Source organism: Stegodyphus dumicola, chromosome 2 (genome assembly GCF_044657685.1).
Source record: "Stegodyphus dumicola isolate Sdum_Otavi_A_Nest chromosome 2, ASM4465768v1".
In the NCBI taxonomy this organism is placed as follows: domain Eukaryota; kingdom Metazoa; phylum Arthropoda; class Arachnida; order Araneae; family Eresidae; genus Stegodyphus; species Stegodyphus dumicola.
In genome coordinates, this window is record NC_140769.1 from 253835971 (window position 1) to 254052165 (window position 216195).

General features: G+C 31.8%; 4 protein-coding genes across 12 annotated transcripts; 1 reads left to right on the forward strand and 3 right to left on the reverse strand.

Annotated features, from left to right (window-relative positions):
• Positions 1–13523: 13523 nt before the first annotated feature.
• LOC118186508 (uncharacterized) lies at positions 13524–15968 on the reverse strand. The gene is made up of 2 exons (XM_035356613.2): positions 15713–15968; positions 13524–13917 (listed from the first exon to the last, which is right to left on the reverse strand). The coding sequence occupies exons 1-2, from the start codon at positions 15781–15783 to the stop codon at positions 13536–13538; spliced, it is 453 nt and encodes a 150-aa protein (XP_035212504.1). The 5' UTR covers positions 15784–15968; the 3' UTR covers positions 13524–13535.
• A 13395-nt stretch (positions 15969–29363) lies between these two features.
• LOC146998946 (E3 SUMO-protein ligase ZBED1-like) lies at positions 29364–31037 on the reverse strand. The gene is made up of 2 exons (XM_085810276.1): positions 29992–31037; positions 29364–29910 (listed from the first exon to the last, which is right to left on the reverse strand). Exons 1-2 carry the CDS (start codon positions 31035–31037, stop codon positions 29364–29366), a joined length of 1593 nt encoding a protein of 530 aa, XP_085666402.1.
• A 30311-nt stretch (positions 31038–61348) lies between these two features.
• pasha (microprocessor complex subunit partner of drosha) lies at positions 61349–154660 on the forward strand. Of its 9 annotated transcripts, none has more exons than XM_085812049.1 (20): positions 61349–61576; positions 67683–67775; positions 73554–74076; positions 102704–102921; positions 105635–105777; positions 105895–106000; positions 111640–111708; positions 111796–111865; positions 117099–117159; positions 120085–120166; positions 120422–120523; positions 123468–123566; positions 125559–125644; positions 128673–128759; positions 130700–130800; positions 130914–131013; positions 132151–132207; positions 137332–137415; positions 145828–145938; positions 153170–154660. In XM_085812049.1, the coding sequence occupies exons 3-20, from the start codon at positions 73679–73681 to the stop codon at positions 153257–153259; spliced, it is 2064 nt and encodes a 687-aa protein (XP_085668175.1). In that variant the 5' UTR covers positions 61349–61576; positions 67683–67775; positions 73554–73678; the 3' UTR covers positions 153260–154660. The 9 variants fall into 9 exon arrangements, with proteins under 9 accessions (XP_085668175.1, XP_085668178.1, XP_085668179.1 ...); XM_085812050.1 differs by lacking the exon at positions 61349–61576 and adding an exon at positions 61874–61987; XM_085812051.1 differs by lacking the exon at positions 61349–61576 and adding an exon at positions 61885–61992.
• Positions 154661–157583: 2923 nt separating this feature from the next.
• LOC118183454 (uncharacterized) lies at positions 157584–201148 on the reverse strand. Its single transcript, XM_035352998.2, has 6 exons — positions 201085–201148; positions 191734–191795; positions 189876–189943; positions 179043–179303; positions 165114–165155; positions 157584–158040 (listed from the first exon to the last, which is right to left on the reverse strand). The coding sequence occupies exons 2-6, from the start codon at positions 191777–191779 to the stop codon at positions 157771–157773; spliced, it is 687 nt and encodes a 228-aa protein (XP_035208889.1). The 5' UTR covers positions 191780–191795; positions 201085–201148; the 3' UTR covers positions 157584–157770.
• Positions 201149–216195: the final 15047 nt, after the last annotated feature.

Genomic DNA, 216195 nt, shown 5'->3' on the forward strand with positions numbered 1-216195 from the left:
CTTTTTAAAAATAATGCCACAGTAAACATTTTTCTAATATAGATAAAAAATGTTCCATCCCGTGATAAAACACGTCAGATTGAATTCATACAGTTTCTTGTCTAATATTTATTTTTAATTCCAGTATGGATTACTATTTATTAGGGCCAACCCTGTTCTTTTGAAATCCCCAAATAAAAAAGTTACATGCAGAAAAGTCTGCGGGTCTTGCAGGCCATGAGATGCACCATGTTTGGATATGAATCCATCCAGGAAGAGTTTGCTTTAAAGTAGCACATGAGTAGTATGATATATAACCTCATCCTGCTGGAAAAAATTAATTTCCAGAAACATAGGGAATGTTGCATCAAAAATGTTTTGACCATGTGTGTGTAGGGAGGGGTCTGCATTACCAATTGTAGAATTTCCTTTAGCATTTTGGAAAAAATATGGCCCAATAATACCAGATAATGGAAGTGCACACACCATACCATAATGTTTGGACTGTGTAATGGCTTTTCAATCATTCCAGTATCAGCTAAAGTCATACAGTCACCATTTATATAAAACGATTTAACACAAAAAGTATGCTATACCAGATCACTGCTTCATGTTTAACAAATAGCAAACAATAATACAAAACGTCCATGCCCCCTCATAAGCATAAAATGAACTAATGGACTTTTAAAATTTCCCACTAGTCACTAGTGGACCCTATATTTCTAGAATACATTTACCATGTTATTAGACAAAATTTTGAACCATTAGTTCTTAGAAAGAGCAGACAACTACAAATTTTTCTTACAATAAGTCCACTACATTATCATAACTTTCTAATTTTTCAAAACACATATTTAAAATCATCTTGAATATGAAGAAAGTAAGAGATATTCTTTTAAAGAACATTTGATTTTTGATATCAATAACTGAAAAGAAGGTATAAATTATTTTAATAATATCAATATTTCCCAATTATATGCAATATTTTCAATTATATTTTACATATTTTCTGTATGTCAAAGTTTTAAATCATAGTAACAAACATGTAACATTTTAATTATTATTAAATAGGAAAGTTATGAATGGTTATTTCAAAAATAATGTTTTGGAGCTCATGTTTTCATAATTTTTTTAATATAATGCCAAATGAAGCTTTCTGTTGCTATTACAGAACAATACATTTTCTAAACAATTTTTTTAAATAGCATAATTTTCCATAATTGCATTCACATTTGTGTATTATGAATTCAATATGAAATATGATTATTTAATTTTAAGATGTTCATAAATAAATTCTAATATATATCATTTTCAGTTAGTGTTAAGAATAATAATCTCTCTAAAAATTCATAAATATTTAAACCATACATTAAATTCTACCAAGCATACAGAAAAAAATATTTATTTATCCTTATTACAGTATTCTGTTATGGCACTTTAAAGTTCAAAGCAACAGATCTTTATTTCTTCTCAAACCATTCGGTAGTAAATTTATTTTGAAACAATTAAATATTTAATGTATTTTTAAAAAAGTCTGAAATCTAAGCATATAACTAAACTAAGGATATAATCTAAGCATATAAGCTTAACTGATAGGAAATTACATAATGCATGCAAAGAATAGTATATCCAATACTGAATATATATTGATTGTAAAAAGAGTGATTTTAATGGTTATATTATTAAAAAAAATGGTCATACTGGCTGGTTAATAGATTATGATATGGCATGTACATGTTACATGGAAAGAATACCTTCATGGAGAACTTTTGAAGCAAAATTATATTGTATCCACATTACACATGAGAAATGCCAAAGGTCAGAAAATAAGTCATGCAGATGTAGTGCAGGATTTACGTATAAGGTTACACAAACTATGGCTTAAGGTTCCCACTTTCTTGGGAGCACTCCAAAAAGCTCTCTAGACATTCTAAAATCATATGTGGCACTGACATATAATATCTGGAGTTATAAAGAGCCCCATATCTCAAATACCTTAGGGCTTTATCAAGTCTAAATCCGGCCCTGTGCAGATGTAATCAGAGCACTAAATAAGAATAGGTATGAGCTACGATGTTCACCAATTGGATCATAAAGTTAGATGAGCGGTTCTTACTAGAAAAGCATAAAGTTGAAATGATAATTGATAATTCTCCTGCTCACCTGAACGTTGTATTGAAAGCTATAAAGCTTATCTTTTTGCCTTTGAATATAAGTGTCTTGCAGCCTTGTGATTAAGGGATTATATCATTGATACAGATTCCGATGATGAAAATGAATTGCATAATGCAGCTCCTGTCCCCACGTCATCCTAGAGTCTGATCAGGTGTGATGAAAGCCAATTGTTTAATCTCCACAACTATAGAAATGTTGATATATCGATGTTAATTGCTCATATGATCAACATTAAATGTTGATATATACATTAGCATTGAAACGTTGATACATCCATGTTAATTAATCACATATCAAAAGCGCAACTGAACAGCTTTCAACCTGTATTTAAAATAGTGTCACGCGTGCAAATTGTTGTGCAGTATATCAATAAATTCATACACAGTCTGTTTGTAATATCATGGTAGAAATGAGCTATAGCATTTCATATACAAATTTAGGAGTTCAGAAGGTAAAAGAATATTTAAATTTAATCTAATGAACACTGTTTTTGATTATCTCATCAGTGGGTGGGTATTTGAGTGGCATAAGCAGCATACAGGTAAAAATTCAGTTTGCTAGACTAAAATTAGACAAGTGAGTGCAGTTTAACATTGGGATTCATTAGCATATACCCTAGTATCAACAAGCAAAATCCCAAGAATTATTGATTGAGCAATGCGATAGAGAAGTACATATTTGATGATATGGTGGTTGTTACAATTAACCCGTAACTGAGGAGGTGCGGTCTCAGATACCGCTACAGGTGTTGTTCCTATCACCCCTACTCTATATTTAGTCTGATTGAGTATATTCTCCTGCTAGCTTCTCCATTTGTGATCTTGATATATTTCTCTCATTAGCTAACATTTTTTGCACCAGCTTCATTGTGAAATTCTAGTCCTTTGTCTGAGAGCGGTATGTCAGATTGCACCTTCCTCTCAGTGTTATGATTTCTGTGCCAGGTGGAAACATGGCTCTGTAACTTGGTCTAAGAAATATCATATATCCTTCTGATTCGCATTATGCAGAAGAGCTGCAAAGAATTCTTGATAAAGTAGGAAGTGAATTTAGCGACGAAGATGAATGCCAAGAAGATTTTGCAAATGAAAGTTCGCATTCCCACAATATCAGAACTTTCTGAACCTAACAATAAATCACTGAACCAGAGACTGAAGCCATTTCATCTACAAAATATTATTATGGGAGAAACCGCCTGCTTCAAGTGGTCATCTATTGAACCTCAATGAAATATGAGAACTCCCATGTATAATATGTTTCATCTTCCAGGATTAAGAGCATATGGAAAATTGGGTGAAAATACGGATCCTAAAAGTGATTGTGAACTCCTTTTCACAAATGAAATAATAGAAAAAAGGAAAAACTGAAACCTTTGTGGAACTACTCTGATATGCGCCCTCAAGTCGCCAAACTTCGCGCCAAATATTTTTGGCGAGAAACTTCACGCTGCCATATTAATATCTAAATTTTTTGTCTACATTTCGAACTTTTAGCTTAAAATGTCTCCAAAAACTACGTTTTCAACATACAATTTAGCTAAAAATCCGAAACAAAAACAAAAAATTTAGATAGCAAAAACGTAAAATTTCTAACCAAAAATATTTGACAAGAATCCATGTACACAGCGACATGTTTTAACTTAAAAAAACATCTACGAATGGCACAATGTAGGCAACGAACGAATCTACAAACTATGCACACCTCGCTTTAATAAATTAACATAACAACAATAAATTTCCAAGAATACCATGTACACAGCATCCTGTTTAAACTTAAAAAAAATTCTACGAATTGCCCAATTAAGGCAAGGAAGGAATCTACGCACTTCTCGCTTTAATAAAATAACATAACAACAATAAATTTCAAATAATACCATGTACACAGCGTTCTGTTTCAGCTTTAAAAAACATCTACGAATTGTACAGTCTAGACACTAAACAACAAAATAAACTAAAATAAATTTCAAACAATTTAAAAAAACAACAATAACGACAGAAATTCATACTAAAGAACCAATGAACATAACATTCTACAAAATAAGAACAAAGATAAAATAAAATGCACTTACCATGAATTAATGCGTTTTCGAATAGCAGAAATATAAATTTCATACCGCCTTTAACATGCCGCCACGTAATCACTATTGTATTTACATGACAGCCAGACACACTATCCAGAAAATTTATACTTCGTTCACAAATAAATAAAATCACAAATCCCTACTTCTATCATGCACTGCCATTAAAAATAATATCCCAGACCCTCTTTCCACACTTTCAAATACCTACTACCCCTCAACAGGATAGCCACAATGATATTTCCTTTTGCCGAACTTCAATTCAACAACTACCATTTTATCTTTCCCTCCCATCTTCTCAGACACAGAGGCGAATCAACGAGCTCCAGGGCAAGATTTTTCAACGTCAACAGGGTTGCTATAGAACACGCAATCGTGCCAAAATCCAGCGCAGAACACATATCGCCACATTTGATGAAATTAGGGCATATATTAGAGTTGTACCACCTTCGTATTTATGCGTAAGTTGTAAAATGCCAGTTTGTTTGGTATGTACACAAAAATTATGTCACGAATATGCACAGGAATATGCTGAGTAAATTGATATTTTTTGCAAGAACACAATGATATTACTGATAGTTAAGGTATTGTCATTTTTGTATGTTTCATACAATATTTATATTTTTCATCTGAATATATCTATCATATGTAAATTAATGGAAAATAATAATTATTCATAAAAATAATAGTTATTTTGGTTTGTTTTGCATAATTTACATTTGCAAGTAGTTTTTCGTAAAAAAAGTTCATGTTGCAGAAAAGACATTCCTTTTGTTGATTGATTTCTTTGTAATTTTTTTTTTTTTCTGTTTGAAGATAAGTATTTATAGAATATATTGGTAAAACAAAATTTTAATATTTGAAATAAAACTTATTTAAATCATAATAAGACGCAGTCTCTCTGACCGCACGTCCCCGGTTACGTCCCAATATTTGACCTCCCCTGTTAAGGGTTAAGAAATGTTTCAGAAGATGTAGATAACCCTAATATTTTACTAACAGATAGATTGTGGAATGATCTTTCAGAATTGGAAACTCTTCTTTCAACACCTTATATAGCCACAAAAAAGCTACAATCTAAAGAATTGACAGGAGGCGAGAATGTTAGAAGATGTACATAACCCTAATGTTTCACTAACAGAAAGAAATGCTCTTGCAGAATTGGAAACTGTTCTTTCTACACTATATATAGCCACAAAAAAGCTACAATCCGAAGAATTCACAGGAGGCGTCAATGGAAGAATGTGATGTGTGTTCTTTCTGAAACGGAGGATTTATTGCAGAAGGAATCATTTCTTAAATGAAGAATAAAGAAACTAGTTTGCTAGACAATAAGATCTTGCTGGGTTCAATATATATATAGATCGAAAATGCCGAATTTTGTTGGATGATGAACAAATTCAAAAATGCAAATAAAGCCAAATGTGAACTTTCATTAAGAATGAAATTATTCTCAGAACAACTGGAGTATTCAAATCAGGACAGTCAAACTGTAGACATTGCAACTGAGTCTCTATCATCCTCTTCCACTGATGAATTAGATTTTGGGAAATATTTGGTTAATATTGAAAAGGCTAAGGCAAATCGAATGAAAATATAGAACCAAGAGCCTTTATATATAAAAATGAAAAATTTAGATATAAAAATGAAAAATACAAACAAGATTTATACACAGCCTTTGAAGAAATAGAGAAATATGATTGCTCTTGCAGGACTTGTAAAAGACTTTTAGTACTTATAAAAATCTACCCTGAAGTAGCTCCCACAGTAACAGCTCTTCCTCCTACTCAAGTCAGTGTGGAAAGACTCTTCTCAGTTCTGAAGTTTATCAAATCAGATCTGTGTTCCTCTAACAAAGAAGATCTTGCTGAAGTTATACTGTTTCTTAGAAACTACTAATGCCAGTTTTTCCATTTCATAATAAATGCTAATTAATATAAAAAATTTGCTATGTATCAGCTTTTTTCTATAGCATCTATTACTTCTTTTAAATTAAAAAAATTAAGCTGTAACCATGTGTATATGTTTACATATATATGAGAGAGTCAGAGTCTTTAAAATTCCAGAAGTCTGTCATTTTCCCTACCGACTCTACAGCCCTGATATTTGTTTAGCATTTTCGTTATTGGCAAAAACTAGTGAACAAGCTTATTAGTCTTTTACACATCTTCATGATGTTCATTTCTATTACAATGATGCATTTCACTGGGGTAAACTCTTACATGCTTCTTTAAGAACGGCTAGTTGCCTGTAATTAAACAAGTCTGTCACATTCAAATGGTTCTTTTAATTGTGTACTTCAATTTTCTGGGCATTGGTAAAATGAACTGGAAGGATCTGTTCAAAAGTCTGCATATCTTTATTAACAACCTTGGAAACTTTATGGCAGAAGCGCAGAAGCATCCCAAATCAGACATGAAAATATAGTCTAATATGTCACTGAATCTTTATTAGTATGTCTGGTTGCTGTTGTGAGGTCAAACGATGAACGAATAATCAGGTATTGTGATGCTCCATAAGTCCTGGCGTTAAGTGAAAATTTTGCTTGAAAATTAAAATGTTTTGGCAACGTGTTTTATATTGTTTGATAGAAAATTACATGCTCTACAAAATAGTGTGTTTAATTTTTTTATGCTGATCTATTTTATGCTCTTTTGATGTCATTAAGTTGAAGTGTCAAGTCGACAAAAAACAGCATTTTCGACACCCACCTGCTTTTTCCATTGAATCAAGGTGCCAAAGCCATAGAATAAGCAACGCCTCTCAGGATGGTTCAAAATTGGTTTAGGCTATTCAAAGATGGTTATTTCTACCATCAAGGCATTGAACAACTTGTTGAACATTTGAGAAGAAATTGTGAAGATCAATACAGACTACATTATTGATTGATTTGTTGTTCACTTCTTGTTTATTTTTGTGAAAACATTAAAAAGAGCCAGAACTCATAGGCCAACACAATACTATGCAATCTACCACTTTTAGTTAATTATTTATTTTTTAGATTGCACTAAAATGGTGATTGTTTTAATTTCTTTTCCAATTGAATTTAAAAATAGCATTTTAGTGGTTTCATCTAAAATAAATAACTAAAAACGGTAGATCGCGTACTACATGATTACCAATGAACCACTACATTATTAATATTTACTATCCTGGGAAACATTTAATACAAGGATGTCAAATTCGTGGGCCGCATGCGGCACACAACAAAAAATTTTGCAGCCCGGCCAATATATCGGCAAATAATAATATATAATAATAAAATAACATATCGACGAAGAAAAAAATGAAATGCTTACTGCTAAGTAATTAACGATAATTTATTCAGTGTTGTTAGATTCCTCACAGCGAGCTGACACACACACTACTTAAATTACAAATGCGTGTGAGTAGCTTGCGTTCAGCTACCTTCGGCTTTTGGGGGACATGTGCATTCAGAACTTGTACGCATCCCCCGATAGCCGAATGTGGCCGAACTCATGGTCTCAGTTTTCCAATCATAGTTTTGTACGATGCACTTTGCTTTATTATTAATTATTACTTAATTCATATTGTTACAGATTTCATAGTTATTTATTTAGTTAATTTTTTTATTTAGAATTGTAATTAGATTTGCTTCATGTTGCTTTAGCAACGTAGACGAATTTTGAAAAGACAGCTGTGTTGGAAGGTTAAAAATAGAACAGCGCGTGCATTTAATACCTAATAAATAAATATCTCGTAATTGCTGTTGCTATCCACAAAAATCCAGATATTTACAGATGTTTCCAGTATATTCGAGAAATTAATTATAAAGCTTATAAAAGCCGAGAACAAACAACTCATCTCAGTAGTAGCTGTAGTTCTAGCGAACTGTTTGTTTACTTAATGCTGTGATTGATTTGTAGCGATTTCACTGTGAGATAGAATTAGTTTCTCTATTTTGAATTGATTTTTGCTAAACGTTTGACATTTTGTGATATTGTTAGAATATTTTTGAAGAAATATTTCAGCATTTTGATTTATCTCTTGTGGAAAGAATACATTTTTATTAACTTTATAACGTTAACCGTGTTTATTCCAGCCCTTTGTATTCAGTATGTCTATATCAAAACCAAGTGGTAGTAAAATTAAACGAAAAATCGCTGATGAACATAGAATATTCAAAGTAAAATGGGAATTAGAATATTTTTGCTGTGAAATAAAAAATAAAATAATCTGCTTTATATGTAATAATACTATTAATGTACCAAAGTTATATAATATTAAACGTCATTACGAATAACACAAATCGAAATATAACAATTACGAAGGATTAATGAGAGAAGAAAAGTTGAAAGAGCTCAAGTTAGGAGTGAAAAAGCAACAGACCATGGTTAGTAAAGTATTGCAAGAAAGTGAAGCGGCAGTACATGCAAGCTACGTCTTGTCTGAGTTGATAGCTAAACATTCGAAGCTTTTTACTGACGGTGATTTCATCAAGGAATGCCTAATGAAAGCTGGAGAAATTGTTTGTCCTGGAAATGTGAAGGCTTTTCAATCAATTTCATTGTCTCGAAATACAGTTGTGGAAAGAGTTACTGATTTAGCCGCGAATTTAAGTGATCAGATCAAAGCAAAATCATCTAGTTTCGAAAGTTTCTCCATTGCCTGTGACGAGAGCACGGACTAATTAGTGGCAAAGCTCAATTAGCAGTGTTTCTTCGTTCTTGTGACAAGAATTTTAACATTTTTGAGGAATTACTGGAACTAATACCGATGCCTGGTACTACCACAGGGGAAGATATGTTTACTTGTGTTTTTGGACTTCTGCAGAAATACAATCTACCTTTGGCAAAATTAAATTCTGTAGCTACAGATGGCGCTCCATCAATGACTGAGAAAAACAAGGGCTTCGTAGCATTACTAAGAAAAAAAACTTCGTGAAATTCACGGTTCAAACATTCATCATATTCATTGTATTATACATCAAGAAGTTCTATGCACGAAAGTAATAAATATGGAGAATGTTTTGTCATATATAAAAAAAGTTATAAATTTAAAATCTTATGATTCTTATGATTTATAACTTTTTAAAAAAAGTTATAAATCATAAGATCTCGAGGTTTTAAATCAGCGTCAATTCACTGCTTTCTTAAGTGAGTTAGATAGTGAATATTCGGGTTTGTCCTACTATACCGAGGTACGTTGGTTATCTTGCTCCAAGATTCTCAAACAATTCTGGGATTTGAAAGAAGAAATATGTCAGTTTTTAAAAGCGAAAAATCAAGATGTAAGTTTGTTTTACGATCCAATGTGGATACAAGATTTATCTTTCTTGGTTGATATAACCAAGCACTTAACGATTTAAATTTATTTTTACAAGGAAAAGATCATATCATTACGAACATGTTTGACATAATTAAAGCATTCAAATGTCAACTAGTTCTTTGGGAAAAACAACTTAAAAATGAAGATTTGACGAACTTCCCGACGTGCAGCATGAACAAATCAAGTTTAGATGATACTTGTTTGTATCAAAAATATGCAGAAAAAATTGCAAATTTAACAACTGAATTTGAAACGAGGTTTAATGATTTTAGTTCCCTCGACGACAAAATTTTTTTTTTTTTTTTTTTTTTTTTTTGTTTTGTTTTTTGTTTTCTTTGATTTTCTCAATAAGTATTGACTCGGTACCCAGCCATATGCAAATGGAGGTGTACAAGATTCAATGCAACTCAAATTTGAAAGGAAAATTCATTGAAGTGGGTGTGCCTGAATTTTACAAATATTTACCAGCCAGGTTTGAAAATACTCGAAAATTCGCATATAAAATTATTTCCATGTTTGGTAGTACTTATCGGTGCGAACAGTTATTTTCAGTCATGAAAGGTAATAAGTCTCCTATTAGAAACCGTATTAATGATGCTCACCTTGGGTCAGCGTTGAAAGTTATCACTGCAAACAAAATTTCTCCCGAAATAGGAAAGATAACAGCAGAGAATAGATGTCGGTTGATCTTTGGATTATGGTAACTTGGCGATTTTTTGGCAAAAATTTGGCGACCAACTCTGCTACAGCAACCTTCTATTTTTTTTTTCGCCGCCATTTTGTCTTCACGAAGTAAAGACATGTTTCTTTTCTTTTTATTTACTAACACTTTTTCCAACAATCTACTAGCCGAATTACACTTATGCTAGACATTTTATGTAACAAAACTGCTTAATCATGAAAAATATTAACTGCAAAATTGGGAAAAAGTGTACAATCGCAAACTCCTTGCGTGTTTTTCAGAATAGCACATATGCATAAACCATTTACACGTCGACTTATTTTTACTTAAAAAAACATCCCAGAATTGCACAAAAATGGCATTGCACACACTCTTAACTTTATCCATCTACACTGCTATTTTCTCATAAATTACAAAAATTTGCACGAAAATGCAAAAAAATTCTGTGAATCTTTAAACTCGGTAAAAAGCACATATATGAAATTACCTGATCATGAAAAAGTATATATCCTTTCCAAGGATGAACATTTCCATGTATAAAATAAATAAAATATCCAAAAACTTTTACCTCTAAATTATCTATTATATTATAAACGTCACCAACGAATTCATACCGCAAGCATTACAAATACTTAGTATCAAATATTTAAATTATTTCCATCAGCGTTTACTTCAACTTAAACGTATACCAATTTCCTACAAACATAAAATTCAGAAAATAACTATCATTTAATTAAAATATCACTAAACCATGTACACGTCGACTTATTTTTACTTAAAAAAACATCCCAGAATTGCACAAAAATGGCATTGCGCACACTCTTGACTATATCCATGTACACTGCTTTTTTCTCATAAATTTGAAAAATTTCACGAAAATGCATGAAAATTTTGTGAATCTTTAAATCCGGTAAAAAGAACATATATGAAATTACCTGATCGCGAAAAAGTATATAACCTTTCCAAAGATGAACATTTCACCTATAAAATAAATAAAATATTCAAAAACTTTTACCTCTAAATTATCTATTATATTATAAACGTCACCAACGAATTCATACCTCAAACATTACAAATGGTTACAAATACTTAGTGTCAAATATTTAAATTATTTCCATGCACGTTTACTTCCACTGAAACGTATACCAAATTCCTACAAACATATAATTCACAAAATAACTATCATTTAATTAAAATATAATTAAATTCAAAAACACTACTTAAAATATAAAAATCATTGCTAATAACAAATTTCCAATAATACCATATTATTTTATTTACTCCTTACATTTAGAACAATGCATAAAAATAATATCCTCAAATAATTAAAAATACTAACTTACCTAATCTTCTTCAGAATCTTGATTATGTGTCCGATAAACTTTTCTTATTTCCTCCACTAAATAAAAAGCAAGCGTATGTGCGCCTGTTTCAGGATCTTTAAAATCATACTTATAGTTCACAGCAAGGTACCAGGTAAAATAAATAAATAAAACATCTTTACTTCTATCTCACACAACCTTAAAAAAACACTTATTACTACCCCTTTCAATCCCATTAAATACCCATTTCGAATTCACTTTAGTTAGGGCCATGGGATCCAAAAATTAATGAACACTGTTTCACACAACACAGAATAAAGCTAAATACAGTCAAAAGTCGTTAATCTGGACTCGGGACTTCGGCCATTCCGGATTATAGATCATCAGTTTAAATCTCGTAAAATGGCATGCAGAAATTCTAAAATTAAAAATATGAAACCCTAATTTATGAAATAAAGAACAATTACGATCTAAAGGGTATCAAAATTTACAAAAAAAAAAAAAAAAAAAAAAAAAAAAGTTTCATATTTATTTGTTAGTACTTTTAGTACTTTACTCTATATTAATGCTGCAAGTTTCTTCCCTGCCTTTTTTTTTTTTTTTTTTTTTTATTTTCTCAAAAAAAAAAAATTAGTTAATAATTATTAAACATTTCTCTCAATGTAAGTTGTTTAAGTTGCTTCATTTTATGCGATAATACTTTCTCTTTAATTCTGTAAAAAGACATAATTTCTTGTTCAGTTACAAAGTTCCGTTAATTGCTGTGCCGAGAATACCGACTAACTTGTCAATCGAAATTTTTTCGTTTTCACTAACCTCTCTGTCACATTCTTCATGTCTTTATCCATTTTTTGCAGCAATTCCACTTTTTGTTTGTTGGACATCGAAACGTACTTTCGTTTTGTAGATCCTTTGGAAGTTCCAGCATCGGAAATTCTATTTGACATAATCGAAAGTTCAAGTTTACTTTTATAAAATTGATCTTACAGTCTGCAAAAAATAATAAGCGGGATCCAATTCGAAGATTAAGGAACAACGCAATCATTAACATTAACTGAAATAGATAATTAGATAATTTTAGCTTACACCGTCTGTTATACATTAGACGCGCAGGCGAAAACGTATTCTGCACATGCATATGCGCAGTAGTCAAGGTCTTACGCGCACGCGAAAAACGCCTGTGCGCATGTGCCAACGCGGCGCATGCGCAGAAAGTTTTTAGCTTTGAGGTCCGGATTATAGATCATTCCGGATTATGGGTGTTCAAATTAACGACTTTTGACTGTACAAAATTTCCAGATTTTTTCCCGATTTCCCCCCTTTTCCAATTAAAGAACTGTAATTCGTCCATTAATGTCACATGACATATCTCATGATCTCTCATTTCCCTCACACAAAATAATGCGTAATCGGAACTGAGTACTTCTCACATTATAACCATATAAGTTTTAGAAAAGCATGTCATTTTGACATGCTTTTCTAAGTCCTAGGTAGTAACCTTTATTGCCTCCAAAATGTCACATATAAGTTTTAGAAAAGCATGTCATTTTGACATGCTTTTCTAAGTCCTAGGTAGTAACCTTTATTGCCTCCAAAATGTCGCCAAACTACCAGTTACCATATTCCAAAGATCAGCCGAGATGTCAAGTATCAGGACGTAAACATTAAATTTTTCTTGTTCTTTTCTATATAAATATATATATATATTTATTATTGTATTATTTGAAATAAATCTACGTTTCTATGAATATTGATTTTTTTTTTTTTTTTTTTTTTTTTTTTTTTTTTGTAGCCCACCTAAAGTTAAACCTTGTTTGTTTGGCCCAAGTGTACCTATGAGTTTGACATTCCTGATTTAATACCTTTTATTCTTTAATTCATTTTTATTTATATGTAAACTTACGTACATATTTTAAACTTTGACATATAATGCTAAAATATAATCATCAGAGAAAGAACAGTAATTTGACAAATTACAACAATTGAACAGAACAAATAATGGAGAGAAAAGTTACTTTTTTAATTTATTATAAATTTTCATATATTTGTTTGGAGGTACAAGGTCATCTTTCAAACCACATCGTTTTCTTTTTTGTTTATTATCTATAGTTTCATCATTTTCAGAATCATTAATTATAGTTGTATTATGGTGACGAAAGCGGCATTTATCACCAAGTTTGCACTTGCCTTTGAAAAATTTGAAGCAAACTTTTGTAGTCTGACTGAACTCTGGCTCTTTTACAGTTGTCATTTTGACATGCTTTTCTAAAATAGCTTGTTCATAGTTTGCAGCTTCTCTGTATGGATTTGTAAACACAGAAGTTGAAATATTAGGTCCATTTTGGTCAAGCATCTCCGTTGCTGATGCCAAAGGAACAACATGAGTTTCTTTACTGTTGAAAGAATACAAATTATAAATTTCAAGTTTATTGCAAAATTCATATTAAATGAAATTCATTTAAAAATGATTAAGATAAATACTTGCAGTTACTGGATTTTTTTTTCCCATTAATTACAATAAATAACCATAATTTTTTTCTGTTATATTTAGTTTGACCCTAATGAGCACATAAATATGTGCAAGAAATAAGATAACAATTTCTTAGTTTATTTAAATCAAAAAGTTACAGTTTTAGGTCACAAAAAAGAAATACACAAAAGAAACATACCCCCCCCCAAACAGAATATGCATTAAAAAATGTGAAATCAATTATCTGTATCATGAAACTGTAATATGTCCAAGAAAATAAGCGAAAAGCAAGCTTGATTCTAATAATATGCCAATCTGCAAACTTTAGTGAATGCTGGGAAATTTCTTTCTTGCAGTTTCAATTTATTCAAAACTCTAATAAATATATCTAACACTAGTCTTACAAATTATTTGAATTGAATGGTTTCTGTTTTGCACTTGAGATTAAAAATAAACTTGCATGTAAATATATACCATGTGCAAATACCATCAGTATTTGTAACATGATAAGTGAAATTTTAAAAAATTAATTGCTGATTTTGACAATATCAGTACCAGTATTTAACTTTTATCTGGTGCTAGGATGACTTAATAATTGATTGGCATAATTTATTTTCTGATTATACTTAAAAATAAATTATTTTGCGATATCCATCAATCAAGCAAAATTAAATTATGACTTTAGATAAATTAGACTTATGATACAAATTATTTGTAAGTTTTATTTGAAAAAATTTCCATCTCAACATTTCAGACCTTAAATCTGATGAAATTTAAATTTTGCGTGCATTTCATTTTTGTACATGTTGTGCAATATTTAACTATATATTAATATGCAGATATTATAGGCAACTTTTGAATACATGTAATTCTAACTTGCATTCATAAATATATTTTTTTTAATTTTGGTTTCCAGCAGCATATTCTATATGAAAACTCAAGATATGCCTTTGCCCTACATGATATATATATCATTAAAATAATTTTTAGAAACTCTTAGTAGCTAAAAATCAGATCGTTGTTTTAAGTTATGAAAATATTTCTTTTAAATTTAATGATCATATTTTGTGCATCTTAACAAATTATATGTTTATCTTTAAACTAATCACCATATGTATATTACTAAAATTACAAAACAGAAGCTTCAAAAACAGCACCTGGAGAATATAAAAACTAGTTAGATGGAATTTTAATTCAGAATATGGTTGTAAAATTTACCCCTTTATTGCTGACAATTAAAGATTTTTTTATGCATTTTAGTTTTAAAACTGTTTTCATTTACCTTAAATATTCATTGATACTACTGTTTTAGATGTTAATTTCGCCAAAATAAAACACTTTGAAATATTTATTGCCCTTATATAACAAGTTTAATCATATGGTGAACTAGATTAAACAGTTCGTAGATGTTTTCATGCATCTCGGAAGATTACAAATCATATTTAATACACAAAATATTTTTGTGATAAAATTATAACATTATTTGTTCACCTAAGATAAAAAACGCATCTTCATGTACTTCAAGAATAATCACTGGTGACATAATGATTAGAAAAAATTATTTGGTGTATTTATGGGTACATGCATTTTCTATTAGACTTTCAAAGTCCATTTATTTGATTCAGAAGTCAAACAACAAAAGTCTGTTTTGTAATTATTCGGCGTGTTATTGTGTCTCCATTTATTTGTTAGTTGGAAGCAAAATTTATAACCCTTACCCAGACTTTAAACAAGCTTCATCTTCTTCCTCACTAGTGGATTCGTAATCCGCAACAAGAGATTTGGACATACTACTCACAGTACATAATTTTAAATTTCTAACATGCTTACGAGCACCTGACGATCAGTTTTTTGTTTACAAATAATGATCTCGGTTAAAGCTCCGCGATAACGATTATTAAAATGATATATCGTATTTCCATTTCAGAACAAAAAAAATCCAGATATCTGACAAATTTCTGAACATTCTCTATATATGTTATCCTAAGGAGAGGAGCATTATGTTATCCGTATGGCTAAAAAATAGAACTAAATCAAAAATTTATATTGTAAGACGTTCTGTTACCTTTGTTAAATAAAATTTGATTACGCCAAAGAAATTGGTACCCAAGAAGCACTTTAAAAAGATCTCAATTATCAAATTTTGAATTAATATAGCATACAAGTTAATATTTCTGGCTTCAAAATATCCAGTATTAACAAAAGTTTCCCGCCACCGCACAGTTCTCGCTGGCGAGTTACTTCATATTTTGTCAAACAATTTTTGGCAATTGAAAGAAGGAGACTTGATTTAGAACAGGATGTTGTGAAATCTGCCCAAAAATATCGTTATCATTAAGTATAAAATGTAGTATGAAATGAAACTATCACGCTACCAGATTAGAACCATCATTTACTTTTACTCGTCAGTTTTGTTGCAAAAATTCAGCTAAAGAATTTCACCAAATCATTTGCACAACTTTAGGTACTAATGTTGTATCATTTGACACACTGTGAAGGTTTGGTACGAAAGTTCTAAAAAAAGGACTATGACATTCAAGAAGCAGAGCGCTCTGCCAGGCCGGCTGATGTTGATGAAGTACGCCTGCGAGAACTTTTGGAAAAGGATCAGTATGCAACCACTCGAGAGCTTGTTAAGGAATTAGACCTTAGCCCCATGTCCATTAGTCGCATTATGCATTTCAGAAACTTCACTTACAAGTTCAATTGCCGGGTTTTGTACGAACTGAATAAAACAGATAAGGAGAGACGTGTTCCGGTTGGCACTAGGCTGCTCGAATATCAACGCAAGGACAAAATTTTGCACCGGATCGTAACTTGTGATGAAAAGTGGATTTACTTCAGCAACACGGGCCGAAAAGAGAGTTGGTTTGCGCCCGGCAGCGACGTAGAGCCAATTTGATTAACAAAGAGATCATGTTTTGTATCTGGTGGGATTGCCGTAGTATCATGCACAAATCTGGAAAAAAGTAAAACCCTGGACAGTAACAGCGAGGCGCTAGTCCGTGTTGAAACTGCTATCAAGGATAAACGTTAAACTGAGTTCCGGCGCGAAAAGGTAATGTTCCACCAATATAATGCAAGACCCAAGGAGGTTAGAATAGAAGGAGGGAGGGTTCGCAGTTTCCTCCACTATCGGGAAATGAAACTCCACCGAACAAGCGGCGTCCATGTTTGTAACTTCAAAACATTGTACGAGTATTACGGCAATGAAGCATATGTGTTTTTAAGCTGCTCCGTGCATGTATTTTCCACTAAAAATATTTAACATTTATAATGAAATATTTCGCTATTGTGATTTTTTTGTTTTAAAGTTATAAAGATAATATCCTTTGATGATACGTACAGAAAATCATTAAGAAATAGTTCGAAATCTAAATGCATGTGCATAACATTAAAGCCTTTAAAAATAATGTTTCTGCATATTTCAAGAATTTTTTTAGGTTTTATTAGCAACCTGTTGGATGTACTTTCCAATTTTTTCTTTAAGAAGTGATATTTCTGATTTATTCACAATAGTGTAATTTATTAAAGAATCATTTAAAATATTTTAACCTGAAATTAATAGCAGATCTAAAAAAATAGTCACAGGTTGCATTTTTTTAAAAATGAAAGTTTTAAATAGATTCTTTTCACAACCAACAACCTTATAATAACAAGAAAATAAATATTAATAAAATAAAACAGATTTCTGTGAATTCAGTTTATGCGCGTTTCATATTTATGAATCTCAAAGAATTCTGTAAATCAGCATTGAATTAAGCTGAATTACAGAAGTATACCTATACCTATATTTTTGGATACATCTTTCCACACGTTCCAGTTGTGTAAATATTTTACTTACTTTTATCGCTATACTGCCCACAAATTTGTAAATTTATGCAAAAAAATTTTAACAACAGAAAACTTAATTTATCTTGATCAAATGTATAAATTATATTCCTAACAGTTCACAAAAGTTAAAAATGAATAATAATTAATACATAAAGAAAAGCATTACTTTATTTAATACCTTTACAATTCATAAAAATAGTAACAATTGGTGTCTTACTTTTCATGAAAATCAACAAACGAATTACCTAAAACGTTCAAATTATACAGTTTAATCCTAGCATACATCATTGTATGTTAAGGAAGAAAGATGCAGCTGTAAAGAGAAACATTAAAATGTATTTAACATATTTTGATTATTACTAAGTCCTTTTTTTCACATCTGGAAAAAAAACAACATTACATTGTGATATTTTTTACCATAGTTATCAAATTACACATATATATATATAAAAAAAAAATTTTAAAAATCAATACTTACACGTGAAAAATAATCCCAGGAATCTCTTTCGACAATCTGTTTGTGCATCCATATACAACACAAGCTGACATGCTTCAAAAAAAAAAAGGAAAAAATATTGCAATTACAGACTTCCTTGCACAAGTCACAGCGATAACAGGAATATGGCCGCCAAGCTTCACCGTTTGAGTTGAACCTTCCCTCCTTCTATTCTAACCTCCTTGGCAAGACCACATGCGTCTACATTTACGGTTTGGACTCTGCACAAACTCGAATGCGATCGTTTGCCACACCCACCATATAAACTCCGACATTGCATCTTCGGATTTCTACCTTTTCTCACACCCATGGAGTATAATGACCACCTTTCTTACTGGTGTTATATTCCATTCCTCACAGGGTGTCCGAAATGAGGTTAATCTATTTTTGGATTTGCGGCCACCAAGTTTCTGACCCGAAGACTTTGAAAATCTTCCAAAACGTTGGCATAGAATCATAGATTTGGGTGATGATTACTACCTTCACTAGAAGTACAGCTTTCAATTTTTTTTTTTTTTAAGAACATTAAGAACATTGTTCTGTAAAAAAACTTTCGCTATAGCCAGATATATACGTGTAATCAATGTAACATTCGTGTGAATTTACAGCATCAGAAAACGTCATTGGTAATTTTATTAGATTAGCGTAAGGCTACTATAAAGGTAATCTCTAGTGGCTCTAGATTAGCGCAGACCCCAACACGTCTGTCCTTATCTGTTTGAGTCAGCTGTCTTTTGCAGCCAGGAATAAATCACTATTCGGAACGTCGGGGTTTTCAACTGGCATCTCAAAACTCTAGTGATTATCCGGCTATTACATTTGGCTATTATACGCCATTTTGCGTAGATTTTTATCAATTAACAGGAAATCGAATGAGAGAATAACATTTTCCACTTTATGTATAAGTAATACTCTTGACTTACAGCCATATGATAACTGCTTTAAATACTGAAAATGAAAAGCTTGTTATTTTGACTGTATTCATTGCGAACAATTAAAAATGTACATTAAAAACTCAAATTTTTTCCGTGAATAATCACGTACAGTTTCCGGGTTATCCCAGCGCAGACGAGTCGTTTTCCAAATACACTGGTGTGCAAAAATTAAGGACGAAGTCGAAAAATTAGCATATCAGCTGAACGAAGAGGCAGAGCGGACAGAAAGACCAATCAGGAGATTAAGTAAGGTGATACGGTAGCACATGCGCAGATATGTAGGTAGACGTAATGGGGGAGTGTCTGAGTAGCATAAAGCATGTTGTCGGTGTAAGATCAGTATTTCTGGCAAAGAGATTGCACACCGTATAGCAGTTAAGATCACACCGAGTTGCTGCCTCAGCGAGAAATGGCGAATAATCAATCTGTTAGACGACATCTGGATGCTTTTACCCGAGGTCGAATCATTGGGAAGTTGGAGGAAGGCCGCAGTGTGACAAGTGTGGCTGCAGAGTTCGGAATTGCTCACAGCATCGTTTCACGACTTTGGAGACAATTTCAAACTACAGGAACAGCTATCCGGGGGTTTAGTAGTGGTCGTCCACGAGGAACCACACCCGCAGATGACCGGTATATTGCCTTACAGGCCAGAAGAAACAGGCGGCAGACAGCGGGAGAAATCGCTAGACACATGACACAGGCGACTGGACGACCGATATCGCGTTTTACCGTGACCAGAAGACTGCACGGTGGTGATCTGTTTGCACGACGCCCTGTATGGTGCCTCTAACGCCTGCCCATCGGAGAAGGCGTTCTCTGTGGTGCCGGGAACACCGGAATTGGAGAGACAATGAATGGGGACGAGTACTCTTTACAGATGAGAGCAGATTCAGTCTGAGTAGCGATTCTCATCGCATATTCATCTGGAGAGAGCGGGGAAGCCGCAATCATCCCTCGAACATCATTGAAAGGGAAAGGTATGGAGGTGGCGGTGTTCTCGTTTGGGGAGGCATTATGCTTGGTAGTCGTACAGACCTTCACATCTTCGACGCAGGTTCAGTCAACGCGACCCGTTATTGTAACGAGATTCTTCTTCCATATGTGCGTCTTTTTAGAGGCGCTATGGGTCCGCAGTTCCTTTTCATGGACGACAATGCACCATGTCATCGCACAGTAGCTGCCGAACAGCTCTTAGAGAGTGAGGATATTGAACGTATGGATTGGCCGGCACGATCTCCGGATCTCAATCCCATCGAGCATGTATGGGATTTTTTAGGCAGACGCTTGGCAGCTCGTACCTTACCACCAGTAACGATTCCGGAGCTTCGATTGGCGCAGCAAGACGAATGGGCAGTAATGCCTCAACAACTCATTGACACCCTCATTCTCAGCATGGGCAGACGCTGTGAAACCTGCCTAGCAGTCAGGGGAGATCATATCCCCTATTAAAGACCGGATGTTTCTTGCTGGACACCCATCTCAGGGATGTTTCGGCCTTCAGTCGCATTCGCTCCATGCTACTTTTTCAATAAAGCTTCTTTTTATCCCTCTGATTTCTCTTTTTAGTAAGTGTTGCTTACATTACTTATGTCCTTACGTATTGGGGATCTTACAGTATTAAATGTGTTGATTTGGAAAGCTTTTGTACAAAGTTATATTGAAAAAAACCGTCTCGTCCTTAATTTTTGCACACCAGTGTATTGCGATAGCATTTGTAAGAATAAAGTAATCATAAATGCTGTTGCAATAAAATGAAAACATAACTGTATAATATTACAGAATTAATTCTAGAATGGCTACTATATGGAAGGCTATCAAATACTGCATTTTAAAGTTAATAATAGAAGCATATTTATATCGTAGTTACATAGGAACTGAATAATACGAGATTATAGTATAGTTATATAAGAATATCTGAAATAATATTTTCCCAAGCATACACATAAATTTTCAATACTTGGTTTTCAAAGTAGAAAAAGTTTTAAAATTAATCCAAACTGTCAAAACTAGCTAGTTATCTGATACATATGTAGACTATATGAGCATGAATGTGATATATTAATAAATATATGAAATCGGTTCCAAAAGTAATTGCCCTGTGTTTGTGTTAGAAATGCACATTACTTTAGCAATATAACAGAACCAAACTAGCAACCAGTTACCAAACAAATACAAACACATCTAATCCCACTTTTCCCCATATATTTTCCTTTACTCCCTAGCTCCTATTCCTCATATGATATTAACTTCTTTTGGCAGAATGAAATGTCGCTCGTATCCTTACAAGTTGGCGCAACTAAGGCTGTTCTCCGCAGAATATACCGGACTTAATTTTTAAAGGAATTCCTGAAATTAAAGCTGAAAGTCTTGACTCGTTTTTTTTTTTTTTTTACCATCCTTTTTTGGCGCTGAGAACAAATAACGCATGCGTAGTTAATTCAAAAATTTTTTCTCGTGTTGTCTGTGTTTTGAGACGCTAGTAGTGCTGTAGAAGTAACGAGAAATTGTGTACCCGTATGTATTCGTTACTCGGTGAACCAGTACTCGTTACTATCGTATCGTTACTCGTTACTTTCGGTAAAATCCATCGGTATCCGTATCCTGAGCCTATTTTATCGGTCTACGGCCCTAAAAAGGGCCTTGAAACGTCGCATCGCATTGAATCACGTGAGCTTTTCTACCCCGCGGGAACTGGGTAGTGCTGCGATAGGGAGTTTTGCGTCACATTTTTGAGTAGAAATAATTCACTTTATTTTGGCTATTATTTTTTGGTGCACTGGATATGATTCATTATTAAATTTTCTATTGCTGTCAGGGCTTAGTTTTTAAAGTTAGAAGCGCCTACGGAAGGCCGTCAGGAAATTAGGAAAAAATAAAGAAAGAAAGGAAATAAATATGACAATAATAACATTAATTAGTAATTAAAATAATAAATTAAAAAACTTCATAATTAAAATAATAAAAAATAGTGATTAAAATAATGAATAATTAAAGTAACATAATAATTAGCAACTGAAATATAAAATACTTATAAGTAAAATTTAATAAAAATATAAAGACAAATAAAAATTTAAATAATTCTTAAACTTATGATGAATAGTTAAATAATAAAGTAAAATACCAGACCTTGTCTTATTGGCTTAGTACCGTTTCGTCCTTTCTCATTTCATCCAGAGCTCGAAAAAGTGTCATTTCGTTCGCTGCCTTCCCCCACCAATTCCTTCTTTCTCGTTTTATCCGCTGTTTGAAAAATAAGTGTTTACTTTACGATAAGACGAACGTCTGTTTACTTCAATTAAAATGGTTTAGAAGAGATGACTGTTTCTACTTCGACTTAGCTTTTGATTTCTGATACTATTTAATATTTTATGCAGACAAATTATGCTGAGCAGAATAATGAATTTCCGACGTGTTCAAAAGGTGTGTATCTGAATATAATAGGCCCACCAGCGGCCGAGCCGTAAAGACGCTAACACTGGTAGTTCGGTTCGAGGTTCGAATCCCTCGAATGGGCTGGCTGCATGGGCGTTTTCATGGTTTTCCCCATGTGTAACGTGTATACGAGCCAGTTTCCCTTAGATTCCTCCACGAAGGCATCCCTCCCTTTAGGCAGATAGCCCTCGTGTGTTTAGCCATAATTGAATAATCCAATCCAATCCAATCTGAATATAATAACATTTTTGTTATATAGTATCCATATTTTTAATTTCACACATTTCTAAAGCAACAGAACCACGGTATCACTATTTTGGCACACACACCAAAAACATGTTTAATTAATATTAAAGTTACATTCTTTATTAAAAGTAATGGGTCCTCTTTAAATGCAACCATTCATGCTTTTAGAGCATCTTACATGTGGTGGTCTTAAAAATGTGATGTTCACTACCAATGTTTGTTTATGTTCTCAAAAATAGAGATTCCTTAGAAAGTGACCTCTTAGAGATGTCGTTTAAATAGATGATTTGCAATAATTATTTTCTAATAGATAATGGAATTAATGTAATTTTAAAAAAATGAGCGATTTATGGCTCTAATTTTTCTTTCGCAATTAGCTGTTATGCGAGTTTAATCCTTTTTTTATACTTTTTATTATACATAACTGAAATATTTAATTTGAGACAGGCACACACACACGTAATAATAATAAATCCTACATATACAATAAACAAACACAAAAAATATTCTCTATTAAATTTTTATTTCAGCACAGCAGATTTAAATTATTTGGAAATTAATATGATATCTCTTTTTGAAAAAATCTCTACATATAATAAAAGAAAGTGTCTGTGTGTGTGTCTTTCGTTCGCGCTGCGCATAAGCTAATAGACCCACGGCTACGAAATTTGGCACATAGTAAGTGCATCTAGTTAAGAGCCAGTGCACCTCGAAGCAGTTTTTTCGAAATTAGAATTCGAATTTATTTTATTTTATGTTTTGTGACGAAATCGCGTCATTTTGAGACATAATGGGCTATAGGAAAGCGAGATTTTACTCTACACACTCCATTTTCACATCGTCATGAAACGTAGGCACTTAGCTATTTTACGAACTTAAAATAAATTCGTCTTTCAATAAATCGATTCAGTACGAATTTATTTAACAAAGGGAGCTTAACACCATTTCAACCGGATTTTTTTATAAAAAGGTTTTTTTTTTTTTTTTTTTCCTTTAAATGTACAGTTTATTTTTCTTTGATTTTTGGAAACATTAAACTTTCATCCTTGCAACTGCTTTTGCAAAAGAATTTTGGAAAAATAATAATATATTGTATTTTTAAAAATTTTTTTAAATGAAGCTTCCGAGTACACTTCTCAGATCTTTAAAAATGTGATTTTGGCAACAATTTTCCTGTCTTATTGTTGTTGATAGATTTTTGATGAAATCGCATCATTTTAAATTGTTTCATTTTTTTTAGAAATATGGGTTTGGCAACAATTTTTCATCGTATTTTTTATGGTATTTCATCGTTTTTAAGAGATTGGCATATTTCATTGTCATTTATATATATATATAATACATTTTTATTTTGCCCTGCAGAGTAAAATTCCGCGCGGATTTTTTTTTTTTTGTTTGTTTGTTTGTTTTTGTTTTTTTCATGTTATTTTTTGTTTATTTCATTGTTTGTAAGATATTGAAACGTTCCTCATGATTTTTTCCCTTCAACGAAAAGTTGAATAATTTTTTATTAGGATAATTAATATTTTTATTAAGGGATATAGCTTATTTCATTGTAATTTTTTTCTCTTGAAAATATAAGATAAAATATCATTAATTATACTTTGATTTTCAGAATTTTTTGTTTTTTGTATTCTTTTATGTTATATATTGCTCATTTCACAGTTTTTAAGATATTGAAAAGTTTTGAGTGATTTTTTTAGGAAATAAAGTTCTTAACCTCCTTTATACCATTTGAGTTCTTAAGATTTTGCAAAGGGAAGTTGGTTAATTTATTTATTAGGATAATTAATATTTGTATTAAAGGATATTGTTTATTTCTTTGTAATTTTGTTATACGTAGTAACTTTTTTTTATGAAGTTGTTCTGCAGAGTAAAATTCTACGCGGTTTTTAAATTTAACATTTGGTGTTCCCTTCAGCCATTTTTCCGGTACATTTAAAAGCCAGACGAAGGTTGCCAGCGAAGCTCCTAGTTAAAAATGAAAATTATTTTCTTCGAAATCTTTTCTCAACTTATATCCTTTCATACGTTGTTATAATAATAATTCATGTGCACACAATAAAGTTCGTTCGAATACAAAAAATTGTTTTTGATTACATTTTTATTTCGGCACAACAGATGTAAACGGTTAAAAAACGCAGTTCCTTTTTCAGAATATTTTTTTCAGCATAAATCATCTACTTTTTTCTTGTATGTGTGAGGGCCAATAAGGGCCCGAGCGATAAAGTCGCTGAACACTGGTAGTTTTGTGCGGGGCTCGAATCTCGGTGGACGGACTGGCTGCATGAACGTTTTCGTAGTTTTTTCCATGTGTAACGTGTATGCGAGCCAGTTTCCCTTAGAAAGTCCCTCCACGAAGGCACCCCTCCTCTTAAGACAGCTCTAGTGTGCTCTAGTGTGCTCCTCTTAAGACAGCTCTAGTGTAACAAACCAAACCAACTAGTATGTGTGTGCGCGCCGAACGCACATATGATGACTTTTTTTCAAGTGTTTTTAAGTTTAACAACAGTTTACACTGAGCAGCGAATTACTAAAAATTTTCTTAAATGAATAAAACTGTGCTTATTGCATTATGAAATAGTACTGATTGACAAATTTTGAGCTTTCTGTTATCCCTAAAAAAAGGTAACACAAATATTTTCTTACCTTTTAAACATTTCTTTTTTTCTTGATTCCTACTTCATTTGTATATTTGCAAATGTGTGTATCGATGTTTGGTACATAGTTGACATTTGCTATGTAATGTTCCCTATGTCAAGAAATGTGCCTCTCAAGAACGACTTTTTGAAAGGGGGGTTGAATTGGGGGAAAGTCCCCCGTCCGTGAGTAGGGGTATTGATGAGGGGGTGTTGAAAAGCAGTGGGCGAAATGGGAAATAAATTGTCAGTAGGGGTGTCTAAAGAGGGGATGAGGGATAGCAGCGAATAAACCGGTACGATTTTAATCACAGGAGGAAACCGGGAAATCTTCGTCTTAATTGGGGATGTGGATGAAATTACAATTTCGCAAGAACTAAAGCTCAGCCGAGCATTTGCTAAATTTAGGCTCTGAATGAGCAAATAATATAATGACTCAAAGGATGATAGAAACAAAGACCATGATTTTTACGGCATACCAATGAAGAAAGGAAAACAATCAAAGCTCCACTAATGAGAATATAGAGAATGCTGGAAATAGTACTAGTGTGTGGATGGAAATTTGGTTACGTAGTCCTTTCGTCCAATTCTCCCCCATTGTCCTAATCTCAGCCCATGTGCTAGATGGAGAGAGAGAGATGGAGGATTTTTTTTAACTCTATCTAAGTCTTCATTACTTCTGTTTTCTTATCTTTAACTTACTCTGATATCTACAGTTAGTAAACTATTTTTTTAAATGAGTTTCATTATTGTTAAAATACCTTGTTTAGATTCTTGTATTTTTTATTATTATCTTTTAATTTTAAATCAGTTATTGCTTAATTTACATATTTTGATGATTTATTTACATACGTAAGCGATTTTAGATCATAAGCGTTGATAAGAAACACAACAATTCTTACAATAAATAAGAATAGTAACATCCTTTTCATATATAAAATTTCCACATACATATAAAACAAAGTTAACTTTTATGCAATAACGAGGCATTATTTGTTTTTCATTCCCATATTCTCTCTATTCAATGTCAAACGCGATTACTGCAGAGTAATATTTCGAGAATGGTTATTATAGATACTTTTTGAGCTGGGGGAGAATTGAACTATTTGATTAGTGCAATGTAACATTTCCTGAATACCGAAAATTAGTCACTCACTGGGGAAAAAAATTACTAGACGAATATTATTTTGATTAAAGCCCTAAATAATAAGTTAGTATGCTAAAAATTTCTTTTCGTCTGCCTACAACATTTAAAGCAGAAATAGCTTAAAATTCCTTGCATCGAAAAAATTTGCATATTTTCATGCAAAGTAACTTAAGTAAAAGACTCGCAACTCGAGATTTTCCATATGTATAACGGGAAGATTATTCTCTTTCCGGTAAACAGCATTCTACGAATACAAATCTTCTGCTAGGCTGATAGTTTTCATGTATCCTGCAATTAATCAAAATTCAATCTTCCTCAAAGGTAGACACTCCAGTCAAAACTATTTTGCGCTAGTTCCCAATCAGATCCGCATTCTTCTTCTCAATTTATTTACTGTTATATCTTTATTCTTGAAATAAACGTAAGAAAACTTTGTCTGTTCAGGTAGTCATATCTAGAACGAGGTCGATCGTGAGCTACTAGTACATCATCACAACACTCTTAATAGCTCACATATAAATATTTTTTAAGGTAATATAAAAAATAATATAATAATGAATACATGATTATATACTAAATTCAAATCATAACTCGAAAGTCGTGAGATAAACACAGCAGTTATATGAATACAGAGTCGGCATTGCGCGACTCTCTACTCTACCAGCGTTCTTCTGTCCACTTGATATCTTTGCTTTGGTCTATACAGCCGAAGATTAATTTATTTGCGGCAGTAGTTAGAATTTTGGTCTAGCTTGTTAGCTAATTAATTTAGACTTATTTGTTATTTACTTAAGTTCTGATTTTGCGTTATTAGCACATTGTGTGCGGATGAACTTGTGAGGCCAAGTAGGCGAGCTTTGTTAAATTCTTCTTGTAAGTGAAAGGTTGATTTATGGCTTGGCAAGATATACCTGCATGCAATGAGTTAAACTACCAGTGCTCTACAGTATTATCCATTCAACTGCTGATGAACACTAATTATGATAAATGGTAACAATTTGTCGGAGTCTGAAAGCTGTTTGTCTGTTTTATAGAACGATTTCCATTTTACTTTGCAGCAATATCTTTGGATAAAGTTACGATTACATGATGTATCATCATTGGTATTTTTTCATTTCAAAACTGATTTGGCAGTTGCATTTTCTTTCCTTTAGAAGAATTATTCATAGTAGTAGAATAACTATATAAATATGATTCTTTATAATTGCTTTTTTTCAAGCAGATTTAATAAACTATCATCATTCAATTCATTATACTATCTACTTTATCACAAATAGGTGCGTATTTGAGAATAACTATGCACTTAGTTACATAATTAACATTAATTTACTGCTTTACAATGGTTACACTAATGTTATGTTTTCAGAATATATAATGTGTTAAATGGTCTAAAGTCTATTTTGCTTGGTTTAAGGTTGCTTTCTAAGAACCATTATAAAATTTAATTAATTTGTTAATAAATTGAGTGTGAAATATTAAATTAATACAAAACTACTTATTTGTACATAAGAAACAAATACTTGAAATATTCTTACTTCAGGTTGTATTTTGTGATTATACATATGACACCGTGTGCAAAATATAATATCTCTGCTGAAAATTTCTAAGAACAAACATAGAATACTATTATGAAAGTTGGTAAAGATAACATATGAAACCTTTATTCTCCTAAAAAGTACAGCAACAAATTTTTTAATAGAATGCTATATTATTTTACACACTGTAAATTTAGAAATAATTATATATAATGTTTAAAATATATAAAGAACATACATGACAGGCAATGTAATCATAGATTGGTTGTTATATAAAATAGTTAATGTGCATGTTACCTTGCTTATTTTAAATTTTATAAAATTATTTAAAAAAATCTTTCGCGGAGCCGGATTGATAGTCCTGAAAAAACATGCAATGAACATTTTTGTTTTGTTTTATTTTTTGAGATACAACACCGTAAACAACATACACTAATTTATTTACAAATGCATTTCTTTCTTTTGATCTCCAGAATTTTATTACCCATTTCACATGAGTATTCTACAGATTTTTTATTCACTTCGGTATCTTTTCTGAGAATAAAATCTAGAAAATTATTACAGAAAATTATACATTATTAAGTCATTTATTTCTAAATAAAAATGATAATATCAACTCAGATACATAAAGAGGCATTTGAGTGAGAGACGAATAAAAACCAACCCCTTAACTTGTTGATATAAAAAACTGCTCACCAAGAGTAGTCTCCGGCAGTGTCTTATTCTGACTGGGTCAGTTTCTTCAATTACCGGTTGGTTTTAGCAAACTTTGTACATATAAATATTACATATTATACATATTTTACACATTTCTGTATTTTGAACTATTCTTGTTTTGTTATTCTTATTCAGATCCCTTTTTATTTTGGCCTATTGATAAATCAATGATTATGATTATAATATGATATGTAAAGCATTATGTTTGTTCAGGTCGACCATAACAATTCCTAACATTGTTTTAAATGACATTCGATTCGACAACATTAGGAAAATTATATATGGACATTAAAAATTAAAAAAACTATGAAACATTTTATGCACATTTTAAAAAACTTACAAAAATAATTAAATTAAGCATTACAGAAAGAACAATTTCATATTATTTTTAGCGAAGTAATCTTTTGTTCATGTTTAAAAATAAAACTTTTTCCATTCGTTTTGGTTGAATGGAACAACGTTTTTCACTTTGTATTTGCCCCGATTTCGAAAACGTTCTTTCGGATGGTCCCGAGGTAGCCATGATCGATAAATATTTCTCTGCTAAAATTGAAAGTTCGGGGTAGAGTAATGCCCGCGCCTGCCACCATTTTAATGGGCACTCATTCCTAGAAAGAATGCGTTCCTCAAAATATTGCCTCATAGTGACGATGCTGGATACAGTTGAGTTTGAGACGGAGTTTGATGTCACTCTTGCATCAAAGTCTTTCCATATTGAGTCCTCGTTAGTGTCAGTGAATATTGCTGGCGTGACTTTATTTGATTGCACTGTCTGCTGTTTGTCAACATTAAAATATTTTTCAAGTTCAGTTTTCAGCAGAGTTTTAGCACACTCATAATTTGATTCATCAGCTAGTCTGAATGCCAACTTCTTAACCCGCAGGTCTAATAGTGCTGCTTTAGATAATATTGGGTTTCTATAACAATTTTTGAACCTGTATTTGAATTCTGTTATTATTTTATTAGATAGATTTTTTCCAATTTCTGTATTAATATTTAAATTTAAATTTTCAAACATGCTAATTACACTTTCAGTCGCAGCTAAGACCATTGAAACAGTAACCTTATTTTCAGACGACATTTCTTCGGTTAGCTGCTTAAATGGTCTTAAAATTTTATTTACATCTGGAAGAGCCTGCCAGTCACTTTCTGACAGATTTGCAACTGGATTGTGTAGGAGTCCAAGGGCCGCTTCTAGAGGCTCCTGAAGGATACACATTCTTTCTAGCATATCCAGGGTGCTGTTCCATCTGGTCACTATGTCCATTTTTAATTTAAGAGGCTGCTTTTGCACCTCAGCAAATTTTTTCGTTGCCAACGGACTTCTGTGAAAATGCTCCACGATGGTTTTTATTTTTTTTATGAGGCAATCTAGTTCAGCGCCCTGAAGTCCCGCACGCACAATTAAATTAAGCGTATGCGCGACACAAGGCAAATGTTCAAAATTGGCCAACCGTATGGCTGCTTTCATATTTGCTGCATTGTCTGTTACGCAGACAAATATTTTATTTTGTAAATTCCAATGGGACAGCAAGTTACATAATTCCTTCTTTATATATTCGGCTGTATGTCGCTCATGACATTCAAAACAGCCCAATAGTGCATACTTCAGCTCCCAATTTAATATATAATGGGCAGTAACGGCCTGATGTGAAGTCGCTGCTCGCGAAGTCCAAGCATCGGTCGTAATTGATACAAAGTTTGCACTCTGCAATTCTTCTTTTAATCTGCTTTGGACTTCAAGGTACTGAGCGTCCAGGAAGGTATTACTAAATGTGTACCTTGAAGGTAATTTGTAACCAGGTTCTAAATAATTAATTAGCTCTTTAAATCCAGTATCTTCAACGACAGAAAAAGGCTGTAGGTCTTTGACTATCATATTAAAAATTAAGTCATTTATTTTTTTTTCCCGTACTACACTTACGGGGCGTTTAAGGAAAGTACTCAGCGTCGTTTGTTTTAAATTTGTTTGAGATATCAGTTCTATTGAATGATTAATATGTTCAGTACTTGCTGCTGATGTTGATGACACAGGAACTTCTTGAATTATTGTATCCGACATGGAGCATAGAATGACGTTTTCGTAAGTTGACCTGTGTTTTTTTATGAGGTGTTTTTTTAAATTTGTTGTTGAGCCACCTTTTACTGAATATAGCGAGTGGCAAATATCACATTTTGCCTTCTCATCGGTAGCCTGTGTAAAAAAACCTCCATAGCCGACTTCTCTTCCTATCCATTATAGATTGCACTGTAACATAAAATAATAAAAGCTCGTTAAAAATGTTAGTGAAAAATAAGTATCAAATATAAATAATAAATGCAGTCTATATAAGTTGAAATCAGTAAAATCTCATTCAGTCAGTCTTAAAATAAATTACTTATATTTGCATAATGAAACTCAGAATCGTAAGAAGTGAACGTGCGCCAAGCTATATATTGGCTAGAGACTGAAGGTCGTAAGATCGATCCTCAATTTGACTACCTGTATCTTGTATAGGCCTTACACCTACCTTGTACTTGAGCCAACGGTCTCCATCACTCAATATTTTCTCTTTCAGATACTGTATTAAATTATGTTCCTATTATTATTGCTAAAATAGGTAAGCCTGATGATATTTAGGCCTGATAACGAGTCTATGTAAGTTATTTTTTTAACACTTCGATTTGAAATGTCTGTGAAGATTATTAATTTAATCTTCGTTATACTTAAGCAAAATTTTTTTGAATAGTATTATTATTTATATTTTTAATTACGATTGTATATACTTTCTAACATCCCTTCAAGTAGCTATTAAAATTTTATTCAAAAATAGTCTATTTGATAATTACTGTTTAACTTAAATTAAAATCTTAAAATCTAGAATATTTCCTTACGTTGATACCGATATTTAATGACAACAGTATTACACTTAAGGAAATACATCTTATTGGCTGGTACTGCGTGAGTCAGTAATGAAAATATGAATAAGCATCTAATTTCTTCCATGTAATCTTTAAAGTAATTTTTAAGAGCAATAATATTACTAAACTAATCTTAATTTTCATTTTACACAATAGTTTTGGTTCTAGACACAACACAATAAAAACTTTAACATATAACGTAACAAATTACTTTTATATGCCATCAGAAATTCATAAACCCTAATTTTTATTGATTACACACGATATTGATCCTTAAGCGTTTGTTTATATTTTACTTTCCTTTCAGCCATCATAAACTTCTCATTAGTTCAAAAACCGCTCTATTTTCTTTGTCCATAAAATTTTCGTTACCTTGAGAAAACATATAATGACGTTTTCATTAACTAAGCACAGTTCAGGACAATAAACAAAGGCCCCATTCAGATTCCACTCACTGATAAGGAGAGTTCCCCCCCCCCCCGCAGTGCAAAACCCATCTAGGTAAGAAAGGAAGGAACTCTGCACTACAAGTGAAGCACTGCTCCGAGGCTTCTTTCTCCAGATCGGGGGGGGGTGTTTACATTCAGAAGCTTCCTTGACAGCGCTTTGATAGTATTTCGACACACGACAGTTCCATACAAATCAAAAAACGGAACACTTTCGCATAAAATAAACATTCATTGTGTGATGGATAATAGCAATTTGTACAGTTTAATGACATTTAAGCAAAAATCACATCTTGGTTATTTTTCGATAACTAACAACAGCGATTTTGATTATAAATTTGTTTTATAAAATTGTAAGCTGTTGAAGTACAAAAATATAGATTTTTAGCAAAAATGTTCTTCTTAAAGAATGTGTGTGTGCGATTATGGCAAAGCCTCGAGGGCTATCTGCCTAAGGGAAGGAATGCCTTCGTGGAGGACTTTCTAAGGGAAACTGGCTCGTATACACGTTACGCATGGGGAAAACCACGAAAACACCCATGCAGCCAGCCCATTCGCGGGATTCGAGCCTCGGACCGAACTACCACTGTTCAGCGACTTTTCTGCTCGTCCGCTGGTGGGCCTGCTTAAAGAATGAAAAATACCTTACGTTACCTTTAAAACTGTATACGCTTTCTGATACCCTTGATAGAGTATTCGCTGCTTTTATTTTACGCTCCAAACGCCAAATTTTTTTAAATAAAATAAACTTTTTTGTTATTCACATATCATTATAACGTGTACTTTTTAAAAATTTTTAGAGAACAGGCTTTATAGTTGCTCATTTTGAACTCATCATTTTATTTTTATATAATTGAAAAATAATCACTTTGGGTTTCGAAGAAAATCTGATCTTTGAGTGGGTATTAAAAATAACGCATGTAATTTTCATTCAAATTATATCTATACATATTTCTTATGTAAAAATTTCGGGTTTATGCTAAATTATTGTCAATTACTTTACTCGAAAAATATAGTGAATGCACAGAAGATTTATAGATGCCGGAAATGAAAAATATGAAATATGTATGGGTATTTATGCAAATGCTTGCAAAATGCATGTATCTGCCTTTAACAAAATATGTTTCTCTTCTGTTAAATACCAATAATTGCCGTCCTTGAAACTAAATTTCATCCATTCCTAACTGGAAGCTAACAGTTTGTTCACAGTAAAGTGTTGATAAATGACGAATTGTCAGTAAAGACGGCACGCGAAAGCTGCTTGTTTGCAGGACTAAATAGCTTAATAATTTGATAAGCTGTAAAAATTTAAACAGAACTATTGGCGTAGTATAGTCTGTTATTTTTTATTACGGTTTAACGAATCTAGCAATAATATTATATTATGCATTCCGTTATTATTTAATCTATCCGTAATAGGAAATATAATTTTCTAAACATTAACGGTTTATCATCAGTTAATTTATAAAACGATAGGTATTTTATAGTGTCATTTTTTTTACATTTTAACGGTTTATCATTAGGTGGTTTTTTTTTTTTTTTTTTTTTTTTTTTTTTTAGTCCAAAGGGATTTCAGTCCCGAAGGACTATTGCTTTCGTTTTGGCATTTTGCGTCGGACTCATAAACGTCGGTTCACTTTTCAAACTGTTGCCACAAAATGTTAGAGTCCTGCATTATATTTGAAGAAATTAAATAATGAAAATTCTGCATAAATGTATGTATATTTCTCGTATTGTGATAAAACAACGGTACATAGAGTCATCGAATTTTGAATAACGTAATCCTCCAACGAATATGAGCATGTGGAAGACAAATTTGAAATTTGAAATTTGTTTTACGATCGATTTCCTATTTTTTAAAACTTTGACGAATTTTTGATTAACAAACTCAAGGATTTCAAAGCGAGCAATGGCAACGTTATATATAAAAAAAAAATACTTTTATCTCCAGCTCGCGAGACTGTGTATATCGGAAATTCTAAAGATATGCTTAATTTAACATTATTTTGCGATATTGCTCTTGAACTGAATTTTATGGTTTAAGTGCAAAGAAAATGATATTTAATAAATAAAGGTAACACTCAAAACGTTAAAAAAACGCCCCTTTGGACGTAATTTAAAATCTGAAAAATTTCAGATTTTTTTTTTTTTTTAATATTTATCTATTATTATATTATATCAGTATTCATTACTAAGTGTTTATTTTACTAATAAAAGTGAACATATTATAGGAGAAGATGAAAACTGCTCAGGAATCTACAGGATGAAAGTCTTAGTAAAACTAAATGGTTAACTGGAATTCTATCAGATTGTAGAGACCTTAGGTTATTTTTCTTTTTTTTTTTTTTTTAAGTCCAAAGAGACTTTGATCCTGGAGGACTATTCTTTTCGTTTTGCAATTTTGCGTTGAATCGCTATAAACGGCGAATCACTTTTCAAACTGTTGCCACCCAATGTTAGAGTCCTGCATTATATTTGAAGAAATTAAATAATGAAAAATCTGCATAAATATATGCATATTTCTCGCATTGTGATAAAACAACGGTACATAGAGCCATCGAATTTTGAATGACGTAATCCTCCTGCGAATATGGGCATCTGGAAGCCCAAATTTGAAATTTGTTTTATTATCTATTTCATATTTTGTAAAACTTTAACGAATTTTTGATTAACAAACTCAACGATTTAAAAGCGAGGAATGGCAACACTATACGAAAAAAGAATTATCTCCAGCGCGCGGAACTGTGTATCGGAAATTCTTCTAAAGATATGCTCTTTTTTAAATTCTTTTGCGACATTGCTATTTAAATGAATTTTATGGTTTAAGTGCAAAGAACATGATATTTAATAAATAAAGGTAGCACACAAAACGTTAAAAAAAAGTCCCCTTTGGACGTAGTTTAAAACCTGAAACCTTTAAGATTTTTTTTTTTTTTTTGTGTTTGTTATTAAGTTTTTTTTTTTTTTTTTTTTTTTTTTTTTTTTTTTTTTAAATATGAATGATGGTCTCTCAGCCGACTTCGACTTGACCAGAAGCAGTTGTCACTTTATTATGCAGTCACCTAATAGGTGGGCCACCTTCGCCTACTCTGAAGGGACGGACAATTAGAACTATGCATTCCCCTGGATTCGAACCCAAGACGTAAGGTATCGCAATTGGCTCCCCCAATCACTACACCGTCTGGGCGGCATTTATCCTTAGTTAGTTTATAGAATATGATATTCTATACTAATTAATATAGTTATTTTAAAATAATTAGCTAAACCGGCTTGGCTAGTCCCCCCCCCCCCGCCAAATATTTATTTATTTGAGGAAATAACTTAATTATACGCTTTAACGGTAACATATATTTTACACTATATTTATTTTATATTAAAATTTTTCCTATATATAAATAAATACGGGCATACACGCAATCGAATCGGCTTAATGTACTTTCATTTATACAATAATGCACTTCAGAATGTGAACAGTGAACTTTCTTCTGGTGATTATCTTCCTATGATGATCAGTATTTCTGAGAACTTGGACATCGGTGCTGAGAGCTATTTCTCTAATTCGCAAAAGCCCAAAATCTTATAAACCTGTGGCCATCTTAGAAAGGGTTTACTGTACTTTCTGTCTCTAACTGTGGGAATTTATTGGTATGAAAAAATTTCTTGTAGTAGAATATAATCCATTCATGCAAGCCCTGTTATAAGAATAATTTAATAAAAGAAGCAAAATTATCATTTTATTCAAAATTGCATTTTTCGACCAAGGTAGTAAGGAGTTCTATCGGTTAAATGTTGCTATTTTCGATTTTTAACTTGCTAATTTAACATTTATTTATTTATTTATTTTTAGCCCAAAGGGGCGTTAGTCCCAAAGGGCTATTAGTCTCAAAACGAGATTTTGCGTGGTTTCACTTTCTGCGTTGATTCATTTTTCAAACTGTTGCTACAAAATATTATTGCCATGCATTATTTTTAAAGAAACTAAATAATGAAGATTCTGCATAAATGCATGAATGTTTCCGCATTTTCAAAAAACAACAGTACCTAGAGCCATCCAATTTTGAATAACGTAGTACTCCAACCAAACATTGAGCACTTGAAATTCCGAATTTGGAATTTGTTTTATTAGCTATTCCCAATTCTGTAAAACTTTAACGAATTTTTTAATTAACAAACTCATCGATTTAAAAGCGTGCAACGGGAACACTGTACAAAAAAAGAAATGTATCTCCAGCGCCCGAAACTGTGTATCGGAAATTCTTAAATTTTGCGCTTTTTAAATATTTTGTGATATTGCTGTGGAATTGAATTTTATGGTAAAGTGCGAAGAACATTATATTTAATAAGTAAAGGTACCACACAAAACGTTAAAAAAAATCCTTTTGGGCGCAATATGAAATATGAAAGCTTTCAGATTTTCCTTTAAATAATGAAAAATCTGCATAAATGTATGTATATTTCTCGCATTGTGATAAAGCAACGGTACATAGAGCCATCGAATTTTGAATGACGTAATCCTCCTACGAATATGGGCATGTGGAAGACCAAATTTGAAATTTGGAATTTGATTTATTATCGATTTTATATTTTGCAAAACTTTAACGAATTTTTGAGTAACAAACTCAGCGATTTAAAAGGGAGCAATGGCAACACTCTACGGCTGGGAAAAACCTTTTTGTCTCCATCGCGCGGAACTGTGTATCGGAAATTCTAAAGATATGCTGCGGCATTGCTATTGAATTGAATTTTATGGTTTAAGTGCAAAAAACATGATATTTAATAAATAAAGGTAACACACAAAACATTAAAAACACGCCCTTTGGACGTAATTGAAAATCTGAAAACTCAGATATTTTTTTTTCCCCAGTGGCGTGGTAAAATGAATCATTAAAAACGAAGCTGAGCTTCTTAATTACATTTTGCAGCTTTAGAATGATACCGCTAATTTGATTATCCAGAACTCGAAGTATTGAATAAATTTGAGTTAAATAAAATTCAAAATTAATGCGAAAGAATTTGTTTTAGCAAATTTCGTGAGATAGATTATGTTCTGCTGTTCTGTAATTTTTAATTAGGACCGTAAAAGAAATGTTTCTTGACGAAGAGGTTAAAACTGTTGAAAACAGTCAATTTCCTATTTATGAGAAAATATTATAACTTTGGAGATTAAAAAGTACATATAAATATTATAGTTCTCATTTTTCATGTTTAAATAATTAGTAAGAAATATGGATTCTAACGCAGCAGTTGTAGTGTATTCTAAATGAACTATTTATAACATTGTTATCAATGAAGCAACAATCGTATAATTAAAAAAAATGAATGCAAAATTCTATCATTATTGTTTTGAGCTCAAGTTCTATGTTTCAAGAGCTTTCAAGTCTGAATTAATTACTTTTCAGACTTAAAATTGCAGTATAACTTTTGTATTTAAAATTTTGTTAGCAGTTTCTTAGCAGTTCTAAAACAAATATCATGCAGAATTTTAGCAGTATTAGAAAAGGACTCAAAAAGAGCTGACAAGGAAACTTCCTATCTTTTGGCTTTTTTAATTGTTTAAGTGTATGGAGTCAAAATTAAAGCTACTAACCAGTTTTTAAGGTTGTTATTAATTAAAACATCTGTAATTTTTAATAAGCATCATGTTTATGAGGAAATGGCAATTCAGATAATAAGTATTATCTGAATTATCGTTTCCTAGTCATTCCTAGTATCACCAGGGCCGGTGCCAGAGCATACGCAATCGGCGCGGCCGCACCGGGCGGCAGAATTGAGAGAACGCAAAATTTTTAGAACTTTGGAAAGAGCTGGGCGGCAGAATTTTGAAGTTCTAAAGCAGGCACCGTGCGGCAAAACGTCTAGCGCAGGCCTTGAGCATCATTCCAAGTCTTAGTAAATCAGCTTAGAAACTTAGTAAATCGGAACTTACTAAAATAGTCGATTTGTATAATTCCGCTAAGAGCGAGTATTGCTTAACTTAAAACAGTATAAAACTTGTTCTTTTCCTGCAGTGATAATTTTTAAAGTATAAATGAATTATTTTGTACACTTAAATAGAATTGGTGCTCGTTGATTGAACACGTTAACTTATTTTGTTATTACACATTGTACTGTAATTAATTTAAACTTTTGTTACCATCAATGCTTAAGTTAACTATAATGTTACTGTACTGAAATTAATTGCTTTTTCGTAGTCTGTTGTTGCATCTGCACTGCATTGTTAATATAATTAAATAATTTATTGTGCCTTTCTTTCTTAAATGAAATCTAATTCCATTGCATTATATTTTTTCTACGTGAATTCCTTTGCATTTCAAAAGCCTTATATTTTATTTCTTTTTGTAATAGACAGAGTTTTATGGATTTTTTATGGTAAGCCTGACTGGCTCTAAATCTCAGCGTGTGATGAATTTTGTAAGAAAAATGCTACTTTAAAAACAGGCAAAACTTAAACGAGAAAGGTCTGAGTTTAGTAGTAAAATTGTATGCATTTCAAAGAAATATAGAGTAACTGTTGTAATATAGAGTACATAAAGTTATTGGATTCTACACTTTAACTAGTAATTTTATAGAATAACGATTTCCTAATCGTTAAAGAATTAGAAAAGATGGCACGGGAAAGCCGCTAACTAATGTAGCAATAATATTATATGTTCTGTTTTTCTTTATTATTTATAAATTATTCTATTCGTAATATGAAATATATTTTTGGAGAGAATTTCCCTCTTACCATTAGTTAATTTATCAAATAACGAACTTATTTTAATCTCAAATTGTTTATTTTTCACTTTACCGGTCTATCATTTGTTAGTTATAGTATAACTAATTAAAGTGTGAAATTATTTATCAATTACATACTTTAACCGATTGGCTAGTTATTTCATTAAAAATCAATGAAACAACTGAATTATACGCTTTAAGGGTAACATATATTTGTAAAGTTGCATCATTGATAACGTCCACTGGTAAGACAAGATTCATGATGCGAAACTTAGTTGAAAATATACTAGTCCTATCTATTTTCATGGTTTAAAATTTTAGCCATTTATGGTGGAATATTTTCAATTATAATGTATTCTTGGCAGTTATTAATTATGAATGAAATAAATCCTAATAAGCAGATTTCGTAGCATTGCCCGCTTTTGTATTTGAATACAAATACGAAAGTGTTTCATTAGGCAAATATTTGATTAAAGGTATAATTTACAACTAAGTGAGAACCCATGAATCAAAAGTAATGTTATACAATGTCGCTTCTCAGAAATTATAAGTAGAACACAATGATTTCTGAAAAATCAATCAAATTTCAAGTTATTCTGAAAATGTTTTCTACAACAAAATTTACTTGACAGAGCCATCGCATAAATGCTGCTTATTATTATTAAATCGTCATTTTGAGGAACTGGATTAGAATTTCATACTTCTTTTCATCAGTGGCATTTTGTTGTTCACCTTATGTCATTTGGTGAACCGTACACAACTGTCCAGAAGTAATTTAGTCAGGTATTTTTTTTAAATGTTAATATGCAAAATATAGAATTAATACTAAATATGCATAAATTTTAGACTTGAGCCTTCTTGACGTGCTTTCGTGGTGTAGTGGTCTGCACGCTGGGCGCGTATTCCAGAGATCCGCGGTTCGATTCCCGGAGAGGGGGTTGCTCATTTTTCAAGTCTCCCGCTTCCATAAAATATCGAATGTCTCTGCAATCTAAGTGAAGAAATATTCGACATAACAGACATTTAACTTTTTCTTATAATATAAATTTTGGGTGGGAACAGTTTTACATTGAGCTGAAAATAAGTTTATGTATTCTGCAGTAAAAATTTACATTCATTCAATTAATTATTTATGTGTACTGAAAATTGTTTTTTCATTTTATGTAAAATTTATTTGGCGAAATTGAATTTAGAAATTTTCTGCATTGGCTATAATTTTCTTCCTTCTGCAGAGATTGATATGTAAACGAGACATATTTTGTCGAATGCCGTTACAGCACTGCTGTATCCTTTTGTGTGAATATATTCAAAAATTTTAAATGCTATTACGTAAATTACAGCATTATATGTTACATGAAGGGGATTAAATTGAATCCAAATTCAAAATATTTACATGTCTTTTCACTCATATTTCTAACAATTTTATTTTCATAGGGAAAGTTACCAAACACTGATGATATAATAACATTCACAGTAATTTGTGTTCTATATTCTTAAGCAGAATACATAATGCAGCTCATCAGCGCTCCAGCGGTCGCCAGGGCCGTAGCTAGAAGGGGGCAAGGGGGGCATCTGTCCCTGGGCGCAGAATCCAAGGGGCGCCAAACTGATGTTACGACATTGTAGAATTAAATGTTTTCCATCCTCGGCAAGCAGTAAGGGGCGCGAAATCTTCAGTTGTCCCTGGGCGCTGAAAACCCTAGCTACGACTCTGGCGGTCGCTTAACACTGATAGTTCGACAGGGGCTCAAATCCCAGTAAACAAGCTGGTTGCAAGATAATTTAGTTATTTCTTCATGTGTAAGGTAAATACAATCAAGTTTCCCTTTCTCATACTTCGTTAACTCCTTCACGAAGGCATGCCTTCTCTTAGACAGACAGTTCCCGTGCTTTGCCATGATTAAAATAACCACCAAAGAAGAAATGAGGAGAAAATACAGTAGGTACTAGCTATTCAAGGGATAGAACAATTATTAATAGATGTAGAAGAGCATTTTTGAAATCATTTCTTGAGTACAAATTCCGGGGAGTTCTAAATCACCGAGAGTTCTTAAATGTTAAATAACTTCAGTGCCTTTAATTGAGTCTGAAAATTGGATTGATGGAGTTGAATTTTTTGAATTTTAAAATTAGCAATTTGCTAGAAAAGACGAATTTTCTGCTCAAGTGCTTGCAACAATATTGAAAATTCTAAATTTGCGAATCTATGGGCGACGTAGATCATTAATTACATCAAATGCTTCTAATAATTCTTCTAATAACTATTTTAAAGTTTAAGGACAGGTTGCGGAGACTGTAAATAATCTAAAGATATTTAGAAATACAACAAGATTTGACAGTTGAGGAAAATTGAAAAATACACTAATTATCATAAAAGATGAACTGAAAATAATTATAATGTAAGAAAGAAAAATTTTCTCCTTTATTTTTGTTTATTTTCACAATTTAAAAAAAATGATATAAATCTAAAATTTGGTTACTTAGGGAAATTGCTATAAATTAAGCATAAAACAAATCAGTGCGAGAATGGTTTTGCATACGAACTGCGACTGCAACACATTTCAACCAGTTTTAACCAACCCATGCAGCCAGCCTATTTGACGGTTTTCGAAATTTGGATCGAACTACCAGTGTTCTGCGCCGGCTTATTCACGTATGCATCCACAGGATACTTCATAAACGTTAGAAATGCAGAAAATCTCAAAAACACACATGTAGTCAGCCCGTTCGCCGTTATTCGAAAGTTGGACCGAACTACCAGTTTTCAGCATCTGCGATGGCTGCGCCCGCTATATTCACATATTCATCCAGAAGATACTCCATACACGATACACTTGCGTAAAATCACGAAAACACCCATGCTGCCAGCCCGCTCGCCGGGATTCGAAAGTTGGTCCGAACTACCAGTGTTCAGTGCTTTTGCGCTGGCTGCGCGCGCTTTATTAACGTATGCGTCCCCAATATCATGCATACACGATACACGTGTGGAAAAGCACGAAAACATCCATGCAGGCAGTCCATGGGCCTGGATTCGAAAGTTGGACCGAACTACCAGTGTTCAGCGACTCAGCCGCTAATGGGCTATTGTACGAAATATAATCACGAATATTTTCTGGTTTATTATTCCAAGAGTAGATCGCCGGGATCGAACTACCAGTGTTCTGCGGTTTTGCGCGCGCTGCGCCCGCTTTATTCACATATGCATCCTGAAGACGCTGCATACACGATACACATGCGGAAAATCACGAAAACATCCATGCAATCATCCCGCTCACCGGGATTCGAAAGTTGGACCGAATTACCAGTGTTCTGCGGATTTGGGTGGGCTGCGCCCGCTTTATTCACGTATGCGACCAGAATATACTGCATACGCGATACATATGCCTAAAATTACAAAACCACCCATGCAGCCAGCCCATTCGCGGGTATACAAAAGTTAGACCGAACTACCAGTGTTCAGCGGGCTGCGCCCGCTTTATTCACCTAGGAATCCAGAAAATACTGCATGCACTATACACATGCGGAATATCCCCAAAACATCCATGCAGCCAGGCCGTTCACCGGGATTTGAAAGTTGGACCGAACTACCGGTTTACATCGATTTTACCTGAACTGATCCCGCTTTATTTTGGTATGAAGGCATAAGATACTGCATACACGTTACACATGCGTAAAATCAAGAATATACCCCTCCAGCCAGCCCGCCGTCCGGGATTCGAAAGTTGGACCGAACTACCATTTTTCAGCGGTTTTGCGCGTGCTGTGCCCGCTTTATTCAGGTATGCATGCAGAAGATAGTGCATAAACGATACACATGCGTAAAATGAAGAAAACACCCATGGATTCAGCCCGTTCGCCGGGATCGAAAGTTGAACCGAACTACCAGTGTTCATCGGTTTTGCGCGTGCTGCGACCGCTTTATTCACATATGCATCCAGAAGTCACTGCATAGACGATACACATGCAGAAAATCACGAAAACACCCATGCATTCAGCCCGCTCGCAGGGGCTTCGAAAGTTGGACCCAACTACCAGTGTTCAGCGGTTTTGCGCGGACTGCGCCCGCTATATTCAGGTATGCATCCAAAAGATACTGCATACATTATGCATATGTGGAAAATCACGAAAACACTCATGCAGCCAGCCCGCTCGCCGGGATTCGAAAGTTGGACCGAACTACCAGTGTTCAGCGGTTTAGCGCCCGCTTTATTCACGTATGCAAGCAGAAGATACTGCATACGCGTTACACAGACAGAAAATAACGAAAACACCCATACAGCCAGACCGTTCGCCGGGAATCGAAAGTTTGACCGAACTACCAGTGTTCCGTGACTTTACCGCTCAGCCGCTAATGTGCCGTTGTATAAAGTGCAATCTCGAAAATTTTCGCATTTATTATTCAAACAGTAGATTCGTTATTAAAATTCCTATATTTTTTATAAACTTCAATATAATCACACACAAAATTGTATCAATATATATATTAATGCAATTAATAATTCATAATTATTTATAATAAGAAAAGTTTCCATATACCATCTCCAAGCAACATATATTCAATTTAAAACCCTGAACGGAACTACCAGTGTTCAGTGACTTTACCACTCAGCCGCTAATGGGCCGTTGTAGAAAGTGTAATCGCGAAAATTTTCGGGTTTGTTTATTAAAACACTATATTCGTTATTAAAATTCCTTTACTTTTTATAACTTCAACAGAATCACACACAATACTATATTAATGCAATTAATAATTCGTAATTATTTCTAATAAGAAAAGTTTCCATATATCGCGTGGTTATAGGATCCATTTTAATTAGATTTTAAAATTTTAGTAAAATAAAAAATCTGAAAGGTTTCAGATTTTGAATTACGTCCAAAGGGGCCTTTTTTTTAACATTTTGTGTGTTACCTTTATTTATTAAATATCATATTCTTCGCAAACCATAAAATTCATGTCAAGAGCAGTATCGCAAAATAATTTTAAATTGCACATTTTTAGAATTTCCGATTCACAGTCTCACGCGCTGGAGATAAAAATGTTTCTTCTGTACAACGTTGCCATGGCTCGCTTTGAAATTCTTGAGTTTGTTAATCAAAAATTCGTTACAAAATATAAAATCGATAATAAAACAAATTCCAAATTTGGGCTTCCAGTTGCCCATATTCGCAGTAGGATTACGTCATTCAAAACTCGATGGCTCTAGGTACCGTTGTTTTATCACAATATTTGGTGGCAACAGTTTGAAAAGTGAAACGGACTTTCAGAGTGATTCGACGCAAAATCGCAAAATGAAAACAATACTCCCTCAGGGACTAATAATTTTGAAATAAACCTCTTAATTTTAATAACTGTGGTATTCTTGTTTTCAAACTTAAGTGCAAAATTAAACAATTGTTTCCTGTGCAGATACGTTACTTTTAATTAAAATCAATGAGAAAAAAAATTATGCGAAAATTAATTAGCTAAAAAATTTAGTACTATTCTTATCGCAAACCGTAACTTGAAATTGCATCTACAACTGTTTCTTATACCAAAGCTGAGGATGAATTCGTTTTCTGTTGTGCGTCAATAAATGTTTCACTAAACCGCAGCTTAAGGCTATAACTACATGCGGTGCCAGGAGAGTAATTACTAAAGACCTGACAATGACCGACGCTGGACAACCCGCCTTCCCCCCTGGCTTCCATCGCGAAAGCTTTCTTCTCTAAACAACCCAAACAAACAATTTTTAACCTTAAAGAAGAAACCATGGAGGTAGGCTCCATGGAAGAAACAAGCAGCCAACACATCTTCTTGCTTCTACTCGCACATGTTTCCGGTCATCCGAAGTTACAGTTGTTGAGATAAAACTTTTATCACCCAGCTTGGCGATCTTTCTAAACATGCCTTATATTTCCCATTGCAAACGAAGGGGGACATTTTTTCCGTTCCTTATTTTCCGGGGACATTCTTTCCGTTTCCCTTTTTTCCGGGTGACATTTTTTCCTACAACCCTCTATAACATACTCAGAAGAGAAAAAGGATCTTTTATTCCCAATTTAATGGTTTAATTTTTACTGGCGTCTCCAGCTCAAGCCCTTCCTTTGTCGGCCTTTCTTGTGGAGGAATCCACAACACTGAGGATAAACCTTGAAGCCAAAAGCGTGATATAACAGATCTTTTCCTCTTCTGAATTTAACAGGGTGGGTGAGGATAATTGAGATCATAGTATTCTATTATGATATATACTTTCTGAAACTTTCTTTCTATTCATTAGATAATAATACTAATAAATAATATTTTTTCATGTTGATTTTGCATTATCCACATGTTTTATTTTCATTCTCAAATACCCTTGCTCACTTGACATTTTTATTTCGATGTTTAGAAACATTTCATAGTTTATTTCATAGTTCTAGACTTTTATTTTATGTTTTAAAAACTTTATTGGAATTATATTAAATTGGGACAGCAAATATTATTGAATTTTGAGGAGGAAACTGATAAGTGATGATAGTTTCTTATGAAAGAGACTAAAGTGATGATTCTAATGTGATTCATATCTTGCAAGTTTGGGGAAAAATATTAGCCCAAAAATGCTGTTAGTCTCGAAACATTAATTTTGCATTGTTTCACTTTTCATTCGAAAACCCCCAAGATATTATTCTGTCATATTTAATCTGTTACTAACTAACAAAGATCTGATGCAAACACCACACACGGCATCCTTGTAGAGCCTTTTAAATTGCACACATTTTTTGCTGCACTTCATTTAAACGTTTTTCATTGAATTAATCTAATATAATAACTGATCTCACAAGGCAAGTTAAAAATGACATCAAAAGCTCCAAATCTTGAAATTAAATAACATGGTCAATTTTTGCCGCACGGAAGTCCACTTTGACCACTCCCGAATTCATTTAAATGATTTTTTTTGGTGTGTGTGTGTGTGTGTGTGTGTGTGACATGTGAACGTACGAACGTAATAAAGATTCTTTCTTCCAAAATGGTTGTTAGATGAATTGAAAAAGAATTTTTTTCATGACGTCTGTACGTACGTATTCATGTATGCATAACTTAGAAACTATTAGTCGTAGAACGTTGAAATTTTGTATATAGGATTATTATAACATCTAGACGTGCACCTCCTTTTTTTATTGCAATCAATAATACCAAACGTACACACACACACACAGAGTCGTAGCTAGGGTTTTCAGCGCCCAGGGACAACTGAAGATTTCGCGCCCCCTTCTGCTTGCAAGGATGGAAAACGTTTAATTCTAAAATGTCGTAACATCAGTTTGGCGCCCCTTTGATTCTGCACCCGGTGACAGATGCCCCCTTGCCCCTCTTTAGCTACGCCCCTGCACACACACACACACACACACACACACACACACACACACACACACACATATATAATGAAAGTAGAAAGATAACATGAACTATATATATATTCTCCCCTCCCTGACCTGGCTTTTATTTTCGCAATCGTTGGTCGTAGTCATACATTCCCAATTACAGAAGTGCTTTAACTCATGAAAATATTCATGATTTGCAATGTCAAATTAAAATAAAATAAATTCTGAGCAGATAACGAAATCTATCTTTTAATGCTGTCTCCCTATTCATATATTTATATTTGGGAAAATTTTATACTCGTTATGACAAAAAAAAAAAAAAAAAAAAAAAAAAAAGTTTGACTTCCATACGACAAAAATTGATCGGCATATTTTATTTAAAAATTTGCAGTTTTTGATGTAATTTTCAGCTTGCCTTGAGGGTCTGGTGAATTAATTAGAATAACTCGAGGAAGCAAGTTTAAATACGGTGCAATAAAAATGCAGAAGTATGTTAAATGACAAAAATATTCATATTTTGTCAATGTCAAATTTTAAAAAGAATTAATTTTGGACAAATTATGAAATCTAACTTTTAATGTTGTCTTCTGGTTCCTATATTTATATCTGCCAAAGTTTATACTCATTATGAAAAAATAAAAATACAAGAAGTTTGAGTTCCGTAGGACAAAGATTGGCCGAGAAATTTAATTTCAAAATTTGCAATCTTTGATGCCATTTGTAACTTGCCTTCGGGTATCGCTTAATTAAGTTAGAATAATTCGAGGAAATAAGTTTAAATGAAGTGCAGCAAAAATAAGCATAATTTAAATAGTCGTAGAAGGAAGTCGTGGTATCCATATCAAATATTCACTTTTCATAATGACCATAAAACTTTCCCAAATACAATACAGAAACTGGGAGACTGCATTAAAGATTAGATTTTGTTATTTGTCCGTTATTCGTTGTTTTGGTCGCTGCCTCCCCCCATTTCTTTCATCAGAACCGCTAATGACGAAAATGTGAATTTTCCCCGATTTACCCCCTTTCCAAAAACTCTTTGTTGAGACAAGGAATGCTATATGATAAATGTCAAATTGCTTTTTACACTTAACAATATGATCGATAAACACATTTGCACATGTATAGGTTAAGTACGAATTAATAAAGAACGTAAAAGAAATTTAGAAATTTAGAAAAGGTAGGAAAATTTTTATGTTACTTTATTAGAGATAATAGTGAAGCACTAAGTATTTCAATCGGTGTTATTTCATAATATTATGAGTATAGCTTCATTCATTTAAGAAATGGCCCACCAGCGTTCGAGCGGTAAAATCGCTGAACACTGGCATTTCCGACCTGAGTTCGATCTCAGGCGAAAGGGCTGGCTTCATGGGCGTTTTCGTGGTTTTTTCCACGTACCTGCTTACAAGCCAGCTTACCACGAACCATACGAGCCGGCTTTCCTTAGAAAGTTCTCTACGAAGGCATTTTTCCTTTTAGGCATATAGTGCCAGTGTGTTTTGTCATAATCAACTAAACCAAATCATTTAAGAAATATATCAGTTGATCACTGCTCAGTGTACATTTGCTGTTTGCTTACAAAACACTTTGTAAAGACATTTCCATTATTTTGCTAATAATTCTGGAAGGCTCATAAAATCCGAAATTATTTTACACTAGCTAACAGAGAACTTAAGACTTAAGTCTGCTTAATGCAACAAAAATTTGCTTAACTTGCTTTCATGTCTCTGGGAAACTTAAGTATATGCAGAAATAAATATTAAAATCTATCACGCATATTTGTAAGGATGTAAAGCATACTGTTTTGGTTCACGATAATGATAAATATGCATCATGTTACGACAGTTTTAAAAGATTACAAATAACTATACATATGCTAGACTTCTAACAAAATTTCTGTTACAATATGAATACGCATTTATTATTATATGAGCCGATAAATTCAGTATTCGTTATTTTTAGATTCTAGGTATACGACAATTTTTTTTTTTTTTTAAATTTTCGTCTTGTTTTTAAAAATTAATTCACTTCCTTTTCTTCAATTTATTATAAAGGAATAGGAGTTTAAAGTTTGATTTATATATAATATAATATAAATTCATCATTCATTAATAATATTATGTATAACAGAAAAATTATTATTAATGTTTCAAAATTTAATTTTTTAAATGATTTGTCTTACATTTGTTGTTTATTTGTTGAATGCGTAACTAAATATTTCAATTGTACACAATAAAGATTATACAGAAAACAATTCAGCTAGCATAACAGCTAATTGCGAAAGAAAAATTAGAGTCTTATTGCTCTTAATTCTTAGTACAAGCAGCCATTTTTAAATTGACGTTAAAATAAATTAATTCTATTATCTATTAGAAAATAATTATACTCTATCATTTATTGACGACTTCTAAGAGGTCGCTTTCTGAAAGAGACCCGTATTTCTTGAGAACGTAAACATACTTTGATAATTGAACATCGCTTTTTTAAGATGGCAGAGCAAATGCACGGAGCTCCCAAATCATTCTAAAAGCATAGACGGTCACGTTTAAAAAGGCTGACTACTTCTAATAAAGCATGTATATTAATGTTCATTATACATTTGTCACAATTTTACTTTCTTTCAAAACAGCGATACTATGGTTCAGTTGCTTTAGAAATATGTGAAACTAATAAAATGGGCCCTATCTTTTAAAAATCTAATTATATTCAGATACACACCTTTTGAACATGTTTGAAATCCATTATTCTAATCAGAATACTTTGTCTACAGAAAATATTGAATCAATATTAGAAATCAAAAGCTAAGATTAAAGTAGTAAGAATCATATCGTCTAACCCATTTTAATTGAAGTAAACAGGTGCTTGCTTTACCGTAAAGTGAACACATGTTTTTCAAACAGCGAATGAAACGAAAAAAGAGCCCAGCAGCGCTCGAGCGGTAAAGCCGCTGAACACTAATAGTTCGGTCCAGGGTTCAATTTCCGGTTAACGGCTGGCTGCACGGGCGTTTTCGTGGTTTTCCGCATGTGTAATTTGCATATGAGCCAGTTTCCTTTAAAAAGTCCTCCACGAAGGCATCCCTCTCCGTAGGCAATAGCCCTAGTATGCTTTGCCGTAACCAAATAAACCCAAACCGAAAACAAAAGGGAATTGGTGGTGGAAGGCAGCGACGAAACATCGTTTTAGAAGAATTGTACACAATAAAGATTATACAGAAAACAATTCAGCTAGCATAACAGCTAATTGCGAAAGAAAAATTAGAGTCTTATTGCTCTTAATTCTTAGTACAAGCAGCCATTTTTAAATTGACGTTAAAATAAATTAATTCTATTATCTATTAGAAAATAATTATACTCTATCATTTATTGACGACTTCTAATAACATAACCAAATTTTTATCCATACTGTGGTAAACAGTACATTATATGCTGATCAAAAGCCTAAATTTGGCTAATGCTCGGCTTAGTTCTTAAATTGCAATTTCAGCTACAGCCCCCAAACAAGACGATGTCTGGTATTTTATTTCATTACTTAGTTATTCATCATTAATTTAAAAATTAATTAAATTTTCTTTGTCTTTAAATTTTTATTTGTCTTTAAATTTTTATTGAATTATAATAATAATAATTTAATATTCTAGTTGCTAATTATTTTATTATTGTAATAGTTATTTTATTTATTTATTTATTCATCTTTACTGATGGCCTTCCATAGAGCTCCAACACTTCTAATTTTAAAAAATAAGTCCTGACTGCAACCAACGATTGCGGTTTTTATTTTCGCCTTACTTGGCTTTTATTTTATTATATATATATATATATATATATATATATATATATATATATATATATATATATATATATATAATATGTACTTTACATTTAATTATAGCCCACCAGCGGCCGAGCGGTAAAGTCGCTGAACACTGGTAGTTCGGTCCGAGGTTCGAATCCCGCGAACGGGCTGGCTGCATGGGTATTTTCGTGGTTTTCCCCATGTGTAACGTGTATACGAGCCAGTTTCCCTCAGAAAGTCCTCCACGAAGGCATCCCTCCCTTTAGGCAGATAGCCCTAGTGTGCTTTGCCATAATTAAAATACACCACACATTTAATTATAAGGACATATATATATATGTACTTTACATTTAATTATAATTTATTTAATATATATATATATACATATTTACGTTTGGTAGTATTACCGATTGCAATAAAAAGGAATGTGCACATTTAGATGTTATAACGGTCCCATATACAAAATTTCAACGTTCTACAACTAATCGTTTTTGAGTTATGCGAAATGCATACATAGGTACTTACACATCACGAAAAAATCCCTTTCAGGTATCAACTTAGAGTAAATGGGATTACATTTAACAATCCGTTTTTGGAGGGAAAAAAAAAAAAAGAGTCCTTCATTGTGTTCGTACGTACAGACGTCGCCCAAAAAAATAATTCACATGGATTCCGTAATAGTCAAAAATGGATATTTCCGTTGAAATATGATACCCAAAAGTTTCCTGGATTACAATACTTACTTCCTTTTTATTTCGTACAAGGAAGTAAAGAACCTATATTAACCTACATATTCTTATATAAACAATACCTCAGTACAGTATATAAATATTTCAAATCAATAAAATCTCACCATGATACGCTCAAGAAAAAAAAAATCAATAATCATCTAAATTTTCAAATTACAAACATAATATGCACTATAAATCTTAATGTAAAAAGAAATACAAAATAACGCTTCACGCTATCAAAATTGCTCATCTTTTTAAATATCAACTAAATAATATTTCAACTAAAACACATAATGTAAACAAGAGTTTTCCCGATGCCCAAAAGAATTCAAAATTATCAATGAAAAATACGAGCGCATTGTGACGCAACTGTATCATTCGTATTCGAACAGCAACCGCATCATTCGTATTCGCACGATAACTGCATCATTCGTACTCGAATAAACCGCATCGTACGACAGATGCGAGTAACGAAATGGATTTGTGAGTACCGAATCGGACTAGCGTCTACGGAGAGAAGGCAACTTTTGGGATCATGATCTGATCCTCCCGTGCGCATCTCAATTTGCGCATATATTTCCCCTCTCTTCGTGAAAATCTGTTTATTTACGTGTAGTACCGTGTTGCTCGGAAATTTGTCCCATGTGTTCAGAGTGCATGCATTTGTATTATGTATTTGTATTAAATCTGCATTACGCATCTGTATATGATTTACAGTTGAATGAATAAATAATAAATCGGTGTTTGTTTCAAAAAAGTAATTTATGTTTGGAGATAAAAAAATAAAATTTTTGCTACTGCAATATGCTAGTTTAATTCTTAGCAGGTAGGACTATGACAGAGAGTGCCTATTATTTGTTCCAGAAATTTCTTTATTGCAGTTATATGCTAAGCGTATGCGTTAAGGGGTATTAAACCGCTTATTTATGACACATATGAGCACATTCTGATGCATCAGCACATAGCTGAGCTTGTGGCACCTGAACAATGAATTGAACTATTGACATTTCATCATCTGTACAAAAGCAATGAAGTGCACTGTTTTTCATATATGCTGCCTATACTGTTAAATCAGTAAGTCGTGCATGTGAGACAAATGCATTAAATTGCTATTGCGATGGTGTGAAAACATGAATATTAATGTGACTTTTGAAAAAATACTTTAAACGTTCATTTTCATCATGTTTTTCTCTATACATTTACAATGTCAAGCTATGTTGGTAACTTACCTAGGTATTTGTAATAATATATCATTTTGAAAAAAGTATATTATATGTCAAGGACCAGGTTGACAAAGAACTGAAAAGAATTCTTTCTGTAGCTGCCAATGAATCGACTATCTGTGCAACAGCTGGAGAACAAAGTTCTCAGAATTATTAATGCTCTGTGTTTTGTCTTAAAACATACATCGACCTTGATTTACAAATTAAAATTAATAAACTAAGAGGCTTAAATAGAAGTATCTAATTTTACAAGAACTGTATGAACCATAGCTGCAGTTTGCTTAATAACTCAGATGTCTGCGATTTTATAATTGAGCAGCCTTTAAATGGCTAAGGAGTATATAACATAACATTAAGCAATAAACTACAGTTAGCAAATTTTCAAAATTTTTATTGCTAGTTGTAAAGTTTATAATAAAGATGTTAGTGATGACCAATCCAGGTAGAATGTTAACTATAACTACTTACATTACTTCAATCTTGCATGTATTTTTACTTACTGTTGCCAGAGGGGTTGTTTTTTTGTTTAGATCCAGAGCTTTGATAATGTTTGCATACATGACAGTTCCACACAAATCGAAAAGTGAGGACACTTTCGCATAAAAGAAACATTCATTGCTGAATGGATAATAGCAATTTATATAGTTATCTAAAAATCATATCTTGGTTATTTTTCGATAACTTGTAACAGTGATATTTATTATAAATTTGTTTTATAAAATTCTAAGTTACTGGACAACAAAAATATAGATTTTAGCAAAATGTTTATCTTATGTATAAAGAATGAAAAATAACTTAAGTTGCTTTTAAAATGTGAAAATATCGCAAAAATATAACAATCTTTAAACCTCAGTTTCCTTACAGTTGAGTAATATAAGCATGAAAATTTGTATAATTTATATATTTTTAATTATTTGTAATAATTATGTATTTGTGAGTTTAGATCAATTAGTTGTTTTAACTGTTTTAAAAAATGAAGCAATATTATGCAGAGAAAGGCAGTGAAGATTGTGATCCAATGACAATGAGATTAATGTTTAAATACGAAATGAAAATTTGTTATTTATTATATTATCAGAGGACTATTAAACTGGGCATAATTGCTATTGGAGGTATTGAATGCTTTGCCAAAATATGCTTACTAGAAAATAAGTTGATAATCAATGTGACGAAACGCATGTTTTAAGTGAAAAGTTTGAAACTTGATGGCTAAGTGTAAATATAAAATTATGGATGTTTAAATACTTGTAATTAGGCACATAGATGAGGTCAAGCTTTTTAAATAAGGTAATGCATGCAAGAACTATATGCCTAAAGAAAGAGGTGCCTTCGTGGAGGAATTTCGAAGCAAAACTGACTTTTGAGTGCATATTAAAAATAATGCATCTAATTTCCATTTATTTTATACAAATTTCTTATGTAAAAAATTCTGCTATATGCTAAGTGATTGTTAATTACTTTAGTCGAAAAATATAGTGAATATACAGAAATTAAAGATTTGTGCATTCCATAAATAAAAAGTATTAAATATATGAGTATGCATATCCTTGTGAAAAGCATGTATTTGCCTCTAGGAAAATGCATAAATATTTATTAAATTATTTATAAATGTATTTGGAAATGAAGGATTTATTCATTCGTAAATTCCTGTAAATGTTATTGTGAAGAAATCTGGTTATTAAATAGTATCTAAATATATAATAATAACCTTACCATTTAATTGTAAACATAAATTGAAATTCTGTTGATGAATATATTTATAAAATTTTTTAAGCAAGAATTGTTCGTACTGGAAAGCAATCTGATAAAAAGTGCTGTAAAGCATAGTTTACGAGATGTGTACTTAATTTTATTTATCAAATGCCTGGCCATTGACCATTAGGTCATTAGGCAAAAAACACTCAAATATTTTTTACAATACAGTCCAAACTCTTAAGTGCAGAGCACATGTCCAGATGAGCAGCATCCATGACTTGTCCAGAATCACATAAAGCACATCAAGGTGAGGCAGTCAGATGTGTACTTAAGGAATTAGTAAAGAAGAATTTTTAGAATATGTATTGTTCAAATTAAGGATATAAAAATTTATAATAAGTATTAAAAGAATTACTTCCTTACATTTTATAATAAATCAGTTACAAGTTTTAAATAACATTAAAAAAACATTTTTAATCGCTTTCAAAAATACTCATAAGAAGTTAAGTACATGGAAATCAGCAGCAATATTTAATGTATTTCACTCTTGAAATGCAAGCTCTAATTTGAAATGAACCGAACAGAGCATTAATTATAAAGTGGCTTTTTATTTAAAGGATGCCTAAAGCTAAAAGAATAATTTTCTATTTGAGAATAATTATCTATTATTATATTTGAGAATAATTTTCTATTTATTATTTCTATTAAGTATAGGAAGAAGCTCTGTAAATTGGAAAGGAATATTGTGTAATTTTGATATTAATAATATAATAAACTTTGATCTTAATTTTTGTAATCATTAACCAAATAAAATCAAATTACCTTAAAATTTCTTTCTGATGTAATTAAAAAAAACTTGTGAAAATATTTTATTCAAATTACATTCAAAGTATATAATTTAATTCTGTTCAGAATTAAACCTTGTTTAAAAACATTTTCTTTCTACATACTTACAACTCTAAAGTATTATAAAAAAAGAAATTTACAGTATAATTACAAAATGTTTACCTCTGATCATGTCAAAACCTATTGATTTTAATAATTAAACAAAATTCTCCATCTATTATTTTTCCCTAACTGGGCCATATATTTTTCTCAGTATTTTTCTCTCAAAGATTAGAAGTTTTTCTTTATCTGTTTTTGTTAATGGCTAGCATTCACTGTCATACAATATAATAACGTCTAATAAAAGTTGAATAAAGGTTTATTTTTGTCTTGAAGTTTAATAATTTAGACACTAATAAATTCTTTAAACCATCAAAACATCTATTAGCTCTAAATAATGCATTGAGAATTTCAATTTTTATATTGCTATCGAGAGATGATAGTACCAAGATACATAAACCGAGAAATGCCGTCAAAAGTATTAGCTCTAAATAATGTATTGAGAATTTCAAGTTTTATATTGTTATCGAGAGATGATAGTACTGAGATATATAAACTGAGAAAAAATGAAAGTATAAGAATTTATTCGCAGTGGGAGAAGATTATGTACTCTTCTAATTACTGCCATAAATTTTTTTAACATTCATAAAACCGTCTGGTCCTGCGCCCTGTTTTTATTAAGACTTTCAATAGCTTTCTACACGTCACATAAGGATGGTGCATCAGGTTTCTGAGTTTGATCATTTTCAACAACATTCAACTCGACAGAGCAAACAGCACGTTATAAACAGCACCTTATAAACGTTTTTCTACTGGAGTTGATGTATTTGGTAAATGGATAGCACATCCTACCATTTTAAAAGTATTTCTGATTTCTGAAGCTGATATCAAGATGTAACATAATATAGCTAGTATAATAAAGATGTACCATAAATGTATATGTAAATAACTTAGGTAATATATTTGGATATCAAAAACTTCAACTATGATATATGATAAATATTATATGTAAGTTTAAGCACATTTATTCCCATGAAATGTAGTTCATATAAAAATATTTTATGTAATAAAGAACTGTCATCCAGCTTATGCCTGTATAATTTTGCATTACATAGCATATTTATTATCACAGGGGCCAGATCTTGCAAGCATTCAAGCCTGCACCTCCTATTCACTAACACTAACCTCTCTGAAAATGAAACTAAATCCAAGATGTCAGACATAGGCAGTGGACTTTTTTTTAAACCAAGGGCATCTTTGTCGCTTGCCTCATCATTTAGGAACATGAGCATAGGCCGCAGTAATGTCAGGGGCGTAGCTAGAGGGGGGCATCTGTTCCCGGGCGCCAAATTGATGTTACGACATTTTAGAATTAAATGTTTTCCATCCTTGGCAAGCAGTAGGGGGCGCGAAACCTTCAGTTGTCCCTGGACGCTGAAAACCTAGCTACGACTCTGAGTAATGTTATTTTTATTTTTCCAGGCAAGAGGTGACCTCTTTCAATGTGAATTATTTTTGAAAACCATGGACACTGCTTTCAAATTTCACATATTGGTACAAAAAAGTACAGTACTTCATTCTTATATTATGGCTAATTCATTAGCTGGGTAAAGTTTGTTAGACAACAGAAATATAATACAAATATTTTCCACACTGAAGTCTTCAAATTATTAATCCAATATTTTTTTTTTAAATCCCATTGTCCTAAATTTTAGATTTATAGCTTCAAAAATGCAATTATTTTGATATTGCTGGTTGCAAGGGTTTAAAGCTTTACTGTTGAGTTGGTCAGGATGGAAATTGATGTTCTTTTTACAAGAATCTTGTAAAATTTCACAAATCGGTAGCAGATTTCTTATAGACAAATATAATACTATTGATTTAATTTGAGCTTCATGTTCTTTTCCACAAGAATAACATGACACAGTATCCAGAGGCAACTGATCTTTGTTATAATTAATGATAACATATCATGATTAGTAATTTGTTATCTGAAATTCTGCAAGTTTTGTAGGGGTGGACGATCCTTCTTCAGGAGGATTTATAATATTTGCAGGCACATGTAGCATCTTCATGAGGTCAGAAATTTGGCATCATGAACCATATAAGAGATAGACTAACCCAGTGGGCGGAGCGTGCGTCTCTTACATGTCTGCAAGAAAGAGAAGGAACGATCTGACTTACTTTAACACTGAAACCTATGGGGTTTGCATCACATAACTGTTTTTAATTATTAAATGTGATACGTTGTATAAGTGATGAGATTATGAAAGTCACAGTTTTTGCAAATAAGATTTAATATAGCTTATTAAAGCACTTTTTATTGCATTTTGCACATTTTTTCATACGTAATTCTTGTACAAACTTTACTTTGGTAAAACGATAAAAATTCTAAATGCAAAACTTATTTCTGTGTACAAATAAAGTAAAATTAAATAATATTGATAGCACATGATGCTTTGAAACAAATAAGGTAAAATTAAACAAGATCTGATAGTTTTTGATTTTATGAGTATTTCAGGTAGTAGTTTTTAAAATTATTATAGCATAACAAGACGATCATTTATTTGATTATATGATCATTAATTATTAACATTACAAGATGATTATTTATTTTAGTACTTCATAAAATTCGGAGCATAAACTTTTCTAAGTGTAACAAGGGGGAAAAAAAAGATAAACTCGGATTTTATTTTATATTACGTCCAAAGGAGCGTTTTTGTAATGTTTTATGTGTTGTAGAGACATTAGGTATATTTTTCGTAGCAGGAAAAATGAAAAATAGCAACCGCCTTCGCCAGGAATCGAACTACGGACCTCTGGAATACCGGCCCAGCGTGCAGAATCATGAAGGCATGCTAAGAAAGTGGGAGAAATACCTTATAGTATTACCTTTATTTATTAAATATCATGTTCTTCGCAAGTAAACCACATAAAATTCAATTCAAGAGCAATATCTCAAAATATTTGAAAATGGCATATCTTTAGAATTTCCACGCTGGAGATAAAAATGTTATTTTCTGTGCAGGGTTGCTATTGCTGTCTTTGAACTAGTTGAGTTTGCTAATAAAAACTTTGTTAAAGTTACAAAATATGAAATGGATTAAAACCAATTCGAAATTAGACCAGGTGCTTATGTTTGGGCAGACGATTTCGTTATTCAAAATTTGATGGCTCTAAATTCTGTCGTTTTTTCACTGTGCAAGAAACATACATGCATTCATGCAGATTCTTCGTTATTTAATTTCTTTAAATATAATACAGAGCGATAATATTTGGTGGCCACAGTTTGCAAAGTGAAACGGACATTTATAGTGAAACAAAGCAAAATGCCGTTTCAAAGCTAATAGCCTTTCTGAGCTGCTGCCCTTTTGGGCTAATAAAAGAAATTCACAATAAATAAGAAAACTTATGCAGAACTAGAAATAAATTTAAAAAAATAATCACTATAATATACTAGCACAAGTTAATTATTGCAGTTAAATACAATTTTTAACATTAGAATAAATGCATAAAAATTATTAAAATGTTTATCACTATGATGTATTATGAAATATTATTGAAACAAAACTCCTTTGTAGAATAGCATGCTATAATATTCACCTATAATTTTAAAAAAGCACTACAATTAAGAATTTTAAACAAAAACTTTCAAAAATCCATTTTTTTGTATTGTAGTATTTTTTCTTATTTACACCAATAAAAAAGCATAAAAATTGTAAGAGAAAATTGTTTGTTTGAATTTTTCTATTAGTTCAGATTTAAAATATTATTTTTTAAAAGAAGCAGATACAAATTTCCCATGTTGCTGTATATTCATATAATGAGAAATAAAGTAAAATTATTATATTTTGGAATCGTAAATTTCTGAAAATATATTCATGTCTATAAATCTGAATTACTTCTTAACCAGGCAAGCCATAAGCAAATGGTACATAAAATATGATACATTATTTAAGTAACTGGTTTTATTTCATTTCACTGATGAGATTACTTATGAAAATTTTAAAAGATACGTGAATTTACTACAGAAGTATAAGCTATCTACTAAACATAATACTAAACATAATAATTAAAATCAATATATATATATTAATATATTGATTTTAATTATGACATTATGTTGTTAATAATTAATATGTTGTTAATATGTCACTAAAATATTATAGCCATTATAATTCAGGAGGACCTACAACTGTAATTTTTAAATGTTGAAAATATGGAATTTTTTTTTTCACTTTTATATTAATAAGCACTTTTTCTTAAATTTCAAAATATTTATATAAAGCAAAAAGCAGCAGAACACATACATGTAAAACTAGAATATTTGTTAGAACATTTACAGAAATTTTGTCATTTCTTATTTTCATATCTTGGATATTGAATTAGGCCTAATGCAGTATCCTGAGCTTCTACCGCTGTCAGCTTTGGAACATAAGTTGCTTTCCTTTTTCTCTTCGTTGAAAACAATCTTCTTTGAGTGTCAATATTTTTATTTGAAGGTATATTTTTTGGCATATCAGATGGATTTTTATTTAAACGTATTGCACCTAATTTTGCTTTTAATGATATAATATTTTTTTGAAGCAATTCATATTCTTCTGATGAAGAAAGCAAGGCAATTAGCATTGCATATTCTTTTTGCAGATTATCTTTAAGTTTCGATGGTGATACACATGATTGTTTATTTTTTTTAAATCCTTCAAGCAAAATATCAGATTCTTCATAAGCTAAATCAATTTGAAAAGAATGCTCATGATTATTATCTTCATTTGATTCTGGAAGTTTACTTTTATTTTTTAAACAAACTGAATGAATATGCTTACACATATTCCTGCGGATTGCAGAATCAACACAACTGCAAGTATATCTATGAATACAAGCATTGCATTCTTTGCATAATAGCGGACAGTCGCATTCTTTTGTTATGCACAGGGAAAGCCCTGACGCAAATCATCCAGTACGAGCAGTGTGATTAGTTCAAATCCATAACTGTTCAACCCATGGGTGCCATCTATACATATACAGTCTGCTACAAACTTCTGTAGTAAGTGCCTCTGGGAGTCATTCATTATAATTAATGCAAAATCATCATTTTTAAACTCGGGATAATTTTCTAAAATTTTATTTTGAGGCTTGTAAAATAGAATACAGTTGATGTCCTCGCTCGCCATTTCATTCACCCAGGCTTCTACACTTACACAATCATTTTTATGCCTTACAGCATTTGATTGCAGATTATAAGAATTTTCAATGTTCCATAAGTCTTTCTTTGTCAAAAGATGCAACCTCTCAAGCCCTGTATCAGATAAAGAATCCCGAATTTCATCTAAAATTGCGTCGAAAGGGACTTTTCCAGCAATTTTAGTTGCTAATAATTGTCGTTCTGATTTTGAAAGAGGCAGATGACCTATATCATTTTTGTGACCTACGTGGGTTTTTCTGATATAAGCAGTGCACTTTCCATTATTAAATTGGCTTACTTTTATAGAGGCTGGGCAATAAGAGTTTATTTTATTACTCCCTTGTATTTTTAAATGTCGCATACCTTGCGCTTTAGATATATAATGTCCTGAACGATGGCATCCAAAATAAATATACTTTACGTGCAATTGGTCATGCTCCTTTGTAAATTTAACAAATTTAGATTTTGTTTCTCTTTCAAAACTCTCCTTCCACAGCATGAAATCCTCAAACGTAGAGAATTCTCTTTCTTCTTTTTCCATGGGTATTTCATGTTCCATTTGTAAGTGTAGAGTAAAATTTTTCAAAGAAAAATTTTCATTACATAATGGGCATTTATATAAGTTTTTACGCCGAATGCTTAAGGGCAGCGAATGCACTCTCCGCTTGTGAAACAGCAAATTTTTGTTATTATTAAATTGACGAGTACATAAACTGCATTTGAATGTAAGAACTTTCTTTTTAAGCATTGTTTGTTGTGGCATATGGAATTTTATTCGGTGACGTTTGAGATTGCTGCTATTAGCGAAACATTTTTTGCAATCAGGGCAGTTAAAGTTTTTTGAACTTATTGTGGATTTTGTAGCCAATATATTTGAAATCGAATTACCATTAAAAATCTCATGCTTTTTATAATCTGAACTCGATCCTTCTGCAGCAGAAATGTGTTCTTTATTGCAATGTATGTTCTTCAAATGACGCTTCAAATTGCTGGCATTTGAAAAACACTTTTTGCATACGGAACAGCTGAAAGATTTTGAAATTGTTTTCTGAAAGATGTTATCGCTCGTATTCAAAGCGGAACTGTGAATTTCAGATGCAATGTCTAGTTGATCATGGGTACCATCATCTAGCTCGTTTAAACTGGTATTACATTTTCTAATATTCTGAATCAATTGATCAGAATATTCCGAAGTATTTGGCCCTGAAAAGGGCCTTTTATTTAAAAATTCTTCACTCATTATAAATACGTGAAAGAGATATAATAAGGATAAAGCGCACGAAATCAAATAACAGGAATTATAAACAAATTTCAGCGTCAGAGAAAAACGTCATATGATGCGCAAAAGTGAATGCGCATAAGAAATGAGGATCAGATCACGATCCCAAAAGTTGCCTTCTCTCCGTAGACGCTAGTCCGAATCGGTACTTCGAGTCAACCGATGTACCCGTTACTCAGTAACGAATACATGCGGTTTGCTCCAGCTCTAGACGCTAGTGGTTTTGCGGAGTACTGCATTGAAGTATTTGTGGTTAGGTTTTGATTGTTAAGCGATCGAGTAGCGTAGTAATGCTTTATAAAATATAGTTTAATTGAATAATTTTTATTTTTATCTTAATTATATGAATTTTATGCAAGAATTTGCAGAAGCTATTTTGGGAAAATTATTGCAGATCGTAGTAAGTTTTAATTTTAAAAGTGCGTTTGAAAATTCACGTTTGAAACGGTAGAATATCGGAATATATGTGTTATCCAGTAAGGTTTAGAGTATAAATTAAATTTATCTTATATACTTGCAATATTGAATTGAATGATTAAATTCGAGAAATGGTTAATTAAATCCAAATTGTTAACCCTTAGCATCTTCTTCTGTAAAGGTTATTAATGAAATATTTTTTTAAAATTATTTTTATTATTGCTGTCAGCGAATACGTAAAAAAAAATGGAATCTGAAAACGTCCTTTGAAAGCGTCTTTACTTGGTATTCTAAACTTTACTTTGAACGTAGTCGTTTATTCCATGATTTGGATTACCTGCAAATTCCCCGCGCCGTTTTTTAGCTAATTTCAATAGTTCATCTGCTTGTTCTCGTAATGTATATATATCTATATCTACATTAGTATTTGTATGAATATATATAATATACACAAACTCGCACAGATTTATATATATAGTATTTGCTTTCAAGTGATTGACTGCATTCCATTGTATATTTGAAGCCGTATACTTATTGTCTAATGCATAGCTCTAACGTAATTTTTAGCTACATTAATTATATCCAAAGAAATGTATATATTTTAGTACTTAGAAAAGTAATGCAGATAATCAATCCTATTGAAAACAAGATTTTGGTCAAAAAAATATTAAAAATAATTTTATATTTATTTAAAATGCTTTGAACATTGATTTAATAGAAATGGTTTATATGTGTGTTTCCTTCAGTTATTGTTTTACTTTAAGTAAATTTTACACAAGTGCATCGAACATCAGTAATAAAAATATCTATGCAAATAATGAAATTTATATTCAAAGTGCGTATTTTGTATACTGTCTGAGATTTCAGTGATTATCTATGATATTACTAGGATAACATTTCAAGTTGTGGAACATTATTTAAGCATCAAAGTGCCTTTCAAAATTTCGGTAATAAAGAAAATAAACTGCATTATTTTAATAACCCTCAAATCCCACAAGAAAAGTATAGAATAAAAGGTTGCTGTGTTAAAAATTGATTTTCTTAGAATGGTATGTTATTTTTTGGTTTATTATCATATAAGCCTTGATTATGAAAATTATATATCAGGTTTAAGAGAGAAGTATATACTTTTAGAATAAAATTTACAGTAAAGATAATCACAATTACAATAGATTTTTAGCCCATTTTCAAATGTTCTGAAAGAATGTGCCCAATGTTGTTTTTCCATCTTGTAAAAAGACTTTTGTCTATTTCTGCGATTTTATTGGCTCCATTGATTTTAATTCTTTTACGAGACATTAAACTATTTGCACATATCTCTTTCAAGTAGTTATTTCAATCTATTGTCATATTATGGCTCATTTTTAATTGAAGTTCGCAAAATTCAGTTGACGTGGATTCTTGACACTACAGATAGATAAAATGAACGACATTGAGGAAAGCGAGACATGAGCCTTCAAACCATGTGTTGGTTCTCAATCCTTTTTTTCACAGTTAGAACGTACGTAACAACGCCATATAGGAGCTTTTTTTGAGTCAAAAGTTAACTGCATCGGATGATTTTGAGTACAAAGTCTGTTGCTAAGAATTATTTCTTTATCCTGAAAGAATCTTATGGCAGCCTCTTCATTATTAGGTAACTGCTAAATTGTGTAATCTATCATATTAAAAAAAATGGCAAAAAAATATAATAAACCAGTGACAATATTTCAAACGAAAACTAGAAATCTTGAGCCACGATATTTTAAACATTAATAAAAAATATTCAAAATAACGAGCGGCGATATTTCAAATGAAAACTATAATTCTCGAGCCATGATATTTCAAATGTTAAATTCTAGCTAAGATTTTTGACGTGGTTGTTGTCATATTTTTAACTGATGCCGTTGTAATGGAATTGTACTCAATTAACTCATAATTATATTAACATGTGATTTTAATAAACATGTATGCTACTCATAAATTGTATTATTTTACTATATTATTCTGTAATACAGAAAAATAAAACAATATTTCAAGAAATTTATGTATATCTCGGCAAGACGGTATCAATACATAGCTTGAGAACGTCTAACCGAGACTCACTTTAAAAGGAATTTTAAAAAGATTATTTTTAATGATTATTAGTTTTTAATTTTATTAGTAAAATAATTTTAATTTTATTAGTAAATAAAATTATAAGGACCATTTTATGAGCTCATTGTAATTAATAAATTTTGTATAAAATTTGGTACTTTACCGTTTTGCTGGCACAAATCTCGCAAAGCAGACAACATACAGTATACACATAAAAAATGTTAACAAACGTTAGTTCTAAGAATTTTTTATTTTGAAGGCATAAACATTTTAATATCATTTAAAATTTTGTAAAAAGCTAATAAATAAAGACAATTTGTAAAATAATTTAAGAATTTACTGTGCTTTCATTGTTCACATCCTGTTAATAATTTAAGAATCCTGTTAATAATTTAAGACACATCACATCCTGTTAATAATTTAAGAATTACTGTGCAATAATGTAATATTAATTTATAATGTGCAATAATGTAATACTACAATAATTTAATAATTAATACTACAATAATTTAAGAATAATATGAATTAATATTATTTATATATATAATTTAAGATATATTCTATATAATTTAAGATATATAATTTAAGATATGTAATTTATTCTATATAATTTAAGATATATTCTATATAATTCTATATAATTTAAGAATAATGTAATACTACAATAATTTAAGAATTACTGTGCAATAATGTACTGTGTAATAATGTAAGAATCACATCCTGTTAATAATTTAAGAATTTACTGTGCTTTCATTGTTCATATCCTGTTTTCATTGTTCACATCCTGTTATTATCCTTCATTTGTAATTAATTTAAGAATTTACTGTGCTTTCATTGTTCACATCCTGGTTCGCCGATTCGTATAATGTGACTCCAAGTGATCTCGTATCATGTAAACTACGCTATAGAAACCTAATTCTCTCAGTCATTATCTATATTAATTTCAAGTTAAATCTTAATTTGGAATACAAGTTTAAATGCAAGGATTATTTCAATTCGTACGAATAGCTTACTCAGAAATTATGTAAAACCGCAGTGCTTTACTTCACTAGTGCTTTCTCATTGAAATTGATGAATTTAACCCTTGATTTTGCCTTTCCTTTATTTTTGGGTGAGCGGTGTGATTGCACTCTAATTAACTTAAGGAACTACTCTGATATGCGCCCTCAAGTCGCCAAATTTTGCGTCAAATATTTTTGACGAGAAACTTCACGCTGCCATATTACTATCTAAATTTTTGTCTACATTTCGAACTTTTAGCCTAAAATGTCTCCAAAAACGCGGTTTTCACACATGCAAAAACTACGTTTTGAACACACAATTTAGCTAAAAATCCGAAACAAAAACAAAAAATTTAGATAGCAAAAACGTAAAGTTTCTAACCAAAAATATTTGACAAGAATCCATGTACACAGCGACATGTTTTAACTTAAAAAAAAATCTACAAATGGCACAATGTAGGCAACGAACGAATCTACAAACTACGCACACCTCGCTTTAATAAATTAACATAACAACAATAAATTTCCAAGAATACCATGTACACAGCATCCTGTTTAAACTTAAAAAAAAATTCTACGAATTGCACAATTTAGGCAAGGAAGGAATCTACGATCTACGCACTCCACGCTTTAATAAAATAACGTAACAACAATAAATTTCAAATAATACCATGTACACAGCATTCTGTTTCAACTTTAAAAAACATCTACGAATTGCACAATCTAGACACTAAACAACAAAATAAACAAATAAATTTCAAACAATTAAAAAAAACAACAATAACGACAGAAATTCATACTAAAGAACCAATGAACATAACATTCTACAAAATAAGAACAAGGATAAAATAAAATGCACTTACCATGAATTAATGCGTTTTCGAATAGCAGAAATATAAATTTTATACCGCTTTTAACATGCCGCCACGTAATCAGTATCGTATTTACATGACAGCCAGACACACTATCCAGAAAATTTATACTATGGTTCACAAATAAATAAAATCACAAATCCCTACTTCTATCATGCACTGCCATTAAAAATAATCTCCCAGATACCCACTACCCCTCAACAGGATAGCCACAATGATATTTCCTTTTGCCGAACTTCAATTCAACTACTACCATTTTATTTTTCCCTCCCATCTTCTCAGACACAGAGGCGAATCAACGAGCTCCAGCGAAAGATTTTTCAACATCAACAGGGTTGCCATAGAACACGCAGTCGGGCCAAAAACCAGTGCAGAACACATATCGCCACATTCGGTGAAATTAGGGCGTATATTAGAGTTGTACCTAACTTAATTACCACGAATGGTCTTGGAGCATAAAATTGAACTATCTTGTAAAAATTCTATGTAATTGTATGCCAGTATTGAAAGAAACAATCAATCTGATAAGAAATGGTTGCGACTTGTTTTGAAAATGAGGCATAAAAGGTTGCCAGTGAAGATATTCCGTTTGGCATCAATTGTACCATTGTTGGCGACTTTATCGTTTGCGCCGGCAAAACGGAAAAATACCAAATATTTTTTGAATGATTTTGCGACTGAACTACTTGTACTTTTATGCTCAAAGTCCTATGTGATGTCACTTAATCTTTAAAGAGTATGCTAGTGCCCACTAATAGCTAAATTCAATTATTGTAAGTTTCTCAACCATGACACATTTTTTTTTCAAAAACAATTTGAACAGCGAAATACGAGTTGAAATTCTGAGGAGTTAACCTTTCTAAAATTAGCTTTTATTTTTATTTAGGGTATAGCTTAGTCTTCAGTCTTGTACTTCAGTGGCTTCTGTTACCATGAGAGAGGCCATTTATGAAATTCTTACTTTGTGTTTGATTTATATGCATTTTTTTCGAATACATTAAATTTTGTCTGTTTAAGTCAAGATCCATCATCATATTGTTTACTCAATTTGTTAAAATTAATCATTTCAAAATTTTGAAAAAGTTACTTTTAGAAAGTTAAACTTTGTAAATTTAAAAACAATTTTTGAACATATATTTTTCTTTTGAAATGTCTTCCCCTTTTCATATTACTAAATCATATTTATAAAAATTTTGTAACAGTTTTAGGCGACAGAAGAATTTTGGAAAAGTTTTGAAACTTTGGGAAACTTCTGTATTATGTTTCATCTGAAAATTGTGATCATATTAATTTATAGAAAACCTCCAATATATATTGCATATTAAATGTGTACATTTGAATATAGTTTTAAATATATCTATATGAATTTCATAATACCGTGCTTTTTTTAGTAATAAAACTGGTCTTGCATATTCTAATGTGTATATTATAGGAAATAATTGTGGTAAGTAATTTCTGATAGGTAAAGGGTCTTGTAGTTTAGATTAGAACTGTTTTTGTTTTGAAAAATTTTCTTTCTCTGCAAATCCTGATTAGATTGTGTACCAAATGCATGCATTTCCCATATAATGTTAAGATATCTTCATAATTATCTTTAAACCTGTTTTGATTGGATTTAACATTAATTGTAAATTTTTATTATGTGTTGTAGTATTCAAAAGTTCCCGGACTGAGTATATAATGTAAAAAGTTTGTGCAGTAGTGCAGCTACGAGAACGTTTTGTGTTACCCCTTTTCTAAAAGTGGTTTGTCCCAACTCATGTGGTCGAAAGTGTTAAGACAGTTGCAGGGTTGTTGATTTCAATCTTTAGATGAAGGCAAATGTGCATCGCTGGCTGAATTAAAGGACATGGCCAAAAATGGTTTCCAGACATGCTTCGATGAACTTAACAGATGCTGGCAAAAGTGTGTTGTTGCACAAGGATCTTATTTCAAAGGAGGATGTGTTTTTGCAATTTAATTCATAATATTTTTCATGTTATAGACTCAGTCTGGGAACTTTTGAATTCTACCTCGTATATCCATTAAAGTATAACATATATTAATCAAAATTTTTGTAATTTATGTTTTTTCTGAACATTTAAATTATACATATATAAAAACTTTGTAACAAAATTAATTTATACATTTTGTTTTTTAGATTAAAAGCTGAGATTCTAAATATCAAGGGTAATTCTGTTGTTTCCCTGTTCATTTCATGCTGGATTAAAAGTTCAGATTCTAAATATCAAGGGTAATCCAGTTGTTTAGCAGTTCATTTCATGCTAGTTTTGATTTTATTTAGACCATTGTTTAATTTCTTGATTTATACAGTTTTTCTAAATATGTTATTTCATTCAGTAATCTGTGTTATCAGAAAACTTATCTTCATCAGAATATTTTCTTCAGTATAACCCATTCCTCATTTGGGGTTACATAAAAAATGCCGAAAGAACTGTACGATCCACAGTTTACACGAGGACAGTACGCCACAGTCGGTGCAACAGAAAAATACCTTATTGGACATATCAATGGGAGTACTTGTATATCTTTCCAGACAATAACGTTCAGAACATTTCGCTTCATGCGCACGCTGTGTGGAATGGCGTTAAGCTGCCATTGAACTCGTATTTAAAAGGCTACATCGTGTAGCTACCGATATTCTTCACATGGTGATCACGTATTCTGTTCATGAATGTCGCAACATGTATTTTATGTACGGTGAATGTAATAGAAATGCCTTATGAACTGCTAAGAGGTATGCTCGTCGATATCCGTCACACTATCCTCCCAATGCCAAAGTCATCCACAGACTGCAAAATACAGAAAGCATCTGCCCGAGAGACAGTTGCCACAATTTTGGAAGACTGCAGAGCGCCCTGTTGGTAACACAAAATAATGCTGCGGCGGGTAGAAGAAATGTCCAAGGTATGCACGCACGCTCTAGCCAATGTGCTGAATATGAGTAAAAGTACTGTGCATAGGCTCTTACGGTCAGAGGAGCTATACCCATTTCGGTACGAAAACATGAAGTTCTAAAACTGGATGACTTTCAGACTTACGTGGACTTTTCGAATGGCTCTTGCAGCAACATAACACGGATAACGGTTTCATTGCAGATACTCTTATGGACTGATGAAGCATGTTTCACTAGTGATGGAGTATTCAATTATCACAACAGCCATATGTGGTCCCTGGTTCATGCGCATGTAATCCAAGCTACAAAAACATCAGGAACTTTGGTTGGTCTGTAAATGTGATCGGCGGCATATCAGGGATTGCCTGCTTAGACCATGTTTGTTGCCTGAACGGCTCTCAGGACAGTCTTACTTGGTATTTCTCCATGATGTCTTAACCAAATTCCTTGATGACGTACCCTTAGCGACAATACACATCCTTTGATTCTAGCATGATGGGGCTGTGGTGCATTTATGTGCTTTTGTACACGATTGGCTGGATATGGCATACAACACACGCTGGATCACACGTGGGGGGTCTGGTTCTGTGGCTGCCACAATCACTATATATCACACTGCTGGAATTTTTTCCTATGGGGCCATCTCAAGGAATTGGATGACGTAGTGACTACACAAACGGACATAGTTGCTCATCTGCATTTTCCTTGTAATTCAGTGGACATCAGGCTTCTGCGACATGTGCACTCATCCATTCCACGGCGCGTTCAAGCCTGCCTCGATGTGCATGGCGGGCACTTTGAACATCTGCCTTTATAAATACAGCTGTTGATGTGTCAAACTGGGTTCGTACGGTCCTTAAGTTTTTTGGAACCGATTTTTGGTCCTTAAAAGTCCTTAATTTTAGCCCAAATCAGCAGAAGGTCCTTAATTTTAATCATCTGAAATTTTTGTCTGTTTTTACGACTGCCATTTTGAGTGTGAATTAGCATTTTGGAGGAATACTTTTGGCGATTCACCGACATATATGGCTATCTTTTGAATGGTTTCATTTGTTTCTATTTCTAATATAAATGATGGGATACTCGAGTTTCTAAGCAAGAAGTGAAACATAAGTATTTCAAAATTCATTTTTTTGTAATAGAGCTCTTAAAGAATTTTCGCTTTTGGGAATGTGAATTCTTTTATCTTACTTATAAATTTGGAGATTTTAAGGTCAGTTTCTATAGAAAATTTTTTATTTTGAAATCTGAGAATTTTTCGACGATTTTTTTTAAAACATTAATAAATTTCATTAAAATAATGGTAATATATTGGAATTATATTTAAAAAATAACATTAAAATAAAACATTTTTATTTTTCGCTGTAATATTATAAAGTTTCGTTTTGGCAACTTATTATACAATATTTTGAATCTGAAAAATAAACAAGGTAATTTGCTATAAAGCATAATTTACGAAACAGCTCTTAGCAAAAGCAAAATTTGCTATGTAATTAATTAAAAATGTCGTCTTTTTAATTTTTTCATAGCGTTTCCCCCCATGTAATTGTCTCGGAATATTAAAAATTCTCAGAATATGCATCAGTTTTCTCTATAAAATTAATTTTACACTTTTTCCCTCCTTTCTTTTTTTTTTTTTTTCAAAATATTTCTGGCTTTTTGCTGTTACAGAATTGGGATAATTTTTCTTCAGTATTTTTGACAATGCAGCTTGGAAAGTTTAGAAGGATTTGAAGGCAAGATTTATAGACCCATGATTCTAGAAGATTCGAGAAATATGTGATAAAATGAAAAATGTCTCCATAGTATCAACGCGTAATAGATGTATTTTATAGAAAGTTTGCGATGAATTTCTCACTTTTTGGAGAACATCTGGAAGAACAATGAAGACATAATATTTGAATGTTTTTATTCCTGACATTAGAATCTTTTTCTTAACATATTTATCTTCCTTTTATTTTCTCTACTTTTCACTAGACACAAGCATGGAAAATATTAAAAATGCATCTAATCTTATCACTTGGGCAGGCATTATAGAAAGGGATTTTTTTTATTAATAAAGAAATTGAAAACTTAAAATTTAAAAGTAATATGTCTTAATGCATCACACACAGAGCACACTAGGCATTTTCCCATCTGATGCAATCTCTGTGGATCCTAAGTTCGACTGCATAGTGACTTATAAGGATTATGTTAATTTTATTAACAGTTACAGTTTGATTTAATTTTGAATTAAGGAATTACATTTTGAATTAAGGAAATCGATGTAAACTAGCCAAAATGTTTGGGAAGGTTTCAAATTAAAATGACGGATAAATATTTTGTTGAGTGTTGTTGTTTGAGAATCAGTATCATAAATTACATGTAATTTAATCTGTGAAATTTTATTAGATTTTGATTTTAATAGGGCTTTTTAAACAAATATTGCTAAAAAATAAAATTTAATAGATAACATGTAAATCCATAATGACTAAGGTTATCTATTTACCTAATTTAATTATTTATAACTAACTGCTTACCCTTAAAAATTATCCCTACATATTAAAGCAAGTTATTGTCTTTCATTACTCACTGTGGTCACAAGATAAAACACAAAGATGTAGAAATTCAAGTAAAACTTATTCTTTTCATCTAGAGACACTTAAAATAATACATAACAACTTATCACCTCTGGTGCTTTAATGGCTTACTGGAACCTGAAAGTATATTAACTGGGTTACAACCCCTAGAACTCTACACAAAGCTATGACACTAATTGCATGAAACAGAGCCTGACTAACTTTTAACACTTGCGTAACCGTGCCTACATCTGGCCTTTCAAGTTTGTTCTAATCAGCAGGCCTCTCTCTCAGCAGCGGTGATAACATTCAGTCTTTTGGTTATGAATCATGCTGATTATGATCTTACTTGTCATTTTAATCTATGCTGTTTGACATAAAATCTACCTGCTATTTACTAAACCTCTAGACGCGCGGTTCTCAACCTTTTGACTATGAAAACCTTTAGTATCACCGCTACAAAGTACTAGTACCAGAACCACTCTTGAACAAAGCTCAGATCGCATAAATTTACTAGTGTTAGAGAAAAAACTCAATCAGGATGTTGGGGTTTTAATTTTTGAAATAAGTATTTAAAAGTACTTTGCTTCTTTGGGTAGTACCTATTTTTTTCTTACGTACCACCGATTGAGAACCTCTGCTCCAGACTGACCAAGTATGTGACAAAATGAGGCATAAAAAAAATCAACATAAAGCTAACTACAGTCAAAAGTCGTTAATCCGGACTCGTCGGGACTTCGGCAATTCCGGATTATAGATCATCAGTTTAAATCTCTTAAGATTTCACGCAGAGATTCTAAAATTAAAAATATGAAACCGTAATTTATGAAATAAAGAACAATTATGATCTAAAGGGTATCAGAATTTACAAAAAAAAAAGCTTAATATTTATTTGTTTACTTTATTAAACATTTCTTTCAATGTAAGTTGTTTAAGTTGCTTCGTTTTATGTGATAATACTTTCTCTTTAATTCTATAAACAGACATAATTTCCTGTTCAGATACAAAGTTCCGCTGTTAATTGCTGTGCCGAGAATACCGACTAACTTGTCAATCGAAATTTTTTCGTTTTCACTAACCTCTCTGTCACATTCTTCATGTCTTTATCCATTTTTTGCAGCAATTCCACTTTTTGTTTGATGGACATCGAAACATACTTTCGTTTTGTACGATCCTTTGGGAGCTCCAGAATCGGAAATTCTATTTGACATAATCGAAAGTTCAAGTTTACTTTATAGTATTGCTCTTACAGTCTGCAAAAAATAATAAGCCGGATCCAATTCGAAAATTAAGGAACAACGCAATCATCAACATTAACTGAAATAGATAATTTTAGCTTATACCGTCCCTTATACATAAAACATGCACGCGAAAACGTATTCTGCACTTGCGCACACGCATATGCGCAGACGTAAAAGGTCTTATGCTCACGCACAAACACCTATGCGCATGTGTCAACACGGCGCATGCGCAGAAAGTTTTTAGCTTTGAGGTCCGGATTATAGATCATTCCGGATTATGGGTGTCCGAATTAACGACTTTTGACTCTATTAGTAAAATGTAAATGTCACTTATCTTCTTTCAAATATGTCCAACCTATTATAAGTGTAAAATATTTAAGGCTATTTGAAAACTGCATGAAGCTTATTTTATTCTCAAACTTATTAATAATTATGTTAATTAATTCATGTTTAGCAATAATGCATACTACTTAGGGATCTATTTTATTTTTAGGATGGTATTACAAAAGTGAAATTCAGGCATAGAATAATATTTTTAATTGAATTTGTTCAGTTCCCGTTTGTCCATAGGTCCGTAATTTTTTAATTAATGGTCTTTAAAAGTCCTTAAAAGTACTCAATTTTCGTGTGCAGAAATGTGTACGAACCCTGTCAAAGTTTGTTTTTGTTGCAACAGCTGTGATGTGATTTTCTTGTAAAGTATGGGATGGTACAGGTACAGCTCTTCTCTTTTTGTGGACTCCCAACGAGGAATCTGGCTGTACAAAGTGTAGGCACTAGTTATGGGACATCCTACAAAATTTCAAAATGATCTTAGCATTCTGCAAGTGATTTTATTGTTCTTCTTATTTTTTCAGGTATGCAAAATATAGTAGGAACTTGAGAAAATTCTTACAGACTCATTCATTTTTTTTTAAAAAAAAATTATATATTTATTTACATAAAATCTTAGAATATTTACAGAACCTGGATGTATTGTGAAGGAAAACTTTAAAATCCAGGACAACTAAGCATTTTACATTCTGTGTTTTGATGTTTTAATCTTGTTTATTGCTTAACTTTCTTTTTCAAGCTGTGTATTTTACATGAATTTTTTTTTTTTTTTTTTTTGTTAACAATTAATGTATTGCAGTATCATGTAGGAAAAGATTTTGACACATTTTGAAAGCTGTTTCCTTAAAATGTTTATAATGGGATTAATTTTTTAAGAGATTTTAAAATAATTATCACAGTTCTTAAATTGTGAGCAGTCATGTGTCCATTGCTAATGTTCTTTTGAAGACAGAGCATCATATTAAATTTGCTCTCTCTTTTAGGGCATTTAGCTTTGTTCCATGAATTTTCAAGAAATGTCAGACTAGAAGACTAATTCTGTATTTTTATTGGAACTTTAGTCTTTTATGAAAAGTGCTTATAGTTTCCTTTTAATCATTTTGCATCAATGGCGACAAGCAAAGAGTTTTCCCCAGATACTCGTCAGTCTTTGAAACAAAGAGAAGCGAGGTTGCAAGTAATTGATTCATTTGCTATGGAAGATGGCAGTACAAATTCTGTAGCCATTGAACCACCCCTGGTCATGCAATCGTCCAATCTACCCTCTGATGATGGGTTGGACATTAGGCATGGTGGAGGTGGCATAGAGACAACTAAAGTAAAGGATGACATTGAGCCCCCTGAGAAAAAACAAAAGTTTGAGGAGGAGGATTTTAATCATTTATATGACACCAGCAGAGACAGCTGTACAGAAAATTATAAAGCTAATGGAAGTCCTGGGTATAGATCTGATGAGCTATTGAAGAATGATGGTTCACCATATATGAAAACTGAATCACAAAATAAGTAAGTATCAGTTTTTTATTTTTCTTACATATTTAAAACTTCTGGTATTGTTTGTAAATAAAAATGAACACTTTGGATACTTAAAATATAGTAGAAAAACTTAACTATGATTTCAAAGTAAATTAAATGGAAATTTATCCCCCCCCATTCTCTGTTAAATTTTAATATTTTTATAAGATCATTTTTATGGATCTTAGAACCTCCATCAACAATTTTTAAATTGGGCAGCGTACATATAGTTGCTACATTATACAAATTGTAACATATATGAAACACCTCATAGGCTAATAATGTAAAAATACAAAGTAAACTTTAATACGTTTGAATGTTTATTTAAAAGCTAATGTGATTTGTGACTTAGGACAAACTTTTTACTGTTTTTGATGATAACTTTTTTAATTACTGTAATAAATACTGTAGTAAATCATCAAGTTAGTTGATTTCTTTACAGGAATCTGAACAAGTGGGCAAAACTTTAGGGGCTGATGGAAGGGAGATAGCTATACGAGCGATATTCATCATAGAATGTATGATTAAAACCCAGATTGCGAGCCGCTAGATAAATAAAGGGTATGAAAAGCGCCGGTCCTCGCACCCAAAGCCATTTTCTATCGTGGATTGCGAAGAGATTGGCTGGTTATGCAAACTCCAAAATTTCCAGGGTGATGGATTAGTCAAGGTGGTCTCATAACTTGGCCACTAAGATCACCAAATCTCTTGTGTTTGGACGTTTTCCTCTGTTGTCATATGAAAAACCTAATCTAAAAATGTTCCATTGAAACCAGTATGAATCTAGTCGCCAAAATCGCCATTGTTGCCAGCGATATTTGAGAAATGCCGATTTCTTCACAAATATACATAAATCCTATCCTGCAGTTGTGAAACCTGCATTATAGCTGGCGAAAGGGCTTTTTGAGCAATTTCTATGAGCATTTTCTGTTAATAAAATGTTTTCTCAAGCATTTCCTCATTCTTGTGTTAATTTTTTTTTTTTAATGTGACAGTGGAAAACTACCCTTCAACTTTTCACCGCTTGCGTTCTGACCATACATTCTATGATAAATATTGCTCATATAGCTGCCTTCTATCACCCCCCTAAAATTTTGCCTATTTGTTCAGATTCACCCTGTGTAAGCTCTTTGCATATTTCATTTTATAATAAAATTATTCACAAAGATATGTTAGTGCCAAAAATGAAACCAGCTTTTATACACATTTTTTTCCAGTCTTCTATTTTTTGATACTAACTATCCAGCATACTTCTCTTCCCCCCCTTAAAAAATCAAAATATGTAGTTTAAAAACTACATATTTTGATATACTCAAGGATTTTGCCAAATGATGTTGCATAATTGTATCCCAGTGCAGTTAATTTTTTAATAATTCCTTTTTGCATACATTCCGTTGATTTTCTATAAGTAACAGACATTTCTTACATCTTGAAATCTGATCTTAAATTTCCTGAATCAGGCAGCTAAATAATGCAATATTGCTAACAGTTTGAGTAGTTTTTTGAAGATATCTGAATATCATCTTGTTTAGTTTTTATAATAGTTTTAAAATTATGCATTTGCTTTTGTAGTTCTTTGGTCTAAATATTTAGTTTATTTTCAGAGCAAAGCCTTTCCATCTGTGAAATAATTTTATTTTTACTCAGTAAACCATGATTGAGATTATTAAGTTTTTCTATGATGTTGTGCAGAAAGTATAAAAAGGTACCATCACTCAACACTTTTATATTCCACATACACTCTATTGTTGCCAAAATTAAAATAAAGAAAAGTGTAAAGAATAACAGAAAAATGATCCAGTAATTTTCCTCTGCATAACCATTGTTATGAAGCATGTAAAAGAATGTCACTATGATTACTGTTAATTTCTAAATTAAAAAAAATTTCTGTGTTGCAGTTCTTGGGTATGTATAAAATTTATCATATGTATTAATTTTCAATACATGTTTGGATCAAGCATAGCTGCTAAGTTTTCTTGGTAAATGATGATGTGAAATGATTAGAGATTTGTTAAATTGCATATTTTGTGTTAAGAAGGAAGTAAATTCAAGCTTTAAAGGGCAAGCTAAAATATATACAGTAAAGCCTTGTTAACACGAATCTCAAGGGACTGAAAAATCAACTGTGTCTGTTGCGACTGAAATGTTATCTCTGGAATTATTTTTTTTTACATATTAACTATATATAGTATACAGGTATATAATAATGCAATATATTATGTATATCATCATAGAGTTTTAAAAAATGCACCCACTGATCATCATCCTCACAACTAAGGTGAAAGGAAAAGCTTCCGTAAAACTAGTGGTCAATTCAGAAGTTGCAGCAAAATGTTCTACAGTGTCCAAGGCATGTAATGCTGCTTGGCGGCTGGGTGGAATGATGTTGTCCTTCTCAATTTCTTCTGAAGATATTTGTTGCATCTTGTACGCAACTGCTTCTACATCCGATTCCAGTGGAACACAACAGCAATGTCGTCGTCTGCACTAACAGGCTCCAAAACTCGCCATTGATGCAATGATCACGATAGTTGAGCAGTGTCACTCATGCTGGCTATGTTTTAAAGAATACAGTGTATTCGGTGAGGTTCTCAATTAATCGGGTGGAAAATTTCTGAACGTAATCCTAGCAGAGAAGCAACGAGGAAAAAATCTAAAAAAAAACTTTGGAATTTTGTATTAAATTATACGACTGAAAAAGTTCTTAATTCATGCTAATCAATAAAACTTCCTATAAGATTTATGTCAATCCCGAGATGGAAATTTTGTTCATGTTAACTGAATGTTCGCCATAAGCGAGTTTGTATTTGGGGGGCATGTATTGTACTACATTTTAAAATCTAAAATTCGATCAAAAATATGTTTTGCAACAATTTCAATATGCCTAACATAGGTAGAATTTGAAAGTTGCATGTTTTAAATTATTGAATTAGAATGATTGGTTTTTGGATTTTAATTTTAAATTTATTAAATAACAAATTGGAAGAATTCTTTTGCAGTTTTCACATAAATGAAAAATGGTTTCATGCATTTACCAAGTTTACAGCAAATTTTATATAGTGCTGTAAAACATTTTGTGAAATAATGAACATTATATTTTGTTATTGCAAATATTTCTTGAAAAAAAGTTGAATTTTTACTCACTGTTAAGGATTCATATACATGAAAAGTGTCATAAAATGATTTATGTTTTGTAATACAATTTTTCTCTTTTTTTTACTGACAGTACTCAGAGTCATCTGTAGCTTGATCTATCAGCCGGAATGCCACAAAATTTGGTAGGGGAACTAATGAAGACATTGGAAAAAGATTCCATGGATTAAAAAAAAAATAAGTTCCATAAGTTGTCGATTGTGAAAAATGTGGCGCTGTTCTAATCTTGAATTGAAAATTTGCATGGAATGCATGTAAAATTTTCAATATTTCAATTATTATTTCAATAAAAATACAAGTGCTCAGTTATGTAAATGACAGCAACTTCTGTAATTCATTTTGTAAAGATGGTGGAAAGAACCGAAGGACATTTTGAATGTTATCCGAGTTCAACGTGCTTCTTGCTTTACCTCAGTGTGAGTTGCTTGTGAAGTTGTTTAATTTTCAACTGAACACAACCTGCTCTCTTTTGTGAGTTTAGAAGTCATAACAACCTTTACAAAGGCCTTCCGTCAATTAATGCATTGAAAGGCATGATTCAAATGTTTGAAGAAACAGTATCTTTAATAGTTTGGTTTGGTAGAGGGTGGAAATCAGTATCAGAATAGTTACTGATATTGCGACTGCAATAGTTGATGGCACCCATGGGATAAATACTGGTAGCAGCAGTATCTGAGAAATAGTACGATTGGTTTAAATTGGTACTGTTCTGTTATCAGAACTGAATTCAGAAATGTATGAACATGTGTTTGTATGTAATGTGTATATGTATACACACACATACATTTGCACTTACATATATGCATGCATACATGAACAAATACATACATTCTTTTCTGAACCCGATCCTGATAATGAAGAGTACCTTAAAATCTTTCAGCGGCATGGCAAATCTTGCAAAAAATTTTTTCCATGTACCCATACAAGACAACCCTCATGGCAGGAATTAAAACTCATTGATTATGATAAATGGGTGACATTGTCTCTGACATTTCTTGCTGGGATGGAGGTTCATGAAGCTTGAGATGTTGCCCGTTTACACCTAAGTGGAACTATTAACACTCGTAATTCTTGAATTTAGTCATACAAACAACCGCATGTAGCTAAAAAAAACTGCTGCATTCACCAGAGGTCACTGTGTTTAGTCCACTTCATCACTGGACCACTCTTTTTTAAGAACATTGCTCTAACTGGACCACAGACACAATATGTATCGCAATATGTTGACACTAGTTTTGTGATTTCATGACTTTAGCAGAGGCAGTTGCTGGATCAGGTAACTGTTGCAGAATGGAGCACCTCTGCACATTGGTCTATCCATACAAGCGTCTGTTGTGCATCACTTTGCAGAAGAAAAAGTCGTAAGTCTTTTTTTTCCACTTGCATGGCCATCTCACTTCTCTGATCTAACTTAATGTGACTTTTACCTTTGGGATTATATAAAGTTCTAGCTTGATGGGGGTTCCGACCTCAATGACCTTAAAGGACAACATATCACAGGGTGTTGAGGTTGAGGATTTCTGGTGCTATGTTACATTTGCCTATTGAGAATGTTGTGACAAGGATGTGTGATCTGTTAGAAAATGATCGCATAGTAAGAAGACTACACCCTTGCTGACAAATCTCTTTTATTGAATAAAAGGCTATGGTACACTGAAAGATAATCTCTATAACACTTTGGGCTGTTCATTTACTGCATTAAAGCAGTGTTGCAATAAAATTTGTTCTTTGTTATTGATTTGTATAGTTCTCAGCTTTGTACACTAAAACCAAGCCACATTTTCGTTTATCAACAACTTTTGGAACTAATGTTTTTACCCAACTTTTTTGCCATGTCATCATTCGCTGCTCTACTAAATTTGGTTGCATTCCAGCAGATAGCTCGAGCTTCAGATGACTGTAAATAGTGTCAGTTTTAAGATAAATACCCTGTATCCAATCCCTGTATGCCAATCAATGTTATATATGTATATAAAATTATTTTTATAAAAACTTGTTAACCTCTGCTTCCTTTTCTTTCCTGCAACAAAAAAATACAAACATAAATAAAAAGTAATTTCTTAAAATTAAATAATAAACTTAATATAAAATAAACTTTAAAAAATGTTTAGCAATGAAAAATTAAAAAAAAAAAAATATTTCAACATATATCATTTTAATAGTTTATTTTTTTTATACCTGAATTTTTCTTTTTTTCTTTTTTTTTTTAACTTTTATTTTCTTACTTAATTTTAAGAAGTTATTGTGCCTTTTGTATGTTTATTTTTTTGTTGTTTGAGAAGGAAGTTAACGTTTTTTATATAAAAATAATACATACTTTTTCATTGTATGGCCATCATGAAAAACATAAGATATTTTTTATTAGAACAATATTAATACATTATAAATGAAATAAAATTTAAATTTCAACATGGGCCATGAATTTAGAGATGTCTTGCAACATTTTAGAAGAAATTTTTTGGTACTAATCCGTTTTGAGGACCGTAAAAAATCGCCAAACTATTGATGCCAGTGCTGCCAAAAATAATTGTGGCAACCCTAACACAAAAAAGGAAGTATCCTAGGAAATAACTATCTAAAGATTATTGTTTTAATTTATATAACTAGTATTTCAATGGCGTCTTAAGAAATATAGAACTATCTAAACTTACCCAATTTGAAATCAGCGTGTACGCTAGATTTAGCGAGCTGTTAAATGGGAGCGTTTGCTAGATTTGGCGCTTTTGCGCATATATTTTCACTGCAATTTTTTACGGTCCTCAAAATGGAATAGTACCTTTTTTTTTTTTTTTTATATATATATATATATATATATATATATATATATATAATTGTCACCACATAAACTCTTATGTGTATGTTTCAGGGTGGCATGAGGTACCATGTCGGCATTTAATTATGTCATTTTACACTGCCCCACATTCTTTCAACTGTTAGCCTATGACATCCAATGTTTCAGTATATGACCGGAAAAAATTGTACTACCATCTGCGACACTTTTTTCAATCTTGCCAAGTAAAATTTTAGCTTAGCAATCCGAAACAGCTACAAGAAAACATTTTATTTTTCTACATATGTCTTCAAAACCCCACTGTTAAGGAAGAGCACTTTCAACATTACTCTTTCTTCTTGTAAAAGCTTTTGTCAGCCTCTACTGTTCTGTTATTTCCATGAATTTTAACTTCAGGTCTGAATAACAAGGCATAAGTGCAAACCTTCTGTATATAATTGTTCTAGCTGATGACTGTAATTTTTAATTGCATATTACAAAACTGAAGAGGTCAGTTCATGGCCCCAACAGTAGATAAATTTTACAGCTGTAAGGAAATTTAAGCACGATCCTTCAAACTAAGTGTGTTCTGGCTCTTATTTTTTCCCATCAAGCTCTAAGGTTGAAATGCCATTTTGGTATATTGTAATTGGTAAAACACAATATCATTTCATGATTATTTTTACAAAATCTTTGTCTTTCTTTATCCTATAGTAATTTCAGTGCTTCCTCCTCATCTTCAGGTAAATCCCAGATTGTGAAATCCATTTTCTATTTCTTTTTTTTCCCTATAAAAATGCTTTTAGTCATATAATCATATAATATATATGAAGACAAATACAGTCAAAAGTCGTTAATTCGGACACCCATAATCTGGAATGATCTATAATCCGGACCTCAAAGCTAAAATCTTTCTGCGCATGCGCCGCGTTGACACATGCGCATAGGTGTTTACGCGTGCGCGTAAGACCTTTACAACTGCGCATATGCGTGTGCGCAAACGCAGAATACGTTTTCGCGTGCGCGTTTTATGTATAACGGATGGTATAAGCTAAAATTACCTAACTACCTATTTCAGTTAATGTTGATGATTGTGTTGTTCCTTAATCTTCAAATTGGATCCGGCTTATTATTTTTTGCAGACTGTAAGAGCAATTTTATAAAAGTAAACTTGAACTTTCGATTATGTCAAATAGAATTTCCAATGCTGGAGCTCCCAAAAGATCTACAAAACGAAAGTATGTTTCGATGTCCATCAAACAAAAAGTGGAATTGCTGCAAAAAATGGATAAAGACATGAAGAAAGTGACAGAGAGGTTAGTGAAAACGAAAAAATTTCGATTGACAAGTTAGTCGGTATTTTCGGCACAGCAATTACGGGACTTGAACAGCGGAACTTTGTAACTGAACAAGAAATTATGTCTGTTTATAGAATTAAAGAGAAAGTATTATCACATAAAACGAAGACACATAGACAACTTACATTGAAAGAAATGTTTAATAAAGTAAACAAATAAATATTAAGCTTTATTTTTTTGTAAATTTTGATACCCTTTAGATTTTGATCATAATTGTTCTTTATTTCATAAATTATGGTTTCATATTTTTAATTTTAGAATTTCTGCATGCCATCTTACGAGATTTAAACTGATGATCTATAGTCCGGATTAACGACTTTTGACTGTATCTATCAAATTATGTTTTGTACAGTTCTTAAAAAAAAAAATGCTTCAAATCATAACACATGAATATTTGGCAGTTTCATTCATAAAACTGAGGTGACTTATCTGATCACATTGTTGCTCTCTTCATCACGTTACTACACATTTTAGACATTACATTATTTATACTTTAATTAACTTATCAACTGTAATATGACTTTAGAATTGTATTCACAGATCCCCAAAATATTCAACAAAACAAACAATCAAGCATGGGAAAACACTAGTGACTAGTGTTGGAATCACTAGTTGACTAGTGTTGCTTGTGCTCATACACTGTGATCTCAAAATTGTCAGTTTAAGTCTAAACAAATTAGTATTTTTTATCATAAATTAAACGTATATTTTATGATACACTTAAAAAATTTTAAGGTAATAAAACATAGCTCAAGACATGGAGTAGTAAGAAATTCATAAAATTGCATAGTGATTAGTTTTTAGTTAGATTTAGTTGCACAGTTTGTCAAAAGTTGCAAAATTGTAAAAAAAAAAAAAAAAAAAATTCCGTTTTGGCAACACTGCTTGAGGCAAGTAAATATTATTGCTGCAATTCTGGCTTAAGAAAGTGCAATGTGAAAATTAGATAAAACAGCAACCTTATTTAGGTATAGATTTTTAATGTTCTAGAAAACAAAATTTTCCAATTTATTGAATTTGTGAAAAAAATGGGGAAAAGTGATAATAAATGAAGATCACATAATGCAGTTTCTCAGTGATTTTGCAATGCCCCAAATGGCAATCAAATTTTACATGGGGAAATCTGTAGCATAGTTTTAAATCCAGAAATTATCACTATCGATAGTAATAAAGGGATTTGTGAGAATGAAAAGATTTTGATTGACTTGAGTGAGAATTTTCAACATGGCAATTACATGACTTTGTAACTAAACAAGTAATTTTGTCTATCGAGAAAATTAAAGAAAGAGAATTAGCACAAAAAATAGCTTAAAAAACTTACATTGAAAGAAATGTTTAATAAAATAAACAAATAAATACTGATTTTTTTCCCTCATAAATTTTGGTTTCTTTAAATGCATAAATAATTCATTATTTCACAAAAACTAGTTTATGTTTTTAATTTTATAATCTCTATATGCCATTTTACTAGATTTAAACTGATGATCTAAAATCCGCAAATTTCCAAAACCAAAGCTCTGGCAAACTTTATAAAGTATTCATTTTTGTGTTGATTTTAAGGAGATGAGGAACTACAGTACAAAGTCCGAGATCCTGACTCATCAGGACTTTGACAATTCCGGATTTGGTATTTTTCTAGATATTAGATCATCAATTTAAATCTAGTGAGATGGCATGCAGAAATTATAAAATTTAAAATATGAAATCGCAATTTATGAAATAATGAAGCATCTATGATCTAAAGGGTATCAAAATTAAAAAAAAAAAAAAAAAAAAAAAAAAGCTTAATATTTATCTGTTTATTAAACATTCCTTTCTAAATTATTTGATTTGCTTTATATTTTATGCTTATACTTTCTCTTGAATTCTGTAGAGAGACATAATTTCTTGTTCAGTTACAAAGTTCCACTGTTCAAGTCCTTTAGTTGCTTCATCAAGAATTCTGACTAACTTTTCAATCGAAATTTTTTTAAGTTTTCAATAACCTCTAGTCACTTTCTTCATTATCGGTAACAGTATTTTCTGGATGTAGAACCATACTATAGATTTCGCTGTCCGTTAATTGATTGGTGATTGGAACATTGCCATTGTAATGAAAAACTTCTCTTATATTATCTTCACCTTATTAGCTTTTCTCCACATTTCCTTACAAAATCCATTAATTGGAAAAGCAGATGCGCAGCTGTGGAGCCAAATTATTGATCACACAAATTCATGCTAAAATGATTGTTTCTTCGATAACAAGATATTTTATTCAGTGCCGAAGTGAAATTTTGAATCTGGTTTCTTCACATGCTTTCTTACGGGGAAAAAAATCAAATGCGCATGCGTAAAGCATTAAAAAAAATCCTAAAAATTTTTTTTTGCTGTCTTTAAGGTCCAGATTTTAGATCTCTCCGGATATTGGACGTTAGGATCTCAGACTTTGTACTGTACTTGGAAATTAATTTGAGTATTGCTACCTTATCTGTATTGTAACTTCTAAATTCTACACCTTACTTTATAAATTTCAATTTAAATAACTGCTCTGTAGGCTTCTTTTGAATTATATGTTGTTTTAAATTTTTTTTTCCCCACTAAGGAAAACTTTTCAAGATAAATTACACTGAGAGAAAAATTTAATGGTTTGATGAAAATTAATTAGACAAAAATAATGAAATAAACTTTCTAAAATTGGTAAATTCTAATATAGCATAAAGTTTACTGGGTATGAGTGTAAAGAAGAAACTCGATTTAAAATACTGTAGAGTCTCAGTCATCTGACCTGATCGGTAGGAAAAAAAAATTTCTGAAAAATTGCAAATTATTGAACTACCTAAGTAGCATCCATGCTTCATTGTTGACCTAGATAAGGAGTGGGCGAAACTCAATCTTTTATGAAATCCTGCACAACGACATTTTCATTTCTTTCTTACTGAATTTTGTATGCAAATTATTGAAAACAGCAGTATGAGGGTACATCTGCTATTACAGTATAAATATACACGACTATACTAGCTATCAACTTAACTTGAGAACATTAGATATGCCGGAAAGCATATGCATCTGCCGAAGAATATAGTCCTATCATTTCTAGCAGCTTTAATTTAGTAATTGAACAATGACATCAGAATATTGTTAAAATAAAAAGACTGATCGAAAATGGAGTTTAGGGAAAGATTATTTCACTTTTAAATTTTTGTTTGAAAATTAAACAGTAAACATAACATAGCTGTGATTTGGTAACTAGTAGGAATAGATCCCATTTTTGGTGTATTTTATTTATTTATATATTTTTTAAATTTCTGCTGGGAAGAAGTCTTTCCTCATCATGTCCTGTAAAAAGACAGGGCACTGTAAAAGATCATTTCCCTACTTGCATGATACACTAAAAAAGATTTTTTTGGCCTCCGGTTTAAAGTATTTATCCAAATGAGTTGATATTTTGTTTATTCTCTGTTTTAATGACTGTGTTCAGTTTAGATTACGGTATTTATCTTGTATTTATATGTCCTATTCTGTGGTGCATTGTGATAGCTCCAAAGAGGGAAAATGCGTCTGTTTATATGGAAGAAAAACTGAAAACTTTGAAGAGATTGGGCAAAGATGAAACATTATTAAAAATAGCACTGGATTATAACATAAGAAAAACAATCATAGGAGACTGAAAAGAGATAGAAAAGTGTCTCAATATCTGGGCCAATTTTGCCTTGAACTTCCAAAAGGAATTTAGTGTGACTTAACTGTTCAATTAATATTGGGTGGTGCAGTAAGTGAAAGAAAATGTGTGATATATGGCAGCTTACTATATATGGAGCAAAATATTCAGCAAATGAAAGCTTCAGACATAGTAAAAAGATGACTGGTGACCAAATATTTAATTGCGATTAGATGGAAGTAAATTACAAAATACTACTTGCTAAAACATTCACAGCTGAGTCTGTAGCTGAAGCATTTGGCTACAAGCCAAAACAAGAAAGAGCAATGATCCTTTCCTGTAATAATGTCATGGTAAATCATAAAAGGAAACTTTCTATGTTAGAATCATAAAAAAATTCAAGAACTTTAAAAAATATGTCGAAAAGACTCTTCCTGTCAAATATTTGAACCAGAAAAGTGATTAGAGAAGTTCAGTTATTATTTATGACTGTGCCACTGACTATCAAGTTTTTGAAAATAAATTAATTTGCTAAGAAATGCACTACAATCAAATGTTAATTTGGACACCCATAATCCGGACTTCAAAGTTACAAACTTTCTGCGCATGCGCAAAATACGTTTACGAATGCGCGTTTAATGTATAACGGACGGTATAAGCTAAGCTAAAATTATCTAATTCAGTTAATGTTGCAGATTGCGTTGTTCTTTAATCTTCGAATTGGATCCGGCTTATTATTTTTTGCAGACTATTGGACACCCATAATCCGGAATGATCTATAATCCGGACCTCAAAGCTACAAACTTTCTGCGCATGCGCGTAAGACCTTTACGGCTGCAAATACGCGTGTGTGCATGCGCAAAATATGTTTACGGATGCGCGTTTAATGTATAACGGACGGTATAAGCTAACCTAAAATTATCTAATTCAGTTAATGTTGCAGATTGCGTTGTTCTTTAATCTTCGAATTGGATCCGGCTTATTATTTTTTGCAGGCTGTTAGAGCAATTTTATAAAAGTAAGCTTGAACTTTCGATTATGTCAAATAGAATGTGTGATATATATTTACTAATATATAAAGGATCTACAAAGCGAAAGTATGTTTCGAAGTCCATTAAACAAAAAGTGGAATTGCTGCAAAAAATGGATAAAGGCATATCCTTTGTTTATCTAACCATTCCGAAATCTGTTTATCAATTTCACGCTGCTCTGCGTGTGTGTGTGTGGGGGGGGGAACTTCCGCACGCAGTGAACTGGAAGTTGATCTGTCAGCACTATCCTTATCTTCAGCAGGGCAGATCTTTTTTATTTTATTTAGCTTATAATTCCTTACTAAATGTAGTATTTCATCTCGATGTACTCCGCCTTTGATATGATTTAAATCAAATTCCTCGTCATTATAATTTGCTTCCGATAGCGAAGGTTATTGAATTGTTCGGTGGTTATTGAAAACGAAAAAATTTCGATTGACAAATTAGTCGGTATTCTCAACACAGCAATTATAGGACTTGAACAGCGGAACTTTGTAACTGAACAAGAAATTATGTCTGTTTATAGAATTAAAGAGAAAGTATTATTACATAAAAAAACGAAGCAACTTAAACAACTTGCATTGAAAGAAATGTTTAATAAAGTAAACAAATAAATATTAAGCTTTTTTTTGTAAATTTTGATACCTTTTAGATCATAATTGTTCTTTATTTCATAAATTACGGTTTCATATTTTTAACTTTATAATTTCTGCATGCCATCTTACCAGATTTAAACTGATGGTCTATAATCTGGAAAAATCGATAATCCGGAATCGCCGAAGTCCCGACGGGTCCGGATTAACGACTTTTCACTGTATAATGCTAATGATGCAGACACTTGCATAATGCCAGTAATAATTTAAAATTTTGAGAACCAAAATTCAAAATGACCAAAATTTATTTATTGGGAACGGGGTTTTCAGTTCAGACATATTGTATTCACTCTCCGCTTCTCTGTTAATTTGCTGTCGCTGTTCTTATTTACTTCAAAAATGTGAAAATTTATCAAACAGGCACACTTTATCTGTATTTATATCAAATATGTGATAATTAAAATAAGAGAATTATTCAGTTGGCAATGAATGCAGGTATCTCTGTTTTCAATATCTATATAATTTCAGCGAGTTTGACAGGATCCATATCTACGAAATCCGTATCTAGAAATTCTAGCTTCAACGAGAATTTCGTCTTAGAAATTAGAATATTAATATGCTTAGTTCTACAATACAAAGTTTGTCTACCAAATTAAAATAATTAATTTGCTCTCAGCTGCTTCGTTCTTCATCACAATGGTTACAGGTTTTTTTCTTCTGTTCACCCTGCGTGATGAAATATCATTGATGATCAAAAGTTTTAATGTCGTTCCTATATTCAAAAATGGAGGGAAATGTATTATATCTATGATTTAATAAGTGTGTCATTAAACTGCAGCATGCAAGTAATTTAGAGACTAATCTCAAATATTTGCAGAAAGAAAATGCTATCAATTTATTTTACATATGTTTCGCTGGATGTGAAATGCTCTTTATTTTTAGGTTTGGAATTTAGGGTGTAATTGTTGTTTATCCATAATAGAACTAGATAATTTCCTTTCAGTCAAAGCTTTATTAAATTATTTGTAATCATTTAGGTAAAACAAACTGTTACTGGTGCAGTGGGTTTTAAGTTTTTCAACAGTTGCTCTTGTTTACATTTCTACAAATTTGAGTTTGCTTATTATGGTTAAACATATAAGTTGTTAAAAAAAAAAAAATTATTGTAATTATTCAGATACTTTCATTAAATGATTTGGTAGTATTACTAAATTTTGTTGGTTCATTTAATATATTTTTGACTAGAATAGCTTAAAGATGTTCATAAAAAGGAATTAATTAATTAGAGCACTTAAAAATATTTTTAATTAAAGAATTGCTCATGATATGAATTATTTTGAAGCTTTGAATATGATGCTAAAAATTTACTTCAGTTTAAAGAAATTATGCAAAAAATCTTAAAATTTTTTCATATTAGGAATGTTTTAAAAATTTTAATGTAATAATAATTTACAGTTACAAATTGTAATTTTGAATTGTTTCGAGACTAAAATAAATGTAGGATGTAAATAATAGTGAAATATATATTGGTGTAAAAATTATGTGTTAATTATTAATATAAAGTGTTATTGAAATAAATATAAATGATATATGAAATTGAATAATAGTAATAAAATTAGGTGATGTAAGTAAATAGTGAAATTAAAAAAAAAAAAAAAAAAAAAAAAAAAAAGCTATGATATTCTGAAATTATGATGAATGCTTCTTTTACTTATATAATGAATAGTTAATTGTTAAGAATATAGTATGATGGCAGGTTTAGGTTAAGATTTTAGAAACCTTAAGCTCTTTAAAGATTTTGGTGCTCCCACATACATTTATGTGTAGTATTTTCCCATTTCTTCTCCCTCAGTCATTATTCAACTGCATCATACATTCCATGGGAAAACTTGCAATGGGAAATTTTCTGGTACTGCCTTCCTTTCCTTTTAATCGTTAATTGAATTTCGTGATTTGTTATAAATTATCAAAAGAGTTGAAGCAGATTTTGAAAGATCTTTTCTGGAGAAGAAGAATGATCATTAGGCTTACCAGACATTGATTTGGGACTGTCCCATTTTGAGATGATGTTCTAACATCACAGCCAATTTGCCATTTTATCCCAGATATTTGATAAAATTTAAAAGTGCTGAATATGCAAGAATCACATAAAAATAGTGCAGCCTGAGATAAAATGGTGATTTGGCAATCAAATTTCCCATCTGTTACATTCAATGTTGCTGATTGAAATATTTTTATCTAGATATGAATTCTTTAAATGTTTAGATGTTTTCTCCAAAATATGTGTGTATATTATAGCATGGGCCCTAATGAATTTAGGTACTATTTTATTTTTTCCTCCAGACATTTTTCACAGAATACATAATAGCATGTAGTTTATGAGATGGAGATATTTTTATTTCATTCTTCAAGTATTTCGTTTCAGTTAGACTTGACAGCACTGGAACTGATACTGGTGAAATCATTGTTAGGCATGAGTTCTGGCGAGGACTCAGTAGTTGGCCCCTAAATATCGAATAAGCTAGCAAGCTATCAAGGGCCTGAAATATAGCCGAGTTTAGTACAGCTTAGAGAGACATGTAGCCAAAAGGCGAACGTACGCTACTCGGAAACTCTGAGGCTCTCTCTCAACGTCAGTGGAACTTCAATGTAAATACCACTCTTACTCATTTGCATTAACTGCAATTCTAAAAACACATTCTGCTAGGAAATTGTAAGCTGAAATTAGGAAAGACAGGAAAGTAGCTTTATCTAAAGGTAACTGTTAAAAACTTAGGATAAACCTTACAACGTTTATGAATGAAATTTATTGTGTAAGCTGGTAAAGTTTGAGGACTGAAGAATTTTAATATTAATTTAAAGCTTTGAATTTAGCTAGAATTAATGAGAAATGGCATATGAATAATCTTCAATGTGATGGAAATCATTATTAACTTTGTCCTGTATCTTTGAGCTGACTTATCATGTAAACAGTTAAGGAGTGGCCAGCTATTTGGGATTATGACAGTCTACTTTTACCCCTTTCCAGAAGAATGCAGATTTGCAAGGATCATATTTTTCCCAAGAGTTGGGCAGTCCAGTACATACCGCAATATTTGGGTTAAGACTTCTTTTGAAAAGCTGGAAATGAAAAAGTTTGAAAGTTTCAAGTTTTTTGTTGACTGTAATAGAAAACAGAAAGGAAATTGTTGCAATCTAACCTACTCTAACAGCTCTTAGAGTAGGTTAGATTATTTGAATATGACAGATCATATTAGGGCTGCCTAAGGGAGAAATGTCTTCGAAAGGGACAATCTAAGGGAAATTGTCAGCCATTATGGTATTTTGAGTGTATAAACATAGTCTGCTGATTTTTCTGTTTTAAATCCACAAGACTAACATTTATTAGCAACGCTGAGTAAATATTTGTTAGGATTTCTTGGATTTGGTGTGCATCATTATTTGTTTAATTTTTCATCAGCTTTCTTTAGTAATTGTTTTTTTTTCATGCGTTCATTACTTAAATATTTAAATAAATTTTTCATCAGTTTTGGTTTGGCTACTATTTGGAAAAGACACCATTATGGAAAGATGTTATGTTAGCTTTTTAAGACAAAGTGTTTATGTTAATCATGTGTTCTGTTTATGTTAATCATGCAGAAAACTATAAAATACATATAATCAGCTCATTTGTTTCTGAGAATCAAATCTATGAGGAACTGTTCATGTTTAATTCATTTAACTGTTTGTATACTGATAGACTTATCAGTTTTTAAATACTTAAAATTGGTTGAATAAGGTGAAAATTTTAAGAAATGTGTTCTGCGTCCTTTACTTATAAAGAATAAAAACTTTCTTCTTAGTTTTATGTGATAGGAATAACACTTAATATTCTTTTAAAATTCTAAATGCTTTTTGAAGTTAAGATGATTTTTAATGACCAAAATTGTGTCTATTTTCTGTTGGTTTGTCATAAAACAACATACAGTCAAAAGTCTTTAATCCGGACTCGTCGGGACTTCGGCGATTCCGGATTATAGATCATCAGTTTAAATCTGGTAAGATGGCATGCATGATGTCTGTCTATTGAAATTATGAAATTAAAAATATGAAACCGTAATTTATGAAATAAAGAACAATTATGATCTAAAGGGTATCAAAATTTACAAAAAAAAAAAAAAAAAAAAACTTAATATTTATTTGTTTACTTTATTAAACATTTCTTTCAATGTAAGTTGTTTAAGTTGCTTCATTTTATGTGATAATACTTTCTCTTTAATTCTATAAACAGACATAATTTCTTGTTCAGTTGCAAAGTTCCACTGTTCAAGTCCTATAATTGCTATGTCGAGAATACCGACTAATTTGTCAATCGAAGTTTTTTCGTTTCCAATAACCTCTGTGTCACCTTCTTCACTATCAGAAGCGAATTATAGTGATGGGGAATTTGATTTAAATCATATCAAAGACGGAGAACATCGAGATGAAGTACGACATTTAGTAAGGAATTATAAGCCAAATAAAATAAAAACATCTGCCCTGAAGATAAGGATAGTGCTGACAGATTAACTTCCAATTCATTGTGCGCCGCGACATGGCCCCCATCCCCCCGCAGAGCAGCGTGAAATTGATAAACATATTTCGGAATGGTTAGAGAATCAAAGGATGTGCCTTTATCCATTTTTTGCAGCAATTCCACTTTTTGTTTGATGGACATTGAAACATGCTTTCTCTTTGTAGATCCTTTGGCAGCTCCAGCATCAGAAATTCTATTTTACATAATCGAAAGTTCAAGCTTACTTTTGTAAAATTGCTCTTACAGTCTGCAAAAAATAACTAGCCGGATCCAATTCAAAGATTAAGGAACAACGCAATCTGCAACATTAGTTGAAATAGATAATTAAATAATTTTAGCTTAGCTTATACCGTCTATTATACATTAAACGTGCATGCATAAATGTATTATGCACATGCGTGAATACATTATGCGTTGACGCATGTGCAGAAAGTTTGTAGCTTTGAGGTTCGGATTATAGATCATTCCACATTATGGGTGTCCGGATTACCGACTTACTATTTAATAAAGTAATGGTATTCAGCTTTTTATGTTAGTGTACCTATTTTTTATAAATTAGTATCCCATTGTATTTATAAATGGATTTAAAAGTCAATAATTAACACAGAGTATTTTTATTGTTAATTAAGTTTTACATTTTTCTTAAAAATAAATTAATGAACTTCTACTTACCAAAATCATTAAGCCAAGAAATAGAATCATACATAGAAATTTTAAAAATTTAGCGTCTTTATAGAATTTTCTTTAATTAGAAAAATTATATAGATAATAACAAGTTTCTAACCTTTTTTTTAATTTATTAATTTTTAAACCTTATATCATTAATAAATATCTAGAATCACATCAAATTAACAATAGTATAACTAAGACACAATAACACGCCGAATAAATACTAATTCAGAAGTCAAACAACAAAAATCAGCGTTATATTTAAATTTTGTAAATATAACGCTGATTTTTGTTGTTTGACTTCTGAATTAACAATAGTATATAAATTTTTATAAAGTGAATTTGTACTAAAAGAAGTATCCAGTATTAGTTTCTGAAAATACACTGAAACTTCAGTTAAGATGACATGACATAGGTTAAGCAGTTTATATCACATTACCAAATTATAGGAAAATGGAAAAAAAAAAAAAAAAAAAAAAAAAAACTAAAATGTAAATATTTGAAGAATAAAAGTGAAAATTGCTAATTTTTTCATAAATTTATACAAAAATTAAAATTTTTGTAAGGTTTATAATGAATTGAAAATGTGAATTAATGTTTACTTCAATACATAAGTATATCTGTGCTTTCTCCTGCCTTAGTTTGAAAGAAAATTTTTGCAGCAGCTTATTATGGTGATCTTTGTGACAAATTATCAGATCTATAATTCAAAGTAAATCATGCACTATAACTTATTATCCATTATCATTCATATTTTTAATAAACTTTTGGACCTGTCTGTTACATTAGTAATACTTAAAATTGTGAACATTGCTTTGGTCTAAGGACTGTAGTACAGATGTTGCTTTGGGAAACAAAGTGCAGTTCAACTGTGGAGAGATTTTGCAATATAAGGATGAGAAATAACAGTTATGAACAATAAAAGTTTTCTATTTTCAATGAAAATTTTCAAATTTTTTAATTCAGCACATAAAAATTCAACAGATGAATTTTTGACATTTTTCATGCAGTGTAGTTTAGATTTTCCAGTATGTTATGTGTCCAAAAATATCTGGATACCTATTGTATAGTTGGAGATTCCTGTGGCATACATTAATTGACTATCGGTGCAGCATTTTTCATCAGTTACAGTCTGTTCTTATTGGAGAAGACTTTCCCAGTACCTTATACATATCTGCTAAAATAGCTTCCATTTGTCTATGAGTCTTGCAACTCCATTAGTCTTGCAAGATTGATTGTTTAGCCATATGTATAATCTGCATTTTAATTCTTCCCAGAGGGTTCATGGTCCTTCCCAGAGGGTTTTTTAGCATCCATTTTTTCATTCCGCATAAGCACAATTTCTTTTGATGGACAAACTATCTGGCTGTAACAAAAGTATTCCGCCAAGAAAATGTTCTTAATAAAATTAGAAAAAGAAATGAAAGCAGTACCTATAGTGATGGTAGTAATCACCCCCCAAATCTAGGATTTTCTGCCAACGTTTTGGTAGTTTTTCAAAGCCTTCGGGTCAGAAACTTGGTAGCCGCGAGTCCAAAATCAGATCTACCGTATTTTGGCCGTCCTGTGCAGAATGGAAGATAGCACCAACAAGATGTAGCTGCAGGTGTGAAAAAAGGTAGAAGTCCAACGGAGCGATGTCGGAGCTATATGTGTGTGTGACGAAAGATCCCATTTAAGTTGTGCAGAGTTCAGCCAGTGGTCTTGCATTATCTTGATGGAACATTACTTTTGCGCTGGAACTCAGTTTGACTTTTTCCTTGATAGCGATACCCTTTGTGAATAATCTCACCGCCCATGGCAGTCTCGCCAAAAACAAAGCATGATCTTTTTGTTAGTCAAATTACACTTTACAATACTACTGATGGCCTCACTGGAAGCAGACCAACTGCTTATTGGCCTGTATTGTTAAAGTAAATCCACTTTTCATCACTAGTGATGATCCAGTCCAGAATTTTGTCCCTGCGTTGATATTCGAGCAGATCAGTGCAGTCCCGAACACGTCTGTCATTATGTGTCTGAATCGGCTGATGCGGCACACCCAGCGATTGAACTCGTACATCAAATTTATGCTATGCATAGAGCAACTAATGGACATACCACTAATGTCTAACTAATTAGCAAGCTCTTGAGTAGTTGCATACTGATCTTATTCCACAAGTTCTTGCAGGAAGACCTCATCAACATTAGTAGGGTAGTGAGAGCACTGTGCTTCTTGAATGTCATAGTCCTAGTTTTTCAACTTTTGGTACCAAACCTTCACGATGTCGTATGATACAACATAAAGCTGTACACATTTTTTGACATTCTGTAACTGACTTTTTGCAACAGAACTGGAAGTAAATGATGGTTCTAATTTGGTAGCATGGAAGTTCCATTTCAGACACCTTGTACTTAATGATAGTGATACTTTTTTTATAAATTTCACAACACAATGTTCTAAAGCAAGTCTCTCTCTTTCAAATGGCAAAAATCATATGACAAAATATGATTAAATATGCCAATACGAACTGTTTGCACAGACGATATTTGCGGTGATGGGAAGCTTTCATTAAAACCTAATAGTGAACTTAATGATGCAGAAATGGTCCCATCACCACAGATTTGGAGATGCAGTGTTATCAAGTTACATCTTAGTATTCAACGTTTTGGCCACAGGAATAAAAGAGCCTTAGCAGAACTTTGAAAAACGAACCCAAACCCTTATGCTTTCTTGACTAAATCTGGCAGATGTCACAAAACACTCAGACATAAAGTGATCATTTGTCATCTGCCAAACAGGCCTGTTCAAGCAAAATGAAATACTTTCTTGCACACTTAACAGGTTGCTGTAAATACTCTGGATCTTTCCAAATGATAAGGTGTTTGTCATCAGAATAATTCAAAGTCCCATCAAAGACTTTCAGAAGTGTGAATGATTTAATAAAAAATCCTTTAATCAGTTTTCCAATCAACAAGCTCTTGTGCCAGCAATCTGTGAGCAGCATAATGGCATGTTGTAAAGAACCACACCCCATAAATCTGCTAGTACACTGGTTAGTTCTGTTGAATCTGTATCAAACAATTTTAACCTGAACATTTATGTCTGTATTCTCTTGTAGAAACGTGATAATAGCATTCTGAGTTTCTCTTTGCCATCAATGATCAAAATCCAATCTTATTTCTTGATGTTGTTGGTGTATGACGTTATTGGTGTACGGCATTATCATCTCCTCTGCCATATGTTTCTAATCTCCAGAAACCTATTCTTAATCTCAGAATTCTGCTTCAAAAACTCCAAGGGCTTCTGCTTAATATAATTGAGTTTGACTTACTTCTAAATGACCAGAAAGAGATCATGAAATGGAAGAAATTCTTAATGTGAATTAACATAGTTTATCAAATCTGGGGATAATGGAGGAAATTTTTCAAAGAAAAGTATAACCATCTAATTTTTGAGTGCAGCTGAAGTCTTAAGCCCTTTGTTATTGGAAAAGTTGTATTTTTAATTAATTTAAAAATGTAGATCTTAACATCTGTGATAGATGGCAAAACCTTGTGTGTGAGCTTTTTGTATGCTAGTAGTAAAGCGAATGTGATGCCAATCATTTTCACAGACTGTTTAGTCATAGTAAATAGAGAGACGAAGTAGGAAAATTGAAGTATTCTTTCTATTATTATAGGCAATTGTGTCAGTCATCATCATTATTTACTGCATCATAAAACATTTCATGTCTATCAATTAAGCTCAAATACAACTGTATGGCAAAAATTGTGTTTCAAGCATTCAGGCTTTGTAACAGAAAATCTTTACTGTAATGTCAAGGTGTCGCAGTTATAAGTCTGTAAACGAACTTGTCATTCCTCTTGAAGAACCCTTGTATGATGATACTGGTAATAATGCTTCACTATTTGATTGACAGCGGCATGCCAATAGCATTTCAGATTTGTAGAATTTGAGACTATATTTACAGATGATTGGCTGTGAAAACTGAAAAGTTGTGAATTTTCATAAGAATGTACAACTAGTAGCAGTTTGATTGATCCTGAACTTTTCAAAGAAGGAATTAGTTTTTTAACAATGAAAATGAAAATGAAATTTTCCAGTGATGAACTGGGAAATGAAGATGCTTTATCCCTCATAGGATACTGAAATGTTACAATAGTATCTTGTTCATAACCCAAAATTGATGAAAATCATTAAATATACAACGAAAGAATAGGAACACTATATTAAACAGATAAAATAGAGAAAAATTATATTTTAATTTTACTGTACCTGTATAAAGGAGAGTGAATAGGCATAAGTGAAAAATGATGAAGAAGACATTGTTTGGATGTGAACTTTCTTTCCATAAAAAATATCATGTAACTATCATCTTTTACCTTTTGTTTGTCATAAAGCAAACTCCACTCTGATTAAGATCACAGGGCATCTGTTTCACTCAAAATTTGTCCAGGGTAATTTGTTGTCTCTTACATTTTAAAACATTTTTGAAGCAAGACATGGCATTGTCATTGAAAATGCTTATGCTATAACTTGCTATTGCTTTGTTAGGGTGATGTCATTATGTAGAAATTTTACATCTTGCCCCAATTTGAACAAATTTTGTGGATCATAGAAATTCTTTTCTTTTAAACTCATTTTCTTCCAAAATTACCTTGTGTTGTTGTGTCTAATATTATTGTGGTAAGCCTTCAAAGTTTATGCCTGCAACCTATTCTGACAATAATTTCCGGCAAGAATTTGTGGTTCTGTAGATCACTTGTTGCCAGGCTTTGTAATGAGAGTTAAGCAAAGGAAAATATTAAAATGTTTCCAAAAGTCCCTAATTGTTAATTATGTGGCATAGGTTATGTCAAAATACTTTCAAAAATCATTTGTTCTGACTTCAGTTCGTAACTCGAGATGCAGTTTGTCATCTGAGTAATTTTTTATTCAGTTAATTTGTGAAGTAAAGCATTTGTGATCCAAAGCTCAACTGTATCTAATCAGTGTAATATATCTGAATGATATTTTATTATAAACATTTGCATCATTATTGTAATTAGTAAAATATGTTTCTAACATCTTATATTATAAACTTTAATACAAAATAATTGTTTACATGCTATCTAATCATGAGCTTTTTTATACTCCTTTCTTTCTCTAGTACTCAACAAGAATTGTTTAACAGGAGGTTCAATAATAATATTTCTGTACTTCTGTATTAGTCACCTGATTTTTTTAAATCACCCTTCAGTTATCTTCATGTTTATTGCAAGATTTATTAAAATTTATTTAACATAAAAGGATTAGTAGGTATGATAGATGCAGAGATAATTTCTTACAGCAAATCACTCTAGAGATCCTTTTTTCAAAAAGATTATGAAGCCAAAACTGACTAATATTTGTATTACTGCAGTAACTTTCGATATTTGGATCTATTTCCTAGTGCAAGCGTCTGAATGGTCCTCAGGATCGCTTCATGCTCTTCTAGTATTTTTTAATGTTGTAGAAACCATTAGGTTTGGTGAAGCAGGAAACATAAAAAATGAGCAATGCCCTTTCTGGGATTTGAACTCCAGACCATCCGATTGCTGATCAAATGTGTTTTTTAATTATACCATGAAGGCATACAATAATTAGAGAGAAAATATCTTACAATGTTATATGAGGGAATTCAAGTGATCATTGCAGCTGAGCCCATATTTTGCATTTGATTAATTGGTGATATTGATGGATTGGGGCTCCAGCGTGTGGGTGTGCCTAATTTGGTGCTTTGTTGTACTATGGGACATGATGTATATGACATCATTTGTCATTTGCTTCTAGATGAGTGAAGGTACATATTCTTATCACATCCAAGGGTGGTCTTAGTGTTAGCTGACTTTCTTTGCTATTGCTTGTGTTGTTGCTATCTATTAAATCTATCTAGCACTAATAAAAAATGCAACACTGCATGGGTGCAATGTACTTGAAGCGGGGAAAAAAATTTGAAGGGTCAAATGTGGATTTATTTTGTAAAAGTCAAATGGTCATTCCAAAATGTCATTATGCAGATGCTTCCAGTATTTAGATCTCTTGTCAGGTGCTAGTGTCTGTTTGGTCCTTGGGATCATTACAACTGAATTAAAAAAGGAAAGTTAAGGGACTATTGTAAATTAGAGTTATCATTTTATCTTACATTATAGAGTTTGGCTTCCTTTGGGTGTAAACTAGTTCCAAACCCTAATAGATTTTAAGAAAATTAAACGCACTTCTTGTGATAATAGAATCTGGTTCAACGACTGAATTTTAGCAATGGGATCCGTAATAAAATATTTTAATATCAAAGAATGTGTACTGAGACTAATCTCAGTTTTCAGTATACTGTGAATCTTTGTATTCAACACTTAAATTTATTAGAAATAAATATCAATCTGTTTTAACTAATCAGCATTTAACTGAGCTTGTGCAAACTGCTCTAAAAAGTCATCAACCAAACTTTTGGCAGCTAACCGCTGAGATGGACAATATTCATAAAGCATACACAGGCAAATCTAACTTTTAAAGAATTTCTTTACAAATTTGTTTGATAGAATCTGGACAGTATTTTCATTCATTAATCTTTTAATTGTTTTTGAATAACATCATTAAGCTTCTTAACTAACAAGAAATAAAATAATGACATTTCGCATTGATCAATTTGAAGACTACTAATGACTTTGTAAAAACAAATCGAATAAATTACTTTCTTTTGGACATTGATTAGTTTTAGTTTATCATATTTCAATATATAAGTTTTACTTACATAAGAGCACACCACTTGCTTGTGAGAGCCGTGCTATGGGCACCCTGTTATATAATATACTGTATTGTTTCAAGGGGTGGTAGAAATAAAAATCATAACTTTTTCCTAACAAAACAGTGTAAAGGTATGGTTAAAATAGCTTTAATAAGAACTGGTAGAATACTGGAAGCAGGCAAAGGTAAATTTAATGGAAATAGTGAGTGAGGAATTAGATAACTGTGATCCCATGCCAATAAATACTTGTAATTATAAAGCTACATTATCAGCAAAGGAACGCACAAATCTGAAAAGTAACTTCTAAACTGAAAACACACCAAGTGGCCATTTTCATATAATTGTAATTGTTTACATCAGTCTGAAAATGAGCTTATGATTAGGCTTATTGTGAGAAGACAGAAAGTATTGGACATGTCAGAGCTATCCTGTTTCATCTTTGTCATTTGGTGTGCATTTAGGAATTTAATTTTGTTGCCTTTACTTCCTCTGTAAACTGTGAACATGAGAATATGACATTCTCTTTGTATGTACTGTGCATTAATCAGTAGAGACATTAGGTTATTTTGAAGCAGGAGACATGAAAAATGAGCAATACCCTCTTTGAGACTCAAACCACATACCTCTCGAATATGCACAGAGCATGCTGACGATTACACTACAAAGGCATGCTGAAAAATAGGGAGCAATACCTAATATACCCCCTTTTAAAAGACGACTGGTTATTAGATGACCCAGTTGCCAAATCCTAGTGGTAGAGATTTATCATTCACCACTGTTTTTAGTTTGGACACCACTGTAGAGACATTAGGTTATTTCGAAGCAGGAGACCTGAAAATTGAGCAATTTCTCTGGGACTCAAATACACACCAAACGGGCTATTACACTACAAAGGCATGCTAAGAAGGTGGGAGAAATATCTTATAAATCCATTTCAAAATATATTTCCAAACATAAAAATACTCGAATAAATTTATCAGTATGTTATATATAGGATGCCTCACATAATCATTATGCAGGTTGCTGTTTGTTATAGGTTCCTTTGGGAATCATTGTAATTTGTTCTCAAGTCCAGTCCAAAATAGCAAAATATAAGAACATTCAGTGAAATCTGAAATGTTATTTTTGTGTTAATACTTTGTTTGAAACTGTTAATTTAATGTAGGAATTTTGGCTTAATTTTAAAAGTTACTTGATAAATATATTATTTATACAAAAAAGGAGGTAGTTATATTACTTCATAATAAATTTTTATGAATTCGGTGTAATGTAATTAGAAAATATTAAAAATAAGTTATTTTCATGAATATGTGAATTTAGTAATATATGTTATGTTTTTATTGGATTTCTGATCATCATTCTGATTCAAACTGTCTAGTTATATGTTGTATTTTAATGAGGTTAGGAAAAGCTGCATAAAAGATTCCAAAGAAGGTTAAGTATGTAATGTAAGTGGCAAAATGTAATTGCGTGAATACTTTTTTTTTAAATTTATAGATTGAAAATTTCAATAAAGTTTAATAATTTTAAGTTTTTAATGTTTTGTAAAGAAGTATTTAGCCGTCATTAGAAATGTATCTTCATTTCCGATAACAACATTTTATTTTAGCAACATACACTTTTATTATAATAAATGTATTTGAAATATACTAACTGATTGCACACCAAATTAACACAAAAATGGTAATATTAATATGCATAAAGGTTTTTTTTTATCCTCCCTCCTTTTTTTTTTTTTTTTTTTTTCTAAAATTTATTTTTTTTAAAAAATCTCTATACTAAATAGAAGATGCTGACTTGCTTGGATTTAGAGGAATTAGTTATCACTTATCTAAATTTGAATTTTTGAATTATTCATTGTAGAAGTAGCAAATTATATTATGCGGGATATTTTCAAAGTTCTAGAAGTTTAGGTATAATTTTTTTTTGTTTTGTTAATTTTCATCGATATTACAATGCAGTTGCAAGAGTGACAGAAGAGCTGAGGTTTAGGGACTGTACTAATTAAATTGTGTCTGTAAAATAAATTCAATAGAATTTAATTATTAAATTGATATCATGATTACAAAAATGTATATTTCTTTCAAAGTAATAAGGGTTTTCATCAAATGTATAATCTTTTTGTGTGATTTTACTGAACTGCTTGAAATAATATTCTTTAAGCATCAAATGCAAAGTAAATGTGTATTAAAAATAAGATACATTTAATTAAGATGTACATATATCTAACTTTTGCATGTAATAAATTCTTTGCCAAAATTTTTCTAGAGACTTTAATTTTACTGTTTAAGTGTTTGCAAGAAAAAGAACATCCAGTACTTCTGTTTAAAAAATACTGTGTTTATTATTGTCAGTCAAAAAGAGATTCTTACAAAAATAATTTTAGCATTAGAATTTTGAGAGACATGTTTATGATTGTGTTTAAATTTTACTGAAAGGTGTCAGATGTACTTATATGGATTCTATACAAACTAAGATGGATTTGTGAATCCGAATAAAATTCTAAAACTGTGTAACATTTGCATTTCCCTCTTAAATCATTAATTAAATTGAAAATTAGGAAAAAGATTTGCTGAATACACAAAAGATTTTACGAAGTGAGTTTTCTGGTTTTGAAATCCAGTAATTTCTAAGTTATGGATTATATGCAATATTAATATTCATGTACATTTTCATTAATGCAATGTACATTTATTATTTCATTAAAAGAAAAATATTTAAATCTGCATACATACAGATTTTTTTGTGGTATATTGTGTAACAGATATGAATTCTTCTTTCAAAATGTTCAGTTTATATTATATAGTATGCAAAGTGTTCATCCAGTGTTGCTATGCAGTGTGCATGAAGGCAGTACAAATGAAAGAAAGGATAATTGAGTTAAAATTTCATAGAGCAGTAGTAAGATGAAGTTCTACCTCATTATGAAGTACATTATTACCTGAGTGATGATCTTGGCTTAGCTGTGTTCAGACAGCCATCGAAGTCTTCTGATCTTTCACCTGGTGATTTTTTTCTTTTGTTAATTTAATTAAGAGAGTGTATGTGCCTTCACTGCCAACAGTATCAGAGGAGTTTCATGGTGCCATTATAGCTGTTTTGATGATTGCCAAGGATGAAATATTCCAAGGCATATAGGCATGTTGGACATTTGCCATATAACAAGAAAATACACTTCAAGCATTTATAGTATTCTGACTGAAACTTGAAAGATTTTAACTTGATTTCATACAGTTCTCATGTCCCCCCTCCCAACGCTAAATACAATATTTTGAAACTTGATGAATCATTTGTGGGAAAGGGATTGCAACAAATGTCATATAGTCAAAAATAAAATCCAATAAGACATATTGCTACTCATTTCTGAATTCTGATTTTTTTTTTTTTTTTTAAATACTAGACTTTAACAATATATCCTAAACTTAGTGTCATACAGCTACACAGTATATATCTGTATTATAAATATTTGCCTTACAAAATTATACTGAATTGTACTTAATAGAGATGCATTAAACAGTAGGAATGTGAATCAATCTAGTAGTCTAATCCTTACAGTAAATAAAAGATGTGATTACTGAGTAGCTTCTCACCTGGGTACTTTGTTTTGAGTATATAAAAAATATTGTAAATTGTATAGTTATCTGAAAAATGTTGTAGAGACTTCTGATTTCTTTTGCTTTATTACTGAATTATACTTTTGTTTTCATTTAAGAGTGAATAAAAAATGAATTGTTTATTATATAAATTTCAAATTGCAAATGCTTATCTCTGTTGTAGTCGGCACTTTGTCAACTTGCCATTCAGCTAATTTTTATAATTTAAAACCAGTATACCAATCATTTAATTCATTTGATTATTATATAAGAAAAAAATCTTAATTCTTTTTTAAATTTCAGCTTTATTTTCCTTTTATATTCAATTTTATAAATCCTGAAACCATTATTTTGAACTTATAATTTTAGCTATAAAAGTGTTAAAAGATATCAAGAAAATTCAACATGTACCTACATTTGTTTCTTGAGTCATATTAAATTTTAATACATCATCTATCTATAAAGTTTTATAATACTTAAAAATGGTATAAAATTAAGTATTTGTTTCTATAGTGGGACTACTGGAATGATGGAATTTGATATATTGGATGAATTTGAGAGTAATGACAATGATATGGAAGATGGGTATTCTGAAGAGGATTCTGACCTGTCATTGGATGAAATTGATGCCATGCTTGATGCTAGTTTATTGCATAGAAAACGTTCTACTAAAAATGACGGTGGGGATAATGATCTTGAACATGAAGAAAAACAAAAGGTAATTTTAAAAGGTAAGCAAATGAATGAATTTTTATTTTTGCATGCTTGCATATCTATGTGTAACTATGTGTAAATTTCTCCAGAGGCATAAAAATATTTTCCCTTCTTTGTTACTGCAAAATTTTGTGGAATTGATTAAGATAAAATACTGATTTCCTTTTAATAGAGTTAGTGATCCAAATTTCATTTAGTAAAATTATGACTTTCCTTTCAATACTACTAATAGTATTAAGTATTTAAAAATATACTCATATGTGTGAGAATTAAAGCACTGCGAAGAAACAAGCATAATAGCTTAAAATTATAAAGAGTGAGAAATAGAACCTGATTATGATTGAAAATGGAGATCAGATGTCATGTCTGGACTCAATAGAATGCTCTGAATGAACAAGTGAAGCAATAAACAGAGGATTGTCAAGGAAATGGATGGTTAATATGTTTCCATCAAGGAGCAAGCAACTGTCCGGTAGAAGTCTGAGTTACTTTGTTCATGCTGATAAGCACCATATAAGCCACTTGCAAAATTGCAGTGAAGACTAATTATTAGGTGTTATGAAGAGGGATTTTCATTTGTTTTTACATTGTTACTGGTATAAGGAATAACATCATGTCAGCCATACAGGTGGGGAAGGCACAAGGTGGGAAGAACTGGACAAGCCAAAATTTTGGCAATGGGCCACAGAATGTGACAACACTGTGGGGTGATTGTCCACATGATAGTAATGAACAATGGAGCTTTCTTTTGAGTATTTTAAAGGTATCAAATTTTATGAATTTGATATTATATGCTGTACTCATGATTTTATGGTATTTTTGTTGGAGATTCTCATGACTGAGATTTAGCATTGTCTCAGGCTGCAATGGCATGCAGACTGGCAGCAAGTCATGTTTCCTGTAAAGACCTGCTTATCACAAAAGAACTTCGTCACAGAGTATATTTGAAACTAGTCAAGGACAAGTCCTAGCCAGTGATGGTAGCCATATCTCTACTGCTGACAGATTTCTCATGCTTGCCTACAGACCGAATGTTGCTAAGGGATGGTGAGCTGCATGCCTTTCATAAAAGCCAGGACATGAGAAGAAACGAATGCATCTCTCCACTGAAGAACTCAGCAGAGCAAATAAAGGTATCCATCATATCTCCTCTGGAGTTAGTGAAGTAGCCAAACCTTCAACCTCTCCACAGTCATGCCTGTGAAAGGATGCATTAAACAGTATGCACCATCTTTCAGCAGCATTTTAGCATACTGGACAAAAAAACAGGCATGACTGTATGGGATACCAGTCTTTATATCACAAGTGATCCTAGCTAGTTCAGATAGACCAAGAACATTGCAGAGACTGCGATCATAACTTTCCTTCACAGTTCTGGACAATATTCCAACAAAATCATGTCTTTCCATATGCTATCTGGAATGTCTTAACCCATCAAGTGACTAAGGATTTGTCCCCAAAATTCTAAAGTTCTTGAATGACTTTTCTAAATTAAACTTTGACACTTCCCCCTTTTTTCCGTATATATAAATTATTTTAATTGCCTAGACACATTTTAAGATGTATACCTATATGATGTTGTGACTAATATTTTTGTATTCATATGTACTGTTTGGTCTCATAGAGGGTTAAGTCTTTTTCTCAGCATCGTAGATACCCCTTCTTCTTGTTCTTACCCATTCACCAAGCATATGATCACTTGAACATACCTGAGATGTGGTCAGTTAGAGACTGATATTTTGCAGAAATTACAAAAAAATTAGCTGTAAACTTTGATTGACATAACCTGACAGTTGGGGGTCTGAGAAAGTATCCAAATTCTTTTTTTTTTAACTTGGTGCCATCACATAAGAAGCTATTAATCAGTAATGCAGTTGTGTTGCTCTAAAACCTTAATTTTTTATTTAATTTCCATGGTTCTGCATCTGTATCTAATATATCCATCGGTAATGATGTTGCACCCTACTTGCTTTACCTCTTTCATGCTAGATTCCAGATACAATTGAATTGCAAACTAAATCAACTATCATCAGAAAGCAAAATACTGAAGCATTGCTGCATAGTGCCATTTCATTGGATAGTACAACTTAGTCGATAGCCCTATGTGCTTCAATCATCGAATAATGGTTTGGTAGGATATCTGGGTTCCTGTGCTGTAAAAGAGGTGGCTTGAAAGTGTGTTGGAGTGTAAAGTCAGTTTGCATTTAGCTGTTAATATAAAACAGTCTCTTCCAGTGGATCTAGAATATATGCTATTCACTTCAAATAGCCTGGAATAACATTTTAGCCTGGAATAAAGCCTGGAATAACATTTTAACAATAATTCCAAACCAAAGTGTAATTTTCGTGGTTGTGAGCATTTCCATAATCTTTCTGCATGTAATATCATCAAGATGATGGATGCTGAGTCCAAATGTTTAATTTGGCCTAAATCTAGTTATAAAAGTGGTGCGTTCATTTCAAGGATAAGTAACCTGTTTTGATCGGTATGAATTAAGAATCACCATTTTCAGTTACTGACAAATCAACATCTGGTTAACATTCACAGGTTGTTTATAATTTGGCTTGATTACAAAAACTTATAAAAAATAAATATTGTTTTTAATAATGTTTAAAAGTTTTAATTAGCATGTATTTCCTTCATTCTGACATAAAAATAAATGTATGTATAAATTCAGTTAATATATTACATTATAAGTGATGTATGGTAATGATGTAAATTTTTTTCAGTAAGGGGAAAAGATCATTTTGATGTCTTACCAGAAGGCTGGATAGAAGTCACTCATAACAGTGGAATGCCCATATATTTGCATAAGCAGACAAGAGTGTGCTCTGTTTCAAAACCATATTTTTTGGGCCCAGGTAGTACTAGGGTAAGTAGTAGGTTAGAATTTTTTACAAATTGTTTCTCATATTTTGTTAACATTGTGCAATAAATTTATGTTAAATATTACTGAATTAATTTGTGATATTTTATATTGTGTTTTCAGAAGCATGAAATTCCTGTATCTGCTATTCCATGTTTACATTATTTGAAAGAGTTAGAAAAAGAAAAGCAGCAGACTGAGGTTCCAGAAAATTCAGAGAATACAGAAGGTCTGATTTTAGTTTTCATATACAATTTTATTTCAATATTAAAATTCTCTTTTATTGTTTTAAAACTAAATTAGACAGTTTTTAGCATGAATGATAAAATTGAATGATTTTTTGCTATCTTATAGCTGATTTGAATCTCTTGAATGCAGGTCTAATTTTTAATTATTTAGAATATGCAAAAAGAGAATGAGAGAGAGAGAACAATAATTTAATAGCTAATTAATTTCAGTTAAGCATTTAATATTATCAAAATTGAGTAAGAATTCCATTAATCATGCTGTGCAAATGTGTTCATTAATTTTTATATTTGTATGAACAGAATGGAATTAAAAATCGCTTGAAATAAAATGGCTATTGAAACTGGAGCTATAGTGATATATATACATTTTAACACATTGTTATGGTGTTGCAGTCAATCCTAAGCACAATAAAGAGCATCATAAATTGTGAAAACACCTACAGCCTTTTATTTCAGATAAAGTGAACCTGTTCATCTTGAGAGGGGAAACCAGTGTTCTTTAGTTTACACTAAATTAAATTATAAAGGTAAATATTTCAAACATTAATACATAATTTCATAATTAATCCTGTTGCACAAAATATAGAAACAACCCTTTGTGTCAACCAGCAAACCTTAGAAGTTGGAACAGATAGAATTAATTTTAGCTGCTGAATGTTAGGAATGCTCGGAATTCAGCTAAAAGTGCCAGCTTTATATTACTTTAGTGACAGTTTTATCAGTGTAAAAATTGAATTTTTGTAACACTGCTCTTTTTTGCAAATGAAACTCAAATGAAATAATTGATTTATACAAAACTCAAATTTTGTGTTAGAAATTTTATTACTATATTGTTGAAAAATATGAGAGGTTTATAACATTTTGGTACTTTCTAATCTTTATGGCATCCACCATAGTGGTACCAAGATTATTGCAAAATTTGTGTTTACATCTCATATAGAGTTCTTGGTCGACATATTTCTGCAATTGCTTTTTTAATATGCCATCAAAAGGATTTTCTCATTCTGAGAATTTTTGCCACACGAATTTCACAAGATAGAACATAATATGATGAGGAGCCGTACCTGGTTGCTTTTTATTTTGTCACTTAGCATAGTCCTACTGTCCTTCAACAATTATGTATAAACATCCATTTCTACATCCTCAAAATGGAATTCATGATTCTCAGAAAATTGAACATACTGTGCTTTTTCAAGTTTCTCTGTTTTGTATGTTCACCAACAGTTTGAATAAATTATCAGTTCCTCTTGTATGTGATCCACAATTTTTGCCACGAGTTTGGTTGCCTCTTTATTTGGAACCGAACAAGAAAGCACTCACAAATTTCTTGGTATAATCTGCTAAGAAATTAGTGAGTGCTTGCCACTTTTGTGGCATTGTTTTTCTGCCAGAGGAACAGACTTTGTCTTTTTCTACAATTTTTCAGGCCCTTTTCATTTACTTCATTAATTTTGGCTGTTAAATTAAATATATAGAATTTACTTCTTGCATTCACAAAACTGTTCCAGTCAATATTCATATTTTTGCAATGATTGAATTGTTTTTCACACCATTTAATTCACATCAGTTCATCAGCCCACCAATAAAATAAATTGTAATGCTGTTACAAATGGTATTCTGGAGTCAGTGAATCAGTTGTTAGAACTTTGCTTGCAACTTTTTACGATAATTTCTTCATTTTATCCATTTTTGCAAATTCAGATGTGAGGTTAAAAATGCCTCTTTCTTGGAAAGAATGTTATAGCATCTTTCTAAGTCAAAAATTTAAAAATCAAAAATTTACTTTTTATTAATTTTTTTGAAAAAACAAAAATATGTTAATATGCAGCCTGCTTTTCATGTTTCTTCAGTCACTAAATTATTAACATGTTTTTAAAAAAGAAAGTACATTAACACAAAAGCATATGAGCTATATGCTCAAGGCTTTTATCTCAGTTTTGACAAAAATCTCAGAGTATGGAATCTGATGCTTTTGTGTTCATCTTTCCCCACTACCAGCCTCTCACAAGATTTAAATTTTTTTCATTTTGCAAAGACATTAAAAAGTTTCAGAGATGAAAGAGTTTTTGTACCACAACTGATATACTTGCATGGTTAGAAAAATAGGCTCTGAAGTTTACATGGTTAAATTATAATTGTTTTATGTACGGACCTTTTGTAACACATAGTGTCAATGTGTTAGTCAAGTTTCTGTTATATACATCTCAGCATGTCAAGACTTGTTGTTGTGAGGTATAAGACCAATGAACCTTGTAGAAAAGAGAGAACAAAGACTCAGTACTTAATGTACCTGCAGGAAATAGTCAGAGGATTTTCAATCCAGACTTCTTTGGTGACCAGCATAGAGTGATTTGTGACTTCCTGCTATCATTGTAGCAGAGTGTCATCTTGCAAATATGGAATAATTATTGTAGTCTTTTAGTTGAAGCATCTGGCATTTGTGTAACATGGCTAAGAAAAAGAATGGTTGATTAACTTTTTTTAAGTCACCTTTAGAGCTGTAGTGTAGACATTTCACACTACAGCTCTTGTTCTTTTAGCTATATATGAATGTTATGTTTGTTTACATTACCATTAATGTAGAAAGTTGAGTCATCACTAAAGATTAGCTGATCAAAGATATCATTTTTTCTTCATTGTGTTGTCACTTCACTACATATCCATGGAAGTGCATTTGGAAACGTTTATAGAATATATTCCATTGTCTTTTGTGGAATTTCAAAGTTCTTTATTAGCTTGTGTGGGTAACTTCTTCAATCTGCAAGTTTAAGTCTCAAGCACGATATCCCCATTTCTTCTGGGACAAGTGCTCTCCCAGGATTATCCCTCTTGGATAGACAACCAGTTTCCTCAAATTTCTTGCTTCAGTACAAAATAGATTGGTCTTTGCATGCTCTAAAGCATTCTTGTACAACAATAACAGAGTTTACTTTTGTATACTAGAGTACACACAAAAACTTTTGCTCTCTGATTAGTGACCATATGCATCAGAGATGTAAAGAGCACCCACATGATGTTGAGATCATGAAATAAAACAAAATCAGGAAGCTATAAACTTGAAGACTTCTTCTATGAAATCATTCTAAATGCTTCCTGATAAAAACAAGCACTTTTAATTTAAAGCATTTAATGTCTTTATTTTCTTTTAGGCTGACCCTAAAGGAAATAAATAGATTATAATGACTAATTCAAGGTATAAATATTTGGGCATTATACAGAACCCTGTATAATATCCAACATGGCTCCAAAATGGACACAGGCACAACCTGTGCTTTCTTTGTTATTCAAAATAATCAGACTGTATACATTTGGAGTGCTAAATTACACTCTGTTAACTCTTTTATTTTTTTACTCAGAGTTGATGGCTATTAGACGAGCAGCTAAATGTGCACCAGCATATTGAACACAAACCAAGATCAACTCAGATAGTTTCTTTGTTATTTTGGCAATAACAGGTAAAGGCAGAACCAGAATTTGCATGATATTTGCCATCTTATTGCACACAGCAAAAGAAAGATTAAACAGAGATGGGTAAAAGCCCACATTATTCGAATATAAGGAAATGAGCTCATGGATAAATTAATGAAAGCCTCTATAGCAGATCTGAGAATGCATCACATCTGTATTCAAAATCCAGTGTCTCACCTCTAAAACAATAACAATGTTCAAACCATATCAGAATGGCAAGAGAATTGAGACAACATTAAGGTAGGTTGAGTGACCTATAAATATTTTCTGAAGGTTTCCACTTAAGGTCAAGATTAAATGCAGCTAAGTCGCACATCATTGCCCCACCCCTGCATATCTACACAGATTTGGTAAAAGAGAAATGAACATGTGCTGCTGTGGTATCAGTGGCAACCTGAGTCGTGCCTACACAACTGTCACATTATGGCAAGGCTACAGTCAAAACTATCAAAACAAGTAATGACCAAAAATAGTGCCAGTTGCTCCCAGCATTCATGGAGCTATATAGACATAATAACTTTAATGATTTGTAACTCCTTTCAAGACTGAAAAGACCATAAACATTAAAGACTGTAAACACCAATTCTATAATAACTGTAAAACATTTTAATAATTGTAACACCTAATAACACAGCTTCACATTTTGTCTTCCAGAACTACAACTGTTAAAACATCACTGTAAATACCTGTAAAATTCTGTTTTCAAGATTTTTAAAATTCCAGTGTCTGTAGATTCCAATTCCACATAATGTATGTGGAACTGCATCTGTAAGCAAACTATTATTGTAATTCCACTAATACACAGAAATTGATGCCCAATTGACTTGCTTTGCCAACCCTGCCTTTGGGTTGTGGTTGGCTAGGTAGTAAATAACTTCCTACTGGCTAACATAATGGCTAGAAGCAAAATAGCATGTGAGCCATCCATTTAGTTGTGGAAAAAATATTAAGTTCATTAATTTAAAAATTAAAATTTAAACTTTTGGAATTATTTATAGGCAGCCAAAGAGGCTTGTTTAGCAGAATATGCAATTTCATATGCAATATTTCTAATCTGATTGTCCTGATAAACTAGATTAAACTTAATGCTGAATTTTTTTAATCATATTCATCAAATATGCATATTCAGGCTATAGGATTTTGTTGTATTCTACTCTGAGCTGCTATAATTTCAAAATATCCTAATTGCGTTATTAAATGTGTTGCATTTCTTAAAAATTTATTTTTTATAAAATTGATTTAAAATTAGATTTTGTAATAATATAACTGAATTATGAAAGAGATCCAAAAGTAGGAAAACTAAAATGAAAAATTAATATAAAATTAAAGCGAGATCTGAGGGAAAAAGGAGAAAAACTATTAAAAAAATTAGCTGCAGTATAAAAGGAGTGTAGGAAAATAAGGAATTTATATTCTTAGTTGCACCACAATTTTAATGTAGAAAAGCTTGAGTCCTTCTGTTTAGAAATAGTAACATAATCCAATGCTGTTATAAACAACTCATTGAATTTCAAAAACATGCACTTTTAAATGAATACAGTAATAGTTGATACATGAAAAGAGACAGAAAAGTTTTTGTTGTGCAACATAATATTTTATGTGTGTTCCATTGGTCTCTGACATATATCTAAGTGGTAACTGAGTTTGGGCCCAAACTGTTATAACATTACCCTTTCAAAATAGCCAACTTGGCAACACTGGTGCATTCTCTGAGCTATACTAGTGTTGTTGGCAGAGGGTATATACAAAAATGTAATCTTAAATTTACCCCTAAAGAAAATGATCATACAGCATCAATCAGGAGACCTGGGTGTCATTCCACAAAAGATACAGATTGAACTTGAATATTACTTGAATGTGTGTTGCATAATCAGTGGGGAATCATAAAATGCTCATTATGTGTAAAAAAAACTTCCTGAGTTTCCAGTTTTTTTTTTTTTTTTTTTTTCATGTATAAGTTATTATTGTTTATGTTATGCTGTTAAAAATATGTTTTGAAATCCAATGATACATTTATAGTATATAATACATTGGTTTATGACCAGTTTCATTTCATCAAATAAATAGATTGTATCAAGAAAAATCAAATTAAATCTATTTCTCAATATTTTGTTTCATTCAGTTAACATAATTAATGTTTCTTTTCTTGTAGATAAAAATGATGTATTTCCATCTGCAAAATTAGAAAGTGTAAAGGACAATAAAGAAAGTGGTTCATTAGGTAAAATAAACATACAATATAAGAGATAGAATTGATTTTATTCAAAAAATTAAAGTATGTTATTAACTTTCTTCTTTTTATTAACAGATTATCTAGCTGTAAGAGAATACTGCCAGAGAAGGTTTGAATTTCAAACAATCACAGTTAAACGCTTTAGGTTAGTAAATTATATCAAAATATCAACTACATGTATTAATATTGCAATAACTTCTAAACTTTTCTCCTGCCATCATCTTGCTAAAATTAATCTTAAAATAAAACTTTTATTATTTTTTCCGCTAACTAGGCAACTAACTCCCTCCAGTCATTACCATTTTAAAGATATAACAAACTAACCTTAATACATCATAAATTTTGATTTGTGAATTAGTCTGAGTAGTAATGTTAAAATGACAGACAGGAAGGCATGGAATTAAATTTATAATTTAATATCTTTCATCATAAAAATAATAAAAAGTCATGAAGAGTAAAATGCCTAAATGAGGAAATTCTGTTTGGATGAAATGAGTAAAATACTTTAGCAAAAAATGAATTTTTACACTTTTATGCATATATTGCAGTACGCTGTGTGAAACCTTTAAGAATATTAGGATGTAAGTATTGTTTCTGATATATTAACTTCAGTAATAATTTATTTCACATAGAAAAATATTGCATATCAGAAAACTGAACAGTAGATCATATTTTATGTAGGAATAGTACACAAGGTTAAATTATTTATATTCAACAGCTTTCTCATGGTAAAGGAATGTTATGGAAATTTAGAAAATGTTAGCAATTTTACGCATTTAAGTTTGATTTCAAATTTAATTATGTTATTTATTACTTAAAAAGTATTACAAATAATCCAGACTTATGAATTTCTTGTAATATTTGACAAAATTTGTTAAAATAAGATTCTTTATTAAATTAAGAAGCACTGAAAATCTCAGTAGAGTGAATGAAGTAAATATGTTTTATATGCATTATAAGAATTTCAGTAGAATGAATTAGGAGAGGATATTTTATATACAAAGTGTATTTATGGAATAAAAAAAAAAAAAAAAAAAAAAAAAGATAGTGTGCCAAATTATTGTTTAGGGAAAAAAAAATCTAATATTAAAAGTCTGCTTTTGTTTCAAAGATTTCACTTTCACATTTTCTGTAACAATTCTTTTGAAAGCATTAAGTATTCACTTAATTTTTTACTTTATTAGGAATTTTGTTTGTTTTTAGACCAAAAAGACCATCCACAAATTATTATAATTCATTCTCAATGTCAACATTGGACCCATTATTCACATCATTATTATTGTGTCATATTGCAAAGGTCAATCAATTCAGCATTTGTAGGTACATGCAGCTAATTGTCAGTTAACCAGGCCCAGGTTTAAAAAAAATTATTATTGTGGAATGAAGGGAAAATTACTATCAATAAATAAATCAAAATTTCCATAGTGCAAAATGTCTAAGAACATTCATGGGATAATAGCAGTGATAGCAGATGATTTTACAATATTTAGGAATTAATTTTATTTGTAAAATATGCAGTTTAATTTTACATAATCTGGAATATATAAGCTGTAATGCCCATAGTCCCAGTAGAAAAGCCTAGTGAGAGAAAGTTTCCAAGTATCAGTGAAAAGAGACTGGAGACTCACTGACAGTTTTCGGTGTTTCTGAGAACGAGCTGCAAAGACAGAATGTGACATGGCTGGTCTAAAGGGTTTTCTTCAGATGGAAGCAAGAAAAAGGGAGAGAGGTGATCTAGGACTGCAGGAGTTGGGACTTTTGCCTGAGAGGTCGAGAGTCACTGGATATTATTAACTTTGCCCAGCTATAATGAAGATGGACATGGACCTAGAATGCATATTTAATTTGTAATCAGTTTCTTATTTCATCAAGGGTTTTTAGTATATTGTTTTGGGTGAAAAAAAAAAGAAACCAAAATTCGTTGTGATCGATGCTTTACTTTCAGTGCCATGTTGATAATCCTTAGGGGAACTTATGCAACATGGTATGGTTCACAAGAAAGGAAACAAAATCTGTTCATTCTGTGGACTTCTCCAAGAGAAAATACATCAAAGGGGAGGTGTATCACTCAACATAAGCATTGTTAAATCATTCATTAAAATAAATTGCTAAACTATAAAAATAATTTAAATGTACAGGCAGTAATTTTCCTGTTTCCATTGACTCGTACAAGATACAAGAAAATTTAAAGAAAAATTTAGTTTTTTTCTCTTTTGAAATATGTTCTTGTTTTGAATGATGATTTTGAATGATGATTAATACTTTAATTAGTATTTTTTATTAATTATAATATGGTTTATTCCTTCTTTCTAGCACTAGAGCTGCTATTAGCCTCACTTTTTTGGTTCATATCATTTTTCAATCATTGCCACTAAATGCTGTTGTCATGTATTATTTTTAAAGAAACAATGTAGTGAATATAAAAAATATGGGAACACAAATCATAGGATGTTGCTATCAGATATTATCTTTATGCTTTATTTTTAAAGAAATAATATATAATATATTTTGAAGAAATAATACATAATTAAAATATTGTATATTATTTTAAATGTAATATTTAAAAAATAGGTACTGTTCTGTTAGAGCACCCTCAGTTAAAAAAATTAAAAAAAAGTGAGAAAACCATGCTTCAACAACACGCCAAATATCTAGTATCAAATAATAACAATACACCAAGTATCAAATAATATGGCTTTAGAATTTAACGTTTGAAATATCGTGGGTCGAGATTTCTGGTTTTTGTTTGAAATATTGTCACTCGTTATTTAATTTTTATTTATTTGAAATATCATGGCTTGAGTTTTCTAGTTCTTGTTTGAAATATCATCATTTGTTATTTTTTTACCACATATTGTCATTTTTTTTTAATACGATGGATTACACAATCTCGCAATTGCCTAGTGACGAAGAGGCTGCCATAATATTCTTTCAGGGCAAAGGAAAAATTCATAGCAGTAGGCTTTATTCTCAAAATATTCAGATGAAGTTAACTTTTGACTCAAACGAAGCTCTCATATGATGTTGTTACGTACGTTCTTGCTGTTGAAAACAGGATTGAGACCCAAAACATGGTTTGAAGGCCTCGTCTTTCTCTCCTCATCTGCTATTCATTTTACTATCTGTGGTACATTGACTGAATTTTGCCAACTTCATTTAGAAATCAGCCATAGTAGATTGGAATAAATACTTTAAAGTCTTTTCACAAAAAGATAAAGCAATGTTGGAAGTGTTCTCCTGGAATAGAGGGTATTTGTGGGTCTATACTGGGAAAGCAAAGAATGTTTTGTGGTTGCCATTCATGATCGTTGTGCAACAAGATTGATGACAGCCATTCAGGAAAACACTGCAAATGGCAGCACCATGTTTTCAGATTGATGGAAAGGATATAAGAAAGAGAAATTAAGAAATGCTGGGTATGAACATTTCACTGTGAATCACAGTTATTAATTTGTAGACCCCCAAAACTAGATGCCATACCCAAACTGTGGAGCAGTGCTAAATAGAGAAATAAATGTCAGTGGGACACTGCTCGCCACCTATTTGATAGAATTCATGTGGCATCAGTAATATTCAAAATCTGTAATTTTTTCTGCAATCTTGAATGATATTTGTAATTTTATGCCACATATTTGATTGAATTTTTCTTTGTTTTGCTATTTTTTATTTATCTGTAGGATATTGTAGATTAAAAAATTAACTTTTTAGGGAAGACCCACCTTTTTTTTTTTTTTTTTTTTTTTTGTTTTTGTTTTTGTTTTACGAACTCTGTTACTATTACTATTACTCTATTACTAAGTGGTGCATTTTTAACTGATGCCACTTTAATGGAATAGTACTAAAAAATATCCTGTCACACAAATAAAAAGGTTTTGCTATTAAATGTTAGGCCATGTCTAAAGAAATAATATAATGAACATAAAAAAATATGGCAACATTTAATCCTTTATTAGGAATTCTAAAGACATCTGATGTAAAATATTTTTAACTTCCACTTACCAGTTTGTTGCCATATGGGGAAGCATAAAATGTTTAATTTCTCTTTTAATCTACCTGTTACTGATTATCAAAATAGGCAATTTGAAAACAAATAAATGGACTTCTTTATGCCTTTTATTAATTACCAGCCAGACTCATGAAACTGCATTAGCTAGATCTATTAAAAAGCATTATGTATTTTTTTATAGCAAGTATTTTGGTGGTCACATAGCTCAGAAGAGCTATTAATTTCGCTTTTGCATTTTACGTCGAAAACCTTAAATGTCCATTTCACTTTTCAAATTATTATCACCAAATATTATTGCTCTGTGCTATATTTAAAGAAATTAAAAAGATGAAGAATCTGCATAAATGTATGTATGTTTCTCGCATTGTGGTAAAACAACAGTTCTTTGAGACTTCAAATTTTGAATAATGTAATCCTTTGCCAAATATGGGCTTCTGGAAGCTGTAATTTGAAATTTATTATTTGTTTTATTATTAATTTCATATTTTGCAGCATTTTAACGAATTTTTGATTAACAAACTCAAAAATTTCGTTATATGGAGAAAAAAAAAAAAAAAAAAAAAAAAAAACATTATCTCCAACGTACGAGATTGTGTATCAGAAATTCTAGAGATATGCTCATTTTAAAATTATTTGGTGATATTGTTGTTGAATTAAATTTCATAGTTTAAGTGCAAAGAACATGATATTTAATAAATAAAGGTAACACACAAGATGTTAAAAAAGCACCCCTTTGGGCGTAATGTAAAATCTGAAACTTTCAAATATTATTATTATTTTTAAATAAAGTTTTGTGGTATTGCTGGTGAATTTTATGTGGACTAAATGCAAAGTAAGTAATGCCTAATAATAATGTTAAAAAGGCAAAAAAAAAGTTATGTTAGCAGAAGTGAGTCCAAGAGCAGATAGAAAACGAGAGCATAAAAAATCTTACAAACTCTTTGGTGTGATGTTAAAATCTGAATCCTTTCATTTATTTTTATTTTCATTCTTACTACTACTGTTGGTTTAACCATGAATATTGCACTTGATATTATTAACCCAGTTAATTGGGAGGCTACTGTATTTTAAACTTTAATTTGTGAAGCTTCATTCTACCCAGCAATAGTGTACATAAAAAACCTTTCATTGAAGTTACATTAAAAATTGGTGAGTGCACTTAAACTAATGCTTGGCTTGTACTAAATTCTAATTTTGAAAAGTTTAAAATTACTTTCCAATTTGGCTAATATATATTTTTTGTGCGTAAATGTATCCAAATGTATGTGTATTAGCTATTAGTTTTTCTGCCTGTTATATTCACTTAAAAAATTCTGTTCTTTTACAATGCCTTAAATGTTTCCTCATTTTAAAATAAAATTTTATGTAACAGAAGTTGGTCTGGAAGAAGAAGACATCAGAGACAGCTAAAACAGAAACAGCGTCCATCATTGGTATGTGCATAGCAATGACATTTTTCATTTTAATCAACCTACGTGAAATTAGGATTTTCTGTGCATTAAATGTCATCTGTGTATCACATTAATTGAAAATGTATTAAAAGCATTCTAGATAATTTATGTTATTGTTCTTTTCTCATCTAATCTGCAGTATGTAGGTTGTAATCACTTTTTGTTTAAATGATAATGTTTATCAATTAGCTTGTATCTTAATTTGGTATGATGTATTTATTACTTTTGGAATAAATTTGTATTAGTGAAAACTAATAACTTTTATTTTAAGATATCAACCACATTTTGCCATTTACTTAAAACAATCTTCTAGCCTTTTAATATAACTAGTAAAGTAAAGACTGTTTGTTTAATATTGAAGATATCTTTATATTAATGACAAGTTCTAAAATTTTTTTAAGTGTGCATTCATAGGATGGATAACAAGAATATACATTAGTGTAAATGCATTGTTTAATTTTTTATTGCTTTTTAAGTACTAATTTTCTTTATACAAATCTATAAAATAAAACTAAAACTGTGATTAAAGGTTTTAATAATTACTGTGATTAATTTTTTATTTACTGCCATTCTAATATTTTAATTATTTAAATCAGATTTATACAGAATAGTAAACTGGTAAAAGCATTTTCAGTAATGTTTTTTAGTAATTTGGCTGATATGAAATTTGTTTTTTAACTCTCTGAATTAGTAATAAATGGCATTATGCAAATATTGTGGTGCTGATGCCTCATTTCTGAGCATATGTGAACACAGGCATAGAATTTATATAGCTGAAATTGTAGCCCTTGCTAAGGAATTATTAAGTAAGTTGGGTAAAACTGGCAATTTAGATGCTTTTGATCGACTGTGAATAATGACTCAATGCATAGGCAATACTGTTTCAGAAATAGCTTGAGAATCATGGTACTTTCATTCTACAGTATCAAGAGTATAATGAGAATACACAAATAACGAAAAAGAAAGAGCAATAAGTAAACTGTAAGGAAAGGCAACCTTGAATTATGGTTATATTTAAAGACACAACCATATCCTACATAGCCAGTGACACCAAACCTTAGCCCAGATGACCGCTTCTCACTTCAAACTACCATGCTTTATATCTTATATGGATTTTAGATCACTGTGATTGTAGCTTTGCCAGGTTGGAACTGTATAAGGTCGTGGTGTTCCAGTGATATCCTAGGGCAGTGGTTCCCAACCTTTCTTTGCTCTGTGTCTTTTTCACTATTGCTAGACGATTATCCTCCCTTTTCAAAATTAAAAAAACATATACATTTGCTTAAATTAAATTATTTTTTAATGTGTTTTATAAATTAAATAAGAAAAAACTATAGAAAATGTTGATAAATACCATAACTTGAATAAAAGTAATTTTTTATATTTTTAAACTAATACTAAATATTTAATAGACAAGTAACAGGTTGACTTCATCCCCTTCAGTTAAGAACTCCTAGATTTTAGGGTAATATTTGAACCTTTGATATTTGTAACAAGCAGCCTCAGTGCCTTTAAGTATGCAGATGTGCTGGGATGTAGATTGCATCCCTTCATACTTTTTTGTCATCTGCATAGAAACAGAATGCACTATCCTGAGAGTTACTTCTGTTACAGATCCTGGCTAATATTGCCTGGTTTGAGGAGCATTTTACTAAATTTTACTTGCTGAAATTGCCACCCAAAGCCCCAGACTTAAATTTAATTGAATATTTTTGAGGTACTCTGGAAAAAGGTGTAGATGTATACAATATACCACCAGCTTCTTTAACTGATTTATAAAACATTATAGAAAATGTTTGCTATGACTTCTGAAGAACTTCAGTAGACTTGTAAATCCTTATCTCATTATGTGGCAGGAGTCATTAAAGTCCAAGAAGCGGAACCTTATTACTGATCAATACCCTAATTCAGTGGTACTTTGGTGCGTTAATGTACTCTTATGTAAAGAATATAAAAAATTTCTCTTCTCATTGTAACACCAAAAATTTTATAATCCAACAGCATTTAATTTAGGGCCATTAAAATATTTGATTCATTCTGATGGAGGATATGTAAGAGATTAAAATGCTATGCTTTATGTAATCCTTTTGAAAAGCCACAATGATGTATGTTATGTAATTCATGCATTTAAAAGGAAATTTCTTAAGGGAATTCTTCTTAAATGTCTGCTTGTTTCATCTTTTGACAAATAAATTAGTACATTTTCTATTTTTAGCTTATAAATGTAAGTGAGTGAATTTATCATGAATGTGCTAGAAGTTGAAGTGATTGTGTGACTTTTTCATAAACTCCGAAACATGAAATTAAGTTCTAGGCAAAATCATTATGAAGATTATAACCCATTTATTTATCAAGAGAAGTATAATCTTTATTGGCTGCTGTAGATTCAAAGCTTACAGTTTTTAAATTATTATTATTATTCTTTTTAAATGAATTTCATAAAAATAATTTGTAACCATGTAGTTTGTGATCTACACTTTTAATTAGTTAGTTATTTTTTACGTGGTGACTCTAAAATTGGTTGTTTTAATAATTTCTTTTTTTTTTCCTGCCATTTTATTGCATGTCGAATTTGAAAACAGCATTTTAGTGATACGATTCAAGAACTAAATAACTAACCAAAATCAGTAAATTACATTTTGCATGATAACAAAATCATTTTTCCTGTTATTACTATAAAATTCAAAAATATAAGAATTTTTCATTTATTTGCTCTCTAATTTTTCATAGCTTATCTTTGTTATGGTTGCTTGATAATTATGTAGAAGAATAAATGAAATAAGAGTGATAAATATTATATGTCTTAGAAAATATTCTTTAATATTTAGCTTCATGAAAATATACATTGCAAATCCCTTTATGCAAACATAATAGTTAGTTTACAATATAAATACACATTCATTACAGCCTGATAGTACAAAGCTGATAACATGCCCACTGCCTTCAGCTGCTGACAAATGTGCGACAGTTGGAAATAATACTAAAAGAGGTTAGTGATTTGTTTTACTGTAAGTAGTATATATTTTTTATTTGATAATTAATTTAATAATTAAAATATTAATTCGACAGGTTTTAACATTAATCTTCAAAGGATAATATAGATTATTTTTGGTCTAACTACTTTGATTATTAAGTTAATCTCTTCAAATTATATTGAATAAGCAGAGCTATTAACAAAATTAAGCTGTGGAGTGTAGTATATATGTATATATATAAAAATAAATTCTGTTTTCTTTCATCATAGAGTTTATTATGAATCCTAGTGGTAAATCTCCAGTTTGCATTCTGCATGAATACGTACAACATACTTTGAGAGTTCAGCCAAGATATATTTTTAAAGAATTAGGTAAGCATTTTGCAATAAAAATATAATATTTAGGGTAAATGTATTCCCTTGTATAAACTGTCGGCTTAATCTGCATTAGAATAATCATATATCTTTCATTTGGAATGTTGCTTGTTTAATTCATTTTCAAAATGTCAAGTAATCACAATCATTTTAATTTTTATGAGTATTGCCAAGATTGAATATAAATGAAAAGATTTTATTATGCTTGTTTTCATTTTAGAATTAAAATATTAGCAAAATACAGATTCTTTTTGTCACTGAAAACTGATAATTCCTTGGTTTAGGAATCTTTGCTTGTTTAAAAGATATTGTAAATCTTGCAGATGGTAATGCTACAAAATGCTTCATATTACACATAAGGCCTTCCATTGAAAAAATGCACTGATAGACAAAATTATCTTAACTCGCATAAAAACATTGATTTCTGAAAAACTATTGACTTCAAGGAATTTATGTAGAAAAATATATCATTGTAATATATAAATAGCAGATCAAATATTAAGACATATGACATACAATTATAAGAAAGAAATAAAACTGATATAACACATGACAACAAAATTTTTGGAAAAGTTATAAGATATTTTCTCCTTCCTTTCTGCATGCCTTTATGGTGTAACAGTAGCACACTTGGTGTATATTCGAGAGGTCCAGGTTTAAGTCTCAAGGAGGGCATTGCTCATTTTTCATGTTTTCTACATCAAAAAACCCTAATGATTCTTCAGTGCACTCAAACTAAAAGGTGGTGGATAATGATTCTACTCCACCAAGATTTGGTGACTGGGTCTGCTGATCCCCAGTTGTCCTTTAAAAGGGGAAGTATATAAGGTATTTTCTACCTTCTTTCTGCTTGCCTTCATGGTGTAATGGTAGTGCACTCAGTGTGTATTCAAGAGGTCCAGGTTCGAGTCCCAGCGAGGGCATTTCTGATATCTCTGACATAAAAAAAGTCAAAAACTCAACTGAATTGAATGCTTCTTTAAAGTGAAGAGCTTTAGAAATGTGGATTTTTGATGTATCTAGAAAATCTGACCTTCTTTAACTTATATAATCGTATAACATGATGTTGTCTCATTGTAAGATTGTTTATTAAAATTTGAGGCATAAATGCTATCCTTCCTTTAATATAAATCTTTCAAGTTTTAATATATAAGAGTAGAATTTTTCTATTTAAGAACTCTTTCAAGTATTCCCTGTTATTCCTCAATGGACTTCTTATTAGGAATTTGGCTAATGCAATGCTTTTAGTTTCAGAATATTGTTATTCAATCAATGGTTTCACATTCATCAGTCATGTCTGCTGAGTGTGGATGCTCATTATCATCAATGAAAAGAAAATGAGATCCACATGCGCTCTTAAAAGGCTTTACATAGGTCTGCAAGACTTCATTCTTTATATATCTATGGATTAAGAAGTTCTTTTGTCCAGCAAATGTAGGGAAATATGCCCATTAATCATTATTCCTGCACATATCATTACATCTGCATTATCATAACAGTGATGAAAATTTTTCCTGTCCTAATATTGGTGAGAATATTTGCAGTTCCATGGCTTCCTCCAGATATAAATTAGCTTAGAATTAGATTTAACCTGAACCTTCACTTGTCATTGAAAATTGTGTGTCTTTACACAATATTTATACTGTCATAATTGTCTGCATCTAAATGACCAGCAATTCTCCACAGCAAATTTCTTCCAGATGATATACTTTAGCATCATAAAAACCATTTTGACTCATATAAAAAGTGAAATCAAATACTGAATTGCAAAATTCAGAGGGAAGCATACTATCTTCAAAGCACTTTCTATACCTTTAAATGATGCTATGTTATGATTTGCTTTTCAGAAACAGATTGATTGAACTGGATTGGATTATGGCAATTAGGTTTGCCTTATGCTAATTCCAGGAAAAAGTAAAACTCAGAATGGTTATTTCCTTCAGTAAATATTTCATGCATATAAAGATAATTTTAGATACCAGTTTGTAAATATAAGTATTTTTATATTTGATCATTGCCGTTCACTTGCATTTGATTTTATATGATTGCTGCAGCTGCTATACTTAAGTTCTATTATAATGCTGAATGAAGTCAGATAATGGACATTATCTGGGTTCAATAAGGTTTTTCAGAAAAGGCCAATATTGTAAATTAAAGGAAATAAAGATGCCTTGTGGGTTTCTTACAATAAAGGAATTAGGTTTTAGTTATGAAATGACTGAAATTACTATAAATATTTAGTTGAAATGCCGACATTTAAAGATTTGGTAGGTTGTCTTATTTTTTAAGGGAATGATTTTAAGAATATATTGAAATATGATTCTTTGAGTTATTCTAAGACATGTTTTAAAAAAATATGGTATAGACGAAATAAAAATAATTTTCTTCTATTCTTAGGTTTCATTGTAGAAAATGAACTGCAAGAAATTGCTTCTTGTATTTCGTTCCATTTATTAATAAAAAAATTGAGGCTGTATATATCTGCTTTTCGAGAGAGAGTAAATAATTTTCTGAAAATGTATGTTGGGCTTAAGGAACTGAATATAATCTTCATAGAAATGAAAAAAAAAGTTTCTTTAATTGCAGGAATCAAAATTTAAATATTTCATTAGTTGTAGATTAAAATTTTGAATCTCATTTCTATTTTTATAATTGAATGAAGGCATTAAATATGTTTCCTCAGATCTTTCTTAGTACTTATGTGATAAAATTAATTCCAGTCTTGTGTATTTTATAATCCCAGTCTTGTGTATTAAACTTATGCATATTGAATAAGGAATTGAGATTAATTTAAAATATAATTACAACTTCTTATTTAATGTATGTAAGTTTCAGAAAAAAAAGGAAATTTTGAATTTTGTAAAGAAAATCTTGCTTTAAATTCTGTTATTAAAATATGAAGAATTTTATTTTTGAAATAATATATATTTTGTTTATTCAGAGAGTGCAAATATGCCTTATGGTGCTATTGTCATGATAAATGACATGGAGTATGGCTCTGGATATGGAAGTAGCAAGAAACAAGCTAAGTCAGAAGCAGGTAGGTATTGACAGTTCTGTATATAGTACAACTCCAATTTATCTGAATCGCTTTCAGAATTAAAAAAAAAAAAAAAAAAAAAAAAAAAAAAAAAAAAAAAAAAAAAAAATTAAGACGGGAACATAATGTTGGACAATCAACGATTTCAGACATTAAAAGAAGTAAACCTACAATTTTAAACTTCGTGTCACTGCTTGAAAATGAAGACAGAAGAAAATCAATGAAGGCAGCAACAAACAAAAATTTAGAAGATGTCGTCCCAATTTCGTGTCCGATTCTTTGTGAAAAGCTAAGATCTTAGCTCAAAAGCCTGGTTGTTCGTTCATCCTTTAAAGCAAGTAAGAGATGGCTAAGAAATTTTAAGTGCAAGCACAGTGTCCATCAAACAGCTTACTTTGACCAAGATACTCAGCAAGCAATGACTTTCAGCATTTGCAAGTACTATGCAGTATATTATATAACATGTACACTGCACAAAAAAAAAGGAGGGCAGTTCTATATCTCCGGTTCTACTGGGCCAATTGACGAAATTCAACTTGAGTTTTTCATGTCTCGAAAGCACGACTTAGGATATGTATTAGATTTATATATATCATTGTTCTAATATCGGTATTTAGACACAAAATCGGACTTTTTCTGAAATAACATACCAATTTTTTTTTCCATATTTCAATTTTGCAACTCAAATTACGCCAAACTACTAAGTTTTGTAAAAAATCGCACGAGCAGTTTTTAAAAAATTAGCTCTCAAAATTTTAGCTCCTCAGTGTTAATTGAGTTTGATATATATTGATTAATCTCTCTTTTTTATTAAGTTTATTTGATTCTTCCTTTCACATTTTGAAATTCAGGTTCATTCCAAATAAAATTCATCCATTTTTTATGATTTATTTTAAAATAATTTTTATAAATTTTTCAAAAAATTTTTGAATTATAATCTGTAAAATTTTTACCATCATCTTAAAGTAGATGTATTTCTAAGCACGCTTGCAAAAAATTACAATTTTTTTAATTCAAAATTTCCGAAGATATACGTGAATTTATATTTTGGCATGTTTTGAAATTTGGCATATTTGTTGAAAGCGATAAAACATCAGATGTGGTTTAAACACTTTGCTAAAATTATTTGGAAGTAGAAACGATGTGACTTTTTTTCTGCTCATACACGATGTAAAAAGGTAGGAGCGAGGTGCCTTTTTTTCCACTCCGGCATAATGGAAGGCAAAGGAAAATTGATTGCCACATATTAAGAAATTCACCAAGTGAATTATTCTTGGCCAAACTGAAAAAATTTTGCCAAGATAAATTTTTTTGAATTTCTCTGTAAATTTTGCACCAAATTTTACAAAATTTAACATCTGGGCATAATTTGAATCTTAGAATCGAAATATAGAAAAAAAAATTGGTATGTTATTTCAGAAAAAGTCTGATTTTGCATCAAACTACCTATATTAAAACAGTGCAATATATGTATCTAATATATAATCTAAGTCCCACTTTCGAGACAAGAAAAATGCAATTTGACTTTTGTCAATTGGCCAAATAGAACGGGAGGTATAGAACTGTCCCCCCTTTTTTTTTGCGTAGTGTACATAAAAGTGTTAAGAGTTTTTGCGTAGTGTACATAAAAGAGTTTCATTTTAATTAATTGAAACCTCTTTTTCTTTAAAAACAGTTTTTTCCCTCCCAGTTTCAACATTTTCATTGCATACAGCGTTTAATTTAAGTGCATGTAGACCCTTTCTTCAGAAAAATTCCAATTATCCTAATTTTTGATTATCCGAACGAGGTCCGGTGTCAGTTGATTAAGATAATTGGAGTTCTACTGTATTAATATGGCATGTCAGCATTTTTGCATATTATAAAATAAGCTTTGTTAGATAAAGTATGGTTAGCTTATTTTACTTACAGCTGTAATGTATAATTTAATTATCTATAAAAATAATTTAATTAAAGGAAAACATAAAGTTTAATTTTTGATTGTTTATTTAGCAAAAGCAGCACTTGAAATATTAATTCCAAAAATGAAGATGTTCCCTCCTGAGGGGCAGAGTGGAGAAGAACTTCAGGATGTTGAGGTATGTCTTATAGCTTATTTTGATAAATGAATTATTGCATGTGTAATGAGAAGTATCATATTATTTGCTGGAACATACTTGCTGCATGCTAAGAGACTTTTTGGAATGTTTATTTTATTGCTGCTTTTGTATTCTTAGTATACATTTGTGATACTAATATATAATGAATTGATGAAAAATAGAAAGTTTTGTTACATTATTTATAAAAATCGAATGAATTTGTGACAACAATGATTTTTCAGGGGGTGGATATGTTACTGAACTGAATAATAATAGATTGATTAGATGAAAGTACCGTAATTTCGCACGTATAGTCTGCAGACACGATTTTATATAAAAAAATTTTCAAAAATCGTCAGATAGTCCGCACCACCGGATAGTCCACGGACTATACGTCCGAAATTATGTTTTTTTAATACGGCAATATTCCCATGCCTTTTAAACACATCCTTTTGTTTGCGCCAATTTCTCACCGCTTTCTCGTCCACTTCAAAATAACAGGGTAAAATCCTAGTACACGGTGCAGCCTTGGTGCGACTTTGAAAATTATCGCCAACACCAAAAATGATCCAAAGAATGCCTATATATATAGTATACACACATAGTATATATACTATATACATAGTATATACTATGTTTAACTATATATTTTCTTTGAATGACCCGCTAACTACTCATCGTATATGTCCCGTTTTCACTGCTCATCATAAAGTCGCCAAAAGTAGCCAAATCCCGTATGCACCGAATACTAATATTAAACCAATAACGGCCCGCTTCTCTATTTCATCTTATTCAGCTTTCTCAACTACCTTGAGTTTAACTCAGCAGTAAAAACTTTGGGGATGTTTCATCAACGTTATCGAAGATGAAAGACAAAATACGAAAACAAAATACTGTGCAACGTGCTATACTCGTGATAAGTGGTAATGAAATGTGACCTTCGACCCCACTCACTCGGTGTTGCCGAATCACGCTTTTTTCTTCCTACTCCAGGTACTTGCTACTATGGCTCCTAAAAACCGAGCTGACGCATTACTTTTCCCCCTCCCGGCAGTTGCGCTAAAGCAGTGCGAAGGATACTGGGATACAAGACTCTGGTTGCACTAAGTGAGTGCTCACACAAGACTTTCTTTGGCTCATATCCCGGCATCGCTTGATGCGCGAGCCTGGATTTTAGGAGCTCTACTTGCTACTACTCATTCGTTCTGCACTATGCTCTATGGTTTACTATCGATACGATACATACGAATGTTTTCTTGGAATCTCGCGCTTTTTTTATATTTGATCATCGGCAGTTCACGACAGCGTGTTTTTTAAATTTCAACGATTTTAACCGTGAACAACCAGGTATTATCCGCACTGGTGGATAGTCCGCAGCTTCAAAAATTCGCACTTTAAACACAGATAGTCCGCGGACTATACACGCGAAATTACGGTAATCATATTTAGCAAGACCTTCATTCTCTTTCGTATGGTCATATTGTTTTCCACAGCAAATATTATGTTCTGTATATTCTCAACATTGTATTGTAGTTGTGACTTTATGTTAATTTAATTCCCAAATTTGTAATTTTAAGAAAATAAGAACTTTCTTATCTGGAGTTATTGCTTCATGAAATGATTATGAATACTGATAGCCATTATAGCCAACATAGTGATTTGAACTATGAAAAATTTCATAAATATGTCCTAAAATAGGAACAGCAGAAGACTGATAATTAATTGCAAGCTATCATAATATACACTGACTACCAATAAGTATTTGGACACCTGTGATAGAAAAGAAAAACTAACTTTATTCAAAATCAATAGTTGGTAGAGCCTCCACAAGAGGTAATTACAGCGTGGACCCTCCGGGGCATACTTTCCACAAGTCTTTGTATGACAGCTAGTGGTATTTTCTTCCACTCAGCTTGGAGAAGACGTAGAAGTTCCTTCACCGATTTTTGCACGGGTAGTGCACCCCTGAATTCGGCGATGCAACTCGTCCCAGAGGTTCTCGATAGGGTTCAGGTATGGACTGTGGGCAGGCCAGTTCATTCGATGAATTCCATTGGCACCATACCAAGCCTTGGTTAACGTCGAAGCATGACAACTGGCATTGTTGTCTTGAAAGTAACAGGGGTCCAACCCACAAAACTGCCTCAACGTAGGAAGCACATTGTCATCCAAAATAGTGCAGTAGGCATCGGAGTTGAGCTTACCATGAATGGGGACCAAGGGTCCCAGCCCATACCAGCAGAAACACCCCCAGACCATAATTCCACCTCCGCCGAACTTGACTGTTGGTACAATGCATTCTGGCAGGAGACGTTCTCCAGGTAGACGTCAGACCCAGACCCTGCCATCCGAATGGTAAAGGGTGAACCTTGACTCGTCACTCCAATGAACCCATTTCCACTGATCTACGGTCCAATTTCAATGTGCTTTGCACCACATTAACCGAGCAGTGCTGTTGGACTTGACTGTTGTTGTTGGACAACGCTGTTGGCTGTGATCAAAGGCTTATGGGCAGCAGCACGACCATGAAAACCAAGCAGATTCACTTCCTTACGGATGGTATTCATTGAAACAATACTCCCGGATGCCTGTTGAAACTTCTCGCGGATGAGGGCCATCGGTTGTGTGCAGTTCCACCGAATTTCTCTCGACAGCACTCGTCGGTCCCTATCTCCCAGTTTCTTTGGTCTGCCGACTCGGGGCACATTCCAACAATCACCGCTCACCTTCCACTTCTTAATCACATAGGCCACTGTTGATTTTGGGTACTTCAGATCGCTAGATATGTCCCTTAAGGATCGACCACATTTGTGATACCCGATAATTATACCTTTCTCGAAATCAGAAAGCTCTGAACTGTGAGGCATCTTGCATGCAACTAAAGCCGATGCTGTTTCCTACACGATATATACCGGCGGAGTCCGTGACGTACCTTGGGACTGCAGATATTGTCATTTGCATAGGTGTCCAAATACTTATTAGTAGTCAGTATATATAGGAGGTGTTTTACGTTCTCATTCTTCTTCAGGTTTGTGAAACCTGTTGGCTTCTTGCTAGTTCTCAAATGTTAGTATTTAGAAAAGTAAAGATTCTATGCTATATAATGATGTCAAAGGTGAGTATTAAATTATACTGAGAAATTTGCTATTTGTATTTTTGCTCATGTAACTGGTTGTGACTTTGCTTCAGTTTCATGTTCTCATTTGTCATGATATGTAAAACTTGAATAGTCAAATTTTTAATCAAGTCAGCAAAAGGAGACTTTCTTATTTGGAAGTTTTATGCTATATAATAACCTCAAAGGTGACTATTAAATTATACTGAGAAATTTGCTATTTGTATTTTTGTTTGTGTAACTAGTTGTGACTTTCCTTCAGTTTCATGTTCTCATTTGTCATGATTGTAAAACTTGAATAGTCAAATTTTTAATCAAGTCAACAAAAGGAGACTTTCTTATTTGGAAGTTTTATGACATTTTACATGTTTTTACATTGAAATGAGTCTTTCAAAATATGCATTTCAGGAGGTTTTTGTATTAAGCTCAGTCTTTGAGAGCATTGCTGGACTAGAAAATTCTTCTTGTTTAGGACATTTAACCATGTAATTAAGTGCTACACAGAACAAGATATCTGCCATTGATAGTGTATAAATCAGAGATAGTGCGGAAAGCTCAGTAATGCTTACCAGTCATAATCTTTAATCAATGTTTCATTTCTGGTGCTTTTGACTCAAGCAATGTACAAATAATGTGGGATATGTCATTCTTGTTGACTTTCAGTTGTATAAACAAGAAGTATAAAGGGATTATTAAATTTAAAAGCCTTCTAACAAGCACTTTGCATAACATTTATTTTCAGAGACAAGAAGATATGAAGAAGATATATCAAGAGCACTGATATATCTTCTTCATAGTTCACTCAGAATAGTACATCTTTATCAGCATAAGCAAAATGTTAATCTTAATTACTCAAGAGCTACTTTTCATAGTCATGCCTTCTGGATATATGTGAGATTTAATTCCCAACATCTCTAAACAACTTATTAGAAATGGTAACAATCTCCAACAAATCTGTCATCAGAAAAGCAACTGAACACAGAATACAATTAGATAATGACATAAATTAATAAGGGAAAAATAACCAAATAATTCAGTATATAAATGATGTATTCTGTATATGCTTTTAAATGTGTGGGCTTTAGCTGTCCTTCCCCCCCCCTTAGATGTACTTGTTATTCTATAAAACTGATCACTAATAAATCTGTAGTGTACAGTGTGGGTGTAATAGCTGTATTGTGTGTGTATATATTGTGTACTGATGCACTGGCCATAATTTGATTTCTCATTATACATTACCTTCTTTATACTTGCTTTTAGGGTGTGAATAAAATTGGCAATAAGTCCTATGTTTTTTGTAGGTTGTAGAGTTATTTTCTTCTGCACAAAGTGAATTTTTTTTAATAAATGACATCTAGCTACAACTCCAAAACGTAACATGTGTATTTAATGTGGGCTACTTATATTTATTTTTTAAAATGGTGTTTGATTTTTTTTGTATAATTTTAAAAATTATATCTATTTATGTATTGCACACATCATATTAAGTACATTACATATTACATAGAAAGTAAGAAATTTATAATCAAATTCACAAAGACATGAAAGAAATGAAATTCAATACCAGTTAACTTCAAAATTCCTGATAAATATATGTAAAAAATATGAACCATTTGTCACTAAACCAGAAGAATTCCTGAAAACTACAGATACAGAAATACAGTTGTGGTTGATTACGTATATTTATTGGGAAATGGATTTTACTGTTATTGAATTTCATTTTTGCCATTCCTTTGTGAATTTGGTTCTAAATTTCTTACTTTTTATTTATAATTGATTAATTTTTCAGTAGCATATTGCATGGAAATAATATAGGAATAATTTTGTTTCAAAAAATTTGTGATACTGTAATTACATAATACATTTATATCTCTTTATTTTAAATATGTATATATATATATATATATATATCTGAAATTTACACAAAACTTTCATATTAGTTCTTTGATCAAGTACGAGTTGAAGATCCACGTGTTTGTGAACTTTCTGTGAAAGCTGGACAACCGTATCCTTACCAAATATTACTAGAATGTTTAAAAAGGTATGAAAATCGATATATTAATCTGAGATGCATGTTATTCTAATTTTATTGCTACATAAAAATTTTTTTGTGTATAAATATATTTTTCTTCAAAGTTTGTTTGTTATTTTTAGGAATTATGGTATGGGCGATACTGAAATTTATTTTACAATGCGGAACTTAAAGCATCAGAAAAATGAATTTTTAATGAAAGCAGGGAAACATCAAGTTTCTGTAAGTATTTTATGTAAAACTCACAGGTTTCTCTGACTTTTAATTATGGATGTTTTGTAAAGGTAATCATTATTTTAACCTTACCAACTTTAGTTGTTGTTCTCAATGTGTCTGAAATTATCAATAAATAAATAAATAAATAAAATTTTAACAGATAATTACAACTAAATCATGTAAATTTCTAAATAAATAATTATTTTCAGACAAGGCTACAGAAACCAACATGTTATTTAAAAATTTTAAATAAATATCTACTTTGAACATTGATAAAACCTTATTTATTAAAGCATAATTACATCAAAGAGACTTAAGTTTTTGCACTTGAATTTATATGAAGTTGAGAATATTTCATTCTTAGTATCATTCTGACTCCAAAAATTATTTTAGTTCCATTAATATACTCATTAGTGCAATAGCTTATTAACTCACTAGGAAAATGTGACTGCAAATTGCAATAACTCTAAAAAAATGAATGTCAACAATATGTTATCTTCAGAGAATTCACTAACTGCACTTCTTGAAAACATTCAAGAGCACTGATATATCTTCTTCGTAGTTCACTCAGAATATTGATTTGTTATCTTACTGCAAACTTTTACTTCCTCTCACTTTCTCTTTAATTATATTGGATCAACATAACCTTTTTTAAATTTTAAATTTGTTTGTAACCCTCATATTTCTTCTATTACCATTACAATTTTCAGTTTTAAATTGATTGGTTCTATTGCCTTGATCTTTTGTGTACTAGCAAATCGTGCTTAATAAATTTATTGTACTTAAATAAATTTATCTAAATACAATTGGTATATTACATTATATATCTAATCTTACATGTAATACAGGACTAATGTAAATGCTTCATCAGAACTCAGAACAATTATTACAGTTACGATAATAATTTATATATGAAAAATGATCAGAAAGGTGAATGTAAAAATTTTTTTCATAAAAATACTTAATAAAAAAATTCGATTTAAAATAATAAATTGCGATTAATTCAAAACTAGTAACAATTTTGATTATGTTGTTCTAAATTATAAAAAGCCAAAAGTAAACTTATTTCAGCCTTATTATAATTTTTGAATTACTTGTATGCTTATGTAATTTATCTTATCATTATTTGCTTTCCACTTCTAGGTAGTATGTAAAAATAAAAGAGATGGAAAACACAGAGCTTCACAAGCTATTCTTCAGGTACAGAAATTTCTTCAAACAAATTTTTCTAATGAAGTTCTAATTAAATTTGATATGATTTCATTATGCTGTGCTAATTTTTTAAGGGTAGATTTTCATAATATGAGTATAATTTATGGTATAAGAAAAGGTCAGTAAGATTTAAACTCTTTTGCAGTATGCTATGAATTTAAAAATAGAAAGTAAATTAGCTGTAGCTAAGCTTAAAGTATTATGTGTAAGTTGTGTCATTAAAAAATGATATTTATTAATGTTAATTTATATCATAAAAAATTTGTCCATGCATCACTAAAATATGAATAAGAATACTATTTTGGCTGTTTACCAATTTTTATTATTTATTTTCAAAACTGTGGTATCTGATGTACTATTTTCTTACAATACTTTGATTTTAATTATTTTACACATTTGAAGGAATGTCTGAAATTTTGGCTTGTGGAATACCATGATTCTATCTTTTAAATTTTCATGACAAACTTTCTTTTAAAAATTTTGATTATTTTTTCAATTAAGATATTGAAAAACTTAATTCAATAAGTGTGAAATAGAAATGAGTGTAATTCTAACTTGCTATCCAAATATAGAGTATCCTATAATCATTGCCGCCCAGACGGTATAGTGGTTAGGGGAGCCTGTCTGATGCTGAAGGGCCTGGTTTCGAATCCCGGAGAAGGCATGGTTGTAACTGTCCGTCCCATCATAGGAGGCAGTGGTGGCCCAGCTATTAGGTGCCTCCATAATAAAGAGATCACCACATCTGGCCTTAGTATAGACTAATGGACTCTGTTACAAAAATGTAACTGTTCACAATCTGTTATTGGAAAAAAAAAAATCTGCTACAATATTTAAAGGAACTAGCCTATATCAGCCAAGCCTTTTTGGCTTCGTGACTTTTTCATGTCTCAAAAAGGGGGGGGACATTTCAATCTGCGTTTTCTTGGAAATAACATAATATTAATTTAATCTTATTTTGTTTCAAATGGATGTTTGGTAATCAAATATTAATTCTTATTACATTGATTTCCTTTTGAGGATTTTTGAAGTAAAAATTATTAATATATAATTATTCAAAATAAAGTAAAGAATAAATATATAAGTGTGCTAAAAGTTTCCGTTTATCATAACACTATACATAACTGCCAACTTTCCTGGTTTTTTTAACCACCTCTACGTCTTCCAGTAGATCACTGAATCTCTGAGTTTTTGAATTTTAGCCTTCATGAAAATTTAATCTTATTTTGTTTTAAATGGATATTTGATAATCAGATATTAATTTTGTATTTATTTATTTCCTTTTAATGATTTTATATATTTTTGAAGTAAAAATTATTATTATATACTTATTTGAATAAAGTAAAGAATAAACATATAAATGAACTAAAAATTGCTGTTTATCATGATACTATACATATCACAACTGCCAACTCTCCTGGTTTTTCGAGCTACCTCCTCATCATGGCATAAATCACTGAATCTCAGAATTTTTAAATTTTAGCCTTTATAACAATGTTCTTCAGATGTATATGAAATTTATTGAATTAATGAAACTTAAATTGTGAAAATTTCATTCCCCCATTCCTAATGATTTTGAGTATAATTTCTGTCATTAAATTTTATTTGATCTGAATTGTCTGAATCTACTATAGACATCAGTAAAATTTTTTGTGAAACTTCAACAAATGTTTAATCATTTAATATTTGTATTGAAGTTTATTTTTGCGTCAATTATGTGCCTGTTTTTGCATTAATATGTGCCATATTACTAATTTTATCTACTCAATAGTACATACATTAATTATTTGTGTTCTGTGTAAAGCTTTCTTTCTGTATTCAGGGTTTTCTCAGTATAAAAGTGATAAAAGATTTACAAAATGAAATTAGGCAAAGAGCATAAAATGTAAAGTATCTAATTAAATATTAATATTTCTATGTAAGAACTGTATTATAAATAGTTGCCTTACCGAAATAACACATGATGAAGTAAATTAAACCAATCTAGAGTTCTTTTGAAATGATGCTGTCATGCAATACAAAAACCTCCCCAAAACTCTGGGTTTCTGGCACAAGAACTACCTATTTTTTCATATTTCAAGGCTGGCAACTATGCTATCAAAGAAGAATCCTTCTGTGCTAATAATGATGAAAGCATATATTCCTTTTTTTTTTTTATAATCGATTTTTAATAAAGCCTCCTAACATTGAAAAAGAAAGGAATTAAAGTTTAGTAGTTATATCGTACAGAAAGTAACTTGAGTTTTGGAATTTAAAGAAAATGAAAGTAAATGTTTTTTATTACCCATATTTGAAAGGCACATTATTCAGCTATTTTTCTTACATAATCTCTGCATAAATTCAAACATTTATCACAATGATACATGAGCTTGTCAATTCCATTGTTATAGAATGTTGCCACCTGATACTTCAACCATGCACAGACACCTGCATGGAGTTCCTCATTATCACTGAAGTGCTGTGTTACAAGCCAGGTTTTCATGTGTGGAAACTGCTAGGAACTAGGTTCAGCCTGTATGGCAGATGAACGTAGTACTCTACGTTCTCCATCCAATAGCTCTTATCCAAAACCATCCAATAGCCGTCGAGTTCAAATGACTCTGTGGGGGCGTGCTTTGTCATGAATGAAAAAATCCTTAACTCAACTTTCCTCGACACTTGTCTTGTATCGCTCTTCTTAGCTTTCTTCTAAATGTTTCTCAATATCTTTTATTATTTATTGTTTCACGACGTTTGAGGTAATCCACCAGAAGCACACTTTCCCTGTCCCAATATTTACCAGTATCTTTCTTGATGACAATGTTTGCAAACATTTCCTTGTTTTTATGAGAGAACTTGTGTGACCCCACTCCATGTACTGTTGTTTTGTCTCATAAATCACGAACATACCGAGTCTCGTCTATTTCACAAAATTATTATTTTCTAATGCCACACACATTTTAAACCTTCACAGTGAAAAACACGGAGGCAACACATACCGCCAACGATTACATGTGTAAGTATTCATTAGACACCAATATTGGGATGCTAACACCATCTCTCGTTGCTGCATGCCAAAACATAGGTTACTTTCTAAATAACCGTCATATATTTTCCTTTTAATTCCCTTAAAATATGATCTGTGAAAACATTAGGTTTTTCTAATTTGTTTATGTAAATATCAAGTCATTATTAAAATATAAAATAAGGATTGTTTTTTGGGTGGAGGGAGAACAGATTTCACTTTCTTCCAAATCTCTATCTTTCTGTCGAAAAATGTATCAAAATAACATGTCGAAAGGAAAAGAAGAAAGATTTATTCCTAGTTCAGATATACTACTTAACATTTCTTTATTGCTGAATGAACTGTACAAGGTACAAGATGCTTTTTACCTTGTCCTTTCAGATCTCTAGACATGAAATCCTCCTGATTTTTTCCTTATATACACTGCTGATCGTAAATGCAACACCCTGCAGGAAGAATGCAAATAACAGGAAATTTACAACATGCATTAGCGGAGGTGAGATATGCAAATGATTAGAATTTCAGCACAGACGCACATCAAAGTGTTATTTAAGGCTTGGAGTTTTCGATGATTTTAAAATGATTTTAAATTCGATGATTTCGATGTTTTCAAAAAAAAAAAAAAAAAAAAAAGGATCAATTATGCCTTCTAGTAAACGGCGATCATCATTTGATCAAGTATCCGAGTTCAACAGAGGAAGGATAGTGGCCTACCAAGAGTGTGGATTATCTTTCAGCGAAATTGGTAGTCGTGTTGGATGAAACCAAACAACTTTAATGCGGATAAGTGACCATTGGATGCAGGAGGGTACGACGGACCGACGTGTTCGATCACATCCACCTCAGTGCACCACTTCACGTGATGACAGGAACATTGAGCGCATGGCAGTGACGGATCGCTCAGTCACATCACGAATCATAGCACAGCACATTCAGTCTGTAACGCATCATCCAGTGTCTGTGCATACCATTCGATGCTGTTTACAGCAGAGTGGTCTGTCCGCGAGATGTCCATTGCTTCGTGTACCCTTGATGTAGAATGACAGACGTCTCCGCCACCAATGGTGCAATGAAAGCAGGATGTGGGCGGCAGAATGGAATGAAATTGTCTTTACTGATGAGTCACGCTTTATCTGCAACACCACGATGGTCGTATTTGAGTCTGGAGACACCGTGAGAGAGGATGTTGAACAGCTGCATTATGCACCGCCACACTGGTCCTGCACTGGGTATTATGGTATGAGGCAGTATTGGATATCACTCTCGCACTCCTCTAATATGCATTGCAGGTACTTTAAACAGCCAGCGCTACATCTCCGAGGTATTGGAGGCAGTTGTCCTTCCTTACCTTCAGGGCTTGCCCACAGCCATATTTCAACAGGATAATGCGCAGCCACACGTGGCACCCATTGTCCAAGAGTTCTTCATCAATCGCCAGATTGAATTTCTTCCCTGTCTGGCTCGCTCTCCGGATCTTTCGCCAATAGAAAACATGTGGTCCATGGTTGCTGAACGATTGACCCAGATTACTACATCCCAAGCTGCCACACCAGATCAAATTTGGCAACGTGTGGAAGCTGCTTGGTCTGCTCTACCCCAAGAACACATCCAAAGTCTCTTTGAATCAATGCTGAGGCGTGTAGCAGCGGTGATCTCCAACAATGGTGGCTACTCTGGCTACTGATTTTGGAAGGAACCACACTTCAGAGAAGTCTATAAATTTAATCATTTGATACTTGATCAATATGTTATGGTGTTGCAGTTTCGGTGGCCAGCAGTGCATATTTGAGTTCATCATAAATGTTTCATGTGTACTGTTTTTAATGACCACAGTACAAGAATTTCAATAAACTGCTGTAGTAATTAATTTTTATAATTAATGCACAATTAGGATGTTAAGTGATGTTACACTGACCATTTTATTGATGTTAAATTATGAATGTCTGTACTAAATTTTCATCTTTGTCCTGCCATATTTCAGTAATTTAAGCTAAAACAATACTGCATATATGTAAAATCTGCTATTCGTTTTGAAGCATTCTGTATGCATTTGTAAATTAAATGATAAATAACTAAAAGTAAAAACTAAACATAAATCTTTCTTGTAGCTATTACATCCTCATATTAATTCTTGGGGTTCTTTATTGCGAATGTATGGAAAAGGATCCTGTAAAACATTAAAAGAAAAAAAAGTAAGTCTTTCTTTTTTATGTCTCTTCCTCTTCCCCTTACAGTTTTCACATTATTAAATAAATACTTAGGAAAGGAAAAACACATTTATTTTTAAAAAAATGTGAATTTCTTTATTGTTACACTATTGACATATACTCAGAAATTCAACCATGCATATTTCAGCAATTAGAATGTGATTATTTATTTATTTATTATTTGTTTCCATATATTAATAAAGTGAAATATTCAATGATACTTGTTACTTTTAGGCTTATTATTGAGTTTTTTTAGGTATATTATTGAGTTTTTTAACACATCCATTATTTTGAGCAAAACAAAGCTTCTCATTTAAAACTTTGCAGCTCATTTGGAAAAAGCATTTTGAAAGATTTTGTGTCATTTATGATGTTAATACTACAATCCTTCCTGATTTACATAATAAAATACTAGTTTAAAATTAATATTAATCATTGGTTATTAGATGAAAGTTTGAAGTGAGAGATAAGAAAGAGAAAATGCCATATCAAAGGCATATGTTTCTCCATTTTAATAAAAAGAATATTAAATTTTATTGGCTAACATGAAGTTTTTGCAATATAAATTTTAAATTTCCAAGATTAAAATTTTAAACTTTGAACAGACATTAAAAACTTGGTTTCAGGAATATATATTCCGAGCATTTTAATAGATTATGAAACTAAAATTTATTACATGCATATAAAATTAACATTACTGTATGATAGTAACAGATAGTGATAAGAAATAATAATTTTTTTAATTTAATATAGTACACAATGCTCAGGTTTAGTGTAGTGGTCTGTAAAATGTAGTAGCAAGGTAAAAAAATTACTTGACTGTGAGTCATTATTATTATGTATGATCATTATCTTAGTAGCTACATCATATTATCTCTTACTTGTATAAATTTAAGCTCAGATTTTAATAGTTGCCTAAAAGGGCTGTTTTAAAGCTTAATATGTTTATTGATAGAAATGACCAATAATGATAGCGCAAGCAAAATAGTAAAATGTCTTATAGGATACTAGATAAAAATATACATTTAGACTAACATGGGAATGTTATCTCGTATATTTGAAAAGTGAACAAATAACACTGGTTATCATTAATTAAGGAAAAATCACATAAATGATATTACTCAAAAAGTTACCTGTAGAATTTAATGAAATTGACTCACAGTATACAACACACAGTAAGTGTGATGGCTTCATGGTTCAATAACACACCATTAAAAAAAACGAAACAAATATTTATTAAAAATAACGTTCAAAGAATAATAGTAAACTCGGAGCAGTACCTTGCTTCTGCAACATAGCGAAATCTACCACCTTCCTCCTCTGAGGCTAACATGCAACTGTCGTCTCTCTCACTTGCAGGGCTCTCGCAGACAGCTGTTTGACTTAATGCAGCTAGATACATGACAGTAAGGTATAAAATAACATAAAAAGAAATTACCAGACTATTATGGTGTTATAGAAATTAGCGTATGTATAAAATGAACAAATGAGATATGTCAGTTTGGTGTAAGAAATTTACCTTCAATATGGAGTGTGATCTTCCCTATAAGCAATACAGCAGTGAGAGCTATTGATGTTGCAAAGCAGTTGCATGCATGGCAAGGATCTGAAGAGGAATGAAAGCAGCTATAGGTCTTCCTGAAACATCTCAAATATGTTCAATATGATTTAGGTCCGGTGATTCGAGCTGGCCACTCCATGGGCTGAATTGTTTGCTGCTGAAGGTAATCATCCACAATCTAAATCCTATGCAGTCTAGCATTGTGGTCCTGTAGAATGAAATCATCACCTGTTGCCCTAGCGTAAAGAATGCACATAAATATCAAGAATGTCATCTCCATAGGGCTGAGTATTCATGGTTCTATATGGAAAGATAAAGAGGTCTGTGTGCATCTCTTTCGCAGACATTTGATGGATGATAATGAGTTCCTAGTTCTCTCCAAATTAAATAATGCCTACTACCCCTTTTTAGGCTAAACCTGGACTTATCCATAAAGAGAACATCTCTCCAGTGTTCAGCCATCCAGTGGAAATGTTGACGCACCCACCTCAAATGTTCCCTTGTATGACATAACACGAAAGTGGCTGGTCGCCTCGTGTATTGACCTCCTTGGTGAAGCCTTCTGTGCATGGTTGACATTGACACCAACCTTTTGGTAGCTGTAGTAAGGAAAGGTACGAGTTGAAGTTGCGCTTCTACTCCTTTGGGCACATAACAACAAATATCGGTTATAAACTCTCATCATAGTGGTTGAACTTCCTGGATGCCAAATTTGTGGTTAGAAGTTGTTGCCAAAGTCTATTATGAACTACAGAATGACTCACATTTAATCACTTAGCCACTTCTGTCTGACTTGGTTCTGCTTCTAGTCTCTCAATAGGTCTCCATCACAGTTCTTCATGCAAATGATGCCTGCAGGTCATTGTTATGAATTGACTATCTGACAAGTAAACTTTCTCTCCTTTGATACCGGTTTTCCGGAAACTCATATATTTTCTGAAAGCTTATGTCGCAAGTAGAAAAACTGTGAAGTCTTAGGGACAAGCATTTAGGAGCTATAGGACCCATAAAGTATCATTAAAGTGTGTATAGATGGACATATTCCCATAATGACGTCTCTATTTCTTGTATGTCCATGCATCTTCTGCTTCCAAGGTACTTGATGGTAAAGTCCTACAAAAAGAACTGGTACCTGAAGGATGTGCGGGAAAGATCCAGCTCTGAATATTCATTTCTTCAGACACTACAAATCTTTTGTTTGTTACATAATGGACACAATCATTATCGAGACAGAGCACATTTGGCATAGCGATTACAGACTTTTCACTATATCAGTTCAGTGCTCATCATTTCAAGAACTTGATTAAGTATGCTTTTTATAAGGACGGATACTTGGAACCTGGAATATGGATTGTGCCTATGGATTACTGCTTTGATTCACTGACAAATGATGAGTGTGCAAAGTGTGAGGCTATTGCTTTTGTGAAATGTGCACAATGTTAACTGTCTTTCTGCCTGTCTCAGTGTTTATTTTATGAATTGCACCTTGATTGCTTCTTGTAATACATTTCACTTGAAGTCGATAACAGTTCACATTTTCAACATCCCAATGTATATTGTTTCTTTTTAACAAGTTGTTTTTTCCTTTATATTGAGATCTTCACCTTCTTAGCATATTATTAGTTCATATAAATATTCCAAATGAGCATTTTAGCGATGTTTGCTGTTATGTTTCCAACATTTTACTGATACTTTGTGGGTCCTATAGCTCCTAAACGCTTGTCCTTCTGCCAAGATTTCACAATTTTTCTACTTGTGATATGGGTTTCCGGAAAACTAGTTTTCAAAGGAGAGAAGGTTTATTTGTGAAATTTCTTATCTCAGTATGACAGAGGAATATGAAGGCTTGCTTTCAAAGGTGCAATTTTATGCTCCTCGCAGATGACGTATTTTGATTGCAGCACCACTGATTTGCATACTGCAGTTTTACTGAACACTCTTATTTCACAACATATTCAAATTTTATAGAGACTAGCTTATTTTTAATGAGTTATCACTATTTTTGTGATTTTTTTTTCTGAAACCAGTGTAGTTTAATAATTCAAATTTCAAAGCCTCACATCAACTTATCAAGGAGTAATGATTTGAAACATCAAAACCCAAATAATTAAGGAGTTCTGAACTTACATTTCATTCCACTTCACACTTTGAGCAAAAATAAATAAGTAAAAATAAAATATACATTTTTGTACTACAATAATATATATGTAATAAAAATAAAGAATGTGTAAAAAGATTAAATTAGCAATGTAAATTTCCCTTCTCAGTTCTAAAAATAGTAACCTCTCTTTGCACTGCGTCATTTCGAAACTAATCTATGCCATATGATTCTTACATGGTTGCCACGCTACCTGGAAAACCGGGAAAAGTCAGGGAATTCGGAAATTGACCAAAAAATTCAGGGAAAAGTCAGGTAATTTAAGTGTTTTAGTCAAAATCTGGAAAAGTCAGTGAATTTCATACAACGATCCCGCTAAAAAAAGGCAAGTTTTGCGCCGATGTCAGAAGAGATCACTTTTTTGGCGAATTGTGTATCACGTGAGTGTCATTCGGGCAGCTGGCATAAAGCCAATTTTTGCAGCTCCAATTTGATTGTCTTTTTAGAAAGGCAAAGCAAGTTTCCCGCAACTTTTGGTTTCCAGTAACCTCGAGAATCGTATGTTCAGTGCATGAACTAAAGAAAGTACCTGTTCTCGTATAAAACAAAATGTGTTTAATCCTAGTATACGGTACCATGAAGGTTAGAATTAAAAAAATATGCATTATAAAGAAGGAAAACCTCTCTGCAACAGACGTGGCTCAGTTCCATCATAGCGGGAAACAGCTGTGCATGCGCGATATATCTGTCGCCAAAGCTCGAAACCGGTGTTGAAGTTCGAAGGTCACGTTATCAAGAGTTCATAAAATGAATATCGTTTAAAATGTCTTTAAAGGAAAAGAAAATATTTTTTGGCGCAAGTAAATTAATTCATGGATTAGTTATTTTGAGGGGGGGGGGAAATCTACGAAAATCCGTTTTTAAAATTATTGCAAAAAATCCAAGAAGAAATGTTCTTTGATAAAACGTTTCTTCTTGGATTTTTCGCAATAATTTAAAAACGGATTTTCGTAGTTTTCTTTTTTGTCAAAGAACGTTTCTTCTTAACACGTGTTTCTCAATTTCCTGTACACATCGCGGAGAGGGAAATTCTGGCCGTTCCGTCGTCAAATCCCTTGGCAAATTTTCCCTCCGCTCTTTACATAGACGTTCTTTGGTGAGAATAATCTCAATGTATGGTACAGCGGGATTTGGCGACATGATGATGAGCAGTAAACGGGTCATTTTGTTCTTCGCGACAATTTTCAAAATCATGCGAAGGCTGTATCGTATACTAGGATTTTACCGGAAAATCTTTTTTTTCTTTTCTTTTCTTTTTAATAAATACCTTGTCATTTTGAAGTAAAATAAAAAAATAGTAATCAATCATCTAGGATAACCATGTAATATAACTATATTCGCTAAAATATCGTTGATTATTCTAATTAAATTTTAAAGTAATTATCTTTATTTTTATGTTATTCATATCATTTAATGTTGCTTCTTCCCTCTAAATTTATTTATCATTAGTAAATAATATTTCCAAATTTCAGGAAATTTTCTCTGGCATAATCCTGAAATTAATTCTGGCAGTATGATGACATCACGAAATTTAATGCACATATTTTTTCCTTATGTATGCTGCGAAATAAATATAAAATACCTCAATTTTGTAAAAAAATATCATTAGATTTCTTTCTTTCGTTTAGCTGCAGAATGTCTGCAAAAAAAGCTTTATTTTATTCCAGATTGGGCAGATTCTAATCTCAATCTTCAGTGGAGAAAACAACTCCTATTATAATTATATTTGTGTTTTCAAGTGTTAAGGTGCCTTTTAAGAATACACCTCACACAAATTAAATTTACCTAAAATCTAACCTAACTTTTAGCATTGCGTTGTGATTTATAAGAACCGGATTAGCCTCGTGTTGAACTGGGGATGATCATGAGTAATAATTAAATCAACACTTGTACACTATCAAAATTCCTATTGGTCACTTCTGAGTTTGTTATATCATTTTATATCTAAACTTATTTTTTATTTTATATCTAATTTTATCATCTAAATTTATTTTTATTACATATATATATATATATAGTAAAAATAAATATAGAAATACTGATGTAGGGACACTGAGATGTAGAAATGCAGAAATACTGATGCCATTTGATAGCTTAGAATGTAGATATATACCAAAGAGGAAGAATTCTGATTACGTAGAATATTAAATCCTTAATGACTGGGAAACATGATAGTCAAAGCAGATTAAATTCCATTTTTATTTAAATTGACATTTGTGGCCACAATTTACATTCTAATTCTGCCTATTTCCCAGAACATTTACATTTTTTGTAATGTTGCAATAGGAAGACAGCACGATGAGCACAATAATCAACATTTATTTAGAATTGATACAGTCCAGAAATGCTATTAATTTTTTTTTAGAATAGAGAGAGGAAATACCCAAATAATGAGGAATTAAAAGTCTATTGCTAAAATGAAGTATGAAGCTGATATACATATTTCTTATCATACACACACACACACACATATATATACAGTGGCTCCCAAAAGTGTTCGTACACTTATAATTTTCATTGAAATAGGGCTCTATCCATTAATTAAAAGTAAACTTTCTGAATGAAATTTTAATAATAAGATCTATAATCTATTCGTAACAAAATTACATGAAATATTTTTAAAATATAGTGAAACTTTATTTTTAAGAAGTTAATAATCAAAAAATGATAAACATTTTATCTCGCAAAAGTCTTCGTACACTGAAATATTTTTGGATAAAATCAAAATTAAAATTATCATTTGCCGCTTTTTTTAAATTTTTGCATTGTGGTGGCATTTAAAAAATCGTTGGCTTTTTTTAATTGTTTACTTCATAATATTCTATTTATTATTGAAAAATGGGTCGCAGTCATAAAGAAATTACAAACAGCATTTAAAAATTGATAATTTTTCACCATGTGGTAAATTAATTCGATATATTGCTACATTAGTTAATTTATCCCATTCTACAGTGCAATATGTGATAAAACGCTTTAAAGAAGAAAATTGGATTAAAAACAAGGTAAGAAAAGGTCGACCGAGAAAGTTAACTAAATGTGATGAGAGATTTATTTTAGAAAATTTGTGAAAAATCCACGTTTGAGTGCTGTAAAAGTTTCTGCAGAATTTAATGCAAAGTTTTCTACTTCAATTTCACCTTAAACTGTTCGGCGTGTTCTCAGAGAAGCTGGATTACATGGGCATTATGCCTGTAAAAAAATTTTGTTAGTGAGGAAAACAGAAAGCTTAGGCTTTCATTCGCAAAATACACCCAAAATGTATTGGAATAATGTCCTATTTGCTGACGAAAGCAAATTTAACATTTTTGGTTCTGATGGTTGAATAACTGTATGGAGAAGAAAAAATGAGGAACTTCATTCTAAGAACTTAGTTGCAACAGTTAAGCGTGGCGGTGGAAGTATTCTTGTGTGGGTGGCATGACAGCATCAGGACTACGTAATTTGGTATTTATTGATGGGATAATGAATCATTCTCTTTATTTAAATATTTTAGGAGACAATTCAAAATTATTAGCCCAAAATTTGGATATTGGAAACAACTTTATTTTTAATCATGATAACGATCCTAAGTATGCGGCTCTCAACGTTCGCCTGTAGTGTCTCTATAATTGTCCACAGCTTTTGAAAACACCACCTCAGTCGCCAGATTTAAACACCATAGAACACATTTGGAAAGAGCTGGAGGTTAGAGTACGAAAATATGACATCAAAACGAAAAGCAAACTCGAAACAGCCATGATGGAAGAATGAATACTAATATTAATTTAATAAAAAATGAAAATATTTACTATTATGTCAAGATTTTTTTAAAGTGTATGAAGACTTTTGTGAGATAAAATGTTTGTCATTTTTTGATTATTAATTTCTCAAAAATGTCGCTATATTTAAAAAATATTTCGTGTAATTTTTTATGAATAGATTATAGATCTTATTATTAAAATCTCATTCAGAAAGTTTACTTTTAATTTATGGATAGAGCCCTATTTCAATGAAAATCATAAGTGTACGAACACTTTTGGGAGCCACTGTATATAAAGTACATCATCTGAAAATTAATATGCTTCATTCCATCTTATGTAAGCCTAGCAATGCAGATATTTTTTCTTAACTCAGATTAAATAAACTTTCAACTATATCTGATTGCTGCTAAATGTGCACTTACCTTCTCCTTTTCCACTTGCTTTGCCAGCATATGTCACTTGTCTCAACCATTGTCCAAAGATATGTAAACTATGCAAAATTATGGAGTACATATCTCACCCACAATAATATTGTGTGAAGAATATGCATCACAAGAATTAAGTCCATTATGCTTTGTGTGTTTTGGTAACATCTGTCTGTGAATGTCATCTTATGTATCTATGCAGCTATTTCTAATCATAACAGAATATAATTGAAAACAAAGCACAGTTTTTGAAAGATATTTTTCATTTTAAATTATATTTTAGTTGCATCAAATATTAAAGAAGTAAATGAATTTATGAATTGGTGATTGAAACCAGAAATTTGCATTTATCAATTATAATCAATAATTCTTATGAATCCCTCGATACAGAGTTTAACAGTATTTTCAAAACATTTGTATGTTATTAATGTAATCTGATGCATCTTAATGTGTGTAATTCATTTGTTTTCTTTATATTTCATTCTAAATCCATATGATTATTATTCTTAACAGGAAGAAGAACAAAGAATAACAGAATTACAAAGTAAAGCATGTGCAAATAAACCTAATGTATCAATTCTTAACAAGTTAAAAGAAGAAATGTTGAAATATCGAGAAAAAATGGTATAGAAATTCTTAGACAATTTAGAACTTCTTGATTTAAATTTTGATAATGCATTCAAACCTCCTGTTAGCAGATACTAGCAGAACAAATAGTTATTGGGTAGTAATCACTAAAAAGCAGTATTGTGTGTAAAAAATCTAATATTAATTTAACAGTATGATTATAAAATAATCATATGTAATTAATCAGCAATACATTGCAAAATAAATAAAATAACAAACATATCAGAAAAAATCTTTCTAACCTTAATGTAGGAAATGTTGGGAGACATAAAATAGCTGCAATGTATAACAAAAATTATAAAAAATAATATGTTGCAACAATTTTGTGTATATATATATATATATATATAAAACTTGCAGAATATTATTTTTATGTATATATTTTTTAATTGTTTTTACAATATTGTGAGAGTGTTGTTCATAGCTTATGATCTAACTCTAGCAAAACAATTAATTTGATCCTTACTTGGGAAAAAAGACAAAACATGTTCACTTAATTTGGTTATTGTTAATTGGTAGTAGATTGGTTTGTTCCTCTTGAAAAGTCAATTAATCTGCGATCAATGACAGTGAGTACGTTTTTGGTAATTTAAATTTTAACTTTTAGAATTTTTACAGTTAAAAAAATTTTATACAGTTTTTAAATAATTTTTATTACAACAGAAATCTAAATACTTTGAATTCTGATGTAAAATGCTACTTAAAATACTTAGATTTTTTTTTTTTTTTTTCCTAAATTTATTTTTCTTGAGATGATACTATATGGAAAACCTTTTCTTATAATAAATTATATGTATTTAAGCTTTTCTGCTATAGTTCTTTTAAAATTAATTTTAAACATTATTATAATGAGTCCACTAGAATTTTTACAATTCATGTAACCTTTTTTTTTTTTTTTTTTTTTTTTAATGTTAGTGTATTTTAGTGTGTCTTTGATCATATAGTGCTTGGTTTGCTTCAGCAATTTTTATTTCTCTTTTCTCTGACACTTTCCCAAATTTGCTTAGAAACTTTTCTATTTTCCAGATTTGTTTCTTCCTTAAAATAATTTTGTTGTTAAAAGTTTAAATTAAAAAAAGCATGTTTTAGTTTGATTATTTCTGTTAAATTAGTTTTGATACGTCGTATTGACTTGTTTTTTGCACACAGTTTGAGATATCAGGCAAGTTACATTGAATCAGATTTTTTAGGAGCATTAACTGGAATAACAGTCCTCTCTCCTTTTTTTCACATGATCTTAAATATTTGACTGATTTTATGATCTAGAGTTAACACACCAAAATAGTATTTGGTGGCAGATAATTGTCCTCTCTCCTTGTTCTTCCTTAAACAGTCCTCTCTCCTTTCTTTCACATGATCTTAAATATTTGAGTGATTTTATGATCTAGGGGTTAGCACACCAAAATAGTATTTGGTGGCAGATAATTGTTTCTACATTTTAACTGCATGAAACACAACACTATCAATGAAAAGCAAAATCCCCCTCTCCAATGTTTTAATCAAATTCAATCTAATATTTCAATTAGAACTTAGTTATCATCTAAATGGGTTTCCTGTACACACCAAATTTATTCTTAAAACACTTTGGCTTTTTATTTTTACTCTAAAAATAAATAGCACATATTTAGAAATTTGATTATAGACTTATAAGTTTTCAACCCATTTTATCACTAATGTAGGGATTATAAATTTTTAACTTAACCAAAATAGTTTGATATAATATTTTTTGTCTTAACTAAAAGTTTGATATTTGAAGCTTTACAGTTAATCTTTTCCAATGATTCAATTTTATTAGTTTCTCTTTTAACAATGGTCCACTTACAGAAATGCATATTGTATGTGCAAAACAAAATCAAAGAAAGACCACTGAATCAGTAATATTTATCTTTAGTACTTTTATTATTTTTATACTTTAATTTTTACTGTACATCCAAAGTGTTCTTGTTTCTTCAATTTCAATTTATATTTTTCCAAGTAAAAAGTATTCTTAAAAACTTCAAGAACTGGCTTTATCTTTTTCTAACAATGATTACTTCACTTTTTTTAAACCTAATCTTTTGCAGTTTGATACCATGACAAATAATCAATCAAATTATATATCAAATCACTCAGCCACATTGTTCATTGTTGTTCATGTAATCATTAATGAATTCAGTGAAAACTAAGGAAAACATATTCTGTACTGAGTAGTATATTGTAAGTTCTTAGATCACATGAAAGTAAAATCTTTTAATTTGATATAATCTAATTAAAGATTGTTACATCAGAGCTTTAGAAATAAAAATTATCAAAAATACAAAAGATTCATATCATTGCAAGATCTACTTTTTATGTTATGCCCCATTTTTCATAAAAGTCACTAAAGAAAGGGTTGAAAATGCATTTTGCAGATTCTATGTTTTTCACAATTCCAATCTTTATTTCTTGAATTCCATTTTCAGAATTAATGTGTCACTGAAGGAGATTTCTTTAATCCATTTGTCTAAAAACATTTAATTTCTAAAAATAAATTTTGGTAAGCACTGTGGGCTAAAATATATCGATTCAAAAATTGGTCATTAGTGAGACTTGTCTTTGGAAAGAGGTTTGACTGTATGAAAAATATAGTGGACTTTCATTAAACTGACCAGGATTGAATTATCAAAATTTCTTATCTTTGCTTAGATATGATGTTTCTTAGCTGGGATATTTGGAATCAATCCATCCTTTTGTTCAAATGAATGAATTAATGAAAGTTCACTGTAATTAAGTTTTACTTTGATATATTTGTAAAATATATGTGAAATTGTGAAATACAAATACTGTGAATAAGCTATAGTCAATTCACACCATAAAAAATATTATTATAATCATTCATATCATTTTAGCTGCTTTTTAACATTAACTGTAGCTGAGAATTTGCATAATGTTCAACAGTTGCAAATTTCGTGCCAGTTTGTGACAACGTGGTTAATCTTTATTGTATTATAAATTGCTATTTTTTCTAAATGATGAAGTTGTACATTAAATATAAATATGACATCTAGAACCATCTATGAATTTTCTCAATAATTATTTAAAAGATGATTCATTTGATATAAAACTTCAGGTTTTTAAAAAGCTGACTGAAAGTCAACGTTGATTTTTATTCCTTAATTTCATACACTGTTTACATTCTTTCAGTCATTTTTGAAAGCATATAAGCCAAAGGTTAAAACAACAGGAATGTATATTTTACTGATTATAATTTAGATGTATTATTTTCGATGAGCAAAGATATAATGTAAATACTGGGATTAAGGTTTTGCATAAGCAGGCGTTTTTCTGTGATTAACTTTTGACAAAGTACTTATCTCAGATTATGAAGGTTTTAAGATAAGACACTGTGCATTATTAAATAAAATTAATTTAAAAATTAATCCTTTTTTTAATGTTTATGTAAAAATTGCTGTTAGCTTTACTCATCATATATGAAATTCTATTAGAGCTATGCAAGTGAATATTATAAAATAAAATTTAAAAAAATTATATACTTGACAAATTATTTTTTAATGAACATTTTGGGGATTTACTAGAATTGAAGGCAACAATATCATAATAATGCTACCGAATTTATAGTTAGTTCTAATTAAATTAGTCATTGTATAAAATAAACAAAAATAACATTCTATCATATGCACAGTTAAGTGGGAAAAACATATAGCAGTCCACGTTATTCCAAAATTTGTGAGAAGACAATTTGTAGATACAATTATGCCACTTTATCTGATGATTAAGTATCATTGTTTTATTACATCTCCCTAATTTTTTTAATTAAACAAAAAATAGTTATAAGATTCAAAATGCATCTTGTATGTCTTCTCATGTAATCCAAACCATGAGAGAATAAATACAGTCGTGTGCAAAATTAAGAAAATTTCCACATTACGGCAGATTTTTGAAAAATTTATCAGCAGATTTTAATGAAATATGATATGAATATACATTTATAGCATAGAAAGATGTGTACCTTCCAAAAGCCATTTTATGTATGCATGATTATCAGTAAAGCTCATAGTGCAGGGATATCCAGAATACATGTTGTAACATCCAACTGAAAATGAGTCTAATATAGGGTATAGTTTCCTCACAGCCAGACTTGTAGTGCAACGTGACAGCATAGTGGTTGAGTATACTGGATGGAAGACAGCTGAGGAGTCCCTATGCCAGTCGATCTCACTCCTGCAGCAAGGCAGTTTTCAACTCTGGGATGGTTCTCAAAAAAGGATGACAAGATGAAATTGCTTTCTCAAGGGCATCCAATACATGCTCTATAGGGTTAAGGTCAGAAGATCTCTCTATACCTGTGTCAAATACATACAAGGGTGTGCAGCTGTCCAACATAATGCCTGCCCAAACCATTACACATCTACCACCACAAAGATTCTTTTCCCTGATGAGGAAGGGATGGTATCGCATTCGAGGTTCTCTTCGCATACAGCTGAGAATAAGTGCTTATGCAGAATCTTGATTCACCTGTAAATTTGGGTTCCAGTGGCAGCTCGTGAAAGCTGTGCAGCTGCAGCAGTCTGTTGTTGTGCAGATAGTTCCAACTAACGATTCTCATTCATTGTTGTGGATCTTGGTCAACTTCTCTAGGTCTTTTTGATATCCAGTGCCTTGGAACTTTCAAAGCTCAAAGATGTATATAGTTCAAATTTCAATCCTATTAGACTAACTGCTCAACATTTTGCTAGCCAACCCACAATCCCATCAAGAAAGAACCTCGTAGACTTTGTGCTGTTTGCTGCTAAAAAAACTGAAACTGGCCAAAAAATTCTCAAAGAAACTTGAATTTGGTGCTATGTTTGCGTGGGTAGGACTTTGCCTCAAGCCTTGTTTCGAAGTTTATCATAAAACTTCATTTTTAATAAATGTTTTGTACATATTTTGCATATTTTCATTGGTATATATATGTTTTATCTTTGCATTTCATAAAATAAATCATAATTTAACCAAGATTAATTTTAAAAATTTTGTTTTTATATGATTATTCTTCAATAATTTTCTGACAACCTTTTTTATGACCTAATTCTATATTGGGAAAAAAAAAACTTCTACAAAAACATTTTGTATATTTTAACTCTAGTAATAAAAAATATGCTATTTTTGAACCTATTTTGATAAAAAAAAGTTATGCAACAAGAGGGTTAATGATATGCCTCCAGTCTACTGACAAGTCTCTATCTTGTTTCTTTATCCATATGTTTGTGGCTACTCATTTTATTTGATATTTTATAAAAATTTACCCAACTCTTGCAAGAAGCACAGTGAATGTCGTAAAAAAGTACGAGCATACAAATCTGCGAAAAATCCTTGTGTGCTTACATCTCCTTCACAATGACAGCTCTGCATACATACACATATATGTATTGTTACGAAATGTACAGGCGCGGTGAGATGGCTTCCCCGCAAAGCAGTTTCAGAGTTGCCATATTTGGCGAGAATTTGCCCATTTGGCGACAAAATTGGCGATATCCCATTGACAGATGGAGAATCTTTTGGAATGAATTCCTACTGGTTTAGCCCAGAATGTTCTCGAACACAGGCTGATAGCTATATAAACCCTGCAGGTCCGCAGTCAGTTACGAGCAAGTGTGTGCTTCAGAGAGTGTGAGTTAGTATCGAGTTGGTGTCTCATCTAGTGAGTCAATCCCTGCGGAGTCGATCGAGTTGACAGCCGGGCAGCGAGTGCCAAGTGGGTCGTCGAGCTCACAGAAGGAGTCTGTTAGTGTATCGCAGTTAGTGCATTGTCGAGAGAGCGTGTTGAGCTCCAGGAATGACTGAACCGAAGAGTCAGAAGCTGTGCTCTGAGTGTCGTTGAGTGCATCACGAGTTGTAGCGTGGTGAGTCTCGAGAATACGTGGAGTTCTGAGAACGACCAAGCAGAGTCGCGAACTGTACTCTAGTGCTTTGCCGTGAAGCCGTCTCCACCATGATAGCCTGATAACCTGGAGGCTGTGTCGCTGATTGTGTCAATGTGTTTATAGTAGATCTTTGACGACTGTAAAAGTGTTTTGGAGCTGTCCTGTTTGATATTGGTAAATAAAGCGAGTTTCGAAACTTCATCACCAAGTGTCGTCGTTATTCACTCCAAATCCACACGACTCCGTACGAATGTGAAGGAAGAAAATAACGCAACAACTGGTGTCAGAAGAGAAAAACGCGACAGTATACATACTCTGAATATTTGCTGAATTCTTTGGTGGCATAATTTGGTGGCTTCAACACTTTTCATAAAATAGACATAATTTGGAAATTCTTTTAATTTTTTGCATGGAAGTTCAGATCAGTCTACAATTGCTTTTATAGAACTTTAATGATTAGCATGGTTTTCATTAATTTGCTTTTATAATGTAAAACAAATTAATAAAAGAATTATAATAGAATAAAATTAATAAGGGACAAGCAGTGAAAAATACTAAATTTAATATATTTTTTCACTGCTTGCTTCTGCGATTTGGCTAAGTAAAATTCCTCACTTTCATATATATGAATAGAACAGGGAAACAGAGAGTATGCAATAAAATTAGTGTACAATGTATGTTACATTTCAGATTACATTAAGTAATGCTTTAATTTGCATAATATGTCATTTAAACTTTCACCATATACACATATTACATGTTATACTAATATCACATCATTATAGAACATTCATTATTTATATAGTACAAAGTCTGTAATCCAGACGTCCATTATCCAGAATGATCTATAATCCGGACTTCAAAGCCACAAACTTTATGCATGCGCGTAGAGAATTACGCATGCTCGTAATGTATGCTTTACGTATGTGCGCATTGAAAGAAATGTTTAATAAAGTAAACAAATAAATATTAAGCTTTTTTTGTAATATTTGATACCCTTTAGATCATAATTGCTCTTTATTTCATAAATTATGGTTTCATATTTTTAATTGTATAATTTCTGCATGCCATCTTACCAGATTTAAATTGATGATCTATAATCCGGAAAAACCCCTAATCCAGAATCGCCAAAGTACTGACGAGTCCAGATTACGGATTTTGTACTGTATACAGTTTTCAGATAATTGTAACATGCCTAGGAATAGATTATGTACATATGTGAGCAATAGTATATTATGATTTGCTGTTTTTGTTATGATTAGTTATGTGAATTTTTATTTCTAAGTGGAACTAAATCTTATTTCATCTTTAGGTAGTAATATTAATTAGAGTATTTATTCCAGAAATCGAAGAAACCAATTGGGAAGCTGATTCCTGAGCAAATGGATTTCTTATCAACATCAGATTCAAATTTAAAAAATGTTGAACTATAAGTTTTAACTATATGCAACTTGTGAGAACTATGTATGTGGTTTTGTTCAAAGAATATAACATATGAGTTATGTCAAGCAATTTGAGACTGTAAATTATAACTGCTATTACATTCCTATAATTATTTATTTGACTGTTTAATCATTTTTAACTCTGATTTTGTTATTTAAAACTATGAAATAGCTACTTAACTTTTAAAGAGAAAAATTAATTATAAAATTACAGAAACTTCAGACTAACTGGAATTTATGAATATCTGTTTTCTCAAATACCTATGTAAGAATGGTAGTGTAACTAACATTCTTACATAGGTATGAAGACATTCCTTGAATATAACTTGCTTATAGCACAAAATTAGCAAAAGAACATAAAATTTAGAATATTTAATTAAATATTAATATGTTTAGAATTAGTTATATTATATTAGTTCAGTAACCTGAATTATGCATCAAAAAGTGAATTTATATCAGTTTAGAGTTTCCTTAAAGTAGCACTGTCACCCTGCATGGAAACCTTCCTGAAATTCTGTTTTTTATATTTCAAAGTTGGCAGCTGTGTGAAAACTCTGTGAAGTCATGCTACTGCTCTAAGTCAGTAGTACTGTGTGAAATGACCTATTTTACCATTTGGTAAAGTGCCCCATATGCTTATTTTTGTTCTGTTCTGTCCAGTGAATAAAATCCGAATATTTTGCATTTATGGATTCAAACTGCATAAAGTAAATAAATACTTTTAATATGTATTTGTATCTATACAGAGAGAGAGAGAGACGAAGACAAAATGATTTTTTTCCCATTGAAACATTGTTCCCTTTTGAAATAATTCTTTCTACTTGGAAACAAAAGCACTTATACTGAAAATTAGCCATATTTCAAATTTGAAAGAACTATGTTTAAAATTTAACCCTCTGACTGACCAAGCCATACATATAGAGAACTAGAATATTTTTGTAATGTCTTTAAAGAAATATATTTACGTACATCTTGAAGTATGCTTAAGGATTTAAGGCAATATACTAAGAGTAAATAAATAAAGAGGTATAGGCCACAGGCATTTTGGCATTAAAATAAAAAAAATTATAAAAAAAAAAAAAAACTCAAGAAGTCATTTTGGGAAAAATTGAGGTTTCAGAACAAAACCCTTAGTCAGTTAAGAGGGTTAAAAAAATTACTTGATTTTTACAATTAATGAGCTATAGAACAAAAATCAAGTAAATGTTAATTTTTTCTAAAATTTCAGGAACATGAACTGCTTTATTTTTATTTGGTAATAGCAAATGTAATTGAATTTTATTAACTAATAAATAGTAAATTCTATTTGAATTCCATGCTTGATTCAACACTGAAATTTCCTTGTATTTGTGTTTGCAGTTGTGAATAAAGATGTCAAATAACTGAATATAATTTGTGTAAAGTATCTGCAAGTTAACATAAAATCAGATATTCCCATGCTTAAAAACACCACCACTAAGCTACATGATAGCTGCAGCAAATTGGGGAAATGCCATATTTCCAATATCTTAAAGGAGGAAAATTTAATTTACATATCTTCAACATAAATAATAACTGATAAAAAATTGCACTTATAAAAAAATTCTTATTATAATATGAATACTAGGATTAAGGTTTTGCATAATCATGTGTTTCAGTGTGATTAATTTTTGAAAAAGTAGTTACCTCATATAATGAAAGTTAAGGTTATCAAAAACTGTGGAACTATTACATAGAATCAAATTAAAAATTAATATTTTTCTTAAAGTTTTGTTTAAAAATTATTGTTAGCTTTACTTATCCTAAAATGCTATTAAAAATTCATCCTCTTCATCTGAAACTAACTGACTATGTATTTTCACAAATTTCTATAAATTCTAATATACAGGTATAACTCCTTAGTTCATGGATTCTCAAACTTTTTTAATTTTATGCCACATAAATAAGAATAAAAAATACATGTACCATCATAAAATCACTTTCCAATTTAAAATCAATGCAGAGTTAAATAGTGTTTATTATTAAAGAATTAAATATTTTAGATTTATATTATTTAATCATATTCATAAATGGAAGCTCTATAATAAAATATACTATATGTTGTAGTAAACAGTGGGTAAATAATACATAACAACAAATATGAAGATTTATTATTAATGAGAATTATTGAGACAAATGAGCCTTTTTTATTGTAACCAATTTCAGTATGCACTTTGTCTTGCAATCACACTTTCATATATATTTTCACTTTTTCTTCACTAATTTTAAGCAGTTAGGTTCGAATTCCAGCCATGTCTTATATTTAATTAATAGCATAGCTGAAAATTCAATTTAAAGATACAATGTGTTGAAAGTCATTAAAAATGTTGTCTGGAAATACACTTGTAGTTATTTTTTCTTTAATTAAAAACTGCATAAGTTTTCTTTTTTGAACTTATGAAATTTCTGTCATATGAAATGTTTAAAAGCAGATCTGTTTTTGAACTGAAATATTATATAGTACAGCATTCAAAACAGAAAATGAATCTTTTATCCAACTTCCGTTTCCTAAATTTTCAGGTTTTTTTTTTTTTTTTTTTTTTTTTAAATTTCCAATGGTGGGCACTAACCATTATGGGCATTGGCCACCGCTATTATGGCACACTTTTTTAAGAAAGTAAAGATTGATAACACTAGAAGTCTTCATAAAAGATGTGATGTTTTTTTGCTAACAAAACATCATCTTCTTATTTCTGTTTTAACAATGGACTACTGAGCACTCAACAATACCTTCCACCAAGTAAAAACTTGGTTCGCTCAATAGCAACAGTTGATCACTTGAATGGGCTATGTATGCTGAGTATGTACTAGAGACTTGCTCAGAAAGAAAAACCAAATACAGTGAAAGTTTGTGAAATGCTAAATTCATAGGTGAATGTATAAAAAAAATGGAATTCATATCAGAAAAGTCCAATGAATTGAAGAAACTTGTGGTATAAAATTATAAAAACAATTTTATTTGTTCCCAACTTGCATATATTAAAACCTTATTTAAAATTATATAAGCTTTTGGAGAAAAAATGCATTTTGGACATAAAAGCCAAAATACATAAGCCTTGAAAACATCTGAATATGAAATCATGCCAAACATGAACGTTGACAGAGCTGTCACCAAACTTGTCACAATTATTCTGGGAGAAATTTGAAGGAATAGATGAGTTTTTGTTTAGTTTGATAATAAACATACACAAATTAAGATATAGCATTAAAAACTCATTACTTATTATAATTTTTCACTCTGCATTTCCACTGTTTTTCCTTTTTCAAATAAAGTCACATATTGTGCCTTTTATATATATATGCCAGGATCCTGTAACTCTGAAAATATTCTAAAGCATTCTGTTCCATAAAAAGCAGATCCCAAATATTAATAGTTTTTCCAAATGCACAGAAAAACCAGAACTTATATCCTTGTTTACAAAAATTAAACTGGCTTATTGAGAATTTGGTTATACATAAAACCAAGGCAAGTTCTTTTTACTGTATTCCGATGTCATGCTTAACCACTATTAGAACTAATTCACTGTTTGCTGACAATGTATGCCTACTGATATTAAATCTTTATTTAATTAGCTTTTGGAAAGGAAAATTTTTTTTTAATTCTAAAATATTCTGCTTGGAATTCTACTCAAAGAACTCGCCTTGGTTTTACTTTTCATTATGTTGCAATGTCATGCTTACCAATTATTGGCAATAAATCGCACTGTTTGCTGACAACATATGCATACTGATAGCATAATAAGCTCTATAATTATAAATCTCCATTTACTTTACTTTTCAGGTGATTTTTTTTTTTTTTTTTTTTAATTCTAAAAATATTCTGGTTAGTAGAATGCCAGACAGTTGGCCTTTTTGCTGTAGTTATGAAACTCTAGAAAGATTTAGTGCAGAAAGAAGAAAAATTATAAGAGTATAAGTGAAAAACTAAGTTTAGTAACAGAAATATTTTTTGTCTTTTTATTTTTGTTTTCCAAACTTCAACAATCTGTTTACTCATATATTCTAGTCCACTGTTTATTTATTATGACAATAAACACGAGAGTTCTCTGTCTATAGGGAAGGCACTTGCCAAAGCCGTCTGCATCACTGCCAACATGCCATTGGAAGATTTTCGGTCTTCTAGTCTATTTGCAATAACCTTATTAGGAATGAATACAAATTTATTAGCACTGTTGGGTAGTTTCATTAATTTTGAACAACTTTCTATATGAAACAGAGGACTACTAATAAAATTCATAATATCCCATTAAATAATAATTATCTTAAATCTGGAACACTGTTACAAATCAAAATCACCTTATATAAAAACAAATTTAACTTTATTTACACACATTATTCTGAATACATGTTTTAACATTCTGTTGGCTGATGAAAATGCTCCATATAAAAATCTTAATATTGCTATTAGAATACAACAAAAATACAAATGGAACAAAAACAAGAATTTTTATTTGCTGCAACAACTATGTCAGAATTGAATGCTTTCATTGATTGTAAAATTTTGTATTTTTTTTATTTTGTAGCATTTTCAGTCTACGTTGATTTTTTACTTCTGCTCTTTTCCAAAATTCTTCCAAACATTCATTATCATCATCATCCTCAGAAAGGCTACTACAAGAATCATCAGTTTTATCTGCCTTAGAATTCTCATTATTTAAAGTTAATATGGATGGAATTTTAAAAGTTTTCCTTTCAGTTTCAGTATTATCGTGTTGTTTTCTTGAACCATACTCCATCAACTTTATTCCACTTTCCTAGAAATAATTTTTTTTACTATTTATAAACAGTATACTATAATATTTACATATAAAAATTACATCTTTAATTATTAATTTAAGTAAGATGTATTTTTTTTTTTAAATTACACATTCTTCCTTCATCTCTCACATACAGAAATAGCTAAGATGATGGACATTCCTCCAACAGATACTTATGGTAGAAATTTTAACCTGGTAACATACCTCTCATATTTTTTAATACCATCTTTATCTTGAAATTCTATCAATTCTATTCTATACAATCATATTCAAAATATACTTTATTACACAATGAATTTTTAATTATTTATGCTAATGTATAGATAACTGAAAAATAAATTTTTTAAAAAATGCACCAAGAATGAGTTATCCGAATGGGACAAAAATTGGCAGATATGATGTATATGTATTAAAAATGAAATACTAAGAATGTCATAGAAACAGAATGTCTTATTCATGAAATAAGCTACAAGAGGCAAAAAAATAATAATGAGTTAGCCTACCTCTGGCCCTGATTCAAGTTGTTATCCAGCTAGGCATTATCTCGTAGAATTGGCAGATATCCTACAATGAGGTTACTTGCCATGCATGTTCCAAATGGTGAGTTAGATTGACTCAAATCAGGGATAGCTGAAGATGCCCGCTCATCACATCCCAAATATGCTCTACTGGGAGAGATCTGGCAATCATGTCAGCCATGCAAATATTGGAAAAGCACAAAATAGTAGAAAGGCATGCAGTGTGTTCTCAGGCATTCTCTTGTTGAAATGTAAGCCCAGCAGTATGTGAAAAGAAGGATAACACTGGTATCTTGGTTACATGTCAGATCACTGATAAAGATGCCTAAGTGGCTGCAAATGCCAACTGGATGATCATTCTGTTGTTGCTTTTGGTTGACCGCTACCTTCTTGATGCTTCACACAGCCATGGTTCATTCATTTCCGCCAACATCGCCGAATAGTAGCTTCACCCAAATGTCTAACAATCCTGCAATTTGACCACCTGCTTCCTTTAGTCCAACTGCTTGTCCTCACTCAAATGCTGACATCTGTTTATGAACCTACCTGCAAAATACTGGTACAGTCCATGTGGGTTGACGAAAACATATTCACATGAAAGTGAACCATTAGAATAACCCTCTGTGTTTTATACACCATCTCCATGTTTTGTTGCAGTGCGCTGGAGCTGCAGTTAGTCAGTCAAAGGCCACCAAAAGTTAATCCTTCACATATTCTATCATGAGGTATGGATTAACGTAATGTCATACCCTTTAGATAACTTGTTCTTGGTGCATCTCTTTTTATGTTATTAGACATATGACATTGTACATATAAACATACATATATCGAGACACAGAAGTCATTCTTTCACACAATATGGCTAACACTATAAAAAGATGATAATGTTAAATTCAAACTCAGTTAGTTTAAAGACTTGTTTATGCATTTCAGTAACCCTGTGAACACTTGCAACATCATTTCCATCTTCCTCTTTCTACTTTATCTACAAGTTTTCCATTCAATCACTGTATTAAGAATGCCTTGCCCCTATACTCGTAAAATTAAATTTAGCATTCTCCAATTATCATTTGGAGTTTTCTTTACTATCATTTTAAACTTTCTTCAAAAACTAATTTCAACAAGGTTCACTGCTGCTATTGATTTTTTAGCAAAAATCTTCCAATTTTGGTTACCGAAGACTAGTTCCCTCCTTTTTTTAAAAGCCATGAATTAGTTTAAAGCTTTTACCCCGTGACGATAATTTCACTACTTATCGCTTTCACGGATTTTCCTGTAAATAGTGTAAATTTGTATATAGTGTATATATGTTATATTCTATCATTTGTATCTTTTATCTATGTATTTTGTATCTGTATTGTATGTTATATCTTACGATATCTGATTTAGATAATAAAACTTTTCTTAGACTTATTCTGATATCTTAACCACCCACTAATCATGATATAACACTACCAGACAACCACTTGTCTTTAGCCTCTCCATGCACACGTCTTTCTTGGTTTTCTTTCTTCTTGTGATGCTGGTCACTCCCCTTTTCCCATTTCGGGCGCTTTCTCACTGCCCATTCAGACTGTTTAACGTCTTGTGCCCTATTGGGATACTTAGTCATAGAGCTGGCAACGGCGCGTGCTCTACAGCGACAGCCCAGCATAAGAGTATCAAAAAAACAAACAAAAAAAAAAAAAAAAAAAGCTTTTACTTCATTCACGGCCTAACAATGATCAGAAAGATGCAGCAGATGAAACTCTAACCTGACCTTATGAAAGTTTCAGCAGATATAAACATTAACTTCAACTGCTGTGCAGCATCAAAATAGAAACATTTTGTCTTTCACACAGCATCAAACAAACATGGTAAGAGAGAGGTTTATTTTATAACATCAATGCTGATTGTTCTTTAGCAGTGTAACATTCCATAGCACTCAACTGCTTGATTCCCATATTTAAGAAAGTTCAATCAGTCATCATACAGTTGAGTAGTATCTATCCTTTATTTTGACATTTTCGCATTGTGAGTAAAATTTTTTTAATTGTGTGTACTTAAAACATTTTTGCCGAGGTGCTAGTAAACTTATACCCCTTGCATAAAAAACCCAATTTTTTTTGGCCAAATATGTGGGGAAATTATATTTAAGGTCTGAAAAGTATTACATTACATCTGAAACAAGAAATGCTTATTTTCTGCACTATGGATGCAAAACTGGAGACCAGGACCGACTTCGAACTTCTATGTTTGATGTATTACTTGTTCCTCTATCCTTCATGCATAAGCATATTGGATAAGTTGGTATATGAAGTTCATATGATGTGGCAAGAACCTACTGATTATATAAAAGACTGCTATTTCTGTTTAATCCTACAATTTTAAAGGGACACACCAAAAGAAAAATGGAGTGCTTTCAGATCTACTCCCAGCCAAATGCCCAAATTCATATACTCATGATGTAACAATACCAGAGCCACCACAATGTTTCAACTTGAATGTCCAATGAAAATGATACACAGTAACCCTCGGCATATCAAAATCTTGACTCTTCCTCACTGTTAGCAACTCGTGAATCACAAGAAATAACACTGGCTGAATTAAATAACCTAATCAAGGACTTCACATAAAACATTGTTGCATTTGTGAGGTCAACAATCAAGTTAACCTCATAGCCACAATAATGGCATTACTTGACAGAAAGTAACAGCTTCTCACTATAGACTATTTTTTCAAACAAAAGAGGGCCTGACTGTATTCCATGACATCAAAAGTCTTTTTGCATTGAATAAATATATCACATAAGATAAAAGACTGAAGACTATTTTTTGACTCTCCCAGTTTCCCTCTGAAAGCAGTTTTGCAGCATAATGATGATGTTCTTTCTTCAATACCTATCAGTCAATATTAAGAACAATGAAAGCCATTCTTTGGTACTTGGATACGATTTGGATAGCAAATTTGCCACAACTTAAGGTTATTTCAATTTTGCTGGGCTTATAAAAGAGTTACACAGAGTAATGTTGTAGGCAGCATTTTTTAGATGTATTAGTTGTCATATTTTGTACTTATGTAACATATTTTAATTTTGTATATGGAAATATACTTGGTTTTTCCAATATCTGATATATTTTAGTTTCAGAATAATTCAAATTCGCTATGTGTTTAAAATGTTAATTTTCTCACTGTATATATTATTTTGTTTACACTGACATCCAAAAGTTGAGCACACAATGCAAATTACCAACTTTCAGAAGTGTAGCTAAATTTGAGTGCCTGACAATACACTTGCAAACAAAATTAAGAAATGGAACACTTTTTCCCAAATATCTCAAGAAATATTTGATAGAAATAAATGAAATTAGGTATGGATTTAGCTTATTGCAGGATAATAATGTGTACAAAACAACAATGAAAATGCTGTTTGTTCATTAACATGAATCTAATTTTGTTCAAATTTGAGGTTGAAAGTTGGCAATGAAAATGTGGCTAGTATGGTGTGTGATAGCCTCTGACAGACAGAAAGCACAATGAATAGCCATGATGTTAACAAGAGATTCCAGGAATGCCTGTGGGAATCACACCCACTCCTCCACCAGATCAGTTTTTAAATCCTGAATGGTTCTGGGTGGGGATTTACGTATTGCAATAGTCCTCCCATGAGCATCCCAAACATGTTCAATAGAATTAAGGTCAGGAGATTCGGCTGGCCAAGCCATTCAGTAAATAATCTTGCTTTCCAGGTAATCATGAACTAGGTGGGCCCTATGTGGTCATGCACTGTCATCCATAAAAATGAACTTAGGGCCAACAGCACCCCTGAAAAGTCACACATAGGGTTCTAGTATCTCCTGCCTGTATCTCTTGGCATCCATGGAACCAGTGTCAAACACATGGAGCAGTGTGTGGGTATCTTGCATGATCCCTACCTAGATAATACTCCTCCACCATAATAATGGTCCCTTTCCATGATGTTGCTAAGAGGGTATTGGGTCTCAGGTTCCATCTATGCCAAGAATCAGGTTGTAGGCTGATCTGAACTCACCCATGAAGAGAACATTAGCCCACTGAAGATGTACCCAGTGTTGGTGTTGTAGGTACTGCACACACACACACACACACACACACACAAAAAAAAAAAAAAAAAAAAAAAAAAAAAAGTGACAGTACTATATATATCCCAATTGGCGAAATTCATATTGCGGTTTTTATGTCTTGAAAGCACAGCTTAGGATATGTATTAGATTTACATGTAACATTGTTCTAATATAAGTATTTTGACACAAAATCGGACTTTATCTGAAATGACATGCCAATCTTTTTCCATATTTCAATTCTACGACTCAAATTACGCCAAACTGCCAAGTTTTGTAAAAATTGCACAAGTAGTTTTTAAAAAATTAGTTTTCAAAATTTTAGCTCCTCAATGAATGAATTTGATATAAATTTATTAATATATCTTTTTTTTATTAAACTTATTTGATTCCTTTTTCCAGAATTCAAAATTTAGGCTTTATATAACTTGCACATTTTTTATAATTTATTAAGTTTTATAAATTTTTCAAAAACATTTTTGTATCATAACCTATAAAATTTTTAACATCATCTTAAAGTAGGTGTATTTCTAGTCACACCTGCAAAAAAGTAGTTTTTTTTATTCAAAATTTTCTAAGATATACATTTAATTGAATTTACATATTGACACATTTTGAAATTTGGCATCTTTTTTTTTTTTTTTCTTTGAGTGATAATAACACCAAATGTGGTTTACACACTTTGTTAAAATTATTTGAAAGCAATGAAGGATTACTTGTGTACAATGAAAAAAAAAAAAAAGGAATGGAAAAGAGGTTGCTATAAATTAAGAATTTCGCCAAGTGCATTATTCTTGGTGCAAACTGCAAAACTGCTTCAAGATAAATTTTTAAATTTTTTTAAAATTTCGCACCAAATTTTACAAAATTTAATATTATGCATAATTTGAGTCGTAAAATCGAAATATGGAAAAAAAAATGTCATTTCAGAAAAAGTCTGATTTTGTGTCAAAATACCTATATTAGAACAATGTTATATACAACACTGGTTTCCAAAAATTAAGCATGTTTCAGTAAAAAATCAGGAGAAATGGAAAAATAAAATTTTGATTAACAGCAAATTACACATGAAAGTAGCAAATGAGTTTTGGGCCTGATATATATCCTATGTCGCGTTTTTGAGACATGAAAACACAATTTGAATTTTTGTCAATCGGCCTACTAGAACGGAAGATCCAGAACTGCCCCCCTTTTTTTGTGCAGTGTACCACTGTAAATGCTCTATTTTGTGGGAGCGAGTGGGATGAAAATAGAGGGCTTTCTGGCATACAGTCCTGTTTCATGAAGCCTTCTGACAACTGTCTTCCTTAAAACTCGTATTCCTGCAGCAGTAGCAAGGTCATAGGACAGCTGTCTGGCTGTAGGCTTGCTATTGGCTAAAGTAGCAAATATAGGTCGTCATTGGTCGGCAATCTAGTCCTGGTCTTCTGGACACTGTTTTTAAACTGATTCCACAAATTAGAAATGACATTTGGTGTTACATCCAGTTCTCTTGCCACCTAAGCTTGGCACTGCCCTTTCTCAAGCCTACACACAATTCTCTATCTTATACCTATTGTCTAAGCGATGATGTGTACTCATTTCACTTAACAAACAGCAAAAAACAACATGATCATTAAAGAAAGGTAATAAAAATCACTACTGTGTTACAGAGCAGAATGAGCTGAGCAGCTGAATACAGGCTTTTATACCTCCTGCTGGCATAATGATACCCACAGGAGCACATAAACTTATTTCACTGATACCAGCATCACAGTGACACTATATGGCAATCAACTGTCGAAGTTTCGTCTGGTATTTTAGGAGAAATGTGGGAGAATGTTTTCCTACAGATGCAGATGGAAGCATGCAAATACTGTTATTTCACTACCAATCATGATGATTATCCAAACATATGCTAATTATGCAATCATTGAAGATGCCAGAAGAGTTTAAGGAGATTCAATTATATGTTGATATACAGTAAATGCAATGTGTTCAAGATGAAATCTTGATTCTCAATAAGTTGTTAATTTTGGTTTGATGTGTTCTGATTGGTTAATTTTTAGATAAATTATTATTGCTAAAGCATTTATGTAAGAGACTGCTTTATTATGGAAATTTCCTTTTAAATAATAATTGAAATCTTTGTTTACAACTTCCTTATAATCTCATAGAAATCACACATAATTTTAGATCAACTTCTGTCTAAAAACTTGTACAAATTGATTCTTCATCTGAACTTTTTTTAGGCAGATGAATGAGTTCGATTCATGAGACTTTCATTTCATAAGTTTCCTTAGGCATAATACAAAACCCAATTTCTTTCAGACAATCAAATATTTTATAAATGATGATAAAAGAAAGATATTTAATTGAGTCAATTTACTTATATATAATAAATCAAGAAATAGATAATTCAGTTTTGTGTAGTCCATTCATTAACATTTCAATAAGGTTTTTGTGAAATATCTGATAATAATAAGAATATTACCTCCATTGTAAGATCTTCAACAATATCAGATTGTTGTTTAACCTGAAAAGTTTTATTTACTTTAAATACATTTATTCATAATAAAGTTCATTACACACAAAATAATCAAAATGAAAATAGAAAAAACCCTCTAAAATTCAATAACAATAGACTATCAAATATAATTAAACTCCTAATATTTAATAAACAGGAATTTATACATATGTTAAAAAAATAACATCTATATTTATACATTTTTAAAAATTCTAAATAATTATTATTGTGAAAATGTTAGAAAATAACTATTCTAATTTTCAAATGGCATACACTTTTTTCATTTGAAAGTAAACTACTTAAAGAAATTGAAAAACATTATTTAACAGTAACAAGTATTATATTTACAGATTTACTAAATTTATTCTCTAAATATTTCACAGTGAAACTAGCGCATATAAAACCTTTCTCATAGATTTCTGGGAGAAATTATACTAAGAAAAAGAAAACAGAGAACAATTAATAACTGCATGCAAATAAGACTACTATAAATGCTACTATATACACATATTTATCATACTAAATAAAAATCATAAGAGAATTATTAAATTATAATTCTATGATATAATAGCAGAAAGTTATCTTTCATATGAATAGAATAATGAAGCACAACTTTATTTCTACAAATACCTGTTTTAGATCTAAAGATGAATAAAATATGGATTAATTTATGAACAATGAAGATGCAGTCAGTCAGGAATTCCTTCTATCAAGTCACTACTAAATGTACAATTAAGTTTGACACACTTAATTTGTTTATTCTGAAAAACCAATATATTTTTATAGTGTTGTTTTTAAACATTATAAAAAGCTATTTTTTGCACCACTTTAATTGAGAATTTTGTCTGAAAGGAAATTAACCATGGCACAAGACTGTAATTACATCATTCTCAGAAACAGTAGCTAGTAACATTCACATGAGGAAAAACTGTGTAATTGAGACTTAATGTGGGCCTCTGGCTTTTAAATATACCGTAAAAATGCCTGAAGGGAACACCAAACCTTAAATTTAAAAACTGCGCAGAATTTTACTCTGCAGAAAACTTCCGGAAAAAAAAAAAACACAAATTTTTAAAAAATATATTACATATAAAAAAAATTAATCAACTTTCTGTTGAAGAAAAAAAATCATGCAAAATTTTTCAATATCTTACAAACAGTGAAATAAGCAAAAAATAATATGAAAGAAACTCGAAAAACATAAAATTCTGCACAGAACTTTACTCCGCAGAACAACTTTATTAAAAAAAATCAATAAAAATGTATTATATATATAAAAAAATGACAATGAAATATGCCAATCTCTTAAAAACAGTGACATAAGAAATACGATGAAAAATTGTTGCCAAACCCATATTTCTAAAAGAATGAAACTATTCAAAATGATGCGATTTCATCAAAAATCTATCAACAACAATAAGAAAGGAAAATTGTTGTCAAAATCACATTTTTAAAGATGTGAGATGTGTACTCAGAAGCTTCATTTAATAAAAAATTTAAAAATACAAAATATTGTCATTTTTCCAAAATTCTTTTTGTAAAAGCAGTCGCAAGGATAAAAGTTTAACGTGTCCAAAAATCAAAGAAAAATAAACTGTACATTCTTAAAAATAAACTTTTTTAGAAAAAATCCCGTTCCAAAGGTGTTAAGGTCCCTTTGTTAAATAAATTTGTATTTAATTGATTTATTGAAAAACGAAATTTATTTTATGTTCATAAAATAGCTAAGTACCTACATTTCATGACGATGTGAAAATGGAGTGTGTAGAGTAAAATCTCGCTTTCCTATAGCCCATTATGTCTCAAAATGACGCGATTTTATTACAAAACATAAAATAATAAAAATTCGAATTTCGAAAAAAATCGCTTCAAGGTGCACCGGCTCTCGTCTAGATGCACCTATGTACCAAATGTCGTAGCCGTGGGTCTATTAACTTACATGCAGCATGAACGAAAGACACAGACAGACTCTTTTATTATATGTAGAGATTACACAGCAACTTATGTAAATACTCAAAATTCCAAAAACTGTTTCAATGCATGCAATGAGAAGAGATTATATATTTGAAATAGTTGATGAAAAAAGTCTTTAAGAAAGACATATATTACTATTGCTTTACAGTAAACGAAGTTAAGAGAAACAGCAAATCTAGAAATTTCAATGGAAAATATGATTTGAGACTTAATGGCAGATCAGGTTTTTCAAGAAGCAAGTTTTTCTAAGTATCACAGGAAACATATATAAAATAATTATAATAATAATAACATTCACTTTTCCCACTAAGTTGCAGAACAGTGACTAGCGAGTTTACAACAGCAGACACTAATACTAATAACTTTAATAAACAAAAGATACTGCCTACTAAAAGAAAGTTCTCTGATCCACATTCTATGCACAGATGAAGAATATTTGATTTCATTTTTAAAATCTGGTTTTATGATTGTGATAAATGTTACAAATTATCATATATTTAAAATTTAGAAAACACTTTAAAATACGTTAAAAAAGTTAGCACACTGTACAGGAAAAGTAAAATCATATTACCCCCCCCCACCAAAAACAATTACTCAGGTTTTAGAAATGACTATTTAAAGAACTGCAATGTAATAATTTCTTTAAAATAAGGAGAAATCATTATTCAAGTGAAAGTAACATAAAGCTGGTATTATAACTAGTAGTTATATACAGTTAGCATACATATGCAAATTAAACTGAGTTGTAATTATTTATATAATTATATAATTACTAAAAATGCAATTTTGAAAGTGAATTGCTTGTGTTCTAAATATGAATATAAAGGAAATTAAAATAGCCAAGTTATGGGAATGACTTTGCTGCTTGCAAAATTAGAAAATTTCTGGCAAATGACCACAATTTTTTCTAATCAAATGCAATGAACAGCTTTGGAATGGATATAAGCATTCTTTTCCATAAGTATCAGTTTTCAAATTTTCCAACTGCAGCATTTTACTTTGGTCCACAGAAAATTTTTTAACACCAGTAGCTATCTTAACTTTCACTCCAATCATCCCATCTCTCACAAAGTTTTCATTGTTAAGACCAATGTTCAGAATAACTTCATACTGCAATTATGCTTCATTTTCTAGCTCTAAAACTGCCAGTCCCAAATATGCCTAGATTCAAAAACATTTATTTTTCACAATTCTGAACCTAATTATGAATCACCATACTATTCTTCATACTTCATATCCAAAGTATATCACATTCCTATCATAAAGAGTCTAGTAATCACCACTTGCTGCAAATCCTTCTTTTTTCTTTATAAGCTTTTAAAAAAATTTAATCTGGAGTTCCAACAGAAAAAGTCCAAATGCAATTTTCTGTAAACTGTTTAAAGCATGACAAGCAATATCCTGATCACAGAGGAAAAAAACAGAAAGAAATTTAAAAAAAAAAAAAAAAAAGAGTTTAAATGATACAAAAGAAAGGTGAAAATCTCCTAGTCTAATTAATACACCTACCTCAAATTACAGGTCTTCTCTGAATTGGAATAGACTTTATATAGACACAAAGAAAAAAGTCTTTCAGGAAAGGTGGTTTTAACATTTTGCTCAATAAAATGTCTTAAATTGTGAACATTACCTATAGTGCAACTCAAGATAGTTTCAGCCCACCAGCGGCCGAGCGATAAAGTCGCTGAACACTGGTAGTTCGGTCCGAGGTTCGAATCCCGCGAACGGGCTGGCTGCATGGGCGTTTTCGTGGTTTTCCCCATGTGTAACGTGTATACGAGCCAGTTTCCCTTAGAAAGTCCTCCACGAAAGGCATCCCTCCCCTTAGGCAGATAGCCCTCGTGTGCTTTGCCATATTTAAATACATACATACATACATACATACAAGATAGTTTCATATAGTAGTATACCAATGTAAAGTGGCTGCTTTACCTTACATTTCTAAAATGCATCACAAATATTTAAAAAGTATGTATGCTACTCCCACAGGTTTACGGTCTCTCTATACAGTTAGTTCACAAGTTTCCTTCTATTATTCTTCCAGATTTACACTGCATCAACATAAAATTTACTGAAATGAGTTTTTCTAATATGATTTGTTTTTCTGTTGTCTGCCTGTTTGCCTTTTTCAAAATTATATTTTAAGCAGGTTTTACCTGCTTGCTTAATTTTTCTTGTTTTGCCCAAGTCCTCCAAATTTCACGAATTTCCCCTAGTTTTTTGAGAAAAAAACAAAGTTCTATCCTCTTACTATGCTCCTCTTCTTGACAAAGGGCAGCATAATTTATATGAAAGTTAAAGACTTTTCATATCTTTAATCATGTCATGCACATTTAAGCATTTTATTTCTTGTCAGCTGCTTTTGCTCTTGAGCTAAAGACATATTTTGTAAATTATTACTATATATTTTAGATCTTACAAGGTAGTTAAATGACTAAAATGTTCAAACATAAGAAAAGCAGACACTCACTCTGTCACATAATAATAGCAGCAAGTGCATGTTTAAATGGGAATTATTGGCGAATGCAGCTGTAATTTATATTGTAGCACAAATCTGTGAGGCCTTCAAACAAAATCACAATTTCATGAAACCTATCACTTGTTTTGAAGCATTTTTCAATTTTTAGGTTAACCTAATTATATGAATTATAATTATTATGAATTACGATTATTTTTCTAATTCCATCTGCTGATCGAAATTGATTATTTTATTTCAATAGAACAGCAACCTATTGTAAAAATAAAATTTAAAAAAAGGGGGGGGAGTTTTCAAGAAAATCAAGTTGTGATTGTCCAATTCTTGATGCATCACAAGAAAAGTTGCAGAAGGTGCAATTACATTAACTGCAAAACAATTTAAGTACAACAGAATGACCATATCAAGAATTTCAAAATATGATTCCAAAAATAATTGTTAAGATGAATCTTATACTAAAGTTGATTCTTTAAAAAAAAAAAAAACTATGGATGTATATGGGAAGATTATCATCAGAAAATATTAGATATATTCCTCTTAGCAGAAGACTCACCACTGAAGCAGGAAGCATAGCCTTTGATAACTTATATTATTGAACAATATTGGATAACATGTTTCTCTCACTTCAATAAGGTATCCTGAAAGCAATGAACAACAATGACTCCAATAAATTTATGCTCAGCTTTGCAGCCAAGGGATCCATCCTACCTACCAGTTAAAATGCAGTAACAAAATTATTAAAAAATCGGTTATCTATCTGGACACTCAAAATAAATATTAGGGTTTTAATTTATTATTTGCTGCCCAACGGGAATAGTGGTTAGTGACTCTGACTGCCATACCGAAGGGCCCAGGTTCTAATTATGAAGAAGGCATATATGTTTGTAAATGTACAGTGTGTGGCATGGGGGCACTCTTAAATATGTGGCGAGCCAAAAATCCTCTCAAGAAGTTTGTGGTAGAGGAAGAGGAGTGGAAGAACCTTGGACATGTTTTCCCGAGGAGCTCTCCTTCAAACTTGGGGGCAAAACTGAGCAAAGTCATACTGTCACCTGTATGGTGCCCAAGGTTCTTGCCAATGACAAGCAATCTTGACCCCTTGCCACAATGAATTTCGTAGGCTTATTCTGATATCAGACAATCTAATGCAATCTTTTCTTTTATAGCAATTCCGACTGCTACAACGTAAAGACGAAGGAAAGGTCACAGAAATCTTGTGATCCTTGCTTAACCAATATTTATGTGTTCTCTAATCAAAATTCCTCAGCATCAAACACAAGGGAGGTTTTTGTGGATTTCTGTCCCATGCCAATCACACAACTGTCAATTATTCATCTGTAAACAGAACAAATCATTTTTTAGTACATGAATTCCTTGTATTCGAACTTTACATCATTCTTCATTATTTGATAAATCAATAGAAAGATGCATTAGTGCCTCATGGAAACACTCATCATGTTTCACAATCACATTGCAGCAACCATGCAACGAACTTTTAAATTAAATGTTAACTGTTTTTTTTTTTTTTTTCATGTATAGCAGCGCTGCAACTAAACTCTGTACTTTTCTCTCAAGTGAAGTGAACTGTTTTGTTGTAGTTAGTTCTTCCTCGTGCTTGTGCTGTTATCGCTAGCGTGCAGATACGCTGCGTGATATGTTTTGTAGAATGTTCTTTTTGTTTCTTCGCTACATAAATTGTGAATAAATGTGATTGATTTAATAAGTAATTTATTTGTGAATATTCAGAACGCAACCTGCCGTAATTGGTGACCTATGGACGAAAAATAAGTTACGTTAATTGGTCACATGCTTCGCTAAGCCTTGCTGTGGTAAGCCTATCCCACTGTGGTGACTTCGCTTTCTGGATAATTACGATTATTTTGTTTCTGCTTTCCGGAACTATTTCCACATACTAGCGATGCCTCCACCCGATCAACAGAGCCAAGTAGCGAAAGTTGCACTTCACATTCCACATTTCTGGAAAGCTAACGTGCAGTTGTGGATCGCACAATGTGACAATGCCTTCATTTACAGCGGAATTACGAGTGATGAAATGAAATTTTCTGCTCTTATAGCGAATATAGATGCGGAAACTCTGTCGCACGTCTCGGATATCGTACTAAACCCTCCGGACTTGGACAAATATAAAAAACTGTCTGAGAGGCTCATCAGTGAATTTGAAGATTCTGAACGCCAGAAAATTAAAAAACTCCTCACTGAACTTCAGTTGGGAGATGAACAGCCTAGTCATTTCCTACGGAAAATGAAAGAGCTTTCTGGGAAACAGCTTAATGATGACTTTTTGCAAAATTTATGGATGCAACGGATGCCAGCCCATATCCAAACAGTTCTGTCTGCTTCTTCTGAAACACTTGATCAGCTAGCAATTATAGCTGATAAAGTCACTGAGGTTGTTCAACCTAGTGCAATCTGTGCTACTTCTGGAGCTGGAAAGTCCTTGGATCAAAATGCCATCACAACTGAAAGCCTAGCCAGGCAGATTGAAGAACTTACACGCCAAGTTTCTGAACTTTCCCATGGTCGGAGGAAAACTAGGTTCCGGAGTCGCTCAAACTCTCGCTCCAGAAAAGGTAATACTTCCAGTAATGTGTGTTTCTATCATAACCGTTTTGGTGATAAGGCACGCAAATGTGCTAAGCCTTGTGCGTACCAGCAGCAAAAAAGCAGTTCCCGTCATAGCTGGGATGACGGAAGTATCCAAAAAGCCCAGTCGATTATTTCTTCACGACAGGAAGACTGGCCAAAAATTTTTGATTGATTCTGGTAGTGAGATCTCAGTATTACCTCCTTCTCCTAAAGATAAGAGAAACTGTTCTGAAACATTTGGCCTTTTTGCTGCCAACAATTCTAAAATTCCTGCATATGGATTTGTGCACTGACAAGTTGACTTGGGTCTCCGGAAGCCCTTCTCATGGACATTTGTGATTGCTGATGTAACTTCTCCCATCATCGGTGCAGATTTTTTTAAACATTTTAATCTTCTTGTTGATTTGAAACAGCAGTGTCTTATACATCCTGAAACTTCACTGTTTACTTATGGCAATGTTGCTCACAAAAGCCAACATTCTATTGTCACTGTTTCTGTTACTTCAGATTATGACTCCTTGCTTTCTGAGTTTCCGGATATAACAAATCCTACTCTAATTAAGCAGACTGTTCCTCATAACACAATGCACCATATCTTGACTTGTGGACCACCTGTGACTTCAAAACCAAGACGACTCCATCCGAAGCTGCACGAAGCAGTGAAATCTCAGTTCGAATTCCTCCTGGATCAAGGGATAATCAGTGCTTCCAAGAGTCCATGGAGTTCACCATTGCATGTCGTCCCTAAGCAGGATTCTACAGTTCGTCTGGTTGGAGATTACCGCAAGCTGAATTCTGTGACTGAATTTGATAGTTATCCTATTCCGTACCTTCAAGACTTTGCTCATTCACTCTATGGTAAATCCATTTTCTCAAAAGTACACATCTTTAAAGCATTTCACCAAATTCCTATTGCAGACGCTGACATTCCTAAAACACCAGTGACAACCCCATGGGGTCTCTACGAGTATACTCATCTGTGTTTTGGCTTAGTGAGTGCACCCCAAACCTTCATGCGCTTTATGCACGAGGTCCTAAGGTGTCTCCCGTTTTGTTATGTTTATCTTGATGATATACTATGTTTTTCAAATGATGCAGTGGAGCATAAGAAGCACTTGCGTGCTATATTTCAAAGACTGAGTACTTATGGTCTCAAGTTAAATGTTTAAAAATGTGTGTTTGGTGTCACTGAGCTGGAGTTTCTTGGTCACCATATAAGCCCAGAAGGGGTTAAACCCTTGCAAAATAAAGTCCAAGCAGTCCTAGATTTTAAGTTGCCTGAAACTATTGGTAATTTGCATAAGTTTCTAGGCCTAATGAATTTCTATCGTAGGGTTTTGCCTCATGCAGCAGATAACCAGGCTTTGTTAAGTGACATTTTAAAGGGGTCTTCTGGTAAGAAGAATTCGAAGAAACCAATTATTTGGACTTCGCTTGTAACTGAGGCTTTTGAAAAATGCAAACAAGCACTAGCTAATGCCACGTTACTTGCCCATCCTTCTCCAACTGCCCCACTTGCTTTGCTTGTAGATGCATCCGATCATGCTATTGGTGGTGCATTGCATCAGGTTGTGGATTCCAAATTGCAGCCCTTAGGTTTTTTCTCGAAGAAGCTCAGTACAGCAGAAACTCGGTACAGTGCTTATGACCGGGAGCTCCTTGCTGCTTATGCATCCATTCACCATTTCAGACATATGTTGGAGGCTAGAGAGTTTGTCCTCTATACTGATCATAAGCCTCTGATATATGCTTTCCGTTAAAAGAATGACAAGTGCTCTCCACGCCAGGTGAGGCATTTAGATTTCATCTCGCAATTCACAACCAACATACAGCACATTCCAGGGCCTGAGAATATTCCTGCAGATGTTATGTCCTGTATAGCTGCCTTAACTCTTCCTGCAGCAGTTGATTATTCTGAAATAGCTAAAGCACAAACATTGGATGATGAGTTGAAGTCCTTACTATCATCAGACACATCCCTGCAGTTAAAAAAAAATTACTCTCCCGGAATCAAACATTGATCTATTCTGTGATGTATCGACTGGCAGAGTTCGTCCCTATGTCCCAACACAGTTTCGCCAGGATGTTTTTGCCTCATTACACAACATGGCTCACCCTGGTGTACGCAGAACACAACACATTGTGCGGTCACGATTTGTTTGGCCTAAAATGTTATCGGATATAGCTGAATGGACCAAGTGTTGCATCCCATGTCAAAAGGCTAAAATTCATCGCCATACAAAAGCACCTTTGGCAAGTTTTAAGGAGCCTTCTCAAAGATTTGACCATGTTCACTTGGACCTTATAAGCCCTCTTCCTCCCTCAAATGGTTATTTTTACTGCTTGACTTTAATTGATCGTTTCTCTCGATGGCCAGAAGCTCAACCACTCAAGGATATCTCTACTGAAACTGTTGCAGAAGCATTTTTCACATGCTGGGTCTCCAGGTATGGAGTGCCCTCTACTGTGACAACTGACCAGGGATGCCAGTTTGAAGCTTCACTTTTTTGCTCTCTCACTCATCACCTGGGAATTCAGAGATCCAGGACGACTAGTTACCACCCCCAGTCGAATGGGTTAACAGAAGAATTGCATCGACCTCTTAAGACTGCTATCAAGTGCCATGCCACTGAGCGGTGTTATGTCACTAACTCTCTGTAAGTTAAGATAGCTTTCCTAAAGATCTTCTAAGGAGATCTTTAACAATTCTTACAATTCTTTTACCAGCCTCCTCCCATGCTGCCCTGGGAAGAACTTCCAAAAAATATGACGGAGCCTAATTTAATTAATTTATTTTCCTCCCAATTTTTTTCTTTTAGATAACTTGTAAGCATCTCTAAAATATGTACTGTTGTTACGATACACAATTCTAGGTCGTCCTCATCTTCTATAAAGAGTTTAAATGAAAGCAGGAATCCTTCTGTCAGCAGAGATAAGACTGCCTCCGGATGTACAACTCTGTATCTAAACAAAACAATCCATACTTTAACACCATGCTTTACATATAAAGATTCTACTAAGTATATTCCTACAGTCTCAAACACAGATACATTTTCAACTGGAATGCAATGTAGTCAGATCTGCCATTATAATAATTGAGATTTTTGCATAGGTTACTAAGTTACATTTGAGTTCCAGTACGACATTCTCCCGATGAAAATGCTTGTGAATGCTTGTGAAAATGCTTGTGTCTTCTTGTGAATACGGAATTCTCAGGCACTATGACTTGCAATATAAACTCTGATTTATCAATTCTTTCCATTTTAAAAATTTTTACACAAATAATTCCTTCTTCATCTTTGAATGTACGTGTGTGAAATTTCTCTTTCAGGATGAAAACATTTCTTTTCCACTTCTCATATTATCTTAACCTGAGCATCCTTAATTTCTTGTAATAACCTTTTTTCTGTTCTTATAATGTGATCTGATATTAACCAATCTTGATACAGCCAACTGTAAAAATGCTTTTTCTATATCAGCTGAAGATCCAACGGGATAACTTCAAAAACTATCTGTAACATCAACAATGAGCACTATCAAATTAGGCCCTTTACTTACAAGATTCTTTAAGGAACATTTTCTCTAGCCAGATACATCAAAAACAGATCTAATTCTGGTTGCTGTGACAGGCCAATTAAATAAAAAATTACTCTTTTCAGTACCATCTGCAACCCTTTCAATAACACCCAATTTCTCCTACTCGTGAAATACATGCTTATATTCATCCAAAATTAATTTATCTATTGTGCACTGGCATATTCTCTGGTGATGCTTTCGAAGTTATTCTTCATTAGAAGGCAATTCCCTTATTTCCAATGTAAAAGGCAAGCACAGTTCGTATCTACCGCTTGGTATGACTTTTAGACTATTTTTTAAAATTCTCTAATACCCCAGCATATGACATTTTTCTTTTTAATTACAACACAGTCTAAAATCCCAGCACTTTCTAATGTTTTTAATTTACTAACTGATAAGTTATTCACTTGGAAAGCTATAACATTATAAATCACGCCACCAGTCTTCTCAATTTGAGGAGTAATACATTTTCCTATTGAAATATTTTCTAAGCAAGTATTTAACAAATACAAGCCACTGTTTTAATTTCACAGACTGCTCTGTAAAAATAGTGCCAATAATATTGGTTCTTAGCAATATATTAATTTCTGTCTCTGGCAGTTTCAGATCTGATAAACAAAATTCCTTTTCTTTCAATTCATTCAAAACACTTATCAGTGACATCGGGTACTGTGTTGCCAATTTTTCAATCCAAAAATGTTTTTATTTGAAAAGATTCCTCATTTAAGGAGCAAACTGACAAGTTATAAATACCAAGTTCTGCTTGTTCCATTTCCTTCCTCCAAACAAGCTATGCATTATCTTTAGTTTTCACTCTATCCTGAATTTGTTAATAAAAAATGTTGACATCTAGTATCAAGGATACACGTCAAAGCTACTTCTCTATTATTTGATCTAGCCTTACCATTTAAAGTCATTAACTATACAGTTTCATTTTTACAGTTATTAGTTAAGGCGCTATACTTTCACACACTTTTCTTCTCTTTTAACCCCTTCTGGTTTATTTTTTCGATTATCATGTTTACAGAGAGCACATATAAGAATATTATGATTTTGAAGTTATAATATGAACAAATATTTTTTATTTTACAAAATTTTGCCAAATGACAAATACAGAAGCATATGAAATACACCTTTTTTCTCATCAAAATTTTCCTTTTAGCATTTAAATTCCTACTTCTAGCAGTAAAAAATCTTTAGTAGGATGTATTTTTCACAAAAAAGACAGATGAAATTTTGCTTACTTGAACTGTTATGCTTACAAAAGTTGCTGTAGTAGGAGGTTCAACGAGCAGTTTATAAATACAAACTCTTCTTGCGAAACTAAATTAGCACAAAACGTGAACATGCAAGTTCAATCACTTCTTCACCTTTAATATTCTTCTATTTCACTTGTTTTATTTTATACTTCTTTCGCAAGTAATCAGAATTTCTTTGAGCAAACATGATTCTATTAGATGGGTTAAAAATTCGCAATATTTTTCCTGGGTTCTTCTCACACTCTCTAGTACTTGTATTTTTCCTTCTAATCAACATACATTGTCTATGGTTCTGCCTTCAAGCATCTAGAAACAGCTTCTTCACGACCATACTCAACAGATCTTGTACAGAAATTTGAAGAAGTAAATCCTCTTGTCCAAAACGTTCCCAGAATTGACTGATTGCTTTTTGATAATTCATGGCCATAGCTGGAAAGCTTTCCACAATTCTGGCTCCTTTTGAATTTGAGATTACTGCTTGAAGCAAACACTAGAATTTATCCTCTTCAGGAATACTCTTCTCTTCATGGATCCTGGAAAATGAACTCCAGAAGGTCAAATATTCTTTCACTTCATTTCTAAATTTCTTCAGTTCAATCTTCGGTAACTTGAACTTCCTTTTTTCAGAAATTTCTCCAGATGATCAAATAGTTGATATGTTTTCCTTGCTTGATAATTCAATTCTGAAATATTATTCCGAAAGTTTATCACAATAAATTTCAGCACATTCATAATCTTTTTCAAATTCTATTTCATTATCTTTGTTGTTGTGACTAATCTTGCTTGTCAGATATCAGAACAAGGCCATGAAATTCATTGTAGCAAGAAGGCGAGTTAGTGCCTGTCATTTGCAAGAGCCGTTGAGCACCATATAGGTAACAGTATGACTTTGCTCAGTTCTGCCCTCAATTTTGAAGGACAGCACCCCAGGGAAACAGATCTGAGGGTCTTGTGCTATCACCAACCTCTTGAGAGGACTTAAGACTTGCCACATATTTAAAGTGCCATTGTGCCACACAGATGCTATACATTTACAAACATCCACACCTTCGGCAGGATTTGAACCCGGGAGCTTTGGTATGTCAGTCAGCATCGCTAACTGCTACCCCAATTGGGCAGCTTCATTAAATTTAACTTTTAAAATAGCTGTAGACAGCTCATTTTGGCATTCTTCTAAACACGTAAATTAATCTTTTAGCTGAGAATCCAAAAAACAAACTGCTTTCACATTAAGAACTTCTTTAAGTAACCTATCTTCTATTTTGTTCACACTGTAAACATTCAGTGTTTTTTGCTGGATATTCAAATGTGTCACATCCATTATCTCTTATTAATTACTATCACTAGTTACCGAGATCACCCCACTTATTAATGTCAAGATAATTTATGATTCATGTCTCACTATAAAGCTCTGAAAAAGTATCACAATAAATAATATCTACCCCATGCACCTAGGTAATTCCTAAAATGGAGAAATAGTGTGACACATAACAAAACACAGTTTAATTACATGGAAACTTACATTCAATACACACACATTTGGCAAACTACATGTAATTCTAATTGCAAAGAAGCTACATAGCTCTCTGTATTCATAAGAATTCAAATGTATCAGTTCATGACATGACGTCAGTCCTTGACTCAAGCTGATGAGTGATGCAATTTGCAACAGTATTTGTATCATCACCACCACAGGACTTAACAGCAGTTAATGCAGCAGACACGAGACATAATTGATTCTATTAATCACATATGTTAGGATAGAGTTTTAAGAACTGGAGTATGATGCAGTTATCTGACATGTAACAAATGTGAGTATCAAATTTATGTGAATGTTTACAGATACTTGGAGAGTTAACTTTTAATTTACACCTACCTATATGTGTATCATATAAATATACAATTCAGTTTGAGAATTGATGGAAAATTTTCTAAATTGTCTTTAAATTCAAAGGTTTTTAAAAATATTCTTATTTACAGTTTATATACTCTCAAATTACTTACCACATATGACTTAGGACTGGAAGTACTGTTCTTTTGAATTACTGAAATTCGATCACTTTTCTCAGTCTGGCTTACTGACAGTTTGCTAAAAGGTTTATGTAATTGTAATTTTTTCTCATCAGGACTCTCAACAGAATCAACACTTGTTTTCTGCATTTCTGAAGTAACCTTTTTTTCACTTTGCTGAAAAGGAACTGTTGAAACAGGATTCAATTTAATCAGGTCACCACCACCCACAAATGATTCTTCTTGACAAGCTAACTAAAATAGATAAATCAAATCTGGTATTAAGATTTAAATCATAGTGAACAAAAATATAAAATACTATTCACAATACACAACAGAATAGATACAAAACTAATTAACTGCCATATAGACAAAATAATTAAATTAGAACTCTAACTCAGATGCTGAATCCATTTTACATACTATATCAAAGCAATGTCCTATTCTTTCTTCTATTTTGATTTAAAAAAAGAGAACTATATTCTCTTCTTAGAACAACTTTCAGTATCCTTAAGATGAAAATTTTTTAATCTGCTTTTTAATTTGTCTTTTACTCATCAGAGAACATTTAAAGCCAATCCACATCTGTCATCTTTTTTATTCAGTTCTTGTAAATTTTGAAATAACCTTAAATCTGTAATATTCACAATTCAATTATTACTAACAAATTCTAAACTGAAAAAGCTCCATGTACTTTGAATGACAAAACAGTACTGATAAAAAAATGATTTTTAACTTTACCAAGAACCGAGCTTATGCAGAATTTGAATTGTTATGATATTGATGGTTTTATAGTTATGGAAGCAAATTTAACACCCGAGAAACTGAAGTATTTCTTCTTCAAGGTTTATTCTTTATATATTTTACCAAACTCTAGGCAAGTTGCTAGTGGAATTCTTACAGGAATCAAAAACATAACTTCAGACTTCAGAGTTATAAAAGACATGAACCATCCAAGAGATAAAAGTGAAATAATAGTGAAGGTATAAATTTGGATATATGGAAATATAACATCCACTTTAAAATTACTGCTATATATAATACTCTTAATAACAAACCCTATTTCACCTACCTCAATACTTCAACAAAAACTACTTTTATCTGGAACTTCAGTGCCCATTCATCTACCTACATAGAGATACCCAGACACTAAGAGATACCAGACACACTTTTGAATTAATTTATAATTCTTGTGATCTGTGCAATTTTATATACTATATTGTAAAGAAATTTAACCTAAATTTACTGCTTGCTATCATGCCTCTCACCCCATACCAAAAGAAAGACATTGGATGTTGGCAACTACTTGTGGATGCCGTGAATGAGGCATCCACAAGTAATTGCCAATATTAAATTTCCACCCATATATAAAAGCATATATGTTTCAAAAACTTATTGGAATTTCAGAAAAGCCCACTGGAGGAATTTTGAGAAACTAATGGATGTCGTGTTTGATTCCAGCAAAATCGATTTCGGTGCAAAAGTTGAAGCCATTTCCAGATCTATAATAAGGAGGATATTTTTTTTTTTTTTTTTTTTTTTTTTTTTTTTTGTGCTAAGAAATGTATTACAAGAGGAAAGGTTAAAGGCTTAAAGGTGCTTCTGGTCTGATAATGGTGAAAGATAAAGAAAATAGGCTAAGAAGGTAAGCGGAATTAACAAAATGCCCATCTGAGTTTCATGCTCAGTGAAAACAAGTTGCTTCGTTTAAGAGGATTGTTCTCTCACAGAAATGAACTACATTTAATAACTTTATTTTTTAGATTTACTTCCAAAAGGATTGGAAAAGAACACATAAATTTCTTGAAAAAAAAATTCCAGATTGTTTCAAAAACCCTTCTTAATGAATGGAAAGTTTCTTACTTTAAGTAAAATAACAGTGAATCCATTTATGCAACACTTTTCTAACAGACAACACAAATCTGATTCCTGTAGAAAGCTGACAAAATTATGTTACAGCAAGTATTAAATTCATTCAAAATCGTTCTTCACAATCGTGTTAAATAAACCGATATCATATCAAGAAGCAAGTCGAAAAATAAGAAATGTATCTTTTCACTTAACAACACGTGCACAACATTACAACGGCATCCATAGCTCGCACACAGAGGAGGAACTTGGTGTTGCCAACATGGTAAATATAAATGTACCAAACTAATACGCTTCCTTACATTTATATTTACTAATTACAAATAAACATAGATATAAGCAACCTTTTCATTTTTACCATTTACAATTAAGCATAGATATAAACAATAACATTCAACACTAACACAAATTATTTAAAAAAAAGGTTTCTTTCATTAACTTAAATGTTAAAATCAAAGTTAAACACAATTTAGTTTACATAAGGACATTACCAAAATCTATTTCGTTTCAAGCAAAAATGTTTAAATAAACATCACTTAAATAAATAGTATACAAAATTTATTTCAATTTCAAACCTTCTCTGAATTTCATAAATTTAATCTTTCCTAAAGACTTAGTAAAGATATCTGCAATATTTGATTCTGAATCAATCTTTACAATTTCAATTACTCCATTTTGAACATTTTCATGAATATAATGATATTGAACTTCTATGTGTTTTGAATTTTTAGTGAAATTCCCATAGTTAGCAATGGCCAAAGTTCCTGAATTATTTTCATAAATTTTAATGGGGCGAGTTATATCAGCAAAAACATCATTTACAACATTTTTTAAGAAATTAATTTCTGTCACAGCCTCAGATATATTCGGCAAAAGTGGAAGATTTTGTCACACAATTTTGCTTTTTGGATTTCCAGTAAATTGGATTACCAAATAATTCAATAACAAACCGAGTAGTTGACTTTCTGTCAACAATATCACCTGCCCAATCAGCATCAACATAACAATTCATAATATCAGTTTTAAGATTTTTACTATAGGTTAATTTTAGATGTTTTGTTGTACAAATACTTTAAGACACTCAAAGCATATTTGAAATGTGTCTCATCATAACAATTTTGAAATCTACTTAAATAATTTACACTGAAAGATATGTCTGGTCTATTACCATGACTAATATACAAGAGTGCTCCTATTAGATTTCTATATTTGACATTTTGATTTAAATTACATTGGCTTAGTTTAAGATTAATCTCCATTGGTGTATCATAAAGCTTTGAATTTTCAATACCATACAGTTTAGCTAAAGATTCAATATAATTTTCCTGACTCAGTGTTAAGATATTACTTTTCTCATTATCATATTCAATATCAATTCCAATGTAGCTTTTTACTTTATTTAAATCCTTCATTTTAAATTTATTATGTAATTGTTCCTTAATATCATTAATTACCTGAGTATCTTTTCAACATATCAACAAATAAAAGAATACATACAAATACATCATTTTCAGATTTTACATAAAGACAATAATCATATTTACTTCTACAAAATCCTAGACTCTCAATATACTCGTTAAAACACTCATACCAATCACTAGGGCTTTCTTTCAACCCATATATAGTGCTTTCTTTAATTTATACACTCTATTCGAATTATCATTATAGCCTTGTGGTTGTTTAACATAAACCTTAGACACAACATAACCATTTAAAAAGGCAGTCTCAACATCCATTTGATGAATATTTAAATTACACTGACAAGAATATGTATGACCAAGTAACAATTTTAAGGTTTGCATCTTAATGACAGGGGAGTAAGTATCCTCAATACTATCTTTTTGCTGGAAACCTCAAACCACTAATCTAGCTTTAAAAACATTACCTGGTTTTCTTTTGAATACCCACTTCACATCTAGAATTGCTTTATCCTCTGGTTTAGTCACTAGTGTCCAAGTGTTATTTTTAACAAGACTGTTCATTTCACTGTCCATTCCCTCTTTCCAATGTCCAACCTCACTGCATGTTGTCGCCTCCTCAAAGTTACTTGGACCTGTAGCATCACAAAAATTTGCACTAACACAGTAGTACCCGAATTCTTCATGAAATCGAACTGGTGGTTTGATTTGCCTTCTTGGTCTCATTCCACTTTTTGTTTCATCTTCATTTATCACACTGTCCTTGGAGTTATCATTACTTGATTCATATGACACTTCTTGAGGTTCATTCTTCTTATTTATATCATCATTCTCATCTTCATCATCACAACCTACACAGATTATGTCTTCTTCAATGATGTCAACATGCCTGGCAACTATTATTCTGTTATTCATCAAAACTCTATACCCAATTTCTGTTAAAAATATTTCATATGGTGTCTTCTTTACAACAGGATTTGTTAATGTTCTGTTTTTCAAATAAGCATCAGCTTTAATTACTTCAGGCCAGTAACGTCTGTCAACTTTTGCTTCGGCTAAAAGACATCTTGCCATATCCTTTATAATTCTGTTGTAACGCTCAGCAGTACCATTTAATTCATGTGCACAACATTATAATGGTATCCATAGCTCGCACACAGAGGAGAAACTTGGTGTTTCCAACATGGTAAATATAAATGTACCAAACTAACAAATCGAAACATTCCCTTCCCTGTTTTAGTACTCCAATCCCCATGGATGAACTCTCTGTAGCATTAAGTCATACAAAATCTAATAAATCTCCAGGCGAAGATGCAGTTCATGCTGAATTTCATATGAATTTAAGCATTAAAGCAATCCATACAACTATGAAGGTTTTCAATACTGTTTGGGATACTGCTTGTATCCCTTCAGAATGGTATAAATCAATAATAATCCAAAAAAGGAAAGGAGCATAATGACATAAAGAAATACAGACCAATTTCACTGTATTTTTGAGTATTTTATGCAAAATTTATGGAGAAGATAATTCAAAAAAGGCTAAACTGGTATGTCAAGAATTTTAAATTTGGCAAATAACAGGCTGGTTTCAGACAATACAGGTCAACTAGCCACCACATTACATTACTTAGCAAAACAATAAAGGATGCACTAGAAAAAAACGTATACCTTTTCTGCAATTTTTATTGACCTGAGATATGCTTATGAATTAGTTTGGATGGATATTCTATTCTTGAAGCTTTCAAATACTGGAGTTCACTCAAACATGTTTCATTGGTTCAAGAGTTCTCTTAGCCAGTGAATTTGTAAAGTTCATTATGAAAACTGTTTTTCACAATATAAAGTTCTTAGGACTGGCCTCCCACAGGGAGCTGTTGCCAATTTCCTTCTGTTTAACAGCCCACCAGCGGCCGAGCGGTAAAGTCGCTGAACACTGGTAGTTCGGTCCGAGGTTCGAATCCCGCGAACGGGCTGGCTGCATGGGCGTTTTCGTGGTTTTCCCCATGTGTAACGTGTATACGAGCCAGTTTCCCTTAGAAAGTCCTCCACGAAAGGCATCCCTCCCTTTAGGCAGATAGCCCTCGAGGCTTTGCCATAATCACAGACACACACACCTTCTGTTTAACATATACGTAAACAGTCTCATAACTGAAACTGGAAAAAAGTGTTAAATATTTACTGTATGTTGACGATTTAGCCTTCTGAATTCAGACTCCCAAACGTCACATAAAGGAACAATCAGAGTTAATTCTAAATCAGCCCTAAAGGTTTTAGAAGACTCATAATATAGAATTTACAGAAGACAGTGTCTCAAACATTTTTACTTACTTTGTAATTAAATCATTGGGAGTGCAGAGGGGTGGGAGACCCTTGGATCCCCCAGGGTGCTCTCCCTCAAAATTGGGGGTGGAAAATAGAATCTCTGGCAACCACTGTTCCATGTAATATGGACATGACAACAACAACATATCAGGGTTCATTGGTACAGGGAACCAATAGTTTTCAATACTGTGGTGTCATTTTCGACTGAAAATTGAGTTGGAAAGAGCATGTTGAACTGATTTTAGCATGCACTACAGGCTAACCTTAATGAAGAGAATTGCTGGATCTAAATGGTGATGTTCTAGAACCACTCTTGATTTGACATACAGCTTCTATATTCCACCTCTTATTACTTACTGTTGCGAGCCCCTCATGACAGCATCTAACTAAGTGATTGATATACTCAAAGGATTTCACAACCAAGCTCTCCAACTTATCACTGGTGTTATTAAAACCACCCCAGTTGATGCACATTTACTAGCTACACAACATATGTGCATTAAACCCATTATGGAGGAAACAGCACTAATCTTAAGGGGAAATGTTTAAGAGAACCAGATTGCTCTTCACTGAGGACTTTTGCTGTTTACCAATGAAGAGAAACCTTAAAATTCAGTATGCTTTTTTTTTTTTTTTTTTTTTCAGGCACTCTTTTCCATCAGAGATCAGCTAGACCTTAGACGGGAAGGCGAAAATTTTTAAACCACAATGTCCAACAGATAGAAAATATGTAGCCAAAATTAATCTGCTACACAAAATCCTCAAAAAAAAAAAAAAAAAAAAAAAAAAAAAAAAATGAACAAATGACCAAATTTTAAAATCTATGTCTTTAGAAACCATTAATATTATATTCTGACAGTGAATGGCTACATAGGCTACATGGCTCTGTGTTGGCTGATAGTATTAATGCAGGAGCTAGCATCTTTTGCAGATTTGTTTTCATTTTACATTTCATTTTACAATCTTGTTGGAAGGAATAAGACTGCTTTTGATGCTGAGGTTACAGCCATATGCATAGCCTTATCCCAACTCTGTTACCTTGAACATTTTTTAAAGGCTGTCATACTCTTTGATTCTAAAGCTGCTCTTCAAGCCACTTCTTTTGAATCTCAAACATCTGTTGATGGTTTTAAATGTCAGCAGTTACTAAAAAACTTATCTCAGGATGGCAAAGAAATTGTCATGCAATGGATAACATCACACTGCAGTCTTCATGGAAATGATAAAGCAGATTTGTTGGCAAAGAAAGGGTCCAATATTCTCCAAATAACTAACCACGTCCTTTTTACACTGACAAAAGGGTAATCAAAAATTACTACAGAGAAGGTTTTTGGAAAATTTTGTTACTAAAAGGAACAGTCATAAAGTATGAATTAACGGAATTTTTAGCATTCCTTTAGGGCCCAGAAAGAAATCTGTTGCTATCATTCATCTTGTTACTGGCCATGATAGTCTTTTAAAACATCTGCGTCGAATACGTCTCAACCCCAATTGGTAAACTGTGCAATCTTCATGAGGAACTGGATACCTCACATCCGAGTTGTTGCCCTAAACTTAATGCTGGATCACTCTGGGAAAGATATTGGGAGGTGAGACACAAGATAGATTTATAGATTATATTGTGGGCTCTTTTTTTTATCTCTCTTTCCTTATTGCTTGTTGGGTATGCAGCTGTCTTTGTAATCTGGCATTAGAAATATTTTTTAAAAATATTTCATACATAATGAGTAATGGGGTTTGCTACAAAAACACGTATCACAATTATAGCAGATATTAATTTTTTTAACCTACAAACAAATACATCTTAGCAATTATACCTGTAATGATTCTTTTAGTCATGGTTATGTAATATATAAGTTGCAAAAGCTATTATAACTTTTCAACCTAGAATTTCTTGGTCATTTAAAAATGAAGGACATGAAATTTACAATTACAAATTTCTATTTCTTTGACTATTGAATTAATATAAAAGTAGTAGTAACACAACAACCTTGAGTTTAGCGTAGATTTATGTTAAGATCTCGATCGACTGAGATAATCACATAAACCCAAACTCAAAATTGTTGTGTTACTAATTTGTTTCATTTGGCATCTTTCTCTTCTGTTTTTATTGAATTAATATAAGCATAAAAGGCAACTGCTTTTTAATCATAAAAACAACTGCTTTTTTATATCTTGCACTACCTTAAAAATTTTAATTTCCTAAAAATGGCATCTAATGAATTCTGAATAAGCACCTGAAACTTCAATTCTTTTTTATCTCTATAATGACATGGATATATTCAAGATTAAAAAGTAACTCAGCAGTAACTAACTTATTTAATTTACATTTTTGGTATCATAAAAAAACTGCAATTTTGTATTTCTGAAAATATTTAAAAAATAACAGAAACCATTTTTAAAAAAAGTGAAATTTATTATCTGTAATTAGCACCTCTGCCATCTAACAATGCATTTTAGTTCAATGCTTTAAATATTTTTAGGCCCAATATGCCTTCATTTGTGTGCTTTAAACATTAATTAATGTACACCTTGCAAAAAAGGGGGGGCAATTCTGTATCTCCTGTTCTATTAGATCGATTGTCAAAGTTTAATTTGCGCTTTCTATGTCTCAAAAGTGTGACTTAGGATATATATTAGATTAATAGCATTGTTCTAACATAAATATTTTGACACAAAACCGGACTTTTTCTGAAATAACATGACAATTTATTTCCCTATTTTGATTCTATGACATAAATTATGCTGAAGTGCCAAGTTTTGTAAAAAAAGCATGAGTAGTTTTTAAAAAATTAGCTCTCAAAATTTTAGCTCCTCAATGTTAATTGAATTTGGTACATACTTATTAATATCTTTTTTTTTCACATTTCGAAATCCAGGTTCATTCCAAATAAAATTTGCCCATTTTTTATGATTTATTTTTAAAATTTGCATTTTTAAAGAAATTTTACAAATTTTTCAAAAAAATTTTGAATTATAATCCATAAAATCATCCTCTTAAAGTAGATGCATTTCTAAGCATACCAGTAAAAAGATAAAGAGTTTTTTATTCAAAATTTCTTAAGATATATTTGAATTTACATATTGGCACATTTTGGAATTTAGCATATTTGTTATAAACGATAATAACACCAATGGTTTATGTCCTTTGTTTTTAAAATTATTTGAAAGAATGAATGGTGACCGTTTTCTCACTCGTGTACAATGAAAAACAGTAAAGGAAAATATGTTGCTATACTTTTAAGAAGTTAGCCAAGTGAATTATTCTTAGTGAAAACTGGAAAAAAAAAATGTGCCAGGATAAATTTTTAAATTTCTCCATAAATTTCTCATCAAAAATTACAAAATTCAATACCTAGGCATAATCTGAATCGTAGAATCGAAATATGGAAAAAAATTGGTATGTTATTTCAGAAAAAGTCCGATTTTGTGTCAAAATACCTATGTTAGAATAATGGCATATATCCTTAGTAGCGCTTTCGAGACACGGAAAACGCAAGTTAAATTTCGACAATCAGTGCAGTAGAACGCTTTAGCGCACATAAAACTTCTACTTACAATGAACAACTACCACGTGCGAATAAAGTGCGATTTAAAGAGACGTCATAAATCACGCCATTCGGAAACATTTAGTTCCCCATTTGTTTATATAATCAAAAACACGTGTATGTGAGTCATGCTCCTCTCATGTCGAGTAGAAGGTGTAATGTACATGTATCTGAAACCATATGGACATACAGTGCCATCTTGTGGCAGAAATTATAGTTTCTAAAACGTTCTAGGACACTGGCACAAATACGTGACAGTCGGTAGTAAACGGGAAAATGCTCTGGCACGCCTGCGTGTCGGCCGGGAGGTGAGTGTGTTCGTTGCTGGCACATAGACGTGACAGTCGGCGCGAAGGGGTTAATGAATAATTCAATGCAATGCAAAAGCAACAAATATCAAGAAATTTCAGTGCATATATCAGCATATAACATTTACTGGATTTTCATTCTAGCATTTTTGCAAGGGTAACTTCATTGGAGGAAAAAAAATCTTGGAAAAGAGATGATGAGATAAGAATGATTGTGAAACTATGTTCTGAGGATTAGATTTATTAAACTTACTTTTGGCTTATAATATTTTTAATTATAGTAGTAGATTTAAAAGAACACGATTACATATTAAACTAACGAACAACTATTTACAGAAAGTTCTTAAAATGGAAAAATAAAATCAGTTTTAAAATAAGAGACTAAACTTATTTAAAATTTAAAGTAAAATAACAATGGTATTATTTAATATCCAGTAAAATGTCTAAAGTTCTCGCATTCACATTTCACAGGAGGAAAACTATGAAAATTTTCATGTAGCCAATCCATTCACCAGAACTGGAACCCAGTTTTTCATGGATAGGTATGTAGTTAGCAAAGGACTCCCATTTTTTTAAAGAAATTTTTAAAAGTCCTATATACGGCATGAAGAAAATCATGAAAATAACATATAATCGAATTAAAATATGATTCAAAATTAAAATAAATTTCAATGACTTGATTGCCTAGTTGGCAATGGATCCCTGGACCAATATCATTTGGTCAGAGCTACAGAAAAGAAATGACACCGAAAAACTTTCCTACCACTAAAGGAAGAATATGCTTATTAAATCAAAACTGATAATACAGAAATAGACCAGAAGTTGCTACAGATATTCTATTAATTCTGCTACAGTGAAAGAAAAATATTTCAAATAATTATAATAATTTTACAATTACTAATAAAAAAATTATGTGATGACAATTAATGAATATTCCAAAAATCTGAAATTCTTATTTTAGAAGGGAAATGATAATATGAACTCCACTTAACAAATAATATTACAATAATACTACAATTTATGAAATTTACAAAATCTGATTAGGCAGCATGATTTTGTCAAATAAATTTTAATAACAATTCAATCAATACCAAAATATTTAAAATTCAAAAACACCCTAAAATGAAAAATGTGATAATAAATAAATATAAAAATAAACACAGTACAGATATTAAAATGTTATAATAAATCCTTTGTTTATGCTTATCTTAATTTAAATGTAAAAGCAGTATTTTTTTTTAAGCAGAAATACAAAAACATGGCTATTAAAAATGGTAAATATTCTGTTAGAGATTTTAAAATTTAAATTGTAAACATGGTATGTTACAACAAAGAAAATATTTAAAAAAACTAGTTCCATACTTGATGTTCATGTATGAGTTCAAAAGGAAAAAGACGTTCACAAAATTCACAAGGTATTTCATCAGTTTCTGAAATATAGTAAACAACAGATATAAGCATGAGGAAAATGCACAGAATTTCAGTCAACAGATTTAAAGAACAGAAGCATTAATAGATAATATCCAGGGTATTTACAGCCTGGATATTTTTGTGATGTATTTAAGAAAGTATACATATGTGCATTTTGAAACATGTTCCATAAGGCAATATATTAAAAGTATATAAATACAGTTATAAAGCACAAACGGCCTTTTCAGTATAAATGATTTTTATCACATATTACACATACTAGCACAGCTCAGAAAAAGGTAAACATATATGTCAATAACAGAAAAACTGCTGATGCAGTGCACCAATATTTGCATTTTTTTTTTTTTTTTTTTTTTTTTTTTTTTTAAAGTAAGTTAAAGCCATATACTTATGAAAACAGTTTCCCATGTTTAAAAACAAGATATATAATCATCTCTGGTGATTACTGTAGTGGAGATTCTTCAATCCTTGATCTTGTTGAACTATATTATCAAATCATTAGGTATCAGGTAACCAAAATTTTTTAATTATTTAAAAATGAGTTTTACTTTTCTACATTTTAATAATCATGAATACTGAAAAGTTTTTATTTACTATTTATAGTTTGACAGTTAACTGAGTCCTCAAAAAAAATTAAATGCAACCATTAACAAAAATACTCCTTCTGATGATGCATTACAGCACTGCTAAAATCCTAAAACTGTTATTTTTTATTACTTGAAATGTTTCAGTCTAACTCTCATTTAAGTTTTGGACTTGAACAGCAGAACTTTGAACAAGAAATTACGTTTGTTTATAGAATTAAAGAGAAAGTATTAGCACATAAAACAAAGCAACTTAAACAACTTACATTGAAAGAAATGTTTAATAAAGTAAACAAATAAATATTAAGCTTTTTTTTTTTTTTTTTTGTAAATTTTGATACCCTTTTTTGATCATAATTTCTCTTTATTTCATAAATTACAGTTTTATATTTTTAATTTGATAATTTCTGCAAGCCATCTTACCAGATTTAAATTGATGATCTATAATCCGGAAAAATTGAATCGCCGAAGTCCCGATGCGTCCGGATTAAAGACTTTGTACTGTATTATAATTGAATAAATGGAACATATATTCCACATATTTAATTAACTAATACTATGCATCCTATCAAAGTGTTGAATGCAGTCATAATATAGATTTATAATTATATATATTAAAGAATTCAGTTAATCTTTGGATTATGGTAACTTGGCGAAAATTTGGCGACCAACCCTGCTACAGCAACCTGCTAGTTTTTGTTTGGATGCCATTTTGTTTTCACGAAGTAAAGAATTTTTTTTTTTCCCAACAATCTGCTAGCCGAATTACGCTTATGCTAGAACTTTTATGGAACAAAAGTGCTTAATCATGATGAAGATTAGATGCGAAATTGGGAGAAAGTGCAGAACCGCAAACTGCTTGTCGCATTTTTAAGAATTGCACATACACGGTAACCATGTATACGTCAACCTATTTTCACTTAAAAAAACATCCCAGAATTGCACAAAAATGGCATTGCGCACACTCTTGACTTTATCCATGTACACTGCTCAAGTCCTAACTAGTAACCTTTATCGCCTTACCAAAATGTCGCCAAACTACCTGTTACCATATTCCAAAGATTAGCCAAGAATTCTATAGAAGACTTCCAAATTCTTTTAAAATATAATTTTTATTTAAAAAAAAAGAAAAACTTTTATTTCTATATTTTCACTCTCTAATACATATATTTCTCCCTCATGAAAATTACTTAATCATGACTTACCCCCCAACACATCATCATAATCATTCAGATCAGAATAGATTGCCATTGCCAAAACAGCTCAGCTATAAGCAAATAAAAAATACTTTAAACAAGTTTCTGATGTGAAATGTAACATAACAAGATAAAATTATTATAAACATAAATATAGATAATATAAATATTATTATTATTATTAAATATTATTATAACATAATATAATAAGAATAAATCTAAGAAAGAAGGTAAAAATAAATTTCAGGCTACCCCTTGGTGAAAGTTGGCAATTTTTTGGCATCATTCCTGTTTATGTCCAACGCCCTCCCCAGTAAAATGGTGTCCAAAACAAAATTAAAAGAAAAAAATATATAATCTCAAACTGCAATTTAAATCAAACAAGGGAATAACATAAGAACTGAAATAAATGTTAATGTAATCTACACAATACAAAAAGGAAATACCGACTTATTTAAAAATTTCTGTTTCTTTGATATGTGAGACACACAGAATTCCAAAAACCATTTAAAATTATCTAAACTAAAATCTGTATACTGCTGTCACCACATAAATTCACAAAAGTAAAAGTGAAAAATATTCTCTGTACTGGCGGACTGTCGATGGCATTTCTTTCGAAAATCCCTTTTTATTACACCCCACATACCATCCATAGTATTGATATGAGCTCCAGTTTCCAAATCCTCAAATCTCACTGCATGATTTACCGAGAGATGAATGAAGTCATTTAAATCTTCATTTACACACCAGTCAATAGATATTTTATTTCCCAGTCGTTTAAAATTGTACAGAAACTTCAGCTTAATTATACCACCAGCAAGCATTTTAAGACATAAAGCAAAAAATAAGCAATTCTAATCAACATCCAGCATATAAATAAGCCCTTACAAATATTTTCCCATCAGTCAAATTCACCACAATCACGCAACCAATCACGTCATAATAGGGTTTGCATAATGTTCTGCTCAGGTTATTATAAATGAAACAACTTGGGATCCCCAAAGGGTACCCTAAAATATAGACTAACCAAAAAGAACTATAAATATAAAGTAAAATTAAATTCAAATACAAAAATTAAAATACATTTTATTACAAAATATAAATACAAAAGATAAGTTTTCCTTGCTTAGTATCCCTTTATAAGACAAGTTTCAATATCATTCATTTTATTTGCTGCAAAGACATGTACACTGCACCCCCCAAAAAAGGGGGACAGTTCTATTATCTCCTGTTCTACTGGGCTGATTGAAAAATTCAAATTGTGTTTTTCATTTTTCGAAAGCGCGACTTAGAATATATATTATATTTACACACAGAATTGTTCTAATATAGGTATTTTGTCAGAAAATTTGACTTCTAAAATGACATGCTAATTTTTTTCAATATTTTGATTCTATGACTCAAATTATGCCTAAACATAAAATTTTGTTAAATTTAGTGCGAAATTTATAGAGAAATTCAAAATACTTTGCCACATTTTTTTTTCAGTTTGGGCAAAGAATAATTTACTTGGCAAACTTCTTAATTTATACAGTCAAAAGTCTTTAATCCAGACGCTCCGGGACTTCGGCAATTCCAGATTATCGATCATCAGTTAAAATCTGGTAAGATGGCATGCAGAAATTATAAAATTAAAAATATGAAACCGTAATTTATGAAATAAAGAACAATTATGATCTAAAGGGTATCAAAATTTACAAAAAAAAAAAAAAAAAAAAAAAAAAAAAAGATTGATATTTATTTGTTTACTTTATTAAACATTTCTTTCAATGTAAGTTGTTTAAGTTGCTTCGTTTTATGTGATAATACTTTCTGTTTAATTCTATAAACAGACATAATTTCTTGTTCAGTTACAAAGTTCCGCTGTTCAAGTCCTATAATTGCTGTGTTGAGAATACCGACTAATTTGTCAATCGAAATTTTCATTTTCAATAACTTCTGTGTCACTTTCTTCACTATCGGAAGCGAATTATAATGACGAGGAATTTGATTTAAATCATATCAAAGACGGAGTACATTTAGATGAAATACTACATTTAGTACGGAATTATAAGCCAAATAAAATAAAAACATCTGCTCTGAAGATAAGGATAGTGCTGACAGATCAACTTCCAGTTCATTGCGCGCTACGACGTTCCCCTCCCCCACGCAGAGCAGTGTGAAATTGATAAACAGATTTTGGAATGGTTAGAGAAACAAAGGATATGCCTTTATCCATTTTTTGCAGCAATTCTACTTTTTGTTTGATGGACATCGAAACATACTTTCGCTTTGTAGATTCTTTGGCAGCTTCAGCACTGGAAATTCCATTTGACATAATCGAAAGTTCAAGCTTACTTTTATAAAATTGCTCCAACAGTCTGCAAAAAATAATAAGCCGGATCCAATTCGAAGATTAAGGATCAACGCAATCTGTAACATTAACTGAAATAGATAATTAGTTAATTTTAGCTTAGCTTATACCGTCCGTTATACAATAAACGCATTATGCACATGTGCACACGCATGCGTAAGGGTTTTACGCGCATGTGTAAATGCCTATGCGCATGCGTGAACGCATTATGCGTTGACGCATGAGCAGAAAATTTGTAGCTTTGATTATAGATCATTCCAGATTATATATATTATTTAGGTCCGGATTATAGATCATTCCAGATTATAGGTGCCCGGATTAACGACTTTTGACTGTAGTAAGCTATTTTCGTTTCATCTTTTTCATTGTAAACAACCGGAAAAAATTCATCCTTCATTATTTAAATAATTTTAACAATGCGCATAAACCACATTTGGCATTATTATTGCTTATAAAAAATATGTCAAATTTCGAAATATGCCAATATGTAAATTCACATATATCCTAGGAAATTTTGAATAAAAAACAAATTTTTTGCAATGCCTAGAAATACATCTACTTAGATGATGGTAAAAATTTTACAGGTTACAATTCAAAAATTTTTTTTGAAAAATTTATAAAAATTATTTAAAAATACAAATTTTAAAAATAAATCATAAAATATGTCGAATTGTATTTGGAATGCATCTAAATTTCGAATTCTGGAAGAAGGAATCGAGTAAGTGTAATAAAAAAAGAGATATTAGTCAATATATATAAAACTCAATTAACACTGAGAAGCTAAAATTTTAAGAGGTAATTTATTAATTGGCAGGTTGGCATAATTTTAGTCATAGAATCGAAATACGAAAAAAAAAATGGCATGTCATTTCAGAGAAAGTCCGATTTTGTGTCAAAATACCTATATTAGAACAATGCTATATATAAATTTAATTAATATCTTAAGTCATGCTTTTGAGACATGAAAAAAGGAAGTTGACTTTCATGGATCGGACCAGTAGAACGGGAAATATAGAGCTGGTCTTTTTTTTTTTTTTTTTTTTTTTTTTTTTGCGCAGTGTACATAGATCTGCTACAGTTATGCATAGGAGTAATCTTCTGAAATAATATTTATAGTTTATATTTTGAACGTTTTCTCTGTTAGAACAGTCTGAAGTATTTTCCCTCATACCTCAAATGCATAGTTACACAAGTTATATACATAAAGAGAAAACTTCGAACCTTAACATTAATTTTTTACCTTAACAATCATGAAACCATGATCCATATGAAACCAGTTTTTACCATAACAATCATGAAACCATTATTTACATAACGATCATGAAACTATTACACATAATATTGAAAATTTAGCATACTAAAAAAATAAAGGCAAAAAATTATAAAACATAAACTTATAATGTTACTCAGAATTAAAATTAGAAAAGGCTTTAAATTTTTTTTTTTTTTTTTTGAAATGCTATATTTCCTCAAAGGTAAGGCAATTTCAGTAACAATACAACAAATGAAAAGGGTACTTTTCCGTTTCGCCGGCGCAAATCTCGCCAAGCAGACTTTATTGACGACAACATACAGTATACACATAAAAAATATTAAAAAAATGTTAGTTCTAAGAATTCTTTTTTTGAAGGCATAAACATTTTAATATCGCTTAAAATTTTATAAAAAAACCAATAAATAAAGACAATAAATTTGTAAAAAGACATTAATTTAAGAATTTACTATGCTTTCATGGTTCAACATCCTGTTTCGCTGGTTCATATCACGTGACCCCAAGCGATCTCATCTCATGTAAACTACTCTACAAAAATCAAATGCTCTCAGTAATTATCTACATTAATTTCAAGTTAAATCTTAATTTGGAACACAAGTTTAAATGCAAGAAATACTTCAATTCGTACGAATAGCTTACTCAGAAATTATGTAAAACTGCAGTGCTTTACTTCGCTAATGCATTCTCGTTAGAACTGATGAATATAACCCTTGACTTTACCTTTTCTATATTTTCGGCTTCGGGTAAGCGCTGTGATTGCATCCTAATTGATTTAATTACCGAAAATGGCCTTAGACATAAAACTGAACTATCTGAATGAGGCGTAAAAGGTTACCAGCGAGAATATTCCATTTGTCATCAGTTGTACCATTATTGGCGACTTTATCGCTTGCGCCGGCAAAACGGAAAAGTACCATGAAAAGCAGTCAAGGATAAACTACAGGTAACTACAACAATATTACTTCTTTAAAAGAAACCTATATTTTGACAGGAATACATAGTTATATTGACATTAAATGCAAGCTCCAACAAGGGTTCTGGTGAATCTTCGGATTATGGTCACTTTGTGATTTTTTTGCGAAACTTTGGCAACCAATCCTGCTACAGCAACCTGGTAGCTTTTTTTTTTTTTTTTTTTTTTTTTGGACGCCATTTTGTTTTCACGAAGGTTTTTATTTTTTTTTTTTTTAATCAACATTTTTTTTTCAACAATCTGCTAGCCGAATTACGCTTATGCTAGAACTTTTATCGAACAAAAGTGCTTAATCAGGACGAAGATTAGGTGCGAAATTGGGAGAAAGTGTAGAATCGCGCACTGCTTGCAGCATTTTTAAGAATTGCATATACACGGTATCCATGTGCACGTCGACCTATTTTCACTTAAAAAAACATTCCAGAATTGCACAAAAATGGCATTGCGCACACTCTTGCATTTATCCATGTACACATCGACCTATTTTCACTTAAAAAGTCAAGGAAAATTGACAAAAATCCAATTCATCTAACTCTTGTAAAAAGTGCCAAACAATTAGGTGGACGATTCTGCACTTTAGCAGCGAAATTGTTTCTAAGTGCTTATTAGCTAAAATCCCGATTGATATTTTCCGGAAAATGTCACATTACATGTCTCATGATCTCTCGTTTCTCTCAGACAAAATAATCTGTGATTTGAACTGTGTATTGCTAAAGTCCTAGCTAGTAACCTTTATCGCCTTACCACAATGTCACCAAACTACCTGTTACCATATTCCAAAGATTAGCCGGGGTTCTCAACCAGGGGGGGAAGCCGTCAGCCTTTTATGTAGCTGTTAAGTGCTTACTTTTAGTTTATGAATATAAAAAACTATTTTTATTCAAGTTTTGGTATTTACAACACTTTCTTTCCTTTAATAATATTTTTTGTTTATTTTTTATTATTCAATTTATAAAATATGATAAAAATAATCTAAATCTAAATAGATATATATGTTACCAGCAATGTATAAAAAGCCAGCACTCTATACAACACCCAGCCCTTTTTTAGAATAACGAAAACTGGTCTACAAAGTATGAAATAATTAACATTTCATACATTTTGTAGGCATTCTATAATGACAAACAGCAAAGTATGAAATGCATCTCTGATTCGTTTCAAATATCCATATATTTAATGCATTCATACATAATCCATACAGTCATAAAAATAAAATTAATAGGAAATATGTCCTCTTCTAGCACTCTATAACGCACTTAAGCATGGACTCTACTAACCTGTGCATATAATTTTTACTTTTTTTTTAATCAAACTTTTACATCATTTTGTAATCATGGGCTTTTTTGTCATACAATCCATTTCGCTAAGATGTTCACTGAGAATGTAAAACAAGTTTTCATCTGTATTTAAGTATGGTGAATTTCCAGGCCAATCTAGCACAATTTTATTTTCCAACATGAACCTTTAGACAGATTTTGAATTGTGGAATGGAAATGTGGTATACTGAAATGTTCCTGTAAAGGTTTTCGCAAATGGCACAATCCCATGTTTTAAAATTTCTACATACTTCAATGAATTTATCTTTCCGTCCAGGAGCGTAGCTAGAGGGGGACAAGAGGGGGCATCTGTCCCCTGGCGCAGAATCCAAGGGGTGCCAAACTGATGTTACGATATTTTAAAATTAAATGTTTTCCATCCTTGACAAGCAGTAGGGGGCACGAAATCTTCATTAGTCCCTGAGCGCTGAAAACCCTAGCTACGACCTTGTTTCCGTCAATAAGAACTAGATTTCCAGTGCCATCTGCAGTTAAAAAAAAAAAAAAAAAAATCTGTAATTGAGGGTACGTTAGCGTCTGTCAGATATGCTGAGGTCTTATTGAGTAACCTTTGCTTTGTCTAACAATGCCAGATGTGTAACCATGAACATATAAATTAAGTCTCAATGCTGAAAATTGAAAATTACATTTTTTCAGTGATGTGTGCTCCAAGATTTGCATTTTTTTGGGGAGTTACAACAATCGCTTTGCTTCATTTGATGTCAAAAGCTGATTCTTTCTTGCCTTTTAAACAGCAGTGAGAATGCTATGCTGCATATCTGAACAATGAATATCAATGGCAACAGATCTCTATTACGGTTTTTTGCTAGTTTCTATTACATTAACAATGCTATTTCAGAGTAAGAACTGATCAGATTTGGGAGTTTTCCTTTTCCTCCAACATTCGCTATCCACTTTTATTATGTCTCTTCAGAATTCGAGAAATGCTTAATTTTTTAACACCAGCCACAGAAGCAATATTTGTTACAGTCATGGATGTGAGACTCTTAAGTACGATAATCTGCTTTCTTTCTAGGCATTATATCCATTTTTAGTATACTAAAGTGCACAAATGTAAATTACACTTAAAAATGATGCAAAATAAAGGTACTCTTCTGTTATCTGGACCGGATTCAGAAATGCAGGTATGTATGCATGCATGCATGTATGGGTGCATGTGTTCATGTATGTATGGATGGATGCGTGTGTGTCTACACACACACATATATGCACATATATACATACACACATGGTATACTTTTCTCAATCTGTTCCCCATTCCAGAAAAGTACCAAAAGAACTTCCTTTTCTGACAGAAACAAGCTTAAAGTGGTGAAATAATCCAAATTATTATTTAAACCAGTTGTAAGTGGTCAAAAGAGACATCCAGATCCAGATGACACAAGGCAGATAAAATCCTTTAAGGGAACTTCTTTGCCAGCTGACAACCAAATTAAAATTTTGTGTGAAAATCGAGCTGATCTTTAGAATATGGTAACTGGTAGTTTGGCGACATTTTGGAGGCGATAAAGGTTACTACCTGGGACTTAGGTAATAATGCGAGCAGTACTCAGTTCCGATTACGCATTATTTTGTGTGAGGGAAATGAGAGATCATGGGATATGTCATGTGATATTACTGGACGAATTACGGTTCTTTAATCGGAAAAGGGGGAAATCGGGAAAAAATCTGGAAATTTTGTATTTGGCTTTATTCTATGTTGTGTGAAACAGTGTTCGTTAATTTTTGGATCCCATGGCACTAACTAAAGTGAATTCGAAATGGGTATTTAGTGGGATTGAAAGGGGTAGTAATAAGTGTTTCTTTAAGGTTGTGCGAGATAGAAGTAAAGATGTTTTATTAAGTTATTTATTTTACCTGGTACCTTGCTGTGAACTATAAGTATGATTTTAAAGATCCTGAAACAGAAATAACAAAAGTTTATCGGACACGTAATCAAGATTCTGAAGAAGATTAGGTAAGTTAGTATTTTTAATTATTTGAGGATATTATTTTTATGCATTGTTCTAAATGTAAGGTGGAAGTAAAGTAATTTGCGTAAACGTGCATGGAAATAATTTAAATATTTGACACTTAAGTATTTGTAATGTTTGCGGAATGAATTCATTGGTGACGTTTGTTTATAATATAATAGATAATTGAGAGGTAAAAGTTTTTGGATATTTTATTTATTTTATACGTGGAAATATTCATATTTGGAAAGGGTATACACTTTTTTGCGATCAGGTAATTTCATATATGTTCTTTTTACGGGGTTTAAAGATTCAAAAAATTGTCATGTATTTTCGTGAAATTTTTCTAATTTATGAGAAAAAAGCAGTGTACATGGATATAGTGAACAGTGTGCGCAATGCCATTTTTGTGTAATTCTGGGATGTTTCTTTAAGTAAAAATAAGTTGACGTGTACATGGTTTATGTGTATGTGTTATTTTGAAAAACGCGTAAGGAGTATGGTATTGTGCACTTTTTCCCAATTTTGCAGTGAATATTTGTCATGATGAAGCAGTTTTGTTGGATAAAATTTCTAGCATAAGTGTAATTCGGCTAGTAGATTGTTGGAAGAAGTGTTCAGTAGATAAAAAGAAAAGAAACGTCTTTACTTCGTGAAGACAAAATGGCAGCGGGGAAAAAAAATAGAGGGTTGCTGTAGGAGAGTTGGTCGCCAAATGTTCGCCAAAAAATCGCCAAGTTACCATAATGTAAAGATCAACCGAAAATCGATTTTTCTCATTAATTTGCACATAACAGTAAATCTAATTTAAGTTTTACAATCAGAAAGGAACTTAAGGAATATATTTAAAAATAAAACTTTCGACAGAACTCAAGGAAACAGATACACATAAAATAATAATAGATAGACATAAATAACACTTAGTTAGTTATGAAATAAAAACAAATTATTCGTAAAAGTGAAAAATAATTCATTACGGAAATACAGGCCACTAGTTACCTGTCTAATAACATACATTTAATTTTTTAATATTAAACGCATGAGAATATTATTGAAAGTAATCTTGCAGAGGGCAACTATGTAGCTCTTCAATAAACATTTTCGAGGGTGATATTTGAAAATGTGGCTTAAGGAAAGATTCTCATTGCTTCACTAAAAACTGCAACTACAGGAATCTTTCGACTGCAAATTACTTTGTATAATTTAGATTGGATTAATGTCCATTCCATCGACTATTCCTGATATTAGGTGAAAAATTATTGAGATAATTTTAACTGCACAATTCTTTAACTACTTGTTAAACTAAACATTTTAACATACACGAAAATTAGGAATCAGGGGATATGCTTCATGATTTATCTACAAACTATTCATATTAAACATGTCATATTCATACATCAAATACGCATTTAACATAACTATTTAGATGTCACCAGGAAAATTAAACAATAAGTAACATATCACATTCTTACCTCTTTCTCAGATTCAAAAAGGAAACCGAAACTTTTAACGATTACGATTTAAAAATCTTTCAGTTTAGTGCATATAAGTATATTTGAAAATAAATATATCATTATTATTAAAAATAAAATTCGAATTAATTATAAAGTTTAACCTTCATTTTTATATAATTTTGTGTAAAAACCATGCTTTTGTATAATTGATTATTCAATAAGATTTAGTAAAAGGATTAATTTTTTAGTGCTTGCATTTTACCCGCGGCCGGACCACTAAACGTGCGACTGGTTGCGCAGAGACATTTATTATGACATCTGCGCATACCAACCAGTCGTACAATTACCTTTGTTTATATTTACATTGCTTACGGGCGTGATTCTCAATCTTTTCGAAATCGGGGATCAAGGCAGTTCAAAGCACCAACCTAAGGCTCCTCTAGAGAAGCCTTACACTAATCCCAATTGCTTGTATATGATAATTCGATAAATTTCCATTTTCAAATAACAGTGGTTATTATTATCTGTTGATATTCCGAAAGTAAAAGGCGAAGTCTGATATTTCTTGGGGGAAGTCTTATCTGACTAAGCTGTTGGAACGAGACCGCTTCCGACCTAATGCAACCTCGAGGGTGCCAAACAGGATTAATACCGCCCCGCTCTTGAATCAATCTCCATGTTGCGACCCCACAGAGCAAGGGCAGACAAGACAGTACTAGTACGGTCCCTGCCGAGCCTTACTCTGTCCTGAGAGCCTCAGGTCTTCTGTGAAGTCTGTTATTATGTTCCCGTGGTTGAGACTGCCTAGGTAGAGATCCTAACCAGTGGGAGTCTTATTTGACTATCGTGGGAACAAAGGATTTAATGTATTGAGCTCCTTATACTTGCTGAAAGATATACACTATTAAACTTAATTCACTCGTCAGTTAAAAAAATTGCAATACGTTTGGCTGCAGTCTCCAAAAGAAAAGAAATTCTCACCTGACAAAATAAAAGTATGGTCTCTCTTTACAAAACATGCAATAAAAAATTAATAACTTCTTTAATAGTTCGGAATTAAAAGAATTTAAATCCATCCACCAAATCAAAACGATGTCACAGTACCAGCAAGAACACAGTTTTTATTTCCAGGATCCATTGCTGAAATTATAAGTTTCTGGTACGGTTTAATGGAATATCCCAAGAACTGTAACAACCTGAAAGAAGTACTGATAGACACGGCACTCGTTAACCTGTCAAAGACCGTTATTCTGGAGAGAGTTGCCAGTGTCTGTGATAAAGCGAAAATCATTCGGAAATGCGTTATACAAAACAATCTCTGCATCTTCGGAGGGCCTTACATCGGAATCATTGCAAAATACACACTTAAGCGATGAGGAGGGAAGTGCTGCAGACGCTTCTACGTGTCATTCAAGAATTCCGATATGTTTTCTTCTCATCTTCTAACATAGGTCGAAGGACTCTGCCACAGCATAGAATTGATACGAGAGATCATGAACCAATCAAACCACATCCAAGATGTTTCCCGGTTGCTAAACGGGAAGAAGTAAGAAAACTAGTAAAGGGCATGCAAGAAAGCGACATCAGAGACTTCAGTAAGTCCTTGGGCTGTCCAATCGTTCTGGTCAGAAAGAAAGCCGGTTCGACTAGATTTTGCATTGACTATGGCTGGTTGAACAAGATTACGAAAAAAAACAGCTACCTTCTTCCTACAATTGACAACATTCTGGACACTCATTTTGGAAGCAAGTGGTTTTCGACGCTTGATTTAAAGAGTGGATATTGGCATAAAGAGATACCTCTTTATGAACGAGAAAAGAACGAGACTTTATGAACGAGACTCCATGTCCATTTACTACTGGACAAGGAGTTCGGTAGTTCAAGGTCATGCCATTAGGATGGTGTAATGCGCCGGCAACATTCGAACGCCTCATGTAAAAACTGTTGAGAGGCCTTTTCTACCAAGCCTGCCATATATATATGAATGACATCATTATAGCCGGGAAGAGTTTTGAAGAGCTTTTACGTATTAATAGGAAGGTGTCTCAGAAATTGAAGAAAAACAATTTAAATTAATTCTGGCCAAATGTAAATTTCAGACAGCAGGTGACTTATCTTGGACATGTTATCTCTGCGGATGGTGCATGTTCGGATCCAGATAAAGTATCGCCATTTGAAAATTGGAGTCACACCGAAAATGTCCATCAGCTGAGAAGTAGCCTGGGGCTTTGCACCTGCTAAAGGAGATTTGTGAAGGACTTTCCTTCAATCGCAAGACCCCTTTCTCAAGCTGACAGAGAGCCAGCAAAAATTCTTTTTGACTAAAAATTCAAGGATTCTTTTAACAAACTTAAGGGAACTTTAACATCTAGGTCAATCCTCAGCTCGACAAACCATTTATTCTTGACACGGATGTAAGCAATAAGACTGTTGGTCTAATTTGTCCCAAGAAAACGGTCAAGAACGATATATGATAGCATATTGGATCAGTAAACAGGAGATGAATTGCTGTGTCACCAGAAAAGAATTGCTTGCCATAGTTAATGCAGTAAAACATTTCCATCATTGTCGCTAGGCAGAAAATTCCTGCACACAGATCAAATATACACAGATCACACATTCAAATACAGTTTAGGCTTGCTTTTTGAACGCATCGCCTTTAACATTCTGAGACCTCTGCCATGAACTGCTGATAACAACAAATACCTTCCCATTGTCTCTGATTACTTCACCAAGTGACATGAAAGGTATCCTATTTCTGATCAAGAGGCTGTCACGAAAGGTACAGCACTGGATTTCCAAGTTTGGTGTTGAAACTAAATAACGTTTGCATAATCCGAGTTCAGAAAACAAAACATTTATTTTACATATTTTAAAGAAATAACGTTCTGAAACAACATGTTTCTTCTACACAATCAATCGACGCTTTCACCAGAGCATTACGCCATCGAACTTGGCACACATCCAAAAGTTCAAATTGAAGAATTACAGAAGCGTTGTTGCCACACAAGAAAAGACATATAGTTACAACTTCACACAATAATAAAACAAAAACACACTTTTGAAAAATAGACAATAATAATAAAAATAGTAATAATAAAATTCTTAACAATATTTTCTCGATTATGCAACATCCTCCCCCCCTTTTGAGTCAGTAGCAAACGACTCAAAAACATATGTTATCCTATTAAAAAGGTCTAGTACATTAGGCTTCTTAACAAGCCGTCCTGACGACGTAAATTTCTGTTTTATATGCTGTACGTCAGTCTGATCGTTTTTCTTATCGTCGTTAACGTTAGGCTCTTCAACTAAATAATTTTCATCTAGTTGTATCTCTAGTGGATAAATACGCTGAACGGGCCTTATGAAAATCCCATTCTGAGTTTTTAGTTTAACTGTTCGAATTTTGCCATCCCGACCAGGAATTTTCTCTATAATTTTACCCAAAGGCCAATACAAGCGTTTTTTGAAATCATCGCCTATTAAGACTATCTCCCCAATTTTAGGCAACCGGGTTACTTTATTTTGTGGTTGTTTCATTATTAATTGCCCCAAATATTCTTTTCGGAAACGGTTCCTTAAATCTTTAAGAAGTTTTGTGCGGTATTTAATTCTTCTCAAAAAATGCTGAGAGTCAATTTTATCTATATCTGCTACATTCGAAGTACAATTTTCAATTAAAAACATTGACGGAGTTAAAGGGATAGCATCTTCAGAGTTCTCCGAAATATATGTTAAAGGTCGAGAATTAATTACCGACTCACAATCGCAAATTAAGGTTGCCAGTTCTTCATAAGATAAAACCGATTTTCCCAAAGAACGTCTCAAAAGTTCTTTAACCATGCGAACTAGCCGTTCCCACCAACCTCCCCACCAGGAGGCTGTTGGTGGATTGAATTTCCATACTATTCTCTTTATTTTTGCCTCATTCTCTATTATGTCCCAGTTAAGTTTAGACATTTCGTTATACGTTCCTCGGAAGTTAGTCCCATTGTCAGAATAAATAGTTCGTGGTCTGCCACGTCTGGCTATGAATCGTCTTAAAGCCAAAAGAAAAGATTCTGTTGATAACGAAGTCACCAGTTCTAGATGGATTGCCCTGTACACAGCGCATGTGAAGAGTGCCATCCAAACCTTCTTACCGTCTTTCAAAAACAATGGACCAGCTAAATCTACTCCCAAAATTTCAAAAGCCCTATAATCTCCTACGCGATCTTCAGGAAGGGGAGTCACTTCGCAAGACATCGGTTTCGCTTTATATCGTTGACATATTACACACCCTTTTAACACATTACGCACAGTTTTACGTTGTTTTAGTATCCAGAATCTTTCTCTTAAAATAGATTGAAGCATTTGAGTTCCAGCATGACAATGTTTCTTATGAACTGACTCAATTAACAATGTAGTAAAGATACATTTACTCGGTAACAAAATTGGTGTTAAAAATTCAGAATTGTCTTTACGTTCCAATATTCTAGTTTTAACTCTTATAATATTTTCATTATCAATGAATACATCAAGTGGATTAAGAGCTCCAATGTCAGGGAAATTTGAGCTTTGAACCAACTGAATCAAAACTTTTTCGGAATTTATGATTTCAGCAACAGTTAGTTTAGATTCTTTACACAAATTTGACTTCTTCCTACAGTTAGAAATAAAACGTAACACCCAACCGGTTACACGAATCATTTTTTCATAATCAGAAACTCTTTCTGCATACCAAGGAGTGGTATCCTCTGAAAAGTTAATATTAATAAGTTTTACCTTCCTCTTTTCCAAGTCAGCTTCGCTCGGCTCACAAACAATATTGGTAGGCCAAAATTCAGGGCTTTCTCTTAGCCAGAGAGGTCCCTTAAACCACTCCGAGTTAATCATTTGTTTAGCAGAGCAACCCCGAGATAACACATCTGCTGGGTTCATATTACCAGGCACATGCCTCCATGATTCAGGTTTTGTCAACTTAGTAATTTCTTTAACACGATTGCTTACAAAGTTCAACCAATTACCAGGATTTCTGATCCACCATAATGCGACTGTGGAATCACACCACAAAGTTACATTTATATCAAAATCATTAAGAGCTTTACAGAGAATATAATAATCGGGATCCAATGCAACAGGACATTAATTCCAATCTAGGAATCGTCAAATTCTTAATAGGAGCTACTCTAGATTTTGCTCTTAAGAGAGTAAGTTTTACACTGCATGAATCAACACTTCTCGCGAAAATACATCCTGCATAAGCATATTTGCAGGCATCGACAAATACATGCAATTCAACTGTTGCAAAGGTTCCAATGAATCGGGGTATTGCCACATTTTTCAACAAAAGTATATCAGATAACCACACAAAAAATTTACTTACAAAATCATGAGGCAATACCTCGTCCCAAGAAAATTTCAACTTCCATGTTTCTTGTAACAAAAGTTTTGGAAGCAAAGTTATTGGTGCAAGTATTCCAATTGGATCAAAAATTGATTGTACAATAGACAGAATCAGTCTCTTAGTTACCTTAGTATCACAAGTTATCATATTTATATTTATATTACACCTTAAAGTATCATTGTCTAAATTCCACAATATTCCTAAAAGAGGTGTGTCCCCAGAATGTTTTGTAGTATATTTGGAAGCAACATTGCTCTCCCATCCCCTTAAATTAAATCTGCCTCTCGACATAAGACTTTTGGCCTTTTGAATTAAATCCTCTTGTTCCTCAATATTGTAAACACCCGTAATACAATTATCTACATAGAACGAATTTTTCAATTTGTCAGCCACATCTAAAAAGTCAGATGGACAATTATTCAAGAGATATTTAATAGACGCACCTAGTAGATAAGGGCTGCAGGAAACCCCAAAAACTACTCTGCAGTGCCTATACACTATTTCTCCCTCATCACTTGGATAGAAAAATCGCAAGTAATCTCTATCTTTCGGAGAAATTCCTAACTGCAAGAATGCTTTCTCTATGTCTGCACTCAGACCAATAGGAAAAAATCTCATTCTGTCTAAAATATCAGGGACTAATTCTATTAAATTAGGTCCTTTCAATAAACACTGATTCAAAGATGGTTTTCCCTTTTCACAAGATGAAGCATCAAAAACGGGTCTTACCTTAGTGCTTTCACTATTCATCTTAATAACCGGTCTGTGTGGTAAAAAGTGGCATTTATTGTTTAATTCCTTTTCCGGAACCTTTTCTATAATATTTAAATTTTCCCACTCTCTAAACACTTCTTGATATTCCTTCAAAGAATTATTTTCTTTTGCCCTCTTTATCATTTTTTGATGACGTGTCAAAGCAATGATTTTATTATCTGATAAATTGGTAGATTCGCATTTCCAGGGTAATTCTAATTCATATCTACCATCGGGCCGAATAGATAATTTATTCTGAAAATCAATCTCATAGTCGCAATGAAGATTTTTCGTTTTACTATTTTCCGTCGGGTCGGAAATACCCAAAACTTCAAGCTCCCATAAAGATTTCAAAGAAGCATTATTTACATGTAAGGAAAGACTTATTAGGGCATTATCCCTGACAGTATCCTTTTCTTTACCCATAACCGTCCAACCCAGTTTTGTTTTGACTGCAGTTAAACCAGAGGGTAATTCTAGGTATTCGTCAGTTAACAGTTTACCAATGACATCTGCACCTATCAATAAATCAATTTCACTTTCCTCGCAAAATGTGTCACTGACCTCAATTTTCCTGCTTTTCAATTCCTCTATAATCTGAGCATTCTTGATTGTTGGAACAAATCCACATATCTTTTTTTCAGAAAAAGCTTCAAAACAACACCTAAAAATGTTATCTAAACTGCTTATGTCAATAGCAAAAACAGAATGGGTTACAGGCGCAGTTTCCCTCCCCCCGAACAAACCATGAATTACTTTCTCCTGTCGAATAGGATCAGCCTTCATTCGCTTCATAATTTTCTCCCCAACGTATGATCGTTGGGATCCCGAATCCAAGAGAATTCTAATTTTTCTCTCTCGATCTTTAACTTTAATTAGAACACATAAAGTTTGCAAATAAACTTTCTCGCTCTTACTATTATTAGAAGGGGAAACATCCAACTTAGAGTCATTTTGTTTTACAGAACTAACATTCTGAGGACACATAAATTTTATATGATCACAACTGCAAATGGGGCATTTAATATTGGCTTTACATTGGTTTTTTAAATGGCCAATTCTTGAACATGAAAAACAAACACCTTTCTTTTGTACAAGTTGCCTCTTTTCATTTAAGCTCATATTTTCAGCTTTAAAACACTTAGCACTCATATGAGGCTTACCACAAAATATACAAACATTTTGCTTACCTTTACTGGTTTCATTTGTACTTACCAGCGCGGCAGCTGTTGCTAAATCTGAATTACCTGAAATAACATTTTTACTAAGACGCTTAACAGAATGAGTAAATCCTGATTGTGCTAATCTAATCATTTCTTCCGATTCTACTTCATGCCTTAAAAAACACATTAGTTTTTCAAGCGTTCTTTCAGAACTCTTTTCCTGTCCCTGTTCAGAAGTTCGACTCCGCTCCCAGGCACGTAGAATATTCTCAGGTAGGCACGACTCCACTAAAGGTCCCAAGAAATCAGCAAACTTTTCCTTGGTGCGTCCTAAGCTTTCCAGCGCTCGTAATTTACTTTCTATACTATCATAAAGTACTCCTAAGTCCGACGCCGTTCTGCCTGTTGTAGCATTCTTTGTAACAAGCCCAAGCAAATCTCTTACATAGATTTGCACCAGAAGGTCTTCTCTACCAAATCTTTCTTTCAGCTGCTCGATAGCTTTAGGATAATTCGCGGCGGTAACAGGAAAACTGTTCAAAAGTTGAGCTGCCTTTGAGCCAGGTACTGCACTTTGCACTAAGTACAAAAATTTATCTTCCGGCACAATATCCGCATCTTCATGAATTTTGGAGAATTGGCTCCAAAAGCCTAAAAATTCTCTTGCATCTCCAGAAAATTTTTTCAGTTCAAGTTTAGGAAGTTTGAACTTCCTGTTTTTATTTTCTTTAGGATCCGAAATCGAAAGTGAAGCAATATCTGTAGTAACATTCATCGAATTCAATTGTCCAATTTTATTCTGAAGTTTCACCTTTAAAGCTATAAAGGAATCTCTGTATCCTTCAGCCGTATTAAATTCATTCTCGAAATCCGCTTCCTTGGTTTGTTCTAAAACACTGCTTTGAGTACTGTCCAAGCGTTCAAATTTGTCAATTAGTTGCCCCAACAACACTTGCAATCTCTCAGGATCCGTACAAGTAGGCAATTCTTCTTCCACAATCTTCGTAGTTAACGTAAACGAAGTACGTTCACTTTTACGTTTTGCCTTTAACAACTCCATTTTAACAAAACGCCTAAATCAAAACTACTCGAAATCACACAAACGTCCTGTCAAACGGACGCCAAACTTTTATGTTGAAACTAAATAACGTTTGCATAATCCGAGTTCAGAAAACAAAACATTTATTTTACATATTTTAAAGAAATAACGTTCTGAAACAACATGTTTCTTCTACACAATCAATCGACGCTTTCACCAGAGCATTACGCCATCGAACTTGGCACACATCCAAAAGTTCAAATTGAAGAATTACAGAAGCGTTGTTGCCACACAAGAAAAGACATATAGTTACAACTTCACACAATAATAAAACAAAAACACACTTTTGAAAAATAGACAATAATAATAAAAATAGTAATAATAAAATTCTTAACAATATTTTCTCGATTATGCAACATTTGGAGTGCCTCTGTAGTTACATTCGATCAAAGAAGAAATTATGTCTAGGGTGTAATTAAAGAACTCTGCAAGCTACTCGGCATCGAATAAAATCCAAACGACACCTTTATATCCCCAGTCAGACGGTACGGTAGAGGGGTTTAATGGACCATCCTTAATGACTTCTCTCTGGTGGTTTCTAGAAACCAGGACTGGCACCAGAAGTTACCAGTGCTCTCACTGCCCTATCACAGTGCTGTTCACGAGACTACCGTCTATTTTCCATCCCAGATACTCTTCGGTCGTGACTTGCGACTGCTTTGTGATCTTTTGTTTGTTCTTACTCCGGACGCGCCTTCATCGCCTCAGTACATCTAAGATTTCCAGGCACGGTTCGAAATGGTGCACAACTTTGCACGAGAGCGAGTCAACGTTTCAACGAAGACGATGGAGATTCGATACGACACGAGAGCTACAGGAAATCTGTTCAACGAAGGTAACAAGTTGTGTTTATGGATTCCGATTCGAAGGAAAGGACTCTGTCCTATCCTACGCCCCCGGGGGTGACTCAGGAGAATTCCTGGGAAGTACTGGCTAGGATCTGTACTTAGGCAGTCTCAACCACGGGGGTATAAAATTTGACTTCACAGGACTAGAGCCCGAGTTTATTCTCAGGTTGGTTCTGGCTTGGCAGGGACCATACTGGTACTGTCGTGTCTGTTCCTCTGTTTGTGGTGGAGCTTGATTGGAGATCACGGACTAATAGACGGGGGTTTGGTCCCCAGATTCCCAGTAACGGGGACTGACGGAGTAAGGCAAAGTACCAATTAGTATATAAGACGATTGTTCTATGCCAAAGAAATGGTGCCCTGAGGCAAAGATCTCACAGCGATTTTTACTAATATTACGTTTAAAACCTTTTTGCCCTGACCGAGGCTACGTATAAAGCTGGGCAGGGACTGTGGGGTCTGCGCCGCTGTTGAGAGGGGTCTCAGAAGCTTGGATACGTTAATCCCCGATAAGGCGAGACCCGAGTGGCCTTCCAGGAAGAGGGTCCTGGCTTTTGCACAATGTCCTATACTACGATCACATTGGGACGGTTCTTACACACTCCTAAACAGATTGAACGAAGTTATAGTTCGGATCCGTAAGTCATCTAATTCTAAGCCTACAGTCGTTCATTACGACACTCTAGCTTCTTACTATGGCTGTAGCACCTAGTCCCCGTAATGTATATAATATAAATAGTCTATTAATTTGTCTACTAAACCATGGTCCCATTTTATACAACTCTGTCAATTCATGCATTTATTTATTGCTTTAATCTTTGATTTGTTGTATGTTATTTATTAGAACTATTATTGTACTGATTTTATCTTAGTAGTAAATATGACTTCCTGTTGAGGGACTATACTGCCCGGGATGTGCAGTCTTATAGAAGGGGGAATATTGCAAATTTATATATATCTATATATACATGTAAATAATTTTAATGAAGTTAATGTTTAAAATTGCAGTATCATTTGCATAATGTAACATGAAAATCTGATGAGTCGAAGTGTTATCGGAAAATTAAGATTACACGGCCAAGTGTAATTAACATTGAGGTAAATTGCTATCTCTCTAAACTGGAGAGATATCGCTAAGCTGGAGATGATTTTGGAGCCTAATTTTTGTCTCGCCAAAAAGTCGTCAAACTTGGTGACATTTTGGTCCGGTTATTGTATAACTAATTGGTACTGTTACGAAATAACTGTAATCGTAGGTGTCCCTCATACGTATATGCCTTCCAGTAAATTCGAGAAATGGAAGGTACTAGAGATTTCTCTGTGGCCGAGTTGAAATGTTACAAAATGCGAAGAAGCCCGTCCACCTGGCATTGCTGTCCTATGTCTATTGAAACTTCCTCCGTCAAACTACAAACGACGGTGGCCAGCGACACGGCCGCGCCCATCGGGCAAAGATATAAATTGCCCAGAGAAACCGAAGACTGGGACAGGGCAACAAAAGAAGTTAGAAAAAGGAAACTAAAACAAACGAAAAAGTACAAACCTGTATGGTCGCAAAACTAGTTAAGCATGCATACAAAGGAAAGAGAGAGAAACCACGGAAAACTAAATAAAAAAAAAAAAGTTGTTAGTTTAATAAACAAAAAAGTGAAGGAAAGGAGAAAAACCACCAATCAACACATAACATACATTACAAACACACAGAACATATAAAACAAGACACACACTCTAAGAAACACCAGGAAGGGCCAAAAACTAAAACGCGTATGAGTAATTCCCAACTGATCAGATTCGATTAAAAAACTACTCCAAGGTCAACCAGAGAAAGATCATTTCCGATTTAACCACTGAGTTTCTAGTTCTCAGTGGTTCTTACTTATAAATTGTACAATTCAAAATCATGCATAAACATTTAAAGTAGATGCTAGAATTAATAATAGAATTCTTCAGAAATGATTTACATGTTCAAAGCACAAATTCAACATTGGTTACTTCTCCATGAGCTAAGATCTACAAGAAGTTACATATAATTTTCTCTATGGTGTTCAAATCTAAAACAGGTGTGTGTGTAAAATAGACAAGAACAAGAATCTTTCGGGTTCAGAATAAAAATATATAACATCAAATAACAAACACAGCATATTACTCTCACAATATATTATCAATATATATATAAATTAAAATATATTCAAAACAGCACAAGTAAAATCCAATAAGCTAAAATACACAAATTAATAACATAAAATATCAAACTCTGAGAACATTCAGAGTATCAAAGATAAAATACAAAACTGAACATAGCCTTTAAAATTGCAATAAAATCACATAAATTCCATAAGAATTGTTAAGATACATAAAAATTCATTAAAATCCATAATACATATAAAACTCAGATCATTAATACCAAATTAGCACAATAAAATCCACATCAAAATTAAAAGTTTACACTAAAAACTCAGATCATAAAATTAGATCAATACAATAAAATCCCATAAAAGTTTAAAATTTACACAAAAATTCCACATTCATTTCTGTTTACATTAATGTAGCTCAGAACGGCCTCCACGTACTTAACATGTTTTCCAACATCCAGGATATTTCCATCTGAAATGCCATATGAATTTCTCAAATCTGTGAAAATACTACAACGATAGAAGAAATGGTCAGGGTCTGCCAGGACATCGCATTTCGGACATCGGTCTGCCTCTTGTATGCAGAATTTACTCAAGTAGCTGGGGAATCTTCCGTGTCCGGTAAGAAACTGATTAACGTCAATATTATTACAAAGATTCATGTGTTTCTTGATCTGAATAAATCTTAAACGAGTTGAAATGGTATAAGACAGAGCATCTGTTCATCTGCTCTCAGTTTTTCAGTTCAGAGTCGACTTCGGAATACTGAGATATCTCCTTGTGAACGTCGCTCTTTAGATGCGCTTTGCATTGTATTTAACGTTTTTAGTAATTTGAAGAGTAACTACTGATTGTGCTTGTGGTACTGAGAAGCTGTGTACGGGCATTTTTGAGGATATTATATAACCAGCATTTTTCTATCATTTGCACGCTTATTGTCTTCTTTACTTAAATAAATATTAAATGCATTTGGGACATATCAATTGACAAAAGAACGATGAAAATATCGATTTTCTACTTTTGCACTGAAAGCATACTTTAATATTTTTACTTCCTTGTACGAAGTAAAAAGGAAGTATTGTAATCGCGGAAAGCTTCAGGCAGCATATTTCAACGAAAATATCCACTTTGACCGCTTTCGAATGCAATTTATCGATGTTTTTGCGTGATATCTATACGTAAGGACAGAATAAAAGACTCTTTTCCTCCAAAAAAACTAAAAAAACTGCTTTAAAATGAATTCTGATAAGAATTTTTCGTGGCGTCTGTACGAACGTATGCACATACGTGCGTGCGTACGTACGTATCTCGCATAACTCAAAAACGAGTAGCCTCAGAACGTTGAAATTTTGCATATAAGACTGCTAAAACATATAGATGTGCACCTCGTATTTTGGTTTCAATCGGCCGCGCCAAACGGATATAAATATATCCACTCTGTTACCCAGCTCAGTAATCTCAGTTTCTTTACTCTTATATATTTGTAAATTGTACATTTTTTGCTTTAAAAATGATTGAATTATGTTGTTTTTATCTTCTGGTTAAAGTTTCTGGAAGCAATACTTGTACAATTATCAACAATTTAAAAGCTGTTTAAGTGCGGTTAAGTTTTAAATAACATGGCGGACATATTTGTTTACATTTGAAACAGCAGAATTGTAGATTTGTTGCCAATCTAGAGAGACTAAACTTCGCAACACAAAAATAACGCCTTCATTTATTATATCGAATTAAATCATGCTTAATCCTTTCTGGAATTTTTTCGAGGAAATAAGTATTTAAGATCTACTTCGTAATTTTTAATACAGATATTTTGAGTTTTTATGTATTTTTGCCTTGTCGCGAAGTGAAAACTGAATTAATTGAATGAGAAATACTCAATCGTCTGTGAAAAACTGTTTCTTTTTCGTTTTGTTTGCTTAATTTCTTTTATACATCGTTCTAGCTTTATTATAGTATTTGAATAGAACATGTGGCAACGATTAGATAATTCTTTAAATGATATAAATTTTGTGCATTCTGAGTTATAATATGAACGAAATATAATACTGTTAAGTAAACCTAGCGCCAGAGTGTCGCTATGGTAAACAAAGTGAATTTTAAAGAATACATTTATTCTATTGTGGTTTATGCGCTGTGGGCGAAGTAGGTTTAATTCAATCTAATAAGTTAAATGAAATGCAAGAAAAAATGCGTATAATTTAATATTCCGTACAAGGAAGTCATGTGGTGTACACATCAGATTTTTTCTTTTTTGCTAGACTGAGAAGAAATTTTGAAACATTTATTAATAATAAACGGCATGAAAAGGCTTTTAAACATTCTGATTAGCTCTTTAAATCCCCCACCCACCTCAACGTTTATTTTCTTTAATGTTTATTTCAAGATAATTGCCTAATCTATTTAGATAAAATCGGTGCAGAAGAAAAGAAACATAATTACCTGTGATCGTAGCTATCAGAAAACTCAGTTTAGATGTGCAGTCCGTTTATTTTTTCAGTAATTGGTTTAGTTTTAATCATAATACCATTCTTTGTTTTTCTCGCATTACGAGCCAGATGAAATTTTCCTCTCGAAAAATATTTATTTCTTTTATGCATAATATTTTAGAAGTTGTTATTTTTTATCTTTTTTTTTGGGGGGGGGGGAGTGCGCTTGTTCGAGAAATAATCTACTACATTTAAGTCTAACGTGACTTAAGCGTTTAACTGACTTTCGAATATTCTGGACTGTCATGAATATTCAGACTGAGTGCTCCTGAGGGAGGCTCGAACAATTCTAACATGGGGACACAGCAGAAGCCATCTTACAGGCAATACTACTCGAATCAACAGTTTGACAGGAAAGCACTTAAGTTACTTTCTGATTCTCTCCCCCCCCCAAAAAAAATAACTCGCGAAAAGTAATCATAAGGATAGACAGTGGGTTTGCCAAAACAAGTATGTGCAACCCAGGGGTACGAGTTGAATATGTCTGTTTTGGCTGGCGCGTAATGCCAAGGATACGCTCAATGTCTATTTTGTGCAATTCTCTGACTTTTTTAGGGAAAACCGATCGCTGTATACATAGGGATAATACCAGCGCAAAAGGAAATTACAGGACTTCTAAAAAAAGTTAATGTTTAGCTACCTATGTTTCTTGCTTTTTTCAATTTATTGATTGATTGCCCTGAGCGCATACATTTCTGCCTAAAGTAGATAGGGAACTACTGGTTGCACGGCCACAAATGGTGTATTACATCACAGAGCATGGGCCCTTTCCAGTATATTTTGAGAGATTTGGAATCTCCAATTCGGATCAGTGCTGCTGCGGCAATCTGGGCACAGCAGAACACTACGTTCATGAATGTCCTCTCACGGAGGGAATGCACATTCCGTTCCCGCAGACGAACAGGGAGGAATTCAACAGATTTATAGTCAAGCAGCGTCACCAGACCAACAAAATTACTCATATAATTGATAAGCTAATGGACATGGGTCCAGACTTATGCCATGTGTAGATATAACTGGTCAGTATGTCAGCAAATTTCAATGTAAATCAGTATCATTCAAGCATAAGTAATCTAGGTATGTCTGCGATGTGTGTATATAGTGTGGGCAAGCGTGTCCTAATGTATGTTATTATTATTATTATTATTATTATTATTATTATTATTATTATTTTTATTGTGCTAAGTGTATATACTAGCTCTGTCTTATTATTCCAAAGCAAATTAAGGTAATGTCATGTAGGTATTTAGAAAGTATAT

What these genes read in the sequence shown, in the direction of transcription:
- LOC118186508 (XM_035356613.2), bottom strand. Translation starts at nt 15,783, where the DNA reads ATGTCCAAATCTCTTGTTGCGGATTACGAATCCACTAGTGAGGAAGAA. An exon ending in GAAGCTTGTTTAAAGTCTGG is followed by an intron (nt 13,918 to 15,712) that starts GTAAGGGTTATA and finishes TTCTTTCAACAG; the next exon opens with TAAAGAAACTCATGTTGTTC.
- LOC146998946 (XM_085810276.1), bottom strand. Translation starts at nt 31,037, where the DNA reads ATGTCGGATACAATAATTCAAGAAGTTCCTGTGTCATCAACATCAGCA. An exon ending in ACTGAAAGTGTAATTAGCAT is followed by an intron (nt 29,911 to 29,991) that starts GTTTGAAAATTT and finishes ATTCAAATACAG; the next exon opens with GTTCAAAAATTGTTATAGAA.
- pasha (XM_085812049.1), top strand. Translation starts at nt 73,679, where the DNA reads ATGGCGACAAGCAAAGAGTTTTCCCCAGATACTCGTCAGTCTTTGAAA. An exon ending in AAAACTGAATCACAAAATAA is followed by an intron (nt 74,077 to 102,703) that starts GTAAGTATCAGT and finishes TTGTTTCTATAG; the next exon opens with TGGGACTACTGGAATGATGG. An exon ending in AAACATTAAAAGAAAAAAAA is followed by an intron (nt 137,416 to 145,827) that starts GTAAGTCTTTCT and finishes TATTCTTAACAG; the next exon opens with GAAGAAGAACAAAGAATAAC.
- LOC118183454 (XM_035352998.2), bottom strand. Translation starts at nt 191,779, where the DNA reads ATGGCAATCTATTCTGATCTGAATGATTATGATGATGTGTTGGGGG. An exon ending in TTATGATGATGTGTTGGGGG is followed by an intron (nt 189,944 to 191,733) that starts GTAAGTCATGAT and finishes ACTATATTTCAG; the next exon opens with AAACTGATGAAATACCTTGT. An exon ending in AACTCATACATGAACATCAA is followed by an intron (nt 179,304 to 189,875) that starts GTATGGAACTAG and finishes TATCTATTTTAG; the next exon opens with TTAGCTTGTCAAGAAGAATC.